Raw genomic sequence first — 288,358 nt, forward strand, 5'->3', positions numbered from 1 at the left:
CTAGGATGGTCCATTGTACCAGGAAAGAGAGCTGGAGAGACAGGTGAGAGGTCTTGGTGGTGGGGCACTGTGAGTTTTGTGTATTTAGATCTTTAGGCGGCTTTTTCCTTTTTGTATGTGTCTGTAATATCATACTAAATCCATGTACCACAAAATGGCAAAGAACCTCTATTCTAGCCAATAATGACCCTGTGGTCCAAGGTTATTGGTCATTGTATCATTGACCAGTTCTGCTGAGCCCTTCCCTCTTCTCTTGAGCAAACTGGTGTCAGAGATCACAGGTCCTTTGCAATTAGAGATTGTGAGCCCCTAACACCAGGCACAGTCTACTGAAGGAGGTAGAGATAGTCTATAATAGATAGTCCCAATCCCTCAGTAGCTTTGGGGATGACAGCAAGAGTCGAAAAGAAGAAGAAAAGCCCAGTGGGGCTTCTGTAGGCCCTGGACCTGATTCCATTTCTGCTCAGGGTCCTTTAGCCCAGTTAGAAAATGAAGAGAAAGGCTGAGGCAAAGACCACTAGAAAGATGGGAGGGGGAGTAGAGCTGTTGATATCTGAGTGGAGGGTGGAGACAGACAGAGAAGGACGAGACAAGGAGAGAAGGGAGAAGTGACTTCCCAGCCCCCAGGATGAGTCTGAGTATAGCTTCCTACTAGAAAAATGAGAGCAGTTGCTGAGTAAAGCTCAGCATTTTCATCTCAGCCTCCCTGATGTGACATGTTCCTTCCCCCCTCCCCCATTAAATCTGGGGCTGGTTAGCTCACTTGTTAGCCCTGTGGCCCTGAGGCTCTGGGCTTGATCCCTGCATGGACAATGCACAGCAGGAATGTTCTCTTGACTATCTGACCTGGATGATGAGACTGAGATAGAAATGCTCAGGGAAATTGGGGAAGCTACAGAATTAGGGCATGGGATTGATTTAGAGAGAAGAAACAAAGGGGTCAGGGGTAAACGGATGCTTTTGGGGATGAGGCAGTGGGAGAGGTTGCATTCTTTCAGCAACAGCCCAGATGAGACCTGGTCCTCTTGAACATCACTAACAAATGACCAGCGGGCTGTGAAGAGCCGACAATATCTCCCAGTTTGCATAAAACACAGAAACTCTTCTAGGGAGTGAAGAGCCAGTGGGGACAGATGTAGGAAGTGACTATGCATTTGGTCAAATGGGCAGGGATGAGGGGGTGCATTTGGTGTCCCCCCTCCCCCCAACCATAGAAACATAGATTGAGATTTGGGGGGGACCCTAAGGTCAAAAGTACAAGTCCCTCATTTTTTTTGATGAGGAAATGGAGGCTGTGACTTGCCCAAGGTCACACACATAATAAGTGTCAGGTGCAGGATTTGAATCCAGATTCTGTGACTCTAGGGTAAATTTTCTTTCCATCACACCGCACTTCATCCAGGCCCACACTATCTACAGAAAATGAAGGGTTCTTATTCATCAGTCAACATCTAGGAAGTCACCCTAGCTTGCATTCATTTGCTCACTCAATAAACTCTTATGTATCTATTTGTGCAAATGATAAACCAATCAATAAGCCAGGCACTGTGCTAGGTACTGGGACTAAAGATAAAGATAAAATCATCCCTGCCCTTAAGGAGCTTACATTCTATGGTGGGGACAGAGTGGAACAATATGTTTAAAGATGAATAAGTTCAAAATATGTGAAATATATTAAAAAAAAACCCCTCCCTGTCCTAGGTGCTAGGAGATGTACACAGTACCTGCCCCTCACAAGGCTTCTAGTCTTAGTGGGAGGATGCTAGTAATAGCGATAACTAACACCCAATATTATATGCTAAATGCCTTAGGGAGGGGAGAAGTCCGAAGGGGGTAGGAATTCTGAAGGGGAAGGACTGTAGTGATAGGAAAACAGAGAATGCTTTCAGAAGGAGGTAAATTTTGCTATGGGCTTTAAAGGATGGGTAGGATTTCTTTTAAAAACATTTACTAATATCATTTGAAATATTATCTTTACTTCCAAATATGCCCTCTCCCTTTCCTCTCCAGAGCAGCATTCCTTGTAAGAAATAATTGTTTAAAAAAAAAAGAAAAAATAGACCAGCAAAGTAATCTAATGCATCGATCGTATCTTTGAGTATGTGTAACATCCCACATAGGATGGGTAAAAATCCAGCAAGTGAAGGTAGGATAAGGAAGACACGTCAGGAATAGGGTTGTTGTAATGGTCAGATGAGATGAGAGAAAGAAAGAAAGAAAGAAAGAAGGAAGAAAGAAAGAAAGAAAGAAAGAAAGAAAGAAAGAAAGAAGAAAGAAAGAAAGAAAAGGAAGAAAGAAAGAAAGGAAGGAAGGAAGGAAGGAAGGAAGGAAGAAAGAAAAAGAAAGAGAAGAAAGAAAGAAAGAAAGAAAGAAAGAAAGAGAAAGAAAGGAAAGAAAAAGAAAGGAAGAAGGAGGAAGGAAGGAAGGAAAAGAAAGAAGAAGAAAAAGAAAGAAAGAAGAAAGAAGAAAGAAAGAAAGAAAGAAAGAAGAAAGAAAGAAAAAAGAAAGAAAGGAAGGAAGGAAGGAAGGAAGGAAGGAAGGAAGAAAGAAAGAAAGAAAGAAGAAAGAAGGAAAGAAAGAAAGAAAGAAAAGAAAGAGAAGAAAGAAAGAAGAAGAAAGAAAGAAAGAAGAAAGAAAGAAAGAAAGAAAGAAAGAAGGAAAGAAAGAAAGAAAGGAAGGAAGAAAGAAAGAAAGAAAGAAAGAAAGAAGAAAGAAAGGAAGAAAGAAGAAAAAAGGAAAGAAAGAAAGAAGGAAGGAAGAAGAAAGAAAGAAAGAAAGAAAGAAGAAAGAAAGAAGGAAAGAAAGAAAGGAAGGAAGGAAGAAAGAAAGAAAGAAAGAAAGGAAGGAAGGAAGGAAGGAAGGAAGGAAGAAAGGAAGAAAGAAAGAAAGAAAGAAAGAAAGAAGGAAAGAAAGAAAGGAAGGAAGGAAGAAAGAAAGAAAGAAAGAAAAGGAAGAAAGAAAGAAAGAAAAGGAAGAAAGAAAAGGAAGAAAGCAAGCAAGAAAGGAAGGAAGGAAGAAAGAAAGAAAGAAAAGGAAGAAAGAAAGATGTCACGGTCCTCTCTGAGAACAAAGGATAAACAACAAATGAGATGATATTTGTAAAGTGCTTAACACAGTGCCTGGCACATAGTAGGTGCTATATAAATGATAGCTATTAATTAATTAATTAATTATCCTAATGGAATGGTTTCAAGGGAGTGTGGATGGCCCAGTGCCAACCTATCCTCAGTAGTGGAGAAACAATTCAAAAGTGCACAGGTGCTATTTTCAGGTCAAGAGTAGAATGCTCCTGTGGGGTCTTTCCTCCCCTCTCACCCAAGTAAAGCCATTTGCTGGGTCTAAGAGGATGTGGTAAATGTTAAGCTAAGCTGGCCTGGGCTGTGGGGGCAAAAATGCAGCATTCCAAGGACTGGAGGCTTTGAACTTTGAGGTATCTCAGAGGGGCACCAAGGGACAGATTCACCGACTTTCTGACTTGGAAGGGACCCTAGTGACCGTCAAGTTCAACCTACACCGCAAAGGTATCCTGATGAAAGGCCACCCAGCAAGTGGGTGTCCACCATCTTCCTGAAGCCCTCCACTGAAGAGGACTCTGCCTTCTCCCCAGGCTTTGGGCTCCATTTTGGGATGGGCCTAATAGCTCAAAAGTTTCAGCCAAGCATCAAGCCTAAATTGGTGGTTCCCATCCATTGCTTGTGGTTTTGGCCTTTGGTGTCAAACAAAATAAATCAAATCCCTCATAAAGTCTCCTCCAGATAACTTTGACTGACTGAATGAAAAGCGTTTGTTGGCAGTTCGCTAAGTGCCGAGCGCGGGAGCAAGTGCTGAGCACACAAAGACAAAAGCACGAAGTCCAGCCCCTTAGTGGCCCTGGGTCTGCTGAGGAGGCTGATTTTCAGCCTGCGGGGCCCTCTTTTGGCTCTGGGCCTGCCCCTGGGGGAAGGCACAGCAAGAGCCTGGAGACTCAGTCTTGACTTTCATGTTAGTCTTGCCCTTGTCCTTGGACCTCTTGAGAAACTGAGGTCCAGGAGGGAGTGATTTGCCCCAAGTCCCACAGCCGACAAGGATCCAAGGAAGTATCCGAGGTTGGCCTCCCTGACTCCAAGCTCAGCGCTTTCTACCATGCTGCCCTTCCTCTTGAGCAGGAGCAGGGACTTTGGGAACTGATGGCAGTCCAGGATGAGCATTCCAGGAGGACCAAGTGGGCCAGGCTGGCCTATTTTGTACATATTCAGAGAGGAAAGAAAATCACTGACTGGAGCAGGTTGGAGGAGAGGGGAGCAGAGAAAGCCTTGAACATATGACCAAGACTCACAGGGAGTTGGTGGAGGAATTTTAATGAGAGTTTCTTAGTACCGATCGGTGGGAGATGCAGCTAGCAAGGGAAAGGCAGACAGAGGGAGCTGCTCTGCTCTTGATACCCAAGGACACGCTATAATTTATCAGCATCAGCCCAAAGGCAAGCCAGCCTACCCTGAACCCCTTCCCTCCTCACTAGCCCAGGCTGAATGGTCCTCAGCTTTGTAGACACACCTTCTTCCAGTTCCATCTCCCTTCAGAGAATCATAGATGGTTCCAGGTGGAAAGTTCCTTAGAGTCTAGCCCTATGCCTTTATTTTTTTAAATGAGCCAAGAGGAACAGAGGGAGAGGGGTCTAGTCTGAGTTCCCACAAAAAGTCGACAGCTGAGCAAGTTCAAGGCATTTTCCATTCCACCCTACTCCCTCAATTTCTCTTCCTTCTTCTTTTTTCCATTATCCCTTCAGGGGGACATCAGCCTCATTGTCTCTTCTCCATTTGAAGTCTGCCTGGCGTGATCTCCCTCTTCCGCTCGGTTCATACAAATCTTCCCCATCCTTCAAGGTCCAGCTTGTCTCATCAGGAAAAAGATTTCCTCGACCGTTCCAACTGGAGATCCTCTCTTCTTGCCTATCCCAGAGATCCTTCAACTTTTCTGTGCATTAGAGACCTATTGTGCACTCAGGTAAAGCCTGTGGATCCTTTCTCAGAATAATGTTTTGAAATGAATCAAATAAAACACATAGGATTACCCAATAAACAGAGCATTATAATGAAATACAACTGTTGATATATTAAAAAAATTTCACAGATGCCAGGTTAAAAACCCTTTACCCAAACACTTGAATTTTTTTTTCTACTCTTATCTTTTGTTCTTATATCACTTACATTTCCCACTGTATCTCTCTACCTGCTCCCAAAGAGCCATCCCTCATAACAAAGATTTTAAAAAAAGGAAAAAAAATGGTTTAGTAAAACTAACCATTTTTTGGGAAAAAATCTGCCCTCTTATGCAGTGCCCCACCCTCAAAGTCTCCCGTTTTTACAAAGAAGTGGGGTGAAGGAGGGGAATGGGGAAATGCTTTCTCATAGCTCTTCTCTTGGGGCCAAGCTTGGTCATTATAATCTCACACCACTTAGTTTTAGTTGCCTTGTGGCTCGTTCCATTTATAGGGTTGTAACCCTTGTGTGCATCATTTTCTTGGCCATGCTTACTTAACTTTGCAACAGTTCACGTACGTCTTTTCATGCTTCTCTGTTGTTTGTCATGTCCGTTTCTTACAGAACAGTAATATTCCGTTACATTCATGTGAACCATCTTGCTTACTCATTGCCCAATTGATGGGCATCAACTTTGTTCCCAGTTTTTTCCTACCCCCAAAAGTACTGCTGTAGATAATGTTGAGTAGATGAGATCTTTCTGTTTGTTATTGACTTCCTTGGGGTATATGATTAGCAGTGAGCTCTCGGGTCAGAGGGTATGGACATTTTAGTCATTGTCTTCTGCAGAGAGATGGTAATTAAACCCTTGGGAGCCCACAGTTACCAGTGGAGAGAATGCAGAGTAACAACTTTAAAACTTACCTAGTAATCACCTAATAATTATTTTTTGAATTTTTTGGTGGGAGAGGGAGAATAGAGCTGTTGGTACCCCTAAATTCTATGATATTGGCATTCGAAGGGGGTATATGGGTGTGGTATAGTAATAAGGCTTTGACTGAATTCCTTCAAGCTGTTGTCATTGAAGGCTGCTGTGTGTTTTGTTTTGTTTTGTTTTGTTTGAGGCAATTGGGGTTAAGTGACTTGCCCAGGGTCACACAGCTAGTAAGTGTCAAGTGTTTGGTCTGAGGTCAGATTGAACTCAGGTCCTCTGGACTTCAGGGCCGGTGCTCTATCCACTGCACCACCTACCTGCCCCTGCTGTGCGTTTCTAAGATAGATTTTGGCCCAGGATATTTTTTCTGGTTATAGCGTATAGTAAGGTTGAAAGCCTACTTATCCTTTGCCTGTTATTGATACCAACACGTCATTTTGAGGATGACATTCTGACTAAAGGCAGAGCAATGGACAGACCTCAGGATATTGAGCTGGAGAACTAAGGTTCCAATCTCATTTCTGCTGCCTGCTATCTGTGTGAGCTGGGGAAAGTCATTTCATTTTTCTTGGCTGCATTTGTAAAATGGTGAAGGTGGACTAGAGATGATCTCGAAGGCTCCTCCAAATTTTAAATCTGTGATATCACAGTTCCAGGTAGTCCAGTGAAGAACTGCAAACAGAGAAGACCCAGACTTTCAATGACTCCCTTGGCATGTATCAAAATCTTTTCAGGCAAACCCCTGTCCTGAGATTTTTTTGTTTAGAGAGACTGTTTTCTGTCTATAAGATGGAAAGAGAAGCACAGAGTCATATATCACAAAAGAGATTGTGGTGTCAATCTAATGCAAATCTTTCATTTAATTTATTTAAAAAAACTTTAAAAAATTCTGAACTTACCAAATATGATCTAAGATGAGTATGGTAGGAGCAATATCCCAACACCTCCTCCCTTGCAGGGTAGGCTAGTATTTTCTTGTCTGAAAGTATCCCTTTCATCATTTCTTATTATGCAGTTAAGTTCCATTACATCCATATATCACGATTTTTTTCGTCCATTCCTGAGTTGATGGGCACTCTCTCATCCCCACCATCACCATCATCGTCATTATTATCAAGTAGCATTTATATAATACTTTATAGTTACCAAAGCACTTTACATGTATCATTTCATGTAATCCTCACAATAACCATGGGAAGTAGGTGCTATTATTATCCTCATTCCACACATGGGAAAACTGAGGCTGAGAAAAGTTCAGTGACTTGTCCAGGGTGCCACAGCTACTAAGTGTTTGAGATCCTGTTCAGGATCTGAACTCAAGTCTTCTAATACTATTCTCTCTCTCTCTCTCTGTCTCTCCCCTCTCTCTCCCTCCATTCTCTCTGTCTTTGTTCCTCTCTGTCTCTGTCTCTCCCTCCCCCACCTCACTTCCTCCCATCACTCTGGAAAATTAAATTGGCTATTTTTTTTTTGATGAGGTAGCTAAGTGGTTCAGTGGATAGAATTTTGAACTTAGAGTTGGGATGATCTAAATTCAAATCCTGCCTTGAGCAATTGCTAGATGTGTGATCCTGGGTAAGTCACTTCTGTCCGCCTCAGTTTCTTTATGCATGAAATGAGGATAATAATACCACCTCTCTCTTGAAGGCTATTGTGAAGATTGACTGATACAACAAATGGTAAACACTTTGCAAACCTTAAAACACTATATAAAATGATTGCTATTATTATTATTATTATTTTAATACTTTCTATTTTGGTGTTTAGTTGGGTTTTTTATTTGTCGATTTTCTAGTTTTTTGTTACATGTTCAATTAATTGGACTGTTATTTCTCCTTTTTTGTTAATGAAAGCATTTGGGGATATACATATTCTCCTCAGGATTGTCTTGGTCATGTTTTCCTAATTTTGGTATGTCTCTTTTTTGGGTCATTTTCTTTGATGAAATTTTGTATTGCATCTCTGATTTGTTCTTTACATCACCATTTCTTTAGGTATGATTATTTAGCCTCTAATTAATTTTTAATGCTTTATTGAAAGGCCCTTTATTGAATATATTTTTTATTGCATCATGGTCAAGTAAAGGAGGTTTTTTAACATTTCTATTTTTTTTTATTTTTATGAGGTTTTTAAACTTTCCACTACATGGGTTTTTGTTTTTGTTTTTTGGAAAAGTGCCATTCTCATTCAGTAATCACCAGAGATCTGTCATATCTGACTTCTAAAATTCTATTCAGGTTCATCTGCCAATGTTAGAGTTTGTTTCCTGATGACTAATCACTCCCTGAGTGTATTCTCTCTCTCTTATTGTTTCCTTTCACATTTCCTTCCTGTTTCTCTGTTGAATTGCATGTATTTCTATACCAAACTTTGTGTGTGTGTGTGCTCTTTAATGTTTGTGTTCTACTTTCTTTTAACCAGTTCAGATGAAAGTGGGGTTTGACTGAAACTCTTCCCCACATCTCCCTCCATGTTACATAGTTTTCTTCTTGTGTATCTAGGCTATGTGAGACTCTTTCCTTCCACTTTCTTTTCTAGTGTATCTACTTTTCCCTTCCTTTTCCCCCTTCTCTTAAGGTCATCAAAATTCCCATGCCCTTTGTTTTATTTAACATCCTCTATGACTTCTGATGATATTAGGATTCTGAAGAGACATTTGTTTCTTCTCTGCCATTGGAATTTAAACATTTCATCCTTATATAGACCCTTCCAATTGCTCAAATTTTTATGTTACTCTTGATGGCTGTATTTGCATTTTAGAGTTTCTACATAGCTCTGGTCTTTTCATCAAGAATGCTTAGGACTCCTCTATTTCCTTGCTCTCTCTTCCCCACCCCAACCCATAGGATTATATTGAGTAGTTCCATATAAATGTATTCTTTGTTGTAAGTTCTTATATTTTGCTCTTTGGAACATTCTATTCCAAGATCTCCTCTCCTTTAGGGTGTTTGTTGCCCAGTTAGTTGGCTATGGCTTCTTGGTGCTTGAATTCTTTCTTTCTAGCCATGTGCAGCATACTTTCTTTGACCCAGAAGCTCTGGATTTCAGCTTTGGAAAATTTCGTTTTGGAATTTCAGGTTACCAATGGATTCTTTCTATTTTCATGAAAATTTTCTTTTTGGAGTTTCTTTCAGGTTGCCAATGGATCTTTTCTATTTTCACTTTGCCCTCTTGTTCTAATGGATTTGAACAATTTTAATTCATGATGTGAAATATGCTATTCAGTCCTTTTTTGGGGGGGAGGAGGTGTTCCTTAGTTAGTCCAATGATTTTCACATTTTGTCACCTTGATCTGTTCTTTAGGTCAGGTGTTTTCAATATTAGATATGTTATATTTTCCCTATACTTTTCAGTCTTTTGATTTTTGTTCCAGTATTTATCATCTTATGGAATCATTGATTTGTTTGATTCATTCTAATTTTCAGGGTGTCTGTACTTGGGCCAGGTTTTTCATCTTCTGTATTAAACGGACTTTTTTTTTTTTAGGCAATTGGGGTTAAGTGACTTGCCCAGGGTCACACAGCTAGTAAGTGTCAAGTGTTTAGTCTGAGGCTGGATTTGAACTCAGGTACTCCTGACTTCAGGGCCAGTGTTCTATCCACTGTGCCATCTAGCTGCCCCAAGCAGACTATTTTCTTACCAAATATTTCCTCTAAATACCTCATTTTGCTTACAATATTATTTAAAACTCTTGCTTCATTTCTTTTAGGAATTCCATTGACTTTTTGGTCAACCTTTGATTTCTTTTGAGGTTTTACTTGTAGACGTTGTGGAGTTTTCTTACTCTTCTAGGATTGTGTCTGGTCATCCCTAGGTCAATAAAATTTCCTTATCACTGGTCATCTTCTTTTGTTTACTCATTTTCCCAGCCTGACCTTATTGCCTGAATTGGGATTTGGGGTTAAGACCAGACTTTGTGCTCTTCTGGAGCAAATGGTAGAGTCTTGTTTGTCCCTTATCTGTATAATCTGGGGTCCTACTCCTGCTTCCTCCAAACATTGAGCACAATATTCTTCAAGAAACTTAGGGTGGTTCAGGACATTTTAGTTCCCTAATAAGTCTGATCACTGACCTCCTGGTCTGAGTTTTACAGGCTCCTTGCTTGGGTCTGGGAAACAGTTGTAGACTTGCCCCTGGTTAGAATTCCAGTAGACAGTCACTGGCCCTAGCCCTTGTTAGCATACTGGAAAACTTTGTTTGGTCAGAGAAACACAGCAGTAGGCTCACTCCCTGGTCCCATTATACAGCTGTCAGGCCCAGCTATCTCCTGACATTGGAAAACTCTTTTTGGGTGTCAATCTGGATTGAGGGAAATCACCCATTGTAGTTTTTCCTTGGATTTCCCAATCATCACATATACTTTGGTCTGGTGCTCTTTGAACTTTGCTGAAGTAGTTATGTGAGAAAGTTGGGCATTTCTCTATTTCTTCTCAATCTCTCATCTTTATTTGTCTCCCTAAACCCTTTGAAAGTAAATGAACTGAGGCCCAGAGAAGGAAAGGTACTGTCTCCAGGTCCCATAGCTGACAAGTAGGGGAGGCACGGCTAGAACCCATCTTTCAAGTCCAATCCAGGTCTGCCTTTGCAGTACAAAATGCCTTTTTCCACACACTACAAATATACAGGTCCTTGAAGTGAAGCGAGCTGGCTTCTGGACAGTCCATGGAGCTCAATCACATACCACAGCAAGATTCCTTATTGCCCTAGCTTCTCCTAAAACAGAGACATTTGAGGATCTCCTGGGACTCTTGAAAGAGCGATTCTCATTAGACTCTTCTTCTTTGTATCTAGCTCAGCCTTGCTAATGAGCTCTAGCCTGTCAGCCCCTGGCATGAAAGAAATCAGACTGCATTGAAATCCTGGGAGTAGCAAGGAAACAAAAATATTAAAAATTGATTACCCAACCTGGAGTTGCTTCATTTTGTTTCAGCTGAGACATGATATCTCCATCCACATTTTAGCATGTTGTCATGGAAGAAGAACTGGATTGGGAGTCAGCAGATTTGGATCCCAGTTCTGGTTCTGCTAATTATTCACTGTGTGATAGTGGGTAAGTCATACCCCTTCTCCATACCATAATTTCCTCCTTTGTAAAATGAGGCAGATGGATTAGATGTTTTCTACAAGGTCTCATCTATTTCTAGGTCCCATGAGCCTCTAAACCCATGTCTTCTGAGTACAAAGCCAGTCTTCTTTCCATTACACTACACTGTCTTTGTCTGCAAAAAACTACTGTTAGGAATTCAGAGAAAAGAGGGGTCAATTAGTACTGGAGTAGTAATCAGAGAGGGCAGCTAGGTGACACAGTGGATGGAGCACTGGACCCAGAGTTAGGAAGACCTGAGTTCAAATTTGGCCTCCAACACTTACTGTGTGACCCTAGGCCAGTCACTTTAATTTCCTTTTGCCTCACTTTCCTCATCTGTAAAATGGAGAGGGAAATGGCAAACTACTCCAGCATTTTTGCCAAAAAATAAAAAAATAAAAACAAAAATCCCTTCTCTTCCCTTCCCATACCTTACTTTCCATAATTCCTCTTCTTATCTCATCATTTATCTCTCTCTTATTCCATATCCCTGTTCTCTCATAGCCCACCCCTCTCTCTGCTTCTTGCTTCCTCCTTCCTCTTAACACTGATATCATGTGGGCTGTCCCTCGAATCCGCCATCTGCCAGCTCCATTTTTTTTCTGACCCCACATTCTACCCTGGGCTCCTGTGGCTCTCTGGAGCCCCTGCTCTATGGTTACCAAATGGCCAAATGTATTAGAAGTAAGCTCTTTGAGAGCAGGGATTGTTTCATTCTTTTTCTTTCATTCTTGACAGTGCTTAGCAAATTGCCAGAACATTGCAGGAACTTAAGAAATACTTGTTCATTCACTGAGAAGGATTTGGGCTTGCCCCTGATGAATTACTCTGCATGTATTTTATAGTGAATTTTCTAGATGCTAGTTGGTTCCCTACAATAGAATGGAAACTCCTTGAGGGCAGATATTTTTCATTTTTTTCCCCTTTGTATCCCAGCACTCAGCACAGTGCCTAGTTCACAGTAGGCATTTGATAGATGTAGCATTTCTTAAGTACCTAGTATGTGCCAGGCACTGTGCTAGTTGCTAGGGATACAAATGAAAGCAAGACAGTCCCTGCCCTCAAAGAGCTTATAATCTAATTGGGGAAGGTAATACAAAAAGGAGAATTGGAAAAGGGGATGGGAGGCAGATGGCCAGTGGATCCTTGGATGGAGATGCTCAGAAAGTGGGTTCAGGCAGGATAGGGCAAAGCTTGGCATCAACATCTAGGGGGATAATCCAGTTTTTCCAGTGGGGGAGGGGGTGCAGATAGAGGTAGTGGGCTGAGTATAGAAGAGACCACATGGTGATAGCAATGCTTACTGATTGATCAATGTCAGACTTGGGCTCTCCCTCCATTAGTTGCCTTATATATATTTTGAATTGAATTTTCTATGTACATTTACTTTAATAGAATGTAAGTTAAGGGTGGAGACGATTTCATTTTTGTCTTGTTACCTCCCTTGACTAGTAATAATAATATCATGTATTTAGTACTCTAAGGTTTGTAAAAACGCTTTACAAATCTCATTTGATCATTACAACAACCCTGGGAGACAGGCATTATTACTATACCCCCTTTACTGATGAGAAAACAGAGGCTGAGACAGGTCAAGTGACTTCCCCAGGATTACTGAGCTGGTAAGTATCTGAAGCAGGATTTGAACTCAGGTCTTCCTGACCCCCCCCATCCAGAAATCTATCCACCATGCTACCTATCTGGTGTTTAATTGTACTCTTTGGATTGAAATAAAATGAAAAATTGAGTCTGTGTGTTCTGTGACTCCCAACCATACATACAACATATTTATGTAAGTGTCCCGGCCTTACATTGTATACAATGTTTAGATAGCTGGGTGGCACACTGGATACATAGATGCGTGGAGTCAAGAAGACCTGAATTCAAATCCTGCCCCAGATCCTCCCTAGCTTGGTGATGTCTCTCAGTCTGTTTTCTCAGCTGTAAAATGGGGATAATTATAGCATCTACCTCCCAGGATTGTTGTAAGGATTGAATAGGATGGTATTCGTGAGACTTTCTAAGCCTCACAACACTAAGTAAATGCTAGCTATGATGATGATGATGATGGTGATGTCCAGGAATAGAAATACAGAGAGATAGCCCTGGAGGCAGAGAGACATTCACACCTTGGGGACTGAGTTACCTTCATTGAAACTGGACGTCAAAGGGTCCTAAAATTAAGGTGGGACCTTAGATGTCCATCCCCTAATTTTACAGATGAGGAAACTGAAGCCCAGAAGAGGCAAGCAAAGTGCCCAGAGACCTCATAGATCATCTATTCCTATCCCCTCCTTTTACAGAAGAGCAAAGAGGCTGAAGAGGAAGGCATTTGTCTATGCCTATGTCTATTTGTGGACATATATGTAAATTGGAGAAAGGCTGGGAAGTGTTCTGTGGGTCTCTGGAGGATTTGCAGGCTGGCCTGAAGATGCTTCTCTCCCAAGTCTACGCATCATAGGCGGGAGTGGTTGGCAAGCCACCAGATTTCTCAGGCGGCTGTTTGGAAGACAATCCAAGTGGATGCTCCTTGTTAGGTCTAGACGCCTGCTGAGACAGCTGCCTCTCCCCCAGATGCTTCTAGTATTTCCAGACTCTGGCAAGGTCACAGAGACTATGAGATGGCCTCCCTCTTTCCAGAAAATGCCAACTCTCTTTACATTTGGCCAGCCAAGAAGCTCCAGGGTCAGGAGAATGAATGAGCTTGTTAATAGGTATGCTACCTATCTCGTTAGAAGAAAGCAGGGCTGGCTAGGGGGTAAAGTGGATAGAGAGCTGGGTCTGAGGGCAAGAATATTTGAGGCTGATACTCACTAGCTGGGCGACCCTGGGCAAGACATTTCTCTTCTGTCTGCCTCAGTTTCCTCATCTGAAAATGAGGATGATAATGGCACCTATCTTGTAAGATTGCTGTGGGAGAATTAAATGAGATATTTGTAAAGTGAGATACACACCCATGCATATACACACACATATGTGTAAATGTATATGCATATATCACTATATAGACACATGCATGTGTATATATTTGTGTATACATATACCCACATACAAACATACATACATATATATGAAGTCAGCTTTGAGTAGTGCAAATATATGTATATGTATGTAAGTCTATATCTATCTATCTATATGTATATATGTGAATGCATATATTTATGTCTATATGAGTGTATGTGTATACACATGAAGGCAGCTTTGAGTAGTGTGTATATACATATAGGTATATAAATCTATGCATATCTCTATATGCATATATGTGAATATATATTTATGTGTAAATGAGTGTATGTGTATATACATGAAGGCAGCTTTGGGTAGTTGTGGCACTACTGTTAACATTGTGACATTGGTTAAATCACTGTATCCCCTGGGACCTCAGTTTCCTCATCTGTAAAAATGGGATGTTTGAGCTGGATGACATTTCTCTTTTGGGTCTCATCTATCTCTGACATTTCATGATCTCAAGTTCAGAGGCTGGATGGTGGCTGAGTCTTGGAGTCCAGATCCTAAAGACGGGGAAAGAGCTGCTGTGGGGTCTTCAGGAAGCCTGGACACGGGCAGATGCTGACCCAGACCTCATACAGAGAGGCAAGGTTGGTGTCCAGTTAGAGCTGAGCTTGCTTATTCAGGGATTCAAGGAGCGTCTTTATCTGGAGCCAAGAGTACGGCACTGAACAGGTTCTCGGGTCCCTATTTTCTTTGCACCAAAAGTTTTTTTTTTCTTTTGGCCTGAGGTCAGCTCTGTTAGGAGTCTGGTCACCATCCTCAGGGAAGGTCAACTCTCATCTTAAGAATGAGTTCAGCCCTCTCTCAGACACAGATTGCTCCCACTTACTGGGCCTGTTCCATAGTGAGAAATACAAGTAATGAGTCAATCTGTAGATTGGGGCCATGACCACTGGTCTCAGTGCAATAGGGTCACTTCTTAGTTTAAATTTAGCACATATTTATTGAAGAGAGAGAAGAGATGGCCTGTGGTATAATGAAGAGGTTCTCAAACTTTTTGGTCTCAGGACCCCTTTATACTATTAAACATTATTAAGGAACCCCAAAGAGCTTTTGATTATTTGGGTTATATCTACCAATATTTACTGTGCTAGATATTAAGACTAATAAAATTTTAAAATATTTATTAATTCAATTAAAAATAACAAAAAAGCCATTACATGTTAACATAAATAACATTTTTTTGGAAAAAATTATATTTTCCAAAAGAAAAAATTTAGTGAGAAGGATGGCATTGTTTTACATTTTTTTTGCAAATCTCTCTAATGTTTGACTTAAGAGGAGGCAGCTAGATTCTCCTCTATGCTTCTGCATTCCATCTATTGTGATATGTTGTTTTGGTTGAAGTACATGAAGAAAATTGGGCCTCACACAGATATGTAGTTGGAAAAGAGAGGAGTATTTTAATAGGCAAATAACATCTTAGTGTTATTCTGAAAATAGTTTTGGCCTCATGGACCCCCTGAAAGGGTCTTGGGGACTCCCAGGGATTTGAAAACCACACTCTGCAAATCCCTGGTATAGTGAATCAGTAGCCAGCCTCAAAGCTAGAAAGGTCCCTGTATAAGCCTTCCCTCTGACAATACAGATGTAACCCTGCAGAAGTTACCTGACCTTACCTCTAATTCTTTAAGACTAGAAGTGTCTGATCAGTGTTGATCTTCATTGGGAGAGGGAATCTCCTCACTGGATGAAGTCTCATATCAGGACCAAAAAAGAAAAAATATACTGGGCACTTGAGGATTTCGAGATACAGTGTGTATCTAGCACAAGGCAAATGGAGAATTGCCCCAGGGTGCTGACATTTATGGGGCTGGGCTTTGTACCCTGTACCTGCAATCCTCTGCTGTACTATACCCTTATGTGATATGACTGTTCCTAGACTGTCACGCTTTTGGGGACTGTTGTGGTGTTCCTTTTCTGTGAGCTATGTGTGCCCCTAACTGCCTGGAGGGGCAGGAGATGAACTCTCCCGGTTCACTTGCTGTCTTCTCTATTGTCCTCTTTGCACCATATCCCGCCCTGACTCAACTGTTTTTACTCACACGAAAAAAAAATCCTCCTTTTAACTCTGCAAAGACAAAAACAAAACTTCCCCTGCCTTCAAGGGCTTCGTTTCCCAAACCTGAGAGGAATATGGTGGAGTGAATAGAATCCTTGACTTGGAATCAGGAAGAACTGGATTCTAGTCTAGCCTCAGGTACTAGCAATGTGACTGTAGGCAAGTCAACCTCTCTTGGTCTCTGTTCTGTTTTTTCATCTGTTAACTGGGGAGGGGTTGAGCACCATGGTCATCACAGTATCTTCTAGCTCCAAAACTATGAGTAGAGGAACGTAGGAACCTGGGCTGGTCCTCCCTAATTTCTGAGAAGGCTCAGTTCCCAGTAGGTGATTCTGAGATAACCTGATGGATGTTTTAGAGTAATCAGACGAGGCATCCACAACCTTATCCATTTATGAGCCCATGATTGGTTTATTTCCCTCCAAATCCTATATAGCCCATGTGGTGAAAGATTAACATAAATTAACATTAATGTTATGAGCTGAGTTATGAGTTTGTAGCCCCCTCTGTCCCCAGAGATCCTTGATAATACCCTTTAGCCTTGTAAAACCCATCCTGTGAAGCAAAGAACTTGCTATTTTAGCTATGATCAGGTCAATTTTTCTCCCAACAAGAGTCAATTCATTCTATACACAGCTTCTTTTCCCATCCTGCTCTCTCCACATTGGCTGTAAGGATTTAAATATAAGTGAGAGAAAGTGGCATCCTGGGTTGGTATCCCCTGCTCCCTCCTCTCCACTGCTCCTTCTTCCTACCCACACAATGTCCTGGGAGCCCGCCTGTGTTCTGTGGCACAGTATTCCAATCACATCTGGAATTCCAAGTGCTTTCAGAATGGCATGCATGCTCAGTTCTGGGTACCATGTTTTGGTGGTCTGCAAGCTCGATGTGAAGGATGATGTGACATGCCAAAAAAATCTGGTGGGCTCTTTCATTGTGTTAGTAGGAGGATGAGAGAGGAAGCAAGCTTTAGAGATGCCAGTTTTGGCACTATGTGGAGTCGTTGGAATGGGGAATGGGCTGCCTTGGGATTGGATGAGATACTGTATGTCAGCTGCTTTGCAAACCTTAAAATGCTCTGTAAATGTGAGCTATTGTTACCTCTAATCAAATAAGTTCTCCATCCTTGGGGGTCTTCAAGCCAGGCTAGGTAACTCCTCATTAGGGCTAATGTAAAGGAGATTCCTGCTTTAGGTAGGATCTAGATAAACCTTGAAGTCTCTTCCAGTTTGGAGATTCCATGACTGTGGGTAATTATTCTGGGGTCCTTGGCCCTGGTTAGGCTATGTCTGGAGTCTTGGGTTCAGCTCTGGACTCCATATTTGAGGCATAAAAGCACCAAATTGGGTCACGGCCCAAAGAGGATGGCCACGATGATGAAGATTATGGGAACTGTGTCATGGGAAGACTAAGGCAGTGGGAGGGACTAGGCAATATCTTTTTATGTATTTCAAAGGCTTTCATCTCTTTGTCTATATTTTGTAGATATGTCTTCATGCTTGTGTTGGTACCCTCCTCATTAGAATGTAAACTCCCCATAGGCAGAGACTCTGCTTGCTTTCCTTCCAACTCTTGGTACAATGCCTGATGTAGAGTAAGTGTTGAATCAATGCTTATTTGATTGGAGTAGGAGGAGACTTGTTCTGTGCAAGTTCATAATAAGGAACAGTGGCTGGTTCGTGGGAACTGATTTGGTCTAAGTATTGATTTATAAGTATTTGTATTGATTTTGTAATATGAGGAGGAATTTCCTAATATATAGAGCTGATATAAAAATCCCCTGTGAAGTAGTGCTCTCTGCATCCCTGCAAGTGTTCAAGGGGAAGCTGAGGAGCTGCCTGTCAGGGATGCTATCAAGAGGGGCTTCCTGTGTGTGGCAGCAGATGAGACCAGATGATCTCTGACCTCCCTCCTAATTCTGTGATTTTAGGATTGTCCCAGGCTATTTGCAGGGCAAGAAACTGCATTCATTGGGAAAGAGGTTGAATAAATCCACTTACTTGAGGACCGAGCTATAAAAAAAAAATCTTTATTTCATGTACCAGGATTTTTTTTTTAGTTTTCGGCTTTTTAAAATTTTTTTCTTTTAACAGTCTGAAAAAAACCCCACAAAGTAAAGAAAAATGGAGGTTGGTTTCTTGAACTGGTCTGAGCTGGGATGCGAGCCATACCCCTCTTCAGGCCCAGTCCTTTCTCCTCCCCCCCAGCCCTTGCACCCCTTTCTTTTGCACAGAAATGGCTCGCTTGCACTCTCTGGCTCCCTATGCCTCTTTGCAGACTCCTAGCCTTCTGTGGACCTCCAGTTCTGTAAAGGACCCTCAGCCATCCAACCCTGATTGTGCTCCATCAGGGTAGAGCATGGGATGTCATTTTTCACTATTGCCCATTGGTTGGACGCTTGGGTGGCTTTTTGTTTTTTGTTTGTTTGTTTTTGCTTTTTGTCTTTCTCTTTAAGGTCTGGAGTCTGGGAGGAGTGAGAGAAAAGATAGATTGGGATTCAGGAGGCATCCCATAGGTCCTGCCCAGACCCGGCAAAAGCAGTGAGATGGTCACTGACAGCCCTTCTTTCTCTGTGTTGCGAGGGCCACGTTGCTCCCTTGAATGCACACAGCAGGCTGCCCAGTGTATTTCCATGCTGGGGCTGGGGGTTAGAAGGGTGGAGAAGGAGATTCAGTCCTGTGTTCCATGCTGAATTTTAGTCCCTCCCCACCAGCCACAGGCTCCTTTTGGACTGGAGAGAACAGCAAGGAACTCAAAGCTGGTGGCTGTCTTAGACACCCCAGCGATCATAACTGGGCAACTAGAAAAGACTTCAGATTGGGCATGTGTCTGGAAAGGGGTGAGGTCAGCTTTGACTCCTGTGGAAGAGTAAATGACTCAACACACTGGATGAACCTACCCTTGTACACCAGACCATTCGTTGTAGATATTTCAGGTTTGGGGAGAGGGGATGAAGGTCTGTCCCACGGAAGTGGGTCAGGGGAGAGGACATTTCTAGACCCTAGACATAGACCGAATGGGAGCTTGACCTTCCTCCACTCTCCATCTGCCAGATTGCCAACAGGACGTCTCTCCCAGCCTCCATATGTGGGACAGTTCCCCAGGCTGCTAGCCACAGAAGCTCAAGGTAGCCAGAGAGTCTGGGCAACATTCTCTCTCCTGCTCATCAGGGCCTCCTGTCTATTCCTGATCTTGGTCATGGCACTGAAAGGGGGGAAAATGGTATAAACAGTGTTCAAAGGGACCCCTAGCACATCTTCCCTCTTTTCCAGAGCAGCAGTACAAACATGTCAAGGCAGGTTTGTTCACAGAGTGTGACAATCTGGCTTTGACATGGATGGGGGTCAGGGAGTGGGGGAGCACAGTGAGGAGGTTTATGGGATCTATGTGTGTGTGTGTGTGTGTGTGTGTGTGTGTGTGTGTGTGAGAGAGAGAGAGAGAGAGAGAGAGAGAGAGAGAGAGAGAGTGTGAGTGTGTATGTGTGTGTGTGTGTGTGTCTAGGTGGGGGCCCCTTGACTTAGGGGGTGTTGGTCATTGGGAGTAGTATTGGCCAAGAGTCTGCCCATGGTGGTGGGTGGGGGTGGATGGGCACCGTGAGTGTGAGAATCCTAGGATACCTGGGCTGTAAAGGCTTCTAAAGCTCATCCCGTCCCAACCTTGCCCTCCGCCTCCCATTTGACAGAAGACTGAGACTGGGAGAGATCAAGTGACTTATCCAAGGTCTCACATCAAGTCTGTGGCAGAACCAGGAGCCAGAACCCAGGTCTCCTGGCTTCCAAACCAGAGGTTCTTTTCATGTATGGAAGTATCTGTGAAGGCAGGAGTCAGTAAGCATGGTGATACGTGTGTGTGTGTGTGTGTGTGTGTGTGTGTGTGTGTGTGTGCGCACACTATGGCTTCCATGAGTGTGATTCAGTATTAATTGAACATGGGCACATGAGGCTGGATCATAGAGGGGGAAGATGGGAGAAGTTTGTGCATGGGGCAGGAAGAAGGGTAATCTAGATGGATAATTGAGTCCAAGAGAGCATGAGTCAGTGTCTGTGTGTGTGTGTGTGTGTGAGGCTCCTTGGGGTGGGTGGTCTTTGTTCTCAGTTAGACACTCCCTCACTAACAGTTTCTTCCTCTTAACAGAAGGGATGTTTTTCTCATGGAAAGAGTCATTTCCCCTTCTCTACCAGTCAGCCCTGCTCCTGGTCTTCTGTCACTTTTTCTTGTTCTTAAAAAATTTTTAATTATTTCATTTAAATGGATTTATTTTCTGGTTTTCTCTTTACATGTTTCCCACTAATATTTAGATTTCCCTTCTTACCCCCCCTTTTTTTTTCACAGTTTAAAGCTGCAAAACAGTTAAAATAAAAATATGATCTGATTTCTCTTGCAAGGAAATCCACATATTATATTTACATGTATGTAGTTTGTAGTGTTTTTGGAGTAAAAAAAGCCACTTTTTTTCTTTTTTCTTTTCTTTCTTTCTTTTTTTTTTTTTTAAAAAGCCTTTTGTCATAGTGTCACTGTGATCAATCACTTCTCTCCCCTCTGACCCCTGGCCCCGGGGAAACAGTAGGCCCCATGGTGTGGCAGCTACCCTTCAACCAGAAACTGAAGAATAGTTGGAAGCCTTTGGGCCAGGGGACCATTTGACCCTTGGGACTGAAGGTGGGAAGGATGGTGAGCCTAACTGGGTCACTTTCCTTCACCTGTCTTCCCTATGGGAATGGGAGAGAGTGGCTGTGTTTTCTAAGTCTTAAGAACAGTGTTTCTTTAGAAACCTTGTTTCTAAGTCCTAGGAACAGTGGCCTTCTTTCCAATCATTGGGTTGAATTTGCCCAATTTGCACCACCCCCTCTACCCTCTTCCCCATTCACCACTACTGACCCTGAGCACAGGAGCATTTGGGAAGTGGCTCCCCATGAATTTCTGGGAATCCTGGAAAGTCATGGGCAGCCTTCCCCTCTTTCTCCATCACTGAGGGCTGAGGGGTCACAGTGGATCACCATTAAGCATTGGGAGCTTGGAGAGGGGCAGTGGCCAATGTGGAACTCACCACATTCCCTCCCTCCCGTGCTTTAGGGACCCACAAGAAACCAAGAAGTCTTGACCACTCTGTAGGTTCAAAGGCTAGCACTGGGTTAGAGAAGGCATGGGAACTCCTTGCTTAGGGACACTAACCCAGAGACTCCAGGGCTTGGTGGTCACTGCTAATCACCCCTAGCCCTCTCATTGCCCTGAGGACTCCGGGCTCTACTCCCCTCTACCCCCTAAGGGGAGTCAGAGCCCACTTTGGGTTAAAAGTGAACAGAAAAGAAATCTCATCAAATTAAAAAAAGAAACCCTGAAAAATTCCCCAAAGCCTCCCTCCTCGTCCTTGCCTTGGTTTATTTATTTTTTAAATTTCTCTTGGTTCCCTTGGTTTTTTTTTAATTTGTTTTTATTAAATGTTAAAATAATGGTACATGGGAAATCATGCATTTTCTTTAAATTTATTTTCTATTTTTTCTCTTTTTAATCTCTCTTGCTTTTAAAGTGTTTTTTTCTCTTTTTTTCCACATTTTTTCCCTGTTGTTTCTCTTCATTTCTCTTATTTTGTTTTTGTGTTTTTTTGTTGTTGTTGACTTATTTTTTTCTTTTTTTCCTTTTTTGCTTTTGGAAGGTTCCCCCTTGGTTGGTTTTGTTCCCCCCACCCCCCCACCCCTCTTTTTCCACCCCCACTGACCATAGCCTGGCCCGGCCTGTTCCCCTGGCCTCTTTCCCCTGGCCCCTGCTCGGAGCTCTGGGCCTCCTCGGCTTCATACAGGGGTGGTACGGCGGTTGGCTGTGTTGGTATGGATAGAGTCCTTGTTCTCTTTCTGGATACAGTTGTGAACTTGGAGGAAGCTATTATCCCTGTCGGAGTTGTATGTAGCGGTGGGGGTGGTGGCGGCCTTCAGGGGGTCCCTGGTTAGGGTGTACATCGAGATCTCTGTGGAGGGCAGAGTGTTGAACCCTTTGATGCCCACGGGGGAAGCATCCCTGGAGTGGGAAGGCTCGGTAGAGCGGGAGCTGGAGCGACTTCGTCTCTGGTAGCGGTAGCGGTAGCTGGGGATGCGGGTGATGGCAGAGGACTGGAGGTAGTCCGTGGCACGGGCATTGGCTCGAAGCTGTTTGTGCCGGTCAATAAACATGTGGACGGCCAACACTCCCACCATCTCGGCAATGATGAAGGACAGGGCCCCAAAGTAGAAGGACCAGCCGTAAGAGTAGCTATTTTTCTTGGAGTCACTCTTGGAAGGGTCTCCAGCATTGGCTGATATGTACACAATGATGCCGATTATATTACTCAGACCTAGGGGAAGGTGATGGGGGGGAGGAGGGAGGAAGAAGAAGGTTCATTAGTTTCCAAGCAGCAATGGATGGCAGCTGGTGCATCCTGGAAGCATTAGGAGGGTCTATCGAAGGTACCTCATTTTACAGGTAAGGAAACTGAGGCTGGAGAGGCCAAGCAATATTTCCAAGGTAATATAGGTAGTGTGGATCCTCTAGAGCTGGAAGGGTCCTCAAAGGGCATCTAGACCCTTCTCCTTCATTTTATTATTATTATTTTATTATTGTACAATCATTGGATCACAGCTCTAGAGATGCAGGGCACCTCAGAGGGCATCTAGCCCAACCCTGTGGTTTCACAAATGAACTGAGTCCCAGAGGGGTTCAGAGGCCATAGAGGTCATGGTTCTCCCTCCTCACTTTCAGCCTTTGGGAATCCCCGAGGACCCTTAAAAACATGGCTACAGGAAGCCTACTATGGGCCAGGCACTGTGCTAAGGGATGGGCCTACAAAGAAAGGTTTAAAAAAAATAGTCCCTGCTCTCAAGGAAATTACAGTATAATGGAGGTCAAACATATAATTAACAAATACTGGAAGAGGCACCATGGTGCAAAGGAAAGAGCATGGAGTCTAGAGTCCAGAAGATCTGGGTTCAAAAACTGCCTCAGGTCACACTAGTTATGTGACCTTGGGTAAGTCACTTTACCTCTGTTTGCCTCTGATTCTTCCCTTCCGCAATGAGGGGATTAGATCTGATGGCTAAGGTCATTTACAGCTCTGAGTCTATGAACCTATGATGAGATGATTTTTAAAGGTCCCTTTCATCTCTAACATCCTCTGTTCTAAGACTCCTCCCAGCTCTGACATTCTCTGTCCTTAGGCCCCTCTCAGCTCTGCATTTTATGGTTGACTCGATTAATTCAGATAGTAGAATCCTCCTCAAAGGGCAATTGGGTATAAATGAAAAGTGGGAAGAAATGAAGTATAGGCCCTTTTCTTTAAAATTATTTCTTTTTTTATTATGGACTTAATCATAACAAACAGTAATATTTCAGTGTGCAAAGAACAAAAAAGAACTCGTGTCCAACTGAATCACTTCTTTTTCTTTTGCTTTTTTCTTTCTGGTAATTAGGGCTAAGTAACTTGCCCAGGGTCACACAACTAGTGAGTGTCTGAGGCTGGACTTGAACTCAGGTCCTCCTGACTTGAGGGCTGGTGCTCTATCCACTGCACCACCTAGCTGTGCCTGAACCACTTTTTTTAAACATGTAGATTAAATTGAACAAAATTACCCTGTTTGCAGCACTTCCCAAAGGGCTTTTTGTTTTCCTGAGTATTTTAAATATTTTATAGATGTTCCTTCCTTCCTTCCTTCCTTCTTCTTTCCTTTCCTTCCTTCCTTCCTTCCTTCCTTCCTTCCTTCCTTCCTTCCTTCCTTCCTTCCTTCCTTCCTTCTTTCCTTTTTCTTTCTTTACCTTTCCTTCTTTCTCTGCCTCTGTCTGTCTGTCTGTCTCTTTCAACACATGGGTGATGCCTTGTTTATCCAGTGGCTGGATGTCACTGAGTCAGCCTACCCAGCTTGGTGGAGTCTGTACCACACGGCTTCCCAGATATGAAATGAGGCACACCTGTCTTTGCCCCACTACCCCACCCCCCAGTCTTTCTTAGAGGGGCCCTTCTTCTAGGAAGTAACTAGTTTCTGCTCTCAGAAAGCTTGCCTTTCATTGGATGAAGACTATAAGAGAACCAGCTGTTTCCAGTTGTGGGGTGACCCCAGCATTGTTACCAGGGCCCCATTGTCCCTCCCTCCCTTCCTCTCTCTCTCTCTCTCTCTCTCTCTCTCTCTCTCTCTCTCTCTCTCTCTCTCTCTCTCTCTCTCTCTTTCTCTCTCTTTCTCTCTCTCTCTCCTACTGCCTCAGTCTTCTCTGTAAATCCCTCTTTCTCCCTGAAGCCAGACCCCTCTGGCCACAGAACTGCCCATCCCATCATCACATCTTTACCTGCAGACACGAAGAAGATGCCGGCACTCAGGATGATGTTATGTCGAGTTTTGTAGAACTCACTGGCTGCGATGCAGAGGCCCCCCATGAAAAGCAGAATCACGCTCAGGATGGGGAAGATACTGGAGGCCCTCACAGCCCCTGTGAAGCAGAGAGAGGGAGTGGGAGGAGAGAAAGAAAAAGTTGGTGAGAGATGCTGAGTACATGGGATTAGGGGGAGAAAACAGGAGCATAGGAATGGGCAAAAGGAGCTGGGGAGAAGAAAGGGTAACAGTGAAGGGGAGAGGAGGAAAGCCAGGAGGAAGGAGAGCTGAACATGTCAGGGACAGAAGAAATGAAAGATGTGAAGGGGAAAGGATAAGAAGGGAGAGAAAAGAGGGAATGATGGTGATGAAAAGGAGAGAAGAGCAGACGATAAAGAAGCAAGGGAACAGACTCCACCCCTGCCCACCTCCACGTGGGGAAGCTAATGGAGACAGGTACCCAGGTGGGGATGAAAGTGATCATGACTGTGCTGGGAGAAAACACCAGGATGGACGTGGAGAAGGTTGGGGAGAGGATTGGGAAAACCAGGGTGGTCTCCATAGAGAGATCTGTTGTAGCAACATTGCCCTCCACAAATATTCAAATAGATAAAGGCTGATGCTTTGCTGTTCCAGTCAAGGCTTATAATTAGATCTTTTCCAATACTGGTCATTCATTCATTCAATAAACATTTCTTCCAGAGGTTCTTGCTCTGAAGTCTGTGAAATTGTTTTAGAACATTTTGTTAGTGGCAATTCAATATAATTGGTTTCTCTTGTCATCCTATACTTTTTATTTTATGCATTTAAAAGCATGATTCTGAGACAGAGCCCACAGACTTTACAAGAAGGGGTCCATGACACACAAAAAATTCAGAGCCCCTATTTTATTTATTTATGGGCATCTTAGTGGTGTAGTAGATACGTGGTTGGATTTGGAATGGGGAAGACCTGGGTTTGAATCCTGCCTCCAGCATTTACTAGCTGTGTGACCTTTGGGCAAGTCACTTAAACTTTCTGGCCTTCAGTTTCAGTTTTGTGATAATAATGTACCTACCTCAAATAAGGTCAAATAAGATACCATGTATAATGTGTTTTGCAAATCTTAAAGTAGATGCTTACTGTAGCTTACTTATAATATATTTCATTACAATGTTTTGTTTTTATATAACCTGCATTTCCCATTTCCCTCCTCAGAAAGCCATCTCTTATAAGAAATAATTTTAGAAGGAGGAAGCAAGTTCAGTGAACCTAAGTAACATATTGATTAGATCTGACATTCTATACAGTGTTCCATACCCATAGTCCTCCATGTTTGCCAAGATTTGCAGGGAGACACCTTTTCATATTTCTTCTTTAGGGCCAAGTTTGGTCCCAAATAATTTGCAATCACTTAATTTCCATTGATTTGTCAGCAAGCCTTCCTTAAGCACCTGCTGGGGCTGGTTCCCAGCTCTATTGTTCAATACCAGTGTGACCTTGGGGCCTCTTCCCCGTCACCAGCCTTCCCCTCCTTTGTCTAGAGAACAAAAGAGTTGGACCAGATAACTTCCAAGACTCCTTCCAGTTCTAGAGCTGATCTGATGCTCCTACTATAGTTCAGGCATGGTGCTAGGCACAATGAGGTGACCCAAGGATACTTACATTGCTGTATAGCTTTAAGGTTTACAAAGTGATCTTCCCCTAAGCAGGCTCTGAGGTATATTGTATAAGCATTATAGCACTGTCTCCCTTTACTCATGGGGAAGTAGTTGTAAGAGGCAGGATTTGAACCCAGGTCCACTGACTACTATACCCCACTGCCTTTCCAGTCAGCGTAATTTCCTTCCTTGAGAGAAGGGTGGTGGCAATGTCTGCTCATAGGTCTGTCATTGCTTGCACCCAATGCTTCTATCCCAGGCCCCAGAAGAAAGAATACTCCTTCACACTAAGTGATTGCCTTGGCTAGGTAATCCTTCTCCCTGGTTCCCCTTTCCTCTCCCCTCCCCTTCCTCTGGAGCAGCCTTGATTCACGGCATCACCAGCAGACTCTGCTGGAAGGCCTCTGATCCCCAACCATTCGGAAAAGGGAAATGACATTATAAATAAAGAGGAGACAGGAGAGCTTTCTAAGGGTCAGGAAGCAGCTTTTCTGATGAGCACAGTGAGAGACCCATCCCAGACCTCTTTCCAGAAAGCTGGGCTCTCAGCAGGGAGGGTTCCGGAGGGTTTTCACTACTCCTTCCCAGAAGGGATAGCCATGCCAACCCCAGGGGACTGGGGTCAGACAGAGAGCCCTTGGGTTTGAATCCTGGCTCTGGCATTTCCTCTCTCATTGACTGTGGGCAAGTCACCATCCCTGTCTGGGAAGGTGCACTCAATGATTTTTTTTTTTAGGCAATTGGGGTTATGTGACTTGCCCAGGGTCACACAGCTAGTAAGTGTCAAGTGTTTGGTCTGAGGTTGGATTTGAACTCAGGTCCTCCTGACTTCAGGGCCAGTGCTGTATCCACTGCACCCGTAGGACTCAATGATCTTTAAGGACTTTTCCAATTGTGGACTCTGAGGATCCTGGGGTTCACAACTGATGTGGCCCAGAGTGGTATCCTAAACAGATGAGGGCTCACAGGTAGATTCTGGAGCAAAACTGAGATCAGAGAAGGAAGAGTTGAGGGGAAAGAGAGTGTGCGTATGTCTGTGAAAGAGACAGAGAGGAGGGGGGGGGAGGGAGACAGAGAAATTGGGGGGGAGAGAGAGACTGAGACAGAGACACAGAGAGAGAAAGAGACAGAGATATATAGAGAGAAACAGAGAAGAGAGAGAGACAGAGACAGAGGCACAGAGAGAGACAGAGACAAAAAGACAGAGACAGAGATATATAGAGAGAAACAGAGAAGAGAGAGAGAGACAGAGATATAGAGGGAGAAACAGAGAGGCAGAGAGAGACACACACAGAGAAGAGAGACTGAGGGACAGAGAAAGAGAGAGATTGACAGAGACAGAACTTGTTACTGTGTTGCAGAGAGCGAAGAGCAAATATTGAAGAGCCACACCAGGGGGAGACTGGAGGTACAGCCAGCCGAGCTTGTGATACATTGTGAATTAGAGAGACCCCGGCTGGTGAATGTGGGCAGAAGCTTATTCCAGTTTAGTTCAGTAAAAGCTACTTCATTTCTACTAGGGAAAGATTCTCTTTGCCCAGGAAGGAAGACAAAGGCTCCTGGGATCATGGGCATATATATGAAAGGAGCCTCGAAACCATCTGGTTCAGTCTTTGCAGATGTGGAAATGGAGATCCAAGGAGAAAAAGACTTGCTCAAAGTTAACACAGACAAGACAGGGCAGGGGCAGAATTCGAACTCAGATCTTGGGACTTCCAAGGCAGCGCTCCTTCCATGTCACCATGGCACTGACTCTAGGAAATACAGATTCAGGAGGAGGAAGGATGGGGATGTGTCTCATTTCATCTCATCACTCCCCTCTCTTCTCTCCTTCCCCCTCTCTCTTCTCAGCACCATCCATGCTTTAGTTCAGGCTGTCTCCCAGGTCTTCCTCTCTTCACCTCTGCCTCTTAGCATCCCATAATTTTTTCTCCCTCCTCCCCTTCCCAGCTTCTAGGCTCTGCCCCTGGTGTAGAATGTTGGTAAACCTTCTATATAAGCTCTTAAAGCTACAGATAGAATGTAAGCATCTTGAGGGCTGGATCAGCTACACTTATATCTTTGTCTCTCCAGTGCCTAGCACAGTGTAGGTGCTTAATAGGTTCCTGTTGATGTCCTATCTCTCTGTCTTCCTAGCACGGTGTTTTCCTCTCAGCCAGCTTGGGATAATAGGAAATACTGGGAAAGTATTGTTAACCCCATTTTCCAGGAGAGGAAAGTGAGGCATGGAGAGGGAAGCACACCTGCCCAAGGTCATACAGATGTTAGTGTCATAACCAGGACTCCAGCCTGGGGCATCTGCTCTTTCTAGTATGCCTTTTTTGGAGGAGTCACAGCTGGGGCTGGGAGCTAAATGGTTAAGAAACAAGCTCAGATGGAAGAGGCAGGCAACTGGCTTTCTGTCTTCTGGACCACCGTCAAAGCATAGATAGAGTGCAGGCCCAGAAACGGGACGTGGGAGACATACAATTCCTGTACCCAGACCTGGGATTGTGGGTAGGCAGGGTGGGCAGCCCCACACAGTAGGACTGCTGGTTCATAGATTTTGAGCTGGAAGGCATCTCAGAGGCCAGGTAGTCCATCCCTTCTCATTTTACAGATGAGGAAACTGAGGCCCAGAAAAATAAATGATTTACCCAAGGTCATACAGGTGATAGGAAGGATTTCCACTCATCCCCTTGGACTCCAAAGCTTCCTCTTTCCACTATACCAGATGATTTCTCAACAAGGGATGGCTTTTTTTTTAAAAATACATCTTATAAAGGCCCATATTTTTAATGGTAGGAATTTCATCTGTCAAATGGCCTGAGGGATTGATGGGGTGATAAGTCAAGTCACAGGCATGTGTTGCAGGGAAGGCTTGAAGGCTGCAGTGGACAGATAGGAAGGGACACTCAGGGGAAGCAATTTCCAGACCTGGCCTTGGGCTCACAAGTGTCTTGTTTCAGGTTGGTACTTAGCAGATATCCTTCCAACAAGGAGTTATTGTGTGTCTTCCAGTGTGTGTGGCACTGTCCTAGGCCCCCTAGACACCCCTGCCCACCAGTACCTTACAAATACCTCAAAAATGCAAGGCATAGAGACCAGAGCAGAGCTGAAAAGGAAATACTGTGGGAGCCTTCAGGAGGAAGGGATGTATCTAGTGAGGGAATCAGAGAGGACTTCCTGGAGGAGGCCAGAGGCCAGAACATGCACTTGCTTTGCTCACCCTGGGCTAGACCAGTTCCTCAGACTCATCACTGAACTGTGTTAAGTCATTGGAAGTGCCTTCTTAGCATCGATTCTGCTGAGTCATCCTCAGTTCCTGAGCTGTACCACTCACATTCAGTCTGGACAATGGGTAGAGAGTCAGAGGAGATAGCACTGAGTCCAGATACCACCTCAGGCTTCCCTGTCCTGGGCTTAAGGGTCAGGTGTGGCTTGGCCAGTGAGGCTGTATGGTATAATCCTCGAAGTGTTCTCAGAAAGACCCAGACCCAAGGCTGATTTCCTCTGCCCAGGTGTCTGGGGCTGCAAAGGGGTGTGTGTGTGTGTGAGAGAGAGAGAGAGCTAGCATGTGGGGGGTGTGTGTGTGTATGTATGTGTGTGTGTGTGTGTGTGTGTGTGTGTGTGAGTGTGTGTGAGTGCGTGTGTATGAGAGAGAGGGAGAGAAGAGAGTGAGGAGGAAGATAGAAAAGGGGATGGGGGAGAAAGAGACAGAGAGACAGGGAGAGAGAGAGGGAGGGAGGGAGAGGGAGAGAGAGGAGAGAGAAGGAGAGAGGGAGAGAGAGAGAGAGAGAGAGAGAGAGAGAGAGAGAGAGAGAGAGAGAGAGAGAGAGAGAGAGAGACAGTCAGAGAGATGGAGATTGTCCACACCTCCTCTGTGGGATAATATATGCAGAGTTAGGCTGAGTGGTTTGGCACTGAGGATGAACTCCCCTGGTGAGAGTTCCCTGGGTGGCAGGGAAGTGCTCCTGCAGAAAGCTTGGGGGACAGCTGCACCGTTTTCTGGCCTTTTGTTCTGTGGGATTCACCTGCCAACTTGATCCTTACTCTCTGTATGACCTTGAGCAAATCACTTGAATGCACTTCCCGGACCTCAGTTTCCTCATATGTAAAATGAAGGGGAGTGGCCCAGATGCCTCCTGAGATCCCTTCCAGCCCTAGAAGGGCTATGAATCTATTTCATCTATTTCATCTTTCCCATTTTTCCCATTCTGAATCCACCAGTCTACCCAACACTCTCTCCCTCACTGGTAGAGGGAAGGAAGGCTAACTCCTGGCAGAGAGTGGAAGGTGGCTCAGAAAGGAAAGAAGCATTTATTAAGCACCTACTATGTACTAAGCATTCTACAAGTCTGATCTCATAGGATCCTCACAACGACCTATGGAAGTAGGTGCCATTATTGTCCCCATTTTAGAATTGAGGAAACTGAGGCAGAGAGAGCTTAAGTGACTTGTCCAGATTCTCACAGCTAGTAAGTGTCTGAAGCTGGATTTGAACTCAGGTCTTCCTAACTCCAGGCACTGTTCCACCTGAGATTAGCCTTGAAGCCCAGTAAAGATTTTGAGAAGAGGAGGGGAAAAGGGAATCGTCTAAAAATGTTTGAAAAAGTGAATGAATGGCAGAAGGACTGGACTTTTTGGGGTGTGCCTTATCCATGTCTAAGTAGTCTCTCCAGACTGAGGAAAGATATCCAGGCAGCTCTGGGCCTTTCTGCTCAACACTGTCAGAAATGTCTCCATTGAAAGCAGCCCCTGGGCAGGAAAAGGAATTTCAAAGCAGTTGGTTGGAAGAGGAGTTGGGTTCAAATGCTGCCTCAGTTTCCTTATGTGGAAAAATGAAGAGGATGGACTAGATTATTTCTAAGGCATCTTCCTACTCTAAATCTGTGACCTCGTGGCTTTTTCACGAGCTCCTTGTGGCCTGGGTGACTTCTGAAAAACAGACCAGTTTTCTACCAGTAATATCCTTGACAACAAGTTAACTGAGAGCCGACCTGACCATCTCGGAGAAAACTGTCTACTTGATTCAGAATGAGCTTGCCTTGGGGGACAATTAGAATTAGTCCAGGGGCCTGGGGAGTGACCTGTGCTTTGACCCACAGAATCTTGGCCCTCTGAGGGGGCCATGTAGCCCAGACAGTGTGGACAGGAACTCCTTCTGCAACATTCCTGACCAGCAGTGGTCACCCAGCCTCCATTTAACCTAAAGCGGGAGGGAACTCACTGCTGTGAACTCATAAAAATGACATAGTGTGATGAAATAGGTCTAGATGTGGAGTCAGAATTTGTTGTTCAGTCATGTCTGACTCTTTTGGGGTTTTCTTGGCCCAGATACTGGAGCAGTTTGCCATTTCCTTCTCCAGCTCGTTTTACAGGTAAGGAAACTGAGGCAAACAGGGTGAAGTGACTCGCCCAGGGTCACACAGTTAGTAAGTGTCTGAGGCCAGATTTGAACTCAGGAAGATGAGTCTTCCTCACTCCAGGCCTGGCACTCTATCCATTTCACCATCTAGCTGCCCCACAGGTTGTTGGAACCTTTATTAAAATAAGGTGCTTAGAATGGAATGTACCACTATGAATATGGTCTGAGAGGGCAGCTTGCACTGGGATCATCACTTTTCTTGGGCTATTAAGCATTCATCAGGGCAGCTTAAGATCAAATTAAAGGGTTTTCAATTTTTTTCCGGGGGGCTGCTATGTCACACTGTTGATTCACATCGAACTTGTGGGCTTCTAAATTCATCAGTCCTTTTCCCATGAACCTCTGTCTACCCATGTCTCCCTCCCATCTTATGTTTGTACTCTTGGATTTTTGGAACTCAAATGTAGGTTTTACATTTTTCCTTCATGTGCTTTACCAGCACGGAGAAGAGAGTAGTAACAACCACCACCATAAATAACAACAACAACAATAATAATAATAATGGCTATCATTAGCCACACAAGCTAAGCTAACAATATGTCCACAAAGACGTATCAAACAAGTGGGTGGATTTGTTTATTTGATGACGAACCAGGACTACCAGAACTATGGGTTATTCTTATGGAGCCTGGACTTCCTGGTCAGTGAAAATAATGCAATGGATGAGTAGATATTGAGCAACACACTGATTCAAGCTGTAAAAATTGAGCACCTACTGAATACCCGGCAAGACACAGACTGGCAATTAGAGTTCTATATCCCAGGCTCCCTGTTATTTAAAAAAAAAAACAACAAACCAGATGATAAATTCCATATTCCAAACAATAACTTCAAAATGTCCTTGAGAATCTAGCAAATGAACTCTATGGAAACTGGATCATTGTCATGGGTGGAACTGTTGCCTGTAACCACTTGCATAGAGCTCTTATTGAAAGTAATTTGAGAGGAGCAGCTAGGAGGCGCAGTGGGTAGAGCTGTAGCCCTGAAGTCAGGAGGACCTGAGTTCAAATCTGGCCTCAGATACTTGACACTTACTAGCTGTGTGAACCCGGGCAAGATACTTAACCCCATTGCCAACCCCCCCCCAAAAAAAAAGTAACCTAAGAACAGCAGGTTCAATTGATGTCACTCTACCAAGTGCAACCTCTAACCATTGGGGAACAGGAAGCTTTCAACATAAACTTTCAACATAAGGAGACCTAGCAGAAAATATTGAAACCACGTGGGAATAGGTGAGGTCTCTGTCCTGTTTGCTACCAAGAATGTTTGCTGCAAGCCTCCAGAGGATGAGCTTAACTCCCAATGCATTTATTCAATTACAAAGAGCAGCTATTTTCCCCACCAGTGCAAACAGTCTATAGAACAGGAAAAATGACAAAATAATGACCAAGAGAATGACACTCCATCTCCCACCTCTGGGCATTTGTACTGGCTGTCTGCGATGCCTGTAATGCTCTCTCTGTTTCCCTCTGCCTCCCCATTTTCCTGGCTTCTTTCAAGTCTTAGCTTCTGCAAGAAGCCTTCCCTGGTCTCCTGTCTTCCCTTGGAGATTACCTCCAGCTAACCCTTTAGACAGCCTGTTGGTTTATACTTATTTACAGATTGTCTCCTCCGTTAGACTGGGAGCTGCTTGAGGGCAGGAACTGTTTTTACCTTGCTTTATATTTCCAGCACTTAGCACAGTGCCTTGCACATAGTAGGTACTTTAATAGTAGCTTTTAATAGCTAGCATTCATAGAGTGTTTAAGGGTTTGCAAAGCACTGTATCTCATCTGTTCCTTACAACAATATTGGGAGGTAGATGCCGGTATTATTCCCATTTTACAGATGGAAAGGTAACAAATATTTATTAAGCCCCTCCTATGTGCCAGGCACTGTGCCAAATTCTTTAGAAATATCTCATTTGATTCTCACAATGACCCTATGAGGTAGGCGCTACTCATGACCAAAACAATGATTATAATTCCCATTTTGCAGATGAGGAAACTGGTGCAGAGAGGGGTTAAGTGACTTGCCCAGAGTCACCCAGATAGCGTCTGAGGTACAATTTAAACTCAGGTCCTTCTGACTCCAGGCGCAGCGCTCTGTGTACCGTGGCGCCGTCTGGGGAGGAGGCAGCTTCAGAAAGGCTGAATCACTTGATTATGAGCTGCATGTAAGGGTCAGAGGTGGGACCGTAGCTTTGGAGCTAGAAGGGACCTTACAGGTCACTGAGTCCAATCCTTTCACTTGACAGAAGAGGAAATTGAGGCCTGGAGAGCTGGCTTGGCTGACTTGGGCTCAACAGCTATGTTTGAGGTGGAATTTGAACCCAGGTCTTTCTGACTCTAGGCCCAGCACCTCCTCCTCCATGCTGCCTCTCTGTATAGCCACCTGGTTGTGTATCTCTGGACATAGGGGGAGCGGCCTGACCAGACAGTCCAATCCTGGCCAAACTCACCTTGAGTCCAGCTCCTCTGGGCAGGGGTTGGGATGTACTGAGCTCTACCCTATCGCTGGGGATTCACCCCGAGATATTACTTCACAACGAACATTTTCAAGGTTAATAGATTGAAAAAAGTGACCTACTTTTAATCCATTTGTGTAAATTTTTAGTCTGTCGTTCCTGATGTGTGGTTATTTCCAACTTCAGGATTAACGTTCCGCTAGAGTTTCTTTAAAAAACCCAGCCTCGCCAAGGCACTGATGCTCAGAGGCAGTCTCTGAGAGGGAACAGATGGGATGTCTACAATGCCCCTCCCTCCTGCTCGGCTGAGCCAAGGTACCCCATCTTGGAAGACTCAGATCCAGGCTTCCCCGTGCCCCCTGCCACGGACCCGTCCTCTGCAGCTCTGCTGGGGCAGGCCTCGTCCTTCACTGGGGTACTGAGAACAAGCTGCTGCCCTCGTGGGCTGGCCCATGGGGCCTGTCCAGACCACACAGTAAACTCCCTTACTCACAGACAGATAGGTCTTTACCTTTCTGTATGCCACTTGGGGGGTGGGGAATGTAAGGACAGAATGTCAGTGCTGAGGGGGAGACCTTAGAATATGGAGTGTCAGAGCTGAGAAGGGCCTTAGAAAGAGCTGGGAGGGGCCTTAGAACAGGGAGTGTCAGAGCTGTGAAGAGCCTTAGAATTGGGGATGTCAGAGCTGAGAGAGGCCTTAGAACAGGGAATGTCAGAGCTGGGAAGGAGCTTAGAACAGGGAGTGTCAGAGCTGGGAGGGGCCCTGGAACAGAGAATAGTAGAACCAAGAATTTTAGAATTGGAAGGCACTTGAAAATACAGAACATTAGAACCGGAAGAGACCTTAGAGGTCAACTAGTCCTACAGCCTCTTGTTACAGATGAGGAAGCTGAGGCACAGAGAAGGTCAGTTCTTTCCCCAGACCCTCTTGTTAATGAGGAGCTGTCTCTGGTTGCATCCAATTGAATGACAGAGGCCACTAGGTGGCACCACAGTGCCCAGAGTGCTGGACAGGGACTCAGAAGACCTGATTTCCAAGCCATTCTTAGATGCTTGTTAGCTGGGTGAACCTGAGGAAGTCATTGAACTCTTGTCTGCCTCAGTTTCCTCATCTGTAAAATAGGGATAATAATAACACCTCCCTCCCAAGGTTCTTGTGAAGATGAAAGTGGGATGATATTTGTAAAGTGCTCTGCAACCCTTAAAGAGACCCCTAACTGCCAGCTAGGTTAATATAATTAGCAGATAACATGCATCCTGTATTAGGTCTTTCACCAAAAGACATTAAGGGCCTTTGCTATTCTAACAATAGTCGTTCTGTGGAAACGGGAAAGCTGAAGCTGGCACGTAGGCAACCAGCTACCAAATGGTCAGGGGGAGGGTGCCAGGGCCGGCCTGTGGGGGCCTGACTCTATGACCATCTTTATCGCTTCTCGGGACTGATACTTCAGTAGGCTAGCTGCAGCGGTGCTTGTGAGCCAAAGGAGAATGATAGAATCAGAACATCGGAGCTAGGAGGCCCTTAGTGGTCACTATGGCCAACTTTCTGCTTTTATATGTAAAGGAAACGAAGGCCCCAAGAGGGGAGGCCCCCTAGTGGCATTACTAGGACTTTGAACCCAGGATACTAACCTTCCCCTGCCCCAAAGTCCTTTGCTCTTTCCCTGCCCCCCTGCTGCCTCTCTGTCCTTCACTCGTCAACCTTTAAGGGTGGCCAGCCCCCCCTGGGCACCACCTGAGGGCTTGGGCATAGTCTCAAGAGAAGCCAAGCATAGTAAGAAGCTTCTCCGAGAAAAACAAGCAAACAATCTAGGAGCATGGGGTGGCTGGGAGTCCCAAGAAAAGCACGCTGGGAGAGCTCCCAAGAGAAGAAGCTGGACATCTGCAAGGCCTCCTGTTTCATTTCCCAAATCCCCATAGCTGCTGGATGGACCTCATGCCTCCTGGGAAACAGAGATGCCAGGATGGATCTGTCTTGCTGCTTTGATTGGAGAGGCCATCCCTTAAAGAGACAGCAGTGATCCATATCATGAAACCCTGCCTAAATTTTTAATATGATTGATCTGAGCGTAACAGAAGCCAATGTAGCCTGGGTGAGAAAAGACAAGGCCCCACTGGACACAGAGCTTCACAGCTGCCCTGAAAGGGATCTGAGGAAGGCAGGGGCCAGATGGCCCTCGGTGAGGAAGGTACCTTCCCTGAAGGCACTGTCCTTGAAGCCTCTGGGTGGTGGGATGGGAAAAGGGCAGCAGAAAGGAGTGACTCTGTGTCCTGGAGGGCAGAGGACCCAGGTTCCAATTCTGACCCTGCCATTATTCCCTGACCCCCCCAGGGTATCTTTAGGATTTGGGGGCTGGGATCAATGGCTTCTGAAGTTCCTTCCAGATCTAAATGTAGGATCCTATGACTTCTGGATGCAAGACAGAATTGATCACGTTGAACACTAGCTCTGTTGTTTTTTAGCTGTGGGACCTTAGTCAAAAATCCTATTTACAGCCTCAGTCTCACCATCTTTAAAATGGGATCTGTTGTTGAGTCGGTCTGACTCTCTGTGACCCCATATGAGGTTTTCTTGGCACAGATAGTGGCTTGCCATTTCCTTCTCCAGCTCATTTTACAGATGAGGAAACTGAGGCAAAGAGGGTTAAGTGACTTGCCCAGGGTCACACAGCCAGTAAATGTCTGAGGCCAGATTTAAACTCAGGTGTTTCTGATTCCAGGCCTCTGCACTCTATCCACTTTGCCACCTAGCTGCCCTTAAAATGGGACAGATGATCTCTAATATTCATTCTGGCTTTATCTCTATGGTCATTGTAAGTTTTATTTTTAAAACTGCTACTGGTCTGGGTTGGATTCAATGTCTCCAGAAGTCAGGAGCCCTTAGCCTCAAAGCATCATAGATTTGGACCTGGAGGGGATTTCAAGGTCAGAGGTCCAAAGATTTAGTGTTGGAAGGGACCTTACAAATCATCTCATCCAACTGTCTCATTTGACATTAAAGCCCAGAGGGGTACAGTGACTTGCCTGAGGTCACACAGCTAGGAAGTACTGGAAGTAGTATCCCAAACTTCATTTTCTGACTCTGAATCCATCGTACCGAGCTGCCCGCTCCCCTGGGAATCCCTGCCATAGCATCCTAGATTGTCAGAACAACCTAGGATTTGATGAAAGGGGAACAGGCAGCTGGATTTGGCCACGCTGGATTCGGAGTCAGAAAATGTGGGTTGGGATGCCACCTCTAATGCTGTGGAACCTCAGAGGTTAAATAGCTCACCCATGGCTGCCCAGGTTTAGGTGGCAGACTCAGTTTCAAAAAGGGTGGTGAACTCAAAGGGTTGGACACGCCCCTTGAAGCCAGACCCCAACCACAGCTTAGGGGATGAAGTTTCCCTGCTATTTACTGAAGGTCTGGCACACAGGCCAAATGGCCAGCAGGAAAGAATGATCCCTCTTTGCTTTTTCCTCGTGGCTATCTCCAGAAGGAGAGCTTCACATAGGTGTGGTCAGAGGACACTGGCCTCCTGGTGTCCCTCGATTTCCATGCATTTTCCTGGCCTGGAATTCTCTTCTTCCTCACTTAGGATTCCCAGCTTCCTTGGCTTTCCTCAGGTCTCAGTTAAGATCACACCTTCTGCAAGAAGCCTTCTCTGGTCTTCCTTAATGTTCGTGCCTTCCCTCTGTGACAATCCAATTTAGCCTGCCGCTGTCTTGTCTGTAAGTAGTTGGGTTTTTTGTTGTCTCCTCCATTAGACGGGCAACTCCTTGAAGACAGGGGCTGTGTTTGGCCTTTCTTGGTATTTCCAGCACTTGGCATAGTGCCTGGCACATAGTAAGCATTTAATAAATCCTTGCTGACTTGACTCGACTTAATCTAACAGGCAGTGGGGCTATATTATCTGAGTGGTACTTTTAAATTAAATTACATTAACATTTTTAATATAACTGTCATGGGGCTGCACTTGGGCACTTCTCCTAGAGCTGGGCATACATTCTGGCCTCCTGCTAAAGGACATGTATGACATAGCATCTCCTAATTGGTCACTTGGTCCCTAGGCCTGGGGTTACACTGAAGATGACTCAGCCAGGAGGAGCTGCCCACTCAATAGGCCATCAGAGAGCAAACAGCTTTATTTCTCTTCTACTTTGGCTCTCTTCCTGACTTTCCCTTTGAATTCTAGTGGTAGGGGGCAGAACATTTTTCTCCCCTCTCACCCAGTGGTAATGGTGACCCACAACTCAGGTTTACAGCAATGAGAACAGTTTGCCTAGGTGAAACAGGAAGTCTGACTGCTTTCTTCTACATTTGTGTTTCTTCCTGGGCACAGGTCTGCAAACAGCAACCAGCCATCCTGAACAATGCATATTCTCAGCCTTGGTGGTGACTACCTTGTGAATGCAAGCATTCCTGAGTTCCTGAATTAATTCTGGCCACCCAGCAGGAGGTGTTTCCTGAAACTACATTGCTTCTTAGCGGGCAAGGTGACCGCCAGCCAGATCATCCTGAACTTAAAAGGAGTAAAGAGCTATCCCTGACTGGCCAGCAGAGGTGGAACTTAGGAATTGCTCAGACAAGTGGAGGTCTGAGGTGAATGTCTACTCAGCAGTCTTACACCACACCTTTGCCTTTGGGAAAGATTATAATGATGGGGTTGGGTTATGGTTGTGTGTTTTAATTAGGTATCTGTTAATGAATGCTTATGGATCTTTTTCTGCTTTAAGCATTTCTTTTGTAGTTGAGAGAATGAAAAAAGCTCTCTTATACCTGATAAGTATTGCATATTTAGTATCTTTTCTAGAAAGTGCTCCTAAATCCCTTTATGAAGAGGTCCTAGATATGTCAGACCTAAGCATTGTTTAGAGTTGGGGGTCAGCATGCTGTGGCCCTTGGGCCAAATTTAGCCCACCAGGTTCTTAGGTGTACAAAAACAGGAGATGGGCTGGATTTGGCCCTTGGGGTGCAGTTTTCTGACCCGTGGCTTAGAAATGTTCTCTGGAGTTCTGATTTAGGGAAGGGGCATAAATCACCAAAGAGATAAGAAAAGCCTGACTCCTCTTTTGGTGAACACAGGATGACTTTGGGCCCTGTGTGAGTGCAGAACACAGGGCCCTTGTGGGAAAGGGCTTTCTGAGGTCACACCTCATGACCTGGTCCATATTTGTCCTACGTTTGGAGCTAGCTTGTTTGTCCTAGATTTGGGTAAGTTTAGAATTCCATTTGGAATGCTCCGATGTTTTTTAGTGATAGAAATGGGATACCTTATGTGTCACAGGTACGCACTGGAAATATTTTGTTAGGACTTCCATCTGGATTTCCTTGTGCATTGGAAGAGATCCAGTGAAGAAATGTATGGGAGGAATTTTCACCATGGATTGTTTGATTTATCACACGAAGGTAAGGGACTGAATTCTAAGATTTGTTACAAAGACCCCTCATGATCTAGGACCTCATTTGGGGCTACAAATTACTTTCCTTTCAAGAAAAGAACTATTTTTAATTTTTTTCCCTTTTTTCCGCTTTTGCTAGGGTGGTTTTTATAATTCCAATTTTGTTTTCTCCTAATAATTTTGGGTTGGGACAGACACTAAAAAGCAATGGGCAGGAGATAGTCTATGAGAACTTGGTAAAATGTTGTTTGCTTATTACATTTGTCTAGTTTTGTATATGGAGTTAAGTATAATCTCCAGACCCACCAGGTAGGTTAGGTTTTGGCCCTCACAATAGTGTTAACTTTGGGATTTTAAAAAAACAACGCTGAATACAATGCTGGAACCCTTGGCATGGCATTCATGAGACCATTAAGAATCATACCACATGGGCTCTGGTGAGATTCTTTAGTTCAAGGCATTGTGGGAAGCACATAAAAGGATGTTGGGGCTTCCCTGGAACCTCAGTGAGCTATCCAGGGTTGGGAATATGGGCAAATGTTCCCCAACACCCCAGATGATCTGATGGTGATATCAAATATAATGGGAATGAATGAAGTTAGACATTACCAGTGTGTTATTTCTTGAGTCAGAGGACCTGGGTTTAAATTCTGACTCTACCATTAACTTCCTTATGTGAACTTAGAAAGGTCACAGCCTCATTTCCAATGTTAATGCCTGTAATGTAGTTTTCCTTGTCTTACTTTCCCCTTTTCTTTTATCCTTTGGAACATCAGAGCCTTGAAGACAAGGACCAGGTCATTTTGTATATCCAGAGCCTAACATAGTACCTGGCACATAGTAGACTGGTTAAATTGAATTAGGTTCCAGTTTTCTTTCCTAAAATGAGGAGGCTGGAAGAGACGGCCTCCCTAGCTCTTAGTCTATCTTGATGACAATGTCATAGCCATGTTTTCTCGGTCAAGATCCAAAGCTTTCTCCACTATCTCGCTTTCTAGGAAATTTTTGGTGTACTGCATTTTTAGCTGAACGAGACATTTCCTTGGATTCTCAACATGTTTTCTCTTGGTAAATGTATTTCTCAAAGCATTTTTCCTAAAGTATGAGTCTGACCACACCACTCTCCTATTCAATAAATTCCATTGGTTCCCTATTACCTCTAGGTACAAATATAAACCCTCTGTTTGTAATTTAAAGCTCTTTGCACCCTGGCCCCACTCTACCTTTCCAGTCTCATTACCTATCAATCTTCTTCACATACTCTATAGTCCAAACAAATCAACTTTCTTGCTGTTTCTTACATGCAGGACTTCATTTCCCACTTCCGTGCCTATGCACTGGCATCCCTCATGCCTGGCATGCCCTCCCTCCTCATCGCTGCCTCTTGGAATTCTTCACCTCCTTCAAGAATCAGCTGAAGCATCATCTTCAGTATGACGCCTTTCCTTGTCATGCTAGAGACTAGCCCACTAGCCAAGTCACCTTGTATCTCCTCTGTGTCTTATATCCATATATGCTGTCTCCCTGATTCAGTGGAAGTTCCTTGAGGGACACACCTGGTACATAACAGGAGCTTGATGAATGCTTAATTGATTGGTTGATTAATTAATTGATTAACCAATGGCTGATTGGTGGTCCAGGTCATAAATTATGTCAAAATTTCATTTTGCCTTTGATAGTTTTTTCCTCTAAAACTCTCATCCTCTTTTTTCTTTTTTACAACACTTTTATTTTAGGTCCCTTTTTTCAATTACTAAGCATTTATTTTCTCCCCCTCCCAATTTCTCCCCTACCTCCATTGCAAAAAACAAAGAAAAATCCGACCTTGCCCTTTTGTCTTTAGTGGAACTGTTATTGTTTTTTTTTTTGTTGTTGTTGTTGTTGTTTCAGGCAATAGGGTTAAGTGACTTGCCCGGGGTCACACAGCTAGTAAGTGTTATGTGTCTGAGGCTGCGTTTGAACTCAGGTCCTCCTGAATCCAGGGCTACGCCACCTAGCTGCCCCTAGTGGAACTGTTAGACAGAGACTTAGGTGTTTCAGCCCACTGTGCCTGGCATGTGCAAGGTGCTTAATAAATGGATCTTGACAACTTGACTGTTGGTCGATCCAAGGAGGAAGGATTATAGCCTCTCCTTGTTCAGATTCCTCATTCACTTTGAGGTTTACGAAGCACTTTCTCCACCATCATCTACTGAACCAGTCAGTGCAAGGTTAGCATTTCCATTTACAGATGAGGAAACTGAGGCACAGATAATTTGAGTGACTTGTCCAAGGTCACACAGGAAGGATATTAGGACCCTCCCTAAATCATGGGCTGGAAGGGACTTCAGAGTCCATCAACTAGAACCCCCTAATTTACAGATGAAGGATCTGATCATCCAGATCTGGTCCTAGATCTGTGGACAGAAAGGACCTCCGAGGCCATCCAGTCCTATTCCCTCATGTTACAGATGAAAACACTGAGCTCCCTGAAGTGAAGTGACTTGACCAGGGTCACATGTCAAAGCATGCATTTGATCACAATCTCCTGGCACTGCCACATACCCAAAGCTTGGTTCCACTGGATTTGCCCAGAGCCTCTAGTAAGAGCTGACTTCTGACTCTAATTCTGGAAGTGAGGTTTTCCTGCAGAGATCCAAGATCACTGGGTGCTAGCACCCCCACCCCCACGATTGAGAGGAAGAGTCAGTGCACTTACGGAGGAAATACTCTGCTGTGTCGGCTTCATAATCTGCATCCTCAGGGAAGTGATCAATTTGCTTACACAGACCTTTAAAATTCCCTGAAAAACAAGGAAGGAGAAAACAAATGAGTATATCCAGAGCACCAGGGACCCCAGCTCCCACTTGTCTCTTTCTGTCTTCATTACCTCTTAAAAACCCATTGCCCCCTCTTCTCAAAGAACAATCCCCAAACGTTCCCGTTGGTTCATGCAGGCATCGGGCAGTCTAGGACCTGGGGCCCTGGAGAGAGGCTCTAAGGGCCTGGCTTCTATGCTTAGAGCTATTCTCCTGGGGGTTATCTGTGCCTTGATTAGCAGGAAGAGTTTTTTATCTTGGTCTGAGGACTGTCACTGAACTGGCAATGAAGTCCTAGTCAACTCGATGTAGCTGAGGCCGTAAATTCTCTGTTGTGAACAGTGAGGGAGGTAGGGCAGCTAAGCCAGGGACCAGGAAGGGCAGCACTGGCTGCTAGTAGTCCTGAGGTGAGGGGGTCTACTGTGATGTCTTTCTCCCATTCTGAGACAGTCTGCAGGCCACAGATGAAAGCACTCCAGGGCTGGGGGTTTGCAAAGTGGCCTCTACACGGTGGCAGCTGAGCTAATTATGTTGGCAGGAGGGAGAGCGAGAGCACCAGGTGAAATCTCTTCCTGGAAGATCAGTGCTCCTTTCTGATGTTTCTGAGCAGATTTCCTTTGTTGCCTGTTTGTGTTTTTCTGTGCTGTATGTGTCTCTGGATAAGTCTCTTGCAAAGGACTGTGTTATAAAATGCCTGAAGTCTCGGGCACATTAAACATCTAAGGGTTTGGATTATGATGACTCTATCGCAAAGTCTTAAAACATTTAAAACATTTTTAGTTCCAGATTCTCTCTTCCTCCTTCTCTCTCTGCCTCCTTCTCCAACCCATAAAGAAGGCAAGAAAAATGATATGAAGTCATGCAAAACTCATTTCCACATTAGCCATGTTCTGGTGGGAATAAAAAGAAAAAGAGAGGAAGAGAAAAAAAATAGCTTCAGTCTGCACTCTGAGACCATCAGTTCTCTATCTGGAGGATCATAAAGTCTTTGGTAACTCTGAACCCTGTCTTCTGTTGTTCTGCTGGTCAGAGGTCACAGGACCCTAACAATGGTTGAGGAATGGGATATAGAGGTTATTCAAATCCTCCAGTTATGAGAATTACCATACAGACATTCGTGAACAATGAAAAACCTTAGTGTAACAACAAAACATGGAAATGACACTGAATGCTCATTCAACAGTCAACAAAATTTTACAGCCATATCCTGCCTCGCCCAGACAAATGTCATTCAGCAATAATACCATTGCTGTGGTAGAACTGAATCTGACTATAATGCCGTTGGGTTGATTGCCTTGTATGCAAAGGAGATAATTCCATGAAGTATAGAAATAACCATCCCCTGAAATAGGCTGTTTCACCTACAATTGGGTTTTGTGGGCTGATTAGAAGTGTTAAATAGGGTGAGGTCACATCAGATCCTATTATGTGCCATATACTGTGTTACATCCCAAGGATCCTCAAATCTGAAAGGTGAGATGAAAAAGGCACAAAAATCGCTTTGAAAAATAAATTGTAAATATATATTTAGTTTATATATATGCACATATAATATAAACATTTATATAATAGTATGTGCATATTATTATATATAATTATATTATATTAGCTGGGCTGGGCTGAACTACATTATATATGTGCGCACACACACACATATATGTATACACATATGCACATATATAAAATAAAAGCCATGAGAGGCAGTATGGTATAGTGGATAGAAAGCTGGCCTCAGAGTCGGGGAGACCTGAGTCTGAATACTGCTTGACACACAGGAAATCAAAGAAAGCTTCATGGAGGAGATGGCATTTGATCTGAGTCTTGAAGGTTAGATGGGACTTTAACTGGTCTAGATTAGGAGGAGGCCATTCTAGGCCTAGAGAACAGGATAAGCAAGAGGCTGCCTAAGGTCGGGAAAGTGTGAGATGTGTTCATGCAACAGTGAGCTGGAGAAGGAAATGGCAAACCGCTCTAGTATCTTTGCTGAGAAAACCCCAAATGGGGTCACAAAAGAGTCAGACGTGACCGAGAATGATTAAACGACAAAAGAGGTGTATCTAAAACTGTAAATGCCAGTTGGATACAGATTGCGAAGGCCTGTGGAAATCAGGCTTAAGCATTTGGACTTTATTTGGTAGGAACAGGGAGCCATCAGAAGTGTTGAAGCATGACCACATCTGTGTAATTGGGCAGGGTGGCCTAGATGGGATCGGGCGGGGTGGGGTGGGGACGCCTGGAGGCAGGGAGACAGCTTAGTACGGTATTGCAGCAGTCCAAAAGAGAAAAAAAAAAGTCTAGGGAGGTTGTGACTCCAATTGCTATAGTCCAAAAAAGTAAAAAAAAAAAAGCCAAAACAATATCCATCACAAATGTAATAATGTTGATAAAAAAATTGCATAATTGTAATGACCAATTTTGGCCTTGGGGCAGAGATAAAGAAATGCATTTCCCTCCTTTCCTTCAAAAAGTGAGGGATGATTGCGGCAGATTGTCATAGGTGCTGTTAGATGGGCTGTTTGCTTGTCAGATGAGAAGGTTTATAGGGTGGGCATATTCAGAAATACATCCACCTGAAATAGACTGAAGTGTAAAAAACCCAAGAGGCATCAATACAACTTCGACTTTAAAAGAAGAATGAAGGCTTCTCGCCTGACTTAGCTTGGTGGATGTGGGAAAGAGAAGGAGATCGATAGGAGAAATGCTGTCCAGAGAGAATCAACAGGCCTTAGTAACAGGTTGGGCGGGGCTGAAGAAGGGAGAAAGCTGAGTGACCATCAGGATCTGATCCTGGGTCACTGGGAGGACGGACAAACACCCGATTCCTTGAGGTAGGAGACTTTAATTTTTGTCTTTGTCTCACTGTGCCAAGCAGAGTGCCTGGCCCATAATTTCTGCTTAATCACTCACTCACTCACCCACTCACTCACTCACTCACTCACTCAATAGACCCTCATCAAGCCTAGCATGGTTTATGTTCCCAGCTCTGGGCATTTTCACCCACTGTCCCTCCTTGTGTTCTCTCCTTTAGGACTCAGCTCAGGTCACACGTCCAATAAGAGACCTTACAGACTGTCCCCTCTGAGACCACTTGCCATCTCTTCTGTCCACGTCTGGTATTCCAAGTTCACTCTTCTATTAGACTGTAAGCTCTTTGAGGGCAGGGGCCCTGGTTTTTTCTTTTTCTTCTTCTTTTCTTTCTATCTCCATTGCTTAGCTCAAGGCCTGACATTTAGAAAGTGCTTAACAATGCTTGTTGACTGACTCACTAATTACTAAGTACTGGGATTCAAAGACCAAAAAATTATTAAATAAAACTTAAAATAAAAATTAAATAAAAAAATTGAAGCTGAAGGTAACCTCTGAAGAGGTTAGGGTGCAACCCTCCCATTTTACAGATGAGGATGCCCAGAGACATTAAGAAACTTGCCCAGGATCACACGGCTAGTATGTGTCTCAGGCAGGATTTGAGCCCAGGCTTTCCTGATTCCAAGTCTGGCCCTCTATCCATCATACCTTGCTGTCTCTCATAGGCAGGCTGGGTAAGAACTCACCAAGGGTGCTACCTGAAGATGCCTGGTGCTGAACATTCTAACTAGGTGCTAAGGTCAGTTGTGCTTATTTGCTGATTGGCTGACTTTTTATGTTAGCTAAAAACTGGAAATAAAGTGAGTTCCCCTCCATTGGTGAATGACTGAACACTGTGGTACATGAAAATAATTGCACATTACTGCATGGTAAGGAATGACCAGTAAGGACAATTCAGACAAACATAGGAAGACTTAGAGGACCTGATACAGTATGAAGGAAGCAGAGCCAGGAAAGCAAAGTATTCAATGTCCACAATGATATTAACAGAAAGGTTATAAGATGCGATCCATTGCTGGGTAATTACAATGATCCAGCTTGGCCTTGGAGAAGAGATGAAAAAATGGTTTCCTTCCTTTTACTGGGGAGGTGGGAGGGCTAGGAAGGGTACGGCTCACCAAAGGTCAGGCTGCTAACCAAAATTTGGTCTGGGGTCCTTTCATTCCTAATCCGGCTCTAAAAACATGTATCTAAAAACATGATTCTGAGAAGGGGTCCGCAGGCTTCACCAGACTGACTGTGACAGGAGTCCAGGATGCCAAAAGAGTCAAGAACCCTTGTCCTAGGTCAATTCACATTTTTAAAGCACTTACAGCTTTACACAGTATACTTTCCTCCTGACAACTTTAGAATAGATGGTATGAGTGTACCCTCTTCATTTTATAGATGTAAATACTGAGACCCAGCAAGTTTAGACCATCTGTCCAAGATCGCACATTTGTGTCGGGAGTTGGGCCTTGAATTCAGAGTCTTTTTGTTTTTTTGTTTTTTGTTTTTGCTTTTTAGAGAGGTAATCGGGGTGAAGTGATTTGCCCTGGGTCACACAGCAAATAAATGTCAATTATCTGAGGTCAGATTGGAACTCAGGTCCTCCTGACTCCAAGGCTAGAGCTCTATCTCCTGTGCCACCTAGCTGCTCCAAATTGAGGGTTTTTGATTCAAAGACCAGTGCCCTCTCCATGGTACCAAGCTTTCTCATCTAGGCTGCCTCCTCCCAGATACCATATTCTTTCTGCTGATGTGCAGCTTGCCTCAGGAATTGAGAACAGTTTAGAAAATCTTATGGTGAGCACCCTGGTAGCTGGTGCCTCCAACCAAACGTGTATTAGAATGACTTTGGAATTACAGGTCCAGGAGAGAATGACAGTGAGAAAGTGGCCTTCACCAGGCAGCCATTTCTCTAAGAGACAGCTTGGCCTCTCTCCTTGGCTCTGGCTCTAGGGAAGAGGTGGTCAGACATTCTCAGGGACTCACAGGAATGGTTTACTGGCTTGCCTGGTTAGGATAGGCAAACAGATACAAACGATTCTCTGTCAACCAACCCCCCAGCCAATCAGCGTAATAAAGATCAAATCCCTAAGGTCCTTTACACAGACCCTCCGACTAACTCTCAGCGTCCTCCTAGAGCTGGGCACAGGCTGAGCTGATGTGGAAAGCTCAGAGATGGCTTCTTTGGCAAGCCAGCTGCTGCTGCTGCCAGGGACAAACCATTTCAAGATGGGAAATTTCAGCTTGCAGGTATTAAGTAGCCTAAGAGGAGGTTTCATCAGCTTTGTAAAAACCGTGTTAATATCCCCCAATACCAACTGCTGCCTCCTTTCTTTGTGGTACAATGAGCTGCTCATGGAAACCTGATCATTAGCAGTGGGCCAGACATTGGTTTATTTCCTCCATATTCATGAAAAGCTGAAAGAGCTGCTGAATGAGCTTCCACGGAGGACGTGTGTATAACGTACGCTGAGGTCGGCCCAGGGGGCAGTCAAGTAATTTTTTTAAGTGGGGGCAAATGACAGGGTTCGTTTGTTTGGCTCGCTCCACGCTCAGACGCTTTCTATCTCAGGGCCGTTTGGTAGGGCACAACGGAGCAGCTGGTCCAGTGCCTGTCTGAGTAGTAGATGCTTAACCAATGACGGTTGATTGATTGATTGAGGAGAGGACTGACTTTGGGGTGGGGTAAGGACCTGAGTCTGCTGGGTGACTGACTCTAGGCTACTCAATTACTTACAGGCTGCTGGAATCTTCTCTGGGCTTCAGAGGAGTAGCCTCTGGGGTTATTTTGTTATTTTATGACAACTCCTATTTCTACAAAGAACTTTGACATTTGCCATGCAATTTCTTGACAACAGCCCTGTTACTTATCAGCCCAAGTATTATTACCCAACACATACAGTATGATATGATGAACATTCATTAAGTGCCTACTGTGTGCCAGTCACTGTACTAAGGGATGAGGATACAAATAAAGTTCCTGCCCTCAAGGAGTTTACAGTCTAACAAGGAAAGACAATACATGATATGCAAAAGGATGCTGAAAAGGGTGGGTTGGTGTTCCAGATCTCCAAATGACAACCATTTTATAGATGAGGAGACTGAGAATTGGAGAGGTTAAATGATTTATCAAGGGTCATGCTGCTAGGATGTATCAGAGCCTGAATTTGAACCCAGGTCCTTTCTAAACCTAGCTTCAGAGCTCTTTTTGCTACACCACTATTGGAGTGGATGAATTTCTAATCCTGTGATTCACAAGGGCCTTCGAGGATACATCACCACTCCTGAATTCAAATCTGGCCTTAGACACTTACTAGCTGTGAGACCCTTGGCAAGTCATTTAACCCTCAGTTTTTTTGCCTCAGTTTCCTCATTTGTAAAATGAGCTGGAGAAGGAAATGGCAAACCACTCCAGTATCTTTGCCAAGAAAACCCTAAATGGGGTCGCGAAGAGTTGGACGTGAGTGAATGACAACAACGATTCAGGAGAGACTCTTTTGTCCTCTAATGCTCTGGCTGCTAATCCTTATTGTTGCAGTTTGTCCTTGCTTCTGGAAGAGGACCCTGGCATCAGGAAGGTGGTGCCATGACTTGCAGGTGAATTGGATTTAAGTGAGGCAGGGCTGTGCAGAGTCACCAGTCTCCCTTTCTCCCCCACAGCCATCTGGGTCCAGTGGCCAGATATAGGTCAGGACAACTGGAAATGGGCTGATTCTAGCACCACTTCTTCCAGGAAGCCTTTTGGGTTACTGCAGCCCCCAGCCTTCTGATTTGTTCCCCCTCTGAACACTGTTTGTGTGGGAGCAGAGATTGTATCATGTACTTCTCTGTCATCTCCTCCTCCCAGAGACTCCTCTCCTCTCATACCTAGCACCCAGCACCATGCTAGGCACATGGTAGCTGTTCAACTGATCTTATCCACTGATGGGAGTGCAACCCTCTGTGACAGAAGTCAACAAGGCTACATACTGTGGCTGCGATTACTTGTAACTCCAGGGAATCCAGCTAGAAGAAACTCAACCTACTTGTCTGGAGGAGGTTTATTGATGGAATAAAGGTACCTTGAAAGCATAAGGAAGTAGCCAATGTGAAATGTCATCTATTAAGTGGAATTTGCTACTTTGGATCTGTAACATGTTTGAAGGTGGTTGGTTTCCTTTCATCTCTTTTCATCTCATCACTTTTTCCCCCTCAAAAACTTTCAATGGGGGGGCAGCTAGGTGGTGCAGTGGATAGAGTGCTGGAGTCAGGAGGACCTGAGTTCAAATCCACCCTCAGACACTTGACACTTACTAGCTGTGTGACCCTGGGCAAGTCACTTAACTCCATTGCCTAGCCAAAAAATAACAACAACAACAAAAAACCCCAAAACAAAAACAAACAAACAAAAAACTTTCAATGGTTCCCCATACCCTACTGGAGAAAGTTCTAACTCCCTGATCTGAAACGAGAGCACTACCTTTCCCTCTGTCCCCCAAGCTCCCAGGCTCTGATTCATATTTGAGTTTTCTCTCTCCCTCTCTTCACACATCCAATTACTTTCTGACTCCTGTCAATTAGGTACATTCCAGTCTCTTCCTTCTTCAATATTTCCTTTCTACTCTGATACCAAGATCGTCTTCTTCTTCTTCTTCTTCTTCTTTTTTTTGGTTAGGCAATGGAGTTAAGTGACTTGCCCAGGGTCACACAGCTAGTAAATGTTATGTGTCTGAGGCCGGATTTGAACTCAGGTCCTCCTGAATCCAGGGCCGGTGCTGTATCCACTGTGCCACCTAGCTGCCCCCCCCCAAGATTATCTTCTTAATGCACAGGTCTGATAATGGCACTCCTCTGCTCAAAAGCCTTCACTGGCTCCCTATCTCCTGCAGAATAAAGTTCCAGTTCTTTAACTTGGCATTCAAAGCCTTTCACAATCTGGTTCTAGTCTTCTCTTGTACCACTCCCCTCTCCAGACATATTCCTCAAAATCATCTCAACCTCTCCCACTTCTGAGCATGTGCATTTCCTCATCCCTGGAATGATTTACTGGTACCCCCCCCCCCCCAGCACACACCTGTGTAAGTTGAAACTTTTTTCCTCGTTCAAGGCTCAGCTCAGGTATGTCTTCCATGTAGCCTTCCCTGCCCCTCCAACCTAGAAGTCATTCTTCCCTCTTTCAAGTTCCATTTGCTTCCTTCACGTCTCAGCTAAAGTCCTCCCTTCTGCAAGAAGAGAAGTCCCTCTCAAGGCTTGTGCCTTCCTCTTGAAATGTCCTCTGTTTTATCCCACCTGTTTGCATTTTTTCTCCCCCATCAGACTGTGAGCTCCTAGAGGGCAGGTCTGTCATTTGCTTTTCTTTGTATCCCCAGCACTTAGAGCATTTTCAGCCCCTCGTTAAGGCCTTCATAAAAAATGTATTGGCTTGACTTTCTCATCCCAATCTGTCTGACTGCCCTCATGTGCTTAATCATATTCCAATTTCATCATGGGGTCATAGATGTAGAGCTGGGAAAGAGAATCCCTTCCAGTCCCACCACTCCATCTTACAGATGAGGAAACTGATGTGCAGAGGTAAATAATAATAATCAACTTTTATTCAGCACATTAAGATATATATGTAATATAATCTCATTTGTTACAGATTATATATAAAATCACTCTAAAATATACACACATACATAGGTGTGATATCTATATCCATATATCCAAATCCATATCTATCATCTCTCTGTGTCTGTTTGTCTCTGTCTGTCTGTCTCTCTCTTATCTGATCCTTGCAACAACCCTGTGCTATTGTTATACCCCTTTAACAGGTAAGGCAACTGAGGCCCTGAGAGATGAATTGCCCAGAGTGCACTGGTATCAAGCAGAGGAGCTAATATTTGTTAGGTCTTCTGGATTCAGACCCACTTCCCTCTCCACTGAACTGTGCCACCTTTTCTTGAGGTCCCAGGTACCCAGATTTTGGCTCTGTACAGAGAAGACCTAGGGATGGCCGGATGCACACAAAAAGAGAGCTCCTTGTCACCAGTTCTGTTCTGACAGAGGAGAAGAGATTATTATGATTCTAAGAGAAGTGAGAAGGTATCAGTGTTGCTTCAGCCTGGGAAAAAATAATCTTGGACTTAATTTTTACCAAAAAAAGGTGAGAGAGAATAGGAATAACTATTGATCCCTTTGCTTACATTTCCATACCTATCCAATCTTTAGGGGACTCATCTATACAGCATCGGGGCATCCTCGATTAAGGCATGAGAAGGCGACAGGCAGGCTTTTACGAAGGGCATTTCATGGCTGGGCAGCTTGGGGGCACCATAGTGCGCAGAGCCCCGTGCCTGGAATCAGGAAGACTCCTCTCCCTCAGTTCAAATCTGGCCTCAGACACTTCCTAGCTGTGTGGCTGTGGGCAAGTCACTTGACCCTGTTTGCCTCAGTTTCCTCATCTGAAAAATGAGCTGGAGAAGAAAATGGCAAACCATTCCACTATCTTTGCTAAGAAAACTCTAAATGGGGTCACAAAGAGTCTGACATGACGGAACAATAACAATATTCCATAGCCAAGGGGGTGCTGGTAAACGTTTAACAACCAGCTCCCTAAAAACACATAGGCATGATATATTTTTCAGTTCAATTTTCATAATTAACATTTCCTCCATCATTTTCTTAAGTCTAGACATTCAAGTCCTCACTTGGATCATTTACCAGTTTTCAAAATACAAATGCTCACACTTTTCAGTTTTGACAGTTTGCTCTCTAGAAGTGGTTCAGGGCAAAAGAGACCAATGAAAGCTCCTCCCAGCCAGTGGTGTGCATAGTTAGACTGTTTCCCTCTAATTCTGTTGTTGAGTAGTGTGTTGTGACAATTTGGGATCGTGAAATAAATATTTTAATTAGTGGATCCTATCTGAGATGATCTCGGAAGGTAATTTGCTCCTAAATACAGAGAGAGATTCTTGGGGCCTTTCATGAATCCGGATTTAGGATCATAGATCTAGAACTGGCAACATGACACCCCCAGAAGCCATCCAGCTCATCCTCCCCCATTTTACAGATGAGGAAACTGAAGCTAAGAAAAGTGAAGTGATTTGTCTAGAGTCTTACAGCTAGTGAGTGTCTGAGGTGTGATTGGAACCTAGGTTTTCCTGACTTCATCTACAACACACCAAGCTTTCTCAATTAAGGGAAAGCTTTCTTCTGTTCAGGGAAAGCTGAGGCTGATTGTAGGAACCGGTTGGAAGAAGTGAGAATGCATGAGGGAGAGGGGGATGATTCCTTGAGAAAGTACCAGAGTATGGGTTTCAGAGCAGAGAAAGGGGAAGTGGGTCTTAGGGAGTACTAGAAGGCCCTGGTCTTCTGTGTCCAGGGAAGAAGAGGAGAGAGTGGGTGATGTTGTTGAGATGTTCCCAGGGACAGCTGGGAGAAGCTGAGGGAGGGCGGGGCAAATGGCTTTCAGTCTGTTTAGAAGATGGGGCTGGGGGTAAGGGTGTGGCTGGGGACCAGAGGAAGGCAGGAGCTTAAAATCTAACCAGGGGAACAGGACAGACAAACCAGGAAGAATAGGAATGAGACGGGGACAGATGAGAGAGCCAGGCAAGAAGACCCTTTAGTTGGGGCATCGAGAGTATCTTCATGATGCTTCTCTTTCCTCTCTACTGGCTTATTCCCTGCTGCCTACAAAGATGCCCATGTCTTTCCCATTTTGGAAAAAAGCCACTCACTTGATCCTTCCCTCCCTTATCATTCTGTGTCCTCTCTCTCACCTGCCCTTTGGAGCCAAATACCTCCAAAATAGGTGCTTCTACTTTCTCTCTTCTCCTTTCCTTCTTAACCCCTTACAGTCTGGCTTCCACCCTCATCATCCCACTGAAATGGCTCTCTCAGAAGTTACTAATGGTCTCTTAGTGGCCAAATGCAATGGCCTTTTCTCAATCCTCATTCTCCCTGACCTCCCTGTGGCCTTTGATCACCCTCTCCTCCTTCATACTCCCTTACCTCTAGGTTTTTGAGACACCTCTCTCCTGATTCTCCTCCTACCTTTCTGACTGCTCCTTCTCAGTTTGCTTTGTTGGATTGTCATCCGGATTATGCCCTCTAACTGTAGGTGTCCCACAGGGTTCTGTCCTGGGCCCTCTTCCCTTCTCCCTCTATACTATCTCCCTTGGTGATCTCATCAACTCCCATGGATTTAAACACCATCTCTATGCTGATGATTCTCAAATCCACCTATTCTTTCCCAACCTTTCTGTTGACCTCTGATCTCCCATCTCCAACTGTCTTTCAGACATCTCAAACTGGATGTCCAGTAGATGTCTTAAACTCAACATCTTTACAACTGAACTCATTATCTCTCCCCCTAAATCCTCCCCCTCCTTCCTCCCCTATTACTTAGAGGGCAACACCATCCTCTCAATCCCTCAGGCTTACCCTAGGAGTCATCCTGGACTCCTCATTCTTTCTTGCCCCCCATCCGAACTGTTGCCAAGTCCTGTCCATTTCACCCCTGCAGAATCTCTCAAACGTGTTCCCTTCTCTCCTCTGACACTACTTCCATCGTGGTGCAGACCCTCATCATCTCATGCCTGGACTATTACAATAACCTGCTGGTGGGGTCTGTCTACTTCAAGTCTCTCCCCACTCCAAGCCATCCTCCATTCAGCCACCAAAGTGATTTTCCTAGTGTAGATCTGATCATATCATCCCCCCCCCCCCACACTCAATAAACTTCAGTCAGTCCTGATTGCCTCCAGGATCACATATAAAATCCTCCGTTAGTTGTTCAAAGCCCTTCATGACCTAGCCCCTTGCTAGATTTCCAGTCTTCTTATACCTTATTCCCCACTACATACTCTTTGATCCCACACCCCTGGACTCCTTGCTGTTCCTTGAACAAGATATTATCTGTTGGTTCTGGTCATTTCCTCTGCCTGGAATGTTATGCCTCCTCATCTCCCCCTCTTGCTTTCCCTGGCTTCCCTAAAGTATACCTAGAAGCCCATCTTTCCCAGGAAGGTTTTCCCAATCCCTCTTAATTCTAGGGCTTTTCCTCTCAATAATTTTCTGTTTATCCTGTCTCCAGGTTGTTTTGTGCATATTCATTTGCTTGTTGTCTCCCTTATTAGACTGTAAGCTCCTTGAGGGCAGGGACTGTCTTTTGCCTCTTTTGTAATTCTTAGTGCTTAGCATGGTGACTGGAACACAGTAGGTGCTTAATAAATGTTTATTGACTGACTGATTGAGGAAGCCCCAATGTGATCAATTAGGAAATTTATCCCATAGAATGTTAGCTCCTTCATTTTTGTCCTTGCATCCCTGGCACCCAGTACACAGTAGGTACTTAATAAATGCTTATTGATGTATTGACTGCTCCAGGAAATGGAGTTCTAACCACTTGAGTTTAACTACTTCCCCCAACTACCAAAAGTTCTATCACAGTGTAAGTGATGACCTATTCTCTAATAGAATAGAATGTTGGAGCTCATATCTCTGCTGTCTCAAGAGAGAGACTTTTGGAATAGCAAGAAAATTGACCCTCATATGAATTTGTGCAAGCCATATAACCTCTCTCAGGCACTGGTCCAGTGAAAAGAGGATGAAATTTGGAGTCTGAGGACCTGGGTTCAAATTCTAGCTCTGTCACTTACTCCCTGCGTGACTTTGGAAGTGTCATTTGACCCTCTGGGTCTCAGTTTTCACATCTTCAAAATCATAGAGTTAGGCTAGATGACCTCTGAGATAAATTGAGGTAATAATTGAAGGCACTTTGCAGTCTTAAAGGGCTACGTAAATGCTAACTGTTAATAACAATAATAATTATTATTCTGATCCTTTCCAGCTTGGACTATGTTGCTGATAAGCTGCTGATACGTATGGGTGGATGGGATAGTGTTTCCCTCCTGGGAGTTCACTACTGTGGGACACAACCTTGCCTTTCCCCTCTTAAACAGAAAACTTATCTCTGAAAGGAGTTGCCACTCTGCTTGGGCTGGAGTAGCTATCGACCTTGCTGGACCTCAGGGCACCTGAAGAGCAACTCTACTACTTCTCTCCTTAATCTGTTTTCTTCACTTTTCTTCCCTTTCTTCTCTCTCTCTAAATCACTGAATTACAGAATCTCTGAGACCTCAGAGTCTCTGAGAATGGACCTCAAAGATTATCTAATCCAACCCCTCATTTTACAGATGAGGAAACTGAGGCCTGGGGGAATCGTAGGCTCACAAATGTGGAGCAGGAGGGGACCCCTCCCTGACCAAGAATCCTTCCTTCACCATGTCCCACAAGGGGGCATCTAGCCTCTATATGGCCCGGGATAGTGGCTCCACTCCTGACAGTGATGCTCATTTCTGCCTCTCCTCCCTCCTTCTCTCTGAGTCCCAGGATCTCAGCTAGAGGTTGGACCAACCTCTAGCTGAGCAGGGATCTCTTCTATAAGATCCTTGCTAATAAATGGTCCTGGGGTCACAGAGCTAGAAAGGACCTCAAAGGCCAGCTAGTACAATCCCTTCATTTTACAGATGAGGAAACTGAGGTCCAGAGAGGGGAAGTGACTTCCCCAAGGTTACAAAAGAGTCAGTTAGTCAATCAGCTAATATTTATTTAGTCTCATCTATGTGCCAGACACTGTGCTAAGCACTCAGGAAACTGAGGCTCAGATAAATGAATGAACTGCCCAGATTCACATTGCTAATATGTCAGAGGTGAGATTTGAACCCAGGGCTTCCTGACTCAAAGTTTGCTGCTCTACTCACTATGCCATACTGCCTCTGGTGGAGTTCCTCATACCCCCTGTCTCCCAAGTGATGAGGAACTTTTCTTTTCTCCTCTATTCCTCCTCTTCTCTTATGCCCTTTTCTTCTCTCTTCCCTTCCTCCTTTGTTCCTTATTTAATCATAGAATCTTGGCACTGGGCACAGGGAGGGAATGGCTGTCTCCTTCAGCCCCTCCTGCATCCCCTTAGACAAATGAATGATGAGAGCCAACAACAGTCATATAAACAGCATAGCAGGTAAGGAATGGAATCATTGGCCTTCTCAGTTGCAGGTCTCTAGCCATCGACAGAGAGCCCCATACCCACGTTTCCCCAGTTAGACAATCAGCCCTGGCTGGTATTCTGAGTGCTGCAGTGATTGCATTTTTACTGTGGATAAAGCAGCACTGCTTTATACAGGAAATCGCAGGAACAGGATAAAACAGAAAGAGAAGTGAGTTACCCCTCAGGCTCTCTGGTTTCCTCCCTTCCTTCCTTCCTCTCTCCCTTCCTTCCTTCCTCTCTCCCTTCCTTCCTTCCTTCCTTCCTTCCTTCCTTCCTTCCTTCCTTCCTTTCCTTCCTTCCTTCCTTCCTTCCTCCCTCCTTCCTTTCTTCCTTCATTCCAAAATGCTGTCCTCACAATGATCCTGGGTGGTAGGCAATGCAAAGAGTGTTAACCCCATTTTATAGGTGAAGAGACTGAGGCTCCCATTCTGGTACCATGATAAAGTGAAGTGATGGTTCAATTTATACAGTAAAAGCTAGAATTCGAGCCCAGGTCTTTTCCAATTTGCTTTGTGACTTTGGGCAAGTCATTTCCTCACTTTGGGCTTCCATTTTCCTTTCTGCAAACTGCAGGGGCTGAGTTAGTTGATGTCAAGATGTCGAACATCTAAGCTGATGCTCTTTCAAATACAGGCATTCTCTGTCTTGAGGTCTCCTCCAGGCTTGCTATCTATGGTCCCTCCCAGCTCTGCTCTTCCCTGTTCTATGGTCCCTCCTACGCTGACATTTCTCGTTCTTAGGATCTTCCCAGCTCTGACATCCTTTCTCCTATGATCCCTCCAAGCTTTCATTCCAAGTGTGTCATTCTCCCTAGTGGTTTTCAGGGGTTTCCAAAGGAGCTTTTAGACAAAACTGAAATGAAATTCTTCCTTTCTTCTTCAGCTCTCCCAGCCTGAGGACCACCATCAGGTCTCAGCAATGACTGCAGGTGTCAGGGGTCTCTGGCAGCCCTAAGGCATAGGGAGGATTGAAGGGGAACAGGGAGAAGAATGGAAAGAAAAATGTGCTCACAGTTTGATCTGTCCATGGTGGGACCAGCTACCTGACAGTGAGCTCCTTGTCAATGGAGGGATTCAAGCAAAGGCAAATTAGTACCTGTGGGGATGCTGTGCAAGGTCTCCCTGTGTCAGGTACAGATTAGGTGACACCTGAGGTCCCTTCCCATTTTATAATTCTATTTCTCCAAATGATTTCCTTTCTACTACCTCATTTGTCTTTGTGATGGATGTGGGGTAGGAATTACTTTGTCCATTTTAGTGAGGAGCAAACTAAGGTCACATTAGACAATAGAAGAGATTTTCCCAAAGTTACACAGTGATAGTATAGATTTAGAGCTGGAAGCAAAACAAAGCCTGTCATTTTACACACAGGGAAACTGAGGCATGGAATGGTTAAGTGACTTGCACAAGGTCCCACAGCTAAGTTTTTTGAGGTAGAATTTGAACCTAGGTCTTCCTGACTCCAACCAGTGCCCTATCCACTATGCCTGAATCCTAGCTATGCTACTTCCTATGGGTTTGACCTTGGGTAAGTTACTTCACTTCCTGGGACTCAGTTTCCTCATCTATGTAACGGAGTTGGACCAGATGACCTCTGAGGTTCCTTCTGGCTCCAAAGCCAGACCCTACAATAAAGTGGGTCCTTGATCCATTCAAAACTATTTTTGCTCCAGTTGAAACCATTCCTACTTATAGCTCTGTAGGGATAAGACCCAAAACGAGCATGTGCGATAATGTATAAAAGTATCTGAGAGGCATGAGCACAGTGCTTTGTGAGGTCTGAGGAGGAAGGTTGCTATTTCTTGAGGGATCAGTAAAAGTTTTCTGTAGATTGAGTTTGACTTGGGCTTTTAAAGAAGAGTAGTAATTCAATAGGTAAGAGCTGGAGGGAGGGCATGCAGGGTGTAGAGAAAGAGATGAACAAATTCAAATTAAGTTCAGGGAATAGCAAATAGTACAGTTGGCTTTAATGTAGAGTGCCTAGAGGGAAGTAACATAAGACAAAGCTGGAAAAGTATGGCGGTGCCAGATCATGGAGAGCCTTGAATGCCAGGCAAAGCAATTTGAACTCTATTCAGTGGGTGATAGGGAGCCATTTGAGAAGAGTGAAACAACCAGATCTTTGTTCATGTATCAGTTTGAACAGGGTATGAAGGATCGGTTGGAGGGGGAGAGAGTGGAGGCTGCATTGGTGAAACCCAACTTTTCTTGGGGGAATGTTGGTCAGTTTTAGGAATTTTTCTGTGGTTTGGCCGACAAAATTTTTTCTATCCACACAAATGTGACCCCTTTTTTTTTTAACATCTTAAAAAGACTGACCTCCACTTGCTTCTCCAAGATTTCCGTTACCATATGGCAATGTCTCAGCTGGAATGGAACCCAGGTGAAACCCTGAGGAATTTGGCCAAGTCAACCTGAAGGCATTCCTCTCTAATCCGGCTATCTGCTCTGTCACATCATAGGCATCAAAGGTTGCCCACACCTCATGTCAGGCACTCTTCCCACTTCCACACAAGACAAGTGAATTCTGCTGCCTCTCTGCGAAGAAAGCCATGAGATTGTGAGTCCCCACCCCCTCCCAATTCTGACTCCTCCTGGCAGCTGCAAAGGAGGTACTTGACACAGAAGCAAGATGGGATCAGGACTGAGATAAAATGGAGGAAGGAGGCTCAGAGGGGGCAAGAAGGGTCAGACTAAGACAGATCCATCACTGAAACATGGGGAGTTCTAGACACATCGTCTAAGACCTGGTGCTGCAAAGGTGACCTTTTCCACATCTATTTTTTGGAAGGAAGAGTGTCCCACAAACAACAAACACTTACTATAAGCAATTGCCATATGTAGCAGACTGTATGAGGTACTGAGGATAGAGAGATGAAAACTCACATGGACTTTGACCTCAAGGAACTTCCAGTCTGTGGGAGTGAAGAGAGGAGGGCTAAGACTGACCCACCAATAAACATGGTACAAAGTAGAGGGATAAAAAAGAGACTCAAAGGGCTCAAGGATAATTTGAGAAGGAAGAAAACACTAGCAATGTTGGTGATGGCAAAGGCCTTGGTGATGGCCATGGTGATGGTGTGTGTGTGTGGAGGTTATTAAGTAATGAGGGGCAGCTAGGTGGCACAGTAGATAGTCAGGAAGGCTTGAGTTCAAATCCAGCCTCAGACACTTGAAACTTACTAGCTGTGTGACCCTGGGCAAGTCACTTAACCCCAATTGCCTCACCAAAAAGAAAAATGAGGTCCTCTCTTCCTTCAAGGCCCACCTGAGATGCTACTTCTTCCATGGAACCCTCATTGTTTCACTTTTTTTTTAAGGGTAGCTAGGTGGCACTGCAGTAGACAGAGAGCCCTGCCTGGAGTCAGGAAGACTCATCTTCATGAGTTCAAATCTGGCCTCAGATACTTAATAACTATGTTATCCTTGGTAAGTCACTTAACCTAGTTTGTCTTAGAACTGGAAATGACAGAGCTGGGAGGTAGCATAGAGCACAAAATATCAGAGCTAGACAGAATCTTAGAAAGAAGAGTCAGAACTGGGAGGGGCCCTAGAACACAGGTTGTCTGAGCAGGTAAGTGTAGAGAGTGTATTCTGTAATGCCTCATTTTATAGATGAGGAAACTGAGTGTCAGAAGGGCAAAGTGACTTGTCCAAAGTCACACAGCTAGTTCACAGAGGAGTGGGTCTATTACATATTTATATAAACATAACACATAAAAATAATGATGTCTTATAATAGCACATAAAAATAAATGTCTTAAACATAGATATGTCTTAAGAAAAAGAAAAAACTAACGACAGATCTCCCATTTCAAATTTGTTACCTAGCGAGGCTCTCACTGGGCAGCAGGGCTCTGAAAAAAGTTAATGGTTACCCTGGAGGCCAAGGAGTGTGATGATTTTGGTATGGGGCCTCAGGGTGCCTGAAATGGAGCTGGATACAGTGGCTTGCTGGTAAATGTTCACCAGCTGGCTTTCCAGGAGAAAACAAAAAAGAATGTAAACAGGATACACTTTTAAGTTTAAACTGTATTACTGACATTTTCATCACTTGTCTAGGCAATCATCAAAACAAGCCCCTATTTGTAGCATTTGCTGATTTCTAAGATGTAAATGCCCATACTAAACGTTTAACAACCAGCTAGCTCTCCACCTAGTATGAATTGGTTCCAGCATACCCCTGGCTGGAGAGATGGTTTAGGGAAACAATGTGGAAGAAGCAGCTAACTAAAGCTTTTTTCAGGGATACAGAAGAACTTACATGGGAAACAAACCAGGCTTAATAACTATCTAGCAAAGGAGAAGTTTCCAGCTAGACAAAATCAACCGAAAGTCCTGGTCTAGTCTATTTTATTGGAAGGTAAGTGCCCTCTTGCCTTCTTCCAAGTCTTCTTGTCACAAGGTGGGAAAGGAGGGCTCAGCAAAGTAGAGAAGAATTGGGGGAATCAGTAGGACCCAAAACGGAAGAGCGGTAGCGGACACTTTTCCATATGTGGTACTTTAGATGTCCCACCTCTGTGCCTTTGCACTGGCTCTTCCCTGTGTCTGGCATGTCTTCCCTAGGATCTTAGAATCTCTTATTTCCTTCAAAGCTCAGTTCAATCACCACCTTTTACATGAGGCTTTTTCTGATCCATACACTTCTTCTAATGCTCCCCCCCCCCCAAATGATTCTGTATTTGTAGATACTTCTATTTGGATGAATGGTAGCTTGGTCTAGATAGAGAACTGGCCCTGAAAGCAGGAAGACCTGAGTTCAAATCTTGCCTTTGAGACATACAGGCTGTGTGATCCTGGGCAGGGCACTCACCCTCTCAGTGATCTAGGCAACTCTCTAAGACCACAAGTTTCAGAGAAGGTGCTGGCCTACGTTGGTAAGGGGAATTTTCTCATCTGGGAATTCATGGGTCCAGTTTCAATTCCTGTCCCTTATGTATGATCATGTTGTTTCTTCTCCCCCAATATAAAGTAAGTTTCTCGAGGGAAGACATCCTTTCTTTTTTTGTCTCTTTGTATCCTGGCACACAGCAGGTGCTCAATAAATGCTTGTTGATTGACTGAGGGAATAGCAGTTTCCTGAGGCTTAGGTCTGCCTCATATTTGTGTTTGTATCCCCAGTACCTAGCACAGTTGGTGCTTACTAAATGCTGGCTGACTGATTTAGCAACACAACCTTTGGACAAAAGGATAGCTTCCTTCCTCCCTCAATAACAGGGCCCATGGGGGTTAGAGAGAGAGAAGGGATCATCGTATAACCCATTTTCCTGCTACAGACAAAGAAATTGGGTCCTGGGATGTTATGGTGACTTGCTTCAGAGAACGGCTAGAGCAATTGGGAATCAACATCCAAAGTCCAAGTCAATTCAATCTGAGTGACCTCAACACTTATTCAGAATGAGCAGCTGGGGAGGCAAGTAGCTAAGTGCATCTGGGGCAGAAGGGAGAGGGTGGCAGAAGAAAGGACAGGCCCATGCCCCGGCAAAGTGCTGAGAGGAATCTGAAGACAGACCTTTAAGCTGGGATCTAAGCGGGAGCCGGAAGTGGGCAGGGCGTAAGGGGTAGGCATCACTTGAGTTAGGCATTGAAGAAAGGGAGACTCCAATAGACAGAAAGGAGGGTGGGGCTCTATTTGACCCAAGAAGAATTATGTGGGCAAGGACATAGCCATGGGGAAGGGGACAGGATGACAGTGAAATGGATTGTCTGGGGAAAATAGTGAGAGATGAGGCTGGAAAGATACACAGAAGCCAGATAGTGAAGATCATGGAATCAAAAGGCTTAAACCTGGAAGGTTCCTCTGAGCTTATTGTGTCTAACTCCATTTCACAGATGAGGAAATTGAGGCTCAAGTAAATGACTTCCTCAAGGTCACATAGGTAAGTGAGGGATTTTGAAATTAGAACAAAAGCCCTAAGACTCCAAAGTCATCACCCCTTCCACTATGGTATGGAGACAGGGTTGGGAGTCAGAGAGTTGCTGGAAAACCACAATATACACACGTGTGTACATATATATATCAATGTGTGTGTGTGTGTGTGTGTGTGTGTGCATGTGTAAATATAAAATATAACCTCCTTCTGATATTATATGATCCAAGGGCCCCCCAAAATGGCCCCCATGTGTGGCCCACCTGAGGTCTGCAGTCAATCCCCCCACCGCACAGATGCCTCCTGCTCAAGAATAGCTTACTCCGTTAGATAGCAGCCTTCTCATCAACTTGATCAAAGTCGGTCCGTGACTAGCCATTGACTGATTACTTCCCGTTTGTGTGAAAAGAGATGATTAAATTGGTTTTGAGATTGCTTTTGTACAATTGCTAAAAAAAAATCCATATTTTTGAATTTGTTGTTCAGTCATGTCTGACTCTTTGCGACCCCATTTGGGGTTTTCCTGGCAAAGATGCTGGAGCAGTTTGCCATTTCCTTCTCCATCTCATTTTGCAGGCGAAGAAACTGAGGCAAAGGGGGTTAAATGACTTGCTCAGGGTCACACATATAGTATCTAAGGCTGGATTTGAACTCCTGACTCCAGGTCTGGTGCTCTATCCACTTCACCACCCAGCTGCTATTTTTGAATAGCTAACACCATCATTATCAAGAAAAAAGCTCAAGTCTGGCTTGAATGTTATCTGATCATGTGGACCATCATTGAAAAGAACTGGATGCTCCAGCCTGGCTTTCTTAAGGTTTCGTCTCCCTCTCCATTTTTCTACTCTACTTATTGACACTTCATTGACAATTTATGAAGGTGAATCAATTCTTCTGACCCTTTCATGTTTCCCAAAGGTTTCTTTCCTCGGCCTTCCTAGCATTTTGTTCAGAATTCCAGAGGATTTCGGAATAACCTCGGTTAACTTGGGATTCCACCTGTGGGGTCTCTGATGGAGGATGATATTAGGAGATGAGGTCAGACTTGACTCAGTGAAAAGCTGGGAATCAGGTGCTTTGTTCTGGGCCCCCTTTCACCTTCCTGTTCACATTTTCTGTGTCCTTCCTCCCAAGTACCAGGACTTTCTTTCTTCTTATCAGTACAGGCTAGATGTCTCAGGGGAAAGATCTAATACACTCGCTCATGCTTATGTGTTAATGGCTGATAAGGATAAATGTTGTCTTAAAAGACCTGGGGGTTTTAGAGGACTGGGAGCTCAGTATAGGTCAATAAAGTGAAATGGCCACCAAAAAACGATCTTTGGCTGCTTGGAAAGAGGCAGTGTCCGGTACTAGGGTATGGACAGCTCCTTCAGAATAGGGAAGCAGTAGTCCTACTGCTTTGCCTTCAGACTACATCCAGAGGACCGTGTTCACTTTGGGACACCATATTTTAGGGAAGACATTGACAAGCTGGAGAGCATCCAAGGGAAAGAGACTGGGATGGCGAGGGATCTAGAAATTAGGCCCAATAAAGATAGGTTGAAGGAAATGGGGATATTTAGCCAAAAGAAGAACAGACTAAGGGTGGATGTGGTGAATTCAGGTATTCGGAGGGCTGTCAAGTGGACCTGCTCTACTTGGCCTGGAAGGGTAGAGGTGGGGTGGGCAACACCAGGACCAAGGGATAGAAATTCCAGAGCAGCAGATTTATGCTTGCCATAAAAAAAACCTTTTTAAATCAGAGCTGTTCTTATTTTGTGGTAGCCCAAAACCTGAAAACTAAGTCATCCTTTTATTGGGGAATGGCTAAGCCAGTTGGGGTTTAAGAATGTAATGGAATAGTATTGTGCTGAGAATGAGAAATGACAAATGAGAAAATGCGAAGATCTCTACAAATTGATTCAGAGAGAAGTAAGCAGAAGTAGGAGAACAATTTATATCATGAAAAAGCAACTTCAAGTCTGTTTAGAGCTCTGATGAAATGCTTTGACAAACCATGAGAATGAAGATGAAACATTATACTCCCTAACACAGAAAGGGTGAATTTAAAATGCAGAAAGAGGTACACATTTTCTGAAATGGCTAATGTAGGAATCTGTTTTGCTGGATTATGCAGCTATAGATTGAGGGATTTGTTTTCCTCTCCTTTTTAAAAAAATTGCTCAAAAAGAGAGATTTAATATAAAAACTGTTATTTGAAAAATAAAAATAATAAATTTTTAAAGAAAAAAATGACCAATCAGAACTGTTCCAAATTAGAATGAGTGGTTACGATGAGCTCTCTCAGTCAATCAAGGAGCCCTTGTGAAATGTCTCCTCTGTTTCAGGCCCTGGGGATACAAAGAAAGACAAAAGATCCCTGTCTTCAAGCAGCTCCTAGTCTGATGGTTTCCAAGCAAAGGATCACCTCTTGGGGAGGCTGCAGTGGTGAATCTTGGTTAGACATGGGTTGGAGTAGATGACCTCTCTACCTTGTAGTTCCGGGCTTTCGTGACTCTGGGGCTATTTCTCCCAGGAGTAAACCTGACAATGACTTAACCCAAAGGAATGACTCTTTAGTGAAAACCATGAGGAAGATGATGGTGAAGCTCCTCACAAATGCTTACAAACATTTCCTTGCAATAGCCCTCTCAGCTCTGATGCCCCCCTCTCTAAGGTTACTTTCAGATCAGACAGGCTCTGTTCTAAGGTCTCCTCCTATCTCTAGCATTTCATGTTAAAAGATCTCTCCTAGCTCTGATGTTTTCCATTCCAAGGTCCCTCCCTCCTAGTTCTGATGGTCTTTGTCTTTAAGTCTCTGCCAGATCTGATGTTTTTATGATCTAAGCATATTGCAACTGTTGCCAGCATCCTCTAAGCACTGATGTATACTCTTTTAAAAAATAAATTTAAATGAAAAAGTCTATTAAATGCTCATTATATGCAAAATACTGTACTTTATTGTCTGGGTTATAGAACACCTTTGGTATTCTCCTAGAAAATGTTTTATCATTCCGTTTTGGACCTGAATGCTATACCATAAAAGCAATTGCCTTCAACCATAATTTGATTTTTCTTTTCTTTCCTATGTTATGTTTGGGCTCAGCTAGGTGGGTGCTAGGGCAGATATGTCAGGCTTGGAGTCCAAAAGACTCATTTTCCTGAGTTCAAATCTGGCTTCAGACACTGGTTCTGTAACCTTGGGCAAGTCACTTTACCCTGTTTGCCTCAGTTCCCTCATCCATAAAAAGAGCTAGAGAAGGAAAATGGCAAACCCCTCCAGTATCTTTGACAAGAAAACCCCAAATGGGGTCACAGAGAATCAGACATGACTGAAAATGATTAAACAATAAGCAATAGATATAGCACTGGGTCTGGGGTCAGGAAGATCTAAGTTTGAATTCCTCCATAGGCACCTACTAGCTGAGTGACCCCAGATGAGTCACTTGACCTCTGTTTGCCTCAGTTTCCTTAACTGTAAAATGGGATAATAATAGCATCTACCTTCCAGGGTTTTTGTAAGATCAAATGAGATAGCATTTGTAAAGCTCTTAGTTCCGTGCGTAGCACAGATTAAGCACTTTAGAAAGGTTAGCTAATATTATTATTGAAGTGCTTAGCACAGTGCCTAGCACAGAGCAGATACTATATAAATGTTAACCATTAGCTGTTATTCATAGGATCATAGCTTTAAACCTAGAAGGGGACCTTTGAGGCCATCAAGTCCAGTTTCTTCGTTTTACAGTGGAAGAAACTGAATCTCAGAGAGGTTAAGTGAATTGCCTAAGTTCACACAGGCCACCAAAGACAGGGGCAAGATCTGAATCCAGTTCCTCTGTCTCCAAAGCCAGTATTCTTTCCACAGTATCTCATTGGGTGTGAGATGTAGTGTAGTACATTGGGAATTAGGAAGCCTCCTTTTGCCACTGACTTTCAGTGTGACCTTGAGCAAGTCACCTGACTTTTTTGAGGCTCAGTTGTAGAAGGAGGGAAGCTAGACTAGCTAATCCCTAGAGTTCTTCCTGTTCAAAATTTCAGTGATTCAAAAATATGTCTCATGTAGGTCAGATGCAACTCAGATGCAGATTTGCCTGAGCACAGAAAGTTACTTAAATAGGTCTGCAAAAAACACTGTTGAAACAATGAAGGCAGCAGTGTTTTGATCACTCAGGAAATGACCACTTGAGGCACTTCTGCCTCCCATCACCTGCAGATATAAGCTGCCTAGTGTCCTCAATGGTTTCCACGAAAACAGGACATTAGGGATAATGGCATTAGAGGGACAGTGAGTTCCATAAGGAACAATGCTCTGTTAGTTACATCGGAGGTAAACAGCCTGATGCTCAGGGAGGTGGGATTCAAAGGACACACCCCTCTCTAGCATCCTTGCTAACCAAGGATATTTAGCGCAGCCTTCTGTCGGTATGCTTTCCCTTCCTATTAGATTGTAAACTTCACAAGGGCAGGGAATGCGCTGAACAGGGTATCGTCCTCACTCATAAAATGACTGAGGGTTTTGAAGTTTGCAAAGGCCTTTACATCTTTATCTCAGAGCCTTACAACAACCCCCTTGTAGAAAAGAAGAGGCTGAGGTCCATAGAGAGGTAGTGACATACCATAGTCACAGAGCTAGTAAGTATAATAGGTAGGAGTCAAATCCAGGTCTTCCCTACTCCAAGGGAGGCACTAGGTCCTTTCTTCCTTCTTTTCCATATCCTCTCTCCAAGGAGAACTTCACACAATGGGAACTTGATAAATGTGAATTTATATGGAAGAGAACTTTTTCTGCTTGGTCCCAGAGGGCGGGGCCAGAAGGACCAGCAGCAGAGAAGCAGCTCTGTACTTGTAAGGGACAGGATCCTAAAGATGGAGCTGTCCAAAGGCAGGCTGAAGAGAATCCCCCATTGCGGGAGGCCTTCTGTCATAGGCTAAATGATTACTGATTGGATGTGTTGTGGAGAAGTTCCTTTTCAGGTGTGGGTTGAATTGGGTGAGTCAGAGATGCCTTCCAAACAGGAGATTCTGTGAATGTGAGCTGAGTGTCCCAGGAGAGTCTCTAAGGCTATAAATTGTGGACCTGGATTCAAGTTCCACTTTGGACACATACTGTTTAAGTGACCCTGGGCAATTCCCTAAGATTGTGTTACAGTTTGGGTGTCGATCTGCATTGGAGGAGTTTCTTCATTAGGTAGGCGTTCCCTATGGCAATGAAACCACCGATTAGGACCAAGCTGGATCTCTTAGTGGAGCACTAGACTTGACGTCAGGAAGACCTGAGTTCAAATCCTGATTCATATACCATCTGACCTCATGTGAGTCATTCATAATACCTCAGTTTCTTCATCTGTAAAATTGGAATAATAATAATAATAATAGCACCACCCACCTCCCAGGGTGGTTGTGAGGATCAATGAGCTATGTAAAGAACTCTGCACATTTTAAAGTGCTGTATAAGTGCTAACTATTCTTCTTATGTATTGTACATGTCTTTGTATTCCCCAGCACCTAGAACAATGCCTGGGGCATGGTAGGTGTTCAATAACTGTGAGCTGAATTGAATTGAGGAAGAGTATTCAATCTGCATCTTGAGAGAAAATCTGGGAGAAGAGAAGGACATTTTGAAAGTCAGGCTGGGGTTGGGATATAAGGGACTGTTACTGGGAAAAGACGTTGGTGGTGCTGCTACTACAGATCATTATGAAAGGTGCTGCTGCATAATGGATAGTGGGTTGGGCTGGGAGTCAGGAGAAACCTGGGTTCACATCCAGCCTCTAGCATTTACTAGCTATGGGACTGCAGGCAAGTGTCTAATTACTCTGAATTTCATCTCACAGGATGATTGATTAAATATCTGCATCTCACAAGTGCAGGGTAGAATTCCAGCCAACCTGGAGAACAGAATGGTTTCTGTGACTTTCTAAGTTGGTTAATGAGATAGCTTAGCTCTTGTGGATTTCTCTGGGAAATATTATTTTATCTTTTGCTGCAGTATACTGCCTGGGTACACTTTTCTCAAGTCACTTCGGTCTATATAGTTGTATGTGATTGCTTTCCCTCCCAACAATTCTTTTAATTCGTGGAGCAAAGGAAAGAGGGAAAAAGAGAAAGGAAGGCAGGGAGAGAAGAGGAGAGGGAGGGAGGGAAAGAGGGAGAGAGAGATAGAGGCAGAGAGGAAGAGAGAGAAAGGCAGAAAGAGAGGTGGAGAGAGAGAGAGGGAGAATACATAGAGGGAGGGAGGAAGAGAGAGGGGGAGGAAGAGAGAAAAAAGAGGGAGAGAAAGAGAGAGAAAGCAAGAGAGAGAGGGAGGAAGAGAAGAAAGGAGAGAAAGGAAAGAGAAGGAGTAAGGGAGAAGGAAAAGAGTGGGAGATGGAAAGATTGGGGGAGAGAAAGAAGGAAAGAAAGAGGAGAGAAAGAAAGACAGGTAGGAAGAAAGAAAAAAGGTAAGGAACAAGGAAAGGAAGGAAGAAAGAAGGTCATATTGTATAGAGGGAAAAGTCCTGGATCTGAATCCAGAAGACCTGATTTTGAATCCTGACTCCAGCTCTCCCTGCCTGTGTGACCTTGGATTTGGGTCCCTTTATCTCTGGACCTTACTTTCCTCCACTGTAAAATGAGGGGTTTGGACTAGATCTCTAGGTCCCTTCCAGATCTGACATTTCTATGGTCCTTTAAGGAAGGAAGGAACAACTTGAGAGAATTAATATGGCAACAAAGAAATGTAGTTTGAGAAGTTAAAAGGCATAAACACAAAGGAGTTAGCTTGTTGGTATTAGTTTGGTTGTCAAACATCTATCTGTGTCATGAAAATGACAGATTTACTCACAGTCTAGAGTGCTGTTCCCAGGTCTGTTCTGGACTTGCTTTGCTCCTAGACCAAGTCATTTCTTCTCCCTGTGCTCACTTTCCTTCCTTCCTTCTTAAAAGATGATAGTATTGACCTACTTCCCTGGGAAGATTGTCCTATAAGTAGAAAAGTTTCTAGTCTGGTGGTTTTTTCTAAATTATTATCCTTGAGGAGGAGCTGACCCTTATCATTCTTTCCCCCATTTTCTATTTTGAAATTGGATGATAACATGAAATGGAAAACACCAGATTTTCCACTTGTGGGTTTTTTTCGATTTCATCGGAAAACATCTTGCTTGAATTGACTGTAAGATGTTGAGATCTTCCAGGGACCACAAAGAAACCTCCCTAGACCCTCTTGTCCTCCTCCAGTTTCTGTCGATTGCTCCTACCAAGTTTCTTTTAGTGTTATTTGAACTTCTGTCAGGATGAAATTTGGCTCAGAAGATGCCCTGAGACTGGGGCAAAATTTGCCAAAGGAAGGCAGAATTAAGTGATCCCCCCAAGTTTAATCAATGTCCTCATCTCCCTAGATGGCAGGACAGAAAGAAAAAAAAATGTTTTAAAGTCCAGATCCCATAAATGCCTCATTTCTACAACACCTGCTCTCAGCTTCTACAGGCACCAGCAAAGGAAATAGAGCACAGTGGCTCTTTCAGAAGCCCCAGATTCCATGTTCTTTTGGTCTCTCCTCTTCCCTCTCTTTTTATGGAAGGTTTTATTGGTGTCTTTTGTTTTTACATAATAATCATTCTTAGATCAATACTCTCCTACCTGATTCTGTGAACTCCTCCTTATGATAAGGAAAAAGATAATTAAGCAAAACCAACCACATCTGCCCACATAGGCAATATTCCACACCCAAAGTCCCCATCTTCCCAATAAAAAAGGCATGTTTATTTCCTCTATCTCTTTCCTAGGGCCGAGATTAGTTATAATTATGTAGCCCTGAACTTCATTCTGTTGTTCTTTTCATGTTCATTGTTTTAATCATTATGTACATATACATGCACGCGCACACACACACACACACACACACACACACACACACACAGAGGCATATACTTTTTTTCCTGGTACTGCTTCACTGTGCATCAGTTTATAGGATCAGGAATCTGAATGCTTTAGAATGCACTTTAGAATATGGTGTAGTACATATGGCAGAAAACTTAGAGTTAGGAAGTCTTGAGTTCAAATCCAGCCCCAGATACTTACTAGCTGTGCAGACCTGGCAAAGTCCCAACCTCTCTGGGGCTCAGCTTGCTAATTTATAAAACAAAGGGCTTGTATTCAATAGCCTTTAAGGTTCCTTCCATTTTTACATCTCTTATACCTGTGATAGAGTACAGCCTTCTCATTTTACGATGAGGAAACTGAGGCTGAGAGTGGTTAAATGACTGACAGAGGCCACACAGATAGTGACAGATTTGAACTAGGATCCTTGGCTTCTGAATACCAACAGTCTTTCTGCCTTTCTAAGGCTGAGAAATACTTATATCCATTACTTCTTATAGAGCAATAATATTCCATCACATCTATGTGCTACAATTTGCTCAGCCATTCCCCAATCAAAGGACCCACTGTCCTTCCCATTCTTTGCTCCTACAAACAAGTATTGCCATAATCATTTTGACACACAAGAGACCCTTCTGATGCTGCTCAGTGATATGTGGATAGGGTGATGTATTCAGCATTAGGAAGACCAGAGTTCAAATCCCTTGGACACTTATTAGCTACATAATCCTCACTCAACCCTAGTTTCATCATCTGTAGAATGGGTATTATAATAAGGGCACTTACCTTCCAAAGTTGTTGTGAGGATCAACTGAGATAGTATATGTAAAGCACTACATACAGTCTAGCTATCATCATCATCATCATCATCATCATCATCATCATCATCGTCATCATCATTTCTATCTTTGGGGTATTTGCCCAGCAGTGTGATCCTTTTTTCAGTTGGAAGTATTTTGCCAATGAAAATTTGCCCAGAGAATCATGAAGTCACTAAATCTTAGTTAGAAGAGCCTTTAGGGGACATTCATTTCTGGTCATACATCAATAGGAATCTTTTCTTTAGCATCCCTCACAAATAAAGCTCTCTAGTTAGTCATGGGGAGCTCAGTACCTTCCCAGGTAGCCCACCCCACTGTGGCACAGCCCTAACAATTGGGCTTATATTATCTTTTTTTTTTTGGTGAGGTGATTAGGGTTAAGTGACTTGCCCAAGGTCACATAGCCAGTAAGTGTCAAGTGTCTGAGGCTGGATTTGAACTCAGGTCCTTCTGACTCCAAGGCTGGAGCTCTATCTGCTGCACCACCTAGCTGCCCTGGGCTTATATTATCTTAATCTGCTTCTCTGTAGCTTTTATATCCTACTTTCTTTAGCATAGCAACTCAATTCAACAAATGCTTATATAGCCATTCCTGTGTCTGGCACTGTGCTAGATGCTGGAGATGTTAATAATAATAATAATAATAATAATAATAATAATAACTCACATTTCTGTAATGCTTTAAGATTTTCAAAGCACTTTATAAAAACTACCTCCCACGAGATCGGCACTATTGTTATCCCTCCATACAGATGGGGAAACTGAGCCTCAGAGATGCTAAGTGACTCACCTAGGGGTCACAAAACTACTAAGTGTCTGAGGCTGCATTTGAACTCAGGACTTGCTGACTCCAAGTCCCATGCTCTATCCACTTTGACGTCTAGTTCCTAAAGACAAAAATGAAATAGTCTATGCCTATAAGTTGCTTATATTCTTTTGGGGGAAATAACGTTCACACAGATAAGTAAATGCACATGTATATATAACATATAATATTTGTATGTATATGTACACCCACAAAGTAAATGTGAGGGAGAGGTGAGAGCTTTTGCAATGCCTGGGATCAGAAGGGCCTCTGGAGAACTTGGCAGAACTTTAAGCTGTGGCTTAAAGGAAGAGGGAGGCCCTAAAGGCTACAGGCTTGAGGAGGGACAGCATTCCTGGCATGGAGGGGATTTTGTGCAAAGGCATGGAAATGAGATGTGGGAGCCAGAAGGTCATGTATAGGGAATGGCAAGTAAATTACTTAATCTGAAATTGAGAGTATGTGAAGGAGGGTAATACGGGATCAATTTGGAAATTTGGTGGGAGCCAGACTGCAAAGGGCTTTAAATGCCAGAGGAATTTACATTTTATCCAAGAGGCAAGAGAGAGTCACTGAAGCTTCTTGAGCACTGAAGTGACATAGTCAGATCTGTGTTTAAGGGATCAGTTTGTGATCTAGGTGGCAGACGGATCAAAGAGAAGAGAACCTGGAAGAATGGAAACAGCCTGGGAGGCTGTTCTAATAGTCCAGGTGAAAGGGTGGTGGTAGTGTGAGAAAAGAGAAAGGGACAGATGCAAGAGATATTGTGGAGAAAGAACTGACAAGACTTGGTGATTGACTGGAGGAGGAAAAGGCATTGAATAATCGAGGATAACTCTGAAGTTTTAAGAAGTTGGGTGAGTGGAGGACGCCAGTACCCTGGACAGCAACATCATTGTGAGAAAGAGCATCCATGCTAATCTCTCTTCCACAGGGCTGTTCTCCAGATATTGGAGGAAAGCTAGCATATTCCTCCTGCTTCTACCTCCCACCCCACCAATGAGTATTCTCTTGTCCATGCTAAACACCTCCAGTTCTTTCAGCAGATTCTTCAAGGGCTTAGCACAGTGCCTGGCACATAGCAGGTGCTATAGAAATGCTTATTCCTTTCCTTTTTCCTCATATGGTCTGGTCTTCTTCCCCTATTTCTCCTCAAGCTTGTCTTCCCTAAAATACAGCACTGAAGAGAGGAATAATATCATGTTCCTACATTGCTTTAAGGTTTACAAATTGCTTTCCTCAAAGCAGCCCTGGAAAGTATTATTATCCCCATTTTATAGGTGAGGATACTGAGGGTCCAGAGAATTGACATGGTTTGGGTATGGTCGCCAATCCAGTAAGGACCTGGGGAGGGATACTAGTAGGGGTGTGCTGGTTAATTTTTAACAACGGCTCTCTGAATGACAGGAGGTACTTTTAAATTGAACCTGCAATATTCACATTTTCTCCATCATTTTAAAGTCTAGACAATCAATAAAACAACAAATCAATTTCTGATTTGTTGTAGCCTTCGAGGTATAAATGCTCACACTGAAAATTTGACAACCAGTTCTCACTGATGATTTCAGCTGGTTCTGGAACAGACTTGCATAGTTCTAGAACTTGAAAGAAGCTCAGAGACAGTCTAGTTCAGTCCTTATTTCACAGATAAGGAAACAAATCCCAAGGGAAGTAAAATGATTTTCTCAAGGTGGTATATATAGAAAGCACTAGGAATAGGATTTGAATCCATATCCTCTGAATCAAGAGCCAGGGTGCTCTTTCTACTATCCCTTGATGCCTTTGTATCCAGAGTTTTCTGACTCCAAAATCCGGCAGAGCTGCCTTTCTGAGCACAAAGCCTCCAGCTGTGGCCTGAATGAGGGGGAGGGGAAGGGGAAAGGAAGGGGAAGAGAGGGGAGGAGAGGAGAGGGGAGGTAGGGAGGAGGTGGAAGTGGAGGGGAAGAGGAGGGGGAAGGGGAGGAGAGAGAAAGGAGGAGAGAGAAGGAGAGAGGAGGGGTTGGGGGACTGGGTAGCTAGTTCTCACCTTCCTCATTCTGTACCCCCTGCCTCTCCATGCAGCCTCATCCTGAAATTCAGCCCTCCTCCACCAGTCAGGGGACTAAGCCATCAAGCTGCTGCTGTCCTTTGTCTGGCTGACCTTAATGAAATCACTCAGCGTTCATGCATTGCTATGGGTAATGGGAAAGTTGCTCTCTGTGGGAAGCCCAGCATTTCTATCTCATTTTTATTTAGGGCTATTCTTTCTCAGCTATAACTGGTTGTTTGGCCCATGAAAATCTTCCCAGAAATAAAACAGAAGAGACAGGTAGGAGAAAATGACCTGCAATTTGGACTCTTGGGATGTGTGCTGGGAGGGTAACAGATTCCCGCCCGTTAGCGGGCGCTCCTGCTATGGAGCTGGTGAGAACTCCCAGGAAAGCTCTTCCACTGGAGAATGTGTGTAATCTAGCAATGCTCTAGCTGGGCCACACTAACAAGCCTTGGTTGCCTCTAGCTGGGTTTCCCTGGGAAATGAAAGGTGAAGAAAGGGAACAGGAAAAATCAAGAATCCCCAATTCTCAGAGGAGAGCAGTGAGGCCAAAGGGGACTGATTCCAGGGCATACCTCCCATGAAGGATAACTAGAGGTAGGTCATAGACTCTTCTAGGTGCTGTGTAAAATGGGTCTGTGACACCCAAACAACTCCAGAGGGATCTTCGTTTCTTAAAAAAAATCCCCGTCCTGAAAAATAGGCAGCCAAATGTTTAGAAAACTAGATTGTTGATACAGCTTGAGTTCCCAGGAAATATGGGAAACAAAAGAGAAACCCTGTACAATGGACAGAACCCTGTTGCTGCTGTTCTGTCATGTTGGACTCTTCTGACCCCATTTGGGGTTTTCTTGGCAAATATCCTGGAGTAGTTTGCCATTTCTTTCTTCAGCTCTCCGTACAGATGAGGAAACTGAGGCAAACAGAGGTAAGTGACTTGCCCAGGGTCACATAGCTAGAAAGTGTCTGAGGTCCCAGGATTCCAATACTGCCCCTGTCACTTGCTATCTGCATGTTTCAGCAGCTTTTAACCTCTCTACATTTCAGTTTCCTCATCTACAAAATAACAAGTTGGATTGGATGACCTATAAAGTTCCTCAGAGTTCTAAATCTATGCTTCTATGACCCTAAGTCACTGTTTCTCTCTGGCCCTCAGTTTCTTCCTCTGTAAAATGGAAGGAGTTGGATGATATAGTCTCTGAGGTCCCTTCCAATTCTAAGTCTATGGCTATGATCCCATCTGGCAAAAATTAAAATTATAGGTACATTGGAAGGAAAATCTAAGAATACAAGAGAACTTCAAACTCATAATCTGATTGCGTCAAATGGATGTTTTGTCCAAAGACAAAATTTTTAGTGTTTAATTGGTGAAACAGAGTAGACATATAATTTACAGCAGTAAATGACTATAGTAACCTTGTGTTTCACAAGTGTAAAGGCTTAAATTTTTGAGATAAGAATTCATTATTTGGTAAAAATTGTTGGGAAAGCTGGAAGGCAATCTGGCAGAAATTGGAAATAGACCAGTATCTTACACCATTTACCAAGAAAAGGTCAAAATGGATACATGACCTAGATATAAAGAGAAATATTACAAGAAGTTAGTGAAATGTATATTGTAAATTATAAAGGAAAACAATTCATTATTAGGCATCGTGATTAGGATTATGAATATAGAGCTAGAAGGTATCTTAGAGATCCTTCAGTCCAACAACCTAATTTTACAGGTGAGAAAACTGATGCCCACAGAAAGGGGAGATTGCAAACCCAAGATTATGCTTCACTTCCTCCTGTTTCCTCCACACTCCTTTCTCTGCCGCAGTCTGATCAATGATTTTTCAGTACAATTGATTCCGCCTTCCTGTTCTGGAACCAGGATCAAAATAACTCATTGTTCCTGGCTGGGTGGTATCACTCTACTGCCTCATGAACCTGGGTTTTCTGATTCCCAAGCCAGCGGTCTTTCCAGTGTACCAAGATGTGAGCAAAAAGACGGCTACACTCATCAAAACCGGGTAAGGAGAGCTTTCCCTTCATTCCTGAGTAGAGTGGCTGAGGTTAGAGGATTCTGGGATTTAGAACTGGAAGGGACCTTAGTCAGCTAATCCAACTTCTTCATTTTACACATAAGGAAACTGTGATTGAAGCTGGTAGCATGGAAATTTCTGATAGACTCTTTAGGGGCATCAGGCAGTAGGAAGTTTGAAGGCACTTACAGAATAAATGCTCACGTTTCTATAGCCCCTAAAGGTCAACAGAGCAAGGGCTTTATATACCTTGATTCATTTGAACTACAAAGTAATCCTATGAAGTCGTATTATAATTTTTGCTGGGGCAGAAGCTGTGTGCATGTCTTGCCCATGGTCATGCAGCTAGAAAGTGTCAGAGGCAGGTTTTGAACCAAAGCCTTCCTGACTCCAAGTCCAGAATGCTACGTGTGACCTAATTGATATGGACATTCTCTGGGAGAAAGCTTCCTCATCTAACAAATAAAAAAAAAGGCAGGGAGGGGTTGGATTAGCTGGCCTTTAAGGTCCCTTTCAATTCTAGATCAATTATTTGACCTGTGTGACCTTGGGCAAGTCATTTTCCCTCTATATGCCTCAGTTAACTTCTCTGTAAAATGAGTGGCTTGGACTAGATGTCCCCCGAGGTCACTTTCAACTATGACCCTCTGATCTCACCTACTTAAATGAACTTGAGAAAATTACTTCCCTTCTTTGTGACTCAGTTTACTCATCAAATGAGAAGGTTGACTATATGGCTTTCCAGTTCCAGGGCCTTTGATCCTCCCACAAGGGCAAATGGCAGCCCAGTGCATCTACCCAACACCTAGGAAGCCGATCTTTCAGCACTTTTGTCCATAGTCTCTCTGTCATCCCTCACTCCATCTGTGGAACTGGACCATCTCCTGTTCTGGTCATATATGACCTTCAAGATAATCATAATTGAGGTTACATGCTTAAGATAGCTACATTCAAAAGAAAAGAATAAAACTAAAAATGAAGAAAGTAAGGGAAGATAGAAGGAAGACCTTCCACGCAGGAAGGCTGATGGACTGTTGGAACCTTTAAGGAAGAGAAGCTTGGGATCCGTTAGATGCCACAGCTTCTGGCCAGAAGCAAGGAAACGGATGAGATGACCCCTCAAGGTCCTCTTACACTCCTCCTAGTCTTAGATCCTGGGGTTCGTGCATTGGCTTTGTAAACCTCATCTATGGGAACGGCTCCAGGCATGACTCCCCATGCCGAAAGCTGGGGTGATATTGGCATTGACACAGCCCTTGATGTTCAAGCCTTCCTAAAAAGCCATAATGAGACAGGGGTTTAGACAGCTCTTTAGACATGTCTGTTTTAGAAGCAGTTTGACCTATGGAGAGAATGTCAAAAGAAACAAAAACATTCTGACATTTTAAGAGCCTTAATTTACTCTGGATAAAAACCACTGAATCTGAATATGTCAAGTGTAAAAAGTAAAGCCTTTGGATCTAGGATCTGTACCCAGTGTAGGGAGAACCCTGTCAGGCTGGCTGCCTCAATAAAGCAGGGCTCCGCTCACATGCTTGGGAGAAATATTGGCTGGAGTTGGAACATGCCTGGGGAAGTGGGTTTAGGGTGATGTGGTAGGACTGCTGGAATTCTAGTCGGAGAGTCTGGGTTCAAATCATGCCTCTGCCACATGCTGTGTGACCTTGGGAAAGTCTCCCTTCATCTCTCTGTGCCTCAGTTTCCTTAATTTAAAAATGATGGGGTTGGGCTGGATGACCTTTTCAGATCTAAACGCATGGTATATGATCCCACGATCTAAGTTCTTACAGTACAGTCAAAAGAGCTCTGGATTTGGAGTTGGACAGTTTATCCAGTTCTCCCACTTATGACCTTGAGTATATTGCTGCCTGGGCCTCAGTTTTTCCTTCTGTAAAATGGAGGTTGGAGTGGGTGATCTGTGAACCTTTGAAGTCAGGTTTAGAGTTCTGGGTCCTGCCATTTATTACTTGTTGGTCCTGGCCAAGTTACTAACCATCCTTAGCCTCAGTTTCCTTACTTTCTCCATGGGGATGTTAATACTTTCACTTCCTACTTTTTAGGGTGGTTATGTTGAAAGTGCTTTGTAAACTGAAGGAAGACCTGTGCAAAATGTGAGCTATCTGGACTCTGATAAAGAAGTATTTGTAGAGATTTTATTGCCAGGATCTGGAGCTAGAAGTGAATTCAGAACTCACTTTATGCTGCCCTTTCATTTTGCACATGGGGCTGGGGTGGTGGCGATCTGAAGTCCAGCGAGGAAGAAATGAATAAATAACTTTGTTGTTGTTGTTCAGTCATGTCTGATTCTTTGTGACCCCATGTAGGGTTTTCTTGGCAAAGATGCTGGACTGATTTGCCATTTTCTTCTCCAGCTCATTTTCCAGATGAGGAAACTGAGGCCAAGAGGGTGAAGTGACTTGCCCAGGGTCACACAGCTAAGTGTCTGAGGCCAGATTTGAACTCAGGAAGCTGAGTCCACCTGGCTCCAGATCTAGTGCTCTACCTGCTGTGCCACCTAGCTGCCCCTGACTAAATGACTAGCTAGTATTTATATCACAGTTTAAGGACTGCAAAGCACTTTACACATATGATCTGATTTAGACTTGCATAAATGGCATCCCAAGATCATGGGATTATAGACCTAGAGCTGGAAGAGACCTCAGAGGCTATTTATTTAGGTAAACCTTCTCATTTTACAAATGAGGAAACTAAGGCCCAGTTTACATGACTTGACCAAGCAGGAGAGGCAAGACTTGAACTCAGTTCCTCTGGCTGGAAGCCAGTGTTTGTCTCTGTGCTATGCAGATTATTATTTCTGGCTTTTTTCCTGGACTCCAGATCTGCTTGTTTGTACATACTACCCTTCCCTCTGGCCCTCTGTAGGCTCCAGAATAATTCTGTGAGACATTCTGCTTCTGCTTTCCAATCCTTGCCTTGCTGGGGAAAGGGGAGGGGGGTGGGTGGGCTATGCATGCTGGTGATTAGGAGTTCAATCAATGGGACCTGAGGGAAAGAGCCCTCCTGGAGAAAGATGCCAGGCTGGCCTTGGGATCTGAGAGAAAAGGCAGGATGCCCCACCGAGCCAAGCCAGAGTTCAGGGGATCGCCAAATCTGAGGGCTCAGTGGGAGGCAAGAACAAGGAACGTTTAATTCTCTGAAGTGAGCCTGGAGTCGGGGAGAGTGAGGTGGGAGGCATCAGCGAGCAACACGGAGTCCATGGGAACTGAAGGAATCGACGGCTTCCAGCCCCGAGAGGGTCTGCATCAGGCAGGTGGCAAACAGATCAAAGGACAGGAGTTTGAGCAGAGAGTTTCTTGACATTTGTCAGCCTCTGTGACCTGAGCAGGCCTGGCTGGCTTAAGCCAGGGTCCGTGGATTATGGGTTGGGATGATGAAGTGGTCCTTCTCTTTGTCCAGGCTAATCCCTCTACACGTACAAGTGATCCCATTTTCTTCTGTCTTCTCCAGCACATTGTCCTTGAAGTCATCTCCACTCTTTCCCTCATCAATCTCTGCCCAGCTCCTGACTGCTTCCTTACAGTTTGCAAACATGCCCATGTCTCCTCCTTCAATATACCCTCACTTGATCTGACCAGGTCCAATGGTGATCTCCCCGTATCTCTTTCCTGTCGTATCTAAAGTCCTTTAAAGGGCTGCCTCCAATGGGTGCCTTAGCTAGTTTTCTCTCCTTTTCTCCTTAACTGCCTGTAGTCTGGTTTTAGACCTCATCATTCAACTGAAACTGCTTTCTCTAAAGTTGCTTACCATCTCTTCATTGCTCAATCTAATGGCCTTTTCTCAGCCCTCAGCTTTCTGGACTTCCCTGTAGCCTGTGACCTTGTAAATTGCTCTCTTCTCTTGCTTTCTCATGGTTCTCCTCTGTCTTTGGGCGTCTTTGCTGAATCTTCTTCCAGACCACACCCACTATCCATCAAAGGTCTGTCTCCCTCTTCTCTCCTTCTATACTATCTCACTCAGTGATCCTGTCAGCTCTTGGGGATTCAATCATTATCTCTATGTGGCTGATCCTCAGGTCTCTTACCTTTCTCTGGACCTCTGGTCTTACATCTCCAACTGTCTATTGAACATTTTGAACTAAAAGTCCCATAGGCAGTCCAAAACTTAACTCATTATCTTTCCTCTTCCTAGCTTCTCTGGTAATGTTGAGGGTACCACCATCTTCCCATTTACCCAGCCATCAACCTAAGTGTCATCCTAGACTCCTCAGCCCCTCTCAACCCCCATAGTCAATCTGTTGCCAAGTCTTATCATTTCTACCTTTGTAACATCCCCTCCTCTTAGCACACAGTGCCTGGCACACAGTAGGTGCTTAGTAAATGCTTATTGACTGCTTAGTTGACACTGGGCAAGTCACTTAATTTCTTCAGTGCCCCCGGCACTGACAAGTAGAAATTACTCTGTACTGAGGAAAGAGGAGTTGAAGCCGACCTGGGAACTCGGAATACTGCCATCTCCTGTGGCATTCTAAGCAGCAGAACAGATTCACTGAGAAAGAAAATCCCTCACTGGGAGGTCCATACACCACAGAAATCATTGGTCTAGTCTCCAAAATAAATGTGCAAGGCCATGTGCTTCGTGAAAACCTCACCAATGGGGTGGGGGCCCCAGCGCAGAAAAGCTAAAATAGTGGACCCTCAAAAAATTAAATCATAGATTGAGAGCCTAAAGCAACCTGTGAAGTCCTGTAGTGCAGGCCCCTCATTTTACAGAGGAGGAAACTGAGGCCCAGAGAGGGAGAGTGATGATCTGTGGTCACATAGGTAATAAGCTGGCCGAGCCAGGGATTTGAACCCATGTCCTTTCCAGGCTCCATGGTCTTACTAACAAACCTACTGCCTTAAACCAAGTTCTCTAGGTGTGATACAGTAACTCCTCTTTCCTCAGGACTGAGTAATTTCTGTTTGTCTTTGGAATATATGAGATGTCGTGGTCATTCCTTCCTGTTCTTCTCCCCAGAAGTTACCTTACTTTCCTGGTTATATTTGTCTTCCAGCACTGTCTAAATTACTTTAGGTTCTCTGTTTTGCTAACTGGGGACAGGGAGTGTGCTGACTAGTAGAAGGGAAGGAGACTGGGGTTAAATATTTGTCCTGGATGATCCAAAGGGTACATGAACCATACCTGCAGAAGTACCCTGCCAGGGTAGTAGAATTGCCTGGTGTTACATTGAGCCTCGCCTTCCAGGTGAGACAATCACAGACTTAGAGCTGGAAGGGGCCACAAAAGCCCAATCTCCTCATTTTACACTTGAGGAACCTGAGGCTGAGGGGGGTTAGTGACCATTCCCAGGGTCACATTAGTAAGTATTTGAGGAAGATCAGAACCCAGGTTTTTCTGACTCCAAATCCAGCACCTTATCCACACTGCCTTCCAAGGATCACGCATGAATAAAACCAAAAAACACCCTGGTGACGGGAAGATAAGTTTCAGCACAGGGGAAGAAGCTAGCAAAGAAGTTTGTTGGTCAGTTATTTCCATGGTTTCTGACTCTTTGTGACCCTATTTGGAGTTTTCTTGGCAAAGATACTAAAACAGTTTGCTATTTCCTTCTCCAGCTCATTTTACAGATGAAGAAACTGAGGCAAACAGGGTGAAGTGACTTGCCCAGGGTCATATATCTAGTAAGTGTCTACAGTGGAATTTGAACTCAGGTCTTCCTGACTTCAGGCCTAGCACTCTAGGCACTCGCCACCTAGCTTCCCAAAAAGGCACTGGAGTTTGGCATCAGAAGATCTGAGTTCAAATTCTGGCTCTGTTCTTACTGGCTGTGTGATCTTAAAGAGGTCTTATCCTCATCTTCCCCTTCCCCCTTTCCCTCATATCCTAAAGTTTCCAAGTTCTGTAGTTTCTGCTTGACAATGCCCCTTTCCCTCCTGGGTTATTGTAGTGATCTACTGGGTGGTTTCCTTGCCACAAGTTCTCCCCACTTCAACCCATCCTCTAATCAACTTTAAAATGAGCTTCTGACCGTATCATCCTTCTCAATCAATTCCATGGGATTGCCATTTCCTGTGGGATCAGATGTAAAATCCTCATTTTGGTTGTCAAAGTCTCCATAGCCTGGCCCCTTTCTCCCCTTCCAGTTTTTTTTTTACTCCTTTTCAACTTTTTCCCCTCACCCAATGTACTCTGTGGTCTAGTGACACTGGCCTCATTACCATTCCTCAAACTAGACTTTCCATCTCCCAATTCCAGGTATTTTCACTGGCTGTCCCTCATGCCTGGAATCCTCACCTCTTCCTCCTGACATCACTGGCCTCCTTCAAGTTCCATCTAAAAACCTTACCTTTTGCAAGAAGCCTTCCCCAATCTCCCTTAATGCTGGTGTCTTCCCTCCGATATCATGTCCAGTTTATCTTGTCTGTATCATACTTGTATATAGTTGTTTGCATGTTGTCTCCGCCATTATCAGACTCAAGTTCCTTGAGGGCTGGGACTGTCCTTGGCCTTTCATTATACCCCAGGGCTTAACATTTAGAGCCTGGCACACAATAGACACTTAATAAATGCTCATTGACTGGCTGACTGTTCTCAGTTTTTGTGGACTTCAGTTTCCTGGTCTACAAAACAAGAGGGTTGGGCTTTACCTTTTCTATGTCATTCCCTTTTGAGGTCAGTGAAGCCCATTAACACCTCAAAACTGTGTAGTTATTAAAAATGGGAGGAAATGCTCAATTTCAATTAGAGGTTAATGAAAATAAAGATGACCTCTTTAAACCTATCTCAGGTTAAGAATACCTGGACTAGATGGACACTGAGTTCCCTTTCAGCTCTACATCTCTGAATCTACGGAAAGCAGTACAATAGAAAGATCCCTACTGCCTCTGGATTCAGAGGATCTGGGTTCAAATCCTACCTGTGATGCTTATTTTCTGTGTGACCTTGGGCAAGTCATTTAACCTCATGAAGGAGTGCCCACTTTCCTTCTTTGTAAAATGACAGGCTCGGACTCAATGGCCTCTAGGATCCCTCTAGAGCTTTGGTCCTCTGCTCCTCCCCAGGACGTATGTTTGAGGAGGGGTACCTTTTTCTGTTCTTGCATTCTAGACTTGAGGGAAGACAATGAGTACCAGAAGGATACTTCAAGTATACACTAGTCAGCAAAGCTTAGGGCTCGATATGGTTGGGCAATTCCCACAGTAGTCAAAACTAACTTAGGTTGTGTTCCCAGCTCATGTCACAACTCAGAGATAGAGAAGACCAGAAATTTCCATTCATCTTGCATACAGAAGGCTCTCCCTCTGTGTTTTGATTTCTTTAGGAAGAATCCACAGGGGGCCATTCGAACCCATGCAATGATAAAAAGAGCTTGAGATTCTAGAGCACTTACTGTACAAAGTGCTGTGAGGCAGTCAGGAAGGTGTTATTGTCCCCATTTTACAGATGAGGAAACTGAGACTTAGATGAAGTATTAGAGTGAGATAATAATCTCAATTCATTCCTCTTCATTCCACAACAGCTTGACTTTCAGAGAGGAAGGTAGGTATAGGAACCTAATACCATGATAGATGTGGAAGCTGCTTTGAGCCCTGAGTCCAGTCTTAATCCATCATTTCTAAATATATATGTCAGATGTAGGCTGACACTCTCAGAGCCCTGGGGCCAGTCTGCAAAATCACCAGCATCAGGGAAATGCGGACAGTCTCTTTTCATGTGAGATGTAGTGGAAAGAACACTGAATTTGGAGACAGAGGACCTGTGTTCAAATCCCAGCTTTGCTAATTCAGTTCCAGGCAATTCAATTTTCCAACACTGCAATGTAACTGTGATGTAAGAGGTGTGGTTACTCCCTTGAAGATGCGAATCTGGATGCATCCATACCGGGCTGTCCTGTGTCCATGTCCTTCTAGAAATCAACCTCAAGGACTATATCCAATCTGCTGGTAGCCTTCCTTGAGTCCTCCTGACACTGTAAGGATCCAGTGTTTAATACTTATTAAGCACTTATGGTATGTAAGACACTGGCCTACACAGTGGGGATATAAAGGAAAAAAAAAGAATAGTGTCTGCTTTTCATAAGGAGCTTTCACCCTGTGTGACTCTGAGCAAGTAATTCCATCTGTCTAGGCTCCAATGGGACTGAACTAGATACCTCTAAGGTACAGTTCAAAATCTCTGATCTTTTGATTTGGATTCATGTCTTTTTTTTTTTTTAGGTAATTAGGGTTAAGTGACTTGCCCAGGGTCACACAGCTAGTGGATTTGAACTCAGGTCCTCCTGAGTCCAGGGCCAGTGCTCTTTCCATTGTGCCCCTAGCTGCCCCTTAGATTCTTGTCCTGATGACTGCTCGACCCCTTGTGACCATTGCTCTTTGGGAAATCTGAGGTTTGCCTCTTGGAGTCAAGAAAACTGAGTTCAAATCTGCCCCCACACACTTAATATCTGTCTGCCTTAATTTCCTCGACTGTAAAATTGGGATCATAATGTACAAAGCCATCAGGAGGATTAAATGAGATAAGAGCTATGAAATCCTTAGTATAGTCCCTGGCACACAGTAGGTACTTAATAAATGCTTTCCCCCTTCCTCTATAAACCGGGGGAGTTAAGGGCATTTCCAGCTGCCAGCCTACGATGATGCCGCCGGCTCCTTTTCACTGTTGCCACTAAGCTGGAATGGAAGGAGGTTGCCACCCCTCCCCCCTCCATTTCTGGCCAATGTTTTCTCCCTCTTTATAGACTCACATTCTATACTGATAGAATCAGTGCTTTTGTGTGCAGTTGGGTCTCTGCCTGTCCTGGAACAACTCTATTTACTTCTCTTCTTGACGGTGGGCAATTGAAATCATTATCCAAGTGACTCGAGAAAAATTCCTACCATTTAAGATACAAACAAAGGGTTTGGCAGTCGGAGAGGAGGTTGAATTAGCTAGGGTTGGTTTTTTTTTCTCCACAGTTCAAGTCATTGGCTGTCTCACCATGTTATTTAGCTAATAGACTTCCTAGGGAAGACTAGTGGGAAGAGCCTCATTTTCACCATCCAGAGAAAAAAGGGAGGGGCATTGGCCTAGATGGACCGTAACATTTCTTCCGGTTCTAAATCTAGTCGCCTAGAAAGCATCATGTCCTAGAACCCAATGTCATCTTTATCATCAGGGCACTGAAAGATTTAAAATACAGAGATTGAAAATTGGAAGGGCTCATAGAAACCGTCTGGTCCAACTGTCTCCTTTCACAGGTGAACCAAGAGAAAGGAAGTGGATTATCCAGGGTCATACAAGTATTAGGTCCTTTGATTTGAGGCAGTCAGGTGGCCCAGTGGATAGAGCACTGGGTCTAGAATCAGGAAGACCTGAGTTCAAATCACTCACTAACTGTGTGACCCTGGACAAGCCATGTAACCGCTATTTGCCTCAGTTTCCTCAACTGTAAAATGGGGATAATAATAGCACCTCCCTCCAAGGATTGTTGGATAAGGCATTTATCATACTACATGGCACCTAGTAGCTGCTTCATAAATGCTGATTCTCAATCCAATGGTTTTCCCACTGTGGCCCATGGGTTCCTCTGGAAAGTTGGGGGAAGATTAGTAATCCACAAACCATCACTCTTGGAGGGTTATTGGGAGCAAAGCACTTTGCACATGTTCCAGTGTTGCAGAAATGAGGGCTGCTGTTCTGATCCTGAGCTCTGATTCTGGCCCCGTAGAGCTGTGGCTTTTGGGCGTAATGATTTCAGCCAGCAGCTTCTCCAGGGAGAGAGCTGCTGTTCTTGTGTTTTCCTGGCATTCTGCATGCTGGCCTCAGCTAGCTAAGTAATCTACTCTATGGTAATTAATAACCCTATTATGGTAACTCGATCTCATTTGCATTGGGCCACCAGGTGCTTTTCATTGGTATTTTTTTTGGTCTCCCCAGCTAGATTGCAAATGCCACCCCCCCCCCACCAAGGGCATGCCTGCCTCTTTCTATCCTTTTGATAGCCAATCCCCTGCCTCCCCATGCCAGAACATGAGTTGGTCAGCAGTGGGGGCTCACCATTGTAATGAGTCTGGGGATTCAAGTGAGCATCTTCTACTCCATTTCTAAATAGAAGAGGTCCTGGACCTGTGATTTCACTGCTAACAGGGACTCCTGGGTGAGAAAATTTGGGGTGTGTGTTGACACCTTCTCTGAAATTCATAATCTAGAGAGCAGCCTGAGGAACTGAAAGATGAAATAATTCTCTCAGGGCTGCAGAGGCAGAATTTGAACCCAGGTCCTCCTGTCTGAAGGCCGCTTTCTGCCACCTACATCTCCCTTTTCTCATGATGATCCCAGTGCCTACATTGGGGACCTTGCCTTGTTTGGCTCTGTACCCTCATACAGAGATTATATCCAGCCCAGCATCTTGCATGCGGGTACTCAAGAATTTTCCAAGGAATTGTGGAATCTTACAGCTGAAAAGGACCTCAAAGTCTGTCTAGTTCAACCCCTGTTGTTGTTGTTGTTATTTGGTTATTTCAGTCATGTCTGGGACCTTGTGACCCCATTTGGGGTTTTCTTGGCAGAGATATTGGAGTGGTTTGTCATTTCCTTCTCCAGCTCATTTTACAGATGAGGAAACTGAGGCAAACAGGGTGAAGTGACTTGCCCAGAGTCATACGGCTAGTAGGTGTCTGAGACAGGATTTGAACTCAGTTCTTCCTGATTCCATGCCTGGTACTCTATCCACTGTGCCACCAAGCTGCCTGAAGGGCAGGTAAAAAGACCTCAATTCTCATAGGTCACTTTACAATCTAGGTGCCCTTGTGTAACCCATACCTGACTGAGAATCTCCTTTACATTATGCATGACAAGCAATCATCTAGTCTTTGCTTGAAGACCTCTGAAGAGGAGGAAGAGCCTACTGTCTTCTAAGATAGTGCATTCCATTTTCCAAAACCTTTAAGGAAGATGCTTTAAAATTTTTTTTTTTCCTAGAGCCTAACTCTGCCTCTCTGAAATTTAACCTTAGTGTTACTAGTTCTGCTTTCTGGGGTCAAAGAGAATAAAGCTCGTACCTTTTCCACATCACAGCCCTTCAAACGCTTGAAAGAAACCTCGAACCTCTTACAGAGACCAATTCAAAACCTTGTGCCTGGTAGATGCTTCATAAAAACTTTTTTTGAATGAATAAAACGAATGGGAAATTCTGAGACATATCAGTGAGTCCAGGGTTCTCTCGTTTTTATGAGACATTTGAAAGGTTTTCTTGCTCCTTCAGTTTGCCTGTCCTTCATTCAAGATGTGACTTTTTATACAGGCAGTTAAAGGCTCAAGAATGATCCTTCCTTGATTTCCACCCTGGAGATCAGCACCGTGCTGCCAACGGATACAGCAGGTCTGGTACTGGTGGGGAATCGGGGGCTAGTCGGTGCCTTTGGTCTGAATATCAAAACTCCCCCTTGGATTAAAGGCAGTAGCATCCTCGAGGCAGCTATTGATGCTACACACACACACACACACACACACACACACACACACACACACACACACACACACACACAGCCGCACTAGTTTTCTATGCATCTTCTGCAGCAGGGCAGAACCTGGACAACATATAAAGTGGCAGCTTCTTTTTAAGAAGGCGTACCCTCCAATTGGAGCCAGCCCTCTTTCTAACCTTGCTATTCTTTGCCACACACTCTACACTCTGGCCAAACTGGGCTCAGCACACATCCTGCACAAGAGGTCTTTCCCAAACCCTTTTAACGCTAAGATCTAGGTTCAAATCTTGCCCTTGACACTAGCAGTGTGACCATGAGCCCCCTGGACCTTGGCTTCCTAGTCAGTTAAATGAAGAAGTTGGGCTACATGGCCTCTGAGGTCCCTTCTAGATCTAAATTTATGATCCTATGAAAGTGGCTCTCAGTGGGCAGCAGGCTCACCTTTTGATGACTCACAGGTGTTTTGTTTTGTTTTGGTAAAGACAGACAAAGGGGGCTGGGTCCTCTTAAAAAGGCACTGATCCCGAAGGTTCTCTATGGAGTGGTAGAGCTCCTTTGGAATTAAGAATTAATTCATCCATCCCTCTGGCTGTTTCTCCTTCCTCCTTCCTCTGTGAACAGGACCTGACCCAATCAGCCTGCATTAGCTATAGGGATTGAATGTTGGGTGAGGTCTCAGCAAATGTGAACAGAATGAAGAGAATTGGGATGTTAGGGGCCCTGAATGATCAGTCACAGAGATGAGAGGGTGAACAGTATGTCCCAAACTACACCCATCACATCATCCCCTGCTTCTCTCTCTCCTCATCTCCCAATCTCTCAGGTTCAAACCTGGGATCCATCTATGGCTTGTTCATCTCCCTCCCCTCCCTGTCCTCAGGCGCCAGCAGCAGCAGCTGGGACTCATCAAGCTGGGCATTGAGGCATGGCCATCGCCACTCTTGGCTGCTCAAAGGGGTGACCTGGGCAGCCAGGCGGGAGATGAGAGAGTCAGAGAGACCGAGGCCGCTGAATTCCGTAACCCTGCCCTTTGGTCCCATTCTGCAGCCCTTCCTGTGGTTGATCTGGGGTATCTAGACCCCCTCTACCTCTTCTCAGAGTTAGGCGCTGCCTCATGAATGGACTCTGCTGCCCAAATGAATGGGTCCCTTTTGCTTTTGCTGTTGCTGTCTCTAAGGATATCAGTTTACCAAAGCGTAAGAGCTAGGGAAGGCCATCCTGTCCACCACTCTCATTTTACAGATGCTAGAGACCCAGAGAGGAGTGAAGTGACACGGATAACAAGTGACAGAGAAAGGTCCTTTGACTCCAAACCCCATGTTCTGTCCCCTGCATCACATGCCAGTGAGATTCACCCTTCACTTTCATAGACCAGAGGATCATCATTTGGGGCTGGAAGTGACCTCAGAAGTCACATAGCTGATCATCTTAACTTTGCAGGTGAGGAAAGTGAGGCCTAGGGAAATGAAGTGACTTGCCCCAAGAGTGCATGGATAGAAAGTGGAAGAGCCAGGATTGGGACCCAGATCTTCTGAATCAAGAACTCATATCCATGGTGCCATGCTACCATCCCTCCTAGGCCCACCCCTTCATTTTGATTAATCACTGGACCCAAGTTCTAAGGTGGGAAGTAGGTCAGAGGTCATCTAGTCCAATCTTCTCATTTTACAGAGCAAGAAACTGAGGCTCAGGAGGGTAAGTGACTTCAAATCAGAGCTCTGGGGCCAGCAGCAGAGTCTACATTCAGCATTCTTATCATGCGGGTGAGGGCTCAGCTAGGCTAATCTGCAGAAGGTCACACAGCTAGTAGACAGTAGGAACGCTTAATGAACACTTGCTGAACTGAATTAAACAATGACAGGTCAGCTTCGTGGCTTCCTCTCAGAAAGGGGCTTTCATCTTTTTTTGTGACCTGGACCCCTTGGGCAGTCAGGCTGGTGAAGCCTATGGACCTCTTCTTAGAGCAGTGTTTATCAATGCATAAAATGACAAATGACAAAGGAAACCAATACTATTGAAATATAGTTGTTAAAAGCCCTCCACAAGTTCATGGACCCCAGTTTGAGAGCTCTTGCTCCCAGGGGTACCTTTCATTCACACTTTAAGGCAGGGGACACAACTTCTTTGCCTCAGTAATTCAAGTGTGGCATGCAACAACTAGTGCAGTCATTTTTGCCCTTCCTCCCTCTCTTCTTCCTTCTTTTGTCTCCTTCTTCCCTTTCCTCTCTTCCCCTCCCCTCCTTTCCTGTCCTGTCCTCTCCTCTCTTTTCCTTTCCTCTCCTTTCCTTTTCTCTTTCCTCTCTCCTCTCCTTTCTTCCCCTTTCCTTTTCCCCCATTTCTAGGGAAACCCAGACACAAAGTTTACATCTAAACCTAGCTTAACATTGCTAATTTATCCTCAAAAATACACCGTTAGGTGAGCCAACAGTTGCTTCCAGGAGACAATGTTAAAAATGAGAGCGGTGCTCCTGGGCAGCCACAATTCACAGGATCATAGGATTTGGAAGTGGAAAGGCCTAAGAGATGGCATAGGCCAACACCTGACTTCACAGATGAGGGATGGGGGCCAGGCTGAAGGTCACCAACATAGCTGGACAATGGCAGGACTAGAGCTTTGACTCATGTCTTCTGACCCTAAATTCCAGGGCTCTTTCCAAGACTTTACTTAGCCCTGAGATGAAATAGCACCCTCGTGTGCTCAGGGCCGAAATAGTCCTTCAATGAGCATTTACTAAGCATGTTCTAAAAGTGGGGGCCTTGTGGCTGAGGATACATGGACATAAATGAAACATTCCTTGCCTTGAAGGAGTTTATGTTCTGGAGAAGAAGGAGGGAGGACGTGGAATATTCTCATATGTTTTTATAAGAGAATGCTCACAAAGTAAGTACAAAGTTTTGGGAGGGGCACGTGGTAAAGGGAGAGGAGAAAAGGCCTCATGCACATGGTGATGCTGGAGCTGAATCTTGAAACAGTTGAGGCATTCCAAGAGCTGAGGGCTGGGCTGGGCTGGGCTGGGCAGGGAGCATGAGGGCTAATACATCATTGGGAGGCAGGCTTGGGGGCTAAGGGGAGCTGGCTAGGGCTGAGCCATGGGCTGGGCTGGAGCATCACAGCAGGGTTTTCTGATTTTATGGTGGAGTTAAGTTCTAAGATATTAACACCATTCTAGCAGAAGCCACAACATGGCATGGCTGGAGCATGCTGTCTTGAGCCTGGTTGCACGTCTGACTTGTAAGGAGTGTTAATGGGAGACAGGAGGACACTCAGTCCTCACTCCAGGACCCCCATTGCTGATAATTGCTCGCAGACATGACCCCAGACCTAGCCCAGTCAGTGATCAAGGAGGTGTCCAGAACAGACCTTGCTAGGCATGTGGGTATTTGTTGACATGAAGGAGCTACTCATATCATCTTTTCTAATCTGTAAGTGTCAACACCCCCATATTCAAGCTTCTAGGATTGGCACCTGGAAGAACGTTAAAATATGGAATGTCAGAGCTGGGAGGGACTTTAGAATATGCAGTGTCCCAGCTAGGAGGGACTTGAGAAATTATCAAATTCAACCCCTTAATTTTACTTATAAGGAAACTGAGGCCCAGAGAGGAATCAAGCTACAATATAAAATGCAAAATTAAGTGCATTAGAAACCTGCAAACGAAGTGTTAGGAGAAGTCTAAGGGAGAGAAAGGTCATTACCCAAAGGGGGATGAGAGAGGGCTTCCTGAAGAGTTTGGCATTTAGGATGGAGAGGAATTCCATAGGTAGGGATGGGAATTGTGGGAAGACAGGCATTTCAGCCTCAAGGAATAGTCTGAGCAAATGCATGGGGGTGGGGGGAAGAAAACAGGGGCATGTGTGGGGGAGGGGGTATAGGCCAGGCTGGCTGCCATCAGGGCCAGACATCATTATGGAAGCCTGCAGCTCTGGCCTTTGGAATTGCTAGGAGACACTTGAGAAATCTCTGAACCCTGCCCCCACAAAATCATTTTATAGTTCAGGAAACTGAGGCCCCAGAGGGACCAACTTTGTGGAGACCCCTGACTCTGGCCTTTGAGTCTTGAAAGACTGCTCTTCAGGTCTTGAGCAATGGAAGGATCCTTGCCCACGGGACCTGGGTTCAAATCCCACCTCTGATACTACTTGTATGACCAAGTAGTATGAGCAAGTAACTTAGAGGCTCTTTGGGTGTCAGTTTCTGAAAAATGAGGGAGTTGGTCTCCAAGGTCCTGTCTAGCTCAACCTTATGATATTCTCAGCCTGGGAAACAATGTGTTAGTTTATGAAAAAGCTGGTACATACGTTAGACTCAGACCCTAGGGGCAAAGACAATCTAGGAGTCTTTGCAAGGGCTACTTTATAATCGGTGTATTGGTTTAAAATCTGGGTCCCCCCAAGCAAAAATTTCAGGATGGGCCCCACTTGGTGGCCTTCATATAATCTTGAAAATGCAAGGAATTTGAGAGATTCCTGACTAAAATCTGTGCCTGAGCAAACGTCTGTTCTAAAGTAGGCTTGACAAGCGGTTATCTGACCTACAGTGAAGGGGGGAACCCATTACCTCCTGGGCAGCTCACTCCACTGGGGAACAGACTGAGGTCAAGGCTAAACCTGCCTCTCTAATAGCTTGGCTTAGAGTTCTGACTCGGTGTCTAATTCTTTTTGTATGTGACAGTCATTCAGATGTTTCAGGTAGGTTATTTTATTCTGCCCCTCTTCTTGCCAAGGCTTCTTTTCTCTCCAAGCTGGGTCCCTAGTTTAGACTTTCATGTGGCACAGAATTGAGGTCCTTTCCCTATGGCCCTCCCCGGCTGCTCTCTAGTTTATGTCCCAGCTAAAATGTGACCCCCAGAACTAACCATTGCACTCCAGAGGTGGTCTGACCGGGTAGAGAACAGTGGGACAATCGTCTCTTTTTTCTAATCAAAATAGATGTCTGTGCAAAGCAGAAGCACCCTCGATGGGATTATTCACCATGTCAGGGCTACGTGGGCAGGGTTTCATGGCTTAATTTTTAGGGTCCCCAGGAGGGAATCCAGAAGGCCTCTGGTCAGTGATGCCCAGCTGCCACGCTACCCAATGTGGTCTCAAGGGTGTGTAAAGCAAGATCACAGCCACCGGCGTCCCGCTTAGCGATGGCTGTTGCCATGGAGAGCGGTTTGAGCTGGCCAGCTGCATCCAATTTAGAAGGAGCCAGAGGATGGGGCAGGTCACACACCACTAGGCACAAAGACATGCGTATGCCCAAAGGAAAATGAGCAAAGCAAACGGAGAAAGCCGTTTGTTCTAATCTCGATCCTATTTGTCTAATACTCATGCACAAAGCCCTGATGCTTGACCTTGCAGCAAGTGTGGATATTCACCACCCCGATCAATCATTTGATTAATCAACAAGCATTTATTAAGTGCTTACTGTATACCAGACCCTGTGCTAAGTCCTGGGACAGAAAAGAAATACTCCTGACCCTCAAGGTGCTTCCGTTCTAATGGAGGAGACACCACATACATAAATAGATCAGTACAACATTATGTTTTTCTCCCCAAACTCTCTGCCCTTCCACACATCCCTGTTACTGTTGAGGGCACCACCATCCTCCACATCAAAGCCTGGATGTCCCCCTAGGCTTCTCACCCTCTTTCACATCCCATATCCATTCTCTTTCCAGGGCATGACATCTCTGTATATGCACCCCTTCTCTCCTCTCCTCTGACCATATCACTACCTTGGTTCATCATCTCATACCTGGACTATTGCAATAGCCTGCTGGCTGGTCTCTGCCTTAAGTCTCTCCTGACTCCTATCCATGTGCCAATCAAATTGTTCTCCTAAGGCCTAACCATGCACCTCCTATTCACCAAAACTCCAGGGGCTCTCTCTGTCCCCCGGGATCAAATTTAAAATCTGTTTAGTGTTCAAAACTCTCCATAACCTGGCACCCTCCTATATTTCTTACTCCTCATACACCCCACGTATTAAGTGATCCATTGACGCTGGCCTCCTGGCTGCTTCTTCCAAAAGACCCCTCATCTCACAGCTCTAGGCATTTTCACTGACTGTGCCCTATACCCAGAGCACTGTCCCTCCTCATCTCTACCTCCTGTCTTCCTTTAAGTTCCAGAAAATATCTTGCCTTCTCCAGGAAGGCTTTCCCTTCTTAGCCCCTCCCCTCTGTTGATTGTCTCCATTTCATCTGGTCTATAGCCTGTTTGTACACAGTTGTTTGCCTGTTGTCTCTCCCGTCAGAATGTGAGCTCCTTGAGAGCAGGGACCGCATTTTCGTCTGTCTTTGTAGCCCCAGTACTTAGCAAAGTGCCTGAAACATTTTGTTGTTGTTTCAGTCATGTCTGACTCTTTGTGATTACATTTGGGGTTTTCTTGGCCAAGATCAGAAGGGTCTTCCTGATTCCAAGCCAGAGATCTCTTGCCTTCTGCAGCTGGAATTCTGGGTTTGGACACTCGGCTCCTGGCTGTTTCAGGAACAAGACCCTCCATCTCTCGCTTCTGGACATTTTCACCGGCTGTCCCCCATGCCTGGAATGCTTTCTGTCCTCTGCTCCAACTACTGACCTCTTGGGCTTCTTTTAAGTCCCAACCCAAATCCTGCTTTCTACAGGAAGTCTTTCCCAGCCCCTCTTAATTCGAGTGCATGCCTTCCCTCTCTTAATTATTTCCTATTTATTCTGTCTGCAGCTTGCTTTGTATGTGTTTGTTTGCATGTCGGCTCCTCCATTAGAGTGTAAACTCCTTGAGGGCAGGGACTGTCTTTTGCCTCTTTTTGTATCCCCAGTGCTTGGCACAGTGCCTGGCATACAGTAGGTACTTAATAGATGTTTAATGATTGGTGTTCCTGGTCCATAACTGTGGGCACTTCCCATGTAATGGCCTTCCTCTGTTTCCAAAGGAAGCCACAACAACACCCAAAGGAAAGCAGCTCAGCCTCAGCCCATGCTGAGGTGGTCACCTATTTGCATTCGAGACTGAGGCTGAAAAGATTGCCAACTTTGCATTGGCGAGAAAGGGGGCTGCCTGGAAAGACAAAACCGTGTGTGTGTGTGTGTGTGTGTGTGTGTGTGTGTGTGTGTGTGCAGCACTTCCCCCTTCCCTTCCCACTTAAGATGCTGCCTTAGGGAGCCAGCTGTCAGCCTTGCTCTACCCTGAGCCAACAGCCTAGAAAGGGCATCATTGACCAAGGCTCAGGGTGAGTGCTCTGACCTGAACGCTTGCTTTGTAGTTTGAAGGGCACGTTATTGTCAAGGGATGTGAGTGGAATTCTCGAAGGGCCGCCTGCCGTCAAGAATGAGAGGCCTCCATGCCTTTGGCGCGGATCTGCAGTGTGGCATACATTGTGAGAAGCCTAGGCTTGGAGGAAGAGCGCCTGGCCTCAAGATTGCCTCTCCTGCCTTGAAGCAGTCTGACCTGGGTCACGTTAACCTTTCTGGGCCTCAGTTTCTTCATCTGTAAAATGAAAGAGGTCAGACATGACAAAATCTAAAGTCCTTTCTAGCTCTATAGAATCGATAGATGCTAATGAAAGATGCAGACTTATGTCTAAGCATCAGACTGCATTTCCCTGTTTTAGTCTAATAATCCAAACTGGATTCTGGTACCCTATGTAACACCTATCCCTTCTGTTGACCAGATTCAAGGCTGCCTGGCACATGAGGCCCAATCACTTTCCTAAGGCTCCTTAGCAGTCACCAAGTGCCAGTATTTGGACAGGAAATCTGGGTCATTTAGTGTATGTCTCAAAAATGAAATGTTACTTCATCGCTCTCTTCTTTGGAGTTATCTGAAAATGGTGAGTATTGCCCAGGAGGAGTCCAACTCCCAGAGTCTGGTAACAATCTCAGTCCTGGAAGATTTCCTGAAATGGGGCTGGGGAGGGAGGAGGGAAAGAGAGGAGGGGAAAATGGAACACCTGCTGCTCATTTGGAATTGCTGTGTGTCTAAGTCCTGCTGAGGCAGACAGAGAGAGTGAGAGAGGGCACACAAGATGCCCAGAGGGTTGGACAGAAGAGCCTGGATCCTTTCCAAAACGTGGAGGCAAAACCCAGTCCAACCTTGGAGGGTGTTAAGTCTTTGAGAATGATGCAGACAGAGGGAGGGGAGAGGAGGGGGCAGCCAGGGAAGGAGGGAAAGGAGAGCCGGGAGGGCTTTTCCCAGCGTCTGCTTTCTCCGCCTGGGGATTGGAGAAAGCCTGGAATTCCTTGGCCCTGAAGGCACGGGTTGCTGCTGGGTTCCATGTACGGACTAGTGCAGCCTCATCTCCCTGGTGCCCTCTGATTACCTAATAATCTGTCACCAACAACCAGGGGGAATGCTGTCACTTGTGTGGGGGTCTGAGAGCCAACTCTGTCTCAGGGGAAGCTCCTTGTGGAAGGCCCAGCTCAACCCATAGGCTGGAGGGTGTCAGGTCAGACGGACAGGAGGCTTGTGCAACTGATTTTATCACCTTTGATTTTATAAAGTCATCGAAAGCCAGGCCCTTTCTGTAGGTAAAGGGCCAAAGCTGACGAGTTAGTCCATCAATAAGCATTTGTTAAGCACATGTTCCATGCCAGGCACTGTGCTAAGCATTTGGGATACAAAGAAAGGCAAAAACATAGTCCCTGCCCTCAGGGAGCTTCCAGTTTAGTGGGAGAAGACAACATGGAGGCACAAACTGCAGATGGGATAAAATGTAGATAATCATCATAGGGAAGGCACTGGCACCTTCTTGTTGAAGGTGGGATGCTAGCTGGGACTTGAGGGAAGCCCCCAGGTGGAAATGAGGAGAGAGGCCATTCTAGGCACAGGGGACAGCCAGTGAAAGTGTCCACAGCTAGAAGACAGAGTTTCTAGTGGGAGGACAGCAAGGAGGTCACTGTCACTGATTGTAAGGTACACATGCGGTCCCTCCATGAGCCACCTAGCTATCTCGGTGACTCCATCTATACCTGCTTAGAGGGATAGTGGAATGGACAGTGTGTCAGACTCTAAAAGCTCTGGATTTAAACCCCAACCTCTGACAATTACCAGCAGTGTGACCATGTAAGAGCACACCCTCTGAGCTCAATTTCCCCCTCTGTAAAATGGTGATAATATGTTTGACCATAGATGGGTCATTTCATGCCCTTTTGGCCTCAGTTTCCTCATCTGTAAAACAAGGATAATAATGTGTGACCATGGGCCAGTCACTTCATCCCTAATGAGAAAAATAATACGTCCAAGACCTGACTTGTAGAGCTGTTATATGGGCTTAAGTGGAGCCATGTATGTAATGGACCTGGGAAAGCTCTAAGTACTCCAGAAACATCAGTTTTCTTTTAAAACTCTCCACAAAGAAACAGCTAACCCCTTTTCCCATCACCCAGTCTGCTAAGTGTGGCCAAAACGGCCTTTTGCTGTTATTTTTACGCACTGGGGCATCCCAGTTATTGAGTTTACTACAAACACTCAGGCTAGGAGTGCTTGTACTAAAACCAACCCAAATGTTTCTTTTTTATGGTCAGATGTGGCAGCAGAAGGGACAGTGATGCTGCTGACTAGCCTGTCCTGATGAGGCTCTCAGAACCTAGCGAGCCTGGCTCATGGGGAGAGACACTGGGCCATCCTGGATGTCTCTCCAGCCAGGACGGATCTGCAGGGGCCATCTCCAGGCCACGAGGCAGACCAGGGCAAGAGAAAGGCAATAAATAGCCATATTTATGTTAGCCTGGGTAGAGGGAGCATGAATGTGAGTCACAGGTGTCCCTAAGCTTCCGGTTTAGACCAGCACCTCCCTAGATTTCTCGGAAGGTTGCTGCATTGCAGGGCTAAGTGCTTGGACGGCGGCTCCAAGGCATGGCAAGACGGAGTTGGTTAAACAGCACTCTGGTCCCTGAGTCACTCCTCAAGCATCACCACGCGCGAGCTCCAGTTCAGGGCAATTCAATGACAAACGTTTACCAAGTGCCTACCCTATGCAAGATGCTGGGGATCAGTATAAAGACAAAAACAAATGAGTCCCTGACCTCAAAGAGCTTACATTCTGCTGGGGGGCTGTTTCAGGAGAGCTATCACTTCACACAGAGGAGTAAATGCTAAATAATGCAAAGTAATTTCAAGAAGGTCTTGAGTAGGAGGCATCCCCTGAGCTGTACTTTGAAGGTAACTGGAGTTCTAGAAGGCGGAGAACCATAAGTTCCAAGTAGCATTCTGTGTTCCTGTGACTGAAGACAGGAGCAGAAAGGACCTCAGAGGCCATCTTATCCAAGCCCCTCATTTGGCAACTGAGGAAAACTGGGGTGAAGTGACTTGCTCCACACGGCTAGGAAGCATCAGAAGGGGGATGGGTATCTGGTCTAGACTTGTACAATTTTAAGATGGTTTTTTTGGCAACATGAAAGGAGGAGGGTAGATCTCTGAGATGATTGGCCAAGTCGGGGACACTAACCTGGGTTAAATAAATGCAGCCTTAGGGAGATGTGCCCCATGGAAGAGCCATGAAATGACACTTAGCACAGTGCTGGGGACATAGCAGGTGCTTAATAAATGCTTATTGACCGAGTGAACGATAGTGTTCCACGACCTGGCCTCATCCTGTGACCCGTGGCTAGCAAGCTCCAGAGACAGCCGCTCATTGACTTCTCCATCAACGAAGCTTGGCTCACCCACCGCAGCTCCTCTCGAGCTCTCCTGAAGCTTTGCTCACTATTTGCTGTACAGGGTTAAACAGCGGCTGTTGCTGCCACCCCAGAGGAGAGAGCGAGAGTCAGAGGCTGGTGTTGTTTCTTGCATTGCTCAGTCCCTCACCTCCCTCAAAGGGCTGTAGGCGGCCTAATTAATGACTGTTTGCTAAGCACTTAGAAATCCTCAAGTGAAAGGCTCCATAGAAATGCCAACTGCTGTGTTATTGTTACATATGTATGGAGTTTGTTTCCAAAGACTCCTTCCCTGACAGGGGAATACTTTTGTGTGACAGTATGGGAGAATGCTTTGTGAGTTGGCATTTACAGGTGGCTGGGATTCTACCACAGCCTTATGTTTAAGCTGAATGGGGAAACCGATACCCAATGACCTATTTCTTTTTCTTTTTTGCCTTTCCTTAACCCAAAGAAGGATCCCGCCTACTCAGGCTAAATGAACATTAGAACATATCTGTTGGCACATTTACATGAGAAGCAGTAAATATTTAAATCAATGATGGGAAAAAACCAAAATACATATTTCTGCTTAGAATTTCCAGCACTTCTATTTTTTTTTTTTTAATAAGGGATCCTTCCCATATGGTTCATTTGAAGTTCTACCAACCTCAGGTAAAATGTGTGAGGCAACATGAGGAAAGAGCTTGGATGCCAGAAAACTTGGGCAGCATGGAGCAATGGGAAGGGAGATTTAGAGGGTCTGCAAAATGAGAGGATTAGAATCAACACCTTTTTTAGTCGATTCCCGGTAACAATATTGTTCCCATTTTACAGATGAGGCAAAGAGAGTTTGAGTGATTTGCATAAGGTCACACAACTAATAAGCGTCTGAAGCTGTATTTGAACACAGATCTTCCTGAATTGAAGACCAGAATTCTATCTACTATGCCACTTAGCTGCTTCTCATCTAAAATTAGGATGAAACCCGAGTCCCAAACCATGGCTGCTAGGTAACTTGTACCCATTGTCAGAATTGTGCCAAGTGGGGTAAGTTTTATTCTTCTTCCGTAAGATAGTTCTGATACTTACAGAACAGCTCTCCTGAGCCTTCTCTTTCTCAGGTTAAAAACCGTACATCCTTTGAGCCTCCCACATCATGAACTCAAGGTCTTTCATCATATTGGTTACCCTCCTCTGGGCACTCTCCACCTTAGCAATGCTTTTTTTAAAGTGAGGTTTTGTCTTCTTTAGAAGACAAACCAAATACTCCAGGTATAGTCTCACTGGGGCAGAGAGCTACAGGATTATCACCTTATTGTTCCTGGGACGATCAGCCTCTCTTAATGGAACCCAAGCTCAAGTTTAGCTTTTTGGGCTGACTGCACCATAGACTGCTGGCTCATCGGTCCAACAGTGAATGGAGATTGAAGTCTAGTCTTACCCCCCACATCTTTTTGAGACAAAGTGTTGTCTAACCACCTAACTCACATCCTGGCTGTGTGCAACATTGTTCTTTTCTGTCAAATCACTCTGTGAACTGAAAAAAATCACGGAAGCCCCACGAGACTGAGCATCCTCATCTGCTGGTTGCCTCTGTCAAACCAAGACGTGGGAAAGACTTTGTCTTAAAAAATCTAAGGTCCCCCCCTCCCCCGCATCTGGAGTCATCTCCAGTCATCCTGATCCACATCTGGTCACTGGACCAGATGGCCCGGGAGGAGAAGGTGAGGCTGGTGACTTTGCCCTGCCCTCCCTTACTTAAATCCAATTTACTTGCAAGTCATGGTAATTACCTTCCTGATGTCACGTCTTCTGAACAACAACATCTACCAGTGGGAATATGAACACTTTCACTTCCAGATCCACAGGGTTATAGTGAGGAAATGACTTGGACAGTGGCGCCAGGTAATCGATGAGCATTTATCAAGCACCTACTATTTGCCAGGCACTGTGCTAGGCACTGGGATATGAAGACAAAAATGAAACAAAGTAGAGAACACGAGCTCGTTATCAGGCTTGAAACAGTGTCTAAAGAAGGTTAAGACCGTGCACTTACAACTCAGGAAGTCAAAGTACCAAACTGACTCTTGTTTCTTTCAACAACAACAAAACCACAGATATTAAGATGGTTGGCCAGGTTTGATGCGGGGGAGGAGGGAGGAGGGTAGACAGGATCGGCATAAAATAGCTGCCTTCCGCAGGAGTGTCCTCAGCCTGTCAACGTCCGTGGTTTGTTGTCCTGAAAGTCTGTTCTCCCACCCTATTCTGCCTTCCCTTCCTTCTGTTTCATTCACAATCTTTCCCCTTCTCTTCCCTTCCTCTCCTTTCCTTTTGTCCCAAATTCGAGCAGAAAGAGTTCCTGCTCTGTGTAGACTTCAGTGCTAGGCTGATGCTGCCAGGGTGAGCAACAGCCCAGTCCCAGCCCTTACTTAGATGGAGGAAGTTAAGCCTGTGCTGATCCTATTAGTTCTCCAGTTGTAGACACCGGCACTAATTCTGAGCTTTCTGAGAAGCAGCCTTTGGCCTGCATAACATAGTCACACTGACATCCCCGATCTATGCACATGTCTAAACTTCTCCATTAGATTAGAAGCTCCTTGAGGAAGAGACTGCAATTTTTCATCCATGTAGCACCAGCACTGAGCTCGATGCCTGCAAACTGAGCTATTAAGCATTTGTTCCCAGGGTGTCAGAGCTGTAAGGGACCCCTGAAGCCTTCATTTCTTTTCTTTCTTTCTTTTTTTTTTTTTGGTGAGGTGATTGGCATTAAATGACTTGCCAGGGTCACACATCTAGTAAGTGTCAAGTGTCTGAGGCTGGATTTGAACTCAGGCCCTCCTGACTCCAAGGCCAGAGCTCTATCTACTGCACCACCTAGCTTCCCCTGAAGCCTTCATTTCTGATCAGTCTGGACTCCAGATTTCTCTACCTTGCCCCAGAAATCTCTTCCTCCTGGAAGATCACTGCAGCTCAGCATTTCCCACCTTGGAAATGCCCTTTGTTTAGTGGCTTCTGCCTCTGATTGCTCAGCTCCTCCCACAGACTTCATTTGAGGAGGGGCTGAGGCCAGCCAAGTCTTCGTTTCTCACCAGGCTGCATGTACTCTGGACTTATCTGCCATGTCCTCATCCCAAGTAACTTCATTCTGCACCACCATCATTCCTTCCCTTTCCAGCTTCCTTTTGTGTGGTATCTGTCCCTCTTGTTAGAATGGAAGCTCTTTGAAGACACAGACTGTTTTTTCTTCCTCTTCTATTTGCTTGTATTTGTGTTCTCAGCACTTAGCACAATGCATGGCATATAGTAAGCACTTAATAAATGCATGCTTACTGGCTGGTAAAGCATTCTATTCCAATCTGTAACTGGCTAGAAACTCCCTCTGTAGAATCACTGAGAGACAGTATGGCTTGGTGGGGAGGGCACCGGGCTTGAAATCAGGAAGATCTGGGTTCAAATCCTACTTCTGACACTCACAAACTGTGAGACTTTGGGCAAGACATTTAACTGCCTTCTGTGCCTTTGTTACCTCATCTGTAAAATAAAAGATCTGGGCTTGTTGGCCTCTGAAGTCCCTTTCATCTCTAGAACTGTGGTCCTAGGTCATGGCTTTCAGTTTCCTCACCAGCAGTAGCCTCAGACACTTACTAGCTGTGTGATCCTGGGCAAGTCACTTGACCCTGTTTGCCTCAGTTTCCTCATCTGTCAAATGAGCTGGAGAAAGAAATGGCAGACCTTTCTAGTATCTTTGCCAAGAAAACCCCAAATGGGTCATGCAGAGTTGGACATGACTGAAATAACTGAACAACAACAAAGTGCCTCAGTTTCCTCATCTGTAAAATGAGAAGGATGGATTTGATGCTTGTAAAGTTCCTTCTAGCTACAGATCTGTGATCAAACTGACATTTAAATGGCACTTTATAGTTATCATTTCACTTGATTCTCATAATAATTTTGAGGTTGGTACCTACAGGTGTTAATCAGCTCCATTTGATACAGGGTGAAACAGATTCAGAGAAGTTTCAATGCTTACCTTTCCTGCTTCCCCCCAATTACTCCTACCCCCATTACCTTGATCAATTTGGCACGTATTTCATGTCGACAGTCTTTCAACTGCAAGCTCTTTGAGGGTAGGGACTGCTCACTAATCTTCTTGTGTCTGGAGTGTAGCACCAGGCTTGGCACAGAGTAGGAACTTGACAAATGCTTCCTGATTGACGGACCTATCCAGGGTCATGCAAGGAGTGTTTGGCCCCAGGACTCAAGCCCAGGCCCGCCAGGCTTCAATGCCAGCATTCTATCCACCATGCAACTTTGTCTCCCCATCCAACATGTGATAGTTTACTCTTTGCTTGAAAATCTAGGAAAAGGGGAAACCCACGGTTTCCTGAGACAGCACATTCCATTTTCGGACAGTTCCAATTTTTATGAAGATTTGCTATATCAAGTTGAAATCTACCTTTCTGCAACTTTGCCCCTGTTGATCCTCTCTGGGACTCTGGAGAAAAAGTCTAATCCCTCTTCCATGTGACAGGCCATCAGATACTTGCAGATGCCTATTACTCTTCCCTTCCCCTCCCCCAAGTCATCTCTTAAAGTGAGTAGAAATAGAAACTTAAAGACACCCAAAGAACTCCATTTGTTCCTGGAGGTGTGTCCAAAGAGCGTCCCCTCCCCCTCTACCTGTAGCTCAGATACTGTGATCAATTAACAAGCACTCATCCATGATGAGAGGCAGTTGGAAATGATGATGATAATAATAATGATAGCATTTCACTTTCACACTGGCAAAGCATTTTTATATGTTATATCATCTAACCCTTACAACAGCCCTGTGGGGGAGGTGCAATTATCATTCCTCTTTTTCAGATGGTAAATTAAGGCTGAGAGATATTGGCCCAGTGTCACTTAGCTAGTAAGTGTCTGAGGCAGAATTCCAATTTGGGTCTTCTTATCTCCAGGTCCAACGCTCTGTCCACATGCAGTGTAGATCATGGAAGCATGGAAAGTCTGGGTTTAAGTCTGATCTCTGTCACTTAATGTGGGTCCTCTCAGTCCTCCAGGCCCAGGCTGCAGAGAGGGTGTCAGTTTGCTCAGTGAGGAGTTTTCTTACCTGGGAGTTCTCTATAACAATGAAATCACAGGTCCATTTCCCATTCCCATCCCTACTATATACTAGGGACTGGGGTTACAAATCCAAAAATAATATATTCTTTATTCTCAAGAAACTTACATTCCACCAGAGCCAAGACATTCCACTCCTTCAAATGGAGGGCCAAAGTGCCCCTGGATTAGAAAGTTTGAAGAGGTCCACGCTCAAACATCAAATTCCCTCTCAGTCTGGGATGTATCAACATAGCCAACTGCTAGCTTCTTCCTGTTGTCCTGGCTCCCATTCCTAGAAATCCAGCTTTACTGATGTGGATTCACAGTGTGCCAGAGCTGGAGGGAACCATGATACCATCTTGTCCAATTTGTGTTTGACCCATGCCCAGGGCACTTCCTCCTGTATACTCACTACTTAGGGCTCCTTGTACTCCCCAGTGCTAGTCTAGCCCAGGGCTACCATTGCCTCACTCCTTCTGCTGTATTCTCTGGAATCCCACCCTCATAGAGGCAGTGTGGGATGGTGGAATGATGTGGAGACCTGGATTCCAGTCCTGGTCCTGATCCTCACTAAGTGTTAGACTGTGGTCAAGTGTCCTAGCTTTTCTGAGCTCCAGTCTTCTCATCTGAAAAATGGGAATAATAATGCTTGTACTGTCTACTTCAAAGGGTTGTTGGTACCATACAAATGTGAGCTATTAGGATGGCCACCAAGCCCCCCAAAAGCTTTTCATTTCAATTATGTGATACAGGGCAAAGTGTGTCAACTCAGATCAGAGGATTCCAAATACAACTGCGACCTTGAACATTTACTACCTGGATGGCCTTGGGTAAGTCATTTAACTTCCTGAAGCCTCAGTTTCCTCATCTGTAATATAAAGGTTGGACCAGATGGCCTCTGAGGTCCCTTTCAGCTCCACATCTGGGACCCTATGAGACGCAAACTTATCTCTCCTCTCAAGATGTCTCCTCCCTTGGAGCTTTCTTTCCTCCTGGCTGCTCCTTCTCCCTTTCCTCTTCCATTCCCAGTGCCAGATGAAAGGCTCAGAGCACCCCTGACTCCCCACTGACAGCATTAGCCTAGTTCCCACCTGCCACCTCTCAGTGACCTCTGTCTTTCGGGATTTGTGAAGCACAAATGCTGCCTCCCCTCCCCACCCTTGCAGCTGTCACCGACCTAGCTCTGGGTCATTCCCCTCAATTGCTTCAACGACTTTAGTGCCAGGCTCCTGGCCTTCCTCTCCACACCCCTCTGCCATTATCTTGGAAGACTGGATATTGATGCTGAAAATCCGCCTCACAAGGGGATCACGTAGTTTCTCAGTCTTGACTCCCACAACTCCTTCATTTCAGCATGGTAGACAGAGGACCTGTGTCCTCACTTGGGTGCCAGTGAGCTGTGAGACCCTGAACAAAAGACTTAACCTCTTGGAGACTATTTCCTCATCTATAAAATGGGGAAAATAATGGCATGCCCATATACAGGGTTGTGAAGATCGATTGAGATATATTATATGATATATATAAAACAAAATATTTTCATAATAGATAAAACAAAATATTTATAAATATATATTTATAAAGTTATAAAATATATTTATAAAATTGAAAATATATTATTTATAAAAATAAAAATATATTTATAAAGTAATGAAATATATACCATTCACTAAAATATATCTATAAATGATGAAATATATAAATTTATAAAAATTAAAATGACTTTGTAAAATCATAGAAATATATAAAATCTATAAAAATATAAGCACATTTATAAAGTTATAAAATAGATATATAAACTAGAAATATATTTACAAAATAATAAAATATATAATTTATAAAAATAAAACATATTAATAAATACATAAAATATATAAAATTTATAAAAATAAAATGTATTTGTAAAATTATAGAATATATTTATAAAATCATGAAATACATAAATTTATTTAAAATAATGAAAATAATGAAATACATACATTTATAAAAATAAAAATACATTGACAAAATCATAGAAATGTATAAAATTTATACAAACTAAAAGCATGTTTATTAAAATCATAAAATATATCTATAAAATAGAATATATTTATAAAGTCATAAAATATAAACCTAAAATGAAAATACATTTCTAAAATTATAAATATATATCTAAAATAAAAAATATACTTATACCATGATTGTAGATATAATTTTATAAACCTTAAAGTAACATAGAAATGTTAGGGATAGGCCCTGGACTTATGGCTTCATTGGCGTAGGAAGTTCCCAATGAGAAGTTCCTTCTACCGACACAAATTGGCCCCTTTCTGTGATATTGTGTTAGGGAGTTTCCTGGGAACTCTGAGAGACTTGCTCAGGGTCAGACAAGTAGGATGTGTCAGAGGCAGGGGCCTGTACCCAGATCTTCCTGGCTTCCAGGCCAGCTCTCTGTAAACATGAATATAAATATAAATTTTAGATATTATTATCATCGTTGTTATTACAGGCAGAATGATGTTGCAGATGGAGAACTTTTTGGGTTCACATACAGCCTCTGGCACATCTTGGCTGTGTGATCCTGGCAGGTGACTTAACCTCTCAGTGCCCTGGGCTACTTTAGAGCTAGGCATTGCAGAGAAGGTAAGAGCTTCCTTATATGGGAGCCAGAGGGTTGTCCGGTTTGGATGGAGCATAGAGCACGAAGTGGAGAACTGTGAGAAGAGATGGAAAGACTGGGGAAGCCAGGTTTTGGAGGGCCTTGAATTCTGGACAAAGGTCTTTGGGAAGGGGGGGACATAATGATATTTACACTTAGGACAGATTATTCTAGTAGTGGTGCATCCTTGTATGTCCTAACAAATTCTCTGGTAGGTTAGAACAGGAAAAGGGTGAGTGACTTTGGGTTAGATCCTGGAGCTAGTAGGGTCCAGATCATGAATTTGGGCATGTGTGGGCCAGTTCAATTTGCTTTGCCTCCTTCAGTGGCCAGAGGCTGCATCCCTGACCCCCAACATCCATCCAGTGAGCGCATGCTGCTGCTAGTAAGAGAACAAAGGCACAGGAGAATAGAATGATCAGTGCCCACTCATGCCTGCTATGCCAACCATTTCTGAGGGCTGGCTTTCCTGCAGGAAGCCACTGAAATCATCTGTGGTTATGCCCATCAATACATCAGCCATGGTGCAAAATATCCCAAACTGTGGGTGATGATGACAGATAAGACCCCTATTAACTGGACATTAAAATTCACTTCAGAGATCTTTTTTTGGGGAGAGATAAGGTGGGTTTGGAGGCAATAGGAGTTAGGTGACTTGCCTAGGGTCACACAGCTGGTAGGAATCTGAGGCTGGATTTGAACTCAGGAAGATGAGTCTTTTTGATTCTAGGCCTAGTGCTTTATGCACTATGGCACCCCCCTAGCTGCCCATTTATCTGTTTACATGTGGAATACTCCCAATAGAGTATAAATTCCTTGAGGTAAGGAACTTTCATCTTTGCATCCCTATCTCTTGGTATAGTGCTTGTCTCATAAAGTAAGTGCTTAATAAAATCCCTGTGGTATTGGGTTGTTACATTGTTAAAATGGCAAGGAAGCCCCCATCTGATCTCAGTCTTGTTATCCTTCAATCAGGTGGTATCTATAACCTTAAAAAAAAAAGATTTAACTAGCAGTCAAATCTAATTCTTTAAAAAGAAATTCTATAAAACCCAGAAGACCTCTTACAATTTGTAAGAAATGGAACAAATTTCCTACTCCTTAAAATAAAATGTAAAGGCCTCATCTCTGAGAAGGGAATTCTTTTTGAGGGGTGTGAGGAGGTGGACCTAATGTGCTTTTCACTAGCAGGGATTGTGCCTCTTTTTTCCTTTTCTCCTTTCTACTCTACCCAGTGCCGGGCTTAGGAGACATTGGCTATATAATAGTGATTCCCTGGTCCATTCTCAGTGGTTTTTGTGGGTAGATTGTTGTCTCTAAAGAGGCATTGTGGTATAGACAGGTCATCGATCTACCTAGACCTGAAAGGGACCTGAGAGTACATTTTGTCCAATCCTCTCATTTTGCAGATGAGGAGACTGAGGCACAGAAAAGGGTGAGTCACCCAGGGTTACACAAATAGTAAGTGATAGGGTCAGGATTTGAATACAGGACTTTGAGACAAATTGTGGGATGGCAAGGGGGAGATTTTAACCCTTTTTCTTTCATTTATTAGATGTGTGATCTTGGGCATGTCACAAACTCCTTGGGCCTCAGTTTTTTTCAACTGTAAAATGAAGGGATTGGACTAGAGTATTTCCAAGTTTGCCCTTATTTTATAGAGACAGGAACAAAGGCCTAAGGGGTGAAGTGACTTGTCTAAGGTCACACAGGTAAACTGTGCTAAGTACTTGGGATACAATGATCATAAGGAAGTTGTACTGACCCCATGTGATTTGCCCAGAGTCACAGAAACACCATGTATTGGGGATAGGCTCTCTATCCACTCTCTGCCCCTCGCTAACCCTTAAGATCTGAGATTCATCGATTCTGTGAGTCTTGGATCTGCCCCGTAACCATGGATGAATCACTTCATCTTTCTGATCTTCAGTTTCTTCATCTGTAATATGGGGATAACTATACATACCCACGGCGCTTACCTCACCAAGTTCTTTCAAGAATCAAATGAAACAAAGTAAGTCAAATGTCTTGCAAATCTGAAACCCTATGCACATTTCAGCTAGTATATATCTCCATAAAGTAGATTATCCCCACACCAGATTATCCCTGGCAGGTTTGGATTTCAAATTCCTATTGAGAGCTATCACTCTCTTTGCTTGACTAAGTCCTCTGTTGACATAAGTAGGATTTTTATTTACTCTAGCCTAACACGAGCTAGTGTAGAAAGACTTTTCAGTCAATATTAAGACTTTTCAAACCTTAGGGAAGATGTGACTCAGCAAATTTATAGAAAGACCCTAGCCTTTTTTTTTTTTAATAAGAGCATAAAATCAGAGCTGGAAGAAACTGGAGAAACCCTTTACTCCAGCTCCTGCATTTTTCTAACAAAACAAGATTTATCAATGCCTTCAGCTTACAGTCACTTCCTAACCTACCCAGCACTTTCCTTCTTCCCCAATCCAGCCTTGTTTATAACTAGAAAACCAGAAAAACAAAACTGATAAACACAGTGACAGAGCTGGATGATGTATGGATGTCTGATAGATCCACATTTAAATTCAAGTAACCAAAATTGCTTTCAAGTCAACATTGGAATGATTTTTTTGATTGGCTGCCATGTTGGACTTTCAACTCTGCTGCTCTTCTTTATTACTGGGATAATCAAGAATTACCTCTATTTGAATAGAGAAGCAAACACATTGTTTTCATTATCACTGAACAAATGGGAGGTTTAGATCCCTAGGTCCTATGATGCAAGCCTGTTCTGTGCGAAGAACTGGGCTCAGAAACCAAAGGATCTTCAAGAGAAGAAATCCCTGCCCTCATACCATTTAAAACCTAGTGGGAAAATAATGACAACTCCCATTTTAAGGCTCACAAATTACCTTTTTCACAACCATCTCCTGAGGTGAGGAGTGAATACAATGATTAGCATTATCTCCCCGTTACAGATGAAGTCATCGGGACTCAGAAAAGACTCAAGAGAAGTTAAATGACCTGTCAAGCATTCTACAGCTAAGTGGAAAGACAGGAGGGAAACTGGGATGCTCTGATCTTAAATCCCACGCGCCTTCCACTGCAAAATGCAGCCTTTAGGATAATGGAGATGGAGGTTCGAAAAAGACAGCGATGGTCATCTAGTCTAACACCCACCCAGAGCATCAGTCCCATCTACAAGTGGCCATTGAGGCCAGCAGGGAGACTTCCGATGAAAGGCAGGACACTTGCACCTGTAGCAACCCATTCTACTTTTAGACAGGGCCCATCATTAAGAAGCTCTTCCACATACTGAGCTAAAGTCAGTTTTCTTCTGAATCTTGATATTTTTGCCTCTTTGTTCCAGAATGAGTTCTTTCCTTCTATTTCTATTCATAAACCATGAGACTATGGGATCACAGACTTAGAGCTGGAAGGGACCTTAGGGGACATTGAGTCCAAAGTATACATTTTAAAGATGAAGAAACTGAAGTTAAGTGACTTGTCCAAGGTCACACAGCTAATACATGTGTGAAGCAGGATTTAAACCCACATCTTCCTGACTCCCAATCTCCCAAGCCCTCTAGCCTTACACCATGTTGCTTCTCTACGGTCTTTTCCTATTTCCTTTTCCTGTTCGATGATGTTAGTTTTTCTGTCCCTCCCAATGCTGAAAATATAAACCAAAAGAGGAAAAGGTATTGGCGTATTTATATGTGAGATTGGATTTCTGTTCTGTTGTTTTTCAGTTGTGTCCAACTCTTCTTCACCCCATTTGGGTTTTTCTTGGCAAAGATACTGGAGTGATTTGCCATTTCCTTCGCCAGCTCATTTTACAGGTGAGGAAACCGAGGCAAACAGGATGAAGTTATTTGTGCAAGGCCATGCAGCTAGTAGATATCTAAGGCCAGATCTGAACTCAGGTCTTCCTGACTCCAGGCCTGGCACTCTATCCACTGTGCCACCCAGCTGGATTAGTATTTTTAATTATCATCTCTTTTGATGACTTCCAGATCTACACATCCCAACCCTAGACTGTTTACTAAGGTCCAATCTTATGTTGTAAACTGCTTATTGGACATTTCCAATGGTATAACTACTTACACTCATCTCACACTCAACATATCTAAAGCAGAATTCATTATTTTTTCCCCAAACCTATCCATCTTCAATATATCTGTATTATTGTCAAGTATACCACCACCTTCCAGTCACCCAGGAACCTTGGTGTCATTCTTAACTTCTCACTCTTGTTCACCCTATCCATTCAAGTCATTGCCAGTCTTTGCAATTTCTTCCTCCACAATCCATCTCCTCTCTATTCACCCCTTAATTCTGGTCCAATTGTCTCTCACATGGACTATTATAATAGGCTCCTAATTAGTCAACCTGTTCCCAGTCTCTTGACTTTCCAGTCCATCTTTCACACAGCTGTAAAATAACAATCCTGCAGGACAGCAGCCAAGATGGTTGAAGCAGTACAGCCCAGTACCCTCCATAACTACTCCAACAATAACATAAGAAGAACTCCAGATCAATTAGGGATTAGGAAATTGAAGGAGAAATGACAGTGGATCCTATTTGTAGCACAAGATTGCAAATTTGACCTACAAGCAAGTGACCATAGTAGTAACTGTAGAGCAGGGATGGGGTGAGATCATGGATTCCACACCCAGAGCTCCAAGCTAGACCAGAAGGGGATCCCGAGAGCAGGTCATGGACTCAGTCCCAGGTACGAGCTAAAAGCAAAGGTTTTTCTAGAGTGGCCAAGAGCATGGACTCAGCTTCCAGAGCTCTGATCTAGGCCAGCAGCACAAACATACTGAGAGTTGATACTGTACTCAGCCTTTGCCTGGCCCCACCCTAGGAAAACAGTGAGGGATTTACTATCCCCCAGAAATTGGGCTTGATCAGAGCAAGGGTTTCCCAGAGTGTGGGGTCACAAACTCAGCCCTCAGAGTTCCCAGATAGGCCAGAAATGCCAGGTTGACTAGGGCAGATCACTAGAAGAATGAATAAACAAACAAAAAACCTATTATAAGGCCAAAGATGACCAATATATAAATCCAGAAGAGAATAACTAAAAAACATGATGTGAAGTCCCACAAGAAAATATAGCTTGGGCACAAGATCAATTAGAACTCCTAGAAGAAGTAAGGTAAGGTGTAAAAATGAGTTAAAAATATTATAAATGAAATGAGTGCTGGACAAAAGAATTGGTAAACAAATGTGAACCAGGAAAGAAAGACTTAGAAAGAGGATTAATAACTTAGTAGAAGAGGTACAAGATCTTACCTAAGCAACAGACTCCCTGAAAGTTTGAATGGACCAAAAAGAAGTTAATGACCTCATGAGACAACAAGAAATACTAAAACAAAGTGAAAAGATTGAAAAAAAAATAGAAGGAAATGTAAAGTATCATATATCAAAATAACTGATCTGGAAAACAAATTAAGGAGAGATAATTTATAAATTATAGGACTCCTTGAAATCCACCAAAAATGATCCTTGATATATTTTAAGAAGTTATGAAAGAAAGCTGCCCAAGGATCTCATTTGATCTTCACAATGGCCCTGAGAGATGGGTGCTATTACAATCCCCATTTTACAGTTGAGGAAATTGAAGCAAACAGAGGTAAAGTGACTTGCCCGGGTTCACACAGCTGGTAAGTGTTCAAGGCCAGATTTGAACTCAGGTCTTCTTGACTCCATGCCCAGTGCTACTGTGGTTAATAGTAAAAATTGGATTTTGGGAAGTCAAGCCTTTGTTGCTGAGCCCCTCTGCACTTATCATAGGACCAGAGATATAAAGCTGGAAGGGATCTTAGGAGCCATCAAGTTCTCCTTTTATATATGAGGAAACAGAGGGAGACAGAGGTTAAGTAACTTGCCCCAGGTCATTTAGCTAGGAAGTGTCTGAAGAAACATTTGAATTTAGGTCTTCCTGATTCCAAGCCCAGCATGCTATCCACTATACCCCCTTGGATGCCAGACATACAGTCCATCGCGGGAGGTGGGAAGGGAGAAAGTGGCAGCATTTGCTTGGGAGCATTTGCTACCCTGACGTCTCTGCTCCCCCAGGTCAAATCCAGACAGAGAAAAAGAATGCAGCCACCACTGGCATTTGCTTCTGGCCTCATCATTAAGGAGATGCAGAATAATCTGTTGTGAGCATTCTGTACCTTTCCATCCAAGGAAGACCTGCCAGAGCTTGAGCTCAGCTGGCATAGCCTTTGAGAACTCTGTGTCACCCCCACGTCACAGGGGGGCATTGGAGGATGATGTTAGCTGAGAGCTCTGCAGCACTCACACCCCAATTACCTTGGGAGATCACCAATGTGATATCCAAAAGGCAGATGACAATTCATCCACTCCCTTTCATACCACGTATCCTAGAACTCCTACAAATCCTCCATAGCAGGTTCCCCCACAACATCTTGGAAGCCTACCTCTAGCTTGTCTGACACCATCAAGGATGGGATTCCATTCCTCCAGCTCTATGTTGACTCATCAGCCATTAGACAAAAACCTCACAAATGGAGTACCCATAATTAAGGGAATGTTAATGGGTTGTCTAAAATATGCCCTCTTTTCCACCAATCTACTATCACCATTGAGAAGTGGGAAGGGCTACATAGGATGATGCTCCATTTTGTATTTTTTTTTCTTTTCTTCATGGGTTGCCATGACCAAAGAGTTCATCACCAAATGTCCAGTCAATAGACTGGTGATTATCCACTCTGTACTTAGCTAGGCTGGTCCTTAGAAGACTCAGTCTATTGCTGTGGCTGGATTGGAACCCTTTCTAGCATGGTCAAACTCCCCAAAGCTTGGGCTCTTCTGGTATGGCCTTTGGGAACTGAAAAATGGGGTGTCAGAGGAAGATTGTTGTAAAGTAGTATCCATAAGTTGATTGGTTGATTTGGATCCTCCATGTGTGACTAAGTGGGTTGTAAACTCTTGGATTTAATTTCTAGGAGAAGGGCATGCAGGTCTATGTGTCCTGAAGTGGACTGTTAAAGCCTTCCATGATTCTGCTGCTTTGAGATCTAGAATCATCTACCTTCAAATTTCTATAGCCTTGGAGTGACTGGCTGGGCTGCTGGTAGAGCTAGACATACTCAGTAGTAACAAAGATGATTGATCCATACCAGGGGTGGGAAACCTTGAGGCCACATGTGTCCCTCAAGTGCAGCCCTTTGACTGAATCCAATTTGGATTCATCCATTCCCTTTCATACCAGGTATCCTAGAACTCCCATAAATGCTCCATAGATGGTTCCTCCAACATCTTGGAAGCCTTTCTCTAGCTTGTCTGACACAAACTGTGTTCAGTCAAAGGGCCACACTTGAGGACCTAGAGGGCCACATGTGACCTCGAGGCCGCAGGTTCCCTATCTCTGGTCTATACCATCCTTTCCTTGAATGCTTAACACAATATTATTTGTAGGACATTGTCTAGAAGGTCCCCATATGTTTACAGACACAATGATAACAGTTGACATTTATATAGTGTTGTAAAGTTTGCAGAGTCCTTTACAAACATTGTTTCATTTGAATCTCACAATATCCCCGGGAGGTTGGGACCACAGGGATCATCATTGGCTGCTCAGGTTGCTAATTCCAAATCCCTCTTTCCCCATGACACTTATTCAAATAACATGCCAGCTATCAAGTCTCCCCTAATCAAGCAATAAGCATTTATTAAGCACCTACTATGTACAAAGTCTGGGGATACAGAACAAAGACACAGTCCCTACTCTCAAAAAGCTTATATGTAAAGTTACGTGTGTGTGTGAGCGTGCCCATGTGTGTGGCTTAAAATGTAAGCCCTGGACATTTTAATAATAAAAATGATTGAAACTATGATTTATCTTCTTTAAGTCAGCGTTCTGTTGTTGTTGTTACTGGTTTTGTTTTTGTTCCAGGGAGTCAGGAAAATGGCTTACAGGCAGAGAAAAACGGGAATGGGCAGAAAAATATGCATAAATTCCAGTCTAGACAAAGGTAAGGTTACCCTAGGAGGGAAAAGCCACCCACATTTGACTAATGATAATAATAATAATAACTTTTATGTATCATATAGTTATATAGTTTATATATTATGTAGCTATATACCCATATATTGATATATAGTTTTATATGCTAACTAACTTTTATATAACACTTTAAGGTTTTATCCTGGGAAGCAGGTGTTATTTATGATCATTCCCATTTTATAGGTAAGGAAAGTGAGTCTTAGAGAGACTAAGTCACTTAGCCACGGCCATAAAGTTAGTAAGTGTCCAGAACGCCACTACCCCACTTAGGGTTGACTTCCTCAAGGACACACAGATAGCAAGCATTAGAGGCACGATTTGAATTTAGACATGCGCCTCCTCTGTGACCTCTTTCTTCTCTTTGTCTACTTATCTCTGCCTTTGTTTGTTAACATGAGGTCATTCTTTAAAAAAATAATGTTAGAGAGAGAAATGGAGATATAATTCCTGCATAAAATTCTGGAAAATATAGGGTGAACAGTTAGCTCAGGCTAGGGAGGATATAAAGGCTGGGAACAGAGCAGAAGTGACTCACAGTTTGGTACATTAGAAAGAACGTGGGGTCTTATGGAATCTTGGCTCTGTCACTTATTACTTGTGTAACTTTGGGCATGTCACTTGTCTATGCCTCAGTTTCCTCATCTGTAAAATGACAGAGTTTGACTAGATGGTCTCGGAAGTTCCTTTTATGACTATGACCTATGACTCCAGCTCTGAGAAACTGAATCACCCTCCATGCTGTGCCTCATTTTTCTCCTTTATAAAATGAAGGGATTGGACTACCTCAGGGTTCCTAATCTTTTTTGTGTATGGCAATCTGGTTATGGATCCCTTCTCAGAATAATGCTTTTCTAAAAATCCATAATGGAAGAAAATGCTAAATTTAAGTTAGAGTAGTGGAAATAAGTACAATTTTTTACCCATCCAAGTTCATGGACCCCCTCCCCCAAGTCTACCGGATCTGCGAGCCTGAGGTTGATAAACTCTGAATTAGATGATCCTTCCTAAGGACATTCTATGTCCTAGAATCCTGCAGAGAGAGAAGCAGCCCAGCTAGGACCCTTGTTGCAGTGACCAAGCGGGGCTGTATTGGTGTGAGGTCTCTGTGAGTGTGTGTATCAGTGTGTCCTCCTGGTGGGTCTGCCACACTTTGAGAACGAAGGATGAACAACAATCCCCAGGTGGTTGCCAGAAGAGCAGGGCTCGTACATTCCCTCCTCACACTGCCCCCTCCTGCACCCGAGATGGCCCGTGTATCTAGGACCAAGTTGTCAGGCTGCTCCAAAGCCAGAAAGGCATCCTGCCGCTGGGGATTTGGCCTGTGATGACTGTATGTCTCAGAATCAGCTGCAGCTTTGTTCTTGGTAGTACCTTCAGAGGCCCCTGCCTTTGCTGTGGGGTGTGATTGCTCGGGCTTTGGAGCCTGACAAACAGATATGTTAGCCAAATCCCAGAATGCTAAGCCTCAAGCTTGAAAGACACGAATTTGGAATAGAGAAAATGCTCCAAAGGATGACTAGAGAGTGAAGAACCAGAGGTTTTTTTTGAAATTGAGAGAAATTCTAGGTAATTACCATGTAATGAATTATTAAAGGCAACTAGGACAATTGGGGGTGGAGGTTAATTTTAATAAGAGCTGACATTTATATATGCATGCACGTGTGATATATGCACAAGCACATATGAACGCACACACACATACAACAACAACAAAACCAGTAGTAGCACTTACATAGCACTAGCAGTGTGCCAGGCACTGTGCTAAATGCTTCATAATCATAGCTCATTTGATCCTCGCCACAACCTTGGTAGCTTGGTGCTGTTATGATCCTCATTTTACAGACAAGGAAACTGAGGCAAACAGGGATTAAGTGACTTGCTCAGGGTCACACAGTAGGTAAGGGTCTGAGGCCAGATTTGAACTTAAACTTTCTTGACTCAAAGCCCAGCACTAGATGGAATCCCCTGACATACTGAAATTATTATTATTCAAAGTTATAATTATATAAAATATGGAAATTGGTTCCAACCCAATGGAAATACGCCTTGTGAATTCAAATAATGAGACTGTTTGTGGGCATTTTTTATTTGAACTAATGGAGATTAAGTTAAGGTCTTCAAAGTCCATTATATGCCTTATCACATTTTTAGACCATAAGACCATAGGCTCAGAGCTGGCAAGGATCCCAGAAACCATCCAGTCCAACCTCCTCATCTTGTCGATGGGGAAACTGAGGCCCACAAAGTTTAAGTGACTTTCCCAAGGCTATGGAGGCTGGATTTGAATGGTAGACTTGTGACCTGGGCTCGATGAATATTCTTTTCCTCACACTATGCTTTCTGCCCTATAGTGCCTGAGGTAGGTACTGTAAATATCAGGAGTCTCATAGAGAAGTCAAATAAATTGCCCAGGTGCAGCTAGGTGGTGCCACAGTGCACAGAGCACCTGGCCTGGAGTCAGGAAGATTCACTTACCTGAGTTCAAATCTGACCCCAGACATTTACTAGCTATGTAACCCTGGCCAACTCACTTAGACCTGTTTGCCTCAGTTACCTCATCTGTAAAATGAGCTGGAGAAGGAAATGGAAAATGACCCCAGTATCTTTGCCAAGAAAACCCCAAATGGGGTCACAAAGAGTCAGACATGACTGAAAAATGAGTGAAATTTCAATAGAATTAATTTATTTTGTAATCTTATGTATTTTATTCTGTGTATTTTAAAAACATGATTCTGAGAATGGCTCCATAGACTACCAAAAGGGTCCAGGAGGCAAAGATGAAGAATTCTTGGACTAGATGTGGCAGGGACCTTAGAGGTCATCTAGCCCAACCCCCTTATTTTTTAAAGATGAAGAAACTGAGGTTTGGGCAAGGTCAATAACTTATACAGCGTCACATTAGTAGTAAATGAGAGAAGCAAGATTTGAACCCAGGGTCTGCAGGTCTTTTCCCCCCATCGTACCTCATTTATCACTCTAGTCCCTTCTAACTCTCTCTAAGTGTTGGTGTCCAAGAGGAGCAGTAGGGCCAGAAGGCAGATAAGCAAACAGAAATCAAGAGAACACAGACCCAGGAGTGTAGGAAGTCTGAAATAATGATGACAATAATACATACTGCCCGAAACTAGAAGACTGAGGGAATTGAAAGGACTCTACTGGGTGGTCAGTCAAAGACCCAGGAACACAGCCCGTGGGAGTTTGGTAGGAAAGGGCGAATGAGGGGCAGGCCAGTCACGAGCATCAATAGCAGCCCCACTCTCAAGGAGAGGAGGACGGGGCCTTGGGGAGGCTTGCCCTTTCACCCTCTGCTATCTTTCCTTCCTTCCCACAGTGGCCAGACCCAGTGCTGAGCAAGCTAAGGTGGAAGAGATATAGGGGATGATGATCCATTTAAGCATCTGGCTGAGGAGCAGCACAGGAGAGTGAGAAGCTGTCACCACTCTCTGGCTGGGCCTCTCCCTGAAGCTGTAGCTGCAAACACAGGGGAATGGGCACATTGGGCTTCTCTGACTGAGGTCCAGCCTGGAGGTTTGTTCTTGAACCAGCCTGGGAGGCAGGGGGCTGGGCAGGGGGAGAGGCTGGATCAGTCTGAATTCACAGTCTATACTGTAGCAGCCTGAAACACCCAGGCCAACTCTGACACAGAGATGGCCCCACTGACCTGGGGCTCAGCCAGAGATTCCAGACCTTCTCCAGAAAAAGAACCAGCTGTCCAAGCCTGGCTGGGCTCTGGGCTGTAAGAAGTGCCTTGTTCATCTCACTCAGTTTCCACTTGCATAAATAGTACCTCCCATCTCTCTTCTTTCCTCCCTCCTTCTCTCTGTCTCTCTGTCTCTGTGTATTTCTCTCTGTCTCTCTCTCTCTTATCTATCCATTACGTCATTGAAAGATCACTCTTTCTCATGCACAGATGTGATCAAGACTCTCCTCTGCTCAAAACCCTTCAATGGCTCCCAATCACCTAACACATAAAATGTAGTGTTCTCAGCCTGTCCTTCAATGCCTATCAGAATCTGGCACTGTCCTTTGATTCCATCCTCATCTCTCATTTATTTGCTTATTCAAGCAATAAATCGACCAATTAACAAACATTTATATGTACTAGAGATGGGATGTGAATATAGATTGTCTTGACTCCAAAATTGGCTCCCTATCCATCAGACCACACTGCCTGTATGGTTTCTATTGGTGCCTACAAAGAAAGCCTTCAGGTCAATGGCAGAACCTCTCTTGAGGACTTCTAGGAACACGGGTTTAGAACCTGAAAGGAATTTAGAGCCTTGCTAGCTATTCCTCAAAGCATTCCATCTCCCATCTCCACACCTTTGCCCAGGCTGTACCCCATGCCTAGAATGTACTCCCTCATCCCTGCCTTTTTAGCATCCCTACCATCCTTCAAGGCTCAGCTCAAGCATCATCTAAATGATACCTTTTCTGATATTCCCAGATCCTAGCGCATCCCCCCTCTCCTGACATTATCTTATATTTATTTTGTGTACATTTGCATCTTGTATAGAGATGACGTATCATAGTGGAGAGAGAACTAGCCTCAAGGTCAGCAAGACCCGGTTTCAAGTCCTGCATCTGACTCTTACTGGCTGAGTGACCCTAGGGGAGTAAGTTAACCTCTCAGTGCCCAAGGTGACTCTCTAAGAGTCTGGCATAGTGGATTTTTTTAAGCTACTTTTTTTTTTTTTGGTGAGGCAACTGTAGTTAAGTGACTGGCTCAGGGTTACAAAGCTAGTAGTGTGAAGTGTCAGAGGCTAGATTTGAACTCAGTTCGTCCTGACTCTGGGACCAGTGTTACAGAGAAGGTGCCACCGGGCATTGGTAGAGGGAGCTTCCTATAGCAGGAAATTCCCAGGTCTCATTCCTTTCCCTTTTTGTACACATATGTAAGCTTCTTGAGGGCAAGGATCGTTTTGGCTAAATCTTTGTTTCACCAATGCCTAGCCCTGTTCCCAGTCCATGGTAAGGGCTTAATAAATGCTTGTTAATTGAAAGAATGATAGGCACATGGCTCTTCGTGAGCCCCTGCTAGGACCATCCTCACTGGCTATGGATCTGCTTAGCTACTGCCTGGGAAATCCAATTGATTGAGATGCCCTCTCCATTTATTGACCTATATTTTGGCAAGATCCTCTTTTGTTCTCATACAGGTGCAGCCTCCCGCTAAAGACAAAAAATGAGTCACGTTCAACCTTTGTTTTGTTCCTTATACTCTCTATAGTTGATTCTTCCCCCCCATCCCCCCCAAGCTTGGGAAACATCTCACTTTCCTTGTCTCAGAAGCCTATACAGTTGTGACACTTTCTTCCTGGAATCCAGGCTGGTGTGAGTCAAGCTGAATGGAGAGTCCTAACATGAAGAAAGATATCGTGATCAGATCCTCTGTTATTGTCGGGGCTCCTGTACTGGGACAGGAGAAAAGGCGTTTTACTCATCGTCAGACCTTTCCAATGTAGATAAACACTTGTTAAGTTTCTGCCATATGCAAGGACTGGATTCTGTTCCTTGCCACCTGTAAGACTGTAGGAGAGTTGCTTAACCTCCTTACGTATCTGTTTCCTTATCTGTAAAATGAGGGGGTCAGTCTGATGGCCTCTGGGGTCCCTTCTAAGGTTAGTTTTATCACCCTATGGTCATTTAGAGTTGGAAGGGACTTCAGAGGTCACCTAACTTTTTTGTGTGTTTTAAATGAGGATATTCCATTCCAAAAACATGTATTAAGTGCTTACTTTCATGACTGCCCCTCTATTAGGTGCTGGGGGTGCAAAGCCAGAAATGAAATAGATTCTATCCTCATGGAATTTTTCTTTTATTTGGGAGATATTCTATACTCATGAAATATAGTTGGCATTTTCACAGTACTTTACATAAATCATCTTATTTGAGCTTTACACACATACCTATTTATGTGATTGGTAGTACAAATATTATCCCAATTTTACAAATAAGTAAACTAGGGCAGTGTGGTATAATATATAGAGAGCTGGCTTGTGTTCAGGTCTCCCCTCTGACATGCTGGCATTGGGACCCTGGGCAAGTTACTTAAACCTTCATTCCACACCCCTCCAAAATTCTCTTGAGAGACCACCTGGCATAGTGGATTTTTTTAAGCTTTCCTTTTTGTTTTGTTTTTTTTTTTGTGAGGCAATTGTAGTTAAGTGACTGGCTCAGGGTTACAAAGCTAGTAAATGTCAAGTGTCAGAGGCTAGATTTCAACTCAAGTCGTCTTGACTCTAGAACCAGTGCTCTATCCACTGCACCACCTAGCTGTCCCTGGCATAGTGGATATTGAATGGAACTTGGTGTTAGAAAGGCAACTAAGGATCCAAGTGAATAGAATGCTGAACTTGGAGACCAGAAGATCTGAGTTCAAATCCTCCATTCAATTCTTACAAGATGTGTGATCCTGGGTAAGTTACTTAACCTCTGCTTCAGTTTCTTCACCTACAAAATAGGGGTCACAATAGCACCTATCTCCCAGGGTTCTTGTGAGGATCCAGCGAGATGATTGTAAAGTGCCGTGTAAATCCTAAAGTACGATATAAATGCTAGTCATTATTGTTATTATTTCAGATCTCACCTCTGTAATTTACTGGCTATGCGCCCCCGGGCAATCACTAGACCTCTCAGTGTCCTGGTTCCTTCATCTGTAAAATTATAGCTGGTTGAAACAGACTCTTGTGATGTTGACCTACATTTTAGTGAGGTGCCGGCCACCAGAAAAATGAAGTTAGTCATCCTCGAAGGACAACCTTCCAGCTCCAAATCTGTGGTGTTTGGATCTAAGAAAGAGCAAGTCTCCGGGCAGGTGCAAATGAATTTTCGTTGGTAGCAGGGAGCTCCCTATGGCAATGAGATCACAATCACAGGTCTGGTCCGAAAAATGCTCCTCCAGACTAAGACTGAGAGAGGAGAGGTGACTTGGTCAAGGTAACACAATAGGTAACTTAGAAGAGTCAGGACTCGAATATGGGACCCTGGGTCCCATGTGGTTGATGATCCCAACAATGAAAAAGCAGTGAACAGGGAGCTGGACTTGGAGTCAGGAAGATCTGGGTTCAAGTCTTTTACATAGCTCACGGTGGGAGTGAAAAGGAGGATGCTCTGAGGTTGGGAAATAAAGGGAGGAAAAGAACACACAAGCAAATCTGCTCCCATGGGAACAGACCCTGCATTTCCAGGGCTTTCCAAAGCCCCCTCCTGCTTCAGATCACACTCCGCCTCCATCCCTCCCCCTACACACATGGGCACCCTGCTAGGTCATGACCACTGGCTGCTGTCTCTTTTTGGAGACGAGACTGGAGCGTTCAGCCATATGTTCCATCACTGAAAACATCAGCCACCTAATTCTATGCATGTCCATGCTCAGGCACCATCTCTGCCCTGGACTTGTGTGAACTCTCTGTCCCTTTTTGCTCCCCACCCCCACCCAGTAATAGATGAGCCTTTTCTCACCACCCCAGTCTCTCGTACTCATCTTTCCTTCCCCTGCACTCCCTGCTCATCCTCACAGCCATAAGACACATATATGTACCTATTCCTGTCATTTCCGGGTTCTCAGAAACTTCCCCTCCTTGGACATTCACTCTGTCATATCTTCATGTACTCATTACCTAGACTATTGCACTAGCCTGCTGGTTGGTCTTCTGCCGCAAGTCTCTCTCCACTCCAGTCCATTCTCCACTCATCTGCCGAATTGATCTTCCTAATGTGCAAGCCTGACCATGTCACCTTCCCACATTCAGTCAACTTCAGTAGCTCTCTATTGCCTCCAGCATCAAAATATAAGACCCTCCGTTTGGAGTTCAAAACTCTTATTTCCTGATTCTGGGCATTTCCACTGTTTGTCCTTCATGGCCAGAATGCTCCCCTTACTCAAATCCATCTCTTGGTTTCCTCCAAGTCTCACCTAAAATCCCACCTTCTACAAGAAGCCTTTCCCCATCTTCCCTAGTGCCAGTCTCTTCCCTCTGTTGACCATCTCCAATTCATCCCGTATAGAACTTCTTTGTTCAAAGTTGTTTGCATGTTGTTTCTCCCATTAGATGGTGAGGTCCTTGCAATCAGGGACTGTGTTTTTTGCCTTTCTTTGTATCCACCACATTTAGAACAATGTCTGACATATAGCAGGCACTTAAAAATGCTTATCTATTGATTGATTATCACCTCAGCTCAGATTCTTATTGCTGCTATCTATTGGACTCTGGATCATTCTGTTTTTCTTTGAGAAGTTCAGTCTCTGGCTCAGTCTTTCTTTCTACACCAACCCTTTATCCTCATACTTGGGGACCTCTCCGTATACCCCGGCTTCCTAGCTCCAACCTCTTCATCTCCCCTCATCTCCCAACCTCTCCAGCTCTGCTCCATCTCAGTCGGACAGAGATCATGCCCTTGACTTCACCTTCACTCATTACTCTTCTGCCTTCATGTTCCAGAACTCTGAAATTCCTCTCTGACCCCAGCTTCCTGTCCTTTCATCTCTCTATAACCCCCAGTTGCTTCTCCCTTCCCTGCTCTCCCAGCCCACCATCCCTTCTTTGGCCTCACCTTCCCCCCCATTGCCACCTTTACCCTCTGGTGACCCTGTTGAACTATGCTCCAGTCTCTTAGGATCATAGAATCATAAATTTAGAACTGATGGACCTCAGAGGTCCAATCCCTTCATTTTATAGATAAGGAAATGAAGTGAAATCATTTGCCCAAGGCCACATCACTAGGAAGTGGCAGAGTCAGGATTTGAACTCACTTCCTCTAAGTCCAAACTTAGTGCCCTTTGCAATGTAGTATACTGTACTACTTTTGACCCCCTTACCCCTGCGTCATATAATTTCTCAGACCTTAACAAACCTCACTTTTGAGTGAACCTTATCTTCCTTTTCATGGTACAGTGAAAAAGGTCCTGGCACTAGAGTACAAAGACCTGGATTCAAATCTCACCTCTGACACTTACCACCTCTGTGACCTTGGGCAATTTACTTAATGTCCATGGGATTCAGTTTCCTTGTGTGTAAAAGGATGCTGGCCTCTGAGGTCCCTCCCAGATTTAAAATCATGATCCTATGATCTCCTATTTCCATTCTGCTGAAGTCATACCACCATGCCAACTAGGTCCACTACAAATTTCCAGTTTCCCCTTTGTGCCTTTGCACATGCCTGGAATGCAGTCCTATCTTTTCTTTTTAAAAAATTCCTTAGCTTCCTTTAAGACTAACTCAGGTGATATTTCCTATGGAGATCATCTTATGTCCCTAGCTTTTGTGCTTTCTCCCTTCTTAAATTATCTTGTATTTATTTGTGCATGTTGTATTCTTAATCTTCCAAATCAACAAGAATTTTTAAAAGTTCCTGCTGTGTAGCAGCCACTGTTCTAGGCACCACTCTCCCAGTAGAATATAAGCTCTATGAGGGCAGGGTCCGTTGGTCTTTATTTGTGACTATGCCTTTATATACCCAGCACCTAGGACAGTGCTTGACATATAAAAGGTGCTTAATAAATGCTTGTAGATTTGAATTGACTTGAGCATCAATGGCAGTGATGTAACTATATTGATAAAACCAGAGTGGTGTTGAGTACAGACTGATGTGGGATGTGGTGATTCAGCAAATGATGCCATGAACTGACCCTTATGCCATGATTTCAGCTTTATGAAAAGCTCTTTACACACTTTATTTCTTTTAACCCTCAAGACAACCCTATAAGGTAGGTGTAGGAAGTATTATTATCCCATTTTATACATGAGTCTTAACTAGGTGCAGTGACTTGCTCAAGGTCACTTGACTAATAAGTGGCTGTCAGCACTTGAACTCATGTCTCTTTGAACTCCAAGACCATGCTGAGGGGTTCCTTACTTTCCAAGTACTTAGATCCCCCATAAATCTGGAGGTCCAGCCTGGGATTTCCGGCTGAGGACTGACAGATCATTACAACTGCTCAGACCATTTTGGGGACCAGAAATAGTCAGAGTCTCAAGAGGGTTCCCATTCCCCTGATACCACAGGGGCACAGAGACGTCTGTTCTTCTGGGAACTGTGATTTCCACTGTCACCACGGTTGTAGAAATTCTTAGGACTCTTCTGAAGAGATTAAGACGAAGAGGATTTGCTGCAGGCCAGAGATAACAATGATTAAATGAAAGAGTGTGGGATAAATCAAATGCCAGAGTGGGTTGCTAAGTGCTCTGTTTATTGGAAATTTCAAGCCACCCTTTTGGTTGTTTTCTCTGGGCATATCAACTTTCTGGGCCCCTTGGTCCTCCATCCTGTGCCTGTGGACACACTGAATAGGGTGGGGGTCTAAGTTCTATTCTCAGAGACTGGGGCCAGGATAGCTCTTTGCATAGAACCCAATTACTAAGATCTCCGTTTCTCTGGATCTAGTAAAGACATTATTTATCCCGAACATCGGTCAAACTCTCAGGAAAGGGAAAATGCGGCTCAGTTACCTAAACCCCCACTGTTCTGTTGTTTTATAGGATTTCTTGTTAGGAATACAACCAACTATCGCTAAGGGCAGGGGATCTCTGCCTCCTGTTTTCTTTGGGAAAGGCAGCTCCCAGAAGCTTGTGGAGGGCTTCGCAGTTTTTGGCATACCTAATGGGAAAGAAGGATGGGAATCTCACAGTGAGAGGTGGTCTTAAGTCTAGGTGGCAAAAATGGGAAGAAATGGAGACAGGGACCTGGCCCTGACATCCCATTGGCTCAGTTGCTGTTGTTGTTATTCAGTCATTTCAGACATTTTGTGACCCCATTTGGGGTTTTCTTGGCAGAGATCCTGTAGGGGTTTGTCATGTCCTTCTCCAGCTCATTTTACAGATGAGGAAACTGAGGCAGTTGTGGTGAAGTGACTTGCCTAGAGTCACCCAGTTAGTAAGTGTCTGAGGTCACATCTGAACTCAGGTCTTCCTCACTCTATCCGCTGTACCCCCAGCTGCCCCCTCAGTTGCTTTCCTGGGATAGTATAGTATTCTCTGTATAATATTCCATAGTTTCTGCACTGGCAGTTACCCTGTGATAAGTATCCTCAGTCTATAGTTCTGAATACAGAAGTATGATATACCCAATTTTACACTAACCTAGCACCCTGACTTGACTGACAGTATATGTTGCTACCCCTGGGCTGTGGAGGAAGAAGATGGATCCCTGAGTGGTTAAATACTAAGGAAGACCGGTGCTTCCTAGAAGATGTATAGAGTAGCTTTGGGAAATGGGTGGTGAGAATGCACCCTGTTTAATTCATCGTTTACTTTGCATTTAGGTTTAAGTAACTGTCTTTTGCTTGGCTATGATGTTCCATGATTTATTCTGGGTTGGTGGTGGCAAATCCCATGGGAATGGGGGTTCATGAACTTGAGACAGTCTATTAACCACTTGAATACCTCAGCTCTAGCAATAAGCAACAGCAGTCAGTATTAAAGGGTCCAAGAGGATAACCTAGTTTATACAATCTGAAAGTTGGAAGAGACTCCAGAATCCTTTCAACTATATGATTCTTATCTGAAAAAATGGGGATCATAATACTGGCACTACGTACTTCGCAAGGCTAATGCACTTTCTAAGGGTCTTGGAGACTTGGTGAATAGAGTGCTGTGCCTGGAGTCAGGAAGACCTGAGTTCAAATCTGGCCTCAGACAGTAGCTGTGTGTCCCTGAGTAAGCCACTAACTTCTGTCTGCCTCAGTTTCTCAATTAAAACGAGAATAATAATAGTATCTACCTACCTCTTAGAGGTGTTGTGAGGATAAAATGAAATAATATTTGTGAAGCACTTAGCACAATGCCGGGCATATAGTAGGTTCTTAATAAGTGCTTTTTTCTTCCTTCTACCTTCCTATTAGGATGTTCAAAGGAATTAATGAATGTAAATTATCAGGAAGCCTTAAAGCGCTACATAATTGTGAGCTATCGGTCATCATTAACATTACAAGAGTATGGAGTAGTCCAGTCCTGACCCCAAGCAGGAATTGATGACATAGGAATCCATTCTTGACAAGTGATTGTGAAATCTTTGGTGTTGAGGCAATTGAAAGGCATGTGGTCGGATGGACTGTGTTAGGTCTAGGATCCAGTCCTGGCCTGGACACTTACTAGCTATGTGATTCTGGGGGCAAGTCTCTTAACCTCTGTTTGCCTCAGTTTCCTGATTAATAAAACAGGGACAACAAAACACCTCCCTCCCGGGTTGTTGGAAGGATCAAAAGAAATAATGTGGCAAGTGCTTCCGTGGACCTTAAAGCATTCTATTCTATAATTCATATTCTCATGAAGTCCCAGATCTCAGAGGTTTGTATTTCAGAGGGGAAGGGTCTTAGTACGTGTGTGGGAGGGCGAGGTTGAGGGGACTATCTCATTCTCCAATTACATGAAATTTCTGCTTTGTCATCCAGTATGTACTTGGTCAAGGTCTCCCCTCCCCCGCCATGCGATCCACTCCCTCCCCCAAGCACATGGAGTTAGACTCCTCAGGATGCTTATTTCTGCAGCCACCCTAAATTTTCCAAATCTGAGTGGAAACCTATAATATTAATAAATGACAGAGCTGAGCAAAGAAAAAAGAAACCTCCTTCCCTTTGACATGAGAAAGATCACAGGGATTGGAGAGATCTTTAATCTTTATTAATGTGTCTTCAGGGGGTCTCTCCTGCTAGCTGTGGGAAGCCCAAACATGCAAAGGTTCGATCGGGCTCTCAGGGCTTGGCTTCCCTGGGGCTCCTCAGATTCCTGTCTGATCCTGTTTGGAGTCTAGCAGGACCACGTCATGGGGCCTGCTGTTTCCTGGACAAGTACACTGTGGCAGTGACACAGCTCCCATTGGTGGGGGGCTGGAAGAGGGAGAGGAAAATCCAGGACAAAGGCCTCCGTCACATGCGCCTCTGTCTAACCAAGAGGGCTGGGGGCTGGTGGACATGAAACCCTGATGACAGGGACTGACACAAAGAGTGATGAGAGGGGACGATAGTGATGATGATAATGATAATGAGAGGCAATAAACAGGTCTGGTCTCCAGACTCTGGGGCCAGCCAGCGCTGTATCCATTGAGTTATCTACCCAGGTGGCAGCTCCCACCCAATAATGATGATTGACACGACGGAGGCCATGACAGACATTTCTCAAACCAGGGTTTCTTAACCAGTGGTCCATGAATGTTATTTTAAAAAAAAAGATTTCAATAATTGTATTTCAGTACATTGGATTTCCTTTGCAATCCCCTGTGTTTTATTTAATGCATTTAAAAATATGATAACACTCACTAGCTGTGTGACTCTGGGCAAGTCACTTAACCCCATTGCCTTTCCCCCTTCCCCCCCAATATATGGGGAATAGGCTTCACCAGACTGGCTGACATAAGGGTCCAGGACACCATGAAAGGCTCAGACTCACTGCTTTGAAGGTTAACAATCCTGTAACTTAATGCCCATGACCACTCTATGAAGTAGGCATTATTATTATTACCTCCATTTTGCAGATGAGGAAACTGAGGATCAGAAAGGTGAAGTGATTTATTTGTCCATGTCACACAGTGAATGTCAGTTAGGATTCGAACTCAGAACTCTCCAAATTCTTACGTCCAGCTTTCTTTTCATTACCGCTAAAGAAATCACATCAAAGAGATGGGACCCTCCAGTTATTAAGCTCCTATCACCCTTCTTGCTGTTCCCTGGTTGAGGGTGGATGGGGAAGGGAAGAAAGGGAATGAGCATTAATATAGCACCTACTATGGGCCAGACATTGTGCTAACAAACATTTATTAAGCTCTTTCTATGTACTGGTCACTGGAGATTCAAATACAAAGAAAAAAGGATGAAAATGAAATGGACCCTGTCCTTAAGAGACTTATGAGGAAACAGGAACAGGAGAGAGTCTTGGATTTCTCATTGGTAGATCTGCCTTTCCTAGCTGTTTGACCTTGAGCAAATTGCTTAACTCCTCTATATTTTTAGGAAGACTCAGCTTCTGGACTACCTGTTTATTGTTATTATTATTAATTATTATTATTTTTAATAGAAGAAGAATCAGGAGACAATATCTCTAGATCTGGAAGGGGTGTCGGGGCCGTGTACTCCACCCTAATCATTTTACTGATGAGGAAACAGCCCCAGAGAGGTGACAAGGTTTGCCCAAGGTGTTTGGTATATAGTAAATCTTTAATCAATCCTTGTTGGTTGATTGTCCAAGTTTACTTGGGTGAGTGACAGAGGAGGGATTAGAAAACAGGTCCTGTGACTCCAGCTAGGTGGCCAGGCCTGAAGTCTGTAAGACCTGAGTTCAAATCCAGCCTCAGACATTGACTAGCTGTGTGACTGTGGGAAAGTCACTTTAACTTATTTGCCTCAGTTTCCTCATCTGTAAAATGAGTTGGAGAAGTAAACCACTCCAGTGGTAAACCACTCCAGTATCTCTGCCAAGAAAACCCCAAATGGGGTCACAGGGAGTCACACATGACTGAAAAACAACCGAATAACAACCACCATGACTCAAAAGCTACTGTACTTTCGGCTGTCCCACATTCATCTTTGTCTCCCTAGAGCTAAACATAGCACCCTGAATACAATAGGCACTCAATAAATGTTTTCCAGGTTGAATCAAATAGAATCCATCAGGTACAGATAATAATCCTTGTACCATCTGCCTCTCAGGGTCTCTGGGAGGGGAGGGCTTCGCAGTCATAGCACGAGGTAGCAAGAGAAATAGGCACTATTGTGACGAAAATAAGAGCATCGGGAGAGAAATTAGCTTGAATAAGAGATGGAATAAGACATCACTTAATCCATCTATACTAGGGACAATGTAATGTAATAAAGGCAGTCCTCACAAACAATGTCCCCAAGGGACAGAGCACATGTGCTCAGTTGAAATTTAAAAATAAACAGTGGCTAGACACAGAAAACAGGAATTTCAGGAGGAAGGATGCAGGCTAGAGAAATAACCAGGGTGGAGCCCTCAGGACTATGCCCCAGGGCACTGGATTTGGAGGCACTACTTTTTAATGGCTCTTACCTGTCCTTTAGCTACTTAGAAGCCACGGGGTTTAGCTAGTAAGGATAATTAGTTAAAATAGGAAGCTACAAGGTAGCCAGGTGGGAGTACTGGTTTCCACTTCTTGAGAGCCCCTTGACCACCTGGATAGTTTCAGTGCCTAGCACGGAGCCTGGCACGTGGGAGGTGCTGGAGCTCCTAAGATGCAGAGACTCTGTTTTCTCCTTTCTTAGCATAGTCTTAGCACAGCTCCCCACACAAAATTAGAGCTTAATAATTTTAATAAGCACTCATTATTTGGGGATTCTTCCACTGTCCTTACCTGCTCTCCCTGCTCACCCTCTCAAATATGACCTCTTCTGCTGCTTGCTTTGGGCCTTAACAATTCTTAGCTACAGCTTTGCCCAGGGCTAGGGCTGGGCTCATCGACCACAGAGGAAGGTTCTATGAAAAAGGGAGCAAGCCGAGTCTGAGGAGAGAGACCAATCGATCTGCAGGGGTTTATTAAACAATACTTCTGTGCTAGGTACTGTGCTGGATACCGAGGATACAATTACAAAGGAAATAATCCCGACTAACCAGGAGTTTGCTTTCTAATGGGGAAGACAATGCTTACATATGGAAGTATCTCTCTCTCTCTCTCTCTCTCTCTCTCTCTCTCTCTCTCTCTCTCTCTCTCATCTGTCTGTCTGTCCATCCATCTATCTATCCATCTATCCACCTATCCATCCATCTATCTATCCATCCATCTCTATCTATCTATCTATCTATCTATCTATCTATCTATCTATCTATCTTTCCACCTGTTCATCCACCCATCCATCTGTCTATCTGTCTGTCCATCTTCCATCCATCTATCCATCTACTATCTGTCCATCCATCCCTCTGTCTGTAGATACCTATATATCTATAGATACCATCTATATCTATATATAGATACTTATATGCCGATATGTAGTTAGCTATAGATAAATCTATACAGATCCATTTATCTATATCTATATATAGTTACCTATATGTCTATATATAGATAGTTATACGTATGTCTATAGTTACCTAGTTATCTATATCTTGAATAGAAAGTTAATAAATAAAAGTATACACATACGTAGAATATATAAGGTAAGGTTTTTTTTTTAACAGGGCGCATTAATGGTTAGGACGGATCAGGAAAGGCTTCAAACGGGTGTTGCTTGAGGTGACTCTTGAAGCAAGAGAGGAGCTGGGAGGGTGGGAGATGGCTGCTGTTAAGGCTCCATGATGGGTGATGGAGTGTGATGGGTGAGGGGCAGAGAGAAAGGACCAATTTGGTTGGATCGGGGGGGGGGGGGGGGGGGGGGTGGGGATGGACCGGTGCTGAGCATATAAAGAAAAGGAAATAGCTTCTGTTGTCAAGTAGCTGTGATTCCATGGGGGGAGGGGTGGGGAGGAACCCCAGCTGCATATCTGCTGGCTTGCCTGTGGCCAGCTACAGTGCATTCCTGGTGGCAGGTCATAAGAAGAGCAATTTTGAAAAGATTTTTAAGGTAGATGGAAAAAACAGGGCTGGGTTTTCCCTAATAGAGCTTTTTCTCCGAGGACGCTAGAACCCAGTGTCCCTGACCCCAAACCCAGTGCTCATTCTATATTACAAACTTGTCACACTTATGTTCAACTGGTTTCCTACTGATGAACCAAAGCTTACCTCCTCTGCCTGACTTGAAAGACCCACACTCACTATCCCATCTGATTTCCTTCTCCTCTCCAACACTCCCCATCCTCTCCAGTCAGGAAAGGCTCCTCTTCCCAACTCTTTCCCACAGGCTTGAATGCTGAAGACCCTGGGCTCCAGTTCTGACTTGGGCCATTTACTAGCTGTGTGATCCTGAGGAAGTAATTTTCCCTCTCTGGGCCTTGGTTGCTTTATCTTGGCAATGGGTAGAATTTCAGTCGCTCTCCCTCCTTTAAGAGGTAGCAGGGAGGAAAGTGCTTTGTTGACTGTGAAGCGCTGTTCCCGATGCTGGAGCTGCCAGTATTGACAAACCTGAGGCATAATGAACAACACCAAGAGAAAGACAGAGCTCAGCAGTGAAGGACCCCAAGTGCCCCGTTATTATGATAAGCTAAGCAAATGGGGGAGCCAATGAAGGAAGAATAAGTCTGTGAGGGACCTGGGAAGGTCATTTAGTCTATCTCCCCCTCTCCAAGCTGAGAAAGATGGGTAGTGGAGCTTTCTTTTACAGTCGGTCTAGAATGGGTAGGTAGAAAGCGAAAGCTGAATCTCTCCTCAGAGAAACTATGTTACCACACGTTAAATAAGTACCTCTTTGGACATCAGTTTCCTCTTCCACGCAATGCAGAGATTGGACTAAATTGTCTCCAAGGTCCTTTCCAGCTCTGACACTTCATGTTCTCTGTGTTAACATTTTAAGTTCTCCTGACATGCCTATGTGACCTTGATCAAGAAACTTCTCTTTCTGGGCCTCAGTTTTTTAATTCTAGATAATTAATAAATTGAATGAGATGATTTCAAGAGGCTCTCCCAGCTCAGATATGCCATTTTGGAAGGTCCCTCACAGCCCTGATATTCCACATTCTAAGCTCCTTCCTAGCTCAGGTAGTTCATGTTCTGAGGCACTTCCAACTCAACCATTTTTGGTTCTTCCTCCTTCCTTCCTTCCTTCCTTCCTTCCTTCCTTCCTTCCTTCCTTCCTTCCTTCCTTCCTTCCTTCCTTCCTTCCTCCCTTCCTCCCTCCCTCCTTCCCTCCATCCATCCCTTTCTCCCTCCCTCCCTCCCTCCCTTCCTTCCTTCCTTCTTTCCTTTTTTCTATTTAATGAATAAAATTTTTAAAGTTGTTATTTTTCAGTCCAAAAAGATATATGATGCAGATCTACAAAATCACAAAGGTTATCAATAAACAAGGACCTGTTCATCAAATCTCAGTGTACTAAAATCTCCAGAAGTTTGAAAGAGGTAAGGTAGGTCCAGTGTCTTTCTTCAAGTTATTTATAGCTCAGATATTATTCTATTCTAAGGCCCCTCCCACATCTGGTGTTCTGTATTCTACATACAAACATTTTAAGTTCTCCTTATTTACTTCTGTAACTTCTCTGGGCCTCAGTTTCCTCTTTTGTACAAAGAGGGAAATGGGCTATCTGATTAATAATCCATAATCCTGAATCATAATTTTAGTACAGAGATCCCCAGTTTTCCTTGGGTCTATATTATCTGGATAATTTTCCACTTCCTCAGATTTCCTGAAATACTAGGATCAGAATAGAGTGGGAAAGGACCTCTGGTCTAACCCCCGTATTTTTTTTTAACAGAGGCTCAAACTGAGGCCCAAAGAGAGGAAATGACTTGTCTAAGGTCACACAGCTCATTCATAGGGATCTGAACCTAAAACTCTTGACTTCCAAAAGAGTGTTCCTTCTGTCATCAAACTCCCACCATTCTTTTGGGGGCCTCACTATTCTCTGCTTAAGAACCTTCAATGGTTCCCCATTACCTCTTTTTTTTTTTTGTCATTTAGGCAGTTGGGGTTAAATGACTTGCCCAGGGTCACACAGCTAGTTAAGTGTCAAATGTTTGGTCTGAGGCCAGATTTGAACTTATGTCCTCCTGACTCAGGGCCAGTGCTCTATCTACTGTGCCACCTAGCTGCCCCCCACCATTACCTCTTGAGCCAACACCCCTGTGCCTGGTTTTCAGTGCCCCATGCTAACTACTCACTTTTGCCTCTCACTCCCCTCTGACGATGGGTCCTCAATAGCAAGGAAGGTTCCTCATCTCTTCTCCCCGCTCCGTCCTTGCTTACCCTTATTCAGACTATCCTGGAACCTCCATGTCCTCTCCTCTGTCTTTCGTTGATCTCAGTCTCCCCTCCACAAAACCTTCTCCTTTCTCTTTTTCTTTTCCCTTTCCTTTCTTTTTCTCTGACACTCACTGTGTGACCCTGGACAAGTCTCTTCCCCTCTGAGCCTCATTTTCCTTGTGTAATTGACTTCCAGGGGCTTAGGGCTTTCTGTTTCTCTGGCTGCCTCATGGGCTCATGTTCTGGAATAAAGGAAATCCATCCCATGCTTCTTTGGTAGCCAGCTTAATTAGCATCACGCTGGGAGCCTCCTCTGGGCTTTACTTCCCTCAACTGTAAAATAACGGGGTTGGGCTAGCTGGTCTCCAAGCTCTCACCCAACTCTAAATTCTGATGCTATGACTCTGATTCTATGAGAACAGAGTTCAAATCTCACAATAGCTTAGTTGTGGTTACTTTAGAGGCAGGATGAAAAGAATGTCAGACCAGAGAATCTGGGAAGACCTGGGTTTGAATCCTGCCAAGATGTTGACTGGCTGAGTCCCTCTGTGAACACATGCTTCTTTACCCGGAAATGGAGACAATGGTCTCCATAATACTGGGTCATAAGTGGGTGTTGAGAGGGTTGGATCATCCACTGAGAACAAGCACAGGCCTTAGAGGTCAGCTAGTCCAGCCTGTTTATTTTACAGATGAGGAAACTGAGGCTCAGGGAAATAATTGACTTGCTCAGGGTCACAGCTTTGTAAACTGTCCACACTATTTTGAGGGGACAGGGGAAAGGGCATGGGACATTCCATGTACACAGATAAATGTGGTACAAAGTATGGAGATGGAGACAAAATGATCTAGGAAAATATGAGGGAGAGAATGCTTTCAGCTAGATGGATAGTGGGTGGAATCAGGGAAGGCTGCTTGGAGGAGGCAGTCTTGAGCTGACTCTGACTGATGGTTATGTGGAGTCATCCAAAGAATTAGAAGAAGAAGGAAATAAAGTTAATTCTCCTACTGGGATTTCTTTAAAAGCCACAGTCCCTGTGTTGTCTAATTAATCTCTAGTCATGCTGAATCAGCAGTAAAGCTTCATAAATAGATCTCATCTTTACTAACCGAATCCTTCCATGTGTGGTTTTTTGGGGGTGGATGGGTGGGGGTGTAATGACTGATGATAAGGGTTAGCAATGCAGACCCTTTACTTTCTCCCAGGGCTGCCATGGAGAAGGAATAGCCACACTCAATAATGTTACACTTTAGAGATTTTAAAATTCTAGATTTCACAAACTATTTTGACCACAGTGAAAAGAGCCCTGGCTTTGGAATCAGAGGACCTAGTTTCAAATCTCTCTGAGGGTGACTCTGGGAGCCTGGGCAGGTTGACTTCATGCTCTGGCTGAGTGTCAGTCTCCTTAGCTACAAAATGAAGGGGTGAGACTATACGGCCTTTGAGGTCCCTTCCAGCCCTAAATCTAGGAATCTAGGGAATCTCCCTGGGCCTCAGTTTCCTCAACTGTAAAAGGAGGGCATTGGACTAGATAAACTCTGAGATTCCTTCTTGCTGTGAATTGATTGTTGTATAACCTTCTGAGACCCTCACTTCCCTCCTCTTTAAAATGAGGGGGTGGTACCAGATGGCCTCTGAGGTCCCTTCCTCCTCTAGCGCTATGGTCCGATGTTACGATGACCTTGGTGGAATTCAGCAATAAGGAAATAAACATTAATTTTGCATGATCACTGGGCCAGAAGGAATCTTAGCACATGTGTAGTTCAACTCCCTCATTTTATAAAGGAGGAAACTAAGGTCCCTAAAATGGCCATATGGGAATAGTGAGCATAACTGGGAAGCAAACCCCAGTGTTCTGATTCCAAGTCCAGTACTGCTCTGGCCCACATTGGGTTACCCTTGAATCAGGAAAAAAATACCAGGCATCTTTTCCAAACGTTGACCCCCAAATCCTTGACTCTCCAATCTAACCCAATAAGTATTTCATAAGTCTATGTCATGAGCTGAGCAGGACGGCATTTAATAAATGCTTACTATGTGCCAGGCGCTGTGCTAAGCAGTCTACAAATATTATCTCATTTGATCCCCTCAAACACCTTGGGAGGAAGGAACTACTATGGTCCCTATGGGAATTTTTATAAAAATGGAGCCACGATTTCATTTGCACTGGTAGACAGACCTCAAAGATCATATAGTCTAACCCCCTTCATCTGACAGGGGAGGAAACTGAAGCCCAGTTAATGGTTAAATGACTTGCCAAAAGTTACCCAGATAGCAAGAATCAGTCGTTTGATCTGAAACCTTAGTCTTCTGATTCCATCATACCGTGGTGCAACTGAGAGTGACCTGAATTCAAGTCTTGTCATAGGATCACACTTACAGCTGAAAGATTCAGAGGTCAGTGAACCCAGTCCCTTGGCTTTACAGATGGAGAAACTGAGGCACAGGAAGGTTTAGGTTTAATGACTTGCTCAGGGTCGCACAGCTAAGAAGTATCTGAGTATTCATGATTCCAGATTTGGTGTCCTTTCCACTGTGGTTAAAACTATTCAGGAAATTAGGAATTTTAAAGTTTCTAAAGTATATCATGACCTAATTCATTCTTATAGCAGCCCTGGGAGACAGTTCACATGCCATGCTGCCTCTAGGGATATGAAGACAAAAACCCAAAAAACCAACATTCTACTGGGGTTAGGATAGGTTGGGGAGGTCCAACCTATGCACAGGTTAGTAGGTAGCTGGTCATTTGAGGAGGGACAGAATGCTGACTTCCAGGGGGGAAAAGGCCTCCTGTTGGAATGAGCTAAGCTTTAAACAGAGCCAGCAATTCCAAGAAGAGTTCGGCTGAAACCATCCCTATATTTTCTTAAAGCCTGTAAATTGACATCTGCTTAATCCAGACTTGTAACTGACAGGATCTCATGGCCTTCCCCCTGCAGCTCCATAACTGACCCCCTGAAGGGTTCCGCTGTAGCAAGCAGGCAAGTATTCATGCCAATTCACCAGCATTTTGGCGGATGACTCATGAAAATTTCCCTTTTGACTATTTGCTCTCCCTTCTAAGAAGCGCTGAGTCATCGATGTTTTTAAAATAATGGAAACACACTTGAAGGTTTGCTAAGCCTTTTCCCCACAATAGCGAGGGCAAGGATTTTCATCCCCATTTTACAGATGAAGAAACTGCTGCTGATACAGGTTACCCTTGCCCAGGTTAACACAGCTAGTAGGTGTCTGTCAGCATTCAAATCCAAATTTTCCTCACTCCAAGAGCAGTACTCTCTCCTCTGTGCCTTTTAACAGGGCTTGAATACATCTGTACTTTGAAATTCACCATAGAAAAAAGCCCAGTAATATTGCTTGCAGTCAGCATAGGACTCTAGGTTCTCTGCAAAGGGACAAACTTTGTCAATTCTCACAAAGTTCTCTCTTGCCCCAAATGACTAAACTGTTCATTTCCTTTGATCCCAATGTCCTGCTGCTAGATACACATCTCTCAAGAGGTCAAAGACAGGAAGAAAGGCTCCCTATGTACCAAAATAGTCGTAGCAACATTTGTGTGTGTGTGTGTGTGTGTGTGTGTGTGTGTGTGTGTGTGTATGTGTGTGTGTGTGTGCTCTTGGGTAAATCACTTACCCACTTGGGGCCTTAATTTCTCAATTTGTTAAATGAGAAAATAGGACTAGACGCTTTCTCGGGTTTCTTTGCATTTTCTAAATCTCTGTGTAAAGGAGATGACATCATGGCTCTCTTTGTGTCCTGGCTTCTCTGTACCAGTTATGGATGGGATGACAAACCCAAAGGGGTTGGGGATCCATGAAATTATAGATCTAGAGCATGAAGGGATCTCGAGACCACGGGGTGCAACTCCCTTGTTTTACAGATGAAGAAATTCAGGCCTGTGGAGGCAAGTGACTTGCCCAGGGTCATATAGCTAGTGAGTATCTGAGGTGGGACTTGAACCCAGCTCTTCCTAACTCTAAGTGCAGTGTCATCAGGCCACACTGAATGTAAAGAAGACAATACATTAAGGGTGGATTGGAAATAACTGAGGGGAAAAGAAGACCAGTCACAGAACTTTCCAGCTTCCAACATTACTGGACCTGTGAGTAAAGCTTTTAGGGCGCCCATTGACAACCACTAAAAGGGTCCACAATGGCTCTTGGAGAACAGCCCCATTGATCTGTTATGACCCCTTAAATGTCCTTGGGCTCAATGAGGTGGGAATGGCTTCTCCTCGAAGATGCTGTTGTCATGGAAGGCACTAGCGGCAAGCCCCCTGGAGCATCCCCGGTAACAGATGGTGCAGCAGATGAGTCTCCAAGAACTTCAGAGGGAAAACTGGGCCATGTGTTCAAGGAAAGAGAAGAAATCAAACCCAACCACTTTTTGACCATAGAGGCTGCTGCTCCAAGAGCCCCCAAAAGTGAAGCTAAAGCCACTCAAAAGGAGCTTGACTATGTACTGTAGCCTGGTTCTTTTTCTGTGTTCTTCTATCTTTATGCTTTTCAGACTGCTGGAATCCCTGACCTTACCTCCAGCCCATGTGCATTAACATGGTGACTTCTGCAGTGCTGGACTGGGAGGCAGGATGGCTGGCTTCAAAACCTGCTGCTGATACTTGCTAGCTATGGGATCCTGGGCAGTCACCTAACTGCCATCAGCCTCAGTTTCCTCATCTGTAAAACAAGTGGGTTAGACTTGCTGACCTCTAGATCTATGATCTTAGGGTCTCTAGCTGTCAGACTTACCCTTTGGTTGTGAGTACTGGGGTGTGAAGGTGGCCTTTTGCTGCCATAAACATTTCCATCAGCTGCTAGAGAACCTCTCTCCACTCTAGCCCACTACCAGCATAGACTATTTCAAGCTGCTCCCTGAGAGAGCCTGAACCCCATTTTCTTAACCCTTATATTTTCCTGGAGATACTGTACTGCTGTGAAGTCATAGCAGATCTCAGTTTCCAAAGGATGCCAATTGCTAGTGACTTAGAGAGTACCTCCATGGAGAGATGTATGGCAGGTGCAAGTGGGCTGAAACACATCATCGAAGATGGCTTGGGTTTGAGAACTGGAGACAAAGACAGAATCCTGGGAATATATTGGTCAGAAAGGGTGATGGACAGGTTACAGACTAGGAATGAGAGGTAACAGAGAGGCTGCCTGAGGGCTGCCTCGGCACTGCAAAATGCTGGTGCAGGAGATAGAGTTCTGGGGCCAGAATCAGGAAGACCCAAGTTCAAATCCACCCTCAGACTCTTGCTGGCTGTATATCTTTGGGCAAGTCATTTAACTTCTGTTTGCCTCAATTTCGTCAACTGTAAAATGAGGATAATAATAGCACTTATCTCCTAGAGCTTGCTGTGAGGATCAAATGAGATCGCGTTTGTAGTACAGTGTCTGGCACATAAAAGGTGCTATATAAATGTTATTGTTAGAATTGTTATCATCATCATCATCATTATTAGTGGAAGGCTCTGTTAAGTCCTCTGGGAAGGATTCATGGGAAGGCATGGACGAGCTGTGAACAGGACGAGAAAGCGTGGCTGGGTTGGGACCCACACCAGTGGAAGGGCCACTCACGTGGACAAGTTCTTGGATTTATGGAGGCATTACAGTATGGTGCATGAGAGCCAAGCTAAATCCATTTCTGAGGCCAAGTGAAAAGAATTCCCTCTAACAACAACTGTATTTTTGAATATTGATTTTTTTCCCCTTTGCAAAGTGCTGCGAGCGTTTCAAAGGCAGAGATCAATTTTCCCTGTACAACATTCTGCTGACTTATGACGCAGTCCCATTTTTCAAATGAGCTATCTAGGTAACTAAGAGGTTAACTTTTCAAGGCTACCCTGCTAGCACAACCCAGCGGGCTGAGCTACATCAAAACCTTGAAAAGAACAGCGTGAAGGTCCCTGTCCCTGTGACTTCTCTACCTTTTATCCTGTGGTCAGGTTCTAAGGTTCCTGGGGTAGTCAGGTGGCAAAGTGGATAGAGGGACAGGCCTGGAGTCAGGAAGACTCATCCTCCTGAGTTCAAATCTGGCCTCAGACACTTACCAGCTGGGTGACCCTGGGCAAGTCACTTAACCCTGTTTGCCTTAGTTTCCTCATCTGTAAAATGAGCTATGGAAGGACGTGGCAAACGACTCCAGTGTCTTTGCTAAGAAAATCCCAAAATGGGGTCACAGATAGTCGATCACAACCAAAATGACTGAACAACAGGTTCTCAGCTTCTGCCTGCTGCTGCCAGTGACTAGCTGTGTGTCCATGGACAGATTATTGTCCCTTTCCGAATCACAGTTTCTTTATCTGTAAAAGGAAATCAATTATTCCAGTGGAACTTTTCCCACAGGGTTGCTGTGTGACTCAGATCAGACAATATATGCAAAGTGTTTTGCGAACTTAAAAGCACTATGACAACAGATAGCATCATTTTAAAAATGGTCTCTTTTCTCTATTTTGAATTTGACCAGCATCAACAAACACGAACATTTCCATATGCTAGAAAGGAAGAGAAAAGGCGTTTGAAACGAGAAACTGTGAACCTCTATGGCATACAGTTTGTTATTTTAAAATACGTTACAGATTAAACAGATAACAGCAACACTGCCCCTCTTATCGATGATTCCTGACCTTCCTTGTACTCTCTTCTGTGCTTTTTAAATGCTTTTTAAAAAATGTTTCTTTTCTTGGGAAACAGTTGAGGCAGGATTTGAACTCAGGTCTTCCTGATTCCAAGTCCCGACACTCCATCAGCTGCCTTGCCAACATTTTTTTGTTTCCTAGATAGACACTATTTCCTGGCCACTCATGATAAAGAGCCGGAGGGAGGACAAAGAATACAGGCTATAAGCTCCCTGTGGGCAGGTATCGTCTCATTTTTGTTTTGGTACCCAGCCTTTTGCGCCCATGGCTTTGAGTCATGGAACATTATCGTCTCCAAGGAATTGAAAGTGAATATTCCCTAAAGGACGATGGAGAGGGGGAAGCAAACAGGCTGGCATACATTATAAACTGGGCACCATGAAGGAGAAATGGAGTAGAGTATCTGCCATCCAAGAAGATGGGCTGGTCCCCCTGGGAGGGTGAAGTATTACCACTGGATAGCCTGGCTACTCCTTTGATACCTGTATGATGTGAGAAGAGAGGAAAGTTCTCAGCATCTTTTTGGGGGGTGGGGAGCCACCTGTGTTACAAATTTATAGGTAGACTGGAGTCACACGGGATAGGCAGGCATGAAAGGGCTGTCAGGAAACAATGTCCACCCAGGAAGGTTTCACTCAGTGATATTGTGCTCCCAACCTTTGAGTGCTGCTGTGAAAACTGGCTGCCTTCCTGCTGTTCATTTTTGACACTCGGTGTCTCATCTCCCCTGCTTTTGCACTGCCTGTTCACCATGCCTGGAATGCTCTCTCTCGCTCCCTCTCTCTCCTCACCTTTGTCTCTTAGAATCTCTAGTTTCCTTCAGGCTAGCTCAAACATCCCTCTTCTATGTGAAGTTTTTCCTGGTGTCCCCAGCTTCCAGTGCCTCCCACTCTCCAGAACACTCCACAGCTAGTTTGTATATATTGTAAATATTGTCTCCTCCAGTAGAATGTAAGCTCCTTGAAGGCAGGGGCTTTTTCACTTTTTACTTTGTATTCCCAGCACAGTTTCTCAGTCTCTCTCTCTCTCTCTCCCTCCCTCCCTCTCTCTCTCTCTCTCTCTCTCTCTCTCTCTCTCTCTCTCTCTCTCTCTCACACACACACACACACACACACACACACACACACACACACACACACACACACACACATATATATTGTGGGGAGGGGACCAGACCTGTGATTTCATTGGTATAGGGAAATTCTAACGAGCCAATCCTCTTTACCAATGCAGATCAGCACCTCCTCTTCAACTTAATTAACTTAGAGAGTTCTCTGCAGCCCTGGATTTTAAGAGACTCACCCAAGATCACACAGACAATATGTGTCAGGGGTGAATCCATATCTTTCTGATTCCAATGTGGGCTCTCTCTCAAGTATGACGCCTTCAACTATAGATCTTTATCTATAATTATATCAATACCTATACCTATTTCACCTATCTCTATAACCATACACATGCTTGTAACTCTGCATCTATGTCTCTGCCTATGTTTTTGTCCATGTCTGTGTCAAAGGAGGGGAAGGGAATAAGCATTTAAATAGACCTTTCCACGTGACAGGCTTTGCGCTAAACGCTTGACAAATATCATCTCATTTGATCCTTACTAACAACCCTGGGAGGTAGTAAGTGCTCTTATTATGTCCATTTTACAACTGAGGAAATTGAGGCAAACAGAGGTTAAGTGACTTGTCCAGGGTCACACAGCTAGTAAGTGTCTGAGGTTGGATTTGAATCCAAGTCTTCTTGACTCTAGACCCAGTGCTCTATCCACTGGGCCACTTAGACGCCTCAGGATTAGAGATTTAGAAGATTATACATTCATTTTGCAAATAAGGGACTAAGACTTACCCAGAGAGCTGAAGTGACTTGCCCAAGGTCTGTGTTACTGGCTAGGTTGAGATCCAGGTCAATACCTATGCCTGTTATATGTCCAGGTCACATAAATACATAGGTCTAGGTCTGGACTATTTGTATATCTTCAACACACACACACACACACGGACACACATGCACCCAGAGTTAACACCAGGGTTTAGTCACATAGAAATATCTAATGCCTACATTTGGCTTCCTGTGACTGTTCTTGAGGATTTAGACCCATTCTTCCTTTGGATAAATGTTAGCTCAATTTCTCTGCTTGCCCTGGATAATGTCAGAGGACTCGTTTCATCAAGCTGTCTGATGTAGGATTTTTTCCCACTTCCTTTCTCTTTGAACATGGAGTGGTGTGTGTGTGTGTGTGTGTGTGTGTGTGTGTGTGTGTGTGTGTGTGTGTTTAAAATGTTTCATCAGCACCCAATACTTCTGAGATGGCAGTGAGAATAATTCTTCAATGTCCTCTCCTCTCTCTTTGGTTCTAACATCTCACCACATCAAACAGCCTTTGCTTCAGAGAAGAAATAATAATGAATGACTTAAAATAACCCTGCTGAAGAAAATGAAGGTTTGATTTGAATTGCAGAGGGAATGACTCCTTTTCGGATCTTTCTTCATTTCCTGGAGAAGGCTATCAACCTCTGCTGAATCCGTCAATGTTCAAAGCAGCCAAGAATTTAGAATAACGAAAGTGAAATCATTTATCTACCTGTAGATGTGTCAGACACCTCTCATTATCCTACTCTGGCACCTAAAAAATAATCACCTTGAGTCTTGTAATCCCCAGCGTTTCTGTTTCTACTGTCCTCTCCATCATTTCACAGACCTCAGGCAATGAGATCGTTTTTCTATTATGATTATCATATGGAAATGAATCAGCCTCCTGGGAGGACGAGAGCAGACCAAACACTACAAAGATGCCCACTTCAATTGTTCCCTCTAGTAGCAGTCCTGTGAATTGGATCCAATCACTCCACAAACATTTATTGGACATCTATTCTATATCAGAAGATGACCTCCTGGGCACTGGGGAGACAGCAACAGAAATGAGGGGATGGCATATTACAAGAGAAAGAGCACTTGCTTAGGTCAAGGGACTTGAATTCAAATCTTCCATCTGATATTACCTGTACAAGTGACTTAACCTTCTCGGACAGCAGTTTCCTCCCTTGTAAAACAAGGGGGTAGACTAAATGGCTTCCATATTCTCTTTCAGCTTCAAATCCATTATTCTCATAAATGAATCATCTTTGCCTTTGAAGAGCTTACAGGAGACCCTAATACAGTTCTTGGCACATAGCAAGTGTTGGATAAGTGCTTACTGATAGACCGATTTACAAATCTACAGATATAAAAAAATTAAAATGTGCTCCTTTTGTGGAAGAATGCACTAATGGCTGGGGGAGGGGAATCAGGAGAGGCTTTGTAGAGAAAGTGGTACTTGAGCTGAGCTTTGAAGAAAACTAGGCATTCTAACAGGATAAGTAGTAAGGAAGGAATGCATTTCAGGTATGAGATACAGCCTTGGCAAAAGCTTGGAGACAGGAGATGTGGTGTTGTGTGAGAGGCACGGGCGAAGTCCAGCTTGGCTCAGTCAGATCCAATCCAATCCAATCTGATGCAATCCAATCCAATCCAATCTGATCCAATCTGATCCAATCCAATCCAATCCAATCCAATCTGATCCAATCTGATCCAATCCAATCTGATCCAATCTGATCCAATCCAATCCAATCTGATCCAATCTGATCCAATCCAATCCAATCTGATCCAATCTGATCCAATCTGATCCAATCCAATCCAATCCAATCCAATCTGATCCAGTCTGATCCAATCCAATCTGATGCAATCCAATCCAGTCTGATCCAATCCAATCCAATCCAATTCAGTCCAAAGAATATTAATTAAGTATCTACCATTTGCAAATGGGGCAGCTAGGTGGTGCAGTGGCTAGAGCGCCAGGCCTGGCCGGAGTCAGGAAGACTCATCTTCCTGAGTTCAAATTTAGCCTCAGACACTTACTAGTTGGGTGACCCTGGGCAGGTCACTTAACCCTGTTTGCCTCAGCTTATGGCAAACCACTCCAATACAGTATCTTTGCCAGAAAAACCTCAAATGAGGTCACAGATAGTAGGACATGAAACAACTGAACATTATTTGCAAGGAACTGTGGTAGGCGGCAGGGACACAAAGACAAAGGCAAAGACAAGCAAATGGGCATCTAGGTGACACAATAGACAGAACTCAGGCCTTGGAGTCAGGAGGACCTGAGTTCAAATCTGACCTCAGACACTTGACACTTGTTAGCTGTGTGACCCTGGGCAAGTCACTTAACCCTGACTGCCTCACCAAAAAGCAAAATTACAAAACAAAAACAAAAAAGAAAAACAAACCCAAAACCCCAAACCAACCAACCAAACAAAAAACCCAAGTAAACAAAGAAACCAAAAAACCCTAGTGCCTGTTCTCAAGGAATTGACGACATTCTACCTGGTGAGATAAAATATGTGAACAGATGAGGGTATACTTCACAGTTCGGGGAAGGAGGAAGCACTAACTAAAAGGATAGGGAGAAATTTCTATAAAGAATATAAACTCCTTGAGGGCAGATATCACATTTTTTTTCCTTTGTTCTCTCCCTAGCCCAATACACAGTCTGTCATGTAAGTGCTTAAAAGTGTTTGTTTAATTGAACTGAATTGAACATCCAGGGAATTCTCAAACAGAATCAAAACACAGACTTGAGGGCATGACAAGGACAGCCTTATCTGTTGTGACCCTCCATAATTCTACATGACCCAAAAGAATAGTGTGGATGACCCAATTTGGTAGCAACTAAACCCAGAGGAGTTCACAATGAATCCCTAATTATTCAAGTAATGCAAAAATACTATATGTTGACTGTATGGCAAAATTTAACTGTATTAAACTTACATAGACCTAATAATTTTCTCAGTAGAATTTCATAGCAAATAAGGAAAGAATTATATATCATTTAGCTTAGGGAACAAACTGGTCTAGAAGCATTCAGTCCATGAATCCAAGAATGCTGAAAAAAATACCATTCCACGCACTGAAACATTTTTTTTGGTGGGATTATATGAAATTGAACAAGATTTGTTCATCACTGTTGAAACTGACTAAGTCTTATGTGGATTTTGAGGCTTTCAGTGGCCAGGCTGCTTGGCTATCAGTCTCAACAATCTGAAAGTAGGCCAGCTCAGGTTTGGTTTGTCAATATATGGTAACCCATATAATGGACTGACCTAGGCATGTGTTCATGGAAAATGTCATTAGGTCACAGAGCCATTGAACCATCACCTCTCCAAATGCTAGCTTGGCTTGACTTTCAGATTACCTCAAGATGGAGCATAAGCTCATTCTGCTTAATCATTCAGTCCACAAGAGTTTGTTAAGCACCTACTATGTGCTATTCCTTATGGGAGGTGCTGGAGACATAAAACCAAAAATTAAATAGTCCTATGTTCTTTTGAGGGAGACATCAATCAATCAGCATTTATTAAGCACCTAGGTATGGGAAATACAAAGACAAAAGAAAAGAACTTGTATTCTAGGGGAGGGGGATAGGTAGAGACAATGCGTACATATCTAAGTACACTGCAGAATAAGTACAATGAATCAATAGATTGGCGAGTGCTTATTAAGTGCTTGCTATGTACCAGTTATAGTGCCAGTTGGGGATAAAATACGAGTGTACACGTGCACAGATCAGCATGTGCAACATATGTGAATATGTGAATCTATTAACTACTAGTGTTAGTGTTAGACAGAAGTAGGAAAATTGACTTGAGAGCTAATAGCTATTGATGTTAGCCTATTTAAATATGGCATGAGAATCCAAGAATCCAATGACTATCCCAAGAGAACCATCAGGATGCAATCATCCAATTTTTAATCCACATGTTGACTTGCCTTCATCCCCCTTGACCCTTCCCCTCTGTTCTTAGGAACGGGCTTCACCTTCCCTTCGCCTCATGTCCTTCCTTACACATTCATATTTGACCCAATTTCCCCTCCTATCCCAAGGCTCGACCCAATTCCCTTGCCTTCTCCCCCACAGTTCTGACCCAATTCTCTCATCCTTTCTACAAAGGCTTGACCCACTTTGCCTTCATCCTTCCCCCTGAACTCACAATAAAATTCCCCCTGCTCTTGCCCACACATGAGGGCTGACCTAAATTCCTTCTCTCTCCCCCAATCATTCACACCAATTTCCCCTCCTTTTTTTCATCACCATAGACTGAGGAGTCAGTGAGCCTCCATTCTCCTACCACTGAGATGATGCAATCCCTCTCTTTATAAATACAGTGTGTGTGTGTGTGTGTGTGTGTGTGTGTGTGTATGAGTGTGAATGCCAAATCAACCTAGACACAGCTTCTCTTTCCTCCCAAGTACATTGAGTTGACCTGACCTGCTTCTCCTGCTTCTCCTGCTTCACAAGCCAAGCCCAAATCATTGGTCCTTCTTCCCTTACCCCCACCTTCCCCAAGGATACAGGAAGTTGTCATGGCTGTAGCACCCACCTCCACCACCTGGGCCAACATTCTCAATTAGTGTTATTGGTGCCATCAAGATTGGGCAATTGGCTGTGGCACCTGGCATGGCCCAAAGAAACTGTCCAGCTGTCCATGGCTTAATCAGTCATTTATTAAATTATTTCTAAAGAAATAACTTTGCTGGTAGCAGATTCTTTCATTCAAGTGAGGCACAGCAGTGGGATATGGCGGAAGGAGCTCTGGACTGGGAGATAGGAAGATCTGGGTTCAAATCCTGGTTCAGACCATAGTAGCTTTATGACTTTGGGCAAGTCCCTTAAGTTCTCTGGGGTTTAATTTCTTAATCTCTAAAATAGGTACCAGACCTCACAGGATTACTTTGAGACTCCAATAGGATAATGTATATAAAGCTCTGTGTAAACCTTCAGAATTGTTATTGTGATGATGATGATGATGATGTCACTGAAGTTTTCTATCAGAGAACAAAGGAAATGGAAAGAGAGGTAGAAGCAGGGACCCTACTTCTGGGCATACATTCCAAAGAGGTCAAAGACAGAAAAAAAAGTCTCTTGCCTTTCAAAATATCAGCACTTTTTGTAGGAGAAAAGAACTGGAAACAAAGGGGACATCCACCGATAAGGGGGATAGCTAAACAAATTGGGTGCATGAGTGTAACGGGGTATCACTGAGCTATAAGAAAAAATGAGAATGATGAACACAGAGAAGCAAGGGAAGACTTCCATGAATGGATGCAAAGTGAAATAAGCAGCAGCAGGAACAGTGACTCCTGCTTGGCTCCTCTGCTCTGTGGTGATGAAAAAAGGAGGAGGAATTGGTATAAATGACTGGTAGAGAGAAGGAATTTAGATCAGCACCTTATGTCTGGGAAAGAGCAGGGGGATTTAATGGTGATGTCTGCAACGGTACAGCTGGAAATGAAAACTGTGGAGACCTGAGTACTGCGTAATTGTCAGGACCAAGCTGGAAAACTCACTTCCCTGCCTTCTTCACAGAGTGGGGGAGCTATGGGTATGGAAGACTGCATGTACTACTAGACTGAGCTGATGTAGTGGCTGCTTTTGCTGAACTGCTCCCTCCTTTTCTCTTTTTGTTTTTGTAGCAAGGCATATTTCTCTGGGTAGGAGACAGGGACGTATATATTTAGAAATGAAGGTGAAATTAAAAAAAAGATATCAGTAATAATAATAAAAGAGTCATGGGAACATAGTATGGCACTTCCTGGGTCAATGCGACTTCTTAGAAGGTCGGGGGAGACTGCTCTGTGGACTGTTTGTTCTCAGTCTCTCCCTATTTAGAGGATGAATTAGTTTCAATTACCACAAATGGTTTTATTTGTCCATGAGGAAGCAGGCTGCAGCCATCAACTCATTTCATCTATGCCACTAAATGATCACCAAATGGATGATAGAAGCCCAGGGCCTCACAGCTGGGAGGGACTTCAGCAGCCATCTAGGCTAATGCTAGATGAACAAGAATCCCCTCTGATGTCCCTAGCAAGTGGTCACACAGCCTTTCTTTGAAGATCTCCAGTGCTGGGGGCTAACACCTTCTGAGGCTAACCCATACCACTTGGGGACCACTCGCCTGGTTAGGAAATTATCCGAATGCACAGATGAGCTATACTTTTGCCAGCAGAGAGGCCATTCACTTATGGAGATTGCCATCCATCCATCACTGAAAAGATAAATCTGAGGAAGGTGCTTGGGTCGCCACAAGGTGATAATACAGAGTTCCCTCCCTTGCTTTCTAAGTAATCTTTTTTTTTCCTTATCAAACGCACCTTTATGCCCAATCTTCCTTAAATAATACCAGTTATAGCACTTGTCTTTTGATTTCCTCTTTCCTTTTTTCCTCCCTCTCACCTATTCATTTACAGACTTTCCCTTTGTAAACAAAGAAGATAAAGAATAGAAAATTCATTTCATAGCTCCCCCAAAGCAAAGGATAGTGGTGTTGCAGTCAGTGTGTGTGTGTGTGTGTGTAGTGGCTGTGATAGCTACTGACCTGTATGATCCTGGATGGATCATTTCTCTTCTCTGAAACTTAGATTTCTCATTTGTAAAATTGGGAGAGTAATATCTATGTTGGAGATGTATCACAGTGAGTGAATGAGGTGTGTAGAAAGTACCAGGTGAGTATAAGCTATTTTTGACTCTGTGTTTTACCTATTTCTAAGAAAAAAGCTAGTGGCAAGAGATGCATATGATTAACGGTTTTTCTGTCCTCATTCTTTATTTGGGTGTTTTCCTCTCTGTCTCTGGTCCCTTCACTTATGCCTCTTGCCCATTTGCATCTTGACACAGTGGGAAGCAGGAGATCTGGGTTCTAATCTCAGCTCTGCTAATTACTATCTGTGTGAACTTGGATCAGTCTCTTAGCCTCTCTGGGGTTCAGTTTCCTCATCTGTAGAATGAAGGGATTGGACTCTGTGATCTCTAAAATCCCTTCCTCCTCCAAATCCATAAACTTACAATTTTTCCAATTCACATCCAGTTTTTTTTTATCATTAAGGTCTATCAGTAACTTCAACATCTCTGTGTTTCAGAAAGTCCTGTCTGAAAGACACTTTTGAAAGACTCATCTCAAACAGTATTATAATGTATAGCTGCAGAATAATGGAGAAACATTAAAAACTTTTGTTGTCATTTTTCAGTCATGTCTGACTCTTTGTGACCCCATTTGGGGTTTTCTTTGCAAAGATACTGGAGTGGTTTGCCCTTTCCTTCTCCAGCTTATTTGACAGATGAGGAAACTGAGGCAGACAGGGTTAAGTGACTTGCCCAGGGCCACTCAGCTAGTAAATGTCTGAGGCTGGATTTGAGCTCAGGTCTTCCTGACTCCGGAGCCAGTGCTCTAACCCAGTGGTCAAAACTACCTATTTTTATCTGACACCACCTCTTAGGAAGAGCAGCTAAATTATTTTAGCTTTATGTAGGTACTTAATAAATGCTTGCTGATTGGTTAACTGATTGATTTGCCATAGGGAAGGGTGAGGATTAACTAGGAGCCACGGGTGAAAATTGTTGAAAGTAGATTTTGACTGGACCTCAACCCCCCAATCAATCCACCAAACAAGCATTTATTGACTGTTTACTATGTGCCAGATACTATACATCGCTTTGGAAACACAAAGGAAAAAAATGCAGCAATTCCTGCTTCTAGGGAGCTTACATTCTCTCAAGGAAGGCTCCTGGAAATCACAACTGCCTAATGATGGCCTTGGTTAGCTCGGGAGTGCCCAGTCATGGGCAATTTTCCAGTAGAGGTTGGCTAGCCACTGGTCAGGGATGCTGTGGAACATGGGTCAAACATTTGGTCCATGTGTAGCATGTAGCCCATGACACTGTCTAGGATAATCTAACCAGATTAAAATGTAACAGGGAAATCTTTAACAAAATGAATGAAAATAAAATAAAACATAGATAATATTACATTTTAAAGCAAAGTCAATGTATGGCCCACAGGGATACTTATGCATGGAGTAGGAGTCCCCATTTCTATTTGAGGGCAGTTAGGTGGTGCAGTGGATAGAGCACCGATCTTAGAGTCAGGAAGACTCATTTTTCTGAGTTCAAATCCAGCCTCAGACACTTACTAATTGTGTGACCTTGGGCAACTCACTTAACCCTGTTTCCCTCAGTTTCCTCATCTATGAAATGAGCTAGAGGAGGAAATGACAACCCATTCCAGTGTCTTTGCCAAGAAAACCCCAAATGAGGTCACAAAGAGTCAGACATGATTGAAAACAACTGAAAAAAAAATTTCTATTTGAGACTGATACCATTGCTGTAGAAGATTGATCCCTGTGTGGTCTGGGAGTGGGACTTGATGACCTCTGTGGTCCATTCCAAATTCTAAGGATCTACAATTGACTGTTCCCTCTCCCCTCCCCTCTGTTATGGAAATTTATATCATCCAGTGAATTGTTACAATTAATTCTCTGTTTTCTCCAACTCTCATCCAGTGAGGTCATCCTAGGAGTAATCACCCTATGCCTTCATGGCATTGTGATGGGTGCCCACCTCTCTCTCCCCTACAACTGTCTCTTGGCTATTCTCAGGCACCAGGAAAGGCTGCAGGTTGGGGAAAAGCAGTAGAGTCACCAAGGACAGACAAAGCAGAGAACAAGACTACTTGTTGCCTCGACTTCCCTCTAGTCTTTTCAGGATCTCTGGGAGAAGAGCCTGTAGGTCTGGGTGTTGCTTGGCATGGCCTCTAAGGGCCCTTCCAGATCTAAATCTAAGGTTCCATGATCTGGATCTTTCTGGAGGATGGACAGTTTGGCTGGGACCTGGGGGTGGAAGACATTTTCCCTCTGCCTTCCTCCCAACCCTTCATCTTTTCTGAAATTCTCCTTTCTTTATTGTTTTCCCTTCCTGCTCCTTCTGTCTTTGATACAAAAGATTGACATTCTATGAGTTCAGAAGATACTGGTGATAAGAACTTTGATTGCTATAACATGTTAAAGTCTACAAAGGGCTTTCCTCACCATAGCTCTGTGAGGTGGGCAGCACAAGTGGCATTATCTCCATTCTCCAGAGGGGGAAAATAAAGCTTAGGTTCCACTGGGACCAGAGACTTCAATTAAGCAAACATTTATTAAACATCTACCGTATCGTGCACAAGGCCAGCTAGGTGGCACAGCGGATAGAGCGCCAGGCCTGGAGTCAGGAAGACCTGAGTTCAAATCTGATCTCCAACACTTACCAGCTGTGTGATCCTGGACAAGTCACTTAACTCCATTTGCCTCAGCCTCCTAGACTATTAAAATGAGCTGGAGAAGGAAATGGCAAACCACTCCAGTATGGGCGTGGTATCACGAAGAGTTGAACATGACCAGAAAATGACTAAACAACAAGAAACAGTACGTGCAAACACCGTCCTAGGCACTAGGAACAAGGAGAGGAGATGGGATATCTCTAGGGTTAAGTAGCTGGTAAAGATCTAGGTCTTCAATTCAATTCAATTCAAAGCATTTATTAAATATCTACTATGTGTCAAACCTCTAGGCAAAGAGAAAACCCAGACTGTAGCTTCTCTTAGGGAGGCGATGTTCTATGAGGTGGCAACAATGTGAACAGAGATAACTAGATATGCCAAAGAACTTCAGGGGGCCAGGAGCCTGCAGCCCTGTCCCATTGACGCCAAGCCCAACACTCCTGCCATTCCTCCCCAGCTGTTTGAGGGCTGTTTGCTGGTACGGAACCTGAAGCCTTGCTGGGAGGAAGAACATTAGATGAATTCAATAAAATAACAAATGTTTGATTGATTGCCCCAGTGCTAATGATAACAACATGATTATTTTCGACAAATAATTGCCAAATATAAAAAATCAAATCGGAGGGCCAAAATAATGTTGCTGTAATTGCATTATAAGTCAGTGGGCAGTTCCAGGGGCTAATTGGGTTGGGAGAGTGCATTAGCTTATCATTGATACTCAATAACCCAGTTATTTAAAACACAACAGTGACGATAATGCTAACGACGATAAATATCCCAGCCCTGGAGGCCATTTTACTTGTGTTGGAGTTGGGGAAGAGTTCTGGGTTGCCCTATCTGTTTGGCTGTTTCGGGGTCATGGAATCATTCTTCTACTTTGCTTTGTTTTTTTCCCTTCTCAGACCCACTGGTGGCCCCCTGTATTCCATTCACTTTATCATGGGAATTTTGGGGCTGCTTTAGGCTCATTGGCTCCAGAAAGCTCAGGGTCTTTTCCAAGGGACACCCTATTATAGCCTTCATCCTCTCCTCCCTACTGACCATCCTTCCCCTGCCTGCTCTGAGAATGAGTAACAGACCCATGTAAATAGTAAAGTCTTTAATTTTCACTTGCAGAGTCACTGATTAACACCTAGAATTAACACACCTCCTTAAGAAGGCTTGGAGTCTCTCTAGTATTACAGCAACAAACTGGTGGTCTCCTGAGTTTTTCCAGCTAACAAATTCCTTCTCTTCTCTATCTTCTTCTGACTTTACTTCTGGATCTTAAGCACAAGCAGCCCTCCAAGTAAGTACCCTCCTCCCTTCAGAGATGGCCCGAGTGAATAACCAGCAAGCGGTTTGTCTAAGTGGTAGAGGGAAGACCAAACAGAGAGATGAAAAGCTCTCATGTCCCTCTCTGGCCACCTCTATATCTCAGGCCTGAGATAATCTCTCTTCGGCCTGTGTATTACATTATTCCAGATTCTTCTAGTCTCAGTCATGATTGTATTTATTTTCTTCCATCACTTGTTCTCTGGATGAAAGCATGGTCTTTACTCAGAAATCAGAGAGCTCCTTTTGGGAAGTGTCTCTTTATCTCGAGGAGGGCCTATCCCTTCATATTTGAAAGGCTCAGGCTGTGTGTGTGTGTGTGTGTGTGTGTGTGTGTGTGTGTGTGGCCAGGAACCTCCAGGAGACTGGAGAGGAAAGAAATTCCCCTAATCTACAATCATCATTGATGGTCATTGAGGAAAGGATTCAGAGGCTCATCTAATTCTCTCATTTCACAGGAGGGGAAACTGAGGCTCTGAAGTGAATTGGCCAATGTTACCCACATAGTAAGTAGCAGAGCCAGAGTTTCGACCAGGTCCTGTAGGGGTCTATTGGGAGGTGGGATATCTCTCCAAAATCCTACAGGAAGAGAAAGGGGGAATTTCTCCAGCTCAAGCTGATGTGATTTATAAGGCAAGAAAACAGGTTGTGTGACAGATAAAGTGGAAAGAGAACTATCTCTGGAATTGGAAAGCCTGGGTTCAGATCTTTCTCTGATGGCTATTACCTGTGTGACCTTGGATAAGTCCCTAAGTATCTCTGGGCCTTAATTTCCCCACTTGTAAAATAAGGGGTTTGGGCTGAATGGTCTCAGAGGTCCCTTCCAGCTCAAATCCATGATCTTATAAAGAATAAATCTATTTCTGGAAAATCTTTTGTTCCTTTCTGAATAGGGGACAGAACCCTTGAAGCTTCCTCATTGGGATTTTCTATCTCAGAATGTTTCCTCTAGGTCTCTTTCTGTTCCTTTTCTGCAGAATGACATTTTCTCTCTTGTTCCCACAATACACCTTCCCACCCCTCAACCTTGATAGCTTGAAAAAAGCAAGATGTTTTGGGAGGGACAAATTCTAATTTCCTGTCTCTGACCAATATTGGATGGTGGCTTAAACTCATTAGTATCTTAAAGAATCTCTAGTAGGAAGTGGCTGATTCCAGGGAAAGTCCATTGGTCTGTAGGGCCACTGTGGTTACATAGTCCTCTTTATTTCGCTTTGGCCCAGCATCACAATTCCTCTCCCACCCTCTTTCCTGGCCACAGGGCTTCTTGTTTCACCACCCCTGTCTTTTCCCTCTGTGCTCTATCTTCTTAGCTATTCATCTTTCAGGATTTGGGGAGATGTGGGTGTGGGGGAGCGCTATCTCTCCCTGCCTAGGGAAGGGACAGGCACCTCCCTGCATTCTGCCACTCTATTCCTTCTCTCAGCCCAACTGTCATGGTGCCTTGGGGCTTCAGTCATCCATCTGCTTTGTTAAGGGGCCGCCCTGTACACCTGTTTCTCTGGATCCCTTGAACATTCTCTTCCTGTTCCTTCTTTTCTACCTGATTCTTATTCCAAGAGAGCTTCTGCTCTCTGTCACCTCGCTGCCCACCTCTGACTCCCATCCTCTCAAAGACTGAGAAGCTGTTTTCTCATCTCTTGTCCCCGCCTCCTGGCCTGGCTTGCATCTGTCCTTCCTTCCTCTTGTCAATTTCACCCGTTCTATTTCTGGTCACTTTCCTATATGATCATGGAACCCTTGAGTGAGTTGGTCATAGGGTGGCCAATCTTGAGTTGAAAGGGGCAACAGATGTCATCTAATCCAGCTACCTAATTTACAGAAGCAAGGTGTGTGGTGCAGTGGGCTGGGCTGCTGGATTTGGAGCCAGGAACATTTGGGTTCAAATCCTACCTCAGACACTTACTAGTTTTGTAATCTTGGGTAAATTATTTCTCTGCTCTGGGCTTCAGTTCCCCCTCCCCCTTAAAAATGAGGGGGTTGGAGTCAGCCTCTAAGGAACCTGCTGGACCAGAAGCTCTTAACTCGTTTTGTGCCTTGGACTCCTTTGGCAGTCAGCCTGGTGAAGTCTGTGGAGCCCTTCTCAGAAAAATATTTTTAAAAGCATAAAATAAAACACACAGGATTATAAAAGAAACAAGTTATATTGAAATAGTTCTCAATATGATATACAAATCACATACGATACATGAATATATATTAAACATGCCTATATTTGATAGGTCATATATACAGATATATCTCTATATAAATCTATATCTCTGTGTGTATATATGTAACCACAGAGCTCAGGTGAAAAACCTCATTTCTATATTGAGGAGACTATCTAAGAGGTCTCTAGATGATTCAGTGGAAAGAGTTCTGGGACCAGAGTCAGGAAAACCTGAGTTCAAATCCCACTTCAGACACTTACTAGCTATGTGACCCTGGGTAAGTCATTTAATCACTGTCTGCCTCAGTTTCCTCAACTGTAAAATGGGGAGTACGTACCTTCCAGGACTGTTATGAGGATTAGATGAGATGATATTTGCACTGCCTGGCACATAGTAGATGCTATAGAAGCTCTCATTTTCTTCCTTCCTTCCTATCTGTGTGATACTGGGCAGATTCATTTGCAGGGCCCCCTTATCTGGAGAAGGATGGCCTCTGAAATGTCTTCTAATGTCTATAGATCTATGCCATCTGAAGTCCTTTCTAGCTCTGAATCTATAATCCTAGGAGGAAGCCAAGGTTCTGACTTGCCTAAGGTCATAGAAGCTCCGGTAAATGCCAGAGCTAGGATCTGAACCCATGACCATGAACCCAACATTCCTTCCCCTGTACTATATGAGTCACCTGGCTACCCAGCATTACCAAACCACAGAGTTAGAAGGGGCCTCGAAAGTGCTTGGTCATGTCACCCCCGCCCCCCCCCCCGGGATTCTTAGAAATGGGCCAATAGTTTTAATGCAGTTTTTTAAAGGATATGCTCTTTTATCAACTCTCCAGTTCTACAGGGAGAGTTTCTGGACTTCCATACTGAGGTCAGAAGAGCTCAAGTCCTTTCTGATCTTTTGTGTCAGTCACTTTAGTGATTTTTTTTGTCACCTGGGCTGACAGATAAATGGATTTCTCTTTGCACCTTGCAGATGGGGGACTGGAGCAAAAGCAGCTGAAACAGATGCTGTCTTTGAACTCCTCTGTCAAAGACTGAGCTGCTCAGCAGACCTCCACCACCTCCCTTCGCCCCCTGGTCAGATTCCCCAGCCCACCACAGTCCCCCACTCCCTTCCTCTGAATCCAGAAGTTCCTGTGTACGCACCACTGCTCTTGGCGCTCCACATCATGTCAAGAAAGTCTCAGGTCAACCTACTCTCCTCTGTCCCCTGCAGTCATGGCTCTCGGCCATAGGTCTTCAATTAGGTCCAGGATTCTCATTTTCTGCTTCCCTCCCCCCCCCACTCCCGTCCACTCTGACTTCTCCACCCAGCCCTCTGTACACCTCAGGCCACTTGACTCAGCCTCCAAAAACCTCAGGCTAATTGACTCAGTGCCCTCCGTTCTTGAATATCATCCTTGAGCACCAGAGACAGCTCCTAGGTCAGTTTGCTTATATCTAGGCAGTGTGGTGTGGTAGAGTGAGTGTTTGGGCTGTGAGTCCAAATTATCCGAGCACAAATCTGCTCAGTCAGTCAGTCAGTCAGTCAGTCAGCAAGCATTTCCCAATTGTTCTTAACTCTGGGCCAGGTGCAGGGTGCACAAAGAAAGGCACACAACGGTTCTTGCCTTAAGGAGATAACATGTAAATCACTAAAGAAATACACAACGTTTACCAAGTAGATAAAAGCGATCTGAAAGGGAAAGGCATTAGTGCCTGATGGGTTGGAGGAAGGGGGAGAAACACAAGGGAATGACTTCTGCAGAAGGTGAGATTCGAGGAAACCCAGGAAACTACGGGACAGCTCATTCTAGGCACCGAGGAGAGACAGTGCAAAGACAGGAGACAGCAGATCAGGAGTGAGCAAAGTCACAAACTCTCTGAATCTAACCTTGCTCATATCTAATATTAGAGGGAACAGTGGTTGGACTGTAGGGTCCCCATCAGCTCTAAATCAATGATAATCTGTCACTAAGATCACAGTCTTTACCTCCCCACCCCACTTTGGTTTTTAATTAAAATGGTTTTTTAAGAACTATGAAGACTTTCCCTCATTGGGCCTCATTTTCTTCACCTGTAAACTGAAGATACTGGACTGTGTGGTATAGGGGGGTAAGAGCTCTGGAGGACCTGGGTTCAAATTCTGCCTCTTCCCTTTACTATCTCTTTGATCTTGGGCAAGTCACTCACCTTCCAAGGGTCTCAGTTTCCTCATCTGAAAAATTAGAGAGTTGGACTGGCTAATATCCAAGGTCCCTTCCTACTGTTAATATGTACTCTATGATCTCAGTCAGAGGACCCAGGTTTGCATGCTGGCTGGACCTATGTGACCATAGACAAGTGATTTTACCTCTCTGGGCTCCAGCTTCCCCACCTCCAAATACACCATAAGATCTTTGAGTGAGTGCCCTTCCACTCTAAATCCCATGATAGCAGCCCATTCTGCCCCCGCCTACCCAAGAACATCCTGTTCACTCTATCCAAACTTTCAGCTCCTAGGGGAAGACTAGTGACTTATGAGTAAGGAGTCTGGGATTCTAGACCTGACTCATTCACTAACTTCTTGTGTGACCCTTGGCAAATCACATCCCATATCTGGATCTTAGTTTTCTCATTTGTAAAATGGAGTCAGATCTTTAAGTCTTGACATGGAATGTCCCACACAACTCTCATATTCCATATTCTAAGCTCCTTCCCAGCTCTGACACTGCCTATTTTACGCCCTCTCCCAGCCTTGACATTCCAGTTCTAAGCTCCCTCCCAGCTCTGACACTCCATGTTCTAAGCTCCCTCCCAGCTCTGACACTCCCTGTTCTAAGCTCCCTCCCAGCTCTGACACTCCCTGTTCTAAGCTCCCTCCCAGCTCTGACACTCCCTGTTCTAAGCTCCCTCCCAGCTCTGACACTCCCTGTTCTAAGCTCCCTCCCAGCTCTGACACTCCCTGTTCTAAGCTCCCTCCCAGCTCTGACACTCCCTGTTCTAAGCTCCCTCCCAGCTCTGACACTCCCTGTTCTAAGCTCCTCTCAGCTCTGACACTCCATGACTCTGACTTACCCTTCACTGACGGACACTATGAATTAACTCCATTCTTAGTATGTGAAAGCATGTCCTTGTCAGTTCTTATAAATACACATATTATTTGTGGATCAAATTTGTGCGCAGGCCTCCTTCAGTGTTTGCTCAGTTGGTGATGTGCTGTGTTTGCTAGTGTTTCCTTAAATGGTAAGTTCCTTGAGAACAAATATTAAGTCTGCTCATTTGCTGCTAATTGCGAGTGCCTAGCACAACGTCAGACAAGTTTTTGACCATGATCTTTTTTAAAAATAATGTTGATGAGTATAATTAATGAACCAACAGACATTTATTAAGTATCTACTATGTGCCAGGTTCCATGCTAGATACTGGGGATACAAAAATGAGGCAGCACCTGCCCTCAAGGAGATTAAATTCTTTAATGAACAAATTCCTTCAAAGCCTCCACAACTGGGCTCCCATTTATCTTTCAAACTTTATCTGATCCAATATTCTCCTTTCCTTAAGCCAAACCAATGTCCTTGTTGTTCTTTGAGTTGCTCCAGTTCTTCCCACTTCCCCACCTTTGCTAGAAGCTGTTTCTCAAGCCCTCCTTCCCTCACCCCAACTTCACCAATTGGAATCTGACATAATCATTCTTTAAGGCTCAGGTCAAAGGCTGCCTCCTCCCAGAAATCTGTAATCTGCATCCATCTGATCAAATAACTCCCACAGTTGTTGTGAGGATCTCCTACAGTGACTAGCACATACTGGATACTTTAAAATGCTTGTCCCCCTCCTCCCCAGTCCTCGTGGTCTTGGCAGCTCTTAGGCATAATCACTACTTTGTAGGATCTCTTCTTGTGTCCACATCTGTTTTTCTGACATCTCCCACCTTATTGCCTTTATAATGGTCATCCCACAGGCCTGGAATGCTCCCCACCAACTGCTTCACTCGCCTCATGATTCATCTAGATTCATTTTGTATAGATGCGTATACATATTTGCTCCTGACAGAATGTCACTTCTTTTTGAGCAGGGATTGTTTCATTCTTTGTCTGTATTCTTAGCACCCAGCATAATACCGGGCACACAGTAGGTGATGAATAAATGTTAATTGACTGGTAGCAAGTGGTGATGAATAAATGCTTATTGGCTCCTGAGGTAAGGACTATGCCCTGACCCCTGGATGTTGATGCTATTCTTTCTCAGCACCTGAACTGGGGGGCCTTGCACATAGTAGGTTCATAGCTGATGATGGTAGGATTGGACTGGATGGTGATGATGTGATTGTGCTGAGGGCTCCTTCATGGTCAGAAATACATAGCTTAGCTCTAGATACCATGTGCTGAATTCTTCCATGAAAAGTGTCCTTGCAGAAGAAAAGAGGCATCTTTTTTTCATTGTAATGAAAAATTGTTTTGTCATACTTCTTTTTTTTTTTTGTATGAGAGGTAGCATTGCAGAAAGAGCTGCGTTTGGGAGGCCTGGGTTCAAACCCTACCTCTGACAACTTAGAGGCTCACAGCTCTAGAGCAGGGGCCCTTAACCCTTTGTGTGTGTCCTGGACCCCTTGGGACAGTCAGACTGGCAAAACCTAAGGATTGTTACTCAGAATCATGGTTTTAAATGCATAAAATAAAATAAAGAGGATTTCAAAGGAAATCAAATATATTAAAATACAGTTATCAAAATTCTTTAAAAAAGGGTCCTGGACCCCAGTTTAAGAACCTCAATCTAGAGCAAGAGGGAGCCAAGAAGGCCATTTAGACCACTCCCTTCATTTTACAGATAATGGACTTCAGACCCCAGGAAGGGGAAGGTCTGTCAAAGGTCACACAGGTGGTTAAGAGGCAGAGGTAGGAATTGAACACAGTTTCTTTGACTGCAGCAACACTGCCCTTTCCACCACCCATCGATGCCTGCTGCTCTGGGAACCTGTGTTCAAGTCCATTCCCAAAGTATTTATTAAGAACCTACTATGTGTCAGACACCAGGCTAGGAGCTGGGGATGAGAACACAAAAATGGCATCACTCTTCTCCTAGAGAAATAGCACGTGTACTAGTAAGTCAATATCTAGTGATACATGTGCATATTATATACATATTGTCTCTCTCTTAGACTCTTATATCTTTTCTTGACCTAACAATTATCTACCTCCCTTCATCTATCTATCTATCTATCTATCTATCTATCTATCTATCTATCTATCTATCTATCTATCTCTGTTTATCTGCCTGTCTGTTTCAGTCAATCAATCATCCATCCATCCATTCATCTCTCTCTGTCTCTCTAACCATCAGTCCATCTCTATCTATTCATCCATCTATCTATCCATCCATCTATCTATCTATCTATCTATCTATCTATCTATCTATCTATCTGTCTGTCTGTCTGTCTAAATCAGCCAGTCAGTTTATCTGTCTGGCTATAAAGATTATTTTATCAGTATAGGGAGCTCTGGATGAGACGTTTTCTCTACCAATGTCATTCTGATACTTTTTCTATCATTTAGAGTAAGAGAGCTAAAATGACTTGCCCATGGTCACACACCAATGTGACTCAGTGGAGAGACCTGACCTCTAGGAAGTTCAAAGTAGACTACCTCTAGGTAGTCAGGAAGCTGTGAGGTCAACTTGCCTCTGACAAATATAGAACATGTATGTGGTAATTTGGGAATGATGCACCAATATTTATTATCATATTATTAATATATTAATATAATTATATTATATTGTTATTAATAAAATTAATAATATATTAATATATTATTATTATTATAATTGGTGAGGCACCAATTATTATTGGAGGGATCAGGAAAGGCCTTATGTAGGAAGCTTTTTCTGAAGCCTTCTCAGTTTACTCATGTGTGAAATGGAGTTACCTATAGTACCCCCTCAGATGAGGTAATGCATGAAAACATTGGTGGTTTTTATTTACTATATTTGGCAGAACTTGTAGGTTGTGGTTTTAAACTCTCTAGGATTTAGAGTTGGGAGAAATCCTAGAGACCACGAATCCAGCTCCTTCCTTTTTACATGAGAAAAAACAGAGATTGAGAGCAGGAAAGTGACTTGCCCAAGGGCACACAGTCTATGCTGGAGACAGAGCTGAGGCTGAAATCAGCTGACCATCCACACCACCTAAAACACGGAGGCTTTTCTGCATCTTTTCCATGAGTACAAACATTCATTGCCTCCAGCTCTGCTCTTATGAGGCCACTCCAGGGACTTCTCAAAGAAATATATTTATAGATTTGGGAGTAAGGAAAGTTCAAAGATTCTAGAAGCAGAAGAGACCTAACAGACTATCTAGTCCAAACCCCTTCATTTTACAGAGGAGGAAACTGAGACCTAGGAAAGGAAAGGACCTCCCCAAGGTCACACAGCAAGTAAGTAGAAGTTTGCTTAGAACTAAAACTAGGATTTTACCTACAAGGGCTTCTTTTCACTTCATTTTTTTCAAATAATTGTTTTTAATTATCAACATTCTCCCCTACCAGAAATGTTTCCCTTAGTTTCTTATTCATTTATAAAGATTTTTTCCCCTAAGTTTCACATCAGGCTCATGGGGATTATCTGGCCTGTTTAAGGATTTATTATCATTGGTGGAGCTTGGACTAGAACCCAGCCTTTCTTCCCCAGTGGTTTTGTTATGGACCCCCGGGCCTTCCGACTGTAAATCTCTCTACTCTGCCGTTCTGTCTAGCTCTGAGAGCACGCACACTAGGGAAGCAAGAGTCAGAAAGTGCCTGTTTTCACACTTTTGTATCTCTTATATACTTCTGCTTTAAATGTGGAGAGAGGAAGCCTTGAACTTTCAAGGGAAATTCAGTTTGATTCAATTCAAAAAGCATCTACCTGCCCTCCTGCCTCCCAGGGTTGTGCTGGTCACTGTTAACAGCAGACTCTCTCCAAATTCAAGAACCTGTAAGTTTTATATGCATTATTAACATCACTTTTCTTAAGTCTAGAAATCAACAAAAACATAAATCAAGCCCTGATTTGTAGTGTTTGCTGATTTCCAAGGTGTAAATTCTCACCATGAAAATTTAACCACCAGCCCTCCAGCGCACCCCTGCTGCTCACTTAGAATCCCCAATTTCCCTGAAGGCTCAGCTTAAGTCTTACCTTCCCCAGTCCCCAAAGCTGCTGAGCCCCCTCCCTCCTCACCCCTCGATTACCTTGGGTTGGTGTCATCTATCAAGCTGATAGATTGAAGCTACTTTGGAGCAGAGACTACTTCATTTGTGTTTTTGGATCTTCAGTGCCCGGCGCACAGTGGGTGATTAATAAATGCTTGTCGATGGACTATGTACCAGGCATTGAGCCAGTCGATGAAACATTTAGTTAAGAAGTAGCAGAAAACTTGGAGGGGGGGTAGAAGAGAAGAAAAAAAAAAGAACAGGAGAATTTTTAAATGGGGTAGGGGAGGCTTGGGGGATAGTTATAAAGCTGAGAAAATGAAGAGGAGATTAGTAGAGCCATAATTAGCCTGATTTCCCAAATTATTAATACTCTCCCCAATCGATGTGTATTTTGTTTATAACCTGTATTTACTGCTCTGTAAACATGTATTAGAATTAGAATGAAGGCTCACTTTTCTGTGTATTTGTACATTTTTTTTTCTTTCTGTCACTAGTAAAGTGTCTAGTACGTTATGAGCACTTACGTGATGCTCGTTGACTGATAGTGGCAACTGCACCTAGGGGCAAATTCAATTGGTAGAGACTGTCTGACAAAGATAGGTTGGGACTAGGGATGTATGGCAGAACATAGACCACTTGAGGTGTGTGCAATCTCTCCAAGAGGAGATGGCCCGTTCCCTGGAGAGTCTTTGCCCTCACTTCTTACTCTCAGAAAGAGGCTTAGGAGGAAAGTCAGACCAAGGGAAGGATGCCATGGCAGTAGGATCCTGTAGGGAGCAGCCAGAGGAAGTTGTACCCACCCCTCCTGGGGACTGTAAGGTGAGATACAGTGACCTGAGTTGCTGTGAGTAGAAAGCACAGCAGCAAAGCGCTCCTCCCTCCCCCAATATGCATCATGTGAGCGTCCTGGGGCAAAGTCCTATTCACCCCAGGCTTGTTATAGCTCTGGGAGGGAAGACATCCCAGTCTGGAGATATATGAGAAGGAGAACAAAGGTATTTGGTGCGTGGTGCGGCTGTACGCAGGAAAAGGGGTCAATGGTTATTTAGCCAGCCTGTAAAGAGAAACCGCATCGCGGCTAAAGGAGGCGATAATTCCCCCCACAATGAGGTCTCAGCCAGTGCATCTGGGGTTCTGGGCATAATTCTTGGCACTCTGGTTAGAGGCTGACAGGCTGCAAACAAGGTCGAAGGAGTTCAGAAACTAGTGAATGGAGCGTCAATAGGGGCTTTTTTTTTTTCTAAATAAAGAGTGGGGCATGGTACAGTGAAAAGAGCAATGGATTAAGAGTCAGAGGACCCATGTCTAAATGGGATGCTGCCAGTCTCTATCTGTGGGCAATCACGTGACCCCCCGGGTTTCAGTTTCCTCCTCTGTAAAATGACAAGGTTGGACTTAATGACCTCTGAGGTCCCTATATCTAGGCTCTTGTGAGCCTCTGATGAAGAGAGAGGGTTACTAAATCTGTCCATCTAGGCCAAATGATAACTAACAGGCACAGAAATTGAGGTATGAAGGGGCTTCTCCCAGGGAGGGAATGTAAGGAGATTGGAGTCATGCATAAGTATGTGAAGGGCATAGCAACAGGAATGTGGATGAGTCCACATCCCGAGCAGTCACAGTGCGCGCGCGCGCGTGTGTGTGTGTGTGTGTGTGTGTGTGTGTGTGTGTGTGTGTGTGGCCTTAACTATCATTGGAATTATGCTTCAAAGCCAGGGACTGGGGAGTGATTTGTAAAGGCTAGAATTATAGGTTCATAAAATCACAGGTGTAGGGCTTGAAGGGACCCCAAAAACATCTAGTCCAACACTCTAATTTTACAGAGAAGGAAACTGAGACCCAGGGGAGTTAAAGGGCTTGCCTCAGATTACACAGTGATAGAGTTGGGCTAGAACCCCCTAGATCAGTGGCTTAGAAAAACATCTTTACTATAAATTACAATATATTCAGCCAGACAATGAGACAGTCTACCCCTGGAGAAAGGACACTGGACTTAGAGCACTGGGTTCAAATCTCACCTTTGATGTTTACTACCTGTGTGACATTGGGCTACTCACCTAACTTTCATTGAACTCAGTTTCCTCATCTGTAAATGGGAAAGGATTGATCTAGATACTTCTGAGGCACCTTTCATCTAAAATCCTTTAAGATCTGCCACTTACTGCCTAAGGGACTTTGGGTAAGTCATTGAACTTCTCTTAGCCTCAGTTTCCCTATCTGTGCAAATTGAATGAAATAACACAAAGCAGTTTGAAAATGTTAAAACTATGTATAAAAACTAGTGACTTATTATTACCATTACTCCTTCATTTTACAGATGAGAAAGTGGAATCCCAGAGAGGTTAAGTAATTTCCCCAAGTCACACAGCTAGTAAGTGACCAAAGGCAGGTACTATATCTCCTCTGACACTTAGATACCTCAAGATGAGCCCTAAGGCTCATCCTAATGACACAGTAGTAACACCCCCAAGGAAATGTAACTCAACTGTACCTCATGCTTATTCTGTCTCTGTCACCATCTAGGTGGAATCAAGTTAAAAGGGCCATTAAGGTTAGGGTCAAAAGGGGGAAAGGGAATCAGAAAACGAGAACAAGTAGCCTGAAAGGGGGTCACTGTGGGAAGAAGCAGCCCCACCATTCACCTTAGTTGTTGGGCTGAGAAGTATGCGTGGAGATCTGACAGGCATTATAGTATTTCCAAGGTGGAAGGGACTTGAGAATTTCTCTAGTCCATACCTCTCCTTTCACCACCACCCCCCTCCTGGTATTAAACCCCTCTCCAGCATCCCTGATAAAGTGGCTACCTAGCTTCCATATGGGATCTCCCAGTATCTGGGACCTTAATACTTCCCCATCCATTATAAGATGATGGAGCTGAAATATGTCCCAGAGGTCATCTGATCCAACCTCCCTGTTTTACCAGTAAGGAAACTGAGACTCAGAGTGCCAAGAGATTTGCTCCCAGCTAGTCTGTGGCAGACCTAGGCTTCCTGGTCTAGTGCCTTTCTCACTCTGCTACACAGTCACATCTCACCTAGTGTAATTTAAATTTCTTGAGAAAAGGATGCAGTATGATGTAGGGAATGGAGAGGGGGGCCTTGAAGCTAAGAAGACCTGAGTAAAGTCTCGCCTGTGATTCCCACTGGCTATGTGACTCTGGACAAGTCATTTAATCTCCAAGCAGCTTCTAAGAATATGAGTTTAGAGAAGGTGTTGACCTGCATTGGCGGGGGACTTTCCTCACCTCAGAATGCTCTAGATCAATGAAATCTCAGGAACCAACTCTGTCCTTGAGAGCAGAAGTATTTCATTTTTTGTCTTCATGTCACCCGGCATAGCACAGGCATTTAATAATGGCTGGCTAAATGAATGAATGAATCTTGTGTACATGTTTTCTGCTCCCTGTTCCCATCCTCAGCCAAAAGATTGTAAGTTCCTTGAAGGGCATTTTTTTCGGTCTGTCTATCGTCAGTGGTTAGCACAATATTTGGCACGTAGTAGGAGCTTTGTAATTGGCTGCTAATTGATTGCCTTACAGAAGTGTGGGGGGAGGGGCATACCTGGCTTGAGATCTGAACCACCAATCCCTGGCTAGAAAAGGGGAGGATAGAAGCAGAAGATTTCTAAGCTGGAAGCTCAGAGGGCATCTAGTCTAATCCTTACATGTACACCTCCCCCTGCTCTGCCCCCCACATAGCATCCCTCATTACTGGTTCCCTATCCTTCAATTGGAAACCTCCATCATTGCAATAGAACCCATTATCTTCCCAAGTCACTCAGGACTGGACAGCTGTCCTGGGTCTCCCACTGCCCAGTAGATGGTGGTCCTATGCACAAGCAGCCTTTGCATATAAAAATCTCCTTCCTTTTTCTTTATGCATGGAAAAAAATCATGCCTTTTCCGACCCAAAGAGAAAGAAAGAGACTTCCCCTTTGACTCCATTATTAAACCCAGTCTGTTCTTTCTCTGGTCATTAATCACTAGCTAACAGCGGTTTAAGATCTGTTTATTCTAGACTCCTATTTGTCAGCAAAACCTCAAGGTTATATCTGGCCCTAATGGGTTTTATGGACTAAAAAAAAATGCACACACGTATACACATGCATGTGCACATACATGTATTAAGTGTCACATGTATTGAATGATACACCCATGTCTTTATGTCTCAGATGTCAGATGAGAAAGTTGATGAGTCCCTGGTAAATTCTCCAGTAAGTCAAGTAGCTTTGTTGTTTCATAAGGGGGCAGGGATTAAGGAGTGGGAGCAGCCTGGAAGGTAGGATAATTGTGCCTGGACCAAATCTTTTTTAATGGCCTTGAGGTGGTGATGGGAGTGGCTTTCCTCCTGAACCCCTTTCTGAGTTACTTAGGTCCCCCTTCTCCCTCCCCCTGGTATTGGATTAAATGAAAGAATGCATTTAAAGTGGGTTTAATAACACTAATACAACATGTATATTATGCTAACACAACAATGTATGTTGCGTTAACACAATAATGTATACTATGGTTTGTTTTTTCTTATCAGCTTGTGGAACTGGGAAGACAGAACTATCACAGCATATGAATTAGAGGAACCCTGGTACTCAGACTAACCAGGGGATGAATATGTAGGCCAATACGGAAGAGGGCTTGGTGGGCTAAGGCAGACAGGAGCCTCTCTATACTCCCAAAGAAATCAAAGAAAGAGGAAAAGGACTCATATATACAAATATATTCATAGCAGCTCTTTTTACGGTGGCTAAATATTGGAAACTAAGATGGTACCTAGCTAGGTAGAAGACTGGACTTGTAGTCAGGAAGATCTGAGTTCAAATCCTGCCTCAGATACTAACTGTGTGATCCTTGGCAAGTCACTTAACCTCTGCCTCAGTTCCCTTATCTGTAAGTAGGGGATAAGAATAACACCTGCTGACAAGACTTTTTTTTTTTGAGACTCAAATGATCTAATATTTAAGTGCTTTGCAAACCTTAAAGCATTCTATGAATTATTATTCTTATTGAATGGTTGAACAAATTGTGGTATGTTAACATAATGGAATATTATTGTGCCATATGAAATAGATAATTTCAGAGGAAACTAGGAAAACCTTGATAAAGTGATGAAAAGTGAAGTGAGCAGAATGAAGGAAACAATTTATACGTTAACATTATGGAAAAAAACAACTTAAAAAAAACTTTAGAGCTCTAATGAACACAATGATAAACTGCAAGTCCAAAAGAATGGAGATGAAACATGCTACTCATTTCCTGCCAGAGAGCTGATAAACCTTAAATGAAGAAAGAAATATACTTTTTCAGATATGGTCAATGTGGGAATTTGTTTTGCTGAACTGTACATGTAGGCATTGAGGGCTTTATTTATTTTTAAAAGATTTTGTTTGTTCAATGGGAGGGTTATGAGAGGGATGTATTAATAAAAGAAAAAAGAAAGTTAAAAAAATTAGGGGCATCTGATGACTGATTATTCATAGAAGAGTAGAAAGTCCAAGCTAGGAGAGGCCCGAGAAGAGAGAATGTCAGGGAAGGGAGGGACATTAGGATATAGAATGTCAAAATGGGGGGGGGGGATTAGTGCATAGAATATTAGAGAAGGAAGATACTTTAAAGTACATCTAGTCCAATGCTCCTACTTCCCAGGTGGGGAAACTGAAGCCTAGAAAGAGGAAGTGACTTATTCATCATCGTACACATTTGACTAGTAACTAGGTGGTAATGCCAGAACTTGAACCCAACTCTGGACTTTCTCCTTCTTTACATCAACTCTAGGCATATTTCCCCTTTCCTTTCCTTATTTTCTACCCCTTTCTCTTCTTCTCTCCCTGCTTTCTCTTTTCCTCTGCTTCTCTCCATTGCTGTCTCCCTCCTTCACTTCTCTTTCATCATCTTTTCTTTTTTACCTCTCTTGTCTCACTCCTGTTCTCTTTTATCTGCGTTTCTTCCCTTCTTCCTCTCTTTTGACCTTTCCATTTATGCTCTCATCTTTATTTCTCTTCCTCCATCTTTTCTTTTCCCCTTCTTCTCTTTCTATTTCTCTCCCTGTCATCTTCCCTCTTTCTTATTCTCCCATTTCTTCTCTCATTCCTTCCCTTTTCTCCAAGCTTCTCTCTTTACCTCCCTCTCTCTTTCACCTCTTCATTCCCTCCTTTCCTTCTTCCTCTTCTTCATCTGTTGACTCCTTTCTCCCTTCTTCCTTTTTTCCCTCCCCTCCCTCCCTCCTATCCTTCCTTCCTTCCTTCCTTCCTTCCTTCCTTCCTTCCTTCCTTCCTTCCTTCCTTCCTTCCTTCCTTCCTTCTTTCCTTCCTCCCTCCCTCCTCCCTCCCTCCCTCCCTCCCTCTCTTTCTTTCTTTCTTTCTTTCTTTCTTTCTTTCTTTCTTTCTTTCTTTCTTTCTTTCTTTCTTTCTTTCTTTCTTTCTTTCTTTCTTTCTTTCTTTCTTTCTTTCTTTCTTTCTTTCTTTCTCTCTCTCTCTTTCTTTCTCTTTCTCTCTTTCTCTCTTTTCCTTTTCTTCCTTCCTTTCTTTCTCTCTCTCTCTCTTTCCTTCCTTTTCTTCCTTCCTTCCTTCCTTCCTTCCTTCCTTCCTTCCTTCCTTCCTTCCTTCCTTCCTTCCTTCCTTCCTTCCTTCCAATTAAAACCAACAAACTAGCCATGAACATTTCTGCAATTAGCCTACAGCAAATGGAGACAAAGATGGAAGACACATTATCTATTTAGAGGCATTTGCAGAGTTTTGTGAGAGAGCATCCATCCTTATTCTACGCACCTTTTCTATCATCTTTGGTTTAGATTGCGCCTATGGAATATTCAGCTAGAGGCTGTCTTTTTCTCTCAGTCCTCTCATTCCCTTACATATCACAGTGTAAGCCCATCTCTCTTCCTCACCTTGTCTTTGTGATTTTATTAGAAAGTTTAAAAAGACGATGTTTTCACCACACTTGCTTCTTTTGTCTGATTTAGTGTCAAGTTCTCCAAAGACGCAAACCGGAAGCTGTCTTGTGGCACAAGGGAAATCATTTTGCTGATCTCAACCCAATCCACTGCTTGAAAAATGCAATAGCATTGGATGATTTGTTTCTAGAATCAGACATTTCAGCGATGGAAGGAATCTTAGAGTTTATCTACTCTAACCACTTTGTTTTACAGAGGCGGAAACTGAGGCTCAGGAAGAGGAGTTGGTTTGGCCCAGATCACACAGTCATTAAGTATCAGCGCTCAGATTCAAAACCAGGTCAAAAAAATCATCGATCATCATTTTAGAGCTGGAAGAGACCTCAGAGTCCACCTAATCCAGCGCCGACATTTGACAGATGATGAAATGAAGGCCTAGGGAAATAAGCGATGTGTATAAAGTTACACAAATTAATAGCAATAGTGTTGAAAGTCTTTCAGTAGCAAGTTAAAGTTTACGAAGCACTTCACAAACATTTTTTCATTTGAATTCCTGTGAGGTAGGTATGACAAACATGATTATGCCTATTTTGCAGGTGAAAGCAACTGAGGCTCAGAGTGGTCCAGTCGTTGGCTCAGGGTCACACGGATAGAGACAGGCTTCACACTGAGGCCTTCCTGACTCCAAAGCCAGCCCCTTGTCCATTATTCCATGCTGCCTGTCCATGACTAAATAGTATAGATGGGCTCCAAACCATAAGATGATGAACTTATAGAATGAATATAGACGACTGTAAAGATCATCTCATGTCTCATTTTATAAAGGAATTGTCCACAAAAGTTGTATGACTTGTTCAAATCCAGCCTCAGACACATGATACTCACTAACTGTGTCACCTTGGGCAAGTCATTTAACCCTGATTGCCTTGCCAAAAAAAAAAGTTATATGACTTGCCCAGCATCAAAAGGGCATTCTGGGCTTCAACTGGGATGGTTTGACTCCAAACCCACCACTCACTCCACTCTTCCACATGCCCCTCCCACCCTGATCTTATTCTTTTGACTCTACACAAGAGGAATTAATCTAATCCAATCATATCATTTTATGCCAGAGAAACTCAGGCTCAGAGATGGAGAGTAATTTAATCAAGGCCACACAGCTAGGTAGGACCAGAACCTTGATTTCCTGACCCCCTGGTCAAGTGCTTTTTGGACTTAGGAGGATTTCCAGGTAGACCCGAATGATATTTTGTGGTAGAATGAGGGAGGAACTGAGTGAGTTCTTTGTGAGTAGGGTTAAGAGGATAGAGAGGGTCTGTACCCTAGCAGGTCCAGTGTTGGAAACAGAAGGGGAAAACACCAATCAGAAAGAAGTAGCCCTTGGGATGCTCAGTGCCCTGTGAGTAGGGCTCAGAATCTGGGTTGGAGCAGAGACACCAGATAGACTTTAGGAAAAGGAGCAAGTGCTTTAATACCAATTGGGAGGCAGCTTGGTGGGGAGGTGGCCTCAGAGGCAGACAGACCTGAGTTCCCATCTCAAATACACATTGGCTGAACCTCTCAGTGTACCAGGGAAACTTTTTAAGACTCTCAGCTGCCAAGAAGGTGCAGCCCTGACTTGGTAGAAAATTTCCGCATCTGGAAATTCCCTACATGAATGAAATTAGAGGTCTAGTCCCTGTTGTAGATTGACACATGCCACATTTCTAGTGCCTTCTGGCTAATGGAGTAGGCAACCACTTCCATTTTTGTAACATATGAAGGCAATGCTTACACTTCTATTTTACTGAGAGAATTGAAGGCTCATGAGCTCAAATGACCTCCCCAAGGTCACACGGTAAAAAAAGGACTTGAATCTTTTGATTCCAAGACCAACAATGCTCTTTCTACTCTCCAATGCTATGTCAATCAGCAAGCATCTATTGAGGACACGTATGGGCCAGAGGCAGCTTAAGTGGTGCACTGGGCTTGGAATCGAGAAGACTCATCTTCATGAGTTCACTTGCTAGCTGTGTGACCTGGGGCAAGTCACTTCACCCTGTTCGCCTCAGTTCCTCATCTGTAAAAATGAGCTGGAGAAGGAAATGACAAACCACTCCAGTATTTTCGCCAAGAAAGCCCCAAAATGGAGTCACGAAGAGTTGGACACGACTGAAACAAATGAACAACCACAAAATTCTGGGCTACGTACTGGGCATACAAAAACATGAATATGAAACAATGCCTGCCCTCAAAGAGCTTCCATTCTTGGGGGGCAGGAAGGGACTGTTCACAAGTGAATACAAAGCACATACAAAGTAATTGGTGGGGGGAAAAGCTCTAGTAACTGCTCAGGTTAGACTTTCTGTAAGAGATGGCATTTGAAGAAAATCCAGTCAATCCCAAACACTCATTAAACATTTTCTATATACCAGGTGCAGTGCCGGGCACTGGGAAGAGATAGACAAAAAGAAATAATCCTTGCTGTCAAGGGGCTGACATTCTATTAGGTGAGTTAAGTATATAAAAATATAGAAATAGGGGCCAGAAATGTGATTTTATTGGTATAGGGAGCTCTCAATGAAAAAAACCTCCGTGTACCAAAGCAGGCGGACATCTTCTCAGCTCCTTAACGTCTTAGAGTTGTCAAGCACAGAGAGCTTAAGGAATTTGCTCCTCAGGGTCACATGTCAGAGGCAGGACTGTGAGCCCATGTCTTCCTACTTTCTATCCGCTGTGGCATACTGCTTCTCATGTCGTACAAGATACATACAAAATGGATGCAAAGAAATTTCAGGGAATCGAGTGATCTCTAAGTTCTCATCTAGCTCTGAATCCATGAGCCATAAGTGCCCGGGACAGACCCAGACTGATTTTTGTGGAGTTATGTCAGATTGACAAAGTTTTCCATGTGATGGATCAGAATTAGAAAGGATGACAGTTGCAGGTCAGGTTTGAGGTTCATTGTTGAGAACAGTGAGGACAAGCCCAGCTAGAGGGGCTTTGATTCTACCACCTACAGGGAATATACTGGGGTCCTGGAAGAACTGTGACTGCATTGTGGCATGGTGTTTGGGGGCAGGCCTTGAATCTGGGGTCAAAGGATTTAGATAAATATCTCAGCTCGGCCATTCACAAACTGTGTGACTTCGAACAAGTTTCTTCTCCTCTCTGGGCTTGTGTCAAATTAAGGGATTGTGCTAAAAATGTGTCTTGTTCTAGTCTGCCTGACCCCTTCCCCCTTCTAATCAGTATAGTAAGTTTATAAGTATATAAAATATATAAGTTTTTAAGTGGCCAGTATAAAGGGGTCATAGCAGGAAATTAGATTGCAAAGGGGAACCTGCAAGTCATGTACAAAGCGTCCCAAAGATCAGAGGAGCATCATTTATAAATTGAATCATATATTAACTGAAATTCACATCCTGGTAATGTGTGCTGAAGCAGGAGAAGCCACCTGGGCACTGCTATAAGGACCTCTTGCTCCTATGGTATGTAAACCCCAGACAAATTCCAGACCTCCATCGCGGAACGTCAAAAAGGTGCTGGTGCTCTAAAAGTTTTACCGAGAACGTTGAGAGGATTTGGATATGTTAATGAACTAACCCCAAGGTGGCACAGATAAGAATCAGTCTCTTCCCCACAAACCCTATAGAATTGAAACCTAAAACTCCTGCCCCGCTGCCTCCCCAGGTCTTTTCTGTCTCCATCAGAAGGGACCGATTATTTATGCTGCCCAGTGCTCCCAACGATAATCCATAGTTCTGCCTCTCTTCCCTCTCCATCCCCTTCCCCACGCTACCTGCCTCCCTCCACCACTCCATCCCCCGTTCATGTGCCATCTGCCTCTGCACCTCTTTGGCCAGTTATTTCTGATTTTTTTATCCCATACCTTCCGTGTTAAAATGTAACCGCCCCCCCCCCATTTCCCACTGCTAGTCATGGTCTTTCCTGGAAAGTATCCAAAGAACTAGGTGTGTCTGCCCCCATTTTCATAAATTATCAATTCAGGATCGGATAAGATGATCTCTCACATCCCTTTGACTATAAAGAATGGAGTGGAGCAGCTGGGGACATTAGCTGGCATGATGTTTTACTCAGGACCATGAAATAGGATGGCCTGTGTTAAGTTGGGAACAATGTTCACTGACCCATCTTAAGAGAGGAAGGGTTAAAACCATGGCAGCAGAGCTCTACAGACCAGAGAGACCGTGGTAAAGCTCAGTGGTGAGCATAGGGTCCTAAAAGAAGGCATTAAAAAAGACCCCTATTGGCACATGCTTTGATCTACCAGGTCAACATCATTCCAAGTAAGCTCTATCTGAAGTGACTGGTTGTGAGACCATTAGGACTTGAGTGAAGGATAAGCTATATGTCAACTCTAAAGCTCTAGGAAAAAACTTCTTGGTGGGTCGGAAGAAAAAAAATGAGAGTTTTAGATTTCAGTTGTATTGGGAGATAGCATGGAGTAATCCTAGATTGGGCTGAGAGGATATGGGTTCAAATTCTGGTTCCGCTACTTCCTGAAAGTGACATTAGGCAAATCTTAAACTCTCTGGGCCTCAGTTTTCTCAAATAGAAAATGTGAAATTATCTATCAGGTCTATGGATAGAGGAAGACTTCATGACTAAACAAGAGATAAAAAGATTCATATGAGATAAAACAGGTAATTTTGATTATATAAAATTAAGACTTTTTCACACAAAGAAAACCAATAGAGCCAAAATTAGAAGAAAAACAGGAAACTGGGAAAAAATTGCAGCAATTTTCTCTGACAAATGTCTATTTTTTCAAACATTTGGAGAACTGAGTCAAATTTATAAAAATAGGAGCTGTTCCCCAATTAATAAATGATCAAAGGATCTTAAAAGGTACTTTTTGGCAGAAGAAATCAAAGCTATCAATAGTAATACGAAAACATCTTCTAAGTCAATAATAATTAGAGAAATGCACATTAAGCCAACTCAGAGGCATCATATCATAGCCATCAGTTTAGCTAAAATGACAGAAAAGGAAAATGATAAATGTTGGAAGAGATGTGGGAAAATAAGCACACTAATGAACTGTTGTTAGAGCAATGAACCAGTCCAGAGAATAATGTATAACTATGCCCAAAAGGCTATAAAACTATGCACATTCTTTGACCCAGCAATGCCACTACTAGTTCTATACCCCAAGGAGATGAAATAAAAAGGAAAAGGGCTCATATGCACAAAAATATTTATAGCAGCTCTCTTTGTGGAGGCAAAGAATTGGAAACTGAGGTGATACCCATCAACTGGGGAGTGGCTGAACAAGTTATAGTATATGAATGTGATGCAATACTATTGTGTATAAGAAATGAAGGGAATGGTTCTAGAAAAAACTGGGAAGACTTGTATGAACTGATGCAGAGTGAAGTGAGCAGAACCAGGAGAATAACATACACGATAATAGCAATATTGTAAAGAAAACCAACCGTGAAAGACTTAGTAATGCCAACTAATACAATGACCCACCACGACACCAAAGGATTCATGATGTAAAATGCTAGCCACCTGTGGATAGAGAACTGATGGATTCAGAATGCAAACTGAAGCATTTTCATTCTTTATTTTTCTTGCCTTTTTTTCTGAACATGGCTAATGTGAAACATGTTTTGCATATTGTCGTATATATAATGGGTGTCATATTTCTTGCCTTCTCAATGGGTAGGGGAGAGGTGGAGGGAGAGAAAGAATTTGGAACTGAAAATAAAAATAAAATTTAAAAAATTGAGGATTGGACTACATGATTTCTCAGTCTCCTTTCAACTTCACATTCAAGATTTGTATCAAGGAAGATTTCACTACTCACAACATTGCCACTCTACCTTGAACTTTCTACTCTTTATTCAGGGAGAAAGCAAGGTATGTTAGAAAGAGAACTGAACTTGAAACCAAAAGATCTGGATCTAAGTCTGGGCTCCAATAATTACTCATTGGATGATCTTGGGCAAGTTACTAAACTTCTCTGGGCCTCAGTTTCCCCTTCTGGAAAATAGAAGTCAGGCTACTTGAAGCTTCCTTCCTGAGGACTGCTATGAGCCAGTTATTTGCAAACCAGAAAAAAATTATAGAAAATATTAGATTTACACATTATTATTGTTTGTCTTTTTGAAAACTGAGATCCTGTGGAATTCCTCAGGCCAGTTGTAAAGGGAAGCAGATGAGATGTTCACTTTTTCTTGGGTGCAGTGCAAGTAGGTGCTTTTCTGTGCTATCTTTCCTTTGATTATATCTCTTCATGCCAGCCAGTTCTGAGTTGTCTAGTTCCTTGTGCCACACTGTTCTTGGTATGGTATAAGAATGTATTCATAATTAACAAATTTTCTTTCTTTCTCTCTTTTTTTTCCTTTTGGCTTTGACTTGTGATTTTATTCATATGAGGAAAACTCAGTGTGGAAAATCCCTTCAGGAATGTAGATCAACTCAGCTTTTAGTTTTAGTGAGTCACCTGGGCCATTGAGAATAATAACGAATAATAACAATAATAATTAACGTTTATAAGGCGCTTACTGCAGGCCTTAGCCAGGCACTATGCTAACCGCTTTACAAATATTATTGCATTCGATTTTCCCAGCAATCCTGGGAGGCAGGTACTATTCTTATTTTTATTTTATGGTTGAGAAAACTGAGGTAAGCAAAGGTGAAGTGACTTTCCCAGGATCACACAGCCACTAAATATTTGAGACTGAATTGGAGCTCAGGTGTTCCTATTTGCTCCAGGCCTATTTCTCTGTCCTTTGTACTGCAGTGATTTGCCCAGGGTTACACAGCTAATACGTGTTAGAGGAAGGACATGAACCCAGGCCTTTCTAACTTTAAGATCACCTATTGCTACCTTGACATGCAATTTTTTTTGGGGGGGGGGTTAAGTGCCTTGCGCAGGGTCACACAGCTAGTAAGTGTTATGTGTCTGAGGCTGGATTTGAACTCAGGTGCTCTATCTACTGCACCACCTAGCTGCCCTGACATGCCATTTATTAACCAGTTTTTAATTTTTTTAAGGGAGCAAAGCAAATTAAGACCATGACATTTCTATCTTGCCACATCCTGTAGCCTTATCTATCATTGACCCTGTTCATTTTTCTGTATCATGATGGTACCTGGGCCAGCTAGCATTCACTACCTTTCTGAACTTCTGAATCAGCCAGTCAACAAATATTTATTGAGGCCCTACTATGTTTGAGGTACTGAAAGGAGGATTAAATTATCCTCTGACTGTGGTGGAAAATACCTAATATGCTTTGAAGGCCAGTGAGTAATCTCAATAGCTATGCTTAATAATAATTATTGTTATTATCTATACCTAGGGGGAAAATGGTTGGTAAAAGCTGTCAGTTTCACTGAAATGGAAATAGCTCCATGGTTTCCTCCTCCAAAGTAAGAGTGAACTGAGTTTATTGGTCTGCAGAGCAGGGGAATCATGGGCCCAAAGGAACTCAGGGAAGAAAATTCAGTAAAAACAGGGAAAATAGCCCTGTTCTGCTTGAAAGGGAGTGAAGCCTTTGAAAGGTTGGCAGGGATGCTTTGACAGAGGGACAAGTATGTGTCTGTGTGAGGGGGGGCATGGAAAGAGAAGCAGATGTTGTATTGAATGCTCAAAATCTTCAGCAGAGTGGAATTTAACAGCGCTGATAGAGGGAAAATGCCTTCTTTCACCCCAGAGCAAGGCTATGAAAGAGAAAGAGAGACAGAGAAACCAAGAGAGACAGAGAGATAGAAAAAGATAAACAGAGATAGAGACAGGGCTTTTGACACAGAGATGGAGAGAGAGAGAGATAGATGGAACAGAGGAAGACAGAGACAGAGATATAGAGAGCAGGGGGAGACAGGAGGAAATAGGGAAAGAAAGGAAGAGACAGAAAGGAAATGACTGAAAATTCCATGTCATACTTAATCTCATTTGAAGAGTAACCCTTTCTCTTTACTGGTAAGGGAAGAATACTGGAATCCACAAAATGAGAAGGGAAAGCTCAGAAAAGAACAAACAAAGAGCTTTTTCCCACTAGAGAGAACATTTTCTTAGGTGATCTACCAGGTCACTACACTGAGCACAGAAGGGGCTCTAGGGGGGAAGAGAGAGGCATCTTGATGCCTAGGCATACCAGGCTTAGATCAGAACTACTGCCCCTTTTGTTGCCCCTTCTTCCCTGAAAGGATTCTAACATCATCTCTTCATCCTAAGGCCCCTCACAAGGCTTTCCTGAAAAGTTCAAGAGCCTTCTCATCTGATGCATTTGTGCCACTTCTGGCCCATATTCCTGACCCAACTCATCCTCTTCCTGAAATTAGATTCATGTAATGCAGCATGCATGCATGCATGCACATGTGCACACACACACACACACACACACACATACACACGTATACACATTGACTCTGGGACCCAAAGGAGACTCCAACTGAACCTCTAGCTGTCTATGAGGTTGCCTCTTTGTGTTAATATCTGAAATCCTTGGCTCTCTGTATGTATTGCTTCCCTTGGATAGAAGACCTGAACAGGTGGCTATGTCCCTTGCAATTCTTCAGCAGACCCATTAATTTCAGAGGTAGTAACTGAGACAAGGAGGTTCTCCTGAGCTTCTGCATCAGAAAGGGAAGAAGAAAATCTCTGGAAGCCACTAACTCAGCTGAAAATCAGAGAGTGGAAGACATTAGAAATACCATAAAGTTGATTGTCTCTTAGAGTCTTTTGTGAACTCTTGGTGAAGATTTTGAAATATATTCATAATTCCTTTGGCAGAGGGAGAAAACAGGAGATTTTTTGGATGTACAATTTGGAAGGGATAAACTCTGATCTTGTCAAAGAATGGCTCTGTTTAAAAGAGTCCAAAATAAACAACCTCCCAAGCAACTAAGGAAAACGTCATATTCACTGTCACTCCGACCTCTGTGATCAAGCTAATTCCTTCTTGTTCCTCAGCCACCTCTCCAGTGTTCAGAGTGTGGCCTACCACCCTGGGAAGCGTTGTTGGATCAGAGGCCTGGGCAATTACCAGCATGTCCCTGGCCCTGGCACCCCACCCTTACTGCCTCTGCATTTGGCCACAAGTGGGATGAGGATGATGGCTGCTCCAAGAGACTGTGACTGGATGCAAGGCGGAGCACAGCTTCCCTAAGGCAGTGGTGTTTGAGTCTCCCCCCACCCCCTCAGTGCTGGAAAGGGGGGGTCTTGCAGGGGCCAAGCCCACTGCTTCTGTCTGCATCTCACGCCCCTTTTGCAGTGTTGCAAGTCAGAACCTCTTTGCCGATGATTCAGAGGGAGTGTGGATGACTTGGGAGAGAGTTCAAGCCAAGACATTTTGGGATGGGGGAGACAGAAAGAGCAGATTTTTAATTAAAATGTCTTTTTCTCTTTTTAGTGCACAAATAATAAACCTAAGTTGCCCCCAGGTCTCTGGGCCTTTAGGGAACTATAAAATGCTTTAAAGATGCAGTACTTAGCCTTGGCAATTGGAACCCTTAGAGTAACATCTATTTGTGCAGACAGACCCATTTCAGAGTATCTCTCCCCCCTCAGATTATGCCATTTCTGTTTTCCCAACCTAGCCGGCCTGTCTCGTCCATCTAACTTCAACTGAAGGCAAGCAAACTACAGATATGCTACTTTCCCTAAAGCGACCCTAATTCCTTCTGCTAGCCTTGTCTTTTGGTAGCTAAGGGTACCATCCAGGCTTAATTAAGGAGAAGTCTGGCCACTGTTAATGACTAGCTGCATGAAAAGCTCTTCTCCCCCCCCTCCCCAGGGGGGTGTGTGCATGCGGCTTTCAAAGCTCCCCGATTAATTTCCTGATATTGATTTTCTGGCTTGGGGCTGGCATATAGTATGCAGGAGAGAACTCCGCTGCAGAAAACGGTAACAGGCAGCGGCTTGGATTGAGAAAGGGCACCGAATGCAGTATGCGTCAAACAGACCATTGCTCAATGAAGTCACTTAGCTATTCAAAACATGTTCAGCCATCACTCAACCGTTTGCACCAAGAAGGGGGAACGGGTGGGGGAGGGGGAGGGGCACAGGGAAGGGGGCTGGATTCGCGCGGCTTCCCGGACAAGACCAATTCCAAAGAGCAGTTTTGCTGAGACGCTAGGACTGGAGCGGCCTTTATCCTCCCACTTCTCTCTTCTTTTACACCCATAGCCTGCTTACGGACCCCGCACCCCACCCCCGCTGCCTCTCAGATCCCGGCATCACCAGCCAAGGGCTGATTTGAGAAAAGCTATTCTGCAGCAGCGACCACTCAACACTTTTCAAAGCAGCTCCCCCCCCCCCTCCATCCAGTCCTCAGATCAGCAAAACAGCGCTTAGATCTTTGAACACACATACAGAGGTGTGGATTTCTCAGGGCACATAGCTGTAGCTTACACACACACACACACACACCACACACACACACACACACACAACACACACTCTTGCTCAACCCCCCAGTCTATTTCTCAATGCAGATTGTATGACCCGCAGGAGTGTTTTCCGTGTACAACTGTGTGCCTGTCCCCAGTGCACAGGCTTACATCTGTGTCCTGTACTTTCAATCCTTATGGCCACAGACCACCCCACTCCACAACACAGACACACACACATACGCACTCCAATGGCACTACAAAATAACACATTGAAAGGCAAACTGCTGACACTCCTGCCCCCAGTTCTTCACCTCCCCCCACCTGCCTTTGCCCCCGCCCCCTTCCACAATGTCTGATTTCAGGATGTGGCTGCAATGCTGAATTCGCCTTGTTCTAGCTAACAGACATGTCAATCTCGGTGGAAGTGAATTCTGCTCCCTCGAACCGAGCCGGAGGTGAATTACTGCTCAACAGAACTTGGCCTTATTTTCTGCGAGAGACTTATTTATTTTTAGGTTTTTGTCAGCGTTAGCACGGCCGCGCGCGCGCGCGCGCGCGCACACACACACACACACACACACACACACACACACACACACACTCAGCCACCTCCAACAAACGGGCCCGTTCATAGACATTACGAAATTCTCTTGAACTCTGTATGAGATGAGGGTAATCTTGAGGGTCTGTCGAGCAAGGCTTCTTAGAAACCACAGAATGATGGAAGGAAGAGGGAAGGTTTGCAGGTGAAGACGTGCTTGGGACTTTATTATTTTATGGGGGGGGAAGGAAAGGAGAAGACAGAGGTAAAGAAAGGGAAGACAGAGTCCTTTTGGACCTCTTTTCATGAAAACAGGACCAGCTAGGAGAGAAGGAATTGTTTTTATATTATAGGCAGCTTAAACCAAGGGGATTTTTCTTTCTCTTCCTTCCCCAGGCAGTGACAACCCAGAACCCAGAGCGGCGGCTCACCCAGACGCTTTTTTAGCGTCTCCCTGGTTGTTTTCACTATACATAGATTATTCCAATGAGGAGATTGGGGTGGGGGGAGGGAGGGAGAGGAGGAAAGAGAGTACAGTATGGCTTTCTCTGAGCGCTTTCCTTCTAACTAACCCAACCAACCTTGATCCAAGGCAGGCGGAAGGAATGAAGTAAGAAAATGGTGGAATGTGCAGGGATTTATTCGGAGGAGGATAGGGAGGGGTGGGAATGAGAGACAGAAAAAAAACCGGGGGTGGGGTGAAGGGTGGGAAGGAGGAGGGTGGGAGGAGATCCGGATTCAAATACCTTCCAGGCAGCAGGTTCTCCATAATCCAGAATGGGTCATGACTTCTTCGTTCTTTTTGCTGGTTTCATTCTCACTGACACTTTTAGTCTTGCAAACCCCTCTGGAGTACAGCCAGTAGTCGGTTCCCACAGCTATGGTCATCAGGCTGAAGGCAGCGAAAGCACCAACGGTGGTTAAAAGCATCTGAACACCTCTGTCAAACAGCCCCATAATTCTTCATTATATAAATACCCCAAACTGACTTCGGATTCTTGGGAGTGAGAGAGAGAGAGAGAGAGAGTGTGTGTGTGTGTGAGAGAGTGTGTGTGTATCAAATCAAAGAATAATAACTCCACTAAGAATATAATGGGTACATGTGTGTATATATTATATAGAATATAAAAAAAAGGGAGGTAAGAAAGCCCAAGGGAAAACTGTAAATTATGAAGACCACACGGGAGGAGAGGCTTGCCTTTTGAAATCAGAGACTGTTCCAGTTGCAGTATCAAAAAGAAAAAGAAAAGAAAAAGAAAAAAAGAAAGAAAAGGAAAAATAAAAAAGACACCCCCCACCCCCCCAAAAGGAGATGCCTTAATCCCTTTTCCTAAAATTCTGGTCTCCAGTTTCCATATGTGATAGCTAATTTGGAGATGGCTTCCACAGGTTCATCCTTAACACAATCTCTCATGACCAGGACCTAGACAGTTAGAGATGGTTAGAGCTGGGATGCAACCTTCCGTCTTCGTGCTAAGCTCTGCAGCCTGCGCCATGAAAATCCAGTTATCTTTCTTGGGGGTCGCTTGGCTCTCGTTTTCTCAAACCAGACAGCTTAGTATACGGTAAGCCCTTGATTTCAGCTGAACAGGTGCGGAGCTCTTGCCTTCCATGGCTGTCCCCCGGGCAGCGGCGGCGGCGGCGGCGGTAGCGGACAACGGTGGCAGCGGCAGCGGACGGGAGCAGTAGCAGCCGCGGCAGCGGGAGCAGCCCAGAGAGTGATTTTTCTTTGTAGCAGTAGGTAAATCTTGTTTAAAGTAGGGGGAGGGAAAAGGGGGGGGTCTTCTGGAGAATCGAGACGTATTTCCCTCCCCAGATCCACGAAGCTCCTGGAAATAAGGGGACGATTGTCTCGCCGCTGCAGGATTTGCCACCCGGCTTTTTTTCTTCTTTCTGTGGGCTCCCCTCCCCACCCCCCTACTCTGGCTCTCTGACTCCCCTTCTTCGTGGCTTTCCCACCTACTGCATTAACGTGGTGCTGAACTGGACAGCTCCCCTGCGCCGATTACTCCGCGGTGCTGGAGAACAGCTCCTTTGCCTCTTGCCCGGGATGCTGCTGGGAAACCGGGATGGGGGGGGTGGGGAGGGGGGGGGGACGGGAGGGGAGGGGGGGGGACAAGAGCTTTCCTGCCTAGATCCTTTCCCTCCAGTATCTCCAGTACGATAGTAACCCTCCTCTGCTCCAAGGAGGAGGAAGGGAGGGGTAGAGGGAAATTAAGCCTTCCTTCTTATCCTTTTCAGTTTTTACCCCCTTTCCAAATCTGGAATGATTGCGCCCTTAGGCTCCAGAGGCTTAGAGGAAGGCGTAGCTAGAGATGGCTCTCTCTCTCTCTCTCTCTCTCTCTCTCTCTCTCTCTCTCTCTCTCTCTCTCTCTGTCTCACACACACACACACACACACACACACACACACACAATTTCTCTATCCCCCTCCCCCATCTCAGTCTTTCTTCAGCCCAGCCTCCTTCTTATCCCAGCCATACGTGTCCTGAGCTCTAGATACTACCCTCACATCAGACTCAGAACGGCATAAACAAAACAAAACAAAACAAGAAAAAAAAAGAACAAACCAAAAACAAACTTAAATTAGTTGCTCCTCTGCCCAGTAGGTGATGAAAACATAATGTGGACGGGTAATTACAAACATGATTTAAACAGAGTGAATATTTCCACATCAGTATTTTCAATTTTTTTTTTCAAATTTAGCTCCCCCCCTCCCCCCGCTCCTCTCTTATTTCTTTGTCTTTTTCTGGCCATGGTGTACTCATCTCTGGCTGTGTGTCTGTCTTTGTGGTTTTCTGTGAAATCCCAAATCTTGCTCCCACAAGCAGACATTTTGGAAAGATTATTCATGAGGAGGGTTGGGGGAGAATGGCTCTTTAAAAGAAAATGTATTTTTATTTTAAGCATAAATATGCTCATAGGAAGCTGGTTGGGAATCTGACTCCACAGTCATTAAGAGTATTCTAAGTTTCCCATGTCATTCATAATCCAAATTCAAGAGTAGAGAAAAATCTTTACAATCCAAACCCCCAGGCATGTCACAGCACTTTCTCTCCTCAGCAGGATCATTAGGCTGGGCTAATTACAAAAGTCTCCTGTTCTTCTTCTGTGTGCAACTTTTCATTAATGTAACCCCAGGGGAGGGAGGAGGAACAGAGGAGAGAGAGAAAGAGAGAGAGAGAGAGAGAGAGAGAGAGAGAGAGAGAGAGAGAGAGAGAGAGAGAGAGAGAGAGAGAGAGAGAAGCACATTTAATTCCTGCTGCTGCTCAATTAATATTTCTTTGATCAGTTCCACAGCTAAGAGGACAAACAAGCAGAAGGGTCACTGTTGTGGTTGTTTTGGCTAGAGAGAGATGCGAATGTACTAAAACAGTTGGAGGGTTTAAGACAACTGCAATTTCATAACTTATCATTCTACTTTTGCTTCTCTCATTTCCTCCTCCTCACCCCCCCACCTTTGCTGTCTCTTGAGGTCACGTGTACAAGGCAATCTCTCTGAGGTCTGATGAACATCAGAGTTTATAAAGGAGGAGTGAATTAGAAAGAGATTTCATGTGGTGTAATATTCTTTCCCTATGAGATCTCGCTTGTCCCCAGTCCAGTTTTGTGTTAATCTGCAAAGGCTCTTGGATGGTTTTGCATGGAGTTTAAACTGCCTCTGTAGCTCCTTCTTAACTGACTACCTGTTTCTTCCCTCTGCCTGATACATTCTCAGTCTCACTTGTTTCCCCTTTCTCTGAAGCTCAAAACCAATAGAATCAGAAGTAGACTTCCTCAGTCCTCTTCAGGGGTTCACAAACCAGGGCTTCTCCAAATATACTGTTGTAAGGAGTCCTGGATATATAGTCAGAGGACTTGGGTTCAAATCCTGGGTCTGATATTTATTGGTTGCATGACTTTGGGTAAATCTTCTTCCTTCCATAGGTCATGTTTTCCTTATGTAATAAATCAGAGATGATGGGGGTGGAAGGGAGGGAGGAGGTTCTTTCCAGCTCTAGATTTATGGTTTTTAAGGTTCTAGACTTCAGCATCTTTCTGTAAGTAACAGTGAGTACAGATGATGTATATATAGCACTGTGGGTATAGTAGTGTCTTCCTCACCACAATCCTGAGAGTGCAAGGATTATTATACTTATTACCTCTATAACCTTGGTCAAATCCCTTAGCTTTTCTGGGCCTCAGTCATCTCATCTGTAAAATGAAGGTGCTGAACTAGATAGCTCTGAGGTTCCTTCTAGCCATAGACCTAGAACCCTTTGGTTTTCATTGTATGGAAGAGAAAACAGGTTTGAAGAGTTGGGGTGACTTGCCCTTGGTCCAGTTACTTACTGGCAACAGGGGGATTAGAAGGCCTAGTTTCTGTCTGCTAAGACCAAAGGGTCTCTCACAGCACCAAGCATCTTCAGATAAAAGGGAATCATTAGCAGACTAATGTTTTTTTTTTCCCCAGGAGGGCATTCTAGTTGACGTAGCCTGCTGTGTTTGGAGGAGAGATTACTGTCCCAGGGAAGGTCCTGCAAGTTTCAAGGAAAGATCATACTTACACAACAGAGTAGCTAAGCTTCAGTCAGTTATCTTTCTCACCCCTAACCACTGAGCAGAAAAGGAGCAGGTGGGTCATAGAAGTACAGATTTAAGGCTAGAAGGAATTTTAGATCTCCTGGTTCAATCCTCTTATTTTGCAAATGAGGAAACTGATTCACAGAATGAAGGTGTCACACACAGATACGTGAGTAGCAAACAGTGGTGCAGGGATTCAAACCCAGGTCCTCTGATGCTCAGTACAGAACTCTTTCTATTTTATTGTGGTGTGCCAGTCTCTTTGAGTAGAATATTACTGAAGTCAAGGAAAAAAAGGTCCTGGGTATGGTCATGGGCAGGAGAATCCATTGTTATGGCCTTTGGGCTAGAGGGATTGACCACTGGACACAGAGTTGGAAGAGAGGGTGCTACAGTGGGCAGAGAGAACTTTGGATTTGTACTGAGAGGTTCAAATCCTAGCTTAATATCTGTGTGATCTTGACCAAGTTACTTTTCTCTGGGCCTCAGTTTTCTTAGTTGCAACATGAGGCAGTTGGACCAGATGAACTCTTTGTATGGTCTGAATCTATGATCCTTGTACCTTGGCCCCCCTCACTAGCTGTGTGACTTTGGGTCTGGTCACCTTTCTGAGCCTCAGTCTCCTCATTTGTACAGAGCGAAAACTCTAAAGCATTTTCAAGGTGAGTGAACTTTGCAGATCCTAAAGTTTTGGGAGCAGATATTACCATAATTGGTGTTACTAATGTGATGACTTTGCCTTATTTAGGCCCATGGCATTTTAGTCAGACAAAGGCCAGGATGACAAACTCAAAATGCAGATTATAGGACAGGTAACCCATCACATGTTGCTGGAGAACTAGAGAAGGCACAAGTTCTGAGGTCTAGGACTTGAGTTCTGACTCATTCACTAATGTGTGTAATGTGGTATAGTGCAAAGAGCAATCCATTTGGAGTCAAAGGACCTGGGTTCAAATCTGGGTTCCGCCACTTCCTAGTAGCGTGTGGCCTTGGGGAAGTTACGTCACGTTTCCTCATCTGTAAAATGAGGAGTTTGGGCAAGTTGACCTTGAGGCCAACTTCTAGCTCCACATTTATGATTCTATGATTCTCTCCTTGTCACTCAGTCCCCTTAAACAGGATGTTGTCCATGGTTCTTTACTAGCCATCAAGTTCAGTGAGTCTAAGGTTCCTTCTAGCTCTCAGACTATATGGGGTTAAGGTCTCTTCCAGCTTTGGCGGTTCCAGGATTCTAGGACCCAGAGGAAAGGGCAGAGGTAGGCAGAGATGCTGAATGGGAGCCTCTGGAGATGCTATGAGGAGCAGAAATTCTCACCAGTCCTTTCAGACCCTCCCCTGAGCCCCAGCCCCAATATGGCTAGAGAGGGGTGGCAAGTGCTCTGACCTAACCATTGCTGCTGTTGTTGGGTCGTGTCTGACTCTTCGTGACTCCATGGACCATGGCATGCCGGGCCCTTCTGTCCTGGACTATTTCCCCAAGTCTGTCCAAGCTCATGTTCATTGCTTCCATGACCCTATCTTCTCATCTCATCCTCTGCTGTCCCCTTTGTCTTTGCCTTCAATCTTTCCCAATATCAGGGTCTTTTCCAATGAGTCCCATCTTCTCATTATGTGGATAAAGTATTTAATCTTCAGCTTCAGTATTTGACCTTCCAGTGAATAGTCTGAATTAGTTTCTTTAAGTATTGACTGATTTGATCTCCTTGCTGTCCAAGGGACTCTCAAAAGTCTTCTCCAGCAATACAATTTGAAAGCATCGTTTGTGCAGCACTCAGCCTTGCTTACAATACAACTCTCACGGCCATATGTTGCTACTGGAAAAACCATAGGTTTGACTATATGGACCTTTGTCAGCAAGGTGGTGTCTCCAGTTTTTAGTATGCTAACCCTATCTCCAACCAAATTCCCATTTGTTGACAAAGGGATTTCCAGTCTGTCCTAGCATCCACTGCTCATGGAATCCTAAACATACTCCAAACTTAATGTGAGGCAGGATGGAGAAGTCAGAGGACAAAAAGGCTTCCAGGAAGAAGGAGTCCAGGATGGGAGAGAGTTCAAGCAGGGAAAACTCAATGAGCTTTAGGGCTGGGATTCCCCCATGACAGCAGCTCGAGGTGGTTGTGGGAAAAGGGGGCTAGAACTGGGGAGGTCAAAGGGTGGGTGGGGTTGGACCTGGAAGCATATGGGAGCAGTTTTCAACATGTCTTGCTTCATAGAACTCATTGCCTAGACAGAAACTTTCTCAAAGAGGCCCTTGGAAGGACTACAAGTCTCTGCTTGCAGGTGCTGCTCTCCCAGTCAGGGAATTGTGTCTCTGGTCATGGGTTTCTTTGGCTTTAATGAATTCATTGGTTCTCATTGAGCAAAACCTGGGGCTCAGGTCCTGGCATTCAGGTCTCTATTCACTCTGGGAGCAATCTGCCACTCTCTGAAACTCACTCTTGACTTCCGTCAAACTAAGGTCTGTCCCCCAAACAAACACTACACTTTCCCACCTCCCTGTCTTTGCCATGTTGCTTCCTATGCTCACAGCTAGAACATCCTTCTTCCCTAGCTTAGCCCGTTCAAAGCTTTTTTTTGTGCATGTGTGGTCCTGGTGTGCAATTTCATAAATATGCAGAGTCTCCTTAGGTGGAATCTCCTTTCACTTACCTTTGCATGTTGGCAAATTATTCATAATTTAGAAAATTTCTGAGAGTTGCCCAAGAGGCAATAATAATAGTTAACATTTGGATAGCACTTTTAAGGTTTGCAAAGCACTTTACATATTATTTCATTTGATCCTCACAACATCCTTGTAAGGTAGATGCTTTTATCAGCTCCATTTTGCAGATGATGAAACTGAGGGTAAAAAAGGTTATATGACATGTCCAGGGTCACACAGTATCTTAAGCAGGATTCAAACTCATCTTCCTGGTGAGTTGAGGACTTGGGGACATGGCCTAGCTGTCTCTAGGTGACAGTAACTTGCCCAAGATTGCACAAATCAGTGTGTGGGAGAGGTTGGATTTGAACTCAGCTCTTCCTGACTCCGAGCCCGGCCACGGCTCTCTCTGATGTTAAATTCTTATTCACCTTTAAATCCCAACTTAAATGACGTCTCTTGCAAGAAGCCTTCCAAGATCCACTTGGTCCACTTGGACCTCACAAAACACTAATGCCTTGATCAAATGTTATGTGTCTTGGAATCATTTTTTGTGTTTCATCCTTCTTATAGATTGTCTCTGAGTACAGGGACCTTTTTCTTTTCCCTCGTTGACTAATGTAGTGCTTGACACTGCAGCAAAAGCTTAATGAATGCTTGCTGAATGAAGGAATCCCTCCCTCTCTCTCTCTCTTTCTGCCTGGTTCTCTTTATCTTCCTGTTCCTGTCTGTCTGTCTCTCTGTGTCTCTCTCCCCCAAAGGAATGCAGTTATGATGGGCTGGAATCTCTAGTGTGATTGAACTAGGGATCAGAAGACCTGTGTTCCTGTCTCTGCTCTGTCCATCACTAGCTGAGTGTGTGTGACAAGGTCAAGTCTCTAAACCATGCTAAGCCTCAGTCTCATCCTCTTTAAAATGGTAAGAAGATGGTCCTTATTCTGCCTGCTTCAGAGCAGATATGTGGCTCACATTTAGAAAGCCATTCGAAAGTGCATTATTTTGTTTGATAATATCACTGTGAGGTAGGTGCTATTAGCATTCACATTTCACAGATAAAGAAACTGAGACTCATAGTGACTTGTCCAGGGTCACAAAGCTAGGAAGTATCTAATATAGAATTTCAAACCCAGGCCTTCTTAACTCTTAAACCAGAACTTTGCCCACTATGTCATGTGGCTTTCTAGAGAGGAGAGTACTTTATTGTGAGGCATTTTTATTATCAAAAATATATGAATCAGAATCATAGAATATTAGAAGCAAAAGGGAATTTAGAGGTCATCTAGTCCAACTCCTCATTTTAGGGATGAGGAAACTGAGGCCTGAATTGGGGGAAGTGACTGACCCAAGGTCACCCAGGGTGTAAGAAGGGAAGTCATACATAAAAAAGCCAAAACCAACTCCTCCTCTTACTTTTTTTCTGCCCTAAACAAGTTTAAGATATTGTGAGATTGAGAGTCATAAGGAACCTCAGAGATGATATCACTCAACTTGCTCATTTTCCAGGCCACAGGGGTTAAATTACACTTAAGGTCATACAGATAGCACATAGCAGAGCTGGGCTTTGAACCCAGGTCCTCTGGCTTTGAGTCTCATGTTCCTTCCAATACAACTCACATACAGCAACATGTGTTATATAGTTTGAGGAAAAGATAGGAAGAAAGAGAGGAGAGGGAGAGGGAGAAGGAAAGGGAGAGAGAGACAGAGAGACAGAGAGACACGCAGAGAGACGGAGACAGACACAGATGGAGATGGAGAGAGAAGACAGAGAGACAGAGAGAAAGGGAGAGAGACAGAGAGAGACACACATACAGAGAAAGAGAGACAAAGAAAGGGAAGAGGGGGAGATAGAGAGACAGAGAGAGACAGAGAGAGACAGAGAGAGAAAGACTGAGAGACAGAGACAGAGAGAGACAGAGACAGAGGCAGAGAGAGAGAGAATAAAAGGTAGGGACCACTGAGGACAGAAATGTTTTTACGTGACTTTGGGGAATCGATATTTAATTTTTGATGGAAAGGTAGACACAGACAGCCTATTTTCAAGAATAAGAGATGGGAAGTGAAAAGGTTTTTTCTCCCAAAAGGCAAAATTGCTGAGTGAGAGAGAAGGAACAGTCAGACAAGATAAGCAGAGAAAGGGAGGCAGGGAATCGAGATGCTTAAAGTGGAATGGGCCCCCAGAGAATTAGATTTTAAAAAAATTTGTTTTCAATTTGTTTCTGAGAGTAAACAAGGAGATTGTGGACAAAGTGTGTGATTCTGAAGAGCCACTGCGGTCTTGGCTACAGAGCTGGAAGGGACCTCAGCAAATCTGAATTCTTCACTTTACCAAGCTGGGAAATGAAGCCCAGAGAGAGACATGCTTTAACCAAAGGCACACCGGCAGCAAACAGTTGGTTGTTTCCCTGTTCTTATGGTGAACTTAACAGCTATCAATGAACCCAAGCAATGCAACACACAAAGGACAAGAAAGAGGATTACAGACAAAACCATGAACTTGTTATAGCTACTTTGTTTTTAAAAGAAATATAGAAATACATAATCCATAATAATATATAGATGTAAATAGATAATTTTAATGTATGCAACAAACTGTCCTATTTGTTTGATCTACACTTTTTGATTTTCCTCTGTGAATTTTAAAATGTTTTGTGGATGCCACCCTTTCGTGACACATCAATTACCAGCTTCCCTCCCTCACCACAGAAGCCCTCTGTTATAACGTCAAGCAAAACAAATCCACACATTTGTTATGCTTGAGAATGCACAGCTGCTTCTGCACCTCTAGTCTTTCTATTACCTGCCAGAGGTGGAAGGTATGTCTCAGCAACACGGCATATTTTGTAAGTCATGACTGATAGCTATTTTGATTAGAGTTTGGAGGTTATTTTCCTTTGAATTATTATTGTGGTTCTGTTCATCTCACTCTGCATCAGTTCATACAGGTGTTCCTAGATTTCTCTGAATCTCTCTTATTTCTTATGGTGCAATAATATTCCATTATATTTATATGCCACTATTTGACTAGCTTTTAAAGGGCACCTAATTTTTTTTTTCTAGTTCTTTGCTACAATAAAAAGTGTTGCTACAAATATTTCTCTGTGGGTCATTTCCCTATGTCCTTGACTACCTTGGGGTACATGTCTAACAGTAGTATGTCTGGGTTAAATGGTATGCCCAATTTAGTGACTTTCAGGGCATAGTTAGAAATTGTTTTCCAGAATGACTGATCTGACTTACAGTTCCACCAATAATGCATTAATGTGCCTGTCAAGAGCCAAGATTCAAATTCAAGGCCTTGTATTCTACCATCAGGACTCTTTCCATGCATAATATGGCCTCTGAATGATAAGTAGCCAAAACAAGGAGAAAGAAAATGATATTCACATCATACAAAGACCACTTTAAGCAACTGGAGCTATTTACCTAGACATGAAAATGGTTGAACTTGGTGTCTGGAGACTTGGGTTTGAATCATATCCATAATGTACTAGCTATGTGACGTTGAATCAGTCACTTCACTTTGACAGCCTTAGTTTTTTCATCTGTAAATGACTTACAGTTACGAGAAAAGTACTTTGTAAAGGGGAATGGCTAAATAAGTTACGGTCTATGAATGTGGTGGAACCATTGTACTGCAAGAAGTGCTAAAGGAGATGGTTTCAGAAAAATCTGGGAAGATTTGCAAGAACAGATGCAAAGTGAAGCAACATTGTAACGATAATCAATTTTGAAAGGCTTAGTAACTGACCAATACAATGACCCACCACAATCCCAGAGGACTTGTAATTAGACATACGCTCCGCCTTCAAAGAGACAGCCAATAGACTCAGAACGCAGATGGAAACATCTATTCCCTCTTTCTTTTTCATGCCTTTTTTTGGGAGGCGTGGGGCATGGCTAATGTGGAAATTTATTTTGCATGACTACACACATTTGTAATAGATTTTAGTTTCTTGCCTCCTCATTGGATGGGGGAGGGGGTAGGAAAGGATTTGTAACAAAAAAAGGAGCAAAAAACCCCTCTGTTCTTTACCACCCCCCAATAAATAAAAGGAAGGAAAAAATGCTTAAAGGTTTATAGAAATTGAAGTTATTTTTTAGCCTAGAGAAAGGGAGATAGGGGAAATATGACAATTGTCCTTAAGTCCTATTAAAATCCAGCTCTCACACCTGCCAGTTGCATGAAGCTAACCTAATCCACTTCACTTCAGCTTTCTCGTCTGAAAAATGGGGGTGACAGGCAGCATGGTCCAATGGAAAACATTTGTCCAATAGCTGAACCTTGACCATCTGAATCTGAGCGATGGCTTTGCTACTTGGGTGAGTCACTTGACCCTCCGGGTCTTAGCTTCCTCATCTGTAGAGTGAGGGAGTTGCACTAGATGGTCCCAGGTCCCTGCAAGTGCTAAATCTATGATGTGGCTTAGAGGTCATCTAGTCCCATGGCTTTATTTTACAGTTGACGAATCTGAAGCCCACAGCGGGTAAATGACTTGCCCAAAGCCACAGCGGGACAGCGAGCAGCAAAAGTAGATTCAAAGCTAGGTCCTCTAACTCCAAATTCAATAACTGGAAATTACGTGGAGGTAGATTTCAGCCTGATGAATGGAAGACCTTTCTGCCAATTAGTTGTGGAAAAGTGGATTAGGTTGCTTAAAGAGGCTTATCTCATTGGAAACTGACTGCACTGGATGGACTGACTGACTGGACGGACAACTTTTGGAGAAGCTGTAGAAGGGATTATGTAAAAGCTTGAAGTTTTTAGTTCACTTGTTATTCCATGTATGTGTATGTGTATGTGTATGTGTATGTGTATGTGTGTGTGTGTGGGTGGGTATATGTATGTGTGCAAGTGCTCAATCAAACACAGAAACAGGAAAAATCTTTGGAGAGAGGGACAAAGCAGGTACTTAATGCTAATGATTCTTTTATCAAAGGTAAGTGTCCCCCAAATGACAAAAGTTGGGAATTGTCAGTGTCTGAGGGGCTGCTGGGAGACTGGTGTACTGGTACAATGTTGGTGGAGTTATGGATTGGTCTAACCATTCTGCAAGTAATTTATGATTATGCTAAGAATGCTCATACCCTTTGACCTATATTTGCCATTGCTAGGCATAAACCTCAAGGAGGTCACCGGCAGAGAAGTTGCATATATGCCAAAATATCCATAGCATGTCTTTGTATGGAATGTGTTGGTTGCCTTGATAGAATGTAAGCCCTTTGAGGGCAGGGATTGTCTCACTTTTGTCTTTTTATCCCCAATACCAGGAAGATTCTACCTTACGCACTCACTAAGTGGGCGACCCTGGGCAAACCATTTACCCTCTCTCAGCCTCAGTTTTCTCATCTGTAGAAGGGAGATAACAACAGTACCTACTTTACAGGATCATTGCAAGTATCACAAGAGATACCACATGCAAAGCACCTGTAATCCTTAGAGTATTACATAAATACTAGCTATTAAAATTGCCTCAGGCTCTTTACCAGCTGTGTGACCCTGGGTAAGTCACTTAACCCCGTTTACCTCAGTTTCCTCATCTGTAAAATGAGCTGGAGAAGAAAATGGCAAACCACTCAGGATCTCTTCTAAGAAAACCCCAAGAGTCAGACATGACTGAAAAATGACTGAACAACAAATTAAAAATGTAATAACCAAGTTTGGCCGTAGAATTGAGAAAACACACCTCCTCTTTTTTTGCTGAGGTGGGGGATTAGGTGTGGAATATTGCGTATACCCTCAGAAATGTTAGTTGTTGATGTTTTCTCTCTCTCTCTGTCTCTGTCTCTGCCTCTATCTCTGTTATTGTTTCTCTGTCTCTGCCTCTATCTCTGCCTCTCTCCTTTTGTCTTTCTGTCTCTCTCTCCCTCTGTCTCTGTCTCTATCTGTGCCTCTGCCTCTCTCTGTCTCTGTCTCTGTCTCTATCTCTGTTATTGTCTTTCTCTGTCTCTCTGTCTCTGCCTTTATCTCTGTCTCTGTCTCCTTTTGTCTCTCTGTCTCTTTCCCTCCTTCTGTCTCTCTCTCTGCCTCTATCTCTGTTATTGTTTCTCTGTCTCTGCCTCTATCTCTGCCTCTCTCCTTTTGTCTTTCTGTCTCTCTCTCCCTCTGTCTCTGTCTCTATCTGTGCCTCTGCCTCTCTCTGCCTCTATCTCTGTTATTGTTTCTCTGTCTCTGCCTCTATCTCTGCCTCTCTCCTTTTGTCTTTCTGTCTCTCTCTCCCTCTGTCTCTGTCTCTATCTGTGCCTCTGCCTCTCTCTGTCTCTGTCTCTGTCTCTATCTCTGTTATTGTCTTTCTCTGTCTCTCTGTCTCTGCCTTTATCTCTGTCTCTGTCTCCTTTTGTCTCTCTGTCTCTTTCCCTCCTTCTGTCTCTCTCTCTGCCTCTATCTCTGTTATTGTTTCTCTGTCTCTGCCTCTATCTCTGTTATTGTCTTTCTCTGTCTCTCTGTCTCTGCCTCTATCTCTGCCTCTCTCTTTTTGTCTTTCTGTCTCTCTCTCCCTCTGTCTCTGTCTCTATCTGTGCCTCTGCCTCTCTCTGTCTCTGTCTCTGCCTCTATCTCTGTTATTGTTTCTCTCTCTCTGCCTCTATCTCTGCCTCTCTCCTTTTGTCTTTCTGTCTCTCTCTCCCTCTGTCTCTGTCTCTATCTGTGCCTCTGCCTCTCTCTGTCTCTGTCTCTGCCTCCATCTCTGTTATTGTCTTTCTCTGTCTCTCTGTCTCTGCCTTTATCTCTGTCTCTGTCTCCTTTTGTCTCTCTGTCTCTTTCCCTCCTTCTGTCTCTCTCTCTGCCTCTATCTCTGTTATTGTTTCTCTGTCTCTGCCTCTATCTCTGCCTCTCTCCTTTTGTCTTTCTGTCTCTCTCTCCCTCTGTCTCTGTCTCTATCTGTGCCTCTGCCTCTCTCTGTCTCTGTCTCTGCCTCTATCTCTGTTATTGTCTTTCTCTGTCTCTCTGTCTCTGCCTTTATCTCTGTCTCTGTCTCCTTTTGTCTCTCTGTCTCTTTCCCTCCTTCTGTCTCTCTCTCTGTCTCTGTCTCTCTGTCTCTTTCTCTGTTACTAGGGCTATAAAGGCATAAAAGAAAAGGCTCGGAGTCAGCCTGTGCCAATTACTGGCTGTGCAACCTTAAGCCACTCGCTTATCGGCTTTGGGCAGAAGCTTCCACGGATATAAAATGGAGATCACAGTTTCTTGACTTAACTTCCAGGGGAGGCAGGTAGTGATGGAGAAGAAGCATCTTTGTAAACCTCTCACTCTCATAAAAAATAGGAGGCATCACTGTAGCTGGGCATGAGTCTGAGGCTGGCTCCCTTACCTAGAATCCACCCTTTTGAATGTCTTCCTCATTAAATCCTTAATCGCCTTCATTACTCATGTAATGTGCAGCATGAAGCACACCTGATCCCTGGAGCCGCCAGGGCCTACACCTCCCAAAATGGCCCAGTATTTATTTTGTATACACTTACAGGTACATGTGTTGTCATCTCCAACGGAAGGGGACCTCTTTGAGGGCAAGAGACTATTATTATCTTTGGATCTGGAGGGCTGAACACCTGGGAATAGGAATGGAACCTGGGATTTCATTGGCACGGGCAATTCCCGGGTGAGGAAACACCCTCCACCAGTGTGGGCCAGGACCCTCTCTTCAAGTTAGAGTCTTAGAGAGTTGCCTAGAACACTGAGAATTTAAATGACTTACCAAGGGTCACTCAGTGAGTATGTGTGAGAGGTGGGTCTTGAGCCCTGGTCTTCCTGGTTCTGAGGCCAGTTCTCCACCCACTATTCCAATTGATCTTCTCATGTGCCACATTTATAGCTGTCGTTCAGTCATTTCAGTCATGGCCCAACTCTTTGTGACCCCATTTGGGGTTTCCTTGGCAAAGATACTGGAGTGGTTTGCCATTTCCTTCTCCAGAACATTTTCCAGATGAAGAAACTGAGGCAAGCAGAGTTAAATGACTGCTCGGGTTCACACAGCTAGGAAGCGTCTGAGGCCAGATTTGAACTCAGGAAGGTGAGTCTTCCTGACTCCAAGTCCACCACTCTATCCACTGTGACCCCTAGCTGCCCAGACTAGCACATAGTAGTTGCATAATAAAAGCATATTGATTGATTGATGAATGAATGGACAGAACTCTGGAGTCAAGAGATCTGGATTCAGATTCCAATTTTGACACTAATAGTGTGGCTCAAGTCAAATCTCTTAACTTCTCTCAGCCTCAGTTTCTGAAGCTATAAAATGCTTTAAAACCTTATGTACAGTAGAGAGAACTTGAGCTACTTAGGAGTTTGAACCCTCTTCCCCCCAATTCTACTCTCTGTCACAGTCAGGTGTTTATTGCTTGATATCATTCAGAGTGGTGAAGGCTGCCTATTCCACTTTGGGGCAATTCCAATTATGAGAAATTTTCTCATTAATTGCAGCTGAAACCTGCTTTTCACCCACTGATTCTTGCTTTGCCCTCTGGGGCCAAGTGGAGTAAGCCAAATCCCTCTAACTCATTACAGCCTTTCACATAGCTGAAGACAGATATTCTCTGATGCCTGGGATTGCGCATTCCCTCCTCATTCACTCTTCCTTCATCGCCTCTTCATCTGGGAACCAGGCACAGGGTGAGGTGGGCGTTCAATGAGTGTTAATTAATAATAATCAGGAAGATGCTCTTACATTTTGAACTCCTTTCAAACGATGCCTCTGCAAGTCCTACCCCACCTTGGGAGGGATTTCTCCTTGGCTTCTGTGCAAGCACACAACACCATCTCTCATCCACCCGTTATACAACTGGCAGTATGACCTACTCAGACACTTCCACTGTTTTCTATTGGAGGCATCTAGGTGATGCCCTGCTGCACAGAGTGCTGGGCCTGGAGTCAGGAAGACCTAAGTTCAAATACGACCTCAGACACTTGCAAGCTGTGTGACCCTTGGCGGGCCACTTGACCTCTGTTTGTCTCAGTTTCCTCAACTATAAAATGGAGATCATAATTGTAAGGATCAAATAAATTTGTAAAGTGCTTAGCTCAGTGCCCAGCATACACTAGGCACTTAATAAATGCTTCTTTCCCCTTTCTCCTTCCTTCCTTCATTCTTTTCTTCCCTCCTTTGTTCTTTCCTACCTTCCTTGCCTTCTTTCTCTTTCTTTACTTCCCTTTCCTCTCTCCTTTCTTCCCTCCCTTCTTCCTTCCTTCTTTCCTTTCATCTTCCTTCCTTCCTGCCCTTCTTTCTCTTTCTTTACTTCCCTTTCCTCTTTCCTTTCCCTCTCCCTCCTTCCTCCCTCCCTCCCTTCTTTCCTTCCTTCCTTCCTTCCTTCCTTCCTTCCTTCCTTCCTTCCTTCCTTCCTTCCTTCTTCTTTCTTTACTTCCCTTTCCTCTTTCCTTTTCCTCTCCCTCCTTTCCTCCCTCCCTCACTCCCTCCTTCCTTCCTTCCTTCCTTCCTTCCCTTCCTTCCTTCTCTTCCTTCCTTCTTTCCTTCCTTCCTTCTTCCTCCCTTCCAATTGAAAGCCTTCTATAATCCAGATCCAATTTCTTTCCTGATTTTCTTTGACATTGATATTATTTACTCTCACCCCAATCCAGCCAAACAGGATTCCTGGTTGCTCCCTGGCCTCTCACCTGTGCTCTGCGCATCCATGCAGCCTCTCCTGGAATATATTTTTCCCTTGTTTCCACTGGACCAAGTCTTGGTCTTCCCCCAAAGCTCATCCTCCAAAGTATCTTCATAGATCCCCCACCACAGATCTGTGTTCCCCCATCTAAATTTTTCCTAATGTACAGTGTCTGGATCTATCCTTTGCCTCTGTTACTCCCTAACCTGTCTGCTACTGAACAATCTGCATGGCGTGTCACTGAAGTAAAATGTAAGCTCCTACAGAGCAGGTGGGTCCTTTCTTAATTTTCACACTATTACACCGAACAGCACACAGCTACAATACGTTGGTCGAATTGAATGAATCTTTGCTATTTCCCCAGGGTGTTGCAGCTCTGGGCTGGAAGAATCAATCAACTAATGAATCACCAAGCATTTAAGAAGCCTCAACCGTGCAGTTGGACACTGTCCTGGTGCTGGAAATACAGAGACAAAAATCAAGCAATCAACATCTATTAAGCACCTACTCTATGCTAGGCACTGTGCTCTCTGGATGAGACAGTCTCTCCTTTTAAAGAGCTTGCAGTCAAGCTGGGTGAAGACAACATCAATCAATCAAAAAGTATTTATGAAGCATCTACTATGTGTCTGGACCTTTGTGCTGAGGATACAAAAGTAAACTAGTACCTACCTTCAAGGAGCTTACAGTCTCCCTAGGGGAATCAATATGCTCACACATCAAATGAGATAATATCTATAAAGCATTGAACACAGCGCCCAGCACATAGTAGGAGCTTAACAAATGCTTGTTTTCTTCCCCTTTCTCATATATAAATATATACAAATATTGTACATACAAAATAGATACAAGGTGACTTGGGGGCAGGACACTAGAAGCTGAGGGGGGCAGGAATAAGGAAAAGTTTCAGGCAGAAGATGGTACTGGGGGCGGCTAGGTGGTGCAATGGATAGAGCACTGGCCCTGAAGTCAGGAGGACCTGAGCTCAAATCCGATCTCAGACCACTCACTTGACATTTGCTGGCTGTGGCTGACCTGGGCAAGTCACTTATCCTCAATTGCCTCACCAAAAAAAAAAAAAATAGAAGATGGCACTGGATTGTGAGAGAGATAAAGAAGAAATACATAGCAGTCACGAGGAAAGCCAGTACAAAGGTACAGGAGTGAGTAAGGCCAGTTTGATGGGACATACTGTGTGGAGGAGAGTAACATACAATAAGGTTGGAAAGTCAGTTTTGAGGCAGGGGCCAAACATAGGAGGTCTTTGTATTTGACCACTGACACAATAGGAATATTGGAGATCATTGAGTGTGTGTGTGTGTGTGTGTGTGTGTGTGTGTGTGTGTGTGTGTTTGTGGTGACATGGTCAGCAGAGTGTCAGTAATATCACTTTAGCAGCTGTGGAAAGGATGGATAGGAGTACCAGACACTTGAGGCAGAGAAACCAATTAGGTAGCCAACACAATAGACCAGACAAAGGGGAGCAGCTGTGTAGGTGGAGAGAAGGGGTCAGATGTGAGAAATGTTGTTGAGTTAGATGGAACAAGACTTGGCAACTGTTGGACTCTGTGGGGTGAGTGACAGTGAGGAGCTCAGGATGATGTCCAGATCAGCCACCTGGGGGACTAGCAAGATGGCAGGAGCCTTGGAAGAAATCGGGAAGTTGAGAACGGGGGAGGGTTTGAGGTGGGGTAGGGGAGTGGGAAAGGCAACAGTTTAGTCTTGGACATGTTGAGTGTGAGATGTCTTTGGGGTATCCCATTCAAAATGTGGGCCTAGGGCTTGGGAGATGTGTGTGTTTAGTCATTTCAGTCATATCCAACTCTCCATGACCCCATTTGGGGTTTTCTTGACAAAGATACTCGAGTGGTTTGTCATTTCCTTCTCCAGCTCATTTTACAGATGAGGAAGCTAAGGCAAACAGGGGGAAGTGACTTGCTCAGGGTCACTCAGCTAATAGGTGTCAGAGGTCAGATTTGAACTCAGGTCTTCCTGATGCAGTCCTGGCACTCTATCCACTGCGCCACCTGGCTGCCTGGAAATATGGTGGTGCTATGCACAGAAACAAGGAAGTCACCCACATCAAACAGCTGGTATCAGAGGCCCAATTCCTTCCTGACACCAAGTCCAGCCCTTTAGTCTACTCGGTTTTTGAGGTTTCCTCATCTATGCCATAGTGAGAATAATACTTTTATTCCATACCTCAGAGGGTTGATGTGAGAAAAACGTTTTTGCGAATCTTAGACCATGATAGAAATGTGAACTATTATTATTAAGGCCAGATCCCTGGGAAGTGGAGTCTTTTACCACAGGAAACTCAGACCATGATGGAGGGAGCAGGGCTGGGGGGGTCCTCACGGCCAGTCCTTCACTATGACAGGTTTCCATCGAACTCAGTGCTTCACTTCTCTTTGCCCCTGCTGTGGCGGCGTTTACATGGATAGCAACAGTGTGATCAATGAGGGTTGGATGCAACTCATCTGTTCTAGCAGAGGGCAGCCACCAACAAGCCTCCCCCAGTGGATCACAGAACTGAGGGAGAGAGGTGCAGAAAAAGGTGGTCATGGATGAAAGAGGAATGTCCTCAGAACATGGCTGTGGATACCTGCCCTATCAGAGAAATTGTGCTTCCTTCCATCCCTCTTTCCTCTTCTCTTTGCCCTTTCTTTCTCACTCTTTCTCTCTTCCCTGTCTCTCCTTCCTTCTCTTCATCTCTGTTTCTTTTTCTCTTCTCTTCTTTGTCTCTCTTTCATTCTCTTCTCTTTTTGTCTTTCCTTCCTTATTCTCCTAATTTCTTTCCTTTCCTTTCTTTGTCCTTTCTCTCCTCCTTTCCTCACTCCTTCCTATTTCTCTACCCTCACTTACTTTCTCTTCCCCTCCTTTCCTCTCTTCTCTTCTCCTCTCCTTTCTCTTTCTCCTCCTCCTCCTTCTTTGTCTTCTTCTTCATCATCTTCTTCTCTCTCTGTCTGTCTCTGTCTCTCTCTCTTTCACACACACACACACACACACACACACACACACACACACACACACACACACACACACACCCACATTCCAAAGGACTCTATGTATACCTGGTTCTTAGAGTCATAGCTTTCTATGGGGAAAGGAAGGGGCCTTTCACATCTCATTCAACCCTATCAGGATCATAGAATAAAACTCTGGAAGGAACCTTCCATGTCCACCAGTTCAAACTCCTCATTTTACAGAGGAGTAAATTGAGGTTCTTAGAGGACAAAGTTTCATCCAAGAGTGCACCAGGCTTGTCAGTAATCTGCTTAGGATTAAAGTCAAAGTCCTCTGACCCTGCCATCCCTCTTCCTGTTACTCCACACTCACTCTATAGATCGGAGGGGGGGGACTGAGGGAGAGAGAGAGAGAGAGAGAGAGAGAGAGAGAGAGAGAGAGAGAGAGAGAGAGAGAGAGAGAGAGAGAGAGATGACATTGAAGAATCCTGGAATCTTGTAATTGAAAGGCACCTGGGGGGTCTTCAGAATCCATCTCCTCCAAACCATGAATCCCTTACTTAATATAATGGCAGCTTCAAAGCACTTTGAGAAACATTACCTCATTAGTTCCACAGAAATCATCAAGAGGTTTTTGATCTCTCTGGTGTAGCAACTCCCTCCTCCAAGTCAAATAGCAACTTATCCTTACAGTCTGAAATTCATGACAGAACTAAAATGTCAGATGCCCAACTTTCATAGCCAGTGTCTACACATGATGTCTCTACAGTCCCAGCTCTGTCATTTACTGTCTACGTGACCATGGACAAGTCATTTTCTCTCTATAGCTTTCAGTTTCCCATCTGTAAAATGGGAGAGATCCATGACCAGGGACGCAGTACCCTCTTCAATAGTTCATGCCTTGTGGTTTTACTTCTGGGCATTATCCAATATCATTGAGGCCCTGTGCTTATCACTCATGTGGCCTTGGGTAAGTGTAGACCTTAACGTCCTCATCTAGAGAATGAGAGGCTTGGATCCGATGGCCTTTGACATCCTTTTCCACTCTAGCTCTTGCTGCTCATCCTTTGTTCTTGGAGGGGACAAATGACATCACAGGGTGATGGCTTGACTTGGGAGTGAGTTGGATTTAAGTGAGGCAGAGCCATGCAAAGTCCTCAGCCTCTGGAATCATTGGAGTCCAGTGATGAGACATAAGTCAAGATGGCTGGTGCTGGCCCACAGCTCTCGGTCTAGCATCTTCGGATCCTCACCAAATGGACATGGAGGATATTTGTTCTTCTTCTTTCAATCTTATTTCATTAGTGCACCAAATGCTGGGGTGGAGAATGCTGGGGGAGAAACCCCTTTCACCAGTGAAACTTCCCTGTAGCTTATGGTCTTAGGGAGTTTCCTGAGGTCCATGAGAGTTTCAGTGACCCGTCCAGGGTCACACAGCCAGTATGTTTCAGAGGCCAGACTTGAACCCAGGCCTTCCTGGCTTCAAGGCCAGATCTCTACCCTGCCTCTCAGTTTCATTTTATGGCCAGGGAAAGCACAGGCCAAAGAGGTGACATAACTTTTATGTACGGCTACCCATCTAGTGCAGAGCATCTATTGCCCTGTATTCTTTCCCCTGTTCCATGATGTCCCTTCTGTATACCCAAGGGCCAACAAGTACGTGAACCCAACACATGTAAGAAGCAAGATCTTTGTATGGCCAGATACCATTACATATGGAGACCGGACTCAAGATCAGTTCCTGAGAGGACTCAGCACCCATCTACTGAATTTGTTTACAAGCTGCCATCCTCTTTGAGAGCCTAGCTGAACTGGAGATCCTAGAGACAGAGTCTCAAAAGCCCTGAAGCCTACTGCTGAACTCAGTGACTGGTCGCGCATTGACAAAATTGGTCTCATTTTAAGCTACCATACAGGTATTCCAATAGCCTATTTTTGTTGACCAATGAATGTGTAGTGAACAGTGTTGGTCTTGGGGTTGAGAAAGCTTGGCTTTGAATCCTCTCTCTGATCCTACCTATGTGACCATAGCAAGTCACTTTTTTGTTGGCCTCAGTTTTCTCATCTGTAAAACAATGATGGGTAATAATGCCTTCTAGCCCTAGAACTCTGCTCCGGGGATTCATTTCTCCTTATCAGATGAGAATCTGGTTCCTTCCCTGTGCCAACCTCTACCTTCATTCTCTTCCAGGGATCTGGCTGCTTATCAAGGGTCAGAAAGGTGTCTTAGAGTCTTTGCTGTCTTGCCAAGAATTCTGCTTCCTGCTATGATTGGTGGCTCCTGTGTGACAAGTTGATAAGTCTTGGTCCAGTTCCTGCCAGGCAGATGTTCCTGTCACATCCGTGGAGGAAATGCCTTCTCCCCACAGCTGGCACTCATTGACTGTATCACAAGCAGTGGCCCAAGTGGGTAAGGGGGATCTTTGCTTCTGGGTCAATGCCTGCATTGCATTGAGTGGTCCATGGTCATAGTCTGGAATCTGACCCTGGATGGCTGTAATTCTGCCTATTCTCATCAGATGAACACACTGGGGTCAGGTCAAAAAAATCCACTTCACTGCATTAGCATGCCTCATCTTCCACTTCCTAAATGACTTTAGCACCTGGGTCTTTTTTTGGGGGGTCCTTGATCCTAACCTGACATCATCTGTTAAAGTGAAAAAAAGCATCTGCACCATCGTGTTTTAGGGTCAGAGCTGTCAGAATTAAAATGTTATTACATAGATTGCGCATTTGCAAAGAGAGTGTTGACCATGTAGTCACAAAGAGACAGAGGAACAGAGAGACAGACAAATAGGAAGAGAGAGAGGGAGACAGAGGGAGAGACAGAGACAGAGACAGAGAGAGAGACAGAGAGAGATACAGAGAGAGGAGAGAGAAGAAGAAGAAGAAGAAGAAGAAGAAGAAGAAGAAGAAGAAGAAGAAGGAGAAGAAGAAGAAGAAGGAGAAGAAGAAGAAGAAGAAGAAGAAGAAGAAGAAGAAGAAGAAGAAGGAGAAGAAGAAGAAGAAGAAGAAGAAGAAGAAGAAGAAGAAGAAGAAGGAGAAGAAGAAGAAGAAGAAGAAAGGAAGGAAGGAAGGAAGGAAGGAAGGAAGGAAGGAAGGAAGGAAGGAAGGAAGGAAGGAGGGAACCTGGGTTCAAATCCCACCCTTGACAATTATTAGCCCTGTGACTATGAGCAAGTCACTAAACCATCTCTGAGACTTAGTTTCTTCATCTATAAAATCAGGTAATAAGCCCTGCAGGACTCAGGGCTGTTGTGAAGTTCAGATAAGATCATTGTGCACTGAGAACTTGGCAAACTTTAATGGGCCATAGAAATGCCCATTCTTGTTCCTCATTGTTAGCTGTGTGACCTTGGGCACTTCATTTCACTCCTCTGACCCCCAGTTTTTTCATCTGTAAAATGGAGGGAAAGTGCTTTCTAAATTGTAGAAGACACTCCCAAAGTAACAAGTGTTCACATCTGGTTGGCCCCTCAAAGTTTACAGAGAACTGCTGTCCTAGTAATCCTGTGAGGGAGGTCATTCACAGATCGTTATCTCCCCATTTTACAGATGGAGGAACTGAGGCTCAGAGACATGAGAAGTAACTTTCCCCAAGGTCACACAGCTTATAAAGGACAGAACTAGAGTTAGGACCCGGATCTCCAGGCTTCTCATTCAGCATGGTTTTGTTTGTTTGTTTTTACTACATTTTGCTTGGGCTTGGTGTGTAGGGGAAATCAAACTTTACAAAGGAATAAAGAGCTTTTCAGGGTCAGAAGTTGCAAAGTCAAGCAAAAAACATCCTAAGTTGGCCATGTCTCCAAAATTCTGTCCCTCATTCTATGCCTTGAATCCATCCTCTCTCTCAGAGGGTGGGTAGAATGCCTCATCATTTGTCCTCTGGTGAATCGTTTCATTGATCAGAATTCCTAAGCCTTTCAAAATCTTGTCTTTACAATGTTATTGTCATTGTCTACATTGTTCTCCTGGTTCTGCTCACTTCAGTCTGCATCAGTTCATACAAGTCTTCTCAGCTTTCAGTAAAACTGTCCTTTTCATCATTTACTTATTTTATGCTGAAATGGAGGCTAGATTAAATGTGGAATCAGTGATGTCAAGAGAAGAATGATTCATTCATTCATTCTCTCTTTTCCTCCACAGACTGGGCTTCTTCGAATGCCCACTTCAATTTCCCCTTTCCCTCAAGAAATGGGCTGCTTCAATAGTCCCTGCCTCTGGACATCTTCAAGAAGAGGCTGGATGGCCTTTTGTTGGGGACCTTCATGCTCTAGGTGGGAATTTGACCTGATTACCTTCTGGGGCCCTTCTTCCTCAGTTCCTTCATGGGCTCTCATAGAATCTTAGGTTCATTGACCACCTCCTCTCCCCCAAGGTGGGAGGGATTTTCTTGTAACGCAGCAACTTTGGGTACAATAGGAAGAATTGATATCAATTATCTGTCACTTTCCTGAAAAACCCCCAACTGCTAGAAGACAGTAGCATGACATTTTGGCCTGAGTGCTGGACCAGTAACCTGATCCAATTCCATAAATCCAAGGATTAATCAAGTGAACTCACAAGGAACTGACTCAGCCTTCTGAGATGGGCTTCCTGAGGTGTAGAATGAATTATTTGCCTCATCCATCATCCCCAGTCAATGGCATGACAATGGGTATATGTTTCCAGCTCTTGGAAGCCAGATGAGTTGGAAATACTCCTTGTCAGGGAGGAAACAAGGCCCCAGAATGGAAAGGAACCTGTCTCCTTAGTATTCCTCAGATCCAGTACCATGTCCACTCATAGTTTTGGTCATTTTAGGATTATAGGGTCATTGATTTAAAACTGGAAGGGATCTCAGAGGTCAACTAGGAAAACTCTCATTTTACAGATCAGGAAACTGAGACCCAGAGAGATGGGAGAGACTTGCTCAAGATCACATATATAACAAGCAGAAAAGCTTGGTCCAAACCCAGGTCCTCCAACTCCAAATATTTTTTCTACTATTCCATGATACCTTTTAATTCTCTCTTTCTGTCCTTCCTGTCTCTGTCTTTCACACACACACACACACACACACACACACACACACACACACACACCACACACCTACTTTTGCATGTGGCCAGAGTTGACTCTTACAAACCCTTTCAGGGTAGAGGATCTAAACTACAGGATATGTCCCTGAGTGAGGAGGGACTGTAGGATGCTACTTGAAACTTTTCCAAAGCTATATCAGTGTGGCTCTTTTCATATTTTTTTTTCTTTTCTTTTTGTTTTTGGCTAGGCAATGGGATTAAGTGACTTGCCCAGGGTCACACAGCTAGTAAGTGTCAAGTGTCCGAGGCCAGATTTGAACTCAGGTCCTTCTGACTCCAGGGACGGTGCTGTATCCATTGCACCATCTAGCTGTCCCCCTTTTTGTATTTTTTCGATTGCTGACATCAGCTCTTGCTTAAGACAAGTCTAGTGACAAGTCCTTTAATTGATTGTGGGTAGGTAGGGGAAAGGTAGGATGTGGCTGATATTCTCAACGTCCATTTGGATGATCCTGGACCCCCGGGAATCAGGTCATGGTCCTTACTTTGGAGACCACTGGGGTAGTGGAATGAGCATTGCCTTTGAATTGGGAGCTCAGAATTCAGATCTCAGTTCTTATTTAGACTAACTGCATTACTCTGGCCTCTAGAAAGTATGTTTCTCCTATGGAGGACTTCTTGTGGGACATGGAAAAGCTTGGCAAAGGCTGAAAAGGTCTGGAGGGGTTGCTATTTGTACTGGTAGAGAGAATGCTTACACCAGTGAGATCAACTTCTTCTTGACAAAATCATGGTGGCTCTTTGTGATCACTGCTTCATTTTCTGATATTCAGCAGCCCTCCCTGTAGTTATATGTTCTAGAATTTTGCCAGGAATCAAAGACAAGCTTACAAATCAAAATATTAAAAGGTACAAGTTCACAGATCCCAGATTAAGAACCCTTTTCTGGAGTCAGTGTTCTTTCCACTGGACCACACCACCTTGCCTCAGTGCTGATGGAACTGGATTGAATTGAAGTGTTAAATGACCTTGAGTGAGCCATTTCAGATCCCCTGAGACTCAGTTTTCCCATCTGTAAAATGGTGAGAATACTCCTTGTACTCCCTCCCTCTCAGGGCTGTAAACTTGAGGAACCTAGGAATAGGACTGCAGTACCAACACCCAAAGCCCATTATATGGGACTGTCTCCTCACTGGTGGAGAATAATACCCCAAATCTGCAGAAGAGGCAGAGCAGAGTTGTCCAGAATGGGGGAGAGGACAGCTTTGCTCTCTTCAAACTTTCCATTTCAAGTTTCTTCAGTCTCTGTGGGATTTGCAGCCACTTTGGGTGCTTCTGGCTTCCAACTTTGAGAGAAAAGATGGATGATGTCAACCCCACTTCAGGTTGTTGAAGGAAAGATGAGACTTTAGGAAGAAGCCAACACGAGGGGAAACCAGCAGTCCCCATTGTGTCCCTTTGCCATACTAGAAACTTTAAGGAATTTCCCCTTGGGCGAGATCTAGGATGCTCTTGGCAGAGCTGAGTTATCTCCCTTCCAATGGGAGAGTTCCTTCACTTTGTATTGTGTGGCATCTAACATCTTATGTATACCTTCTTTGATTTCCTTTTTACTATCGACTTGGATAAATGATTTTCTTTTCTAATTGCTATGTGTGTTCATTGTGGAACTGGTATTTTGTGGGAAGAGAGTCAAGCCTTGGATATAAAGCTTGGGTCCTCCTTTCCCTATTAATGGACGGTGATCAGAAGCTTATTTTGGATCTGAAAATCACATCTCCTAGAGACTAACAATATTTCAGGGAGCAGATACATATAATTCTAGCGTGGCACTCCTCTCTGAGAAGAGCAATGTGGTCAAGCTTCTGGCCCCAACATCCTGCTTCCCAGGAGATAAAGTCTCTCTTGGAGAAGGGTGGGAGGAGGAGGCACTAGACATATCTATTCTGCCTCTCATTAAGCTGTGCAACACCCCCATGCTACATGCAGGGTATAACCTAGCTACCTACAGGAGTTAGGTATTTAATTGGAATTAATTCTATTTATCAGTGTGATTGGGAAGGCTCTCACCCTCCACCCTGGGCAAGCCTCGAGCTTTTCTAAGACAGCCCCTTTCCCCTCTCTAGTGGTTCTGTGTCCAGTCCATCTACCCAGGGGTCCTGGAGAACAACATAGCTGCTATCTTCTCCAGCTCCAGCCCCAAATGACAACGTGCTCCTGTTTTACATAGGGACCACTGGGGACTCTCCCTGGCGCCTGACCTATATGAGTTGAAAGCTCCATTTATTTTGGCCTGCATTCCTCCTTCATCCATCCCTTCTTCCCTCCCCCCCACTCCCCCAGCACCCAGCCTTCCTTGCACAAACACCTTTGTAACATCCAAGGACGTTGTAAAAATAAAATGATCACAACCCACTCCTCTGGGAACTCCAGTTTGACAGTGTATCCTTCTCTGGGCTGGAGGAAGGAAAGTACAACCCAGTTTGAGGAAGACTGACAGAAAGAGGAAGGGGAGGAAAAACTGAAGGGGGCAGGGGAGCCCAAGAGAGGAAGGGAGAAAGATGGGCAAAGAACTTGGGGGGGATTAGGAAAGAAAAGAGAAGTTAAAAGGAAGAGAGTAACAGTGACAGGGGTGCAGTGCGGGGTGCTGCTTTGCAGTTAGGCAGAGGATTCTAGATTTAGGGTTAGTTTGGATTCTGCTCCCACTGCTGATAACATAGGTGACCTTGGACAGGTCTTTTCCCTTCTGAGTGCCAGTTTCCCCATATATAAAATGAGAGCTAAGGGGAGGATGACCCCAAAGTTCCTTCTGGCTCCAGCTTCTAAGAAATAAAGAAGAGAAATCACAGAATATCCTAACTAGTATGGACCATAGAAATCTCGTGGAATCTAAGTTCCTCGAGGGTAGGAATTGCTTTATTTTGCCCTTATACTCCCAACATTTAGCATAGTGCCTAGCACATAGTAGGTATGCTAAAAATCGTTTATTGATTTTAATTGAATGAAATCATTAGCCCCCTCTCTTCCCCATTTTACAGAAGGGTAATCTGATTAGAGAGAAAGAATCCCAAGGGTCAGAGGACCAGGGTTCAAATCTCACCTCTGAGTTTCACTATCTATGTGACCTTGGGCAAATGACTTGCGCAAGTGTTCCTGGGCTTTAGTTTCCTCTTCTGTAAAATGAAGGAATTGGATTAGATGGCTTCTGAGCTATGAGCTCTGACCTGGGTTCAGATCCTGCCTCTGACACTTGCTACCTGTGTGACCTGGGACATGTCAATCTCTCACGGCCTCAGTTTCCTCATTTTGAATTGAGGGATTGGTCATGATGGCTAGAGATCTATGCTCTGATGACCCTTTCCAGTATTGAAGCAGGGAGTGAGTGCATCTGTGGCCAGAAAGAGATGGTTGATGTCAGGAGCTCATGCTGCCTGCCATTGCTAGATGGGGCTGTAGAGTGATCTGATCCCACCCTCATGCTGTAGCTGAGTGAAGGGAGGCTCTGAGGGGTTAACCAACTTGCCCTTGGTTACATAGGGAGTTAATGGCAAAGCTGAGATGGCAAGACAGGCAAGTGTATGCACGTGGCAAGACAGAGAGGCAACAAGGGATTCTAGTTCCAAAAAGCAGAAATGGATGGAGACATTTACTAGTCAAGGTAAACAGATGGAAACAGAGTAGGGAAGAGAAGAAAAGCACAAAAAGCATGAAGGAGAAGAATGTGGCAATGGGAAAACATGGGAGAAAACAGATGAAATGTTGGAAGCTTAAAATACAGTGTTGATGAAAAACAGACTGAGACGACAAAAAAAAACCACCAACAATCACTAGCATTTATTAAGCACCTACTATGTGCTGGGCACTGTGCTAAGTGCTTTACAAATATTATCTCATTTGAAAAATTCTATTTCTATTTCCAGAATAGAATGCAGCAATTTCACAATAAGCTGGGGGGGGGGGTAGGGGCTATTGTTGTACCATTTTACAGATGAGGAAACTGAGGCACAAAAGATTAAGCGACTTGCCGAAGGTTTAACAGCTAGTAAGTGTCTGAGGTCAGATTTGAATTCGGGTATTTCTGACTCCAGGCCAGATTTCTAACCACTTGGCAACCCAGCTAATCTAAGAATATAACAAATCTGAAGAACAGAGAGTGAAGGGACTTTGAGATCTGCTCCAGCTTTGAGATTCTACGAACACTAGCACTACCTACCTCATTGGATTACATAGAAGAATGAAAGGAAGGCCAGGTACTTTCCTTTGTAAGACCTCAGTTTCCCCATCTGTAAAATGAGGGGGTTGGACTTTAAGGGTCTCTAAGGTTACCCCTGGTTCTGACACCCTCTGTTCTAAGTTCTCCTCCTCCTCTGACACTCCATGTTTTAAGGTCTCCCCCAGCTCTGACTTTCTCTGTTCTCAGGATTACCTCCCACCCCAGTTTGGATATTCCTTGTTCTAAGAGTCCTCTCAGCCCTGACAGTCCCTGTTCTAGGATCCCTCCCAGCTCTGACCAAGGGACCTCCCAGCTCTGACCTTCCCTGTTCTCAGGCCCTTCCCAGCTCTGACCTTCCCTGATCTCAGGCCCCTCCCAGCTCTGACATGCTAGGCTTCTGGGAGGTTGTTCAGATAGAGCCTGACAATGATTGAAAATGGAAAAAGATGGAAAGAAAACCAAAGGACTGGGGCTCTAAAACAAGTATTTAATCAAATCAAAATAAACACGTCTGATTCCGCATACTCTTCAGAAGGCTGTAATTGAATGTTCCAGAGGATTATTCCTTTCAGACGGTTGGGAACATGGCATCCTTGTTCCAAGGAGGTGTTTTCCATTTCTCTGCGTTCTCACATTTCTCTTGTCTTGTCAGCACAAACCACACCTGCTTCTTGAAACACAGAGTCTCGTAGCTGGAGGTTGGTCCAGCCTCCACATGTGACACCTCTTCCACAGGGTCTCCAATAAGTACTCACTCAGCCTCTGCTTGAAAATCTTCTCCTGCAGGGATGGGAAGCTCACTACATCTCCAGACACCACATTCATCAACAGACAGAACAGCAGAGGGGACAGTGAGCGAGGAAGACCCGGAAGACCAATGCAGATTGGCACCTATTCTGTAAACTTGTAGCCTTAGAAAGTTAAGTGGTCAGCTCAAGGTCACATGGCTAGTACGTGTCAGACCCAGGATTTGAACCCAGGTCTTCCTGACTCAGATGCCCGCTCCCATATCCAGTACTACTTCTCACACTCCCAACAAGGCAGCTAATGACCCAAGAAAGCCAAGAGTTACAAGGATGGTATAGAGTGCCAATGAATAATGTAGGAGTTCAAAAAAGTTCATCACTGTCAGCTGGGGTGAAGGCTTCATGGGGGAAGTGAAGCTTGAACTGGGTCTTGAAGGCTAAAATTGCACAAAGACTTTTGAGACACCCTGCATATGGCAACACTCGTTATGCTTGGCATTTGCAAAATTCTGAATAAAACAAGTGTGTGAGGTGAGAGGCAATTGCAGACAAGCTACATGCCAGAGAATGGGAAAGGTGCCACCAAATGAGGGCTGGGGAAATGTTCTGATTTTCAAAAATGGGAAGGAAGGAATTTGGTTTTTCAAACTAGAAGTTGGTGAACCTGACTTTGATTCTATGAGGTTGGGAGCGCCATTACGGCAGGACCGTTTGTTAGTTATACTTTGCACGCCTCAGTGCTCAGCACACAGGCAGTTTAGCAAGGGTTTGTTGAACCACCCGCTGATTGTTCCCAGCGAAATTTGAAGAAGATGTTATGAAAGGGATGATTTTTGAGTATTTAGAAAGGGCAGCGATGATCACAAGAGCCAGTGAGTGGGTTCATCCAGCCCATAGTCATATTGGACTAACCTCATTTCCTGTTTTTGACAGGGTTACCAGACTAGTGGATCTAGAAATGCCACAGACATAGCAAGACATTTGACAAAGTGCCTCAGGATATTCCTGGGGACAAGATGGAATGATATGGGTTGGACAGCAGTATGGTTGGATGGTTTCAAAACTGGTTGAATGCCTAGAACCAAAGAGTGTTGATTAATGGACCTGTAAGGAGGCATTGATCAGGCATGCCTAAAGATGCCTTACGGATTGGGTGTCAGAGACCAGGGCTGCTTCCTGATGCAGGACTGAGGGGCAGAGGGGCAGACTCTCCTTGGAAGAGTGGTAAGAAATTGAGCTATGAAATGGCTTGACCCTTCTGGGCCACGCTCCCTCTTCCTCGGATTTCCAGAATAGAATGCAGCAATTTCTCCTTACCTGTGTCCAGTTGCAGGAGCAGAGAATAGCTGCTTAAAAGGGAAGTAGATGGGTCAGTTAGTCAACACAAATTTATTAAATTTGTGCCAGACACTGGGATAAACCCAGGATTCAAAGAATGGCAGAAACAGTGAGGGAGCTGTATGTACCTGACCAGGTGGCCTGAGGTTCTTGGACCTCAGGTTCCTGGCTGCTTTTGTCTTCTGTTTCCTTTTTTTGGAGCATGGATCAGAGTTCCTGAGAATGGACTTTCCTCACTCAAGATACGGCAGTACCTGAAATACTGATGAAGTTCTTGCAGAGCTATGTGGCAACAGACACAGGTTTGCTCATGGCTACATTTCCTCAAATGGAATTGAAATGGACCTTAGGATCTGATTGGCTCAACTGACTAGAGGCTCCGGCTGTTGACATCACCTTATGAGTACAAAGTGGCCATGAGGAGCTCCACGTTCTCTGATGCTTGACTGGTGAACTATTCAGAGGCAGACAAGTTTGCCCAGCTGAATCAGCTTGTGGTGTCTTCAAAGCTTATTGTTGTTGAATAGCCTTCTCTTGCTACGGTTAAGTAAACCTCCTTTTATTAATTGCTGATTGACCTATGAGGGTCTCATTTTGTGGACTTAATTTACCATGAGGCTGGCCTGAGTCAGGTCTGGCTGAGAACAAAGAGTTACCTCATGGGTGTTGGCTCTGTCCTGGGCCCTCTTCTCTTCCCTTCCTACACCATCTTTCTTGACGTCATTAGCTCCCATGACTATGGCCAACATCTCTTTGCAGATGACTTCCAGAGCTATCTACCTAATCTTAACATACCTCCTGAACTTTAGTCCTGCATTAACTGCCTTTTGGACAGCTTGTTTGGATACCCTGAGACATCTCAGAATCAACACGTCCAAAGCAGAACTCATTATCTTTTCCCAAAAACCTTATCCTCTTCCAAATTTCTCCATTACTATCAAGGGTACTAGCATCCTCTTGGTCACCCAGTGTGGGTCTTTAACTCTTTACTCTTACTCTCTGTATCAAATCCATCGCCAAATCTTGTAATTTTTACCTCTACCACATCTTTCGTATACTTTCTCTTTTCTCCACTCACATAGCGACCACCATCATCCAGGCTCTCATCACCTTTCTTCTGCTTGGTCTCCTAGCCTTAAAACTCTCCACATTCTAATCCATCACTCAGCTATCAAAGTGTAGGTCCAACCATATCATTCCTCCTGCTCAAACAAAACATTCAGTGGCTCCCAATGACCTCTGGCATACAATTCAAAGACCTTTGTTGGGTATGTAAAACTCTTCATAACTTGGTCTCTTTCTATCTTTCCAGTCTTCTTACATAGTTTACTTCCCTCTACAATCTCTCAGATCCGGTTATAGTGATCTACTTGGCTATGCCTCACGTCTGTGCCTTTGCACTTCCTGAACTGCCCTGTCCCCTCAGCTCTACCCCTTAGGATCCTTCAAGATCCAGCTCACATCCCATCTTCTACAGGAGGCCTTTACTGGTCCCCCTTTTCAGGCTCTTCCTTCTGAGAAACCTTCAATGTACTTAGTACTTATCTTGTGCGTATTGAGTTATTTACATGACTTCTTCATCCCTCCCGCCCATTGCAGTGTGAATTCCTTGAGGGGAAGACCTCATTTTTGCCTTTCTTCACTCCTCAAAAGTACATAGCCAGTGCCTGGTGCATAGTAGGTATTTAATAAATACTGTCTATACCTACACCTGATGACTAGTCATCCGATGGGGTTCATGAACTGACCATCCTACAGGAACTGTGTTGTCATCCTCCTTAGTCTTCTCAAGGGGGGAAAACTGTGGATTACCCAGAACTCTCAGGTCTTGATCAATCGTGAGTCTAGGGTGGGTGGGGGGGAAGGGAAAGTCTTCTAGAATCCAGCAGAGCAAAGGGCTTACAGTGGCTCAGTACTTTATTGTTTATTATTATGCATTGTCTCCTTTTTATTAAGTACTGTTTATTTACTTATTGATTCTATACTGAGTAAAAATGCTTGGGCAGCATCCTAGCAGGCTCAGCAAACTAATTTCATTATGCCAAGGCCATGTGATGAGTGCTCATTAAATACAACAATACAAAAGAGACAAGTTACCCAGAGGGTGGAGATTCACAGCTAAGTTCTAACTGGTAAATCCACAAATCCATCTATGTTTTAGACGATGAGTGGTGCTTTCCAGGAAAAAAAGGGGTGGCACTGAGGGAGAGAAGATCCCCAACTCTCTGGTAAATATAGCGAGCACAGCATTCAGGGCTTCAGCCCTAGATGAGTACTGCTAAACTGGTAAAGTAAGCTTGCTATGACCCAGTGAGTCGTTATCAATTCATGCCACCTACTGGCTAAATTTAGAAAGCATGCTTATCAAATGTTCTAATGACATAAAGCTGGGAAGAACAGTGAACATTTTGAATGGCAGAATTGGAATTAAAAATATAAATAAATAAATATAAATATATATATATATATAAATAAAAATATATATATATCTCAACAGACCAGAACAATGGAATAAATTTAACAAAAGCTAACATTTGATGAGGATAAATGTAAAGCCTTGCACTTTGGTTCAAAAAATCAATTGCATAGAGATAGGATGGGGCCAGTGCGGAACAAGAGTTGATGTGAAAAACTATCTGGCGTTTTTAGTAGACTAAGCTTATGGTGGGTCAACAGTGTGACATGAAGGTAGCCAGAAGAACTAATGCAAGGATTCTTCCCAATGGGATCTCAGGCTACCTTTGGAGAAGCACAGGGTTTGGACTGGGTGAGGTGATGAACCCACTTTACTCTGCCCAGGTCAGACCACTTTCAATCTGTTGATATCTTAATTTCTTTCTCCCTCTTAATGATAATGCAAATTTCTACTGAGCTCTAAAACTTACAAAGTGCTTGCCCACAACCACTCTTTAAGATGAGTAGTGCAAAGGTGATTGTCCTCATTATATGGGTGAAGAGTGTTGGAAGGACTTTGGGAGGACACACGCCTAGCAGGTTCTCAGTCCAATGCCATTTACATTCTACTATGCTTCTGCCTTTCACATCCCATCTTTCTCTCTGAAGAATACGCACATTTGATCCAACATCTCAACACACATTCTGTCTTGTAATCCTCATTTTTGCTCTAATGTTCATTTTCGAGAAGTCTGATAGAATGAAAATAGTCTTGGACCTTGAGTCAGGCACACTTTGGCTTAAGCTCCAGCTTTCCCACTTAGGAGGTTTGTGACCTTGGGCAAGTCACCTAATTTCTCTGAGCTGAGCTCAGTTTCCTGATCTGGAAAAAGGGAGAAATTAGACTTGCCTCCCTCCCTCCTCCCCTCCCTTCTTTGATTTTTTTTTCTAGGAAAGAGCTTTGTCAACAGTGGAGACTTACAAAACTGTGAGTGATTATGACTTTTGCTGCTGTTGTCTTTGCTGATACCATTTCTAACCCCTTCTTGTCTCTGGGTTTCCTTGCTGCTCCAGAGCTCACATTCTCTCTCTCTCTCTCGCTCTCTCTCTCTCTCTCTCTCTCTCTCTCTCTCTCTCTCTCTCTCTCTCTCTCTCTCTCTCCCCCATACAGGGAGGATGGCAGAGTATTGCTCCAGCTGACCATTGCATTGCTAGGAGGCAAACACATGGCCAGCCGTGTGCAGGCCAGCTTCCGCCTGAATGCCCTGACTCACATAGCCCCAGCATCAGCTCTGGCGAGGGTAGAGCAGATGGTCTAATAAATGAGTGCCGTCTGAAGGGGTCAGGAAGGGGCTCACCCAGCCCCCCACCTCCTCCTCCTCTTCTTCTCTATTTGCATGGAAGCCAGGCTCATTGGTGGGCTAAACCCTCCTGCCACTGCCTCCTGGAACCCAGAGCAGCTCCTGACAATACTCCAAGGATGGCATATAGGAAGACTCTGAGAAGGGGGGCATTGAGGGGTTTAGTCAGTGCCTAGGAGGTGGCTGGCTGGCAGCAGGAGAGCCCAAGTCTGTTAAATGTCTGGCCACTGCCAGGAGTGGGGGAAGGGGGAGATTCAGTTTCCTCATATCCCTAGAATACAAAGACTCATCTTTGGGTATTTTGCCAGGGGCATTGGAGTCTGCTTTTAAGATGATGGCATAAAATTTAATTGTATGGGGTTATTCTCTGTACCAGCCTTTCCCCCACTGGTTTGGGAAGTTACAGGGATGGTAACTGGGGCCATAAGGGAGTAGACTGACCCACTCTTTCTAGTAGCAATGACAGTATTGATTTGGTTAGGAATCCAGAATAGGAAACTGGGGCAGTATAGACAGGGTGTGCTCTCAACAGCCTAGGGTAAATCACTCATACCTCTCTGTGCCTCAGTTTTCTTGCTGATTGATTACTTGGCCTCCTTGCCTCCAGTCTCTTTCCTTTCTAAAAGAGGCTCCACACAACTTGTCCTGGAAGGGAAGGAGGGAAGCAGGTCCTAAAGCTAGGCTCTGAGATACAGGATCCCCACAACAGTGGGGATCCGATAGTAAGGGGCTGGAAACAGCTCATCTCTGAATTCTGAGAGCCCAACTAATGAAGGGCGTGCGTGTGTGTGTGTGTGTGTGTGTGTGTGTGTGTGTGTGTGTGTGTGACTCATTCCCTTTGTGATCCAGGAAGGTATAGAATCCATGGGATGGGCTCCAGGGCTATTTACAAAAGGAAGAGTCTGTGCCCTTAGAGACAGTGAGGTCTGAGGCCTGGAGCCCCATTCTTTCACAATCTCCTTAAAACTTGGTTCTAGATGTCTTTGTGATATACACGGTGAAGCCACATAATGGGTGGGGGGATGGTGTCAGCCAGGGCAACTGAAAGAACAGGGATTCAGGGCGTCCTTTCATTGTGCCCTAAATGAGCCTCTCTGGCTTGGAGGACAGAGGGAGTAGCGGAACTTTCTCAGTTTTCTCCCTTTAGGGAGCAGTAGTAGTATTGCTGGGCCTGGAAATCCTGCTCAACTGGGAGGGGCCTTAGAACACAGCTGAGAGGGACCTTAGAAAAGGGAATGTCACAGCTGGGAGGGGGGCTTAGAACAGGGAAGGTCAGAGCTGGGAGGGGGCTTAGAACATAGAATATCAGAGATGGAGGGGACTTAGAACAGAGCTGAGAGAGACCTTAGAAATGTGAGCGGGAAGCTAGCACTCCTACCCTTTGCCTCCAAGCACTCTCTCCACCGAGCCTACCGATCCCTTAGCGATCCCCTACCCTCTCGATATTTTGTGGACGGTCCCAGTACTCACAGTGTCTTCCCTCTTGGGCCTCCCCCCAAACCCCGCTGTCCTGTAGGCAGAGGGGGAGGGGACTGGACTAGGGGTCAGGACACTTGGGTCCTTGGCTTCATCCTGCCGCTGAATTGCTGTGTGACTTTAGGTCAGTCACTTGTGCTGTCCCAGACTGAGTTTTCTCGTGCTAAAATGCTTTCTGGTTCGCTCCTAGATCTAACATCCTATGAATTTTCCCTTTGGAGCACAGTCCATCCATAATAGTAGCAATAATATCAAGGACTGACATTTATGCTGTGCTTCAAAGTTTCCAGAGCACTTTACAGGTCTTACCTCCTTTAATCTATATCTCTATAAAGATACGGAGGCCAGGGCAAAGGAGCATGGGTGAGAAGAAGAAAGCTCTGGGCCCTGACCTTCGGTCTCCAAAACCAATCTTCACACCAATTTCTTCACCTGCCTGACATTTGGCCTTGCCAAAACCACTCCATGAATCCAACCTCAAGCCTGCCGTATTGACTACTTCTGTTCAGTTCAATTCAAATCAATCCACAAGATATTAGAGGATGACTGTATGTAAGCCACTTGGTTGGGAGAGATTTTTCCATTTGAATCCAGGTGACATTTTGGAGCGTCTTATTAAGGAATGGTTTGTGAGCCCTTAGAAAAGGAAGCAGCAATCCCAAAGAGTCAGCATGAGCTCATTTAGAACAGGTCACACCAAACGGATCTTAGCTCTTATTCTGGCATAGTTACAGAGGAAATGCCCAGACGTGGCTAAGACACAACCCGGCCTCATGCTACCTGCCCAGACTTGTCTCCTATTACCCCTGTCCATGCACACTGGCCTGCATACCCACGCTGGCCACACTGGGTGGCTCTCTGCTGTGCTTTCACATTGTCTCTTTCCTGGGTCAGCAGCCTTCCCTCCTGAACATTTACTTATCCTTTAAATACTCCCTCCTCTTCAAACCCTTTCCTGCCTGACCCGCTCCAGTCAATGAGGAGGTTTACCACCAATGTTTACTACCCCGGGGACCTTGGGACTTCTCTGGACCTCAGTTTCCTGAAGTGTAAAACAAGAAGGCTCATCTAAATGGGGTCTCTGAGGTTCTCTCTAGCTCTAAATCCACCTTCAGCTTAGATGTCCTACCAGCGCTTTGGACTTCCGATGTGCCAGACCTGACTTGTCTACTGGAATGACCTTGCTTACCTCCCAGAGCCTCAATTCCCAGAACTATAAAATGAGGGGGTTGGACTCGAAGACCTCTAAGGTCCCTTCCAGCTCTAGAGCTGTGATCCTACAATCCAAGAGTCCCTCCCACCCCACCCAGGGCCACTCAGCTTAGAGGATAGAGTGCTGACCTTGGAGTCATGAAGACCTGGCTTGGAATCCTGCCTCAGACATTTCTGAGCTGGGGGATCCCAGAGAAGATCGCTTAGTGCCCTTAGGCAACCAGCCAAGACCACTTGCTAAAGATGAGCTGCTAGATGTACACTGGTAGAGGAAGTCTCCGTGCCAGGACTTTCTATACTCAATAAAATCACAGATCTGTACTGAGAAAGAAAAAAATAGCCTAGAGAAAGGCACATTTAGGTCCTCTTTCCATGCAGTGCCCTTTAGGAGAAAGAATTGGGACTTAATTCACTCAATATGTACCTCGTTCTTGCTGGAGTCCCACCTGTCTCTACACACAGTAAGGTGCTTATTAAGTATTTTTTGGCTGTCGGACTTCCTGGCTTTTGAGTGACAAGGTCATTGGAATCCTTTGTTTATATAATCTAGAATCTTGGTGTCAGAATGAATCTTGGCCTCTTATTAAAAAATGAGGAAACGGAGTCCCAGAAAACTGTGTAAGGCCTCTGCTCTCTAGTGGGATATCCTTTCCACCTTCTCTTCCTTTCTTCCCCTCTTTCCCTAAAAGCCTCTCCAACAAATGGTCAGACAAATGCCTGTTTCCTGGTCCTCAGTCTGAGGGAATACAGGCTTTGCAGACTGTCCACAAAGCTTCTTTGGCTGCAGGGAGAAAAACGTCGGCAGGTTGTCACACGGGGCCCGTCATGTTCCCCGTACGCTGCTTGGATATGATCTTGGGGACTGGAAAGGGAGCACATTCAGGTCAAGCTCTGACATACGGCTGGAGGGGAGGAGACGTGTGAGGCTGTGACAGAAGAATGAGGAACTCCCACGAGGGGGATGAAAATCACGAGGCGGCCGATGATCTGAGGTGGATGGTACAGCGGCGACCTTGGCCAAACCAGGGGTGGCTTTTCAGGACTCCCCCGGGGGCTCACAAAGAGAATGCCCTCAGGCCCGATCATGAACTTCATGTCTCCAGACTGACTGCATCGGGCCTGGATTCATTCACTTACCTTCCTCAATGATTCATTCATTGAACGGTGTGTACAGAGCACTGTGTTGGGAACCGAGGGTGAAACAAAGTTTGACTGAGACACAGTCCCCTGCCCTTACGGAGCTTCTACTCCACCGGATTCCCATGAAGGCCAAGGAAATAACAGAGCTTGCCCTGGAGAGCTCTTGGGAGGGCTGTAATATTGAGAGCCCCGTAAGAGCCCTTTGTCGGGCATTCAAAGTCCTTCTCAGCCTGGTTCCAGCCAATCTCCCCAGGCTTCCTGTACGTTACTGCCCACAGCAAGCTCGAAGGCAAGCCCGACTGGTCTGTCTGCTCCTCACCTCTGGCCCTCCATCTCCTATCTGTAGGCCTTTCTCCAGGCCATTCTCCTAATTGGAAGGCTCTCCTCTTACCTCCTCGAGTTAGAAACTCTCGTTTCCTTCAGCAGCCTTTCTTGACCACCCCAGCTACCAATGCTTTCCTCTTCCAAATCACATTGTAATATACACAGCTAGATGGCTCAGGGAATACAGCACTGGGCTTGGAGTCAGGAAGACCTGTGTTCAAATCTGGCCTCGTTCACCTACTAGCTGTGTGACCCTAGGCAAGTCACTTCACCCTGTTTACCTCAGTTTCCTCATCTGTAAAATGAGCTGGAGAAGGAAACCCTAAATGAGGTCACAGAGAGTCAGACATGACTGAAATGACTGCAACAACACACACATTATATTTTGTATATATGCATATTTCTAATATATCTAATAAATATGTTGTATATATTGTTTCCCCTAAGAGAGTGAAAGCTCCTTGAGGGTAGGGATGGTTTCACCTTTTTCTTCGTAGCCCTAGTGCCTAGCTGAATGCTTGCTCATTAATTGGTTGGTTAGAGCTCAGTTCAAATGCGCCCTCTTACAGGAAGCCTATTCTGATCCCTCCGCTGGCCAGAGTCCTTCCCCTGGAAGTCACTCTGGATCTATTTTGTATTTGCTTACTTGTGTACATTGTTTCCCTGAGGGAATGTGAGTTGCTTGAGGGAAGAGACTTTTGGAGAGTTGAAAGGAGAACCTAGCCGCCGTGGTGAGTCTGAAAGCAAGGCAGGAGAGAGGTCTAATAGTTGGGTGGAGGGAGGGAGAACCTGCAGAAAGATCAAATAGGATTCTGAAAAAAGCCAGTGCCTGTAACAGGTGGGTAGGTCCCTGATGATCTCAGGGAGAATAATTTCAGGGGAGAGGTGGGATAGACGCCACACGTCAAAGGATGGAAGAGAGAATGGAAGCACCGGGTGGAAAAAATATAACTTTTCCCAGAGGTTTAGCAACGAAAAAGAGGTGAGAGATGAGACAGTAACAGGATTTTAAGAGTGTCAAGGGAAAATGTTTATTTTTTAGGATTTGAGGCACTTGAGCAAGTAGGTAAGATGCATTGGAACGAGCTGGTGGTGAGGGAGTTTGAAGATTCACTTGTCTGCCTCCTGGAGATGTTCCAGGAGGGGACAGGAGGGAATGACATCAAGGACAAAGTTGTCATCATCACCACCATCAACAAGCACTTGTTGAGCACCTACTGTATACCAGGCCCTGTGCTAAGCTTTAGGGAGATAAAGAAAGGTCAAAACATGGCTCCTGTCCTCAAAGAGCTTACATTCCAGTGGGGGAAGACAACCTGCAAACGGCTATGTACTTGCAAGATCCATGCAGGGAAAACTGGAGGTGACCCCGAAGGGAAGGCCCCTTGTAGAGGGTGGGGTTTGAGCTGATAGAGGGGTCTGCCTCAGCGAACGGGAGGGGTCTCTCCTCTGGCTCCGCAGAGGGCAGAAAAAAGGGAGGAAGCTGATAACGGGTTCACAGTATCACAGATTTAGAGCGAGAAGGGACTTCAGAATTCAGCCCCCTCATTTTGTAGATAAAGAAACCGAGGTCCAGAGACATGAAATGACTTGTCCAAAGCCGAACAGATAACAAATAGCACAGGCTAGATCTGAACTCAGGTCCCATCTTTCTGAGTTCAGTGGGCAAGTTTAGGACTCTTTCCAGTGTACCAAGCCGTGGCTGATGGGCAAGAGTAATGATTCACCTCTTAAAAGACCTTAAGGTTTACAAACCGTTTGTCTTGTAATGACATCGGAGGAGGGGAGAACATAGGTTTTTATCCCTGTTCCATAAAGGAGACAATGGAGGCTCTTACCCCAGTGAGGAGGGGGCCGAGGCAGGACCCGAACCCAGGTCTCCTGGCTGCAGGCTGACCCTTACAAAGGGCGCTGATGATGACGGCATGAGAACAGGGAACCCAGAGAGATGTGGGCTCTCCCCGGACAAAGAGGATGCGGCTGTTTTTTTTTTCTGCTACTGCCCTTGGTGCTCCAGTCCCTTGGCTTCTTCCCTTGAAAAGCAGGGAGCTCCTAATTGGGATGGATCGAAGATTCTTACAGGGAACTCTGCCAAGTACACAATTGCAATAGGACTTAACCTTTGACTACAGTCACAGTTGCCTCCTTCCTTCACACCCCTGATTCACTAGAGGTTAAATCAGGCTGCACAGACAGCCTACAGACCTGGTGTTACTGAAGGGCATCTGACGTGACTGGTACTTGGTTGTTCCTGTGATAGGCACTGACACGGGCAGGTTTACAGAATTGTATAACATAGCTGGGAGGGCCTTAGAACAGGGGATGTCAGAGCTGGGAGGGCCTTGGAACAGGGGATGTCAGAGCTGGGAGGGCCTTGGAACAGGGAGTGACAGAGCTGAGAGGGCCTTGGAACAGGGGAGGTCAGAGCTGGGAGGGCCTTGGAACAGGGGAGGTCAGAGCTGGGAGGGCCTTGGAACAGGGGATGTCAGAGCTGGGAGGGCCTTAGAACAGGGGATGTCAGAGCTGAGAGGGCCTTGGAACAGGGGAGGTCAGAGTGGGAAGGGCCCTTAGAACAGGGAAGGTCAGGGCTGAGAGGGCCTTAGAACAGGGGAGGTCAGAGCTGGGAGGGCCCTTAGAACAGGGAAGGTCAGGGCTGAGAGGGCCTTAGAACAGGGGAGGTCAGAGCAGGAAGGGACTTAGAACAGGGGAGGTCAGAGCTGGGAGGGCCTTAGAACAGGGAGTGTCAGAGCTGAGAGGGCCTTGGAACAGGGGAGGTCAGAGCGGGAAGGGCCCTTAGAACAGGGAAGGTCAGGGCTGAGAGGGCCTTAGAACAGGGGAGGTCAGAGCTGGGAGGGCCTTAGAACAGGGAATGTCAGGGCTGAGAGGGCCTTAGAACAGGGAAGGTCAGGGCTGAGAGGGCCTTAGAACAGGGAAGGTCAGGGCTGGGAGGGCCTTGGAACAGGGGAGGTCAGAGCTGGTTCATCCCTCTCATACTATAGGGAAAACAGGTCCAGAGAAGTAATTTGACTCATCCAAAGTCATATAGCTAATTGATGGCTGATCCAGGACTAAGTGTTTTTAAACAGATTTTGTTGGTATCTTTTTTCTTTTTTAAGATCACCTAGACATCCCATTGAATCTATTCCTTTCCCTCCTCTAGACAGCCATCACTTAAAATGAATACATCTTTTAAAAAGAGGGAAAAATCATTAAACTGATCAACATGCAGAAATAGGTCTATTTCTTATTTAACAGGTCTACAGAATCCCACATTTGGAAGGAACCTTGGGGCCCATTAATACAACTGAGAATTGAAAACATCCCCCTCTTAAGTGGGCCTGACAAATGTCCATCAAGCCTCATTTTAGACCAACCCTTTCATTTTACAGACAGGGAAACTGAGGTCTCTAAAGGAAAGGAGTTCCAAGCCAAGTCACACAGCTAATGAGCAGATGAGCAAGCAGCATGGGGTACAAATTAGAAGTCATCGAGTTTACAGCAGTCACAGAGTCTAACCACTACAGAGAGATGAGGAGTTCAGAACAAGGTAGGCCTTACTTCAGGTTACACAATACCTGGGACGGACTGACTCTAGCAGTTAATAGTGCTAAATGATGCTCTGTTACCCCATTTTCCTCATCTCTAAAATGGGGAGGTCAGTGCTTATACCAGCGACTTCCCAAAACTGGTGTAAGCACATCACTTGGTCAACCTTAGAGGGCTGAAGAAAGGTAATTATTGCGAGTGGCAGAGTGGGATTGAGCCCACTTTCACTTTCTCCATTGTATTTCCTCTGCCCTTTCTTCCTGTCCTTTTGTTTTATATCTATGTGGTAAACCATAAACAACCCACGCATATTAAGTTCCCTTTGCACTAAAAAGACTGATTCCAGGATACCATGGACAGCTTTCTTACATAGCGTCTCCACTGGGGCATTTTTCTCGTATTAGCAGGCCTGGTACCCAGAAGCCAACTGACAAACACTCAGGGGTCTAGTGACAACCTGGGAAGGGAATGAGATCCTAGTACTGTTGCTGAAGAGCCCCCACCAATGTGTTTCACATTGTTTATCACTCAGACTGAATTAGCTTTTCAGGAAGGGTATTTACTAGGCAGGCAGAGCAAAGATAGATGCTATAAAAAACAATCCTCCCCATTTCTCCCTTTATGGAGTCCTAATGAGGTTCCCTTGGGTTCCCAGGGTCAGTGCCCTTTTATAATCATTTTTGTCCTCAGTAAATCTTTCAGCTTTTGAGGCAGATGGGAGCCCCTGCTCCAGGCCTTCTGACATTTTGAAGTTCACATGTTGATAACTCGGTCAGTTCCTGCTGTGTAAAATGAGACTGAATCAGATGATCCCTAATGTCCCTTCCTGCTCTAGCTTAAGTTACAGTAACCTTTCTTAGACTTATTTGTAAAATGGGGATAATAAGACATCTAGGGCCTATCTCATGTGGTTGTTGTAAAACTAAAACAAGCTACCGTATTCAAAATACTTTGCTACCTTTCAACCATTCAACTAGCCTAGTTGGAGTTGGGAAGACCTGGGTTCAAATTCTGCCTCTGGCACTTACTTGCGGTGTGATTGGGCAAACTGCTTCACCTCTCAGTGACCATAGGCAACCATCAGACTGTAAGCTCTTTGAAGGCAGGGCCCATGATCTCGATTTGTATGTGTCTGTAATTCCCAATGCCTGGCATGCACCGAGCTGTTCCTCTTAGTCTCTAGGCACTGTCTGGTCCCACTCCTGGGACACCCTCTTTCATCTACCTCTTAAAATTCCTAGGTTCTTCCCCCTTTTAACCAAAGCTCAGCTCTAGTGCTTCCTAAAGGAAGCCTTTACTCGAGGGGCAGAATGGACTATGGCTAGTGGGACTTGGGAGTCGGAAAGATTTGAGTTCAAATCCTGCCTCAGCCACTTACTAGATGTGAAAGTCTTTAACCATTCTGGGCCTCAGAAACAATAGGGGCTGGAAAGGGGTGGCCTCTAGGGTTCCTTCTATCTCTAAATCTATGAGGACTCCCTTCAGCCACTGCCTTTCCCCCAAGTTACCACCTTGTGCTTGTTTTGTGACAATTTTTTTTTGCCTCTCCTGATAGAATGTAAGCTCCTTGAGGGCAAGTCAGCCTCGTTGTTTTTGTCCTTGTATCCCCAGCAGTGAGCATGTCTGGCAAACAGTTGTGCTTACTGCTTGCCGACTGACTATACGTTATAGACAAGTTGTCAATCTGTGGTGTTGAAGGAATTTTCCAAACCTGGAGAATTCCCTACACCATCCAAATTATAGGTCCAGACCCAAATAAACAAACAAGTAATGAATAAATAAATAAAGGAAGGAAGGGATGGATTATTTTGATGTTACCTTCCTCCCATCACTATCCCAAAGGTCAGGGTGGCTGCTACCTATGCAAAGTGCTTTGCAACCATAAAAGATGGTGCCTGCCAGCTCCTATTAGCTCTCTCCCACCCCACCCCCTTCTCACCGTGGCTTAATCACATTCCTTTTGGTGCCACCTTCCTGAGGCCTCTGTTGACAATTCCCCACGCTTGGGGGCTGGATTTAGAGTCTGAAGCTCTGGGTTCTAACACTGGCTCTACCACTCAGCAGTTGCCTGATCCAGGACAGGACAAGTCAATTCTTTCTGCCTCAGTTCTCAATTCTGGTAAGGGTCTGCGTTTCCACCGATGGTTAAGGGTCAGAGCCACAGCTTAACCCCAGGCATTCTGAAGGTGGGACAGTGCCCTTTAATACTTGCAAGAATGGTCCCTGCCCTAAGAGCTGACCCTCCAATGGGAGACATAACCACCAAGACAGAGGAGATTCGAGTGAATCTAGGAGGGGAAAGGGCCTAGCAGCAGGGGACACTGAGAAAGGCAACCCACAAAGGGCAGGATTTGAATTGAGCCTTGAAAAAGATGAGGGATTTTAAGAGTTGTGATAAAGATGCAGAACATTCCAGGCATGAGGGACACAATCACTCACTTAAGAGATGGAAGGGACCTTAAAGATGATTGAATTCAATCCCCTCATTTTACAGATGAGGAAACTGAAGCAAACAGAGCTGAAGTGACTTGTCCAGGTAATGTCTGAGGCAGTATTTGAACCCAGGTTTGACTTCAGGCCAAGGTTCTTTCCATTGCACCCATTAACTGGGAAGCACCATCTCCATGGAAACTATGATGATGGCTTCATTTCCATATTAGAGGTGAAACTGGGAAAGGACCCATTGATCTTTTCCTCGCAGTGGTCCAATTTCATTGCTTTTTAAGAGGGAAGCATCCTCCTCCCAACCCCCATGTTTAGGAAATGTAGGCATCCCCGGTGTTACCAGTTTGCCCGGCACAAACAAGCAGCATCCACTTTCTGGAGCATTGGCAAACCTGGGTTCAGATCCTGGTTCCAGTGAGGACCTGTGGACCCCGAAGATGCCACTCTCTCTCTCTCTCTGGGTTCCTCTGTCTCAAAGGCAAATTGAGGATAATTCATTTGGAAAGCAACTGATGCTCTGCAGAAGAAAGGTGCTAAGTAATGCTGAGAGAGGGGAAAAAATGTTTTCCAGTCTCCCTGGCAAAGCTGTGGATGGATGGGGACAGAGAGGGAACCCCCATTAAAGGAGGAAGGGCTTTTTTATATGTGAGTGGCTGACTCCAAACAGTGGTCTCTGCCAGCAGCAGAAGGTCTCCTAATAGGCCTGGGCTGGCCATTTACTCAATACCCATCTCAGCCGCAATTGGCCCTTAAGAGCCAGCCAGCGGAGTTAAAAACCCACAGTCCGTGCAAGTGGGCTCTCTGTCTCCAAGTTCCCATTTGCCAAAAACAAAACCTTCCAAACCCACACCATTTCAACACTCAAAATAAATGTCTTTTATTCCTAGCAGGTGGGGCAGGTTGCTGCATGCCCCCATAGCTCCCACTCACTGGGTGCATTAGGAGCCATGGAAAAGTACAGGGTGATGCTAGCGGCCAAAGGAATGGGGCTCCTCTTGCCCGGCGCAGCCTCCTGCATGGGGAGGGCCTTCTCACGTACCTTCTCTGGTCATTGGGGCTCGCCAGGGAGGGGTTGGCCACGCTGAGACTTCTCTTTTTGGCTGGGGTAGGGATCTGACTCTTTATAGACCCACTCCCAAGATGTGGCTGCTCTAAACCTTGTCTGTCGCCTCACCCTTAATGGAGAAGCTAAGTAAAGACGACTGACAGGAAATTAAACTCTGGTGATAATAATAATGGCCGTGATAAGGATAGCACACATTCATACAGGGGATTCCAAAGCTCTCTGTGCAGTTTTAAGCAAAAGCACAGGCTGAAAGCTTAAATCTGCAAGACAGATTTTTAGGATACCCTGCAAAGTGCTTCAAGTTCACAGAACCCTTGGCTCATCTGGGCCTCTTGGCTACTTGGAGGCAGGAGCTATTACTGTTCCTATTTTACAGATGAGAAAACTGAGACCCAGAGAGGAGAAAAGACCTGCTCTTGGTGACACATGAGGAAATGGAGGTACAGTACATGGGATAGGGGAAAGGGCACTAAATTTGGAGTCACAAGACCTGGGTTTGAATCTCAGCTCTGTTGCATGCTACCTGAGTGACCCCATTTTGTCACCCACTAAATTGAAGGGTTGATTGGACTCTCAAGGCCTTTCTAGCTCTGAATCTTGTGGTCTGCTCTGATCCCAGGGTCTAGGGCCACACAGACAGGAAGCGATTTCTCCTGATCAGTCTAGCGCAGGCACTCAGTAAAAGCTTGATGCTTGACTGACGGTGATTACAACCCATGATTAATCCGAATGTAGTTATCCTTATCTTACAGATGACAAAACTGAGGGACTGGGAAATCAAGAGTACTCCTCATGATCCCGTGGCTAGCATCGGAGCTGGGCCTCAAACTCGGGTCTGACACTAAGTTCACACACAGTCCGTGGCTGCCCCCCTCCCCAGGATGCTAGTGTGGGAAAGGGCCTTATTCATGATCTAGTGTGATGCCCTCATTTCACAGATGGGTAAACTGAGGCCCAGAGATCTGCAGCCATAGAATCCAAGGGTTTCAAGGGACTTCAGAGGCAGACAAAATGACAGGAGAGATGAGCAAAGTAAAGCCCAGAGAAACTGAGTGACTTGTCTAAGGCTGCACACTGAATTAGAGGAAGAGCCAGGATTCAAACCCAGGTCTTCTGGCACCCAGCCCAAAACTTTTCACTCCACCAGAAACAGGGTCAGGTGTGGGATTATACATGTCTCATGCTCCTGGAAGGGCCAGGAGGCAGGAGAAGGGCAAAAGAAGTGGGAGACACGGTACCTGTCATCAAATCTACTTAGGAGGACGAAGATGGCGATGTGGGGAGCAGAAGAACACAGCCTAGATAGAAAGAGCATCACAGGAGGAAGTGTGGTCCACTTGGGACCCAAGAGGACCTGGGTTCAAATCCCACTTTGGGAAGGCAACTTCAGCTCTCCTGCAAGATGGGGGGTAGGGCTAGGTCTCCTCTAGGGTCCTTCCAGCTCAGGTTTGGGACCCTGGGATTACTGCCCAGAAAGAGTGGGCTCTTCAGATAGAAAAGGGCAGGCTGCCAATCCAGACCCTGCATCCTATGCGGGGCCTTGTGCGAGCCCCCACTCAGCATCAGCTGGGCTTCAAAACCAGCTCTTCTGACTCCAAAGCCAGTGATCTTTTGACTGGCAGGCTCCTTTCCGTAGGACCCTGAATCTGTAGCTGGAAGAGACCCCAGAGGCCGCCATGTGCAACCGCCTTCTTTTACAGAGGAGGAGCAACTCTCCCAAGGTCACCCAGGTCGGGCCAGGGCTGGGGTTCAAGCCCAGGTCCTCTGACTCCAGATCCCCCCAATCCACTCCACCACACTATGCCACTGAGTGGAGGAGGGACATGATTAAAGCGGGGTTTTAGGAAGATTAATCTGGCACTAGCCTGTGGGATGAAGAGAATTCATGTAAAAGCAGAGTTGTGACTACCCTCGCTCCACTTGGGAGAAGAAATACATTAAGGGAAATACGGTTCTTGGCGTGCAGGCTCACACACACACAGCCAGGGCCTTCATTAAGAAATACATCAAACTGAGCCGACAGAGGGTGCTGTGACGCCAGGGACAGCAGCCCCTGCCAGCAGCCTGATGACCAGGGAGAGGGGGCCTGCCTCGGCAGGTGCAGAGCACCCCTAGTGCAGCAGGCCCAAGGAGAGGTTGGCTTCCCCAGGACAGCCCCTCACCTGCCAAGCCAACCAAAGTGAGAAGGGGACACCTTGGAGACAAAGTGCCGGCCTCCTGCCCCCAGGCCTGGCCAGCCTCGGATCACTCCAGGGGGATCGTGCCCATACATAAGGACAGCCCCTCTGGGAGGCCGCCTTTAATTCTCCTAACCCCCTCCCCCTTCTCGTCCGTGGGCCCTTGCTCAGACTTCTCTTAGGCACTCACGGTAGGTCTGTGGCCTTATCTCCGTCTGTCTCTAGGTCTCAGCTACCAGGTTCTAGGCTCTTTCAGGGCACAGGACAGGACCCATACGATAGGCCTGTGCCTCCCTGGCTCTCTGGGCAGTGACTTGCAGAGCAGGCCACAGACAAACGTGTGTGGACATGCAGCCTTTGGAGACGGCGAGGCCGGGGCACTGGGGTTCTAGGGAGAGTCCTGTCATCAAGGGGCTACGGTCCGAGTCCTGCTCTGCCCCTGGCTGCCTGGGCGACCTTGGGCAAGTCACCCACTTTCTAAGCATCAGGCTCTTCATTTGGAAAATGAAGGCTTGGCAGTGGGTCCCTTCTAGCTCTGGGTTGGTGTGATTCTCCCCCAGGGAACCGATAAGCTGGGAGAAAGCAAGGCCTAGGGCAGAGCAAGGCAGAGGACCGGCAAAGCAAGGCAAGGCGGGGCAACTGAGGCTCATCTGAGAACCAGCTCACCGAGTGTTGTGAGGAAGAAGCAGTGCGGCCTTCCAGAATTGAGCTAACATATCATTACCGACTGGTAGACACTGGGGTTTCAGGAGCCTTGGCTGTAAGCAAGCCCCGCCTCCACATTTATTTTCCTAACATTACGTCTGATGCTCAGCCCACTGCACACCCGGCGTGACTCGAGGTTTTCTCACACCAGCGAGTGAAAGAGCTCCAGCCTCTCGCGGTACAGCTGGTGGAACAGTTTGGCCAAACAGCGGAAAGGGGCTTCAAAGTTCTCCATCTCCTTCTGCAGAAAGAAGTGGAAGAGGCCGGTCAGACAGGGGAAGGATCGCCACGTACACAGCGGCTCCAGCCTTCGGGGAAGGGATGGGCAACTCTGCACGTGTGCAGATCTCAGAATGCCAGAGCTGCAAGGAAAGCCCTGGTAGGGTTGGGTCTGCTCTAAATCCTACAAACCAATGACTCCAAGTTCAGTGCTCTTTACTCGGAGATCAAAAAAAAAAAAAGACCTTCCAAACTCAAAGCCTCAAATTGGCAAGTGACTTAGAGCCCAGAATGCCTAGAGTCGGGAGGGGAAGAAAGTAAGCATTTATATAGCACCTGCTGTGTCCCAGGCTCAGGTCTTCCTGACTCTAGGCCCAGCGCTCTGGGCCTCTGACCGGGAAGAGGTCTTAGAAACCACTGCGAACGGCAACTCTCGCACTTTACAGATGGGAAGTGAGATAAACAAGTAAATTCAAGTTGAGTGACTTGTCCAAGGTCACACAAATAAGTGGCTGAGCTCCAGCTCTGGTCTAGAACCCAGATGTCTTGCCCCCATGTCCTTCCTACTAATTCAGGAAGAGAGAAGCCAGGCAGACGAGGCTTATGGAAGGCCTGGTACGGGCCTGCTAGCGAGGAAGCTTGTGGGACAAAGACAATAAATCCCCGATGAGCTGAAGGCACAGTTGTGCTAATGCAGTCGTTCAAGGAACCCATGGAGGACAGATTGCTCTGCCCACTTGCGTTATTGCCAACGTCACGGAGGTTTGTCCACCACTGGACAGATGGAAAATGACAAAGTCATGGCGGAGGGACAAGTGATTACTCAGTAAATCATGGGCCGGCTACAAGTGTGGGGTGAACCCGGCCGGCAGTCCTCTGGTGGGTCAGCCTCCCAGCCCGCCCATTGCCCCTTGTCCTCTTGCTGCCTGGCTTCTCTCTGGCTGCACCTCCAGAAAGCACAGCCCTGGATCCTGGGCTGGCTGATTCAACTGGCTCTGCGTCCCCCACCCTGATACTGAGCTATCTGGATGGGTAAGAGACCACAAGAAGAATGTCAACTGCCTGGGTGCCCCACCCCCACCCTGCACTTCTCCCCTCCTGACCTGGGTACAGCAACCACAGCAACCCCACCAGTGCTTCTGGACAGGGAAGGTCAGGTGGCAATCAACTACCAGGCAAACACTCCCCTCTCCCTACGCCCCTGTTTTCCCACCTCTTCAGAGCGTAAGCTCCTCAAGGACAGAGACTTTCACTTTTCTACTTGTATTCTCAGCCCTCCGCACACTGCCTGGCCCATTGTAAATGCTTAGTGAATCCTCCCTCCCTCCCTCTTCCTTTCTTCCCTCCTCCTTCCCTCCCACTTTTCCTTCCTTTCTTTCTCCTCCCCTCTCCTCCTCTCCCCTTTCCTCTCCTCTCCTCCTCCCCTCCCCTGTCTTCCTCTCTCCTCCCCCTTCTTCTCCTCTTCCTCCCCTTTCCTCCCACCCCTCTTCTCTCCTCCTCCTCCCCTCCCCTCTCCTCTCTTCCCTTCCTCCCCTCTCTTCTCCTTTCCTTCTCCAAGAATCTGAAACCTAATACAACCTTCGGAGGCGAGTACTTTCCAAACAGATGGCCTCTCTCTGGCACAGAAGCCTCTTTACAGATGCTTGTTCAGGGAATGGATGTGAACACGAGCGATGCAGCCCATGAACAGAATGTTCGTGAAACATGTGTAAACTGAATCATATTTTCCATGTTGGAGGGAGGAGGAGGATTTCTGTTCAGAAGGTTTCTAGGGTGAATTGTCCAGTAAAGCAAAGAACCCTCTGGAAGGTGAGTAACTCTGTTATGCTGGGGCTTCATGCACTGGGGAACATCCCCTCCATCCCTGGAGACACTGAAGCAGCGTCTCTGCCACCAGGCAGTGCCCATGGGGCAGAATGGGCATGTGCGTGAGGCTGAGGCTGGATGAGAGGAGGCTGCAGCTGGGGCGCCTTCTGGCTCTCCCATCCTGGGAGCTTGGGGTGGTCCGAGGGCAGGGGAGCAGGACACTGCATCCTGTAGCTCGGAGATGACCTTTGACCTCCAAAACACCTTCCTTACTTAGAGGCGAATTCCCTCAAACACTTCTGACTTCCCTTCTGCAAGAAGGATTTGAATTCTTTGTCCATAAACTTATCAAATTCCTTCTTGAACCTATTTGCACGTTGAGGTTTACAAGCTCTTTGGGGGATGAAACCCCTCCACTTGCTGCCCTTTCTGCACATAAATGGTTCCTTCCTTGATTTGGCCTAAAACCCATGGCTAAAACCATAAGTACATGCCCTGGAGCATCAAGGAAGCCCAGAGCCAAAAGTGTTCTTACAAGAAACCCTTCCATGTCAGCCAGGGCCCGAAATCTCAGGACTTGAGTTCAAATCCTGGTGCTGTTACTTACTCTCTAGGCCTCAGCGTCCCCATCTCTCCCAGGTCTACTGCAATGATCTCACATACTCCAGGGACCGGGCAGCCCATTCCCCTGTTAACCCCCACTGGTTAACTGGTTCTCCTCTAGGACAAGGTACAAGTAGTCTAGGGCTAGTATTTTGCCTAGAGACGAGATAAGGGCAGCTTGCCTGACAGGGGATGGACGTGGCTTCCAGAGTCAGCTAAGTCTCCCATGCTCCAGGTCCCGTCTCTTGTGGGCCGGGCTTCCCCGACAAGCTCTAGGGCAGCGCTTCTTAAACTGTGGGCTGTGACCTCGTATGGGGTCGTGAAAAATTTGGCTACAATAAAAGGTTTCTGAGCGCACAATGACCAAAAATTAACTAAAAATCAAACGCGTGATGAATCTGAGGTGTTTCTGGCAGCGCTGTCCTGGCTGCATCGCACAACTTCTCTGTAGCCTTGGTTCTGAACACACAGCAGGCGCACTTTGCCTGTGCATGCCCGCAGGCCACAAAATGCCAACAGTTGCTGAGTGGAACCGTGTAAGAAGCCCTGGTCTAGGGGCCTCTTCTGACCTCCCCAATGCAGGTGGACCAGTTATGTCGTACACTTCAGGGAAAGTGATGCCCCACCTCGCCACAACTATCCTTTATTAGCACCAATTTTAATAAAAGGAGCAATACCTGAAGAGTGTGAAGACACTTGGTCCAGGGGCCTGCCCCGACCACTGCGTTAGGAGCTCTTTTTAATTGCTCAGGTCACTCAGGAGCTCCAGGGCTCTGGGATCCTGGTGCAGGAAAGTCTAATGTCCTTCTACAACTAAAGCAGGCCAGAATGAAGGTGAGCACACCTTCGTTCATTCAAATGAGCCTAGGTCTAAGGCTGAAAGTGACCTGAGAGGCCACTGAGCTTAATCCCGTCATTTTACAGATGAGGAAATCGAGATGCCGCATCACACATTGAGAAAATGTCCGAGGCTAGATCTGAACCCAGGCCTTGTGCACTCAAAATCCAGGGCCCTGGCCATGGGGCCACACAACTTCTCACTCAGACTCCAGGAACGTGCGATGTGTGATATGAATGGGTCATGGGCTTGTCCCTGGGCCAGCCTTGGGGAAGGAATGATTTCCTAAGGAAACTGTATAGTATAAACAAGATTCCTAAGGGGCTGGAACACACTCCCAGGAGGGAGCCATGGCGAGCATATTGGTCCCATCTTCCAAAGGAGTGGTGAATGCCCTGTTAACACAGGGACTAAGTCAGGAGCAGGATTTAAAGCCATGTCTCCTAGAAGCCAGCCTGATACTCTTTCCACTCCACCACGAGGCATGGTCAGGGACCCGGAGAGTCACTGGCTGGGGAGGTAGCATTTGAAGGTTCTCTGTATTCAGAGTCAGATGGTCTCCTGATGCAGGCCCTGCCTGGCCCGGACCACCTGTTGTGCCTCAGCTAATCCTCAGCGCCTGTGCTGGCTGTGGGCAGGGGGATTCTGACCTGTTCATTACAGACAGTCCCCTCAGGACCTCTACTGGACAACACTGTGCTCCCCAGACTTACTCGATGTTCTTGAGGACATGGGGATTGGATCACTTTTCCCCCTTTAATCACCGTTCATACTTTCTATGCATTCTGCTGGGCTTTTCCATCCTGACCGGATGAAATATTTCAGCTCCCGAGTCTATCTCCTCGTCTGTCAAATGTGGTTGCTGGATCAGATGAGCCCCATTTCCATGAAACTTATAAAGGTGCCGGCCCAATACTGGCCCCAGGGAGCATCACACCACGATGCCCTGCAGTGAGAGGGCACCGATGGGGGCTCGTGACCCCTGTGACCTTCTTACTACATGGGAGCAAGGGTAACGATGCTGATGAGAGGGGACGAGGGGTGCAGCAAACTACTGCCCACCAAAGGCTGCCTGAATGAGAGCTGTCAACGAACAGTGTTAAATAGGAGCAGCTCTTGCTTCTGTCCCTGTGTCTGCGCTGGGGCATTTCAGAGGCAGGCCCAGAAGCCGTAGGAGAAGGAGGAGGAGGGAGGCAGATGTTGGCTTTGGCTGAGAAGAGCATGTCTTCAATTGGAACAGAGGCCTCCAGAGCCTGGGAGCCTCTGGCCCTGGAGGTGCCCTCTACGAGGCAGCTTCCCCGGAGGGGGCTGGCTCCAGGAGAAGCCCACTGAGGCCTGGGGCTCCCCAATAAATGCCTGCTGCAGATCAGCTTCAGAAGATACTTACGGCGGACGTTTCGAAATACTCCAGGCCATGGCTCCCAGCCCATTCTTGGGCGCGACTCGCCTCCACCACGCGCCTGCCAGTCAGGTCAGTCTTATTCCCCACTAAAACGCCTGTTCAGGAGAGAAACAAAAACAATTCAGCGATGGTGGCTGGGCAGCACGGTGTGAGAGACAGAGAGGCAAACTGCTCAGGCTGAGAAAAGTCTAGCATGAGACAACTACAGGGAGAGCAGGACTGGGAGGTCAGCTGGGCAGTGGGTCAGAGCTCAGGGACGCCCAGCACGGCCACTTAGGAGCTGGATGACCTTGAATAAGTCCCCTCCCTGCACCAAGCCTCAGTGTTTTCATCTCTAAAATGGGGATCGTAATGCCTGTACTACTCATTGTGAAGAAAGTAATAGAGAAGTGTGGGTTATTACTATTACCATTCTGAGCACAGCTGCCTTTATAAAAGAAAGGGAATGCAAAAATGCAAAACCCAATAGATTGTCCCCCTGGCCCCAAAGGGCTGAAGACAAGCAAATTTTGCTTTTATCCTGTTTACTCAGTATTTGGTGTTTGTCTCTAGGCTCTTTTGGACCACAAGCCCATAAGCAAAGCCCGACCAGAGGCCTAACTTAATGCCTGCAGCTGCTGGGGACCCTCCCAAAATGCCCCTGGCATTTAGCACAGGACCCGCTACCTCTCTGGGAGAACATGCGCACCACATGAGTGGGGAGGGCCTCATTCTTTGTTTCCGCGTCTCTGGCACCGTGGCCAGTGGCTGGCCTGCAGTGGATGCTCACTGACTAGATGTGGTCTCACCAGGCCTATTCCATTCTCCACGAATACACCCCAAGATCCTGTTCCTTTTCTGGCAGCCATGTTCCAAATTCCTCTGCTTCTCATGACTCCAACCCAAAAGGTGGGATGCAGGGTAGGACAAGGGTGTCTGCCATTCCCTCCCTACCTGGAAGAGAAGAGCCTTGAAGCTGGGCCCGCACCCTCTCCAGCCACTTGGCACAGTTACTGAAGGACTGCTCATTGGTTACATCAAACACGAGACATAAGAGGTTGGGATGTTCCCACTGGGAAGGAAGGAAGAAGGGGTGAATGAAAAAGCATTTGTGTGTTGGCCATCTGAGGTCTGCTGCTACAAATGGAGAAGATGGTCTCTGCCCTCAAAGAGCTTACATTCTAATGGGGTTTCACCCACAGGTCAGAGGGAAAGGCCTAGGGCCTCTGGGTGCAGCAGCAAAGCAGAAGGTCATTCATCTTCTTTCCTGGACAAACACAAGGTCAGCAGCAGTGAAGCTGACTTCTCGGCATCCAGCCACACTAAAAACCTTAGAGAGGAAGGAGCTGTATGAGCAGCAAGGGCAAAAGAAAGCAGCAAAGGATTCCACAATTAAATGCAGTAGGACCCCATAATTAGGCCACTGACCTCCAGTCTAAAGAGTGAGGTCTGTCAGAATGTCGCAGGGCAGAGCCCTGCTGCAGGGACTGAGGCTGCATCGGCCCTGCACAGGACCTGCAGAGAAGCCTCGGGAAACTGGGACGAGGGACCAGTGAGCCAGGCCTCGCTTAGGGAACATTCTCTTGCTGTGAATGCTGCTTTGTACATCCTGAGAGGCGGCTCTGAGGGACCGAGCTGGAACCCTCCCACTTCTAAGCTGTGTAACCTAGAACAAGGCCCTGACCCACACAGAAGGACACAATGGCTATGACAGTGGCTGGGGAGCCCTAAGACACCGCACAGACTGATACCTATACTACAGGCAGCATGCTGTATTAGATGGGGGGGGGGGCGAGGCACAGGTCTCACCTGACCCATCCTGGCTCTGTGAGCCTCCCTGCCACAGTGCCGGCCAGGGAGCTGGCCAGGGTGCTGACCTACATCAGCCCAACCCCAGGTTCTCCTCTTGCCCCTAAAGCACAGCATCAACGTGGGCTTTCACTGTTAGGGACCCGGAGCATCTAGATGAGCTCCTGGAACAAAGGCAGCTGGCTGCCCCACCCCAGGGTGGCCCAGGCTGGCCCTTACAACCCGGAACACAAGACACACTGGCTCTGGGCAACCCCAGCCAGCGCCACAGCAGCCATTTCTGGGGAACAGGAAAGTGTGTCCAGCCTGAAGCAGGCCCTGGAGGGCCAGGCCAGGGCACTCCTAAGCCAGACTAGCTTTGGCTCAGCCCCACATCTGCAAGGGGCTCTGTCTGTCCTGAGCGCTAGGGATGCGGAGACAGAGAGGACTGAAGGAGCCAAGGGGAACACGGGGAGCACGCAAACCTGTGCTCCAAAGGAGAGGCCCGGGGAAGGTGTTCCTGCGTGGGACGCGCCTCTGAAAGGCAGAGCACCTCAGGGATGGCGGCGACACGGTCCCTGAACATCTCGGCCTCTCCCAGCCCCTCTTAACGGCTTCCCTCTGCTCATGATTTCCCATTTATCCTGTAAAGAGCTTGTCTGGATGTGTCTGTCTGCTTGCTGTGAGTTTCTCAAGAGCAGGGACTGTCTCTTGCCTCCTTCTATATCCCCTGCACTTAGCCCAGTGCCTGGCACAGAGTAAGTGTGTACTTAATCAATGTTGATTTTTTATTACTGGAGGAAGGTGCAGAGGGAGGTGGAGCAGCTACCCCAAGGCATGCAGGGATGGAGGAGTTGAGGCCAGGCCTCCTGGACACGTCTGATCCCTCCCTCAACTGGGCCCCAAGGGCGCTGCCATATACGTGGCCTTTTCTAGCCCTGGACACACAGCGAGTGGGTGCTGTGTGGGGCGAGTCTTAGGAATGGAAACGGGGCTCTGGGCCACTTACCAGCTTCTCCAACACTTCTGAAAACAGCTCTTTGCCAGCAGAATCAAAGATGAAGAGTTCCTAGAAACAAACGAAGGTGTGTCTCAGCTCCATCACAAGGCAGGGGAGTACCTGGTGCCAAGGCCGCCCTGGGTTTGGGGGGCATGAGGTCAGAGAGAGGAACAAGGAGGGGCACACGCAGCTCACTGACCAGAGCCAGACCCTCCTGGCACAGGGAGCCAGGCAGAGGGCAGGCCTTGAGCTGCCCTTACTAAAAGGCCCCTTAGCCAAATGGCTTTTTTCACCTCTTGTCAGAGGAAAGGCACCAATCCCCTGTAGAGGCAGAAACCCTGGTTCTAGCCCCTCCTCCAGCATGGGTGAAAGTATGGGTCACTCACTTAACTCACCAACCTGGGAGCAAAACGCATCCCGCCTACATAGCCATGGGTGGCATTGGGAAAGGCTAACGCCTCCTCCCTGTGCAGCCCTGGCAGAGGAGGCGGACACCATGGAGTGCCCCAGTTCTTAGCTTGGCAGATGCTGGAATAACTGTAGTTCAGCAGGATTGGTTTCCTTTATAACTGTGTTTTTTATTAAAAATGTGATTGTGAGAAGAGCCATGGGCTTCACCAGACTGACTGCTGGAGGAGGCCTAGGACACAAAAAGATGAAGACCCTCTGATCTAGCCCAGGGCTTCTCAAACATTTTCCACTCTTGACCCCCTCAGCACTTCTTAAACTGTGGGCTGCGACCCTACGTAGGGGATCTAGCCCAACCCCCTCATTTCACGGATGAGGAAACAGGCTGAGAGAAGCGATGTGACTGTCCCAAGGTGGTCTCTTAGGCAGTGAGCAGCGGAAGCAGAATTCAAGGCTTGGCCTCTTGTCTCCAAATCGAGTATAGCTCATGCCAAGCTGCCTCTCGGGTCTCAGGAGGCTGGACAAAAGGTCACTAACGCCTCTTCAGCCCCCAGTTCAGGCTGCCTCATCATGGCAGGCAGGTGACTCTGGGTTCGGGGGGGGGGTCTGACCAAAGTGATGAGGCCTTGGGGACCATGGGCCCCTCATCTGAGGCACAGCCCAGTGAGGTCCAGAGGCTAGGCCACTGTGGCTCCCAAAGACGGCCCCAGAAGGCAGAGAGGAGGGAGGATTCACATAGAGGAAATCAAAGCCCTTTCAAGTCTCGGGTTAAGTAAGGCCCTGTACATAAACATGCACATATACTGTTAACCAGGCTGGCCAAGGTCACTTTGCCCCTTGTTCCAAAGGAAATCCCCATCTCACGATGTCTCAAAGGAATGATTTGCTGAGACGCCTGCGGGTCCGTCAGTTGCTGGGGCAGCCGAGGCTCAGACCCAGAGGCCGGCCAGCTCTTTCAACACCAAGGCACCTGATCAGAAATCTGGATGTGTGTAGGCTGCGTGAATTTTTTACAATTACAATGACTAATTAACCCAAGCCTGCTAGCATTACACCTGGTGTCAGTGAATTACGCAACAATAGGCGGCCAGGGTCAGACTCTCCTGCCCTACCAGTGCATGGATGTTTGCTAATTGGGTAAATTTTGTCTTAATACAAATCTCAGACAGGTGGTGGCTGGAGGTCAGGCAGGCTGCATGCTGGACCTCTAGCTTTGAGATGATTTCCTGAAACCAGATTCATGATCTGGCTTCCAAATGCTGGCCAATATCCAGGCCAAGAACTAGGAAGCCGGTCACCAACTGAGATTCACAGACCTGACAAGACAAGGTCTGAGTGGCCCTCGGTGCGTCATGGCGCCGGCAAGACTTACCACACTGTCGTTTGTGTCGGGAACCGCCAAGTGCTTCACCAGCAGATCCACCCCTGTTGTCTGCCAATGAAAGCCAAAAATTAGCAGAGGAAGGCTTCAGAGGCATGTGGGGTGAGGATGCAGCAGGGGCTGGGGGGTCCACTCTGCCCCTTGTCAATCCTTGATTTCTGAGGGGGGTGAGGAGAACCTATGAACCAATGAGTGAATGGGGATGCTCTTCCTCTCAAAGACTCCATGCAGAAGGGGATGGAGAAAGGTGTTCCCCAAGTTTACACTGTGGGAGGAGGGAGGCCTTCTCACCTTCAAGGAGACTCTCACCACCATGATCCTCGGCACTGACAGCAGCCCGCTCCGTGGAACAAAGAATACTGGGTCCACTGACCATGGGCCCTCGGCCTCTCCTGGGGACCCACCTACCTCCTTTTAGCCTCTTAGGCCTCTCTCCATGTTCTTTAGTTTGGAAGGAGCACAACTAACACGAAGGCGGTGGCAAGGCTCGGAGACATGGGATCTTTGCCACCTACAAGGGCCCTTCTGAGAGGCGACCTCTCTGGGCATCCACTTCCTCATCTGTAAAATGGGGTCAGGGTCAGAGCTGCTCCCCATCCCCACCCCACAGGGTTGTTCTTTTGAAAACTATTTATCACCATCATCATTATTCTTAGATGGGGGACAAGGAGCTATGCCTAGGAGATGGCTGGGAATCTCACACGTGCCTCAGATGAAAGCAGCCGGGCCATGCAGCGGGTAGAGCCCGGGGCCTGGGGTCAGGAAGACCTGATTCAAGTCTGGCCTCAAACACTCACCTGTTGTGCGCCCCTGGGTGAGTCCCTTACCCCCCATCAGCTTCCTTATCTGTAAAATGGGGGTAATCACACCTCCCTCCCGGGGCGACCATGAGGGGTGAAGACCGAGAGATCTTATTCATCCAGTTGCTGTTGCTACATGTATCCTTTCAGAACAGGAAGCCGAGGGCCCAGAGGAGAAAACCTGCTGGCATCACTCCTGCCCCGAGCCTCTCCCAACACAAGACCTTGGTTCTCATTTCCTGGGGTCAAGATCACCTGTGCAAAGCTCCTGTATCTCCCCTTTTCCCCACCTCCCTCCTTCCCTCCCATCCCAGAGGATGAGGTGGCCCTCCTCAGTGCCCATGTCCATCCCTCCACAGGTGCCCTAGATCCCACCTGCTCAGTCTCCTGCGATGTTCTGTCTCTGTCTCTCCCTTCCCTCTCCTCCCCCCCTCTCCTCTCTCTTCCCCCCCTTCTCTTTCTTCTCCCCCCTCTCCTCTCTTCTCTCTCCCTTCCCTCTCCTTCTCTCCCCTCCCTCCCTCTCTCTTCTCTCTCTCCCTTCTCTACCTCCCTTCTCTCTCCCTCTCTCTTCTTCTTCACTACTCCACGCTCTCCCCTCCCCAGCTTTGCTGTTCTGTTGGTGGTATCACTACCCTCACTAGTCACCCAGGCTAGAAATTTTGGAGTCATTCATAATTCTTTCCTCTCTCCCACAGGTGATCAGTCACCAAATCCCGCTGTTTCCGTGTCTGTGCTTCACACTGGGGCCATACTGCTGCTCATAACATTCTGTTTGTGGCTGTGTCCCTGCCCTGCTCATAAGCCCCTGGTGGCTCCCCCCGGCCCATAGCAGGAACCACATGTCTGGATGATCCACAGTCGGATTCCAAACTCCCTTTGCTCCCAGTTTCAGTCTCTGCCCCCATGCATTCTTTTCTGGGCTCCAGGCAGACTGGCCCATTGCACATTCACCAGGTAGGCCCTAGCCTCTCCCAATTTCATGTCTATTCTTACATCATTCCTACAACTGACTGGCAACTGTTTGCCCCTTCTCAGTACTTAATTTTTGAATTTTTATTAGTTATTTGCGGACATTTCTTACCTCCCTAAGAGACTGTCAGCTCCTTGAAGGCAGGGGCTAGGAGGTTTTTAGGCTCTGTATCGACAAGATTGGGCATACAGTGGGCACATAGTAAATGCAAACTGCATGGACCTCATTTCATGATGCTTCATGCCAGAGAACTGCTGAACATCCAGACTGAGACGCTGGTCAGACCCCGTTGGGCTACTTAGGTGGCTGCTTACTCTCTGACAGGCCTGATTTGTGCTAGTTTCTCTAAGGATTTCCTCCTCTTTCTTCACATTATGCTTAGTCAATGATTACTCTCTAACTCGGGTCATGGGCTGCTTTCTGGATGGACACTCACCAACGTGTAGTTCTTCTGGAAATGAGCCCCATCACTCCGGAACATCTGAGCCAGGGCGCTCTTCCCCACAGTGGCATCCCCTAGGAAGTCAAAGGAGCAGAAGAAAAGCTTTAAGCCCTGGTCAGACTTTGGCCTTTCAGCCCAGGAGCTAACACCCTCAATGGCTACAGGAGACAGCTGCTGCTAACATGGTATTTTACTAAAGGGAAAAAAGTTATCGTCAATCAAGACATTCACCATCCATAGGAATAGAACAGCCTTTGAAACTCACGATGTCCAGTCTCACTTCCTGCTTGTTTACAATAACAAGCATTTATTAAGCTCTTACTGTGTGCTAGGCACCGGGCTAAGCACTGGAGATACAAAGAAAAGCAAAAGATGGTCGGTTCTGTTCTCAAGGAGCTCACTGACTAATGGACAGTTCTTTTGATTGGGCTACTCTAAAACAACATGCCAACAACTAACAGTCCCACAGAAGGGAAGCTCCCCGAGGGCAGTCACTTCCATTTTTGTCTTTTTTTTTTTGTAGGCCCGCCCCTCGCACAGAGCCTGGCTGCTTAAACAGAAGCCAACAAGGAAATGCAGTCCCCTCTACTGACTCTGAACATTTCATGACAAAGACGCTATGGCTACTGTTAGGCACCAGTCACACGGACCAACATGACTAACTGGAATATTTCCGGCATGGAATTTCCATCTGGATGACCGAGTTCAAATCCCATCTCGGACATTTGGGCTGGGTGACCTTGGGTGTCTCATTTCTGCAAGCTCTACGGGGGAGGGGGAGTAGATGACCTAGTCCAGCTGCAGCAGAAGCTGAACTGACTGACGGAGAAACCCATTCCCACTCTAGCTCTGCCTCAGTTCTCTCATCTGTCACATGGGGATAATAATACCCTGCAGGGTTATAGGAGGGAAAGTGTTTTTAACCTCCAAAATTCTATAGAAATGGTCACATAAATTAATTTGGCCAGGGGAGGGAGACCAGGGGTCTTTCAAAATTAGAAATCAGCTCCGCAGTTATGAGGAGCACGAGGGCGCCCAGGATTCTGACCGCCGGAAGCCCGTTTTCCAGCGGTCCCCTCCGAGGCTGCTCGCCAGCCTATTACCATTATCGTTTCCTCCTGACAGACGCTGCTCCTCTGGCTCCACTTTCAGCTGCTCAGTTTGTCTCGCCAAACTCACCTTACACCTGCTGAGATTGATTTTCTCAGTTTTCCTTGTTACTTGATAGCACCACAAATTGGTGCCTCAAACGAAAAGGGCTCTGGCACAGAGTTCACTCTGGGAGCGGCAGACTCGCTGCAGGCGAGCCTTGGGGAAATTGAATTCCTCTCCGTCCTGCGGCCTCCAGGATGCTGGTGTCTCGCCTGGCTTTTACTGCCCTTTACCCTGCCCGCTTTCGCCATGGATCACTGGCCTTTCCTGCGATGTCCTGGCTGTTTTCATTTTGCACTACCTTTTCTTCTCTAAGAGCCTGTTCATTGATTCCCACTGTAATGCTTGGCTCCCTGACCAAACCACCTGCTTCCTCAGCCCCTCGATCTATGACCATCTTCTGGCTCACCCCACTTGGGGCCCTCTCTTCACCTCCACTTCCCATGACACAGATTGACCTGGACTGACCAGGCTCCTCTGAGATCCCCCGTCCATTTTCAGGCCTCTGCTCACTCCTGATTCCCTCCCCATGACAAAAGCCTCTTTGAAAATGGGCGCTGGACTATTAGAACCAGCTGGGGCCCAGTGCTTCCCACCCAAGTGTTCCAATTTTTTTGTCCTGGCCAAGTTTCCTCTCGCCTCCACCTCCCAGAACAGAAGCACTACCAGACCTTGTCGCCGCTGGCCCCTTGGGCACTTGAGCTGAGAGGCAGACTCTTAGGCCACTTTGGGGTCTGTATAAGCTGTTCTGAGCCTCTGGGAATCTCTCCCCTGGCCCCTTCCTCAATCTGCGTGCCCCAGCTCACTGTCATCTCTGCCTGGAACATGCTCCCTTCCTCTCTCTGTCTGCTGAATTTCTAGCCACCACTTAATGCCTAACTCAACCATCACCCTCCATGAATCCTGCCCTGATGTCCTCAGTCAATGAAGATCTTCTCTCTTGGACCTCCTAGAGTGTTTGGCTTTGTGACTCTCAAATGCATTTATCATGCGTTGTAGGTATCGCGTGTTTTATTACTCTCCTAGGCTGTAAGCTACACGAGGGCAGGGATCACATCTCACTTACACTTTGTATCTCTGCCAGAGCTCTGCTCATAACGCATGCTGGTTGCTGTAGTGAAAAAAGCACTCCACTGAGGAGTCAGGGGCCTTGGCTTTGAGTCCTTACCGTGAAGCTTACCGGCTGTGAGAGTACACGTACACACATCACTTAACCTACCTAAGACTCTATTTCCTTGTCTATGAAATGGGAATGATTATAGCTGGGCTCTCTACCAGACATCATTGTGAAGAAAGCAGCTTGTAAACCCTTACGCACTTGACAAATGTCAATTAATTTTTAAGGAAATGGGGATGTTTACCTTGCACAAGAGGTGACGTGACAGGAGGTGGGAACATGACTTTTGTCTTTAAATATCTAAAGGGCTGTCAAATGGGAGACGGATTTATTGCTTGTATGACTTCAGGGTCTACACCCAGGTGTGATGGAGAAAAATGATAAGGAAGCACAGTTTCAGCTCAATAGGCATAATATCACCATCAATGACTTTCTTCCACAGACTCTACCGAAGGATCCCCGGAATCTCTTGTCTCTGAATTTTTAAAGTAAACAATGCTTACGTTTAGTCAAGGGTCCAAAACCTAGCAATTAGAGTTGTCAAACAATGGAATGCGCTGCCTAGTAAGGTAGTGAGTACCCCACCACTGAGAGTGTTCAGGTAAAGGCCAGATGACCATTTGTTGGCCCTGCCAGGAAAAGACGAATGCACTGAAGCAGGGTTTGGGTGCGATGACTTTTTGATCCCTTGTACATATGACATTCTGTGCTGGATTGGACAGTGCTCACTTGGTGCTATGCTAAATCAAGGAGTCCCGTGGCCCTGTGGTCTCAACCTCCCTACAGGGTGTAGTCCCCTCACAAGTGTCTGTCTGGTCAAAGGAGACTCCGAGAGTCAGGAATTGATACACGGTGGCCGACTGTTCCACCAACAGTTGACACGTCCTCATGCTGCCTTCCCACGTGCCTTGTAACTTTCATCTCACTCCAGACAAGCACTGGGCTTTTCTTGGACAATGTTTCTGTTCCAGCTGACTTCCTCATGGAATGTGCTTTCAGTCACTCACTGAGAAGTCACCAGTGTTTACAGAGAACTGACTGTGGAGGGGGAACACTCTATTTGGTCCAGCGGAGGGATTCAAACCCACAGTCACAAAACAACTTAGAAGCCCATCTGCGGAGGAACATGACAAGTGCAAACTCAGTTGGTCCAATCAGAGACTCTAAATGCTTAAGCCAGGGCTGTGGAAATGAATGAACTGTCAGGCAGATAAAGCATGAGAAGCTGTGGGGCAGAGCGGCTGGGGCAGATGGAGGAAGGAACAAACACCTACCCAGAGCCAAGATAGCACCGTGGGTGGGTGTAGAAGAGACCATCAGGCCAGCTGGAGTCACTGGATGGTGCCGTCGCTGACCCGAGGGTTACAGCCATGGTGGAGGACACAGGGTGGCTGGGACATTGCTGACTGCTTTTGTTGAAAATGCTTTCTTTGCTCAAAAGGTGGAGAGAGTGACATGAATCATTGCTTTTCTGGGTCTTTCCTATGATCAATGAGAAAGAGCCACGTAGGGAAAGAAAAGCAATGGGTCCTTGAGAGGAAGGGGCTTGGGATGACCAAGGAGAGGGATGCTGGGCAGAGAGGTTTTGGGACCCTTGACTGAATGTAAGCATCGTTTACTTTAGAAAATTCAGACATAAGAGATTCCCGGGATCCTTTGGTACAGTCTATGAAAGTCAATACAAGAGGGATGGGGATTCACCATAATAAAATTCTGCTCAGACACTTCTCATTGATGCCAATCTTCATTCCAATCAACAGGAGGGGAAAGTGTCTAAAGAGAAGGATGTAGCTAAAGAGGGAACTCATTAAATACATTTGAATTTTTAAAAGGACTTATAAAAGAGAGGGAAGTGAGAGGTGGCACCCGAGGACACATATTTAAAAATGGCAAGGTCCTCCTCTAAGAAGAGTGTCAGGAAGGCTAATGCCCAGCATGAGCACACGAACCAATAAATGCCAGAGACAACAAACAGGGCTATTTTTGGACTAAGAAGAAGATTAAGGAAGAACTAGGCCTCCTATTCCCTTTCTCCCCCCACTCAGTGGGGATGAGAAGTTGATGACAAATGACAGAGACACAGAGAACTCCTCGAATCCTATTTTCTCTGTGGTTTCTCCACTAAGCAGAAAAAGACAGAATCAAGGTAGTTAATAGGGAACTGAAATCCAGGAGAAGTAATGAGAGGAGAAAGCACTGTGCTACTCCCGAACGAGGGCAAGTCACCCGGACTGCAACAACGACACCCCAGAATAACTGAAAGAACTCGCAAACGGTTAAAAAAATTGATAACGAGCTTTGAGGAATCGCTGCAAATAGAAGGGGACGCCGTGCGAATGGAGAAGACGATTTCCTGATTTTGAAAAAAGAGAATATTCATTCATCCATCCTTTCAACCACAGTCTAGAAAGACTACCACAATTTCCTCATGACATTCTAGATCAGGTTACGACAAAGACAGTTTGCGAGCACTTTGAAAGGAAGGGGCGATCACTGAGAGCCAGCACGGGTTCGCCAAGATCAAGTTGGGCCAGTCTAACTTTGTCTTCTTTTTCAACAAGATCACTAGACTTGGATTTCAAGTCAAATATATTTGAATTTCATCAAGTCACTTAATAAAATATTTCATTATATTCCAGAGGAGATACAGATTAGATGCTAGTACAGATGGGTGGGTTTGGGAGCTGGCTGACACAGAGAGGTTCCTACCAACTCTGCTGAGCAGATTTCATGAGTTCTTCAACCCCCAGTTCTTCAGAGGCAGTCAAGGTTTCCAACACCTTGGGGAAGGGCCACCAATCAGGTGGCCAGCAGACTCACGTCCTCAGGGAGCTTACTGCCTGCTGGGACAGAACCAAGAACAGCGGGGAGATGTGTACCATAAAGCTTCTCATGGGGATGCAGTGAAGGCTGAGGACTGCCTTAATCAGGGCTTCTTACTCAGACTCAGGTTGTGTGAGATGCTCCCACCTTGGTGATTAAGAGCTGTCCAGCCGACAGTCAAAGGAAGTGGCTGTGAGACCTGGACAGGAGAATTAGGGAGGTCCCTCTAGCTCTGCTGAGGTGATCTTGGACAAACCACTTCTTTCTGGGCCTCAGTTTCCTCATCCTGTGAGAATGGAGGACTTCTCTGGTGAAATGCCCTGGGGTTTTCACCTGCCAGGTCAGTTCAAAACTGTTATCACTGGGTTGAAGGCAAAGCTGCTCTGTTGTTTGCTCTGCACTGACTGAACCACCTCTTGAGTACTGGGCCCAGCCGCAGGCCCCCCATCATAGAAGGAACACTGGCAAGCCAGAGTACATAAACAAAGAGGAAAGAGATAACATAAACAACGCCACAGGATCAGTGGAAGGAAGGAGGGAGGCAGTGTGACAGAGGGGATGAAGGGCCAAAGGCCTGGATTTAAACCCCAGCTCTGCCCCTTCCCCCTCAGGTGACTTTGGGCAGGTCACCTCCCCTCTGAACCCCTTTCTTCATCTGTCAAGTGAGGGACGGAGCAGATGATCTGGTTCTTTCTGGGATGAACTGTGTGATTCCGTGTTGAAATAGGAAAAGGTGGAGAGAGGGAGGACATTTCAGTCTTCAACCATTTGAAGGCCCTAGTTCTTCTTCCAGTGGAAGAGGGATTATCCCATACCCTGGAGGGCATAACTAGGAGCAGAAGAAAGGGGGATGGGGCTGACTTTGGTTTAGCAAAAAGAAAAATGTTCTAACAATTAGAGCTGGGGAAAAGTGGAATGGGTTACTTGAGCAGAGGGATTAGGGAGTTCCCTATCACTCTAGGTCTTTGACCAGAAGCTCTCATTAGATGTATTGTAGATGGAATTTCCTAATTTTGCCCAGAGACTGGATTGGATTAGATCTATAAGGTCCCCTCCAACTGTAAGAATCTAGTCTTCCAGCCCATTAAAGACAAGAGAAGGCGAGTGAAGGGCATCATTTGATATGGAGAGGGAGGAGGGGTTGACAACCTACCATAGTGGGGCAAAGCATGAAACACATCCCTAAACAAACTTTTAAAGACACATTCAGTTAGTGGGGAAGGGGTGACAGACTTGAGCCGCCATGGAAAGGGAGGTGGCTGGAGGGAGCAGGGTGGCTCCCCTGGGGCCTGGGTGCTGGAGGAGGAAGCACCATCAGGAAGCTTCCTGTACCAACCCATTCCTCTTGCTCAGTAGGTGCTAAGTCCTCTCAGACCTTACACACTGTTTTGGGGAGAAGGGCCAAATGTCACTCCAGCCCACGCTGTGACCAGTGCTAGTGACAATGTCCAAAGATATGACAGTAAGAAGTCACCATCAACCTCCTCTTCACCAAATACCTTTTTTTGATCCTCATCCTCTTTGACCTGCTTAGAACACCTGACATTCCTTGAAACTCTTCCCTCAATTTTGAAGTCATGGGACCTGAGTTCCAATCTCACCTGATACTTGCCTGTGTGACCCTGAACAAGCTGCTTGCCCTCTTTCGGCCTCATCTGTAAGAAGGGAGGAGACAAGGCTGGTGTACATAGAGTCCCTCTGAAGCCAGACGCTTTCCCTCCCCTATGATGGGCAGCTCCTTATGCCCCTTTGAGGGACACCTTCCTGCCACCTGGATTTGCCAAGGTTCGGTCCTAGACCCTCCTCTCTTCCCTTTTGACCTCTCTGCTTCCTGAGCTCCTATCTCCTCCCTCAGGTCCAACTTACTAGCTGACTCTCAAATCTTTATTTTTAGCCCAGCCTTCCACCCCACATTTCCAACAGTCATTTTCGCTTAGGTATCAGGCCTTCCCCCTCTGCACTTAATTCATCAAAACCCTAATCACCAAGTGCCATCGTTTCCCTCCCGAAAAATGGCCATTTTCTGCTGATGTGCCCATTTCCGTTAATGACCGCTGGCTCAAAACTTCAGTCATTTTGGATTCTCCCTGCCCGAATTCCCCAAAGCCTCATTAGGCACCGAGCCTTGTCAAATCTTTCTTCACAAAATCTCACATCTATGTCTTTCTTCCTATTAGCAGCACCGACACTCTGGTTCGGGCCTTAGCCCCTCATTACTGATCGGTCCTCCCGCCCGCCCCCACAGCCTCTACCAGATTCAGCTTCCAGACACTACTTCCCCTCTGCCACTGCCTGCTCAAAATCCTTCAAACGTTCCCCGACGTCTCTAGGACTTCTTCCCCTGGAATTTAAGACCCTCTCGAATCTGTCCATAAACTCTGTGGCCAATACCATGTCTTCTTCCTTCCATAAACCCTCTGTTAGAGTCAAAATAGCCTATTTGGTATGTTCACACCCCTCTTTGTTTATGCTTTTAAAGGATCACAGATTTAGAGATGGAAGGGACTTAAAGACTGTCTAATGCCTAACCTCCTCATTTTACAGCTGAGGAAACTGAGGCTGAGCAAGGTTAAAGGACTTGCTCAGGGGAACACAATTCCTAAGTATCTAAGGCAGTGTTTGACCCCAGGTCCGCTCTGACGCTGTCTCTTCTTCTACCTCTCAATGTTTCTTCCTCCTTCTCCCCACCAGGCCACCCTGGATGGCCTATCTCTTCCTCATCTAGCCAAGCCTTACGCGAGGACCAGAGTCAAATGATGGAAGGTGCAGGTAGGCACATCTGGGTCAATGTAAGGGGTCCCCTTTGTGAGGGAGTCACTGTGCTTTCTTGCCTGCTCCCCCAACCCCCAGCTCCACTGAATCAGGAGAGACTGAGATTCAGATGAGTGGGAGCATCTGAACGATGACAAATCCTGGCTCCGACATTGTCGGTGTGATTGGGGAAATCACTGAACCTTTCCAAGGCTCAGCTAACTCACTTGTGAAGTGGAGCCATTAGTGCAGCCATTTCAGACATCAAAGAAAACATCTGGAAACTGTTAGGTGCTCGACGATAATCGAGCACCCACTGTGTGCCAGGCACTGCGCTGGGCACTTGATAGTCCTCTCCTTTGCTCCTCACAACAGCCTTGGGAGGGAGGTGCTGACCATCCCCATCTTACAGGTCTAAGTGTCGAGTCAGGCCAGACTTCTAGAAAGAGAACTTGGCCCTCAGCCCCTGTCATCTGGGAGGCCGCTGGTCCCCAACCCCTGGAGTGCCCCTTCCTTCAAGGCCACGTCAGAGGTCGCTTCCTCCAGGAGAATCGATCCTCGCTCCCCAGCCAATGAAAGGGAGCTCTCCCTCCTCGGGCTGCCCCATCCTTCCACCTGGGCCTCTGAACATTTCTTAGATCTGGGCATGAGTCTCCCTTTGCATTAAACGATAAGCCCTCTGTGCTCACCTACTTTTTTTTAAAGTTACCAGCAGATGCTTACTGCATGTTTGTTAGGAGGGAAAGGATTTAATTTTCTTGAGGGACATTTTCGATTCAGGGCCTACTGTGTGCCCAGCAGGGGCCAGGTGCTGGTGGAGACGCAAAGACTGTTGTGTAAGAGACAAGATCTCTGCTCTCAGAGGACTGACGGGACCAGCGGTCATTGAGGACCTCACCCCTTTATGGGCAAACTGGTGACCCGGCCAAGTCAAGGACAGGAGCCGAATGCCTGGGATAACGAAGATCAAACGCAAGGCACTTCCCGCCTAGCCAGGGGGCGCCATGTTGGTGAGAATGATGACTCTGTCTAATGGGTTCAGTTACAAGGTTCTGACCCATCAGGAGGACCTCGCTGTCAGGGAGGGAGGCAGAATCGCAGAGAGCAGGGGAAGGCTCCAGGACCCTCTGTCACTTTCTGTGGGATGTCGATGACCCCAGGACTCTCTGGGGCCCTTCTCACCCTAAGGTTCTATGGGGAGAAAGCTTGGTATGGAGGAAGGAGTGCTGACTTTGGAATCATCGGAGCTGAGTTCAAATCCTGACCACCACCCACTAAATCAGGACTCCTTCCTAAGAGCAAAAGGAATAAGAGACGGTAAGGAAAAGCTCCCTCACTCTTGCAGCTGCCCTCAAATAGAACGGGCTGTGAGTTCTCTGTCACTGAATGTCTTCAGTCAGAGAAGAGATGCCCAGGTCTGAGTGGCTACCTCTAACACCAGGCCTTTCCTGACTCGACCCCCTTGTTCACACCCTCCCTCCCTCTTCCACTGATTTTTTGTGGAATGCTGCACACACTTTGCCTTTCCTCCTCTGTGCCAGGACAGAATTCAGAGTCTGAGAACCTGGGTCTGGAGGCCAGATGTTTCACTCACTGCCTGCATGATGTCTTAGGACCCCAGACTCAGACCTTGGTCACAGGCCATTGAGTCCAGACCTCTCATCTTAGAGAAGAGGAAACTGAAGCTCAGAGCAGACCAGGAACTTGGCAATGGCCACCTAGCCAGTAAGTAAGCAAGTAAGCTGAGACTCGAACCCCGGGCACTGCCTCCAAACCTGTGCTCCTTCCATCGTACCACACGCCCCTTTCCTCTTTCGTAAAATGAGGAGGGGGCCCAGACAATCCTCAGAGTCCAGGGAGCCTAGGCTGGACTTTCACAGCAGAAGGTCAGCTCTCCAAGGCCAGGGCCTGACTCGGTCTTCCCTCCACCATCCCAGGTTGTGAGGCACAACTCTGACATGAGAAGTTGCAGGGAAGGTCCTGTTGGGAGAGGGAAGTATTCACCAGAAGCTCCCTATCCTGATAAGAGCAGAGGCCCCCAAAGAAATAAATAAGCATGTAAACAAATAGATTTGTAAAAGGTAAATAGGTATAAAAACATAAATAAATTAAAACAAATAAATAGGCAAATAGATAAATAAAAACGTAAGTAAATATGTAAATAGATACAGCACAGCAGTATATCTAGGCGCTTAATAATTGCTGAAGCAGATGGCAAGAGCTGATTTGGAGCTGACGCCTCTGAGGTCACAGCCAGCTGTGGGATTCTGGAGACTGTCAGACAGGAGGGGCAGCTGTGGTATAGAGGAGAAAGTGTCAGACCCGAAGTCAGAGAACCGGGGTTCAAATCCCCGGCTCTGCCACTTGGAGTCATAGCTCTAGAGCTGGAAGGGTCCTCAAAGGCCATCCAGTCCAACCCCCTCCTTTTGTTCATTTGTTTGTTTTTTTATGTGGGGAAGTTGAGGTTCACAGGGTGAAATGACTTAGAAGGAGCCTGAGACCCAGAGGGCACAGGAGACCTCCCTGGACGTTCAGACTGCCTCGTTTTGCACATGGGGATCCTGGGGTCCCAGCCAGATTTGGGGCTAGAAGGGACCACTGAGATCCTGCCCAACCTCATTTTACTGGTGGGGAAACTGAGGCTGGGAGAGGGGAAGTGATTGGCCCAGGGCCACACAGCACGGAAATAACAGCTGGGACTTGAACCCCCAAAGTGAGTCTTTGGACGTCACACCCAGCAGGCTCTCTCCTGTGCCACTTCCTGAGTGACCGTGAGCAACCTGGGCCTCATTTTCCTTTCCTGTGAAATGAGAGGTGTGGATCCTGTGGCCTCTGGGGTCCCTTCCAGCCCTAGATCTAGGATCCCATGACCTCTCTGTGCCTCAGTTTCCTCCTCTGTATAAAGACGGGGCTGGACTCTAGCTCTAGACCCAGGATCCTCTCCCTGCCTCAGTTTCCCTCTTCTGTGGGGAAGGGGCCGGGCGCCATGGCCTCTAAAGCTCCTCCAGCTTAGACCAGGACCCTCTCCGTGCCTCAGTTTCCCCGTGGCCACACCGTGACCCCGTGACCTCAGGCTCACCTGCCAAGATGCACTTGGCCGCCAGCTTGACCATGCTCGCGGTAGGGCCCTAAGAGGCCCGGGCCGGACTCGAGGTCCAGTCAGTCGCCGGACGGCTCCCAGCCCCGCCTCGATCGCCGCTCCACCTTCTCCACCCCTGCTTCCCTAGCAACGAAGCCTCCCTAACAACGACACCCGCCCGCCCACCGCCGCCCGGTGCTCGCACCCCATTGGCCAGGTCACCCGCTCTTCATGTGCGCGGGAAAGCGTGGCGGGGGAGGGAACTATGCGTAACGTGAGGCGGGAATCTTTCTGCTTTATTTCAATTCGACAAAGCGTCTGCTCATCAAAGCCATTCCATTGACTGAATGGTCGATAGTCTATATCAATCATTCCAAGTTCCCACCCCTTTCAGGACCGGGACTCCACCCCCACCGGATTTCCAACCTCATTTAGCGCCACCGGAAAAGAACCGTCAGGCTGGTCACCTAGCAATTGGTGACGAAAACTCTTCTGATTGGCCAAAGTCTCGGCTGTACCAAGTCGAGAAAAAAAGGAGTACGTCATCCCTTCCTACGTTTGGAAATTGGCTCACCCTATGGGAAGACGTCTCGCCAAAGCTGCGCCTGCGCAAGGAGCGGGCGGCTGCTCGAGTCCGAATGTTACAGTTACACAGATGTGGAGGATGTAGCCAATGCGCGTGATGCGATGTATGTCAGCCCCCAAGTGACCACGTTTTAGAGCCCGGTGATGCAACGTCTCTGGCTCACATTGAAAAGAAGGGCGTGACGGTGGGAAAGGCTTTTTGTTTTTGTTGTTGATGTTAAATTAAAGTTTGTAAAGTTTTTTTTTCCTTCCCACTCCTCCCTCCCCCCAGCCAGGGCCGTAAGAGAACAGGTGTGTGTTTACCTGGTGTGTGCAGAGAAACACACTCTCCCCCTCCCTTCTCCCCCAGTCCTACCAGTGAAAATCAAGAATCTGTAGAAGTCTTGGAAAGATAGTTCATAAGAGCATAGATTTAGAACTTAGAAAGACACTAGTCAACACCTTCCTCATACAGATGAGGAAACCAAGGCTCAGGTAGACCAAGAGATTTGCCCAAAGTCAAACAAGTATTACACTAGGATTTGAACCCAGGACTTCTAATTTTAGATCTATATTCTTTGACAGTGCCAGGCTGATGCTGCTCTGTTACCTAGGGTCCATGACCTTAATGTGTGTGTGTGCATGTATATACATATTTGTGTGTGTGTGTGTATATATATATATATAAAGAGAGAGAGAGAGAGAGAGAGAGAGAGAGAGAGAGAGAGAGAGAGAGAGAGAGAGATTAAATATAACTCTGTATCTATCACCCATCCATCCATCTATATGTATCTATGTATGTATCTACATATGTATGTATCTATCATCTATCGCTGTCAGTAGGTAGCTCTGGGACAAAGACACTCACTAGTCACTTCTCTCTGCTTTACTTTCTTCATCTGGAAAATGGGGCTAATAGCACTTACCTCAGGGTTCTAGGCATCAAAATGAATGGACATATATAGTGCTCTGAAAACCTCAAAGCTCTGTACAAAATATTTGCTATTATTTTATTTTGTAGATCTAAAGATATGATTCTTAGAAGGGATCCATCCACGGGATCCCCCAGATGACCCAAGGAGTCCAGGACACAAAAAAGCTGAGTCCTTGTGGTGAAGGAAAGAGTACTGGATTTGAAGGAGTCAGTAGATCTGAGTTGTAGGGGACCTTGGGTCCTTGGACAAATCATCTCACTTTGCTTCGGTTTCCTCATCTATAAAAAGGGGGTGATAATCCTGATACTACCCAAGGTACTTGGAGTAATTCAGGGTAAGTGATTTGTAAATCTTAAAGCTCTATTATAGGATTTAGAGCTGGAAGGAGTTTCAGGGATCAGTTAGTCTAATGCCTTAGTTTTACAGAGTTGGAACTCAAAGCCAGCACCTTTGAATCTAATTTCTGCATCACCCTTAATTGAACTCTGTCTCCTTTTACCTCTGTGCCCCTCAGATTTAATACATTGCTGAGCAAAGAATAGGGGCTTGATAATTATTGACTGATGGCAGAAAGAATGAAGAATATGACATTTTCATAAATTATTCCTTTTTTTTGGTCAATACCTGTGATTTCATCACCATATGGAGTTCCATGATATGGAAGGGGAGGCATCACTGAGAGCCTAATGATTTTTCTTTGGGTAATGAGTTTGGGTAATGAGTATTTCTCAGAGGTAGGATTTGAACTCAGTTCTTCCTGATTCCACAGCTGGCCCGTTATCCTGCCTCTTATAAAATCACTATATGTGAATGAAAACCACAGTGGAATGACAGTAGGGCATTCTCTAAAGTGATGTGGAATAGGTAGAGTTAAGCAATTGGATGCTAAATAGGGAGCTGTAAGAATTTTCTAACCTTAAGTCAGATAGAGGCTTCAGTCAGAAACATAGCTCTTAGTAAGCAGGCAGTATTGGTTAATAGGCTTAATGCTCCTGGGTGCCGCTTAGCTGGCTGACCATTCTGTATTCCAATGATCTTGATGCCTCCAAAGCTTTCCTTCTTTCCTTTATACTGTGCATTTAAAAGCATGATTCAGAGAAGGGATCCTTACCAGACTTTACCAGACTGACCACCCAAAGGATCCATGATACAAAAAAAGTTAAAAATCACTGTTTTAGACTAATTGAGGAAAGTCCTTGAAAACCATTGAATGAATTGCAGTAATATTGCATAGGAAGTCTGTTCCAATTAAGTGAGGAGCTTGGTAAGGGTCTGTGGGGTCTGGAAAAATCATGGAGCTTGGCCAGGGCTAAGCAGATTTGTGTAAACAGAGAGGAGAATGTTCCTGAAAAAGAATCAATGGTGAATAGGTAGGTGGGTGGGTGGGGGAAGTGGTGGTGGAGGAGACCTAGGACTTAGTCTGACACATGTAGAATGTTACAGATAGAAGGGACTATAAAGCTTAGAATGTTAGATCTGGGAGGGTCCTAGGGAATGTCAGAGCTGGGAGGGGCCTTAGAACAGGGTGTCTCAGGGCTGGGAGGGGCCTTAGGACAGGAGATGTCAGGGCCGGGAGGGGCCTTAGGACAGGGAAGGTCAGAGCTGGGAGGATAGGAAGACGCAATGTCAGCCAGAGAAGGACTTCAGAAATAATTTAATCCAGCACCCCTTTTTGACATAAGAAGAAACTGAGTCCTAAGCGATGGCCTCACCCAAGGTGGCACAGCTAGCCAGCAGCAGACAGAGGTAGAGAAATGGTCGCTACCAGTTGTTTTCGTTGAGCGTGGAGCCCTAGAGAGGGCTGAATCAATTCTCCCAATGACAAACTGCCTACATATTCACTGCAGCTCTCTCCTGGTGACAGCAGCAATATTTCACATGCAGGGCTCCTCTTCATCACGCCCAGCTAAGGGCCATTTCTCATTCTGCCTGTAACACTCTGCCATTCTCTTTAGCTTCGTCTCTCCAGGAAGCATTTTGCATCACATAGAGTCAAGACAGATGGCAGTGCGTTGTCAAAGCTAAAAACAAGTTTGAAAGTGTCTCTGTGAATTGGCTGTGGCCAAACCTGGCACTTGGGAATAAATATAGGCCCTTATGTCATGGGTGTGTAGATAGATAGGCCTGAGAACAGGGAATGTCAGAGCTGGAAGGGAACTTAGAACACAGGATGTCAGGGCTGGAAGGGTCCTTAGGACTGGAAATGTCAGCTCTGGAAAGACTTCAGAATATATGTCAGAATTTGGAGGGACATTAGAACACAAAATGTTAGACCTGGGAGGGCCCTCAGAACATAGAATATTAGAGCTGGGAGGGGATTACTAGACCTTTTTGATATATTGGTTAGTTTTGCCAAACTGACTTTTTTCCTTTTTATTGTTTGTTACAAGGCAGGGATTCTTAACCTGGGGTCCATTGCCCAGGTGCAGATTTCAGGGCCCATGAAATTAGATGGAAAAAATCAATATGATAAAGTTCCTATTAGACTTCAATTTAAGATCCTGTGAATTGTCTGGGGTATCACACAGAGTGGAAGATTTGAACCCAGGTCTCCTGACTCCAAATCAGAGCTGTTTCTATTTGTCCTTCCCACCTGTTGAGGCAGTTCCTTCTTCCGTGCTCTTGGTCCCATGCTTTGCTGGGGTCTCAGGTAAGGGAGTTCTCAGGAGACCAGCCTGGGGCTTCAGGATCTGCCCAGGCTCAGAGCTTTCATTTTGGAAAGTCTTCATCTCAGTGAATTTTCTCCAGATTTTACTCACTGAAAGAGGCCTATTAGTCTTCAAAAAGTGAAAGCATGATTTAAATTATTTGTGATTCTCTTGTTTTCTCCTAGGGGGAAAAATCTATTGGGAGTAATTGATTTCTGAGAAACTGTTTTGTCTTATGATTTCCTCTAATGCTCTTCCATTGCATGCCTTATGCTTTGTGCCTGGGGAAGAGGCATGCTGTAGTAATTGTTACTGTTCCTTTGGCAGTATTAAGACAGCTCTTGGGGCTTCACTGAGGGCTTATACTTACCCACTTTTTTCTTTTTCCCAATTAATCATTGAATTATGCCTTTGTGATACTATATTCACCTCCTAATATAACCCCACTGCCTTCTCTGTGGAATCCCCCTTTGTAACAAAAAAGAAATTGGACCAAAAGTCAATCAACAATCCCCTATGTAGTGTAGTAGAATAGTTAAGCATAGAGTATGCAGTAGAATTGAATAGTGTATTCGACACTCGGCACTCATGGTTCACCACATTTCTTTCAAGGGAGGTATAACTCTTCTTTTCTCTGGGGCAGCATTTTAAGGTTGTTTTCATTTATATTATACTCTTTAAAGAGTTTTAATTTAAAAAACTTTTTTTTTAAATGGTTCTTTTAAAGTTACAAGTGTTTGTGTTTGTTAATCTAGCCCTCCCACTATCCTCCTCTTAATTAAGATGATTAACCTCCCCCCCCCAAAAAAAAGAAGATTCCTGGGTCCATTGCTATAGCTGGGCAGAATAAATGTCCACATCAGCCACGCTCGAAAACACGTCCCATTCACAACCCCCATTTTCCACGTCTCTGTTGGGTGGGAGGGGGAGCTCTTACATTATGAAATCATAGTTTCAGTTCTACTGTCTTTGCCTCAGTTCTTACAGTCTTCTCATCTTTCTCCAAGTTCCCCCTATTCATCATTTCTTGCAGTACAATAATATCCTGTTACATAAATATACCCCAATTTGTCCAGCCATTCCTCAATTGGTGGTACACATCCCGTTTCCATGATTTCTATTGCCTTATTCCTCCCTCCCTTCCTCTTTCCTTCCTTCTTCCCTTCCTTCTTCTCCTCTTTCTTTTTCTTCCTTCCTTCTTTCTTTCCCTCTCTTCCTTCCTTCTTTCTTTCCCTTTCTTCCTTCCTCCCTTCCTTCCTCCCTTTCCTTCCTTCTTTCTTTCCCTCCCTCCCTCCCTTTCCTTCCTCCCTTTCTTCCTGCAGACCTGTGACGTCATTGATGCAAGGTGAGGAGACTCCTTTCAACAATGCTTCCCAGATCACTGATCGGTTAGGTGACTGACCCAGGGTCTCACATCAAGTATATGTCAGAATTGGATTTGAATGTAGATTTTCTCGAGTTGGAAGTCAGTTGTTTGTCTTTCTCCATTATTTCCTAATAAAGTTAATGGAACCTTAGAGGTGGAAGGTACCTGAGGGGGTCAGCTAGTCTCGAATCCCCACATTATAGAACTGACCATTATTATCATTATTATTATCATTATTATTATTATTATTATTATTATTATTAATAACTCATCAGGCCATGCTCATGCTCCTGTGGTGTAGAAAGACATGGGAGTTGGATTTCAAAGAGGTAGTTCAAGTCCTGGTTCTGGGCGACCTGGGGCAGGTGTCTTCCCTTCTCTGGGCCTTGGTTTTCTCTCCATCAAAAAGAGGGAGCAGGACCAGAATCCAGAGGATATCAGAATTCCCTTCTAGCTCTAAAGTCCCAGGTGTTAGGTTCGGAATTTCATTTGTTACGCAGTTCTTGGGACTGCCACAAGAGGTCAGCAGCAGCCGAGGAAACATCCATCTCCAGACAAGCCTAGCCCCGTGTTGCCTGATAAATAGGTCTTGAATTTTTTTCCGTACTTCCATTATTTGCAGTTGAACAAATAATCTTTCTAGTGCTGTCTGTTAGCCACTTTAACAGCTCACTTGAGTTCTTCAGCAGAGCTCCGAGAGCCTCTTTCGTAGAAATGTCGGCTTTTAGCGTGTCCTGCCTTCCAGGTGCCCACGGAGAGCCTGAGGACGCTTGGCGTCAGGGAGGCGGGCCGGGGAAGCCACGCTGACGATGGGGCTGTAGACAATCTAGTCTGGCCGGCGGCTGTCGCTCCACCAGCACTGGGCACCATGTTTTCTCCTCTGCGTTCCTCCATACTCCTCTGTGAAGCAAATGGGCCAGAGAAGGACCCAGACGATACGGGATGGCCACGCCCAGGCCCACGCAACCTCAACAAAGGTGAATTGGCTTGGTGGCCGTCCCGCCTCCCTGTCTTTACCCCTCTTCCTTGGCTCCCTTCATCCTAGAGTCAATGCCCTCTCTGGGCAACAGTCTTTCCGTTTAAACTTAACTCATTCTTCCCCCAGGTCGCTCAGTAAACACACGGTTGTCAGTTAGGGAGGCAGAATGGTGAGGGGAAAGGTCATGAGTTCAAATCCTGATTCTGCCTCTTATTGCCTCTGTGATGGTGGGCTGGTCACTCCAGTTCCCTGGGCTTGTTTTCTCATATGCAGAATGAAAGAACTGTACTGCATGGCCTCCAGAGTCCTTTGAAATTCAGGGACCTGCCCAATCACCTCATTTTTAGATGGGGAAACTGAGGCCCACAATTAGAACCACCCCAACATTATCAGAGGATCATAAGGGATACTTAGGGATCAGCCAGTCACCCAGGACTGATGACTGAGTGATCGAAGGGACCTCAGAGTGTAGTCCCACCCCTCTTTTTACAGATGAGGAAACCTCATAGAGGTGAGGTGACTTGATCAAGGTCATATAGACAGTGAACACCAGAGCCAATATTCAAACTCAAGTTCGGTGATACCCTTCCTCCCAAACCTCTCCTTTTACAGTTGTGGAAACTGAGGCCCGAGTGGGAGAAGGGGTTTGACCAAGATCAAATCGAGTAGTTTGTGACTTAGCCAAGAGCTTGCACCTAAATCCTCTACTGCTCTTTCTATCACATTCTGAGAAGTCTTCCCCAAGTATTACAGTAAAAATGAGTGTCTGGGCTCAATTTTGGCAGGGAGGATTGATTCCAGGGTATCTGGACCTTGTTCTCTAAGTCCCTCTTTGGGTCAGATTTCAAAGTCCTGGGCTGGACCCAAACTTAGAACCCCTCCCCAAAGCAAAGAGTTGAAGTCACTGTGAACATCGATGTTTGATTCTCCCTCCTTGTGGGAATTTGGGTAAGACTCCTCACCTCTCTGAGTGGCATCACTGGAGTCTTTAAGAGGAGGCCGGCCAGTTGTGTCTGTCTGCTGAGCTAGTACAAGTGCCCTCTGACTTTTGAAACTCTAGGACAATGGCTTGATGGTCAAACCTTAGTTACAGCTCTGCTGCTTTCCTACTGTTTGGTTGTGAGCACTTGGATATCTTTGTTCTATTTCACAATAAACCTGTGTTGGATTGGAACAAAAATAGAGAAGGCAAGCTTTCTACTAGTTGTGGAGGTTATGGAGGAGAGCGGCTCCCTCTTCAAGTGTAGGCTGGATTGGATGAACCTTGCTCTTCACGCTCTGACATAAGGCAATTTCCCCTCCCTCACAATGTTGTTGTGAGAGGGTGTTTTATAAACCTTGTTGTTCAGTCATGTCTGACCCTTCGTGACCCCACGGGACGTAGCACACACCAATACTGTCTTGGCAAAGATAAATCTAAAAGTACACTAACAGGCTGAGTAATCATTTTTCTGTTCGTCTCATTCTCTGAGGTTATGGATGATCATTCCAAATTAAAGGGGCTCTGAGAATCTCTAAGATGCCACTGACAGGGCAAGGCTAGCCTGGTTTGGGGTACCAGGTGAGAACCTTTCTAGGCAGTTGCCTTTTCAGAAAGAAGTCTGAGAGCTAGAAGGGCTCTAGGAGGCCGTCTATTTCACCCCTCTCATTTGTCAGGGGAGAAAACTGACGCCTGGGGAAGCTGGTCAAGCAAATGTTGTCAGAGTCAAGATGTGAAACAAGGCCCTTGACTCCAGAGCTCTTTGTCCAGCACACACCTGCCTCCTCCAGCATAGACTTTTTGCAAGTTGTCTGGGTTCGGTTGGTTTCCACGTGGCCTCTGGCTGACTCAGCACATTCTGTGAAGGGCCTGGAACAGCTGCTCAGTGGCCCTGCAGAACTGATTTGCCTGCCTTTCGTTCCTCAGGACTTCACGGGCCTGGATGTTATGGAAAGTGTGACAAGTGGTGCAAGACCGGAAAGAATGGACATTGAAATGGAGGAGGGAGGGAGGGGTTTGGGGAGAGCGGCCAAAGTCAGCACTGCAGAGGCCATTACAGACTCATGAGATGGAAAGCAGTTCCTGGCCACCAACCTTCTTCGGGGCCCAATACAGGGCTTTTTAAAAAATTGACCTTTAAAGACTGTGGTTGAATACGGTATTAGAATGTCAGAGCAAGAAAGATCCTTATTATATGCAATGTCAGAGCTGGAAAGGGCTGGAGAACAGGGAATGTCAGATCTTGAGGGGGAGCGGGGGAGCTTTAGAACAGAGAGTATCAGAGCTGGAAGGAATTTTAGAATATGTGATGTTTGAGCTAGGATTTGGCAGGGGGTGGGAGGGAACTTGTCAATTATAAATCTATAATCCTTTGACCTTTAACTATGTATGATTACGTATAGAAGTCATTAGCTAATCCTCCAGAATAAGCTTCCTTAGTTACAGCATTAAAATAGTGTTACATTTTACCAAGGGTAGGATACCTATTATGAGACAGATATAGCTGAAGATAGGATATGATGGGGCAAAGGAAACGTTCAGACAAATCACCCTAGAAAAATTGGACGTGATCTTTGATTCTGCTTTCTCTCTGCCCTCTCAGACCCAAGCAAGGACCAGTTCCTGACAATTTCACTGACAAAACAAGTCTTGAATCTGGCCTAGTCTCATGGCTAGAATCCCAATTCTATTGTTATTATTAATACAATGGAATTATATAATGTCATAACATTATTATAATATTGTAATAATGATTATAATTATTATGATGATTTCAAATCCTCGGCAACACCCACATGGATGCTACAATAGCCTCCTTATAGGTTGTCCTGCCTTCTCTGTTTTCTTACCTTTAATCTGTCCTCAGTGCACACATCCAAATCATCTCCTTTATGCACAGATATAGCTGTGAATTGTGACGTAGTGGAAAATAATGGATTAGGAGTCAGAGGACCTGGGGTCCAATAGTGGTTCTAATGCTCCCTCCTTGGGTTGCCTTGGGCACATCATTGCACAGTTTGGTCTCGCTAAAAGAGCATTAGGTTTGTAGACAGATGATCTGGGTTCAAATCTCAGCTCTGCTACCCATGTGACTTGGGCTAGCTTGCAGCCTCTCTGGGATCAGTTACCTCCTGGGAGGTTGCTTCCAGCTCTAAATCTAGAATTCCGAGGTTCTATGGCCTGTGTGACTTGGCTGGATGTGATGACTTCTGTTTCCCCGATGTCTCTAAATCTTGGATGCTGTGACCTCCTCATGCCCCATTCTTAGGTTTTTCTTCACTTTCCTCTTGCTCTTTTCTACAAGACACCTGCCCCTTTCTACCCTCATTTTCTTCTACCACTCAAGCTCTCAGAGCCCAGTTATCCAAGGGGAAGAGGGAAGGAGACAATCTGAGCACTGTTAGTTAGAGAAAGGACTAGATCTAGCCTGCCCTCAGCCAGGCTTCACATCCTATCCTATCTGTCCACCAGGAAGCCTGGCCTCCCTGCCCTGCCACTGTTTGCAGTCTCCTCTGCCTTCTCGCTTCCCCTCCCAATCTTTCCTACCCCCTACTTTTTACCTCTTGCTCTGAAAACGGTAAACAAATCAATGTGGTCATTGCTTCTGGGAAAGCAGGACAGGTAGCTGACCTCTGGCTCCATTCACCACCGAGGAGTCATCACGAATGGCTGCTCACCTTGAAACCCCTTCCCTGGTCGCCACCTCCTTGTATGGTCTCCCTGTATTCCAATTAAATTCTTGTGAGCGGGGACCTTCTCACATTTTGTGTTTGTATCCTCAATACCTAGTACAATGCCTGGCACGTAGTAGGTGCTTAATAAATGCTTTTTCATTTATTCACTCATTCATTCATAACACGAGCAAGAAAAGGACTAGCTCTTTCTAGTCTGTCTTTGGGGTAGAGAGATTTTATAACCTGGACTCCTCGGCTCACCCCCCAAGTCTCTTTATTCCAAAGGAAGGTTACATCTTAAAGCATTAGTCCCATGTATGGACCTTTTGTTTTCTTCATTAGATTAGGAGTCCCCTGAAAGGACAGTCTATTGCTCTGCGTGTCTCCCTAGCCTCCAGCCCAGTGCCTGGTACATAGTGGGTGCCTAATAAATGTTTATTGATTTTTTTTGACTGATTATCCTATCAATTTCTACTGATCCTACACCCCTGGAATTTATGTACAAGTCATAGGCTCTAGAGTTAAAAGAGAGCTTAAAGGTCATCTGGACCAGTGGTGTTCAACTCAAGTAGAAATGGGAACCATACATAGGGATCCCTGCAGGCTGCAAATTGACTTAGAAAATCTCACGTGAATATTATCTATGTTTTGTTGTATTTTTATTTATTTTGTCAAATATTTTCCAATTACATTTTAATCTAGTTGGGGTGGCATTCTAAAGTATAGGCCACATGTGGTCTGTAGTCTTTGTATTTGACACATGTGGTCTAGACTGACTCTTTTATTTTCTGCATTGGGAAACAGGCCCAGAGAAGGGAGTGGACTTGCCCAAGACCAGGCTGAGCATTTATACCAGAGCCTGGAGTGGCTTGAAGGAACAGCTAACCCTAGGACATCCCAGGGATTTCTAAAGAGAGCTCTGGAGTGTGCTTGGGTTTAGCTGGGATGGTTTTCATAGTATTTGAGGAAGACTGATAAATCACAGGATCTAGATGGAAGAAAGGACCTTGGACACAATCTAGCCCCTCTTGTGTGTGCCTGGACACCTCTGGCAGTCAGTCTGGTGAAGAAGGACCCCTTCTCAGAATCATGTTGTTAAATGCACAAAATACAACATGGAGGATTACATAGGAAACCAATTGAGTTATCAAAAAAATGTTTTTTAAAGTCCACGGACCCTAGTCTCAGAAGCCCTGCTCTAGTCCAACTGTCATTTTACAGAGAAGGAAATTGTTGTCCAGAGAAAGTAAGAGCCTTGTCCAAGGTCACAGAGCAAGGACACAACAGCTGAGATTTAAATTAGGACTTCAGATTCAGGTCTTCAGTAGAGTGTACACCCCTCAAGGGCAGGGATTATTTCATTGTTATTTTTGTATCAGCACCTAGCATAGTGCCAGATACATGCTTATTGACTGATTGATTGATTGATTTATCCTGCATCCAAAGACAGTGTTCTTTCCACAGTACCCAACATCTACAGAGCATAGCATTGTTCCATCATGGAACACCAAAATCTTATCCTAAACCCCACCTCCCTCCCAATCTGGCCATCAGTGACTGGCTCTGCTTTCTCATTGAAGTGGCAACTGCAGGCTGATGTTTGACCCCACAGTCTTCCCCTTCCAATCTAACTATTGCTTCTTTCTTCAAAGTGAGCACTATAAAATGAGGGGGTCAGATTAGATGGTCTTAGAGGTCTCTTCCATCTGTATCTCATGATGCTACAATATTTTCTGGGCCTCAGTTTTCTCATCTGTAAATGCTTGGGTTTGATTAAATTCCCTTTAAAGCCCCTTCCAGCTAAGGGTCTAGGATTCTCATGCTTTCTAGCTCCAGACCTAGGATCCTATGATTCAGTCCCATCCCTCCCCTCTTATCTGGGTTCAAATCCTACATTGTAATGATCTTGGACAAACCTTCCTGAACTCCAGTTTCCTGCTCTGTAAAATAAGAAGGCTGGACCAGATGCCTCTGAGCTCTCTCCCAGTTCTAAATCTGTGATCCTGTGAGGCTTTCTCTCCTTATCCATGTTAGAGAGCCTGGCTGGGTGGCCTTGAACATCCGGGAAAACTTCATTACAGCAGAGCCCAGACTTTCTTTGGATCTTGGACTTCAGTGCCTCAATTCCACCCCAAGACAGACCCCAAAATGCTTCATACCTACAAATAAAATACTGTGCTTTCTTCCCCAAGGTAGGGCACCATCATCTTGGTGGCTTAATCTAAGGCCTGAGTTTCTCAGGGGCTGAGCTGAAACTCTGTTCAGGTTGCTTCTTTTTTCTTGATCTGCTTCCCCATCTGTTAAGTGGGGATCACCAGTTGGCAGCTCATCTGGAACAGACTGTATCTGGGCTCTCCCCAGCTGGCTCCTTGGGTGCCATGCCAGCTGGCTCTTAGGTCCCTGCATGCACAGTAAGGCTTCCCTTGTGGCCTCTCTCCCTGGGGCAGCTTCAACAACTCACATTTCTATGCTACTTTAAAGCACTTTCCTCACAACAAGCCTCTTAGGTCAGGAGGGCATATATTATTATCCTTACTTTACAGAGGGGGAAACTGAGGTTCAGATAAGTAAAGATCACCTGTCCAAAGCAACATAGCTACTAAGTGTCCCAGCCAAGACTTGAACCCAGATCTTTGGACTTCCACCGTAGTGCTGTCTTTACTGCCTTCAGGCTGCATTCTCCACAGCTAATAATAATAGCTAGCATTTATTGCAAAGTGCTACACATGTCTCATCCCATTTGATCCTCAATCCTTGGTAGGTGGGTGCTATTATTATCTCCATTTTACAAGTGAGACAACTGAGGCTGAAACAGTGGCTAGGATCACACAGCTAGTTTGGGAGCCAGGATTTGAGCTTAAATCTTCTTGACTCTGAAGTCCAGAGCTTTTACCCACTTTGACACCTAGCTGGCTAGAAGCCCAGGGCCTCCTGATATGCCTGACCATATTCAGCCTCATAGCCCCACACTCCTACCCAGTGCTGTCTGGAAGACTGTTCTTTCCCTAGTCATCCTCCTGGAATAGGAAAGGGCATCAGGCATCGAATCAAATCACCTGGTTTTGAGTATCATGACCCAGGACAAATCATTTGATTTCCTTGAGCCTCAGCTCCTTTCTCTGTAAAACGGGGCTGATAATACTTGCGTAATGGGGGGTCAAGCATGTCCCATGGAGCATGAGTGAGTGGAGCTTAGCTGAGTTCCCCCTGGCTTCTTCTGGGGATAGATGGGTTCAGCACTGAAGGAATCTGGAGTGACACAGCAATCCCTTTAGTCTCTGGGATAGCAGTGGGGGAAGGGAGCTTCATCCAGGGGAATTGACTTGTGAGCTGGGAAGAGCTGCGCACTCAGCAGACTTTAAAGGGAGGGCCAACTTCTACTCCTGCTTCTTTGTCTTTTGTATTTGGAGCTTGGGACTCCACTAGCTCTTTCTTGGACTTCATCGAAGGGGTGAGGGATTTGTTTTCCTTCTGTATCCTGGCAGCAGTGGCAGCAAGGTTACATAAACATTTCAGTAAAGTTTGTATTTGTTAAAAATATGTGTGTGTGTATATACACACGCATATATATATATATATATATATATATGTATGTATGTATACACCCACACATACACACATACACACATACGCAATTCTTAGCTCTTGGGCCATACAAAAACAGATGGTGAACTGGACTTGGCTCACAGCCCACAGTTTGCTGACCTGGGATTTAGAGCTTTAAGTGCTATACATATGTTCTTTCTCTGGATTTTCACAACAGTTCTGGTGGATAAGTGCTATTATTATCCCCATTTTACAGATGAAGAAACTGATACTGAGAGAGGTGAAATGTCTTGGTCAGTGTCTGAGCCAGGATTTGAACTCAGATCCTCTTGCCCCCCCCTCCCCCCAACAAGTGTTCTATCTACTGTGCCGCCCTGTGGTCTTATATAGGTACTTACAGATCCTCCACAGAGATGTGTAGAAAGATAAGAATCATACTGGATCAGAACATAAGGAATGGATTTTGAGCTGCACTGGTGGAAGAATTAGCCCCCCCTGCAGGCATCATGGATGCACTGAATTATTGGAGGAGAATCACGACATCATAGGCTTTCAGGGGTAGAATGGACCTAAAAGGTGATCTGATCCAAATATGCCCTTTCAAACATATTCATGCAGTCTCTGACCAAAAATCCCCCAATGCAAGGCAATTGCTCCCTCTAGAGGCAGCCCGTTCTGTTTTTGGACAGCTCTAAATCTTAGGATTTTTTTCCTCCTGACATCAAGCTGAAACCCGCTCCTCTGCAGTCTTCACAAGTTACTCAGGTGCCTAGCACATAGTAGGCATTTAATAAATGCTTGTTAACCTGTTGACATGACTGGTTCTTCCCTCTTGGGCCAAATAGAATGAGTCTTCTTCCGCAGGACAGCCATTTGAATACTTGCAGACAGTTACCATGTCCTGTGAAGGTTCTCTTCCTCTGTCTCTCCCTTTCTCTTCTCCAAACCAAACACCCTCTAGTTTCTCTCTGTGATCCTCATGTGACAGTCTCCAATACCCTTAACATACTGGTCACCCTCTTCTGTATGTGATCCAGCTTGGCAGTGTATCACCTCCCCCCCCCCACCCCCCAGCTATAGGATACAAAAGAGCTTTTGATCTGCATTAGTACAGGGACTTTCCTTACTGGGGAGCTCCCTACACCCACAAAATCACAGGTCAGGACAGAAAAATGAACAAAGAGGATTGTATTAGCTCATTTGGTTTCTACACCTGACACCTACTCCTGTGGCTGACTCATGTTAGGCAGCTAGGTGGTGAAGTAGAGTGCTAGGTGTGGAGTCAAGAAATCTAGCCTCAGATACATACTAGCAATGTGACCCTGGGCAAGTCACTTGACCTTTGGTTGCCTCATTTTCCTTAACTGAAAAATGGGGATACTAACAGCACCTAACTCTTAGGGTTATTGGAAAGATCATATGAGATCCTATTTCTAAAGCATTTAGCACAGTACCTGGCATATAGTAGGCTCTTTAATAATGCTTATTCCCCCTATGTCCCCCTTTCTACTTCATGTTAAACTTAAGGCTACTAAGGCCCTCAGATCTTTTTCTGCTTCTCTTACCTCACATTTATGTGGTTGATTTTGTCAACTCAAGTGAAGGACTTAACATTTTTTTTCCACTTAAATTTTATCTTGGTAGCTTTAACTCACTGTGCCAGCCTGTCATGATGTTTTTAGATTCTTTCTTGCAAATTGCCAGTTAAGATCTCCAGCTTCATGTCATCCAAAATTTGAAAATCATATCATATATGCTTTAATCCAAGTTCTTCTTCTGGGTGTGAGTCATGAATCCCTTTTATTGGCCTGGTGAGGCCTGTGGAACTTTTCTCAATAATATTTGTAAATGAATAAAATAAAACACATAGAATTACAAAGGAAACCAACAAAATTGAAATGGGTTATCAACATAGAAGGACTCCAAATATATGAGCCCCAGTTTAAGAAGTCCTGCTTGAATCCAAGTCATTGATTAAAATATAGCTGAGAACAGAACCAGGGCACTTCACTGGAAACCAGTGTCTAGGTTCAGTAAACTCCTGCTCAATTTAATTCAGTTCAATTTGACAAGCATTCACTGAGTGCCTACTTTGTTCCAGGCAGTATGCTAGGCAATACCAAGAACAAAAATTAAAAATGGTCCCTGCTTTCAAAGAGTTTACATTCTACTAGGGGATACAAACGAGAAAACAGAAAAGCAATTGCAATCCATTACTTACCATTCTTTGAATCAAGTCATCCAATCAGCTCCCAATTCACCTAATTGTACCACTATCCAATTCATATTTCCCCATCTTGTTGACAAGGAAAACATGAATGATTTTGTCAAATGAATTTCAGAAATCCAAGCATCCTCCTAGATCAAATTCTATAGAAAACTTATATAATGAGAGCTACGTATGTGGAGAGGTCCCATGTCTGGTTCAAAGAGAGATAGAACAGACATCTCTAACCTCATCTCCCCTCCACTTCCCACCTATTCCAAGGGAGACTTAAACTCCTGTCAGGAAGAAGAACAGGGAGTTGGGGCTGGAGGCCACTCTGCACTCCCCAGAAAGAAGGGGTACCAGGCTTGAATTATATTTATCTACTCCCTTAAATGTTGTTAGTCTAGGGGATAAGATTGGGTTCAACATAACTTCCTATCACTTTGCCATATTCAGGGAAAAGAAGGACCCAAGTGTTATATCCAAGTCTTGACCCTTCCCACCAGATACCAGTTCCAGAATGAACATACATAGTGAATAGCAAAAAATAAAAATAAAAAAATAAAAACAGCAACAAAAACAAAACAACCCCAAAACTTCCCCAATCACAGCAAAACAGAAATCAGAGAAGGTATACATAGGAGAAAACATAGTAGACAATACAGGATGAAGGAGCTTTCCTATTGGGAGCGAGGAGAGAAATAGATTGATAGAGATGGAGAGGACAGAGACAGAGAATTAGTTGTGGTAGATCTCACCCAAGGGGAAGCTCCCCAAAGTTTCTAGATTAGGGGGTAGGGATATGATGGAGACTGTGGCTTCTTTCCTGTCTTCCCCTCTCAAAGCTGGAAGCCAGGAGTGCCTGAAGGGACTTGAAACTTGACGAGTCCCAGAGAGGGTTGGAGAAGGTTGGAGCCTGAGAACTCTGCTCTGCCTGTCCCATAGCGCAGGTCTTCATCTCCACCAGGAAGCAGAGAAATGGGGGAGGGCTTGAGCTTGCCCAATCTGTCTACAGGATTACTGGGTACAAAACTCAGAGAGGAGTGCTAGGGACAATACACAGGTAAATAAGCCAGTCTCCCCTCCCCCCTCCCCACTCCATTGAGCTTCCAGCCAAGGGCATCAGCAGTGTCTTGGCTGAGGCAGGAATAATCATAATGTAAAAAGGGTAACATGAAAAATTCATTTGTCAGTGTATGTGAGTACTGAATGCAGAGTGGAAAGAGCACTGAGTTGGGAGTTAGGAGACCAGGGTTCTAGTTTTTTCTTTACTATTAGCTAGCTTGTCACATCAGCAAATCTGCTTCTCTTTGTATCTCTGTTGTTTATGTGTAAAATGAGTGTAGCAAGAATCATAACTCAATATACCCAAGTAGGACTCCTTCAACTTGACTTACACAGTCTTATCTCTCTCTGTCTCTGTCTCTTTCTCTCTCTACCTTCCTCTACCTCTCCTTCTCTCTCTTCTCCCATCTCCTCCCCTTCCCTCCCTTCAGCCTAGGTTCTCTGATGCTGCATCTAGGCTCTGTTCATTGTGCTGGCCTAGTTGAGGCTTGGTGTGAGTGACACAGTGGGCTGGCGATGGTCTGGGAGTTAAGGTGAGTTCAGTGGGAGCTGACAGGCCCTGAATTTGAATTAGCCAATATGTTGTCAACAGGCCAGGGAGCCTGGCTTCGGTGGCTGCTGTAAGAATCAGAGTCCAGAGTGATGAGATGCTTATCACGCCGCAGGGACTAGAGAGAAGCCTGTTCTGCAGCAGGAGGGAAATTAAAGAAAAATTAATCTAATCTGAATTCACAGTGACATGAGCATCTCCAAGATTCACGTAGGCTGGGAAGTTGAAGATTGACAGAACAAAGGATAAAATCCAGCCTACTCAGTGTGGGTTAGTGGGAAAAGCCTGGGACTTGGCTCCTAGGACCAAGATGTGGATTCGAATCCTGCTTCTGATACTTGCCAGTTGTTTCAGTCAGCCAGGAGAAGGTCATATGATCTTGGCATCATCGCCGAGCTTCATTCTGTTTCTTTGTGAAATGAGGGTAGTAATGCCCTTAGTACCTTTAATGTGGGGCTCAAATGAGATCATGGATACAAGCTTTTTTTTTTTTAAGGCAGTTGAGGTTAAGTGACTTGCCCAGGGTCACACAGCTAGTAAGTGTCAAGTGTTTGGTCTGAGACTGGATTTGAACTCAGGTACTCCTGATTTCAGGGCTGGTGCTCTATTCACTGCACTACCTAGCTGCCCCATGGATACAAGCTTTAAAGTGCTCTATGAGTACCTGATATTCTAAGGAATAAAGGTAATAATTATATTAATAGCAAACCTATAATAGCACTTTAAGGTTTGTAAAGCACTTATATATATTATTTCATTTTATCCTCACAACAACCCTGGGAGGTAGGTGCTATTATCATCTCCATTTTACAGAGTTGGAAACTGAGGCAGACAGTGGTGAAGAGTTTTCCTTATAGTCAGACAGCTTATGAGTGTCCTAGGTAGAGTTTGAACTCAGATCTTACTGACTCCAAGTCCAGGGCTCTATCCACTTTGCCTCCTGGCTACCTCAATTATAACTGATACTAGTATGCTAGTACTGTAGGTACAACACCTACCCCAAGACAACTAGATTAGTTTTGTCTTAAAAGGTAATAAAACTATCTTGGAGACTTAATGGGTCCAGGGGACTAAAGTTCCAACCATTTACTGTTGTAGTTTCCTGGTTGCCTGAGTACGAAAGCCTGCACTGGAGGAGCTGAGTGGGAAAAACTGAGGCAGAGAAGCTGCTCCCAAGTGACTTGATAAATGTATGCTTCCTGAGGACAGGCACTGGTTTTTTCCTGTTTTTGTTTTTTGTTTTTTACCTCCAGCCTGGCACATAATAAGTGCCTAATCAATGCTTTTTAAAAATTAAAACAAAACAAAAAACAAATGCATGCTGTAATCTTGGCAATCAACATTCTTTGTCCAAAAAATGCGGTGGCAACAAAACTCAATGGAATCAATGCTGGATCCTTGCTGAATGTGCTTTCTGTACCATGGCTAAGGAGGCTGACCTTTTGTTAATTGTTAGATGGTCTCCAAGCACCTAGTCCAGAGCAAGTGATTAAAAATGTATAAAATGCTTTTTAAGCATTATCTTGAAGGAAAAAAAACCCGAGGTAGGTACTGGAATAGGGATTCTTAACCTGGGGTCTAGGAACTTGATTTTAAAATCAAGTCAGTACAATTGGTTTCCTTTATAATCCTAAGCACTTTTTTTTTATGATTTAAAAGTGTTATTCTGAGGAGTTCATAGGCTTCACCAGCCTGCCAAAGGGGTCCATGAAACAAAAATGTTTTAGAACTCAGACTAGAAACATTATCATCTCTGTTTTACAGATGGTGAAACCTTAGGATTAAGAGGTCAAGTGACTTGTTCCTAGTCACATAGCTAGCAAGTGGCAGAGACAAGATTAGAATTCAGATCTCCCAGAGTCCACTTCTAGCACTCTGCTTACTATGCCATGCAGGCGGTGAGGGATAGCAGACAGGACACTGTATTGGAGTCAGTTCAAATCTTGGGCTCAACATGCTACTCTTCTAATCTCCATGACCCTGGTCAAGTCATATGTCCTTTCTAGACCTCAGATTCCACCCCTGCCCCCAGTAATGAGTAAGTTGGACCAGAGGATCCAGAAAGTTCTTTCCAGCTCTAAAGTGATGATCAAATGAGCTGTGGCCAGAGTTCTATGGTGTCTCACAAGCTCATGGACTTTAGAGATAATCTTGTTCAATTCTTGCATTTTATAGAGAGAGAAATCATCTCTATGATGGGGGATGAGGAAACCCAGAGGCGGGAAGGGTCTTTTTCAAGGTTACACAGATAGGAAGCAGCAGAACCCAGACAGGATTCCACATTGTCTGAGTCTAAATTGCCTGATTTTTCCATTAAGCTGCATTGTGTCTGCACTTTGTCAAATCACATTGTCAAAATGAGAGGTCCTGGGAACCTGATGGTTTAGATGAGATGACCTCCCATGTCCCTTTTAATGCTAAGATTTCTCTGAATCTGCTACCAATCAAGGCAATTGTTAGCATAAGATGGAAATTATTTTCAAAACTCTCTAAATCCTCTTAACTCTTCAAACTCTGCTTTTCCTCACATCTAGACAGCCTTTTCTTCTGTTCACTTTAGGGCAGGGAAGGCTGTCTAAGATATACAGGAAAGCCAAACATGAATGGGTTTAAAGATCAATGAACTAAAAAGTATTTATTGAGATTCTAGCACATGCCTAGATGTCATGGGAATGACAAGAGAGGGAGACAGGGTATCTAACACAGGGGAGCTTTTAACCTAATTAGAGAGATAAGACATTAATAATAATAATAATAATAATAATGATAGAGCATGGTCCTGTAATACTTTAAAGTTTGCCTAAAGCATTTTCCTAACCAGCACTCTGTGAGGTAAGTAGTCTGAAGTATTATTATCTCCAGTAAACAGATGGGGAAACAGAGGCTATTACCAGTTCAGTGACTTGCCTATGGTCACATAGCTAGTAAGTGTTTGAAGCAGAATTCAAACCCAGTTATCCTGACCCCATGTCCAACATTTTATCTATTTTACCTTGAAAGCAGAACAGTGGTTTTGTTGCTAGCAGTAATGCAAGGTAAACGTAGGACACTATGCCCTGCCCCTCTAATCTTTCTAAATGAAAATCCTGATGGACTGATGTTGGAAAGATTTTTCTCATTCTAAGTGAAACAAAAACTGAACTCACAGTGTGTCCCATTGGATAGACTTGAAAGAGTAAAAAAAAAATTCAAATTAATAATAAGCCTGAGGACTCTTGCAGACTAGTTGACGCACTGTGGTGTTTAAATCACAAAAGGGCAAGATAGCCTTAAGTCTATGTGCTGACAGAACTGAAAACTTAACCCTTATTTAGAAAGTCAGAGTGGAAACTTGGCAGAAGATGGCAGCAGAGAGCAGCAAGGAACCTGAAGAGAACAGCCCAGCTAGAGAGGACCAGCAGAGGGCAGCAGAGAGCAACCAGGTGATGGAGGACCAGGGATGGCTGAATAGTAGAGAGAATAGCCAAGCCCAGTAACCCAATATCCCAGCAGCCCAGTAACCTAGCCTAGCCTAGCCTAGCCTAGCCTAGCCCAGCCCAGTCACCTGCTGCCCAATTGACTTAGGGATCAGCAGTTCAATACCATCAGCAGTACTGCTGCATTGGATGCAAGCAGGTTGGGACGCCATTCTAGGAGTATTTGATGCCTTGGTGGTCTATGTTCTCAGTGTTGATTGAGCCTACATTTCATAGCTATGGCCTAAGTTTCATTCATTTTCATTGCATCCAGGGCCATCTCCACTCATCTTGATCTGTATCTGGCCGCTGGACCCCGCTGGCTCTGGAGGAGAGAGTGAAGCTCTCTACCTCATTGAAATCCAATTCACGTGCATGTCATGGCATCGCCTCCCTGATGTCATGGTCCTCTTCAAGAATGAAAGATAAACAACAAACAAGTTTAGGTGTGTGCCTTTTCCCATCCTTGTTACTCTGGACATACATGTAACAACTTTATGTATGTTCCCTGACCATGTATATTTGTTATGTATGTTTTCTTTCTTACCGTTGGGGTGTAAACTTTGGGAAAGTATATCCTCTTGTATGGGGTGATATTCCATGTCATTTTTGTTTATGCTGTATACATACACATGTACGCGTGTATAGCTTTGAACTGGTGTGTACTCAGGTTGGTTTGGCTGAAGAACACTGGTGGGGACTCAAGCTGCAGTTTTGATTGGATTTTAACCCAAAGAATGCCTTGAACCTGGTATAACTCTTGGGGGACACCTAAAGGGGACCACTAAGCTACACTGTATATACATAAAAGTTTTCAACTAGGAATTAGGAGGACTAGTTAATATTTCTGCCTCGGCCAGTCCTTTTATCTTCTTTTGTTTTCTTTTGGGGATCTCCTCTAATTCCCATGGGTTCACTTATCACCTCTAAATCTACATCTCTGCCTGCCACTTCCTGCTTCACCTATCCTATAAATAATTCAAACTCAGCATCTCCAAAATTGAACTTATTTTCCTCAACTTGGGCCTCCTCTTTATTTTTCCATTTTGGCATCTTACCCCAGCTTCCTGTTTCCCCCAGAATCTAACACAGTGCTTTGAACATAGTATTAATGATTAATGAATGTTAATGGATACAGATTTCTCTTATGGTACTGCCATCCTCCTTGCTACAATTTTCAGTTATTATTGACTCCTCCTTTTCCTTTGCTACCCCCCAATCCAATAAGTCACAAAGTGTTCTAACTCTACAATGTATCTTGAATCTGTCCCCTCCATTTCAATTATCACCATCATTCCTCTGCTTCTAGTCTCTCTTTCCTCTTATTTATTTGTATAAACTGCCAAATTAATCTTCCTAATTTTCCTAGGTCGGATCATATCAGTTTTCTGCTCGTAAACCTTTGATGGTTCCCATTTGCCTACTTAATAAAGTCTAAGTACTTTGGCCTGACATTTAATGTTCTGACCTGGACCTATCCTTCTTTTTTGTCCATATCGCCTATCACTTCCTTTCATGTACTCCATAGTCCAAAGACAGACTGAGTAGCCACATGAACCTTAGGAAAATCTCTTCACTCTTCTGGGCCTCATTTCCCCAATCTGTAAAATGAGGAAGTTGGGCTACATTTTTTTCCTAAGCTCCTCCAACTTTAAATTCCAATATTCTGAGGACTTCCTGGCTGTGACATTCTACATTCTAAGTTTCTTCCCAGCCTAACATCCTATGTTCTAAGGCCTCTCCCACTTCTAATACTACATTTTACAGATCCTCCCAGCTCTGATAGTCTATGTTCTAACATCTCTCTTAGTTCTGACGTTCTGTAATTCTATGTTGTGGTACTATTATTCTGTCTATAATCCCCCTATATCCTACTCTACTCATTTGAAGCCTCCCCTACTGTGCACAGCGTGTGCTCGTTGTATATGTGTTGACTGATCCTGAAAGCACGGTGCCAATTTATAAATTGTGTTCTCATTAATTGTCTCCTCTAAGCTGCCAACTTTGTTTACCAAAAGCCACTCAGGGACAGATTTGCCATCTCATCTTTCCAAAGACTGTCTCACCTCTCAGCCTGCTTCCTGCCTCTCCCAGACAGAAAGGGTCTTCAGATAATGAGTCTAGCCTCTCCATGCATAATAATGAACTAGGCCTGTTGGGGAAGGTTAAGACAGCAGGTCCAGCTTGGCTGAGGGGAAAGAAGTCGTGACAGGGAAGAGCAATGAATGTTGACAAATTCATTAAGGGACAGAGATCCATGGTGACTAGGATCACTTAGTGGAAGAAGGAGCCTGCTTTAACTGGCACCAAGGAGCGTTGATTGGCAGGGCTCGACCCCCGTTAGGGTAATTTCAAGGGCCTGTCTTGATGAAACTCTTTCTTGAAAATCACATGTCTGAAAAATATTGTAAAAGCCTTGTGCTCAAATTTATGGGAGCAATGCTCAAAGTCAGTTGCATTAAAGGTAATTTTAATCAATCTTCAACACATTTATATAGTAAATTATTTATGAAACAGAATTACAAGGATGGGAGAATGTGTAAACTGAAACCCTGGCAACCTTAAATGAGTTCTCTCTCTTCCTCTCGCATGCCAGACAGTCTGATCTGAGAATGATTTTGAGTCCATGTTCATGTAGCCATAATTAAATGTTGTTCAGGACCCCTCAGTCCTGGACCTCTGAAGGCTGCTCAAGGTTCAAGGCATTTTGGGGGTATCCTCCACTCAAGAATGGGCAGCTAGGTGCTGCAGTGGATAGAGTGCTGGGCCTGGACTCAGGAAGACTCATCTTCCCAAGTTCAAATCTGGCCTCAGACACTTGTGACCCTGGGCAAGTCACTTCACCCTGTTTGCCTCAATTTCCTCATCTGTAAAATGAGCTGGAGATGGAAATGGCCAACCGCTGCAGTATTTTTGCTGAGAAAACCCCAGATGGAGTCATGGAGGGTCAGACATGAAAAACAACGGAACAAGAACAGTAACTCAAAACCACAGCTTGTGAGCTGCCATTCGCTTTTCTTTTACCAGGCCAAACAGAGTACATTGGTTCAAATAAAAAAAAGTACATTTGCTTATCAGTGACAAGGAAAATCCTCCCCCTTTTCTTCCCTTCACAGGGATGTTCTCTTCCATAGATCACTGGTGGGAAAACACTTGGGAGCTAGGCACAGATGGCCAGAAAGTACATGGGAATATGCATGTCCAGAGCAGCAATTGAAATGCCCTCTCCACCTCCAAAACTGTGGTTGCTTCCTGCTACCCCCAGAACAGCTGCTGGACAGTTCTGTCTGTTACACTGCCACCTGCTGGGCCTCCTCCGTGCTGTCATCTACGGTATTTCTTCGGGACTTCTCTCTTTGGTCACTTGCTGCTCTCTGCTGCCATCAGTTCATCTTCTGTGGAATTGCAGCCTCTTTGTAACGGGCCCCTCAAAGCACGAGGGCTCTGTTCTTTTACCTGTGTAGCCTCAGGGGCTCTCTTTGCGAGCCAAACACAGAACTGTACCCAGCTAGCCCAAGCTCTAAGGCTTAGCTTTAGCGTTTCTTTGGCCCTCTGTGTTTCTGCTTCAGGCTGCCTTCCACTCGGCTTGCTGTTTTAGTTGTGGGCAGAAGTTCTTTTCAATTACCTCTTGGTTGTGGGAATAAAGTTCCATGTCCCTGGTTATTGTCTGGGGCCATGAAAATTACCTTGGAAGTTTCATTTAGCAAGATCAGAGGGGCAGAATGAAACTAGTGACATTATATTCTGCTTTGCTGCCAGAAACAAAATGGCTCGTCTTCTTTTACAAACTACAAAAAGCCAGCATGGCTTCATCAAGAGTAGATCATGCCAGACTAATCTCATTTTTTTTTTGGACTTACTGACCTCCTATTAATAGATTATACCTGTATTTCAACAAAGCATTGCCCAAGTCTTTTATGTTATCCTTGTGGACAAGAGGAAGTGATGTAGACTAAATTATGTTATAGTTAGGTGAATTCAATACTAGTTGAATGAATGAGCTTAAAATTAATCAGGCAATATCCATTTTCAGGGAGTTCTCTACAGGCATGCCCCAGAGATCTATCTTTGGCCTTGGGCTGTTCACCACTTCCCCCCCCCCATTATCATGTTGTATCTTATTTTTACATCATTTAATTTTCCCATGTCCTCTTCCCCCTCTTTTACCAAAGTAGTTATCCCTGATACAAAATAAGATAAGAGGGGGAAAAAAGCAGTTCAGCAAAACTAACACACCAGTCAGGTCTAGTATATGTAGCATTCCATATACACATTCATGTTCGAAAAGAAAGGAGGAACATAAATTCTCATATCACTAATTGGGGGGCAAGCTAGGCCATTATAATTATACAGCATTTCATTTCAATTTTGTCATTCTTATTGCCAATCTTTTCATTTACGTTGTTGAAGTCATTGTGCATATCGTTTTCCTGGTTCTTATTTCATTTTACATTGGTTCATACAAGTCATCCAATGCCTGCTTTTCATATTTATTGTTTCTTATAATAACGTTCCATTATCTTCATGTACTTTTCCATACTTTTTATCAGTGATTTGGATAAAGCCATAAAAAGATCATAAGTAGATACCACCTAGTACAACTTCCATATTTAATAAATGAGGAACTGGGGCCCCCCAAGACATTAAATGACAGCCATGCTCATATTTCCAACTGACAGATGCATTCACTGAATCAGAATGCAAAAATATTATAATAGGTTAGAATAATGGGATTGAATATAGATAAATGTGAACATTTAGATAAAAAAACAATTATAGGAATTGTTGAGGGTATTAGTAGGGACCAAGGTAGAGAATGGGGGCAGGCATGATCAAGGAAACTACTCGTGAAAGCCATCTGGGAGCTCTAGCTCATTTCAAAGTCACTGGGAGTTAACCTTGTGACATGGAAGCCAAAAAAGGCAATGTAGTCATAGACTGCAATTAAAGGGTTTGAGTCAGAATTAGGATTAGGGTTAGAGTCAGAGCTGGAGGCAGAGTTGGGTTAGGGTTAGACTCAGAGTTAGGGTTAGAACTAATACTAATGATAAGTAATTGCACAAAGAGCACCATGAAAATAATTGCAGCTTAAGCATTAACATCGGCTGCTTAGCATAAAGGAGTAGAGAAATTCTATGAGAAACTCGCTAAGGCCTTCCATATCAAATCAGTCCATGCTTCGATACTTGGTGACATCAATGCAAAAAGTAGGAAAATGTAAGGCTTAGGAAAAGATTTGGACAAATGGAGTTCAGGAGAAACAAGAGGGGGTAGAAACTTTCAGAAGAGAAATCTCACTCTGCAATGTCATGAACATGTTCTTCAAAAAGGAATTGAAAGGCACTGAATGTGGCAAGTACCAAATTACATCACAAGCAATGAAACGTACTCTTTTTTAATAGACACAAAAAGACTTATTATGGGCATGGGAATTAGCTTGGAGTCAGCTGTCTGTGCAGATCATTGACTCATTGGAGCCAAGATCAGAATTTATAATAATAACAAAAAAAAGAATAGTAATAAGGAAAGTGTATTAAAAGTTATCCCTACATTATTTAAACAAGTTATTTAAAATAAAAAACGGGAAATGGACAACAGAAATGACATCAATGTTAACAATAATAATTTCATCCAGAACTGATTCCCATTTAATTTAATTGCTATACAATAGAGAGGAGTCCAAAAAGCCCAGAAAAGGCCTTAGTCAGCATATATTTAACTTACTCATATTTGCAAAAATTGAAACAAATTGTTTTCTCAATCAAAACTGGGGAAAGCACCAAATTTGGACCCTACCATCACAGTCTGAGGTGCTTGAGGGGGAGCAGAAATAGCATGAAAGAGAATAAATATAGGAAAGTTAGTCAGATTGGATCAATTATATATAAAGGAGACCCAGGCTGGAGATGATAAAATCTGGGGGGTATTAAAGTACTGATTTACAAGATAAATCAATTTTTACAAAATTTACAGGGTAAATACAAGATCTACAGGAGGGTAAGGCACAAAAGGCATGGAAAAAAAATCTCAGACCTTGTCGACTCCCAAACAAGATGACTGAGAAAATATTAACAACCACAGACTCATATGTCTACTGTCCCATCTAGCCAAAATCTTTTTAATAACCTATATATTTGAGGACATCCTCAATGAGGGTATTAGAAGGGAACCAGCAGATTTTCACAAATGATGCTCAACAGACCTTTACATCTTTACCGTTTTAAAACAGACTGAAAGATGGAGAAAATGTAAGAACTCATATTGCTTATGTAATAACTGATTTAGCTATTATCGAGAGGCTATTTAACAAAGTTATCAGGCAAAGCACAAAATGAGGGCAAGCATGCTTGCCACAGTTATTTACCACAGTGATGGAGGAGGGGAGCCCAGGTTGGAGGGCGGGTGGGGGGCATTCTGTGTGTATGTCAAGGTCCTCTGGATGTTCTTGTTTGCAAAGAACAGCATGTTAATTACATCAAACTCCAAGATTTTGAAGAGTCTCCCAGAAGAGAGCTATAATTGCTCAAAGGGAGTTTAGCCTGGCCAGCCACCCAAGAGAGACCAAGTGGATGGAGACTGTCTATTGCCCAGATTTCAGCATACACCTGAATGGACACCTTTGGAGCTTGCCTAGTTCTTGCGTGCCCGTGAACGTGCACGTTTCCTTCCTCAAGCAGGCCGCTGACTCCTTGATGGTAGCGTTTCCTCTCTCTGTCCCCAGTGACTGGCACACAGTTAGTGCTTCGTTAATGCTTATTGATTTATTGGCATGATTTCTCTGAGCCTCAGTTTTCTTATCTCCAAAATGGGGATGATAATACTGCAAGAACTCTTTCTTTCATGGTGCTAGAAGGGAAGTGTTTTTTATAAAAGCTTAAAGTGTTCCAGAAAAGGGCAGCTGGGGGCACAGTGGATAGAGTGCTGGCCCTGGTGTCCGAAGGACCCAAGCTGAAATATGGCCTCAGACACTTGCCCAGAGTCACACAGCTAGTAAGTATCTGAGGCTGGAAGTGCACTTGGGATCCTCCCGACTCCAGAGCTGGTGCTCTATCCATTGCACCACCTTGTTAGATAACTAGCTACTGAGAGATACCCTGGACAAGTCACTTAATCCTGTCTGCCTCAGTTTCCTCATTTGTAAAATGAGCTAGAGAAGGAAATGGCAAACCACTCCAGTATTTTTTGCCAAGAAAACCCCAAATGGGATCACGGAGAGTTGGATACGACTGAAATAACTCAACAACAATTACAAAGTGGTACAAAAGTGTCAGCTGTTTTTTCCTTTTTTCTTCTCCCCTTCACATTTGAATGTCTGTCTATCCATTAAAACCTGACTCAACTTCCATCTCCTCCAGGAAGCCATCCATTCTCCTCTTCCCTCAGAATAGCTTTTCCCCTTAAAATTTAAATAGCACTTTGTACCTTTATAATTTAGTCATCATATATTATTGCAAGTTATAGTTATAGTTATAGTTATAGTTATAGTTATAGTTATAGTTATAGTTATAGTTATAGTTATAGTTATAGTTATAGTGTAACCTCAACCCCCATTAGACTGGGAGCTTTGCAAGAGTAACGCCTGTCTTTCTGCTCTTGCTTGACCATGAACCTTCATTTACCAGCTCTATGGCTTTGCCCTAGAACTTCCCTATCGCTAAAATGATCTCTCATCCCCTCCAGTTCTTGGGTTTTTTCAAGGCTTAGTTCAATTCCCACCTCTTGAAGAAGCCTTTCCCAGTTTACACCCCTTCCTCCATCCCCACTGCTAGTACTCACCCCTGACATAACCTCCAATGTACACTGTATATATCTTGCGTGTACATAATTGTGTGTGTGTGTCTCCTCCCTCAGAATGTGAGCACCTTGAGGGCAGGGAACACGTTTTCACCTTTCTTTGCATCTCCATTAACTAGACCATGCTTGGCATACAGTAGGCACTCAATAAATGTTTCTTGTTGTTCCCTGGACCTAGTCATTTCCCTTCTCTGGGCCTTATTCTCGTTACATAGAAAATGATGGGATTGATGCAAATGAGCTCAAAGATTCCCATCTAAGGGGTAGCACCATTTACTGGATAGGACACTACACCTTGAATCAGGAAGAGCTGAATTCCATTCCTGCCTCTGATACCTCTTAAACCTTGGGCAAATCACTTAATCTCTTTCTGTTCCAGTTACTTCATCTCTGAAAGGAGGATGTTTGACTTGATGGCCTCCACGGTCCCCTCCAACTTTAGGTCTATGCTGTTACAATCCAGTGTCTTATATTTGTTAAGAACCAGACCAAGAAAAATAGTCCCTTAAGCCAAAAGAGATTTCACTTTCTAAGAAGTCTAGCTCTGTTGAGTCAGATGGCTCCAAGCACTGTTCCAATTCTAAATGGCCCTGCTTTACATTTTTATAGGTTTAAAGGAGGAATGGATTAAGCAATAGTGGGAAATGTCAAGGAGGCTACGTCCTGTGGTTCCCATATTTTTACTCTAACTCTCTTAGAAGTGCATTTTCTTCATTCTAAAGCATTTTGCTTCATAAATGTCCTTATGATTTCATAAGCGTGTGTTTGTCATACTTGTTGTAATTGTCAAAATTGCTCCTACATGGAGTCAGTCTGGTTGCTTTTTATGTTCCGTAAATCCTTTGGCCAATGGGGCACAGTAAAAAAGATTACTGGTCTTGGAATCAAAGAGGACCTGGGTTTGTATGAATCCTGGCCCCAACTCTTACTAGCTAGGCAAATTACTTACCCTCTCTGCCCATTTTCTCCTCTGCAAAATGGTAATAACACATACCTGTAGCACACACCTCACAGGTTTTTAATCAATTAAACTCAACAAGCATTTATTAAGCACCTACCATGTGCCTGTCACTCTGCTAGGCACTGATAATACAAAGATGAAATAATCCTTATCCTCTAAGGGTTTACATTCTACTGGATACAATATGTACCTAGAAAGTAAATACAAAGTTATACCAAGTGGAAAACCAAAACAATTTCATGGGAGGGAGAATACTCAAATCAGATAATCAGGGTTATCAGGAGAGGCGTCTTGGAGGAGCTGGCATTGACCTGAGCCTTGAAGGGAGCTCAGGATTCCAAGAGCCAGAGGCAAGGAGTGAGAGCATACTTGGCATGGGGGACAGCCTGGATAAAGGAATAGAGGGATGAAATAGAATTCTGAGTTTGGGGAACAAGGTTCCTCTGACAAGGGAGACTTGATTTTCTTTTTCTTTTCTTCATCTTTTTCCTTGCGGGGGGTGGCAGTTGGGAAAGGCTTTCCGAAACTTGCGAGAAATTTATAAAATAATGCTTGGTTGTTAAATTGTATCACTAAGTGTTTGGAAGGATGGAGGAATGTTAATGACCAAAATTAGTTACGGACCATGCCACTTTTCTGGAGTTTCTATGTTCTGACTAAAAGATAGAATGTGTTAAGGGGTGTAATGTTGGTAGCCTGTGTTTAAAGTCTAGCACATTCAGTTGAGATGCTCCTAGTTGTTGAAAAGAATGATTACTCAAATCTGTATTTCTTGCATGAGGGGCGGAGTAGGCTTGAGAGCTTGGAAAAGGAAACACTCATCTAGCCTCTAGCTTTGAGAGAGGAGAAGTGTGGTTCCTGGCTCTTTTTAGGGAGAGGCCCCTGGTGGGGGGCTGAGAGAGAAAACTTTGAGAACAAGCCAACATAGAGAACAGTCAGCACTCTAAACAGATCCCCGATTTCACTGGAGACCTTGGGAGATCATCCCCTTGGTTAAGATCAAGAATACATTCTCTTGGTTGAGCTATCATGTTATCAGTGGGAGAGCTTATTGACCTTCTGTACTGCCTTGTCTGGCATATTCTAATCTATATGACGTCTCAGATTTCTGTTGGCTTGAATAAAAGAATCTGCTAATCACCATTTGTGATGATCTTTGTGTAACTAGCATTTGTTGAAAATGGAGTCAATGGCTGAAATGATAGATATCCTTCAACTGGGAAATGGCTAAACATGCTTTGTGTATGTGGTTGTGGTGGAATACTGCTGGGATATAAGAAATGAGGAGCCGGTTGATTTAGAAAAACATGGAAAGACCTGCACCTATGAATGAAGATGTTCTTTACCTCCAGAGAAAGAATTGACAAATAGAAATAGGCATAGTATGGTCTTACATATATGTATATGTGTGTATATATGTGTGTGTATGTGCATGTGTGTATGTTTATACATGTGTGTGTATTCGTGTTTGATTGTAGCCTTCTGGATGAGGTTGGGAGGAAAGAGGAAAAAAATAAAAAGTGCACAGCAGAGAACTAAAGGAAAGGAAGCACAGAAAAGCTGGGTAGCTTTAAAACCAATGTGTAGTATTTATTACATATGTTTTTTTAAATGGAAATTTATTGTTTATATTGAATCCTCTCATGTTCTGCTGTGTACATAGAAAGGTTTTTTCTTTTCTCATTTTGTATTTAAGTTTAAAATAAATAAAAAATTTAAAAAATCTGTCCCATTTCCACTATGGGGACAGGGAGAATGAAAAAACAAAAAAAGAAAAAAGAAAATGGAGTTAAACCTTTGACATAACTGGGGCACATTTTCCTTCCCCAGTTCTTCATAGGGCAACACTCCCCTTGCATCCCTCAGGCTCACAGGTCAGGAGTCCGCCTCAGCTCCTCACTGTCTCCCACCCACCATGTCCAATCTGCTGCCAAAGCCCATCAATTCCACCTTTGGAACATCCCCCAAATATGCCTTCTTGTCTCCTCTGATTCCACCACCCCCTGGTGCAGTCCACCATCACCTCACACCTGGATTGTTACAATGGCCAGCTAGTGGCTCTGCCTGCCTCAGCACTATCCCTACTCCAATCCAGCCACCATTTAGCCACTAATGTGATTTTCCTAAAGCAAAGGTCCAATCCCATCACTCCTCCCTCCCCATCCCTCTTCTCTATCCTCCCTGTCCCCGGTACTCCAGTGGCTCCCTGTTGCTTCCAGGAGCAAATACAGAATCCTCTGCTTGGCATTCAAAGCTCTTCATAATCCAACCTTCTCCTACCTTTCCAGTCTTCTTACAGCTCACTCCCCAACAAGTCTTCAATCCAGTGATACAGGCCTCCTGGCTGTCCCATAAACAAGACACTCCACCTCTTGGTTCTAGGCTTTTTCTCTCGCTGTCCTCCATGTCTGCAATGTTCTTCTTCCTCTTCTTCAAGGACTGACCTCTCAGACTTCCTTTAAACCCCAAATAAAATGTCTTTGATGGAATTTCTTGCTTCCATCTCTTTTTCTCCACTCACCCAGCCCCGCCCTCATTCAAGCCCACATCACCTTCCAACCTATCTCACCTGCATATCACAACAGCCTTTTTACATCTTCCTATTTGCTTCTCTCAAGAATCTTTTGTTGCAAGTTTTCCCCAACTCTTCTTACTTCTCATGCCTCCTCTCTGTTAATTATTCCCTATTTATCCTTTATATAGTTTGTTTTATATATATTTATTTTCATGTTATCTCCCTCATTAGTTTTAAAGCTTCTCAAAGGTAGGGACTGTTGTTTGCCTACAGCACTTAGCACACAGCCTGGAATGTATTAGGTGCTTAATAAATGTTTATTGATTGATTGTAAAAGGAGAGTGACTAAGAAGTGACTGTACCTTAAAAATCATTTCCCTTAGCCTAGAAATATTTGGAGGGTCAGGGTTAGGGTTATCCAGGCTATAACTCTAGCCTTGTATTTATTCTCTGAGGCCAGTTTTGTGACCCCAATATACTGGTCCTCTCTAAGGCAGGAATCAAAATCCCCCTTGGAGAGGGGTGAAATTCCAGAGATATCTATTCATGAATCCCTGTGAGCCACATTGAAACAAACCCATGTGGATGTGCACGTAGCCTTCATAGGCAACACACACTGAACACACACCTAAGGCCAGACTATGGAGAACTTCAGATATTAAAGAAGAATGATTATCTTATTCCAGAGGCAATGGGGTGTCACTAAATCTTCTGGAGTAGGGGAGTGCCATATTCTGACATTTAGGAAGATTCTTTTGTCAGTTTTGTGGAGAATGGATTGGAGTGCTTAGAGACTTGAGTCAGGGAGACCAATAGGCAAGTGAGATAGTTGAAGAAGTGATGGTGGCCTGAGTTAGGGTGGTAGCTAGGTGAGTGAAGAAAAGGAGATGGATCTACGACATGTTGTGGAGCATGGCTGATGTGACAAAACCAGGCAGGAGTAGGCTGGTAAATGTTTAACAACTGGCGCTCTGAAAAAAGATGTAAGTGTTACACATGTCTAAGTTCAATCTAAGTTATTGACATTTTGCCCATCATTTTCTCGAGTCTAGACAATCAATAAAATAATAGATCAAGTGCTAATCTGTAGCATTTTCCTATTACAAGGTGTAAACGTCCGTACTGAAAATTCAACGATTGGTTGACTAGAGCTGGTTCAGCACCGATGTGACAGTGTTCAGGTAGAAGGAATGATCATCAGTGGCAGAAGTGGCAGAGAAGTCAAGAAAAATGAGGACTGAGAAAAGGCCATAGGATTTGGCAGATAGATCACGTATTGTCTTGGAGAGAATAGTTTCTCTCTCTAGTTTACTTACCGAGAGGATGAATTCCCAGGGGTTGAAAAATGAGTGGGAGAGGTGAAGCGGAGGCAAAGGATAGAGGCCACTCTTTCTATGAGTTTCGCTGTGGGACAGGGGAGAGTTATATACTGTCACACATTGAGAGGATGGTAGGGTCAAGTTGAAATTTGTTTTTAAGAATGGGAGAGAACTGAGGATATTTGTGGGCAACAGGAAAGGAACTAATACAAAAGAGAGACCTAAGAGTAAAAGGAGAAGGGGGCAGGACCGATTGAAAGGGTGAGCACCAGAGAAACGAAGGAATTAGGAGGGGATGGAAATAAGCACCCAAGTAGAAAAGTTAGCCTTGGTGAGGAGTAGGCTCATTGATCAAAGGAAGAGAGAAATGGGGTTGATGATGAAGGGTTATGAGACACAGAATAGAGGGGAGGGTGGAGATCTCAATGTGTGGTTATTTTCTCAGTAAAATAAGAGTCAGTGCTCTATTGAGAATTGAAAGGAAATCAGGCAGAAGGTAGTTTAGATGGCTTGAAGAGGGAAGATTTGCAACAGGTGTGGTGAATAGCGTACTAGAGAATCAACCAGAGATGAGTAAAGATTTCAGCAGTGAGGACCCAGTTGAGATTAGACAGTGCATGTTTGTAGGGGACCCAGTTAATACAGTTGTACTCCTGCATCAGTGAAGAAGGATGGAAGAAGGGGAATAGGGGTGGGTGGACAACGTAGGGATGGAGTTTGGCAAGAAATAAATGGCAACTCGACAAGGAGGCAAGGGATTCAAGGGTAGAGGATAGTGTATAGTTGAATTGAGTAACGAAAGGTCAAGACTATGAAGGGAGGAAAATCAGGAAAGAGCTGGGAAGCTAGACTGAGAGAATGGGCCATAGGAGGGGTTGTGAGGAAGGGCTTTATGAACTTAAACATTCTTGAGGAATGGAGGCTGTTATTATTGGTCAGGTGAATTGTAGCTACCCCGGGAGAGGTAACATAGTAAGTCTTAAGTCATTTAAACCTCAGTGTGAATAAGTCAATCAGATTCTTTCCTAAGAGAAGAGTTTGATAGCAGGAATAGTGAGAGCAGACATGGTTTGAGGGAAGAGAAATTACCAAAGTGAGTAAGGAGGAAGAAGGAGACTTTATCAAAGCGAGAGAGAAGGAGAAAGAGGGGCACACTGAGGAGAAGCTTCTTTACCTCATTGGCTGTTGGCAGACTCTGCTGAATGTAACTCAGCCTCTGGTGGGATTGAATGAGTGAGATTCTCACCACTGAGAGTCAGGAATCTTGGGTCCCTTTCCTGGCTCTGCCACTAACTTCTTGTATCACTTCACTTTTCTGGGCCTCAATTCCTTCCTCACTAAAATGAGAGGGTTTTGAGACGCTTTTTTGATTATTTCATTGTGATAACATGTGTGTTCTGATTCTCCCCCTAAGGACACATTCCACAGGGGCTGTCTCTAGGAGGCCAGAGGAATAAATGACCCTTTGTGGCCTCTCCTTTTCCTTCCTCTAATCCCAAGATTTAAATCAGAATTTGGAGCTGAAAGGGACCCCTCTTTTACAGATCAGGATGTGTATTTAGGGTACAAAAAAGAACAACGGCAACTCATTCACCTTTATGCCTTTTGACCTCCTGATCACCCCTTATGGCTCAGCTCAAATGCCATGACCCTCTCAAAGCTCCTGATCCCTTAAGCTGGAAAGAAGTCTCCAAAGGAAAGTAAGTAACCACGGTTGAGGGAGGGCTAATGAAGATGCTGATTATTGTGGCAGGGGTAGGCTGCATGTAGGCATTTCCCCCTTCCCACCAGCGGAGGGAGCCCTGGGGCCCAGCTGTCTGGGGTCAAGTTGAGCTCCTGCATTTCATTCAACGAATACTTGCAGCCTTACTCCTGTACGTTTTCTCTTCCAAGGAGAATGATCTTTGGTCTTGGGAAAGATAGAACAAAGTGATTAACAGGAAGTTGAAACTCAAGATAAATGAGGAGATAGTAAGAGAGTACCTCATTGACCTCAATGAATTCAGGTCACCAGGTCTGGATAAAATGCGCCCCAGAGCTCTAAAAGAGCTGGCAGGTGTGATTGCTGAGGCCATTATCTTGGAAAAATCTTGGAGAGTGGGAGAGGTGCCATAGGACTGGAGAAGAGCAGGTGGTGTCCCAGTTTTCGAAAAGGAGAAATGAGTGGGTTCTTCCCACTCACTCTTGATCTTGACTGATTCTGAATGGTTTTATTAAAGAAACTCTAGTCATCTAAAAAATGAAGTGACAACCACAAAGAGTGAGCACAACTTCATAAAAAAGAGATCATGCTTGATTAATCTCACTGTGTTATATTATTACTAGACTGTCGAAAGAGTGAGGAGAGAAAATATTGCAGATTTCTGCCAAGTATCTGACAGAATCATTCATGCTATTCTTGTGGCCAAGATGGAGAGATTTTGGTCAGACAAGTGAGCAATAAATGGGCTCAGAATTAGATAAATAATTAATCAGATCTACTAAGATCCAAAGGATTGTCCTAATTAGATCAATGATGAGTTGGAGGGGGGCGTTCCCTAGTGAAGTGTCCTGCTGATCTGTCGTTGGCCCCACACTGTTCAACATGGAAGAGAGTGATTTTGGAGGAAGTCACAGATAGCTTTCTTATTGTGGGTGCAGAAGACACGAGGTTGGGAAAAAGAGTTGACATATTAGGTAACAGTCGAGATACAAGAAGTTCTCACCGGGTTAGAATGTTGGGACAGAGCTAATCAGATGAAATTTAACAAGAATAAATGCAATATTCTATGTGGAGCATGAGTAGTTTATGACTCTAGAATACTTCAATGTCCAAGGGTCAGTATGGCTGCTTTGGGAAGTCAATTATACAACTCATGGCCTGAGACTGTGTCTGGTACATTCTTTATTGCTAGACCATACAAGGGAAACACAAATCCTATGTTGAAAACATTTAATTAATACAAGAAATAAATGTCAGTAACAGGAAAGGCATCAGGTTGTAGAGTTATTCTCTGCCCCATGAATAAAGGGGCATAAATCTCTCATACCTCCTCATGTGTGGGAGATGGGATAGAAAGCTTCTGCAGAAGGAAGGTAGGGTGGGAAAACTTTCCCTCAGCATATGTGGGCAACAGGATGAAAGGAGACATCATATGGTCCCTGTCTCCTCTCAGCAGGTGCTGAATGAGCAGCATAAGAATTTGCTAACATCTCTTGGCAAGATGTCATCTGCTGAAGCCTTTTGGCTTAGCTCTGAAAAACTGGGTTCCGGGATGCCAGGCAATACCACTCCCTAGACTCCTATAAGACACAGTTCTGTCTCCCAGTTAGGTAGTCTGCTCATGCTGAACCCAGCTGCCTCTCCATTTCTTCATCTTGCTGCCTCCTTTTCTTCCTTCCCCGCCCAGTTTTCATCCTTTTCCCATACAGCACTAGCACCTCCAATTTTTAAACCTTGTAGAGCATTCTCCACTAGTCACTCTTCCCTTGGTGACATCTCTTTTACGCAGCCAGATGTGCAGCTTTCTGGGAAATGTAGTACCCAAGGAGCAATGCTGTCTTGTCCCCAAGCATTGTGGGAAATGAAGTCTCAGGGACTTTTCTCTTTGATCATGCCCACTACCTATTTTTCTGATCAATGAATCAGCCTTACAAGAACAGGAGGGAAAGAAGGGGATTGCTACTGGGAAACTCACGTGAAAAAGAATTGCAAACTCAGTATGAAGCAGCAATGCAACATGGTAGGCACTTGTCTCCCCCCCCCCACATATATTTTTTGCTTGTCTTTCCACTCACTGTGTAACCCCTGGCAATCTGGTGTCTGACACTGCTCTGTCCAAGGTTTCTAAACATCGAGTAGCTAATACCTCTTTTTCTCAGTAGTCTTGACCTCTCTGTAGTTGCTGATTCTGTTAAGACTCACTCTGATAGGATACTCTCTCCTGCCTTGATTTCAAGGGCACCGTTCCTTCCTGCTTTTTCTATTTCTCTAACAATTCCTTTTCAGTCTTTTTTGCTAAAACCATCACCCATTCCCACCCTCTAACAATGGGGAGCCCACAAGGTTTTATTCTTGTTCCTCTTCCTCTTATCTCTTTCCCCCTGTCTGTCTTGGTGATCTCACCTTCTCCCACGGGTTCAGTTATGATCTCTGTTCAGATGACCCCAAACTCTGTGTTCAGTCCTAGGTGGTGAAGTGGATAGAGGGCTGGGCTTGGAGTCAATTATATTCATCTTCCTGAGTTCAAATATAGCCTCAGACACTTGCTAGCTGTGTGCCCCTCAGCATGTCACTTCACCCTGTTTGCCTCAATTTCCTCATCTGTAAAATGATCTGGAGAAGAAAATGGCAAACTACTCTAGTATCTGCCAAGAAAACCCCATGTGGGCTCATGAAGCACCAGACATGACTGAAATTATTAAATAATAACAAATCTGAATTCCCTGAATTCCAACCCCAGTCACTAATGCCTTGATGACACTGCTGTCTCCTGCTTCTTCAGGCTGTTTTTCTCCACCTAGCTGTTGCGTTGGTGTCTCAAACAAAGCATTTCAAAAGATGAACTCTTTTTCTTCGGGGTCATAACTAGGAATCTTTGTTCCCTAGGCAGGCAGTGCAAACTCTGGCTGGGTCAAGTGATATAAAGCACACGATGGTCAGGGATTATATCCTTTGGCAGACAGCTCAGGAGATCTCAGGATACCAACAGGAGATCACTGTAGGGGTGGTTGAGAGAAGTGCCTGCCATCTGAAAGCTTTTTATTTTAACTAATTATTCTTGCTAAGTTGGTGCTAAACTCTATTATTTCTACATTGCTGAAGAAGAGTAAGTGCTAATAGAACCCCTAAATTCAGTGCCCTCTTAATTCAGCCCCCTGGGAACTAAGCCCTAATTGCTCTACCCTAGTTCTAGCTCTGATTAGCTCTGCCATCCCAAGTCCACCTCTCCTTTAAATTTCATTATTTTTGTTGAATGCATCACAATCTTTTCAGTCACCTTTGATCCTTCACTATTCCTCATCCTGCATCTCCAATGTATTTCCAAGTCTTCTCAGATTTCCTTTGCACAAATCAATCAATGAGTCCTTGCTTTGAGCTTAGAATGTGCCAAGCCCCTGTCCCCTCCTTTCCACTCACATGACCACTGCTTTTGTTAATACCCTCATCATCTCTTGTCGGTATTCTTCTAAAAGTCACAGCCCTCTCCTGCTTGAACACTTTCAATGGCTCCCTGTTTCTTCTTAGATAGCATACAGACTTCTTTCCTTGACCTTGAAAGGCCTCTACAATCTGGCCCTAACCCTC

General features: G+C 44.8%; 2 protein-coding genes and 1 long non-coding RNA gene across 3 annotated transcripts; 1 reads left to right on the forward strand and 2 right to left on the reverse strand.

The window, feature by feature from the left end:
- Positions 1–21,754: 21,754 nt before the first annotated feature.
- CACNG2 (calcium voltage-gated channel auxiliary subunit gamma 2) lies at positions 21,755–180,093 on the reverse strand. Its single transcript, XM_020982499.2, has 4 exons — positions 178,770–180,093; positions 41,956–42,039; positions 24,357–24,497; positions 21,755–22,377 (listed from the first exon to the last, which is right to left on the reverse strand). Exons 1-4 carry the CDS (start codon positions 178,978–178,980, stop codon positions 21,842–21,844), a joined length of 972 nt encoding a protein of 323 aa, XP_020838158.1. The 5' UTR covers positions 178,981–180,093; the 3' UTR covers positions 21,755–21,841.
- A 46,893-nt stretch (positions 180,094–226,986) lies between these two features.
- IFT27 (intraflagellar transport 27) lies at positions 226,987–249,659 on the reverse strand. The gene is made up of 7 exons (XM_020982500.2): positions 249,512–249,659; positions 238,584–238,663; positions 236,369–236,428; positions 234,598–234,657; positions 232,755–232,872; positions 231,807–231,916; positions 226,987–227,194 (listed from the first exon to the last, which is right to left on the reverse strand). Exons 1-7 carry the CDS (start codon positions 249,543–249,545, stop codon positions 227,096–227,098), a joined length of 561 nt encoding a protein of 186 aa, XP_020838159.1. The 5' UTR covers positions 249,546–249,659; the 3' UTR covers positions 226,987–227,095.
- Positions 249,660–250,094: 435 nt separating this feature from the next.
- On the forward strand, positions 250,095–257,424 carry LOC110205734 (uncharacterized). The gene is made up of 3 exons (XR_013484539.1): positions 250,095–250,281; positions 251,097–251,344; positions 255,770–257,424. It is a non-coding gene; the product is annotated as an uncharacterized LOC110205734 (long non-coding RNA).
- Positions 257,425–288,358: the final 30,934 nt, after the last annotated feature.

The sequence above is a fragment of the Phascolarctos cinereus genome, unplaced genomic scaffold, assembly GCF_003287225.1.
Source record: "Phascolarctos cinereus isolate Bilbo 61053 unplaced genomic scaffold, phaCin_HiC Scaffold_1;HRSCAF=81, whole genome shotgun sequence".
Lineage (NCBI taxonomy): Eukaryota > Metazoa > Chordata > Mammalia > Diprotodontia > Phascolarctidae > Phascolarctos > Phascolarctos cinereus.

What these genes read in the sequence shown, in the direction of transcription:
- CACNG2 (XM_020982499.2), bottom strand. Translation starts at nt 178,980, where the DNA reads ATGGGGCTGTTTGACAGAGGTGTTCAGATGCTTTTAACCACCGTTGGT. An exon ending in GAGAACCTGCTGCCTGGAAG is followed by an intron (nt 42,040 to 178,769) that starts GTATTTGAATCC and finishes CTTGTTTTTCAG; the next exon opens with GGAATTTTAAAGGTCTGTGT. An exon ending in CACAGCAGAGTATTTCCTCC is followed by an intron (nt 24,498 to 41,955) that starts GTAAGTGCACTG and finishes TCTGCTTCACAG; the next exon opens with GGGCTGTGAGGGCCTCCAGT.
- IFT27 (XM_020982500.2), bottom strand. Translation starts at nt 249,545, where the DNA reads ATGGTCAAGCTGGCGGCCAAGTGCATCTTGGCAG. An exon ending in CCGACACAAACGACAGTGTG is followed by an intron (nt 234,658 to 236,368) that starts GTAAGTCTTGCC and finishes GTTTGTTTCTAG; the next exon opens with GAACTCTTCATCTTTGATTC. An exon ending in TCAAGGCTCTTCTCTTCCAG is followed by an intron (nt 231,917 to 232,754) that starts GTAGGGAGGGAA and finishes TCTCCTGAACAG; the next exon opens with GCGTTTTAGTGGGGAATAAG.